General features: G+C 49.1%; 3 protein-coding genes and 1 pseudogene across 8 annotated transcripts; 2 read left to right on the top strand and 2 right to left on the bottom strand.

Annotated features, from left to right (window-relative positions):
* Positions 1-1153: 1153 nt before the first annotated feature.
* Positions 1154-5398, bottom strand: EGR4 (early growth response 4). Its single transcript, XM_090034483.1, has 4 exons — positions 5339-5398; positions 3339-3847; positions 2746-2957; positions 1154-2586 (listed from the first exon to the last, which is right to left on the bottom strand). Exons 1-4 carry the CDS (start codon positions 5396-5398, stop codon positions 1292-1294), a joined length of 2076 nt encoding a protein of 691 aa, XP_089890609.1. The 3' UTR covers positions 1154-1291.
* A 57927-nt stretch (positions 5399-63325) lies between these two features.
* ALMS1 (ALMS1 centrosome and basal body associated protein) lies at positions 63326-188142 on the top strand. 4 transcript variants are annotated; one of them, XM_090035115.1, is made up of 19 exons: positions 63326-63407; positions 84651-84785; positions 98588-98780; positions 116452-116572; positions 118293-120573; positions 126788-126947; positions 127588-128862; positions 132147-132277; positions 141886-143659; positions 144895-145029; positions 150539-150706; positions 155815-156788; positions 163639-163753; positions 165191-165439; positions 167062-167309; positions 169245-169428; positions 169690-169753; positions 174970-175069; positions 187238-188142. In XM_090035115.1, the coding sequence occupies exons 1-19, from the start codon at positions 63375-63377 to the stop codon at positions 187280-187282; spliced, it is 8385 nt and encodes a 2794-aa protein (XP_089891241.1). In that variant the 5' UTR covers positions 63326-63374; the 3' UTR covers positions 187283-188142. The 4 variants fall into 4 exon arrangements, with proteins under 4 accessions (XP_089891241.1, XP_089891239.1, XP_089891238.1 ...); XM_090035113.1 differs by having other exon boundaries at positions 155815-157004; positions 167065-167309; XM_090035112.1 differs by having other exon boundaries at positions 155815-157004.
* A 9002-nt stretch (positions 188143-197144) lies between these two features.
* On the top strand, positions 197145-251162 carry ADAM33 (ADAM metallopeptidase domain 33). Of its 3 annotated transcripts, none has more exons than XM_090035111.1 (24): positions 197145-197260; positions 200145-200227; positions 208436-208512; positions 216661-216739; positions 218722-218798; positions 221004-221190; positions 224400-224465; positions 226381-226452; positions 226899-227065; positions 227181-227265; positions 227510-227652; positions 232461-232638; positions 235568-235657; positions 236495-236690; positions 238422-238530; positions 239709-239913; positions 242203-242280; positions 244013-244121; positions 244536-244683; positions 246452-246542; positions 248577-248822; positions 248971-249128; positions 249328-249345; positions 250082-251162. In XM_090035111.1, the coding sequence occupies exons 1-24, from the start codon at positions 197191-197193 to the stop codon at positions 250131-250133; spliced, it is 2784 nt and encodes a 927-aa protein (XP_089891237.1). In that variant the 5' UTR covers positions 197145-197190; the 3' UTR covers positions 250134-251162. The 3 variants fall into 3 exon arrangements, with proteins under 3 accessions (XP_089891237.1, XP_089891236.1, XP_089891234.1); XM_090035110.1 differs by having other exon boundaries at positions 197170-197296; positions 216664-216739; XM_090035108.1 differs by having other exon boundaries at positions 197170-197296.
* Positions 202185-202395, bottom strand: LOC149869843 (U2 spliceosomal RNA; annotated as a pseudogene).
* Positions 251163-285280: the final 34118 nt, after the last annotated feature.

Genomic DNA, 285280 nt, shown 5'->3' with positions numbered 1-285280 from the left:
TTTGCTCGTGCAACACTGCGAGCAACGGCCGAGCAATCCTTACGTGCCCGTGCTTTGCGCTGTCTGACCAGGGTCGCAGCCTCCACGTCCCGGACCCCCCGTCACGCGATTCAAGCGGGACCACCGTCGACCTCCTTGAAAACCAGCCAGCTGAGCTAGCGGTCAGGCCTTCGCTTCTGAGCCAGCATGAATGGTGGCAGGACAACGAGTCAGTCCCCGCCCCCCCCGGCCCTGCCACTGATGGGGGTGTGACCTTTGTCAAGTCCCTTAACCTCTCAGGGGGGCAAATTCTGATAGACTTGCGCCAAGCCCTTTGCATTCGAGTCGGGCAGCTCCACCCGCGAGGCTTAAGGTGATCAGAATCTGTCCCTCTGTGAGTCAGCAACCTTCCCCGCAGAATATTTAGCCCCGGCTGTGAAGGCGTGTGGGAGCCGGCGTTCACAAGTGCTATATCAATCTTACGGGCACTGCTCCATTATAATGGGCTCTGAAGGGGAGGGGGGAGAGAAAGAAACCACAGCAGAGATTTCTAGAATAGAACAAACCTTTAATTGGAAAAATAAACCCACTTTGAAAGATTCCTCAGAGATTCTGGGTTTTTCCCCTTTTCTTTTTTTTGTTTTTTGGTTTTTACAAAGAGAAAAATAATAGTAACCGTACAGTCGCCCCTCCCCAAGATCCAGGGCTGTGCAAAGCCTCTGCCAGCTCACAACGGCGGTTGCCTTCAATTATTAACATGTCAGCTCATCGTGCTGAGCCCAGCCATTTTGCTTGCAAAATAGTCCCCGGCTCTGCTTCCCAGGGCAGCTCCGGGACGAGCCCCGAGAGACAGCGTCTTAAGACGGAGCTGCTTGGAAGTCCTCTTTAAAGTGCCCGGCGAAGGGAACAGGCTCCGGCCGATGGCAGAAATGCAGCCGGAGCCCCCCAGGAAGGGTTGATAGAGCGGGTGGGATCCTGTATGTACAGCGCTCTGCGCCCGCCACCCGTCCGGCCCCTCCGCGCCCTGTTCCTCTCCCCTTGGCTTCCTCCTTCCCCGGTGAGACCTCGGCCTCCTGCGTCAGTGCGGCAGGGAGTGCCCACGTGGGAGCAAATCAACCCCACGCCAGCACGTGCGTTTATGTACAGCCTCTTGCTCTCCTCGGCAGCACCGCGGACCAGGCAGGCCGCCCTAGCCGCCGCGCATCTTCCACTGCCGCAGGGGTGGGCCCTGCGGCCCGAGGGCTTCCTCCGGGCGCCAAAGGGGGCTCGCGCCCAGAAAAATAAAGTGTCAGCTGGTGTAGGGCGCCGGGCTTCAGAGGGCCCCAAACGAGAGGCCCACGGAGTAGAAGCCCAAGCCCTTGAGTTTCTCCTCGGTCCGGGCCTTCTGCTTCAGGTGGACCTTGCTGTGCCTCTTCTTCTCGTCGCTGCGGGCGAAGCGGCGGCCGCAGACGTCGCAGGAGAACGGCTTCTCGCCCGTGTGCGTGCGGATGTGGGTGGTGAGGTGGTCGCTGCGGCTGAAGTTCCTCAGGCAGATGCGGCACTGGAAGGGCTTGTGGCCCGTGTGGATGCGGAGGTGCCGGTTGAGCTCGTCGGAGCGGGCGAAGCTGCGCACGCAGTTCTCCACCGGGCAGGCGAAGGCCTTCTCGTGGGGCTTGGGGCAGAAGCACTTGGAAGAGCATTTGCTCCGTCGCGGCTTCCTCTTCGGCTCCGGCGGCAGGGCGGCGAGCAGCGCGGCCACCGACGGGGCGGGCGCGTGGGGCAGGAAGTCCGCGGGGGCGCCGGCCGGGGAGGCGTGGAGCAGCTCGCCGGGGTTCATCAGCCCGGGGATGACCTCTGCCTGCGCCAAGGAGGACTCGAACTCCTGCAGCAGCTGGGGAGCGAAGCCGTGCAGCTTCGCGTCGCCGAAGTCCAGGGGCATCTGCCCCGCGGCGCCGAGCGGCGGGAAGCCCGGCTCGCACCCGAACCCCAGGCTGGCGCCGTAGGGCTCTTCCGACAGGCTGCTGAGCTCGGACTGGCAGCTCGCCGCCAGCGCGTCCTCGATCTTGGACCCCAGCGGGTGGAACAGGGCCTGGCCGCCGTCGCCAGGGTGGAAGGCCTCCGAGGGCTGGTACGCGGCGGGCAGGTAGGCCTGGTGTTGCGCCATGGGCTCCCACTGCGAGCACGCCTTGAACTTGTCCAGAGGAGGGGAGCCGGGGGGCATCTTGATGTCCGGCTTGTTCTCCATGAGTTTGGCCTCGAAGAGGCACTGGGAGGAGCCGCCCGCGCTGGGGGGCCTGTGCAGCGGGTGGGCCGGCTCGAAGGCGGCGTAGCCCTGCTCCGCGAAGGGCGCCTGCACCGAGACGCCGGGCTCGGGCTGGCACCCGCCGTAGAGGTCCAGCTGGTCGGGGCCGGCGTAGGGCGAGTCCAGGGCTCTCGGGGGGCCTTCGGCGAAGGGCGAGAGGCCCAGGATGCCCGACATCAGGTTGAAGAGGGACTCCTGGTCGTGCGGGTGCTCGGGCACCGTCTTGATGAAGAAGCTGCCGGTGTAGCTGAGCGCCGGGGAGGGCTGGCCGGCCAGGCGCAGGTAGTCGGCCGCCTCGCCGCCGGGCGCGGGCGCCGGGAAGTCACCTGCGGAGCGGGGCACAGGGGGGAAAGGCGGTCGGCCCCATCCCGCCGCCAGCGCGGCGCCCGCGCCCACCCCCGCGCCGGGGGAGGCGCGCCGGGGCCGGGGCCGCGGGCCGGGCCCGGGGGAGGCGCAGCCCGCCGCGGGGGGCCGGGCTCCGTTACCTGGCAGGTAGCCGGCCGCCGGGCCGGGCGCCGCGGGCTTGGCGAGGAGCGGGTCGCGGCAGGAGAGATCCATGAGGCTCACCATGTCCCGGGCCGGGCCGGGCGCGGACAGCGGCGGCGGCGGCGGCGGCGAAGGCAGCCCCTGCTCCGCGCCGCCGCTTTTATAGCCGCCGCCGCCGCGCGGCTCTTCCGCCCGCCGCGCCGCTCCATTTCTGGAGTCCCCGAGGGGGCGGGCGCTGACGTAAATGCCCAAACATGGACTCAGGATGTGGGGCGGGGAGCCCCAATAAGGAAATCTCTGCTTGTGACGCGCCCGCCCCGCCCCGCGTCCGCCCCGGCCCGGGCCCGGCCGCCGGGGGGTAGGTAGGGGCGGCGGGGGTAGGTAGGTAGGTGTCCTCGCCGCCCGTCCGCAGCCCCGCGGGCCGTGTCCGGGGGGGGCCGGGTTGGACGTGCCCTCCGGAGGTGCCAGCCCGCTTCTCGCGGCTCTGTGCACGCGCGTGTGACTGCAGGGGGTCTGTGCGCGCGCGCACGCACACGCACACGGGCCGGGGGTGGGGGGGCTTCAAATGCCGGCGCTGGAGCCCCTCTCGCACCCCGGCCCGCCCGGGCCAGCCAGGGCTCGCCCTCGCGGGGTTTCTCCCGGGGGCGTGGGCTGACCCCCGCGGGCCGAGCCCTCCCCTGGCCCTGGGCATCCCCCGCCGGCTCCGGGGAGGAGCATCTCAACACGGCCCGCGCCCGGTCGGGCTGCCCCGGGGCGAGAAGGGGCGGCTCTGGCTTCACCCGCCTCCTCAAAGCAAGCCCCGAGCCCGGGAGAAACGGGGACCCGCTTCCCAGCTGCGGCCAGCCCCCGCGGGTCTGCGGGATCCTGCCCGCCTGGCCGGTGGGGCTGGCCGTGCCCCCGCTCGGGCTGGGGGAAGAGGGGCTGGGAGAAGACGCGGGCCAGAGGAGATGTCGGGGGGCACTGCCAGTCCAGCCCCTGCGCGAGGCAGGGGCAGCCCTGTCCAAGCCATCCTGTGTAATCCGTCAGCCCTGGCACCACGCAGCCGGCCCAGGGAAAGCCGGCGTCCTGCTTCTGTGGCTTGCCCGAGAGATCCCACGCCGCCTGCTAGAGAGGGAGGCAACCTCCCCCCGCTCCCAGCCTCCCTACCGGTCTGACCATGGGGTAAACTTGGACCCCAAATACGGCATCAGTGACCCTGAGTGGAGGGGCAAGACCCTCTAGACAGGAGTCTCTGGCTTTGGTCCCAACAGGAGCGGTCAGAGCCGCCAGCCCTGGCAGCAGCCAGCACCCAACGCTTCGGGGAGAGGCTTGCAAACACCCTGACGCGTGCAGCAGGAAGTGGGGGCAGGGGGGCAACCATCAAAGCCCCTAGGAATAGCCATAGAAGAGCACGGGCTCAGCCATGCCTAGATCATCCCCCAAGCCCTTCTTGAGCAGCCCTTGACAACTACCACGGATGGAGATTGCACTCCTGTTGATGCAGCCGGCTGCTGGCACCAAGAGCACACATTTGGCTCCTGTTCAGCTCGTGGATGTCACCTGGGTCCTTCTCTGCAGCCCGGCCAGCCCGCACCTGTGCGTGCAATTATTTCATCCTAAGTACAGGCCTTTGCACTTGTTGGATCTCACCTGATCGGAGAGGGTGGATCGTTTTCCCAGTCTCTCCAGGGCACTCTGGATCCTCTTCCCTCCAGAGTGTCCGCATCTCCACCCAACTCGATGGCATGCACCTATCTGCTAAGTGTGCCAGCTGGCTAGATATTTTGTCACTCACCGATGAGAGCTTATATTTGCCATCATGATGGCATGCACCTATCTGCTAAGTGTGCCAGCTGGCTAGATATTTTGTCACTCACCTATGAGAGCTTATATTTCATAGTTTCATAGTAACTAGGGTCAGGAGGGACCCGAACAGATCATTTGCAGCAAGATGGAGCGTGACAAAGTCATGGGAGGGGGCATGTAACAGGGTCGGGGTGATCCTGGAGATGAGTTTTACGTGGTGTCCCCAAGAGGGGGGCTGGAAGGAAGGGGATCACCCTGAGCGGCTGCTAGTGCATGAGGGAGGTGTCTGTGGCAGGGAGCTCTTGGACCGCGCTCCTTCTCCAGCTCAGAGAAATGGGTCTCAGGGTGAGAGCCAGCCCCAAGGAGAGAGGCAGTGTTGCTTGTCGTTGCTTGGGATCCTTGCTGGAGCCTGATGCCTTTTCGAGGACACGGCTGTAGAGAACTGGGTGCCCTGTGTGTGCAGGTAGGGGTGGGGAGCAGGTTCATCCCCCTACCCCTGCAAAAGCAGCATTGCTTAGAAGACTTGTGGCATGAGATTGCAGTTAGCGCACTGATCCTTGGCTTCAGGGCCGGTCACCTGCTGGGACAGGAGGACGTATTTCCCCTCCTGATGTGTGACTTCACTCCTGCATCTTTATTTTTGGCGCTCCACTGAAGCAGCAGAAGCTAGTCCCTGCTTGAGATGGGAGATAGGGGATTTTGTCCCCAGGACTGGGGCCGAGTTCCCCGTAAGTCAGACCAAGTGGGAGCAGCGGAGTTTTTCATCCCCTTCTGCAGCGCGGGGCATGCTCTGCTTGCCAGGCTCACCTGGGCATGCCGATCCAGGGGGATAAACTTGATGACCCAGGTGGGCTCTTCCCATCCCATGCTTCACTACAGAGGAAGCAGAATTTATGGGGCTGTGCCAGGAGCAGGAAGCGCGAGCCCTGACACCCGAGCCCTTAATTCACTCTGGGTTGGAGCTGGGAGGGGTGATGCCAGAGCTGGGCTGGGGTGTTGGACTGCAAACTTTCACCCTGCAGATCCCAGCTCCTCAGCGTAGGGTGGGAAGGGGCATTTTGCCCCAGGGGCTGTGGGCCTTGGACCCCCTTGAACTGATTTTAAAACCTCTGGTGGATTTTGAACAAGATCAGATCTTAACATGACACAGGGAGCACAAAAGATGCACCTAGATCTTGCTTAGTAGCCTTCTTCAGTCAGTCTCAGCATGCTGATGCTGGGCGGGGAGGACTATCATCATTCCCGTTTTCATAGTTGCATAATTGTTGGCGGCTGGAAGCGACCTGACACATCCTCGGGTCCACTCGGGCAGGAAAGACCGCTGGGATCAGATGACCCCAGCAAGATGGGCAGCAAGACGCTTTTTGATTTTACAGGTGGAGAAACTGAGGCACGGAGAGCTGAAGGGCCTCGACCGCGTCGAGGCAAAGCCAGTGGCCGGGTGGGTTTTCTGAGCGGCGAAATCCAGACGTGTGCGCGAGTCTGCAGCCCTTGCTGCGAGGAGCGTGTCTGCGGGTTCACGCACGGTGCCGGGCCCGCCGTGTCTCCGTGCTCTCAGCGGGGGGAAGCTACCGCAAGGTGAACGGGAGGTAAGGCAGCATCTCGGGGACTATTCTTGGCTCTCCCAGTGACTCACCGCGTTACCTCGGGCAAGTCGCTTCCGACCGTGTCTGACGCGGCCTCCCCACATCGCAGGTCGGCTGCTGATCAGCACGGTTGTAAAATGCACCGAGATGGCTGGCGAAGAGGCCCGAGAAGGTTGCGAAGGGACAGCGAGTGCCAGCGGTGGGTCGACTGCCGACCAGGCCCTGCTCCGCACCCCCTCTCCAGAGGGCACCGGGCAGGCCCGGCCCCCTCCGGCCACTTCTGTTTGGTGACCCTCAGACCTGAGGTCACCATTCGGGCTCTTCAGTCCTCCCTGCTGGGTTCATGGCTAGGTTTGGCCATTCGTATCACCCGCTCTCTCTCCCAAACTGCGGCTTTGTGCTGCACCGTGCTGTTATGCAGCTGCTCCATCGCACCCTGGAGGTGATGAGTTAAGTGATTTGCTGCATCATTCTGCTGGGATCCTTCAGGCCAGAGAGACGCTGTGCAGTCTCCATCCTTGGAGGTGTTTAAGCCCCGGGTAGACAAAGCCTTGGCTGGGATGATGTGGTTGGGGCTGGTCCTGCTTGGAGCAGGGGGCTGGACTAGATGCGACCTCCTGAGCTCCCTTCCCACCCTCATTTTCTAGGATGCAATGACAGAAGGTGCAGACACCCCTGTTTCCAGCCTGCACGGCCCTGCTTGTGTCCATTGCTTTATTAATTTTATGCCTTTAACAGAGTCAATAGCTCAAGGACTGAATGAGCAAAACACCCAGTGCAGGGTGTTTCTATCTGCTTTAGTTGAGGACTCCTGACCCCTTCCCGTCTCCACCGGCTTGGCAAGGATGAATTCAATGATCTGTGCTCCCAGCAGAGCATGAAATCTGTCACAGGTGGACCAGGGATCTGTTCTGCTCCCACAAAGGCTAGAAACAATGCGGATGAGGTCATTAGAGGGAAATGTGGACATGAAGTTTCCTATTGATCACAGCCAGGCTCCGGTGTGGCTTGGTGGCACGATGCCTGGGTTCCCAGCATGGTGGCTTGGCTCACTGAAGCCTGGGATATCCTTGCACTAGCAGAAAAGGAGGAAAGCCACACTTGGGCACGGATTCTGCCCCACCTCCCCTCTCCAACCCTGGGGAAATTGCTGAGCCAGAGATTTTGCCCATGGGTGTGTGCGCTCAAAGCTGCAGGCTTCTTTAGTAAATCCAGAGGGCATACAGCTTGAAAAGAGATGACTCTTTGGACAAAGAATAGACATATGTTTAAAAGGATGCTGCTTGCCCCCTTTCAAGACCCCTAAATCACAGACAGCCTGAAAAACCTTCTGTACAGCTCCATGCACTTGCTAATGCATCCATCACTGCTGTATCCAGGCCCCGGTGCCCTCTCAAGAGGTCCCAGAGTCCACACTGAGTGTGCAGAGCCAGCTAGGAGTCACACTACAGGTCTGCCCCACGCACATGCGTTTGACCTCTCCCGGGACTACGGTGCACAGAAACCAGAGGGATTTTCCATCCGCTTCTGCTCTCTCCCTGGTGCAGCCGGACAGGCAGCGCGGGCTGAGCAAGTGGGGCTCTGGGTCTGGTTGGTGTCCAGAGCAGCTGAGTCAGTGGTGGGGAGGCGGATATCGGCTTCGTGTTTAAGTCTGGTCGTGGGATACAGAGGTGCTGTGAGTCAAGGAGGTGTTTGCCTGCAGGAGAGGTTCAGGATCGGGACCTGCGGTGGCTGCGATCCCCACCCGGTAGCAGTGCCCAGAGCCGGCACTCCAGCCACCTGCTTTCTGGAATCAGCTTGCAAAAACCACCCTGCCTCCTGCCAGGGTAAGTCATGCCGGAGAATGCGCTCACCCGTCTGGCTCGTTCCTGGCTACCGCAGACCTGCCCAGCTGTTCAGCCGGCAGCGCCAGCAACCCGCCAGGGTGGCCGCGGAGGGCAGCCGCTTGGAGACGGGGATTTTTACATAAGAACAGCAGAGCTGCCGTGTACCGGGTCAGACCACAGGTCCATCTCGCCCCTCTCCTGTGTCACACGGGGCAGAGGGTAGATGCTGAAAGGGAGAGTGACCTGGGTCTGAGCAAGACTTTTCCCTGTTCCTCTCTCACTTGCAGCCTCCAGCATTTAAGGTCCAGGAAATTCTGATGCAGAAGCTGCGCCCCTCACTCCCTGCTCTGTAGCGGCTGATGCCCCTTTCCTCCAAGCACATGTCCAAGTCCTTTTTGAATCTGGCTAAGCTGTCAGCTTCCACCACATCTGGTGCCACATCTGGCAGCAACTTGATTTCCACATTGTGGGGAAAAAAGAACTTCTTTTTGTTAGTTTTAAACAGACTACCTACTAATTTCATGTTGTGACCCCTGGTTCTTGTATTGTGAGAGACCGTAAATAGTAAATCCCTGTTGACTTTCTCTTCACCATTTAGCATTTTGTAAACCCTTATCACGTACCCCCTCAAGTGACTCTTTTCTAAACTGAAATAATAGGCCTAACCTCTTTAGTCTTTCCTCATATGGAAGACACTCCATACTATTGATCATCCTTGCTGCCCTTCTCTGTACCTTCTCTACTTCTCCTATATCCTTTCTGAGGTGTGGGGACTGGGCACATTATTCAAGGTGTGGACGCACAATGAATTTATAAAGGGGCTTAACTGCAGACAGGGCGAATGCTGGGTACCAGTGATCAGCAGCCACATGGATGGGACCAAGGGGGTTGCTCATTTCTTTGGTGTGTAAGATTTTTGGCAATGGCTTGAGGGAGAATCAGCTGAGGTGTATCTATCTATCTGTCTGTCTGTCTATCTATCTATCTATCTGCACCTTATCTCTCTCTCTAGCTGTCTGTCTCTGCAAGCTCCATCGCCGGGGTACTCAAGCATCCCCCCCCCCACACACACACTCATACACTGAGGATCACGAGACTCCAAAGACCTGGCCTGACTTCTTGTCTCTGCCGCTGACTCCCTGTGTGGCCTTGGGCAAATCACTTAGGGCCAGATCCCTCTTGTAGGTGCCTCTGCATAGGTCTGGTCATAGGTAGAGCTTGGGGGTCTTGCCCCAGGAGGTGACCCACATGGACAGGGTCCCTATGGTGGTCCCCTTGGTGGGGCTAGGTGCCTCTGCACAGTGATCCAGCACATGCAGGGGCTGAGCAGGGAGGTGTTTAGAGTGAACCAGATGGGCCTGGGCTCCTGTTCCTCCATGGTGCTTGGCTGAGCTGACCCCCGAGCTGCAGGAAGAGGCTCTACCTTCATGAGCCCATGAGCAGGCAGCAGTGGGGCAGAGGCCATCGTGCTGTGGTCCCAGCCCCTCATTGCTCCACGCTCAACCCTGCTTCAGGTTCTTGGCTCTCCAGCCCTGACGCAGCATCTCAGCCCTGGACCCTGGTCTCACCTCCCAGGTGACCTACCATGACCACCCATGCCCTGGTCCCTGACAATGCAACAGGCTGGGAAACTCCTTTTGGAGAAGCCAGACCCCTGGGCAAAGCCTCAGGAGATAGGAGGAGAGAGCCTGATGCTGCAGCCTAGTGGTTAGACACTTAGCTGGGAGGGAGCAGTCTCAGAGCTCAGGCTTACCTTGCATTTTACCCCCAGTTCTGGGGGTAGGGACCAAAACCAAGGGCTCCCCAATCCCAAACAGTGCCCTCAGCTGCAGAGTCAGGGTCCCTTGTCTTTCTCTCCTTCTGGCCCTATACATCTTGCTTTCTATGTTCCCCCCTGGCTCTTTTTCAGTGGCAGGATGAGGTTGCCTCTACCCCAACTGTGCTGAGGGGGTCACAGTCGAAGTGGGGGATCTGGGTTTGAACCCCCTCTGGCTGAGGAAGTACCCAAGGCCTCTCACCTTCCTAGGCAGGTGCTCTAAAGACCTGGCTACCATTCAAAAGGCAGCCTCCCCTTTCCATTGCACCCGGGGTCTGAGATGATGGAGAGCCGGGAAGGAAGCCCCCACTACCCCCAGCCAAGGGAGAGCAGGGTTTTACTCAGAACAAAAGAGCTGTAGGATGAAACCTTGGCTCCTTCCCAGCTCACACAGTAAATCTGTGGCAGATCCTTGCTCTCCTGGCTCCCTCCTTTAATCACAGCACTGGCCCGGTTCTCATTGCCATGCAGATTCAGATATCCCCTAGCATAAGAGCTGAAAAAAAAAAAAAGCATAGGGCATGCATCTGTCAAGTGCAGCAGGCTTCAAAACGACCTTGAAGGGCACCTGTTTCCAGTCGGGGACCTGATCCTTCATTCACAGCCAAGTGGCTGCACGGTCCCCACCTCATTTGTACTAGAGGAAGGGAAATAATGAGCTCCTGTAAAACCTCCAGAGGGAAAGACAGAGATCAAGTGCCTTGTGACTCACTTGGTAACAGTCAGCATTGGATCTGAAACGCAACGTGGCAACTGGCTTTGTGGTACAGGGACTCCAGCAGGAGGCTTGGCTGGGCTAAGAGCTGGCAGGCTGCATGAGAAGCAGCCTGCAGATGTGCCAAGGGGGCAACTAGGAGCCACATGCCCTAAAGGGGCTGGGCTAGCAGGATAAAAGCCCCGGGCTGGAGCTGAGCAGGTAGTCTAGCCCTGACAGCCGTGGAGGGAAGAGCTCCTGAGCAGCAGGGCTACAGCAAGGATCCTGACTGATGCTGAGCTGGGGGTAAGCAAGACCGGTGGTTTAGGGTAGGGGTGGTGGAGGGGAGGTCTTAACTGGCTTGGTAGTAGGGCCAGTGCCTATGGGATAGGGACCAGGGCCACCGCTGGGGTCAGGGACCTGGAGCCCAAGAGGGGTGAGGCAGAACAGGGCCAGGGAGCCTGTAGCCCAGGAGGTTTCAGCTGGCCTAGGAGTAGGGCCAGGGAACAGGGAGAAGGTCAAAGGCTGAGGAGGGTCATGGCTGGAGACCGACAGGGGCAGGGACACACAGCCCAGAGGAGGATGGAGACTGGGCCAGGTGGCCCAGTGCCTCTGAGAGGTGGAAACAAGCTCAGGGCTTCAGCTGGGAGTAGCCAAGATGGACAAAGTGCTTGGGCAGGGGTGGAAGGAGGCCAAAGCTTCAGCCCAGGAGGGGCAGAGGATGCAGGCCTAGGATAGGAAGTCAGGTAACATCTGTGAGACTTGGGTGTGGCTAAAAGGGGCAAGGAGGAGGCCACATAACTAACTCTTAAGGTGATGAGCAGGGACACCTGTACTCATGAGCATGAGATCTGGCTTGGGGAGCCCCGGGGGCAGCCTCCCTCTTCAAAAAGTTTCATTACAGCAAGGCACAGCAGATGAGTTGAAGGGGAGATGGCCCCAAGGAAAGCAGAGGTGACAAGGGCTAAGGGGGCTCCAGGGGCTTTGTGAGCACCTCTGGGGAGGACCCTGTTACAGGGATGCAACGTGTGGGTGCTAGAGTCTGGGTATAATGATTATCCCAGACAGGTTAGGGTGCTTGGAGGCATTGGTGGAAAACTTCCACTGTGCACCACAAACAGCTGTGGCGGTGTGGCACCTCACCTCATGTGGACCATACACACGTCCTCAGGAAAACAGGCCTGCCCTTCCTGAGCTGGGCTGTGCATTTGCTAACTCTGGAGTACTTGGGCATGGATCTGTGCGATACTCACCTCTTAAAGAGCCTTTCTCACCTGTGGAGCCCAAGGTACAGCACAAAGGCGAGCAAAATCATTATCCCCACTATGCAGCTGGGAGCAGCGAAGGGAAATGACTATGGGCACACAGAAGAGCAGCAGCAGAGAAGGGACTTGAATGCCGTTCTGCAGGCTTCCAGGATCATGCCTTTCTAGGCTGATTTGCTGAGATACCCAGGAAGCACTTTCTTCCACGTTCATCTTAACAACCAACTATGGAGAAATAATGTCCATGGGCAGAAAGGGTCCAACGCTTCCCCACTTGGGGAATCACTGCTGGGCTGGGACATGAGTGTCACTGACCCAAGGCGCAGGCAATGAAATGGAAGAGGCAAGAAGAACATTCCCAAGAGCTGGTGCTGCTGCAGAGAACAGCTGATGCTCCAGATGTTACCGAGGACGCATCTCATCCAGAACCTGCTCTGCTTCAATGGCTGGAAACGGGGGCAAAAGGACACCCCCATGCCCTCCAACAGTTTGCAGGGGTCTGCAGAGATTAGTGGTTGCCATGAGCTGGGAGCAGAAGCAATGACTATTGCAAGTGGCTGGGTTGGCCAGGCCCCAGTCCGGCCAGTTCAGCTTCGTCCCTAGTTTGCCGCATGCAGTGCTAATTGAGCTTAAAGAAACAACACAGTGAGTGTAACAAAAGAGACATTAATCATTGTCAGCTGGCTGATTAGACTGGCTGGGAGAGGGGAAGTGCACAGAGTGTTATACATCCAAAATGTCATGGAGCAGCCACATGTATTATATTATACCTGCATTATACATAGAATAACTATAGAAACCAAGCAGATTATAGCGAGCACGTGTGGTAACTGGTGGTTGGTTCTCTCAAGGCAAGCAAGCCCTATTTCATTACTTTGGTATCTCTACCAATTTCTTGTCACCTCATTGTGACCTTCCTGTCTTCCTGGAAGAGGAGTCACTTGACTTGATCCATAAGGGCCTTAAGCCTCTTTGCCTGATGTATTTATGGCAGCCTAACTGGGTCTGGTTACCTTCCAAGAAGGCAGAGGGAAGCGGGGAATCTGGCTAGAAGCTGAGACCTCTTTAAACTATGGAGAAGAGGGCCAAGGGGGAAGGAAGCCCTGCTTCAAGCTGAGGTCTTATAAGGGCAAAGGTCTGCTGAAGCCCTAGCAAGACAGGGTTAGGGGCAATAAAGGGTCTGTCCAGTTCCTGGTGTGCTCCATCCTTCAGAAACCACATAGGAAAGGGGTGGTCCTGAGGGTAAACTGATACCAGGCACGCCAGGTCAAAACTTGTCCAATTCATGTAATTCATCAACAGCTGCATTGCTGGCTCTTGTGGGGGCCTGAAACTAGAAGTGACCCTTGCGCTGCACAAGAATTGGGCATTTTACAATGATAAGTTTTACCTTACAAAAGTGAGGACATAACTTCCTGGATCTTGTTCACAGCTTAATCCTCTGGGTTCACAATTCAGCCAGACTGCTCTCACCTCGACTATATTATATGACTCCAGGTCTTTAGATTAAATTACACCCTTGCATTTCACAAAAAATACAGTTTATACCTCTGAGTGTGGCTGTTGTTTAAATCAATTCAATTCATTCCCACCAGGCAAAGGAGAAATGTCAATGGTTAGGGCAAAATTTGCAAAGACAGGAAGGGCCCCAGACTAGAAAGAACAATAATGGCAGAGGCTGCAAGATCCAGGGCAGACAGCACAGCATGGTAGCAACACTACTGCTCCTTTTCTCTAAAGGGCTACCTACGTTCCCTGCTGGTCTCCAGTACTGAGTTATGACCATCAGGCTTGGTCACCATGAGAAAGCTATTGACCCTTCACTATGTATCTCCTTCTCAGCCTAGGCAACCACTCCCCTCCTGAAACTTGTGTCATTTGGAAATCAGTTCTGGGAGGAAGAGCAGCTGGCTTAAGCCAAGCCCAAGCAAGACCAAAGTGATGCTGGCTAGGAATGGGACAACTTGAAGAATCCTTGTTCTTCAAGTTCTCTGTTGCCTGTTCTCGGAGGTAACAGATGACAGAACAAGGAGCAATGGTCTCAAGTTGCAGCAAGGAGGTTTAGATTGGATATTGATGGCTAGAAAATGGTATTTAGAGGTTTGCCTTTGGGAATTGGCTTATAGGTAAAGTAGATATGCATTAGAATAATGGTCCAGGGCAACAGCAAGGGTTAATTGATTTCTAAAAGCCTGCTTCTGACAGTTTCCTCAAGGCTCGCTGTGTCTGAAAACAGCAGACACACAGGCTGGGAAATTAAAGACATGTACCACGCTGTTCCATAACATGGGATAAGGTGGCTCCAGCTCACAGTGCCTAAGTGCAGAGCCTTTGATTCCTGGTTTTATGGAACAGACCACATTAGGAGAAAGACTGGGAAAGCCCAAATTAGGATGTGTGCATGTGATAGGTTTGCAAAACAAAGGAATATGCTAACTGTATAGAATGTGGACAGTATGATGACCACAGAGAGACCAATCAGCGATGGCCAGAGATGAAGAGTCATCAGAGGGGAAAAGAGTACAAAAGATGGAGCAACAAAGGGTCCCTGAGAGGGGAACCTGAGGCCACCGTGGACAGAGGGCATACCACCAGCCTGTCTCACCCACCCCACTGTGGAGGGAAGGAGGGGCCCTTGGCCTCCAACCTCCAGGCTGCTGACATCTGACATACAAGAGAAAATCTCAGAGTGAAGCTTGTGTACTGGCCAGATGTACCTTGACTCTGACAGCTCTAGGACTGGTAGATCTAGAATTGTTTGTATTATTCATATCTGCTATCACTGTGTAGCAATAAAATTTGCCTATTAATGAATGAGGAAGTTGTGGTCCATGTGAGGGTTTTGGGTCTGCCTGGAACCAGGCATCTGGGTCATAAATCCAGTGCAGCAGATGTTAGGAAAAACTTTCTCACTAGGAGGATGGTGAAGCACTAGGTAACCCATTCCAGAGAGGTGGTGGAGTCTCCACCCTTCAAGATTTTTAAGGCCTGGCTTGCCAAAGTCTTGGCTGGGATGATGTAGTTGGGACTGGTGCTGCTTTGAGCAGGAGTTGGACCAGATGTGACCTCCTGAGGTCCCTCCCAACCCTCATGTTCTATGACGCTATAAATTTCTCTTATCTCCACCTTCTATTGATGGGTCACAAGCCCACTGACAGAACAAAGCCCGGGGTCCTAAGATTAGATGACCAAGGAGATTCACTTTCCAAATATGCCTTCTTTCTCCTGGAGCTTGCAAAGGAATGTTGCTCATTTGGTACGATGGTTGGGCCATAGTGGTCCATGAATTCCTCTCCCAAAGGCTGGGATTCCTCTCTATGGATTGCCACCATGCCAGGGTAGAGTGGCTTGCATGTACCAATGACACTAAGAGCAACACTGTTGGGAGTTTTGTACTCCTGGAAGAGTCGCACATGGTGGTAAGGTCAAAGGTGAGGTATCAGATAGATAGAGAGCAGTCCAACATGACATAAAGAGCTCAATGTTGAAGCAGGCAGATATGGAAGGTATACTTATCAATGGCTGCAAAAGTGGATAAAGCCTGCAGTGGAAGAATAACCGCAGTCATCTTAGATCTCCTTGCCACTGGACACAGATTTCTTCTCTGCCAAGATCCATATGGTTGCCTGTGCAGTGGCATCCTAGCATAAAATACGCCACATGCAGGCTTCTTCCACTGGTGGCTGGGTTCCCATCCTTCACTGAACCTGAAGCTGAATCCAGTGATGATGTACAGGGTCCAGCTGGTACAGATGCAGCTGCCTCTCTTGTCTGTGGCTCACACCCCTGTGAGCACATCAGCTACGTGCTCAGGTCGTTTCACCAGCTACCAGACAGGTCCCCATGCCAGCTGCAAGCTTAGGTCCTGACTGCCAGTGCAACATCCAAGACACCTTTTGCTCCTAAGCTTCCCCCCCTCCTTGCAATGGTTCGGGGAACCTATGTCTAACCAATGAATTCTGGTTGACATTTCACCCCAGCTGACTTCCTGCCCTTTGGGCGGGGGGCTGGACTTGATGATCTCCCGAGGTCCCTTCCAGCCCTGATGTCTATGAAATCATTAGGCAACTGTTACTGTGAAAACTGCTGTATCATGAGTGTCTCTGTGTGAATTTGTATTCATCTTCACTGACATGGCTTCTCATGGGCGGGGAAGGGGTGGGAGCACTGGAAAACAGGGCAAAAAAGTCAAGCTGTCAGGAGGGAGATCCATAAACAGAAGCCTGGGACAAGACCTAGGAAGTCTTGGGCAGGAGGGAAGGGGTGGACGGGTTTTGTAGCAGAAGGGTCCTGCTTTGTTATGAGACTAGTGAAGATCAGAAAAGGCAAGCAGAGCTGGACAGTTTCAGTGGTTTGAAGCAAGCGATGAGCTTCCCAGGAAGATCCTGGACCATCCCAGAGGGTTCAATGCCAACCTAAGGAGTGCAGAAAAAGCTGCAGCATAGAAGGGCATGTAGGGATTATCCATCTTCAGTAGCTCTGTGCATTTCTCAGGCTGGTTAAGTTAGGAGCAAAGGTGTTCTTCAACCTCCTACAACACTGCCCCATGATTGCTCCATGAATTTTACTCCATAGTTGGATTGGTCTGGGGGAGGTTGCCTTTCTCTGTAGCAGGGGATGTGGCACCCTACCCCAGATCTCTTGAGGGTATATTAACAACATGTCATACAAGCAGGATGTTAGCTGCTGTGGTTCCCCTGCTTTACCTGTGGCAGGGTCAGTCAGCGTTGAATGTACTCTTAAACAGAGTTTCGATTATGGATTACACAGGATGGTTTGCATAGGGCTGATCCTGCCTCAGGCAGGGGGTTGGACTAGACCTCTGGAGGTCCCTTCCAGCCCCACATCTCTGTTTCTATCACTCTGTAATGTGGGGTATATGCTTCCCCAAGAAGCTGAACTGTGATCCAAATGGCCACGGGGCTGGAGTGCCGGGAGGTGTGCCGAAACTCTGAGGGCATCAAGGAGCTTGTGGGGGCCAGTGTCTTGGACTGCGAATCCCAGCTCTCTGGCCTGGGTGCTGGAAAGAGGCTCTGCACTTGAGTCTTGAGTGTGCCTAGAGACCCTGAGCTCAAAGCTTAAGTGGCTTGAGGTTTGGGACCACCGTAACATCTAGTGAATGGCCAACCTGGGGTGAAGCTGGACCAGGTACGTGCCCTCCTTTTTCCCCTGCCTGTCTCGTCCCATCCCCAGCCAGAATGGAGTCAGGAGGGGCAGACCTGAGGATCTTGTGAGATCCCTTCCAGCCCTAAGGTCTACGATGCTCCAGGACGTCCATGAGGGACTCTGCTAATGGCTTCACATGGAAGGGGCTGGGATGCAAGGGCAGCGGGTGGCCGCATGGTAGTCCTAGGCAGAGTGCTAGCTAATGAGTCCACCTCCGGTAAAGCCTTCGGAGCTGACATGCAGCCCCATGGGTCACTCGCCAGGCGAGCCTGGCTTCATCTACACACCAATTAACCTCCCTGACTCCACAACCGACTTCTCTCTTTCCCTTCAGGAAGACTCCTTGAATGTACATCCTATGAGTTTCCATGGCAACTGGCATGTGACCAGCCCAGCATTTGCTGGCATGTACCTATTGTCAGCATCACAAAAGCGAATTCTGCTTCCAGGGAACAGCAACACAGGAGAACGGGAAAAACAGATGCCACCCTTCCACCCCATGCCTCTCCAGCTCCCATTGAAGTGCAAGGCTACAGCTCGAAACCTGGTCCCAGAATAGCCCATGAGATGTCAGCAGATTTAAGCATCAGAGGTGACTACATGAAAGGTCTGCTCTCATTCAGCTCCGTGGCGTGGTGCATCCGTCACCGGGGGGGAATTCCCCCCTTCCCGTTTTGCACAATGTCACTTGACACTGCTCTGTATTGGGGTGGGATACACCTGCCCATTGCCCTTCCACGGATCAGACCAGTCCCTTCAGACCTTGCAATCAGTGTATTTTGTTGGTGGGGTTAGTGCAATGCTATTCAGAAGAGCGTGGTGGAAAGCACTAGCCCTCAAACCCTGGTACTTTGACTACGAGATGGAGCCTGCCCAGTGGAAACCCCAGTCTGGGAGCTCCTGGAAGTCCAGCTTGCCAAGCCCAGTGTGCCACTTTGGCTTATGTGACCCTACCAGCTACTCAAAACAAGTCTCGTCATTAATCTGTATCTGTTCCATCCCTTCCCCCCAGATAAGGAACTCAATATCAGTAATAAAGGCAAAGCACTAAACTAGTAAGTGCTTAAGGAAGCCGGCTGGGGACAGAAATGGCATTTCTATTCTCTCCTTAATAACCACTTCTATTCTCAATATTTTTAGTATGCACTTTTTGCATCTAATGGGCAGAGGCAGAAAAAAAATTAGCAGGCCCACTATCAGCAGAGACTTCAGCACACAATTGCCAGCCACTAAAGCAATTCTTGTGGGCAGCATGGGGGCATATTTTTGTTAATGAGTAGGGAGGAGAAGCTAGTCTCCGGGGAGTGGGTTGAAAGGTTTATCTTTTCTTTTCTTTTTTTTTTTTGAAGAAATCATATTTTCTTTTAAAGACTGTGTTTGTAAGAGTCTATTCTACTTCCAGGGCTGGAGAGGATTGTGCCCTGTGGTAACGGGAGCTATGTGAATAACTGATTTGGGGGGTGGGGAGAGTTGTTGGCTGACATGCAAAATTTTTAAAAGGAAAAATGTCACATGGAAACAGTCATTTTTATTTTCAGTTTTAACCTTTGTTGTTTTGTTTTTTAAATAATAATAATAATAATAATAATTGGTGCAAAGTTCCAAGCAAAGCACAATTTCCAACCAAACATTCAGAACATTTTATTTGGGTAGTGTTGAAAGAGAGCCTTTTGGACACAGTCGGCTTTTTTTCCCTTCTTGGGTGAGCCAATTCGATGCATTCTGTACAAATCTACATGCTGTTTGTGCCAATCTGGATATGGATTTTTTCAGTGGGGGGGAAAAAAAGTTCCACCTTAAAAATGTTGCCCAAGTTTTTTAGAAGGACCCAGGAGCCATAAACTCACCTCACCCAACCTGTGAGCACTGCGTGATGAGAGGGGTGGCACAAAGCAGCCTGAGAGGGTTGCTGAGCATGGCCCCAAAAGTCTAGAGCCAACATCACCATCCACGATGAAGGAGGATCTTTCAAGTGGCTTTGGGTAAATCTTTAGTCTGGCTTCATTGTCTTTAAAAGATTTATCCTTCTAATCCCCTGGGAGGGAGCGGGAATGCTGTTATCCCCATTTCACAGATGGAAAACTAAGGCACAGAGAGACTAAGGTCCAGATCCAAATTCATCACCTGAATAGAACTTCGGTGGCATTAAGATGCTTAGAGCACGACAAATGATCCAGATCAAACCTGCTCCTGCAAAACCCTTCATTTAGCACCTCTGTTTTGGCCCACCAAGATCCCCTAGGCATTGATGTGTATGTTTCTGAGCATGCTCAGAAGCGATCGGGTCTGGGCAGCTGAGTGCCTGACCCTCCCCAAGCTGTGCTGTGATCCAGCTTGGAGCTGGGAGGAACCCGACGTCTGCCTGCATCCTCAATCCATGCAGCCCTGCTTGGCTAGCCCTGTCAGCATCTTGGTTAGTATAGCGTGAGGCCTCCACAGCCACTTTCATCCAGGAAGGTGACAGCGGTACAGCTCCTCTGTGGCATAATAGCTTAGTGGTTACAGCACATGGCCAAGAAGTGGGAAATCTGGTTTTAAGATCTTTCCAGCCTAAGGATTCACCCCCACATGTCCCATTTCTCAAGGGAGCGCCCTCACCATTGGGGTCTGAGCTCATGGTTAATGGAAATGCCTACTGTGTGCTCAAGGAGTGACGGGAGTCTGGATAGAGCCTGGCGCATAGTATTTCTTGGTGAGTTTTAGGCAGCTCCTTGCTTAGCCCTCAGGCTGGATTGCTTTTGGTGGCAACTAACTCTCCTCTCACTCTATTGGCCCCGCTAAAAATAAAACACATCTAATGGAGGTGGTCTAATTTACCACGATAAATCAAAATCTACCATGATAAAAAGACATCAAGGTGTATTTTTACAGGTGACTAATCTAGCGAAACGGCGATTTTTGGAGACATTTAGTGATGTGCATCTAAGCAACGCATAACGCGTACAAGCGCCCTGTGAGATCCTAGGTGCCTAGCTGTGTCGATTTGGATCATATCAACAGAGGCGCCTTACAAGGCAGATCTGGATCCAGTGCATGACAGGGCTGGAAAAAAACAGGTTAATACCCTTCCTCTCCATGCCCAAGCGCTTGTACTTGCTGCGGGGGTCTCAGGAAGGCTGACACCTGATGCCAGACTAATCTACTCAACAGACTTCCAGGCCTAAGCATCAGGTGCTTCCCTGACCAGCTCCCAGTTCCTTTTCAGGACTGTTTCCAAGGTTCTGGAGAGAAGCTTTCAGAGCCATTAATCAGAAGAGCATAAACATTTATTAACTCTCCTCTCAGAGAAATACAAGCACCAGCCTCCACCGTCAGCTTTCGGCACTATCAATTCTATCTCCCAAGGAAATTTAAAGGCTGTCATTGTTAGCTGCTGCAGAAAGCAAATGCATCTATCACCTTCTGATTGTTATCTTGTAGTTGGGATCAGCTGGATTCAGATGTGAACCCATAACAAAGTAAATGTTAGTTGTAATCAGTGACAGCAATTCATATTATGTTTATATTAATAAAAGTTAAGTATAGTTGTACTTCTGCTTTTTCCTCAAATGTCTAAAATGCATGGGATTTCGTACATCGTTTCTGGATAACCTGTCCAGCTCCTTGACATCCAGGGGGAAAAAAGATGTTTAAATATGTTAGTTTAATTAAATTAAGGTAGGGATGACTCTGCCCCAGGCAGGGGTTAGACTAGATGACCTTTGGAGGTTCCTTCCAGCCCTACTTCTCTATGATTTGATGATTCTATGCTATCAACTATATCTTGATAATATTTAATTACAAACCTTCATAATAACATGATATTTGAATTTAATAAAATGTGCCCCTGCTTTTCCCGTGACAGGTGAGGCTGCTGTTAGTGTTCGGGGTCATTGTGCCTTGTAGTTGTGTGAGAGGGTTGTCTATATAGTTTTCAGAATGAGCGAAACAAGATGGTTTGAATGGAAATGGTCCTGCCTTGAGTGGGAGGTTGGACTAGATCAGGGGTTGGCAAGATCCAGCCTGTGGGCCAGATCCAGCCTGCTAAGAGGTCCAACTAAATAAAATATCAGGCCAATTAAATAAAATAAAATTTAATTAGGCCAATTAAATAAAATATCAGGCAAATTAAGGCAAATTATTTATTATCGGGAAAATTAAAATAAAATATTCTGCTTTGGGTCAGTTTGACCTGAATCAAACCGGATCATGTGTTGACCTGGACTTGCTCAGTTTTAAGTCAGTTTGACTTAATGCTGTGTTTGCCTACAATGTGCAGTGCATGTTGGGAGCTATGGTACATGTACCCCATACATCTGTTGTCCCCTGAGGGCCAGGTTTCATGGCTGGACTCCATCTCCCCTGATGTTTCCAGTGGGCATGTCTACATGTGCATTAATGCGCGGTGGTTACTGCACATTAAATTTAGGTCCTGTAATAACAGGTACTAACTAAATGTGCAGTAACCAGTGCTACTGTGCAGTAGTGCTGGCGCACGCCTTTTAAGTAGCACCAACATGCAGGAGACTAATTCTACTGTGTGTTAGCGCAGTAGCGCAGCTTTCGTGCCATTAGTCTACTGAGCACTGAGTCTTGTATAAATGTGCCCAGTGTTTTGTTTTGACAACTCTGAATCAGATTTTTGAGATGTTTTGTTTTGTGAAAATCTTTTTCTATTTTTCATCCCAAATCCAGATGAAACACTGAGATTTCCCACAGGGCAGAAAAGCCAGTTTTCATTTGGCTGTCTCAAATAGCTATGGAAAATAGATAATCTCTACGAGGAAAAAAATCATATTTTCCTGTGGAAAATCTTAAATGTTTTGTAGAAATATCAATTTCCAACAGAATGGTTTCTTTTTTTTTTCTGTGGAAAAATTCCTGACTGGCTCCAGAGTGTTTCTGTCACTTAAAATTTGCATAGTAGAAGTTTAACTCAAATCAAAATAGTCCATTTTAGGAACTGACCTGAAATCTTTCATTTGAGTAAGTACAAGAAAACATTACATGCCATCTGTCTAGTCTAGCATATAAATGCCTGCTTTTTTTTTCCTGTGGGCCAGGATCACATACAGGAGGACCACATCTTGTTTAACATCTTCATTAATGATGTGGACATTGGAGTCAGAAGCGGACTGGCTGGGTTTGCCGATAACACCAAACTCTGGGGCAAAGCATCCAGGCCAGAAGACAGGCGGGTGATCCAGGCTGACCTGGACAAGCTCAGCAAATGGGCGGATGAGAACCTGATGGTGTTTAACACCGAAAAATGCAAGGTTCTCCACCTTGGGAGGAAAAACCTGCAGCATCCTTCTAGGCTTGGCAGTGCTACGCTAGCTAGCACTATGGAAGAAAGAGACTTGGGGTCATCATTGACCACAAGATGAACATGAGCCTGCAATGCGATGCTGCGGCTAGTAAAGCGACCAAAACGCTGGCGTGCATCCATAGATGCTTCTCGAGCAAATCCCAGGATGTCATTCTCCCCTTGTACTTGGCCTTGGTGGGGCCGCATCTGGAGTACTGCGTCCAGTTTTGGGCTCCACAATCCAAAAAGGATGTGGAGAAGCTTGAGAGAGTCCAGAGGAGAGCCACGTGCATGATCAGAGGTCAGGAAAACAGACCTTATGACGACAGGCTGAGAGCCATGGGGCTCTTCAGCCTGGAAAAGCGTAGGCTCAGGGGTGATCTGATGGCCACCTATAAGTTTATCAGTGGTGGTCACCAGGATCTGGGGGAACGTCTGTTCACCAGAGCACCCCAAGGGATGACGAGGTCGAACAGTCATAAACTCCTGCGAGACCGTTTCAGGCTGGACATAAGGAAGAATTTCTTTACTGTCCGAGCCCCCAGGGTCTGGTACAGTCTGCCAGCGGAGGTGGTTCAAGCACCTGCATCGAACACCTTCAAGAGTAAATTGGATGCTTATCTTGCTAGCATCCTATGACCCCAGCTGACTTCCTCCCTTGGGGCGGGGGGCTGGACTCGATGATCCTCCGAGGTCCCTTCCAGCCCCAACGTCTTTGAAATCTATGAAATCTTCTGGTAATGCAATGCAGAGCTCCCTTTGGCCAAATTATTTGTTGCATCATGGGAATCAGACTAGGTGCATAATGGGTAATGTAGTCCAAGCACACCACCTGACCCATAGGGGAGAATGGGAACCTGGGTGGGGCTCCTGAACGACAATCCTTATAAAACAATATGACCTCATTGAAAAATGCAGTCAATATTTAACTGACTTGAAACAAAGCGTTTGGGTTCAGCTCAGCTTAGCAAACAGGGCCCTGTGATTTGAGGGAAATTGAAATATGTTGTGTCGATCTAAAGTATAGCCACACTTATATATTCCTGAATTGCTTTTAGGAGGAGGGGGTGGATTTTTGTTCTGTGAAAAATATATGAATGTCACCTTTTTGGTCCAATCTGAAGTTCTGGAATTTCCCAGGGATGCAAATCCTAATTTTTACTCCACTCTACAGTATTCTTGCTTCAGGAAATATTCCTAGTGCTGGACACACAAATAATTTTCTTTTAGGAAGTGAATTGTCCACTGCAGTAATCTTTGCAACTTTCATCTAAGGCATCTGCTACTGGATTCCAGATAGGTGATTCTGGAGTACATGAAGGCCAGGTCAGATTAAATATAGCAATTCTGGATTCTTAAACCTTCTTGTTATGTTTTGGAATCACACTCAGTGAGGTTTGGACGGGAGCTCAGGAGGTCACATCTACTCCAAACCCCTGCACAAAGCAGGACTAACCCCAACTACATCATCCCAGCCAAGGCTCGTCTAGCTGGGTCTTGAAGACTCCACAGCTCCTCTGGGTAACTTGTTCCAGTGTTTCACCACCCTCCTAGTGAGCAGGTTTTCTCCTAGTTCTGTCCATGCACAAAAAGTAACTATAGTCTTCCAGTCCGATTGACCTTTGGTTTGCATGCAAACAGAAACAAGAGAGATCTAGTCACATCAAGATGGGATTCAGTGAGCATCTCCTCTCTAAGAGGTTGTCTCAGAGATGCTGTTTCCATGAAGAGTGAAGCCCTAGAGATCTCAGGGTGGAGGACACCATAAAGAAAATCAAATTGGTTATGCATGCACAGCCGGATTTGAGAGCTTGTTCGATCCAACCTGTATGGGATGAACTCGAGAGGTGAACAACAGGATGGAAGCTATTAGATGAGGCTGAGTTGCCAGGTTGGGGGGTCAGCTTTCCAGAATGAAAGATCCTTGTCTTTAGTTCTGGCTTCTGCCTAATATTAAGATGATCCAGTGGTGTTTGCTATGTCAGGTGTCCTGTGCTAGCAATAGAGAGCTGTCTCGTATCCCTTGGGGTTTCACAGTCAACTTCTAAATTCACTTGAATCATCAACTCCAGGTATTCCTTGCTAAGTGGCCAATTTCCTCTTTTACATTGATTTTTTGTATTCCTCTGACTTCTCCTTTTGCTTCCTTCCTCTGATTGTGTCGCTGGCCTGGTGGATCTTTTTCAAGGGTTAGCAATGAGAGAGAAAGGGCAAGATGAAGGCAGCTGTCAACCTTATGCACTTATAGATTCATAGATTCATAGATTCATAGATGCTAGGGTCGGAAGGGATCTCAATGGATCATCGAGTCCGACCCCCTGCATAAGCAGGAAAGAGTGCTGGGCCTACATTACCCCAGCTAGATACACATCCAACCTTCTCTTGAATACCCCCAGGGTAGGGGAGAGCACCACCTCCCTTGGGAGCCTGTTCCAGACCTTGGCCACTCGAACTGTGAAGAAGTTCCTCCTAATATCCAATCTAAATCTGCTCTCTTCTAGCTTGTGGCCATTATTTCTTGTAACCCCCGGGGGTGCCTTGGTGAATAAATACTCACCAATTCCCTTCTGTGCCCCGCTGACGAACTTATAGGCAGCCACCAGGTCGCCTCTCAACCTTCTCTTGCGGAGGCTGAAAAGGTCCAGTTTCTCTAGTCTCTCCTCGTAGGGCTTGGCCTGCAGGCCCTTACCCATACGAGTGGCCCTTCTCTGGACCCTCTCCAGGTTATCCGCATCCTTCGTGAAGTGCAGCGCCCAGAATTGCACGCAGTACTCCAGCTGCGGTCTGACCAGCGCCCAATAGAGGGGAAGTATCACCTCCTTGGACCTATTTGTCATGCACCTGCTGATGCACGATAAAGTGCCATTGGCTTTTCTGATGGTTTCGTCACACTGCCGACTCATGTTCATCTTGGAGTCCACTAGGACTCCAAGATCCCTTTCCACTTCCGTGCCACCCAGCAGGTCATTTCCTAGGCTGTAGGTGTGCTGGACATTTTTCCTCCCTAGATGCAGCACTTTGCATTTCTCCTTGGTGAACTGCATTCTGTTGTTTTCTGCCCACTTGTCTAACCTGTCCAGGTCTGCTTGCAGCTGCTCCCTGCCCTCCGGCGTGTCCACTTCGCCCCATAGCTTAGTGTCATCTGCAAACTTGGACAGAGTACATTTCACCCCCTCGTCCAAGTCGCTGATGAAGACATTAAAGAGTATCGGTCCAAGGACCGAGCCCTGCGGGACCCCACTGCCCACACCCCTCCAGGTCGAAACCGACCCATCCACCACGACTCTCTGGGTGCGACCCTCCAGCCAATTCTCCACCCACCGGACTGTGCAGTCATCCAAGTCACAGCCCCTTAACTTGTTCACCAGTATGGGGTGGGATACCGTGTCAAAGGCCTTCCTGAAGTCCAAGTATACGACATCCACCCCTCCTCCTGCGTCGAGGCGTTTTGTAACCTGGTCATAAAAAGAGACTAGATTGGTCAGGCACGATCTACCTGCCACGAACCCGTGCTGGTTTCCCCTCAGCATAATTTGTCCTGCCAGGCTCTCACAAATGTGAGCCTTGATGATTTTCTCAAAGATTTTGCCAAGGATGGAGGTGAGACTGACTGGCCTATAGTTACCCGGGTCCTCCTTCCTCCCCTTCTTGAAAATGGGAACCACATTGGCCCTTTTCCAGTCCTCCGGGACTTGACCCGTGCGCCACGAGCGTTCAAATATTCCCGCCAGTGGCTCTGCAATGATGTCGGCCAGTGCCTTCAGTACCCTCGGATGCAGCTCATCCGGGCCTGCCGACTTAAAGGCATCCAGTTCCTCCAAGTGACCCTGCCCCACCTCAGGGTCCACGCATGGCAGTCTGGTGCCTTGCTGCTGCCTCCCTACACTCCCAGGGAGAGACTTGTCGTGCCTCTCGCTTAGGAGCACTGAGGCGAAGAACTCGTTGAGGAGTTCAGCCTTGTCCCCTCTGTCCGTCACCAATTGTTTCTGCCCATTTAGCAGGGGTCCTATTCCTCCCTGGGCCTTCCTTTTACTCCCTATATATCTAAAAAACAATTTCTTATTGTCTTTTACTTGGGTTGCCATCCTCAGCTCCATGGTAGCTTTGGCCTGTCTAACTGCCTCCCTACAAGCACGAGCAGAAGAGGTATATTCCTCCTTGGTGATCTCTCCCTGTTTCCACTTTTTATGTGCTCCCCTTTTGGCCCTTAGTCTGCCCTGGATTTCTCTGGTCAGCCAGGGAAGCCTCCTGGCCCCTTTCCCTCTTTTACCTCGCACGGGGATCGTCTCGCTTTGTGCTCGAAGGATAGCTTCCTTAAGGCACAGCCACCCTTCTTGGGCTCCCATCGTTTCAAAACTACTACTCTGCAGTGCATCCTTCACTAATCGCCTGAGTTTGCTGAAATCAGCTTTCCTAAAGTCCAGCACGTTCACCCTACTGGTTACCTTACCCACTCGACGCCTTATGTTGAATTGTACTTTTAGGTGATCACTGTCCCCCAGATGGCTACCGATCTGTAGGTCCCCTACTATGTCATCCCCCGTTGCCAATACCAGATCCAGGAAGGCATTCCCCCTAGTGGGACCATGTACCTCCTGCGTCAGGTGGAGGTCCTGTACACAGGTTAGAAACCTGCGTGAGCGGTGGGACTTTGCTGTCTGTGTCTCCCAGCAGATGTCCGGGTAGTTTAGGTCCCCCATGACCACCGCCTCTTTAGCTTTTATGGTCTCCGAGAGTTGCCTCAGGAGCCCCAAATCGATTTCTTCCCCTTGATGTGGGGGTCTGTAGCAGACCCCTACCACCAAATCCTTTTCTCCTTGCCCCCCATGTAGCCTAACCCACAGTCCTTCTACTTCCTCATCCTTTGATTCTGTCTTGATGAGGGTTGATGTATATTGCTCCTTAACATAGAGCGCAACCCCTCCCCCCCTTTTCCCCACTCTGTCCTTTCTGTACAATCTATAGCCCTCGATATGTACCGCCCAGTCGTGGGATGAATCCCACCAGGTTTCCGTCAGCCCCACTAAGTCGTAGTCGTTTAGTGCAACCAGGAGCGCTAGTTCATCCCGCTTGTTCCCCATGCTCCTAGCATTAGTATATAGGCACTTGAGCCCTGTGACTGGTGCTTTTGCTACCCCCTCGCTCCAAGTCCTAAAGGGCTTTTTGTCTCTAACCTTCCCGTTCCTTACCTGTGCCGTATTGCTGTCCACCCCCTGTCTTTCACATTCCCAAAGCTCTCTTTCTTCAGGCTGGGCTGTCCTTGTGGGTGCCACCTGGTTTGGTGGTCCACAGCCTCCCCCACCCTCATCTTCCCCTCCCCCTGACGAGCCTAGTTTAAAGCCCGCCGGAGGATTTTAAAGCCCGCCGGCTTTCCTCTGGTACATCTCCATGTGGCTCCTACCAGGAGACTGGAGCAAGCCGTGCTGTATTTATATTCCCTCCTGTCGCACACAGTCCCAGTGCTACACCTGCACTGCAGCCCTCCGTGGAGAATGATCCCCTGCAGGGTCTTCATGGTGCTCGATCTCTGGCCTAGCCTCTGGCTATGCTGACGGTGCACAATGTCAACTTTCTGAACGCACTGGCTTTGCTCCCCATCCTCCTAGAACTGTTCTCTTTCTTGTCTGGGACTTGGCTAATACATTTAAGCCTCTGTGTTTGCTTTCTCTGCTTTTCTATCTCCCCGTGATTTGTTTCTGCTGTAACTGGGTGGTTGTTTTTCTGTATAGAAGCCAGTGATGAGTTTGGCGTATACTCATACCTACATACACACACACAAATATGTATGGTAGGTTTAAAATATAACCTTGGACATACAGGTGTACCATATTTTCTGGAATGCCCCTCCCCCCCAAAATAGGACACGCACCTTGTTTTTGCAAAGGCAGAATGAAGGGGAAAAAAGATTTTTTTCCTAAGTTATGGCCACATAGATTAAGATGCAACTGATTCTTCTGCTCATTCATCCTCTCTTTCTAGTGCAGGCAACAGCTACAGTTTTAACCCTTTCACAGATGAACTGTCAGCAGCCCCTGGCTGCTCAGTCAAAAAGCTGAACTGTAGCTGCTGCTGAAGGCTGGGCTCCACAGACCTATTTAGGGTTTTGTTTGACAGGCAAGGGTTTTTTGTGCTATCCTTTTTTGGACCAGCTGTACAGTTGGGAGAGCTGTTGGACAAGCTTTTGGGCATCAAGCACCTTTCCTCAGGCCTGAAGGAGAAGCAGACAGAAGCTGAGCTATATATCAGAGAAAAGACTGCATGCAAATGCAAACGGACTGGAAGGATAAAAGAGGGCTGTGAGCTAGGAGTGAAGACATGGGAACGGGAGCCATGATGAGACAAGATTAGCAGTGACACAGGCATTCTAGTCAAAGGCCATTCAAGAAGGGGACAGTTTTGACCTATGAAGTGCAATGAGATTATTGGTAATATTATTACACTGGTACAAGCTGGAGGCTGACTGGCTAGGCAGCAGCTCTGCAGAAAAGGACCTGGGGGTTACAGTGGGCAATAAGCTGAACAGGAGGCAGAAGTGTGCCCTTGTTGCCAGGAAGGCTACCGGCATCTTGGGCTGCATTGGTGGGAGCGTTGCCAGCAGACGGAGGGCAGTGATTCTTCCCCTCTATTCAGCACTGGGGAGGCCACATCTGGAGTCCTGTGTCCAGCTGTGGGCCCACTACTACAGAAAGGATCCGCATTGGAGATTGTCCAGCAGAGGGCAATGAAAACGGTTGCAGGGCTGGGGGACATGATTGGTGAGGAGAGGCTCAGGGAACTGGGCTTATTGAGTCTGGAGAAGAGAAGACCGAGGGGGATTGGATAGCAGCCTTCACCTCCCTGCAGGGGGCTGCAAAGAGGATGGAGCTGGGCTGGTCTCAGTGGGGGCAGATGACAGGACAAGGAACAATGGGCTCAAGTTGCAGCTAGGGAAGTTGAGGTTGGATATTAGGAAAAACTCTCTCCTGAGGAGGGTAGTAAAGCACTGGAACAGGCTACCTGGAGAGGTGGTGGAGTCTTTATCCTTGGAGGTGTTTAAGACCCAGCTAGACAAAGCCTTGGCTGGGATGATGTAGTTGGGGCTGGTCCTGCTTTGAGCAGGGGGGTGGACTAGATGTGACCTCCTGAGGTCCCTTCCAACCCTCATGTTCAATGGATTCTATGATTTGTTAGCTGTAATGATCCATAAAGCTACAAACAGTCTGCAAAGCTGTGAAATAGGAAAAAAAGGAGGCCAAGAGTAGCTAAAAAGACAACAACATTGCTGAAGAAAGGAGAGCTCGGTAAGTGGGACATTCAAAGGACAGCAGGTTGTCAATGGCTGTGGACTGAAGAGCAATTAGCAATAATTAGATATGAGCCATGAAGTCAATTGACTCCCTCAGCACAGCCTGAATAGAAATGCCACTGCTGCTGCTGGGCAGAAAAGTTAGCTTCCCCCTTGAGAAACCTCCCCCCCCATTTTGGACCACTGACTTTTGGGGAAAAGGCATGTGGTGTGTGTGTATGTGTGTAAATAGGGTAGTTTGCAAACACCTACAAGCAAATGCCTACCATTTATTAAGCACTTTGTATCAGTCCATCTCAAATCTCATCACTCAGGGGATTGCAGATCATGCCCCCCCCTGCGAAGATGGGGAAACTGAGGCCCGGGCATGTACTCAAACTCTCGAGTGAGGGGCAGAGTCAAAGCCAGATACCATGTCTCTCAATCCCCAAGGCTGTGCTCTGCGTCCCAGGCCACACTTTTTGTACCCCAGCACATTTTGGCCTTGTGCATCTTGCTCTTAACGGACAAAGTCCTAACACAGGTGAAAAGAAGAACTGAGCTGCAGCGCGTTAAACAAAGCCCGGGTGATAACTGATATAGCACTAATAGGACACAGAACAGCACCTCTCCCTCTGCGCAACGGGGTTTGAGGAAGAAGCAGCCGGTCACGTTCTGCTGCAGGGAGCCAGGGATTTCAGGTTTGCACCCAAGTGGCAGAGCAAATTTGCCCCCCCTTTTCTCTCCATGCAAAATTAAAGTAAATATTACTGGCATGAAGTATAAACTGCCTTCCAGGACAGTGCGCCGTTCCCATAGAAACACCCAACAATAGAATCTGACGCTCATTTAACAATTGCAAGAATAACACTGTAGGCTCCCTGCGTTGTAAACTTGCTCCAGCCCTGGGGGGGTTTTAATAGTAAAATGTAATAGTTGGAGACAATACAGGATAAAAAGGAAGGGATGGACATCTTGTCTCTGGCTGTGTGACAGTCAGTGATGACAGATGCAGGCTCAGCTTCTTTATTGTTTCTGTTCAGGACTAAAAATAAGTGGAAGAGGGGGTTTAATCGTTTTCAAGGCCTCAGGGGATATAAGGATTTCACTCGGAATAGACTTGAATTTGGGGGTTTCTAAAGTTGGTGGAACTGTTTCTGCTGTGGCCCTTTAAAAGTCTTCATGTTCTGTATGAGACTTTCTCCTACCTGAGATAAAACTGCTGCTAAAAAGAGGAATTTAGGAGGAATTTAGGGCAGGGGCCAGGGGCAGGGGCCAGGAAACCAACAGTACCCCAACTGCAAGTCTTTAAAAATCATAAATGACGTCCGAAAGATTGTAAAATTAACTTAAAAATCACTCTTTTTTTTCCTATAAATAAGAAATTTTTTTAAAGCTGCCTCTTTTTTTTTTTTGGAACCAATAGGCTATGAATAGACATTGCATTTGTCCCCAGAGAAACTATTTTATCTTGGGATAATATACAATCGTTGAGGTGTCCATGTCTATTGCCCTGGAACAAACCCTAAAAAAAGTTCATAGGATAAACAGTGATAACACTTTGTCTCAGTACATTGTAAAGAGTGTCTTAACAGTTGTTCTGGGATTGCATTCTTGAATCAATGGCATGAAAGCAGAAGTCCAATCACTAAACCCTGAATGGAAGGGTGATGTGTGCACACACCAATCCCGGGACTTTTCTGTTCTAGGACAAATACAAGCAGAACTTGCTCCAGGACAAAGACAATGTCTGTTTCTAGCCGTTATGTTTCAAGCTTTTCTCCCACATATGTGCAGCCTGGCCACTTAAATGAAAAATGATCCCAGGGCGCCAGGAGCAGAAGCCTGAGAGCTGTGCAATGGACTTTGAGGCTTTCACGCATGGCTGCTTCAAGCTGTCTGCTCTGCCTAATGCTGAGGACTGGATGTGCCAGAGCAGGACAGAGCGGATGCAGCTTATTTCCTTGTCTGGGCATCTTGGGCTCAGCAGGAGGGTCATAGAGTCGAGCCTGTAGATACGCTGTACCCCTTGGCAGAAGGATGGATCCATACTGGCAGTAAGTAGTCTTTGCACAGGTGTGGGCACAGATCTGGAGTTGTAAGACATCCTCCTCTCTCTTTCTCTGTCCCTGGGCCTGAGACCTCCCATTCCTCCCCTCCCCACCTTGTGGTGCAGAGACCCTTCGTCTCATGTTCCCATCCAGGTACCTGTCAGGCCTGGTTGGTGACGTCTTTTAAAAGGGTTAGTCTGCCTCAACTAATGCCTATTGCTAGTTGGGACTTAGTATTGAGGTCATAAAGGTTATAAAAGGAGCACTCCATCTTGGAGGAGGAAAGACATTTTTGGGATGCTGAAACAAGCACAAGGCCTCCAAAGCTCCATCAGTCTCTGGATGAACATGTGAGTAACTTACTTGAAATTTAGCCAGTAATTTAGGATTAAGTGAACTAGATGCATATCCAAAGGGCCAACAAGCCCATTTTGTTTTACTCAAGGCATTGTTTTTCCAATACTCTTCTATCTTGTACTCCTTCCCCATTTTCCCTCTCTTGGATTAATAAAAGCTATCTGTTGCAGCACACCTAGCTATGAATGCTTGAGAGGAGGGACAGGCCTTTACACTTCTAATAGAGCTCAGTAGATTATTACCTGAAAACCTCCTGGATGGCTCCAGGCTATGAAAAGCACCCACAAATGCTACCAGTGGGCAAAGCACCTCCAAGGTTAGCAGGGTCTGTGTACCCTGGCAGCACAGAGCCCTAAGAGAGACCAAGGCCCGGGTGGTGGCAATGAGTACTCCAAGCTTGCGGGTGCGCTCCAGGAACAGACATGGGTGCCCCAGAGGAGATACCCACAACAGGGTTTTTATCGGGCACAATGATGTGGGTGGCTCAGCATAGTAGTGGCCTGCCACAAGGTGCACAGCCACTGCTTCCAACTAGGATCCTGTCTAGGGAGTCCCATTCCTCCCAAGTAGGCAGTGGGGAGGCGGAGCTTGGTGGCTGCAAGAGAAGGTGCTGCTTACGCCCTGGTGGGGCTGGCATAGCAGGTGTGTCTTCTCTGTGCACCAGCCACCTTTAAAAGACATTAACCATTAGCTTGTCTAGGGCTTTTCAGCTCAAGGTTTAGCAGCTCAAATGTTTAGTTCCAGAGGTCTTGGTTGAATCCCTTGTGCCATCCATATACATCTGAGGCAGGACATGTATGACTTGGGCGTTACAATTTCTATGTGACTTCCCTCTGTTGAATAGAAGTTCCCACCTGGCTTTATGGGGTCTCTTTAGTGACAGTTATTGGTCAGCACACTGATCTTATCCTTGTGACCTAATGGGTGTTACTATAATTTCTCATGGCAATCTTCAAAAAGCATCTTGACACCTCTCTTGTTGGGGTCAACTGATCCCAGCAGTCTTTCCTGCCCAAGTGCAGGAGGGCTGGACGTGATGATCTGTAAGGTCCCTTCCAGCCCCTAAAAACTATGAAACTATGTGTTCTTGTGCTATCTGACCTTTGGGAGGATGTCCTCAACTAGATGGGTGTGAGGAGCCCTTCATGGATTTATTCCTGGGCACAAGGATGTTTTTGGGGTTAAACTATTGGACTGGCAGGTTGGGAACTTCTCTCCATTCCTATGTTTGACTCCTGCTCTAAGGATTCCCTAGTTTCATAGTTTCTAGGGTCAGAAGGAACCTGAGCAGACATCTAGTCCGACCCCCTGCCATGGCAGGAAAAAATACTGGCGTCAAATGACCCCAGCAAAATGTTCATCTAACCTCCCCTTAAACACCCCCAGGGTAGAAGCCTGCACCACTTCTCTTGGAAGTTGGTTCCAGACCCTAGCCGCCCTGACCGTGAAGTCGCGCCTCCTGATATCCAGCTTAAACCTGCCCTCTGCCAGCTTGTGACCGTTATTCCTGGTCACTCCTGGCAGTGCTCGGGGGAACAGGGACTCCCCCAGTGCCTGCTGGTCCCCCCGACTAGTTTATAACAGGCCACAAGACCCCCCTCAGCCTTCTCTTGTGGAGGCTGAACAGGTTCAGGTCCCGTAGCCTCTCCTCATAAGGCCTGCCCTGCTGTCCCCTGATCATACGAGTGGCCTCCTCTGGACCCTCTCCATGCTGTCGACATCCCTCTTGAAGTGTGGCACCCAGAACTGGACGCAGTACTCCAACTGCGGCCTGACCCGTGCCGCACAGAGGGGGAGGATCACCTCCCTGGACCTGCTTGAGATGCATCTGTGGATGCATGACAACGTGCGGTTGGCCTTCCTGACCGCATCCCCACACTGCCGGCCCATGTTCATCCTGGAGTCAATAATGACCCCCAGATCCTTTTCCGCCTCCGTGCTGACAAGAGGGGAGTTCCCCAACCTGTAGGTATGGTGCCGGTTGTTCCTTCCGAGGTGCATCACCTTGCACTTGTCTGTGTTGAAACCCATCCTAGTCTCGTCTGCCCACCCTTGTAACCTGTCTAGGTCTGATTGTAGCCTGTTGCACCCTTCCAGTGTGCCCACGTCCCCCCACATCTTAGTGTCATCAGCAAATTTGAACAGGTGCTTTTTACCCCCTCATCCAAATCACTGATGAAGATGTTGAACAGTGCGGGCCCGAGGACCGAGCCCTGCGGGACCCCACTGCCCACGTCCTTCCAGGTTGAGAAGGACCCATCCACTACCACCCTCTGGGTGCGGCCCTCCAGCCAGTTGGCGACCCATCTGACTGTGTGGGTGTCGACACCACAGCCCCCAGTTTCTTAATGAGAACGGGGTGAGAGACAGTGTCAAAGGCCTTCCGGACGTCCAGGAAGACGATGTCCACTGCTACCCCTGCCTCTAACGATCTGGTGATCTGATCGTAAAAGGCCACCACGTTGGTCTGACAGGACCTGCCACTGATGAACCCATGTTGGTTGCCCCTAAGCATGCAGTCCCCTGCTGGCCCCTCCTGGATGTGTGCCAGCATAATTTTCTCAAACAGCTTGCCTAGGATCGAGGTAAGACTAACCGGCCTATAGTTTCCTGGGTCTTCCTTCCTACCTTTTTTGAAGATGGGGACCACGTTGGCCCTCTTCCAGTCCTCCGGTACCTCACCAGAGCACCACGAGTGCTCGTAAAGTTGTGCCAGGGGACTTGCAATGACCTCAGCCAGTTCCTTTACAACTCTAGGGTGGAGATCATCCGGACCGGCTGACTTGAATATGTCCAACCCCTCCAGAAGCTCCCTAACTAAATCCTCGCTAACCCGTGGCCCAGGTGTGCCTCCCCCGGGGCCCGAGGGGGGCCCAGCAGGGAAGTGGCTGTTCTGGTCCTACTTAGGAAGACGGAGGCAAAGAAATCGTTAATCAATTTATCCAGGGTGATAAACTCCTTCATTGCTCCTGGGTGCCTACCATCTACATCAATCCTGAAAACCTAATACAGCAAAGAACTATGGGCCAGATCCAGATTAGTCAGCTGGATGCCAACTGAAGTGGAATCCAGCTTGATTCCTTTCTAACAGCAACCCCACACACCCCACCCCATATAACCCCCTAAATTCATTAGCTGCCTCATTTTCAGCCTGAAAAGATGAGTGGGTGCCTGGAGGCGCTGTGTGGGGAGTCCATGCTGTTAGCAGATGTGGACAGTCCTGCTGGTGGATGCTAAATGAGCATCTCTGTGTTGTTGATGGGGCTGGTTATGCTTCTTTTTGGATGCAGTGGAAATGAGCAATGCCTGAGCAGTGGGAATCTTGGATCTGACGCACAGAAGACCTAAGGTCAGGCCTAAGCAGCCTCAAAGAGGAATCCCAGAGCAGCCAGAGGTACAGAGAAGACTTGCACTTTATCTTAATATACCTAGACTATCTTTTGCTAGAGAAACCTTATACGTGTACAGGTGCCCATTGGTAACTTCTTAATCCAGCCAAATCTAAGGAAAGGAGCGAGGCTTGGACTATGCAGCCTGTTTTAAATTGGGTTGGGAAAAGTAAGGGTTGCCTGATTACTGTAGCACCTTTAGTCAGGGATTGATTTGGTATTCCAGTAATAATGAACCACTTTTGAGGACTGTTGTGAGGCTTAATTCATTAATGTTCAAGAAGCACTGTGAAAGCAGAAAGAGGTGAAGTCATTTGGCCAAGGTCATGTGTATGATCAGGCTTCTGCAGAGCAGTGAATAGAAGCTTGAAGTGAAATCTTGGCTTCACTGAAGTCAATGGACATTTTGTCATTGATTTTCATGGAGCCAGAATCTCAACCCCCCCACCCCATTTCCTGCAATGCACCTTGTACCTTAACCACAAGATGACATTACCACTGTGTACACAAGTGTCAGTTTTTTGATGACAACTTGGTTGTAATCTTCGTGTATGCATGTTTATACTTATGGTGGTGGTAGAGTGATATGATGGCCAAGGAAAGCTGTGAGGTGCAAGGGTTTTTGTGGGAGATATCTTTTATTGGACCAGCTGTGTGCTTGGCATAGGTTCAGACAAACTTTCAGATGCAGTGACCTGAAGAAGAATGCACTGCATTTGAAAGCTTGTCTGAGTCTAAGCCATCCATGCAGTTGGTCTAATAAAAGATACCCCCACAAAAATCCTTGCCTCTTGCAGATTTATATTTCCTCATTTATATCCAGTGCATTTGAGTTGCTTTTGGGCCACTAATCTATATTAGTGGCCCAAAAGCAACTAATTTTTTGTTCCCAAGTTTGCCTTTTAAAGGTGTTAGGTGGATATATATTGATGCATATTTAGTATATATTGTATAAAATATTAATATATATGTTATATGTAAATATATTTATATAGATAATATTTTCTTTCTTTCTTTCTTTTTGTCAATATGTATTCACCAAACACCTTTGAAAGGCAAACTTGGAAACACAAATTCATAAGCTTTCTGGACACTAGGAACCAAGGACTTAACACTGATTACGGTCTTATGGTGCGTTATAACCTATGTGATTCCTAAATTCTTCCCACACATGAAAGGTGATAATGACACTCTACCCTTTTGATAGGCTTCGATCTGTCAGTATTGAGCTTCTTTTCTTTTGCTAATAGTTTATTTATCTGCCAACCCTGAGAATTTCTTCCCCTCCAACAAACTTCATAGTTCTATTAACTAGTTTTCTTACTATCTCTGTGCTTGCTTTTCTCCTCAGACCTGAAGAATGTCTTGCATTAAAATGTTGTCTAACTCTATCCCAACTATGCAGTTAATCCAATACAATATATCAGCCAAAAAATCTTTGCCTCTTGAATATTTTCACTGGTCTCTGGAGGCCTGAGGAAGGGTACTATGATAACCAAAAGCTTGCCAATGTCTAAACCCACGATACTGTTGTGTTGGCACAATAAAAGATATCACCCACAAGAATTCTTGGCTTCTGCATGTCTCCTAAACTGTCATGCCAACAACACCACCTCAACACAACCTTTACTCATCTCTAAAATGCAACCAGTGCTGGTGTGGAACCTGATCGATATTCTTCATTTTACTAACTTCACACCATGAATTTTGTTTTGAAGTTGGGTTCAGCTGGTGATAGCATAAAATCAAATAAGCACAAACTGCTGGATTTTCTCATATGCACCATGCCCTGGAATATATTACACACCTTGTTTTGAAAGGCAGAATGAAGAAAAAAAGATTTTCCAGAGTTATGGCTGCATAGAGCACGGGCAGACCCTAATCTTCACCCTCCCTTTCTTGCATAACTAAAGCTGAAACCCTAGCTGCTGCTGAAGACTGGTTTCCATTGATGGATCTGTGACTTTGAAAAGAGTTAAAGAGTTTCTGAGGCTGTGAAATAGGAGGAGACAGAGTAGGAGCAGCTAGCAAACAGACAAATTGCCCTATGAAAGGTTAGCTTGATTAGTGGAACAACAAGACTCTTAAAAAAGAAAAAAGGATCGTTAGCATCTCTGGAGTGAAGACCAAAGAACCATTATGTCAACTGACTCTCTCCACTGTCTAAATAGTACCGGGCAGCAGGAACCAAAGCATGGCACTTCTATCCAAGGTATAAAATCAACTTCCTTGCTTAATACATCCACTCTCATTTTGAGGAACTGATTCTGGGGAAAACATGATGTGTTGTATGTGAGAAAATATGGGATTCTCTGAAAACATGAATCCATCTTTTTTAAAGAAGACATGAAAGGAGATTACGTGTTACTGGCGTTTATTGTGACTTTTCAGGGTGACAGTCAGGCAACGCCTATAACGTATATTGCATCAGCAAATGTGGTTTTCCACCTTCTTATTCTCCTCTGTGATGATAACCTTTCATTGCTACGACTCCGGCTTCCTCTGCAGTCACTGTACACAGTGATTAATATTATTTGATACTTCTTGGATGTGCGAAAAACAACCAGTTTTTGTAAATGCCAAACTCTCGTCTGAACTGAGCTGGGAATATTTTCTTCCGTTTGTCACATCTTACTTCCCCCTTGTCATGTTCTAGTTAATGAAAAATAAGCACTTCATTTAATTTTTTTTTAAATCATAGGGACAATGAAGTTAATGGAGCTACACCGAGATACACCAGCTGAATATCTGACTCATAATACCAGGTTGGTCTTGAATGAAACTTCTAAGAAAGTTGTAAAACTGAATCTCTTCCTGCTAGTGGTCATTAAAGATCCCACAGCACTTTTTGCAAGAGGATTTACTCCTATCTCTGAATTTTGTCCTTCAGGTCCCTTCCAGCAGTGCCATTTTGGGGTGAAATTAGAACAAGTGCATATTAAGTGGAATTTTTCACATGCCTCTGACATTTCTCACCATTAGATATGCTATATATCACAGAATCATAGAAAACGAGGGTGTGAAGGGACCTCAGGAGGTCATATTTAGTCCAACCCACTGCTCAGAGACTCCACCACCTTTCTGGAGATCATGTTCCAGTCCTTCACCACCCTCCTAGTGAGACAGTATTTCCTAATATCCAACCTAAACTTCCCTTGCTGCAACTTGAGCCCATTGCTCCTTTTCCTGTCATCTGCTGCCACTGAGAACAGTCCAGCTCCATCCTCTTTGGAAACACCCTTCAGGGAGTTGAAGGCTACTTTTAAATCTTGCCTCAGTCTTCTTTTCTCCAGACTAAAAAAGCCCAGTTCCCTCAGCCTCTCCTCACCAGTCCTGTCCCCCAGCCCCACAACCATTTTCATCAACTTCCACCGGACTCTCTCCAACTTGTCCACATACTTTTTGTAGTGGGGGGCCCAAAACTGGACACAGGACTCCAGATGTGCCCTCTTCAGTGCAGAATGGAGTGGATGTATTGCAATGTACTGATATTGCATGTATAAAGTGATGTTCCAAATTGAACAGAAGACAGAAATGCCAAAATGGAGATTGTATGTGCCTCCTAGTCACTTTCCTAGTCAGTTCCTTTTGGTTCCAGCCGTTCTGCTTGTTCTCAGTTTCATTTTCCTTCCAATCTCTATCCAAATCTATTCCCTCAGCTGCCTCCTTTCCTCTGTATTCAAGACATGCACTGCCTCCTCTATGCTGGCCAAATCCAGTGAGACCTAAGGAGAGATTTTCCATTCCACGACTGGCCTGCAACAGCTGGGGAAGTTCTTGTGAACTTTGCTATCCCTTGCCTGGTGCACGCTTAAAAGCTCTGTGGATGTCACATGATGGTTGGAAGGTGATGATTGGAAAAATCATGGAATCCATTTCTAAGCACTTGGAGGAGAAGAAGGTGATTAGGAACAGCCAGCATGGATTCACCAGGGGCAAGACATGCCTGACCAACCGATTGCCTTCTACGATGAGATGACTGGCTCTGTGGATGTAGGGACACCAGTGGATGTGATATAACTTGATTTTAGCAAAGGTTTTGATAAGGTCTCCCAAAACATTCTTGCAGGCACCCTCAGCAAGCCTGCAGGTGACACCAAGCTAGGGAGAATAGGAGATATGGTTGAGGGACTGGGGCACATGACTTATGAGGAAAGACTGAGGGAACTCGGCTTATTTAGTCTAGAGAAGAGAAGACTGAGGGAGGACTGAATAGCAGCTTTCAACTCCCTGAAGGAACATTTGAAAGGGGATGGAGTCGGCTGTTCTCAGTGGGGGCAGATGACAGGACAAAGAACAATGGGCTCAAGTTGCAGCAAGGGAAGTTGAGGTTAGATATTAGGAAGAATTTTCTCACTAGGAGGGCAGTAAAACACTGGAACAGGCTACCCAGAGAGGTGGTGCAATCTCCATCCTTGTGTGTTTTCAAAACCGGTCTAGAGAAAGCCTTGGGTGGAACGATCTATTTGGGGCTGGTCCTGCTTTGAGCAGTGGATTGGACTAGATGTGACCTTGTAGCTTTTTATGATTCTATGATTGAGCCAGGGCAGCACAGTCCCTGCTGGCAAGGGGCCTGGAGAGTCAGCTTGCAAGCCCAGAGCTGCTTCCCCACAGCTCAACATGCTGTGGAGAGGCTGGTTGGGGCATGAAGGTGCTACAGTGCAGAGCTAGCCATCAGGTAGCCCCTGCACTGTAGCACCCTTGTGTCCCAGTGAAACCAGGTCACTGTCTGCATGTGCACTGCAGTGGGGTAAATAACTCCATCATAGGATACTACTTGTGTTAGGCAGTACTGTCCTAACAGAAGAGTTAATTAGTTTACTCTGGCCTAATAACACCGCATGTGTAGATGGTGATGCTTTACTATTCGGCTCTGCAGTAAAGCGTCTTATGTAGATTCATCTGTTGAGGGCAGAATGTGCAGATAATTTGGCCGTGAAGCTTCATTAAGTCTCTGTTGAGCATAAGTAAAATGTGATTTATTTTTAAAAAATTGTAACATGGCTAAATTTGGGTAGATTTGCATGCGAAGAGCAAAAGGCAAACCTGTGTCCCAAAAGCCACCTGTCAGCTAAATTGCGTGTCCCCGTTTCAAAGCATGGGGGTACTTTGCATCAAAGTGCCACAAGAATTGTTTTTACATGGCAGACCATCCTGTTTTCCCCTAGCTTTGATTCTGAATACTGCTCACTTGTTTAGATGAAAACCTTCCAATACAGGTCAGCCTGAAACAGAGATTTGGCATATATGATTTGCATCCAAATGCTTAAAGTTTGGTGAAGTTATAAGTAACCAAAAATCAGTCAGTTGGTCCCAAGGTTGCTGCGACCATTTGGGAACCTTAGATGCTGTAACAACTGTAGGTGAGTTGCTTTTCATTATTGGAGTTTCTTTGGGCAGAGTGACCTGGGGGTGCCCATCTTCTCTTCAGGTATGGATGGCTGTTGGTTTGCAGGGAGCTCATCTGCTCTTTGACAGGCCCCATTTTTAATCCTGCTGGGTGCCCACACATCCTTCTCACCCAGGCAAGCCCATGTGGAGGCACCACTTTAGTTGCCAACAACCCAACCATGGAACAGGCTGTACTGGTTACATGGTACCAGGTAGTGGACCAAGAGTGGCCTGGTCTGACAGGAGACCAAAAATAGGGCAGTGAAATTGGAATTGTTGGTTAATCCTTGTTTCAACCCTGAACTTTCAAACAGAAACCAGAGTCAGTAGCTCACAAAGTAGATACTCTGGTTGTGAAACTACCTGGGGTATGTTCTGCTTTGCAAAATCAAGTCTTAGTGTCTGGATGCTTTGAATGACAGAAGGCTGTTTCATGTCATCTCAGGGTTTTCTTTAAATATTAGTTTCATGTTGAAGCCACTGGGCAACACATGATGGAACCAAGGAAAATCTGCTTCACAGATGGATGGATCCAAAAATGGTTTCAATAAATTTATTTTAAACTCAAAGGATCCAACCCAATTCTCATTCAAGTCAAGAAAAAGGCTCCCAGTGACATCAGTGGAAGTTTAATTAGGCTTTGAACCATAGAACATGTGGTCTACCATTTTTGCATGCAAATTCATGGTAATCCTGTAGCCAAAAAAGGCAACAGAAGAAAGCAGGCTCTTGCTAGCAAATGGAAAAGATGTAATCCCTTTAGAAATTTTGCATCCAAGAATAATGGTGTGTGTCAGCACTGTAGATATATGCTGAACCAGCCAAAATGATTCAGAATGGCTGGCAAAAGGGAAGTGTTAGTCACTAAAACATCAAGAAGTTAATGTTGGCATGTTATAAGTACATCAAGGAGGAATGGAAACCATCTAGAGAAGAGGATGATGCAGCTGAGACACAGCAGAGGAGGGGATGGAAGGAAATGAAGTTAATCAGATAATGAAGAAGAGCAGTCTGAACCCTACAGAACTGCAAGCAACATGAAGAAACCACTGGTTGTGTGACAAGGACAATCTTTCAAACAAGGATGCATATTATTTCATGTAACAATGCCCCTTGATAAGTGTGATTCTCAACTGGGGTGTTGTAGCACTCTAGGGTGCCTTGAGATCCATTCAAGGGCACCGTAAGGTGTTACACAATGTTAGCTCTGTGTGCAAACACGATTCATATGATAAACTCAGAGATTTCAGACAGGAATCTGTGTTAAAACACTCTGCCCTGTTGTGCTATGTCTGAGTTCCTTGAAACAGAAGAATATTTTTCTATTATTTTTCTGTAGTAAAAAAACAGTGAAAACAAAGAGCTGACATTTTCCAAGGGGGCCCTCACACCTAAAAAGGTTAAGAACAACAGCCCTAGATGGATTATTATCTGTGGAAATTGAATCTGGGATTTCTGGATCTAAAAGCATGAGCTTCTACAGCTTGACCTAAAAGAACAGACCTGGTAGCTTTATGCCTTAATTCTGTATATCTTAGTAGCAAATAACATGTGGTGATATTTGCACACAACATTGGTTTATTTTCCGCCTTCCAGGGTGAGCTCAGCAGGAGGCCAGTGCACCACTTAGGTCCCATTCAGCTTGGTTTTGATGTATGCGCTGCCCACATTATCCCACCCCCTGGTACACGGGTAAATTTTCAGCAACTAGGCACCTCTACTGTATAAAGAAAACACACTCTGGATGCTGACGTCTGTTCTTTCTATGTTGCTGATGCATATTATCCAGTCCCTACTGGGAGTGACCTAAAGTAACCTATAGGCCTGGATTTTCTTGGACTGTTCCAGATTTTGGAGGCCCCAGGACTTGCTGAAATGGACCTTTTAACCAAAATTCGAAGAATTCATCCTGGACTGAAGCCAGGTAGGAATTTTCTGGGCCTGATGAGAGGATGCAGTATGTTATTGCCTTCTGCTGCTGGATGACAGCTCTACAACTTAGGCTACAAGCTGACCTTGACAGGTTGCAACGGTGGGCGGATGAGAATAGGATGGGGTTTAACACTGATAAGTGCAAGGTGTTGCACATGGGGAGGAAGAACCGGCACCACACTTACAGGTTGGGGAACTCCCCTCTTGCCAGCACGGAGACGGAAAAGGATCTTGGAGTCGTCATTGACTCCACGATGAACTGGGTTGGGAGGCAGCCATATTCCTAAATGCTGTGCCCAGGCCATTGCGTCCAGGAATGGATAGAGGGCTCTTTAATTTGGGATGTTCTCACTTAAAGATCAAATTGGGGGAGTACTCAAAACAACCATCCTTGATCTTCAGTACGATGACGACTGTGCCATCCTTGTGCACGTTAAAGAAAACCTCCAGACCATGCTGGAACTCAAAATCTGCAGAAATGTACTGGACTTTGGGCCTCTCTCTCAACATTGAGAAGACTAAATTGTTCTCTATCAGCCTGCCCTGGGCCATGAATGTGACCCCCCTTCCCAAATTACCATTGACAGAAAGACCCTGGAGGTAATTGAGCATTTCCCTTATCTCTGTAGCCAGCTTTCGCAGAGTGAACATGGATGAGTAGATCCAGCACAGGATCCAGTGCACAAGTGCTGCCTTTGGGAATTACTTTGGCATGTCTTTATTGATTGCAGTCCCTGGAAAGACACCAAGATCTAGGCCCACAATGCAGTCATACTTTCCTTTCTGAATGGGAAAGGTGGCTGACCTACGATTGTCATCTCAAGAGCCTGGAGAGGTATCACCAATGATGCCTCCAGAAAATCCTCCACATGAAATGGGAATATCACCCACAAATGCCAGCCTCCTTGATGAAGTAAAATGTTACCAGCATTGAGCTGGTGATCCTCAAGAACCAGCTTTGCTGGACCAGACATTGTGTGCAGATGCCCGATTTTCAACTCCCAAAACAAGAACTGTATTCCCAGCTTAGTTTTATAATGGCCTGAGTAAATTTTAGCAATGATCTGAGATCTAATGGTGGCCAAAGAAACACTACACGGACACAATGGAAGCATACCTCAAGAAAATGGATGCTGAAATCAAGAGCTGGGAGAAGCTGGCATCTAACTGAATCCAATGATGCAGCAATCTCAACCAAGCGGCAGCCCATTTTGAGGTAAGGCATCTTGCCCTCGAAGCAGAGAAGAGAGCAGAGGAAGGAAAAAGAAAGGAATCCCAGCCTACAGCCTACTCTCCCCTGCAGAAAGACCTGCAACCACCCCTGCAGGTGGATCAGTAACTCAAGGATCGGACCCTTAAGTCATCTCCATGAGCTGTGGTAGAGATCATCCTCTAATAAAGGGATCACTGCTGACGATGACATGCCCAGGCCAAGGACACTGCTGTATGAATTTGGGTGTAGTGCTGCATGAATATGGCTCTGCTGCTTCCCAGGGCATGTCATATACCCCTCAAGATAAACTACTTCTGTTTCTGGAGGTCTATAAAGCAAATCCATCCCAGGAAATGTTCAAGAGTAGTTTGGACAGGCACTTGGGATGTTTTAGTCATGGATGATCCTGCCTTGAGCAGGAGGCTGGACTAGGGGACCTTGCGAGGGTGTTGGGCTGTGCTCTGAAGGTTGATCACTTTTGACTAACCTGTAGAACAGACATATACTGTCATGACTGGGACTTCATAAGATTTCTCTTTAATAGTCTAGGTCTGGGAATATGTAAAAAGGAAACAGGCCAGGCAACAACACAATAGTAATGAATGGAAATAAAATCCCCTTTAGTTACTCATCTTCTTATATATTTTTTTCTATAATGGAAGGGCTGGGGGAGGAAGAGGTGCAGCTAGAGGAGGGGACCACCCCCACAGCCTCAATAAAATAATTTATCCAAGGAATAAATTTATGGATTTTCTAAGCACTTGGAGGAGAAGAAGGTGATTAGGAACAGTTAGCATGGATTCATAGTTTCATAGTTTCTAGGGTCAGAAGGGCCCTGAGCAGATCATCGAGTCCGACCCCCTGCCATGGCAGGAAAGAGCACTGGGGTCAAACGACCCCAGCAAGGTGTTCATCCAGCTTCCTCTTAAAGACCCCCAGGGCAGGAGCCAGCACCACTTCTCTTGGAAGTTGGTTCCAGATCCTAGCCGCCCTGACCGTGAAGTCGCGCTTCCTGATATCTAGCCTAAATCTCCCCTCTGCCAGCTCGTGACCGTTATTCCTGGTCACTCCTGGCAGTGCTCGGGGGAACAGGGACTTCACCAGTGCCTGCTGGTCCCCTCTGACCAGTCTGTAAACAGCCACTAGATCCCCCCTCAGCCTTCTCTTGTGGAGGCTGAACAGGTTCAGGTCCCGTCGCCTCTCCTAGGGCCAGTGGCCTCCTCCGGACCCTCTCCATGTTGTCCACATCCCTCCTGAAGTGCAGCGCCCAGAACTGGATGCAGTACTCCAGTTGCGGCCTGACCAGTGCCGCATAGAAGGGCGGGATCACCTCCCTGAACCTGCTCGAGATGCATCTGTGGATGCACGACAAGGTGCGGTTGGCCTTCCTGACCGCGTCCCCACACTGCCGGCCCATGTTCATCTTGGCATCAATGATGACTCCAAGATCCTTTTCTGCCTCTGCCCTGATGAGAAGGGAGTTCCCCAGCCTGTAGGTATGGTGCTGGTTCTTCCTCCCCAGGTGCAGCACCTTGCACTTGTTGGTGTTGAATCCCATCCTGTTCTCGTCTGTCCACCCCTGTAACCTGTCTAGGTCCGGTTGCAGCCTATTCCTCCCTTCTAGTGTGCCCTCATCCCCCCACATCTTAGTGTCATCAGCAAATTTGAACAGGTGCTTTTTACCCCCTTGTCCAAGTCACTGATGAAGATGTTGAACAGTGTGGGCCTGAGGACCAAGCCCTGTGGGACCCCACTGCCCACATCCCTCCAGGTCGAAAATGACCCGTCCGCCACCACTCTCTGGGTGCGGCCCTCCGGCCAGTTGGCGACACATCTGGCTGTGTGGGTGTCAACACCACAGTCCCCCAGTTTCTTAATGAGAACGGGGTGAGAGACAGTGTCGAAGGCCTTCTGAAAGTGCAGGAAGACGATGTCCACTGCTACCCCTGCATCTAAGGATGTGGTGACCTGGTCGTAGAAGGCCACCAGGTTGGTCTGACAGGACCTGCTGCTAATGAACCTGTGTTGACTGCCCTAAGCATAATCTCCCCTGCTGGCCCCTTGTGGACATGCGCCAGAATAATTTTTTCTAAAAGTTTGCCCAGGATTGAGGTAAGACTAACTGGCCTATAATTTCCCAGGTCCTCCTTCCTCCCCTTTTTGAAGATGGCCCTCTTCAAGTCCTCTGGACCCACACCGGAGCACCACGAGTGCTCGTACGGCCGTACCAAGGGTCCCGCAATGACCTCAGCCAATTCCCTCAGCACTTGGGGGTGGAGATCATCCAGACCAGTTGATTTGAATACATCCAGTCCCTCCAGAAGTTCCCTTACTAGTTCCTCACTAACCGTTGGCCTAAGTGCACCTCCCCTGGGGCCTGAGGGAGGTGGGGTGGCTGTTCTGGTCTGTGCTCGGGAAAACAGAGGCAAAGAATTCGTTAAATATGTTAGCTTTCTCGTCTGGTGTGATGACCAGATTTCCTAGCGTGTCTTGCAGGGGCCCCACATTACCCGGAACCTTCTTTTTGCCCCCTATGTATTTAAAAAAGGACTTCTGGTTGTCCTTGATCTGGGAAGCTAGTCCCAGTCCCATCTCCTCCTTGGCCTCCCTGGCTACCTCCTGCATCCCCGAGCAACCGCAGTGTAGTCCTCCCTGGTCATGGCCCCTCCCTGCCATTGGCTGTGTGCCTCCCTTTTAGCTAGGAGACACTCCCGAATGCTTTTGGTGAGCCATGGGGGCTTTTGCGCCCTCCTGCCCCCTTTGATTTGTGTTGGGATTACCTCCCTTTGGGCTTGGAGTATCATCTCCTTAAGGAGCGACCACTCTTCTTGGACACCTGGCTTCCCTCCCCTCCAGGACCTCAGCGCTTCCCTGACTATTCTCCTTACCTCATTGAAGTCAACCCTCCTGAAATATAGCGCTGCTGCCTTGCTGCAGGCCTTTGCCACCTTGCGCTGGATGGTGAATCCCAGCAGGCGATGATCGCTGTCACCCATGTGGTCGAGCACCCGCAGCCCCCTCACCAGTTCGTCGCCCGTGGCCAGCACCAGGTCCAACAAGGCGTCTCCCCCGGTGGGGCTGGGCACTTCCTGGGTTAGAGATGGAGGTCCTGCATTCTGGCTAGGAACCTACGTGAGCGGTCAGACCTGGCTGACTGCTCTTCCCAGCAGATGTCTGGAAAGTTCATGATGAACACGTCCTTTGACTTAACTACCTCCGTGAGCTGACTTAAGAATTCCTGGTCTAGCTCTTCCCCATGGTTGGGTGGTCTGTAGTAGACCCCCACTGTTAAGTCTCTTTTCCCTCAATTGCCTTGTATTCTAACCCAGAGCACCAGGGGCAAGTCATACCTGACCAACCTGATTGCTTAATATGATGAGATGACTGGCTCTGTGGATGCAGGAAGAGCAGTGGATGTGGTGTACCTTGACTTTGGCAAGGTTTTTGACACCATCTCCTACAGCATTCTCACAAGGACGCTAAGGTAGATGAATGGACTGGAAGGTGAATAGAAAACTGGGTGGATCATCAGGCTCAGAGGGCAGTAATCAATGGCTCAATGTCTAGCTGGCAGCTGGTATCAAATGAAGTGCCCCGGGGTCAGTTCTGGGGTCACATTTGTTCAGTATCTTCATCAGTGACCTGGAAGATGGGATGAACTGCACCCTCAGCACTGAAGGGGGATTGAATAGCAGCCTTCAACTCCCTGCAGGGTGGTTTCAAAGAGGATGGAGCTGGACTGTTCTCAGTGGTGGCAGATGACAGGACAAGGAGCAATGCGCTCAAGTTGCAGCAAGGGAAGTTGAGGTTAGATATTTAGGAAGGACTTCCTCGTGAGGAGGGTAGTAAAACACTGGAACAAGCTCCCCAGAGAGGTTGTGCAGTCTCCATCCTTGGAGGTGTTTTAAAATCTGGCTAGATCAAGCCTTGGCTGGGATGATGTAGTTGGGGATGGTCCTGGTTTGAGCAGGGGGTTGGACTAGATGTGACCTCCTGAGGTCCCTTCCAGCCCACATGATTGCAAAATGTGTGACATTAACTGTGGGGTGGGCTCCATTTTCACTCCTGAAATTCTCCTGACATTTTACCTACCACCTGGCTGGGCTTTTGGGGTTGGTAGCGTGAAGTAGCTGACCACCTTCTAGAGCTGTAGCAGATGTCTTGACTGCAAAGGCTACATTGTGGGGTTCTGCGGTGACCTAGCAACTAAAATCTCTGTAATGAGTCAGCTTCAAAAAAAAGAAAATAACATTAGAGAACAAATGACATTAGAACACAAACAGATTTTATATATATATTTTTGGCTCAGGAAATGGAAGAGGCAGAAGGCCTTTAAAAAATAGACTAAGTTCTCTGTGAGTGTAGGTTGTGAGAGGTCCATTCAACTCAATGGAGTTTCACAAGTCAATACTGACAGAGAAACAGCCAAAGCCAGGACTGCCGTAGTGACTGCAATGGAATATATTGCAATTAAAGACTTTTTTTTCTGCAAAAATCTAGTTGGTGTAATAAAAGATATCACCCCTACCATGAGTTGTGATTCTTTTTGCCTTTAGACCAATACAGAAACAACCTGGATACCTGATGCATGGAATATATTGGGATCCAACAAGGATGATGACTTCTTGCTCTGAACTGTAAACGGGAGACCCCCTCCCATGTTGGGAAAACAGATTGAGCTGGTGTTTCTCTTGCCCTCTCTGCCATCATCCTTGAAGGGAAAACTGTAGAGATGAGGCAGCTAAAGACAGGCCAGACCCAGTATATCTATTAAAAAGCATAATTTCCTTCTACCTGTCTTCTTTAGTCTGCAATCCTGTTAAGGCAGAGAATGGCTCTTTTCTGTGTCTGCACAGTACCTAGTACATTGGGTTCGTGCACTTGATTGAGGTCTCTGGGTGCCATAAAGCATATATATATGTCTTCTTCCCCATGTGAATAAGCTGGATAAAGCATTTTTTCTATGCTTGAGCATAAATTGCTATGTAGCATTACTGTGCATTGCTAAAATGTTGTTACATTTTCATTTCAAATACTGCTGCATTTCTGTAGTGGGGTGGGTAGAGCGATTACTGGATCTAAAATCTGCAGAGTACTTTCAGATATATACAAGAGGAGAATGAAGGGATCTAGGCAGAAAGCCCCCATTAATAATATCATAAAATAATCATAACTTCTCTTCAAGAAGCCCCATTTTTCTGTTTAATAATGTTAGAACTTATGAACTGGGAGAAGTGGGACTTAAAAAGATAATGACTGTTTTTGGTTTTCATCTGCTGCTTTTACATTATCTTGAAAATCATCTTGAAACTCCTCACATATCTGTTATGTGTTCCACGTTCCCATTTAATTGCTCTATTTAATGTATGATGCTATTGCATTCCAAAATAGGTAACCTGCTTGACAGAGTATATTTCTAAAATAATCAAGTTTGTTAATGTGATTAAGAGCAAAGTCATGTAATGTCTCTGCTACTAGATATTTAATTGAAGAGCACGCATTTAAACAGAGAGCTTCTCATGTGCCTCTTATTTTGGCAAAGTATGAAAAGAGAGATCATTTTAAATCCATCCAAAAATAGGAATGTTTATGGGAAAAGATCAGCTGCTATAAAATAAGAAAGAAACAGAACATGCAAAAAGTAAAAAAAAAAAAAAAAGAAGTCAATTCCAAGACATTCATTGCATGACTAATACAGTAAGGATCAATTTAGAATAGTCTAAAACTCAACCACAAGGATCCTATGTAATATCAGACTGTGAGGTTTAAATGATCATGCAATGACATGAGGGATAGCTTAAGATTAGTAGGATTTTAATTACATTGCTAAGTTTAGACATTTTAATGTGCTTAAAATAGTAGACTTGCTCCGTTCGATAACTGCATTATTTAGCCAGCTTTGAAAATGGGCTGTTTTTCTGTGTTGTTTATCTTCTAAGTTTTTTGCTTGTATGTATAAATCATGTAAGAGTGTTCCAGCCCAGGGCTGTCCAAGTACCCAGCTGCCACTGCCTCTTGCTTTGGGCTTCCCCTCTCCTGGCTTCCACTGCCCGATGCATCCCCAGAGTGCAGATCCAGCCCACAGTTTTAGTGGGGTGGAAGAGCTCCTAACCCCGTTCATTGCATGATATGCAGCCTGTAGCCCCCACAACATGCAGCCCCTGCTGGAACGGCCTGTGGGGCATGTGGTCCCTAACCCCTTAGAAGCTGGACAGCCCTGTTCCAGCCAATTCAAGGTGAGATTATTTTGCATGGATGTTAAACTTCCTGCCATGCCCTGAGAAGGGCTGTGCTCACGATCCACATTAAGTAGCCAACAACAATGACAGCATGCCTTTGGACAGAAGTAGTCTGCTCCTGGGTAGGAAGAGTGCACAAAGTGAAGGGTGCAGCAGCAGACCAGCTTACAGGTTGAGCTGTGCTGCAGATTTTAAGACAAAAGGTGCTTCTCACACCTAGGCCTGTATATCACAGGTGGGTCCAGGATTGAAGCAAGGGGAGTGCAGCTATACCCCCTGCAGCTGTGTGGCCCTCTTTGCCCAGCTGCTGAATTCAGTGGGGGCGGGGAGCGGAAAGGAGGGCAAATAGTTGAGGTGCTCACCCTATGGACTTCAAAGCTGTATGAAAGCAGGGGTTGCAGTCAGAGCCTGTGCTGAACAGGTGGTGAGCTCAGGGACCTCATGGCACACCTGGAGGCAGGAGCTGCACTGACATGCTGGTGAACTCAAAGAGCTTCCTGTGCAAGCACTGCACAACTGAAGGGGTGTGTGGGTGCACCACTGCACCCCTCCAGCTACTTCCCTGCTGTCTAGTCATCTGCTCCTCCAGCCATCCTCACTGTGGCACCAGCACCCTTGACTATCTGACAGTGATGAAACATTTGTAGGCCCCTTTCCCCTCTCGTGGGTGGCGATGACCAGTCTCCCAGTGGCTTTTAGTGTTATCTATTAATTTGCATTGTGCTAGCACCTAGTAGCACCTCTTATGGGGATCCTGTTGTACTAGGCACTGCATAATCACAGAACAAAAGGACAATCCTTGGCCCTAAGAGTTTACAATCGGAGCATAAGACAAGCAGCAACAGATGGATAGAGACGTATGGGGGAGTACAAGGAAACAGTGCGACAGTGTTAATCAGCATGACAGGCAGCAGGCTCAGCACACCAGCAGCCAAGCCATTGTCAAATGTTTTGTTGGCATCACAGCAGAGGAGGGTTTCCAGGGGAGATTTAAAGTAGGATCATGACGTGTTTTTGTGCTCGCTTATGGGGACTCCTATCTAGTGTGAGGGGTGGCTGGAGTCATTGATGATGATCGATGAAGGCTGACATCAGGGGTCAATCAGGGGAGGGAGATGACCTCTCAATAGTGAAGGAGAAATGCCAGATACAATAGAGATCGGTTCTAAAGGGCTCTGGGCACGCAGACAAGTAGTTGATGTTTGATGTGATAGGGAACAGAGTGCTAGCGGATAGATACAAAGAGAACTGCAGTGTGGTCAGAGCAATGGGCTAAGAAAACAATGCTTGCAGTGGTGTTCAAATGAATATAGCATGACAAGACTGCACTGTGGGCCAGAAGAATGGGACTGAGATGTGAGAGGGAGCTTAGAGATGTGATGCAGAAAGATGTACACAGGGCCTAGTTGTGGGGAGCCAAAATGAAACCCAAATTGGAAGTGGCACTGAGATTATACGCTTGAGTGACAGAGAGGATCATTCCTACCATAAATGTAAACAGTGCATTCAATAAACTGGGAGATCAAAGGGAGGCGGGATGGAAGAAGGAGAGGCAACTGGGACTAAAAGTGAGCTTATGTAAGATGGAAAAGACTGAAACGTCTATTTTAAGGGGGAAGAGTCAGAAGAGAGGTATAGATTACAGAAAGAGTAAAGAAAAGCGTAAGAGGAGATGGGTAGTGGTCACCAGGGCAAGTGGAACATCTGAGATGGGAAACATCTTTGCAAGAGGAGGTAGAAGAAGGCTGTAAGGATGAGATGAGGGAAGGCAAACTTGTAGAGGTAGTCACGAAATACTTCATTAATTTTCTCTTGGAAGAACTGGGCAGGTTCCTGTATGGAGCGAGGACTAGAACTAGAAGGAGAGAAGTTTGAAGGGGTGAATGCAGGAGTAGAGCTGTTTAACTAAGAAGATAGCAGAACTCAAGGAGGAGAGAATGCATTTGCAATATAGGACGTCAGCCTGATCACAGGATCTCCACCAGAGATACTCTTCAGTAGGAGAGCAAGAGTGAGGAAAATGGATTTTGGGTCTGAACCAAGGCTGGGATTTGGCAGGACAGACTTTGGGAAGAGAGGTGAAGCAATCGAAGGTGGAGGAAACCGAAGAATGGAGAGAAATCAACAATCACATCTGTGGAAGAAAGGAAATCGAGAATGGGCAGCAAAGGAAAATTCATTAGTGCTGATGGGCTGAAGATATCGGAAAGGCTGAGAGACACAGTGTAAAGGTTGAGTTGACAGGCAGTGCTGAAAGAGACAGCAGAAAGGAGAAACAGAAACAAGCAGATCAGAAAGCAAGTAATGCTTGATGGAGTTCAAGTTGAGTGTTTCTTTTGGTGAGTAAAAGACCTGAACTGGGCTGCAGGATGCAGGATTAAACCTTAAGTGGTTGGAATAGGAGAATAGGACAGCCGGTCTTTACTTTTGACAGCTTAGATGCCAATGCATGATGTTGCTTCTGGTAGCTAATGCTGGAGTATGCCACTGAAGAGGACAGATCAAAAGGTAAGTATTGTGCTAGAACTGGCACTCAACTGCCATGACCTAGAGTCCATCTCTCTGCCAAAGGGTTAGCAGGAAGATTTGCTCAAAGAGGTAAATAATCCTGGCATGATCAGGCCTGAAGTATCCAAAAAGCACCAACACAATTGGCACAAATTAGGATCTTTGTTGGCAGTCATGTTCAACACAGAAACCAAAGATGTTATGAAGACCAACCCAACCTCTTAAAGTCAAAGCTGCACCACAAGGACAGGAAAAGCTTGTGAGACTCTTGCTACCATTATTCAGTAAGTAAATAATGGACTTCAGTCTCTGCAACTGTCAGTCTGACACCTTTCCTTCTCCTTAAGTTCACTGATATATATATATATATATACACATATATATATATGTATAAAACTTTATTTAAACTTAGCAAATAACCAAATGAATGCTATTATTGTAGCTTGACAAGAGGTTTATTCAGGTAGCTGATTTACCAATTCAGAAGCTATTCCCTAGAGAGCCTTCCCAGAAATGTTAGCATTCAATTGCAAACTTCTGATTTAATTAAAGAAGAACTTAGACCTTCAAACATTATCTCAGCAGGAAAATCCATAATTAGTTTCACAATTTTTCTCAAGGAACTTTCCCGTGATTTTTCTGAAACTGGGAGAAGGGCTCCATAAATCTATCATAATTTCCTAGCATTTCCAGCTCAAGCATTAGAGATGTTGTGTGGGCAGATTTAATAGGTTCTTTCTCGCTTCCTGCTGAGGATAAGGATTGCATAACGTGTGAGTCAAGATACAGGGCTGGAATCTGTCACTGAAACGCTTGTTGGAGTAACATTATGAGATGTCAGTTGGAATGTCAATAAATAGCAAGGCTTTGTAGGCATGGTATCAGCATGTATCCTTGGTTCACTGGGAAAATACCTAAAGGATGCTCTTCTGCATATGATCAAGGGTCAGTTTTTCTCACCCCTACGGTGTGAGACATGAGGCCTCACCTGATCATGTGATTTTAGTTAAATCCAATAATATTTTGGCCTTGTATAACTCCTTCTGTCCAACAAAGCCAAAGTTTTAAAAACAGCATTCATGTTAGGAAGGTATTTGTCTTCCCAATGTTAGTAAGGGAAACTGAGGCAGGGATTAATGAAGTGTCCTGCTTACATCTATATACTGACTTCTTAATAAAACTGAGAGTAAAACCTAGGGGTTTTAGCACCACTCCTATGTTGCGATCACTAGCCTACACCACTGCAAGTGTACAGCAGACACTCTTTAAATTTGTAGTGGACATTTTTTTTCATGTATAGCCTACAATGCTTTTTTCCCCTACACGTTTGAGTTTTAAAGGAATAATGAGGGTAGACTTTCTTTTTTCCCCCTATGTGTTATAAAGGAAAATTGAAGGTAGACTTTCTTTTTCCCCCTACATGTTTGAGTTATATAGGAAAATTGAGTGTAGACTTTCTTTAGAGCAACCTTTCTGTCATGTTTTGTAATATGGACTAGTTCTCTTCCAATACAACCTATAGTACAATACAATACAATACACTACAACCTACAATACAATCTCTTTGTCCAGCTCCTTTCTAACCTAGCAGTTTCTGTACTAATGCTTGTCTTCTCCAGGTCAGCTAATGTTTTCTCAAATCAGTTTTTTTACTGAAGTCCAGCTAGATTACTGCATTTATTACAAGAAAAGCAGTCAAAGAAAGGTATCAGTTTCGTCTGGCATGATCTTGTGTAAACCCATGTTGTGTTTTATCCAATTTCCATTGCTTTCATTCAAAAAATGTTTACACTGTTGGGGTCACACCTCTGTCCTTACTCAGGCAATTTTTTTACTTCTTTTTAAATATAGGTAGCATATTTGCTACTCTCCAGTGCTATGGTACCAGGCAGGAGTTGATTGACTTGAGTGCATTAAGCACTTATCTGGTAATTTCCAATTCCATACCTCATTCTCATTAGCTATTCTGCCTTTGCCCCCATATTTTACTTCTCTTTCCTGAACTGTACAGACACATCATTACCTGTGCTCATCATGGTTGTTATTTCACTGGGTTTCTCTTATCCCTATAATATCTGGTTTCATGTCCTACACCAGGATTTCAAATGCCTCCATTTTATTTCCCAGGGTAATGATAAGTCTTTCAGTTACTTCTGATTGACAATATTCAGTTCTCTACTTGAATTAAATACAGTTCTTCAATACCTATTGCCCACCTGTCTATCTTCTTCTTTTATATGGCATCAGATATCAGCTTCCAAACTGATGAGCCACTGTCTGGTATTATCACTACTGTGCCAATTCCATCTACCTTGTCTGGGCATTTGTAAAGACCGCAGCTTTTGATTAAATGCTGTGCTGTTTCTTGGGCACCACATACATATAAGGGGCTGTCCAAGATGTTCATCTTGCAAAGTGTTGTTTTGAAGATCCGTATCCAGATCTCAGTCTGTTCAGCTTGATCCCCACTTTTTTGTCCAGGTCATGCCCAGTGTGGGACTCATTTGGTGTTGGTATAAAACATGGTAGGAATAGGTTTGACCTTTTCTGGTGGTTGGCCCACTCCACTGCTGCTCATACGTTTGTTTCTGCATCCTGTAGGGGAAACTGGATCAGCTAGTGCGTAGCACCCATACACCGAAGGGTGTGCTCATACGCTGAAGAGCACTGATCTCGTCCCTTTTGTTGGGCTTGTTCCTAGCCGCAATCGATTAGGCAGAGAACGAGGGAGTGTCGGCAAGATGATTTATTTCTCTGCAGAGGGGTTGCTCAGTGCCCAGAAGACAAAGAGCTCCCCCAAACTGAGTTCGGTAGCACCTTTTATACCAACAGGTCATACATATGCAAATATAGGCATACATAGGCATATATGCACATGTATCTTTGGGAAATTTCCACTCGCCTTGGGTTTTTCCACTTGAGGTCACAAGGTCACTACAAAACAAGCTCTAACTGGTTCAAACTGGTGGTGACCAGCTTTGTGAATCTGCTAGCTGGCCATTTTGCAGACATGTTCTCATGCACGTGGCTCCTCCACAAAACCCTCATAACAAGGAGTTGGTTGGTTTTGTGTACAAACAGTTTATTCCTTTTAAGCCTCTTCAGCTTCCATCTGTTCAGGTATTCAGTTACCAGTTGATGGAGCAGGTGATTTTCATCATCTCTTGTCCCTATTGCCAGTAATGATGTTAGGGTCTGTCTTCTTATATCTCTTAGTCTAATGCACGAGAGTACAGGAGTGCCTCTGTCAGGAGTCTCAGTACACTGTTAAGTACAATGTTAAGCTTTTTAGCATGACAATTTTTGGACAGCCATACAGGGGCACAGTATTCTGCTGGGGCATATACCATTACAAGTGCCGTAGTTCTGAGCACTTTGAAGTTGGCAATCCATGTTGTGCTGGTTAAACATCTTAAGGCATCTACCTGTGCAGAGACTTTACTGCTGACCTTTTGGATGTAATATTTATAGGTGAGGGAATGGTCTAATGTGATGCCTAGGTAGGTTGAGGTATGCTTATGAGGAAGGATGAGGTTGCCTACTCTGATATTCAGGGAGCTCTTGGCTCAAGGATTGTCCAGGTGGAAGAGTGACGATACTGATTTACTGATGCTCAACTTTGATTGCCACTTGTGGGGATAGTCAGCGACAAGTTCCATGTCAGGACTCAGTGTCTTTTCCAGTTCTGCATGTCTATTCCTTGGGCTACTGTGATGACATTATCAGCCTACAGGTGTTGCTTAGGTGTTGTATGCAGGAAGTCTGAGACATACACAGTGAAGAATATTGGTGCTAGCAAAGGCTAACTAACAAGAGAGCAGACCAATCAGAGGAACCTTCAGAAACCAAACGTCGATCAAGGCTACAATACACTTGCCTAACTGAAATAGCTAAACTCTATGTACCTAGAAGCTATAGAAGCTATTATATGCCATGCTGGGATGAACAATGCGAACAGTTCCTTAGCATCATGAATCAATGCAATGACCCTGCATCTGTGAAAAAGAACTAAGGAACAGTTGGCAACCACACTAAACAATATCAAAAAGGAGAGATGGCTTACTACCATAGAAGGATTGGATACAACCCACTTGAACAAACAAGCATGGAGCACCATTAACTCCCGTACAGGCAAAGACACCAAAAAATGACATTACTCTGTGTCACCAAACTCCATTGTGAAAATACTATGCAACAACAGCAAGTATAGTAACTCCAACAAGCAACACACAGAAGTGATTAGACATCTGACTTGTGAACAACTTAAAACACCCAATGCCAGCCTTCATTTAACCACCTCCATCCTTGATAATGAGTTTGATGTAGCCATTAAAGAGATCAAGACAGGCAAGGCTGCTGTACCAGATAAAATATTCCCAGAATTTGTTACCAAGCTTGGAACCACAATGAAAAGATAGCTTCAGAAATTCATGTATAAATGTCTAGAAAGTAACAAACTTCCAAAAATCAGAAAAGCAGATGTCACTGATATCTTGAAACTCCAAAAAGCACCAAAGTGTTACCTCATGGAGCGCATAATCTTGAATAGAATAGAGAACATCATTGACCCCCAGCTCCCAAAAGAACAATCTGGCTTTTGGAAAAAGCATTGTACCATTGACCAAGTTACATTACTTACATCTGACACAGAAAATGAATTTGAAATGAGGCAGAAAACAGGTGCGGTCTTTATTGACCTTACATCTGCCTATGACACTGTATGGCACCAAGGCCTCAAATACATAATGTGCTCTATGATACTTGACAGCAAGCTATGCACATTCACCATGAACATAATTTCTAACAGATTATTCAAACTGACTACCAGCCAAGGAGAAAAAAAACAGTACGAACCCTGAAGAACGGACTCCACAGTGGTCAGTGCTAGTACCCATTATTCTCATCGACAGTATGACTATTTTACTCCTTACTGTCTATTTTTTTATTCTCTGATATTCCTCTATCAATTTCCATATTCACATTTTCTTCCTTTGTGCTAAACTAGGCATAGAGCTTGCACAAGTATCTCCTAACCTTTCCTTATTGCCTGAGTGAAATCATTAGCGCAAATTAGCAAGTTCCCATTGTAAATTAAAATAAATGCATGATTTAAAATTCCAAATGCTATCACCAAGCTATCACTTTCAGGTGGCAGAATCATTATGAAAGAAGTCAGACATATAGTAAAAGCCTGTATGCAAAGATTAAAGAATTAAAAATAGACTTTCAAAGCCAGATAAGATATTTGGATGTCTAATTCCCATTACTTTTAATGAGAATTATGCATTTGAATTCCCTAGTGCATCTGACTTCCTTAGCTTAAAAACTCAAATATTTTAGGTAAAAGTATAAATGAAAGTCAATTTCTTATTTTATTTACAAATCAACATCTGGGTTTAAATGCATTGTGTCTCGTGCAACAGCTCAGGACATCACAGCCCTGACAGGCAAAACTTTACTCTCCACAGTATTTTAGCAGGAATCTAATATCATCAGCAATTATAATAAAATATGGCTGTTATTACACATTCATACTGCAGTAACATCTAGAGTCCTGGCTTGGCTGAGGCTCTAATGTGCTAGGCGCTGATATCAAGTGCCAGCCCTAGCCCCAAAGAGCTTACAGTTTATTTTTCAATTAAAGCAATCAGGAAATGATCTTCAAATACTTTCTCTTAAAAGGTGCTGGTAATTTCAGAGACTGCATGTACACTCTGTGCCACTATCGATCTGACGCATTCATCAGTGCTTTTAATGCTTTGCACTAGTCTACCTATAAAGCTCCAGGAATATACTGGCGTTTTAGCAAAGCCAAGGAGGCAGGCCTATTTAAGTCTGGTTTTCTCTGATACACTCCTAATCAGAGTGCCACTTCTAAGCCTTTTACACTCTCCATTTCAAACACCTTTCCTGTTGCAAAGTTCTTTAGAATATTACACCTAAGTCTACATAAACGTTAGAGAATGAATAAAGGACTTAAGCCGCTTCCTGGATGACGTGTAAGTGATAAACATTCAGACAACCTTCTCCCTTCCCTTCTTTCCTTATGAATTGCTCTTCTAAAAATAAAGGCTATGACAGTATTTCTGTATTATATGACAAGAGAATGATTTCAGTCAATCACAGCACAGAAAAGAAAGTGGCACCCTTCTTACACATGACATTTGAAACTTTTATTAGTACTTCAGCAGCTGGGATAGATTCTGCTTGTAATGCACCAGCATAAAGCTGGAGTAACTCCACTGAAATCAAGTGAGGCATTCCATATATGGAAAGCTTTAGTTAGCCCATAAGGTACAACTCTACACTGCCTATTCTTTATATGGGCCAGTATAATTAATAGCAAAATATATTAGTAAATCCCCTGGGGGCATTTACTTTTTGAACCCACTCTGAAACAGTTATTCACTTAAGCCTCAGCCCCAATTTGTGTGACGGTTTATATGCATAAATGAGGATTTTTTTTTTAGCTACTTTTCTAGCTAGGTAAAGACCAACAAATTTATATGTACTTGCTAGAAAGGTTCAAATATTAATTTAAGATATGAAATGACTCGTCAGTATTGTATAGCTGTATACTTCTTCTAAGGCATGTTGTCCTTTATATAACTTCATGTTTTTGATTTACCTTGTGTTTAATAATAATTGCTTGCACTTGACGCTAGGACCTCCACAAAAAACGAATGCATGTGGCAATGGCAGGCAACTTTGACTAAGAGCAGATTAATTAAGTGAAATAAGTTGGAGTGTCTGAGTTGGTTTTCTAGTTGACAGCTGTATACATGTCTTATACCAAAACCCACAACTGACTATGTGGTGGAAAAAAAGGCAAGAATTCAATTAACATGGCATGATAATGAAAGGTCTAATCCAAATCCCATTGAAATCAATGGAAAGTTTCCCATAGTCTTGGATTGCCCCCAAAACAATATTTCCACACCTGAAGGGGGTTCCTCTGGGTCAGGTTTGAAGGATGTTGGCAGAGGAGAATGGGTTGTAAACGTTTTGCGGATAACAAGATGACTTCATTCTCTAAAGCTGTCAAGCTTTCATTGCTGATGTTATTTTTGGGGTTTTTGTTTAAATAATATGGTGTCAAGCTGCGTACAAGGCACTCAATACCCACTTCATCACAAATAAGATTTAAAAGTAGTTTAATAGCATTTAAGGTTAGCAGAGACTTCCTACACGGTTACTGCATTTCACCCAGATATTCCTATATTGAACCCAATAATTTGAGTTAGTTCAAAGCATTTCAGTCTTCAGAAGTCTAAACTACTAAGTATGTAGGAGAGATGAGATGTCAACCAGGCTCAGTGCAAATTGTTTAGATGCGTTATAGGTGGAGACAATCCTAGCAGGAAGTCCATGTTCCTTCTGCAGTGGAAAACCAAAAAGGAAAAAAACACCAAGGTCTCCACCAGTCTGATGTGAGGGGAAATTATTGCTCAGACTCAGATGATGTGATGACCATTAGCAAGTCAGAACACACCAGCTAAAAGCATTCTCCACCCTCCTTTAGAGCACCGCTCCGTCCTGTCTCCAGCAGAGGCCGATTCTTGATGCTTCAGGGAAAGAGAAAAAAAGAAAAGCCAGAATACATCTGGCCAATTGTGCTTCAGGGGCTGAAGTCCTTCCTGACCCCTGCAGGTAACCAGCTGAAGCATGAGATTTGATTATAGTTGACATAAAACACTGCAAGTGTTATGATGACATTGGGGGCAAGGCAGCTTTATGCTCGTTCCATGGCTCACGAAGGAAGAGAATTAACAGGACATCTCAGATGCACGGGCTAAAAAGGACCCTCACAGCTGTTACAGCCAGACTCACTGCTCACGCTGATTGTAGAGTTTTTGCTTAAATTAGAGAATTTCCCTTTAGTAAGGCATTTAATCTAATTGTGAAGTGTTCACCACCTCCCCCAGGAAGCTGTTCCAGTGTTTAATGGCCCTCAAAGCACGTGTGTACATAACACGGGATAGGTAGAAATTTGTGGCTGGTTCCATGGGTGAGTTTGTCTAACCTCAGCTTCCAGCTCTTGGACCTTGTTGTGCTTCTGTTTGCAAGGCTAAAGACCTGCCCAGCACAAGACACCTTTTCCCTCTGGCTGTGATGGTATTGTGTGATGGCCTCACTTTAACAGTGCTGTCACCAGAGCTTGCTAGTTAAAAAGTGGAGTTTTTCTACGAAAACAGTTATGAGATTGTTTGGGGTACGGGTGGTTGAAACCCTGCCTGAATTCTGATCCATTCTAGTCGGTGCATTGCATCAGGTTATTGAATACTTCAGGGGCAGATCCAGGGGGAGGTGTACCAATGCAGCTGCATTCTCCTTTGATTTCTGCTTCATCCAAAGTTTGAAACCAAGTGCCCAGCAGAGGCAGTGGCATTTCTATTCGGGCACCAGTAAGGGAAGTCTATTGACTTCATGGCTCATTAAAATATACCTGTTTCCTTCTAAACGCTTCTTGGCCTCTTGTGGGTTAAGATCAAGTGTCGCTGCTGCACTGGTCTGGTACCGGAACCGAAATGGGTTTAAATGGCAGTGTGTAGGGGAAGGTGCACCCCTGTCCAATGCCCTGCAGACAGGATGCCCTACCAGTCTTGGGCTCCACAATTCAAAAAGGATGTGGAGAAGCTTGAGAGAGTCCAGAGGAGAGCCACGTGCATGATCAGAGGTCAGGAAAACAGACCTTACGATGACAGGCTGAGAACCATGGGACTCTTTAGCCTGGAAAAGCGTAGGCTCAGGGGTGATCTGATGGCCACCTATAAGTTTATCGGGGGTGACCACCAGGATCTGGGGGAACATTTGTTCACCAGAGCGCCCCAAGGGATGACGAGGTCGAACGGTCACAAACTCCTGCAAGACCGTTTCAGGCTGGACATAAGGAAGAATTTCTTTACTGTCCGAGCCCCCAGGGTCTGGAACAGTCTGCCAGCGGAGGTGGTTCAAGCACCTACATTGAACACCTTCAGGAGCAAATTGGATGCTTATCTTGCTGGGATCCTGTGACCCCAGCTGACTTCCTGCCCTTTGGGCAGGGGGCTGGACTCGATGATCTCCCGAGGTCCCTTCCAGCCCGGATGTCTATGAATTCTATGAAAGTCTTGTAATTAGCTTCCCACTGGCCAGTTTTCAGTGGGAGGATCTCCGCTACACACTGACTTTATGGAAACGGGGGACTCCTCCCTAACTTGCTCCTTTGGTCTTTGGTTAAGAGCAAGTGAGACGTGGGGGCATCCAAACCCCAAGCCTCCGGGGCTTTGGGGTACACGTAGGATGCCCGCTGACAGATATGGGAGTATGTGAAATCCCATGCTGAAAAGTTGGGGGTGGAGGATACTTGCTGGTTTTAGCGCCACATACGGTGTTTGAACGATTGAGTGTTGCTCAACTGACAGGATTCAGAATTGATTTGGCTCATTTGACTTGGAATACGAAAAATTTTCCTGAACTCCCCCTCCCCAAACCTCAGTTCCTTCTAAACTCTTCATTGCACAGGCATTTCATGACCCTCACCCCTTTTAAAGGGCCATTATGTTCCACTGTTCAAACTCACCTTTCTTCTTCAATTCTGCTGACCGTTCTCTGCACCCAGCGACGCAGCTCCGATTTCACCGTCCCACAGAACAACCGTAAGTAGCTCCAAGACTCAGTATTTGTTTCTGCCTCAATCTTAAAATGAAGAATACAGGCAGTCCTCGACTGACAACATTTCATGCTTACAACGTCTATAAATTGACACCGTTTCAACTTTCTGATGTCAGTTTCGACTTGACGCCACTCGCCTCCCTGGAGAACATCTGTCCAAATTTCCTTGGACATTTTCTTTTAAGAAAGCAGACGAGACGCCAGAAAAACCTGCAGCCAGGACTCCTGAGAAGTCTCCAGCTAGGAACCTTGCAGAAAATCCAGCCAAGTCACCTCAAAGAAGTCCTTCCAAATCAATATGATTGCTATTTACAATATAAATACATCCATGTAGCTATATCACTCATCTATAGTTGGTTGAGTACAAAATTCTGAGGTATTTTTGGTGAAAATTGAGTATCGGGGCTTGGCTCAGAAACCAACCCCTCATTTATAACATTGTTTCTCATGAGAAAATTGGTTCTGAGTTATGACATTTCGACTTCAGACACCGTTTTTGGGAACCGATTGTGTCATAAGTCTGAGGACTGCCTGTATAGCCCTAGGCCCCTCTGGTATGAATTGAGCTTCCAGGTTTTTGGGTTGTTCTTATAAAAATATGTTATATGGGATGATGCACCTCACCGCTGGCAACCCTTCCCCCCTTTTCAAAATCCATGGAAACGTTTTAAAATGCAGTTTGAAGGGGGGAATTGCAGGCTGAGAAACCATCGGCCAGCTGAGCGGTGTGAGGTATAGTTTAGACGGGGATTTTTTTATCTCGGGTTAGTGCACATGGACGGGGCGTCACTGCAGCTCCCTGCAGGCAGGGGTCTGAGGGATGCCCCTGGCGCTGTCTCCAGTGGCTGCGAGCTCCGTGTAGCTCAGGGGACTGACACCATACCCTGGCTGCGAGGCGCCATCTTCGGCCAGGCTCTGACGCAACCTGCCTGAGGCAGCTGGCCCCGCCCCTTCCGCCACATCCGGGCCCGCTGCACGCGAAGAGCCCCCTCCCACTGCGCATGCGCTCCTCCTCCTCTTCCCCGCGTTGCTGACACCACCCACGTCTGCCCCTCGCGCCGCCTGTGGCGCGCCGAGAGAGGCCCCGCCCCCCGCGCGCAGCGAGTCCCTAGCAACGAGCCGCAGGGCGGCGGCTGCGCATGCGCACGGGGGCTCGCCCGCCAGCCCGCCGCGTTCGTCCGCCGCTGCCCGGGGAGCGGAGCGGCATGGAGCACGGCCCCGGCCCCGGCCCCGGCCCCGTGAGTACGGCGGGGGGACGCTCTCCCACCCCTACCCTGGCCACCGGCCGCTCCGCTTCCCGTCCCGCCCCTCTGCTTCCCCACCCGGCCTGCCGCTCCGCTTTCTGCTCCCGGCCCGTGTTCCCTCTTGGATCTGCTGCTCTGCTTTCTACTCCCGGCCCTGCGCTCCTAACCTGATCTGCTGCTCTGCTTCTAACCTGATCTGCTGCTCTGCTTTCTACTCCCGGCCCTGTGCTCCTTAACCTGATCTACTGCTCTGCTCTCTGCCCCTAACCTGCTCTGCTGCTCTGCTTTCTGCTCCCGGCCCTGTGCTCCTAACCTGATCCACTGCTCTGCTCCCTGCTCCCGGCCCTGTCCTCCCCACCTGATCGCCTGTGCTTCCTACCCAGTGCTCCCTGCCTGCTCTACTGTTCTGCTTTCTGCTCTATGTGCTACGGGCTGCTGTCTTGCTTGCCCCCTCCCTGATCTATCCCGTGCCACACACGCAGGTTGCCTGTACATCTCAGCCCCAGGGGCCCGGGCGCACAGATGTGCCCAGCCACACGCACCTGGGGACCATTTGAGGCACCGCGCTCGAGGCTGCCCTTGCCACGGTGCTGGACGGAGGTCTGCGGGGGGACTGAGAAGCACCTGACAATTTGGGGGGGCCTGGTATGGGATGCGAGTAGCCCTGTCCCATGCATGACACCCCACAAAGCTCCTAGGTCCTTTGCAACATCAATGAATTGGGTGAGGCTTTCCAGCTTGGGCACCCACAGCAGGTGCCAGGGGAAACTGGGGTTTGCTGGGAGAATAAGGGCGTACTTGCTTGGGACTCTTATAGCAGGCCCATCCAAAAGAAATCTGCTTCCATGTTAAAAAAAAAAAAATAAATAGCATCTAACACTGTTTTAGTCAAAAGGACTTTTCAAATCTGTTTTTATTGTTTGTTTACTTTTTTTTTTTTGCATTATTTTTAGGTTGCAAATTGCAAAGTTGCAAATAACTGTCCTAACTGCCAGGTGATTCTCCAGCCCAGCTGACTCGGGTCCTGATTTTTGCAGTCTTTAAGCATGTATTTATCTATAATTACACAAGTAAATGCAGGATCAGGACCTTAGTGCTTGGCTTGTAGAGACTTCCAGAGGCAGTTGAATTGCAAGCTACTAATGTTAGTTTGTGTAACTTTTGAACCTCACCTTGGTGATGGGTGTGCCTTTCCCGTCAGTCCCGATGGAAAGGTGAAGGGGAGGCAGGAATGAGCATTTGCTCAAATGAAGAGGAAGATTGAGTAGGAAGAAACTGTTTTTCTTTGAGTGCAAATGGTATAAAAAGGTAAAGACATTAAAGACCGTGGAAAACTTTTGTCTCTTTAATACGAGGCTGAGGCCAGCAACCTAAGACATTATAGGCTTACTTTGTTGTATAAAAGGCTGGTGAACTTAAGTGGGTCAGTATTTGTTCATGGTTGGGTAAGGATTTGAAAGAAGCCTTTGGAGGTTTTTGAGCAGGTATTGGGATAGGCAGCTCTGGTTACCTGCTTGAAACTGGTAGCATTAAAGTCCCGGGCAATTGTGCGCATTACATTTGCCTGTTTCTGAAACAACTAGTAGGGGAAGAAGTAGGTTCCTGTTGCCTGGAGGCAAATGCATGGTTCTAGCATCCTGTAGCTTTGTTGCAGGAATTAAGGTAGCAGTTACGTCAGAGATCAGCAGTAGGGTTTCATGAAAACCATGATATATTTTATAATTGGGTATCAGAATAGGTGGACTTAAATTAATAACAGAAGCAACTTCCAAGAGAAGTGGTGCTGGCTCCTACCCTGGGGGTGTTTAAGAGGAGGCAAATGAACACCTTGCTGGGCTCATTTGACCCTAGTACTCTTTCCAGCCATGGCAGGGGTTTGGACTTGATGATCTGCTCAGGTCCCTTCTGACCCTACTAACTATGAAACTAAGAAGCAATCCATTCTCTAGACCAGCGGTTCTGCACCTTTTTCAGTCGACATACCCCTTGGTCTCAGAGTGAGACTTCACATACCTCCTTTCAATTGTCAAGACTCTTTTTTAGGCCCTTCGACCTGTGTTAGACAATGTATGAAATATATCTCGCGTACCCCCTGGGGGTATGTGTACCCCCACTTCAGAACCACTGCTGTAGACTGGCAGCTCAGAGCTGAAGACCTGTGACAAATTCCTGGCTCTATTCCTGTTTGGGGTTTTTATTTCAGAAGTTGTTTTATTTCAATCTTGTTTGAGGTTGCTGAATACTTGAGAGTACCGAATAAACCTTTTGGCCATGAAAGCATATTAGAGCAATCATCTTACAGGTGACTACAGAGCCATATAGACAAAATAATTCATATTAGAATGAAAATTGATGTATAACTCTGACTATGGAAGCTACTTTTTGATTCTTTATTGTTTTAAGGTAGGAAGTGTTGTGTTTTCAGTGTTTTGAGTGTCCGTGGGTGGCATGTAACTATACAGGTTTTCCTTCTGAGACCATATAAATGTTTGATCGATGTATTAAGGAGTTGGGGCCCTAATCAGCATGTGCACAATACGTCCTTTAGTATTTCACTTCACATGGGAGGGCCGTGTTAGCCTGAGATGTTTAGCATGTATTAATTGTGCTTAAGAGTTGAGTGTCCAGGTGTTCAAGCAGGGTTTGCATAGTATTGTACTGTAGGAAAATTTTTTTTTTTCAGCCAGGAGTATCTCCAGATGGGATTAAGTAACACGTTTTGAGTGAAAGTTGGACGGCTCCATAGAGATCAGTTGCAGTTCTGGGACTGGGACCTACAATTGCTTGATTGTTGGTCCAAATCCCAGGGACGTGCAGGAGTCTCAAATTGCCTCTGGTGCAGTGCTGGGGGGCTGACATGGAAAAAAACCTGATTGTTGGTCCCAGCCCTGGGACCACATCGGAGTCGCTGCCTGGCTCCAGTGCAATCAGCTGACAGTCAGTCCCAGTCCAGCAGCACCGGAGAGTTGATTCGAGACTCCGGTGTGGTGTGGAGCCAAGATAGACAAGCATCTGATTGTTGATCTCAACCATGGGACCACAGTGGAGTCTCCAGCCAGCTCAGATCCTGGGGCACTGATGGGATCCAGCAGCAGGGGCAGCATCTTCTCCAAGGGCTTTGCCTCCCTCCTCCTGCTGCTAGTGGCAGAGACCCAGCTTGGGAGATGGTGCTGCCCCTGCTGCTGGATCCCGTCAGTGTGTCAGGATCACAGCTGGCCGGAGACTCCAGAGTGCACTCATAGTTGAGGCTGAAAATGTGTGTGTGATTGCTAAGAGCAGGTTGTAACTCTTGGTAACATTTGCTGTGCTGTAAATATGTAAAAAGACCCTCATTGCAGATGCTCTGATTTGTCCTGATCATGAAAGATCCCACCGTATTTTTACAGGAGTAATGATGATATCTTTGCACATACATAGTACTTGCCTCACTTGGCTGTATCCATCATGCCAGAATCAAAAATGAAGAGAAAATGCTAGTACCCATGAGGTAAACATTTCATTTTAAAAAATAAATCAAACTCTGTCACTTGTGTGACAAGCAATAGCAGTTATTCCGTATTTTTTTTTTTGGATGGTGCATCGTATCTTTAACCCTGGACCTGAACAAACAGTGGGAGTTTTGCTATTGATTTTGATAAGAACAGAACCTAATTACTTAATGTTTTTCAATTCACTTCATACATAGGCTTAATGCTGGGCTTCTACATAGGCAAAAGTCAAGTCATATTAAAAAGTATCCTGCAGTTTCCGTTGGATGGGGTATCCTTTATTTTCTCCTTTAGATTTTGTACAAATAGCAATTTTTGTCGTATGTATGGGCAAATCGTCACACGTACAAGTGCCCGTAATGTCAATATAGACCAGGGGTGGATAATTCTGTCCTGCGATGGACTGCATTTCTTGGCAGCCTGCAAGTCCGGCCTACCTGGATCTGCCTTTTTGCCCACCCCTGCTGTAGATGGATTCTGATTATGTGCAAAGTTTAAATTGCTGTGTTGCAGTGAAATGCAGCTACACTGATATGGAGCTGAAATGATTTATTTCTACGTATGTGCAATCTTTGCAATAATTTTGGCTGAAGGTTGCTCTGCTATCATTGTTCTGCCTTTCCGAAGCAGACCTCTCAATCTGTGAGCACTCTGTCATCTACCTTTGCAGTTTGTGGAAGAGGAGGGATACACTCTCAGATGTTTCGTACAACCTGGAGAAATCTCTCCCTTTTTAGTCTTATGGGGTGGCCCATGTTTTGGACAGCTTAATTGCTAGTCCTTTTCCATGTGCTTTCAGTGAAGGGGGGCTGTTGTCTTCTCCCCCCTTCATCTGTGAAGAATTTTGTCGTGAGGGTTGCTGACTCCAAGTGGTATGAGATCTGCACTGCACTACCTATATAATCAAAATGTGTCCGGAAACCCCAGGCTTTGGCTTTTCTCTACTCAGTAGGTTTCCTGTATCCCAGAGGAAGCTCTACAGTAATTTAGAAAGTATGAGCAAATCTTGTTTATAACAAATTTTGATTTATTAAATCATTAAATGAAGTTATCACTAGGGGAATGCTCAGTTTCTTTATGCTCAGCTCTGACTTGCTTCAGGCAACTATCAGGTTTAGTCCTCAAGGACAACTGCCTTTGATCATACTACAAATCATATTAACAGAAGTGATTCATATGAGCTTATTCAGTGATCTCCCAGCTTGGCATACATGCATAAGTGTCTAATACAGTGTGAAAAGATGTGTGCGCACAGAGGGCTTGCAAAATTGCTCCTTCCCTTTTAATGTGTTCAAATCTCACAGTGCTAAAACAACTGCTTGAAACTTGCATTTAACTAAATGTGCAGATGTGCGTGCTTTGAATAATCTGAATAAGGTTGCCATCAATCAATTCTTGTGTTGAATTCATTACTCCATAACGTAAGTAAAGCAACGGGAATGATGTTAATACAATAACAACAAAAGATTTAGAGTTTATAAGCACTTGGAGAATAAGATAAAAAAAGTTGATACAGATTTGTTAAGAACAAATTGTGTCAAAATAACTAATTTCCATATGTAACTGGCGTTGAGGGTGAGAAGAGTGTTTCGGATACTGTTGGACTCTGTCGTGTGACCTTCATATGGAGATGAGGGAAATATAGTCAGCTTGTTTATCTGCTCTTTGGTATTCAAGTAGTTAAACGGGGGGGGTGGGAGGGCTGCTCAGGGGTGTCTCCTGGGCCTCATTCTGTTCAACAGCGTCATTGTTCACTTGGAGGATGATACAGAAAAGGCACTTATTATATGTATGGGTGGCACCAAGTTGCACAAGTTGCTAGCGCGTCAGAGGATGGGATCAGAATTCAAACTGATCTTGACAAACTGGAAAGAGAGTCTGAAACCAGCAAGGCAAAGTTCAGGAAAGACGGGGGCAAAATCCTAGAGAAGCAGCGAAGGCATGGGCGCAGCTCCTCTCTGGCTGGAAGCTCCTTTCGTCTCCCAGCCAGGGAGCAGGGGGATTGGGAGAAGGGGTAGTGGCGTAGGCACAGGTCCCAACATGGACACGGGCAACTTGCCCCTGCTACTGGTGCACCGCCAAAGACTTACCCGTCTTTTGCCAGACTGGAGCTGGGTTGCTCCTGCCCTCGGCTTATAAGGGTTGCTGGCTCCTGGGTTAGATGACACTAGAGAAGAAGAGAATTTCGGGGTTATACTGCATCAAAAGCTAATCACGAGTCAACAATTTGATGCAGAAAAAGCATCCTGATGAAGGGTGATTGTCCCCGAAAACTTGCAAAGAAGAATTTTTCCAACTCTTTGAGTTGGTCTAATAAAAGATACTGGATATAACCAAAGAACTGTGTCTGCCTATGTCCTTAGACCAGGGGTGGGCAAAATGCAGCCTGTGGGCTGGATGTGGCCCACCAGGTCATTCCATCTGGCCTGCGGGACCCCTAAAAAATTTAGAAAATTAATATTTATCTGCCCCTGGCTGCCTGTCATGCGGCCCTCCATGGCTTGCCAAAACTCAGTAAGTGGCCCTCCACCCAAAATAATTGCGTCCCCCTGTCTTAGACCAACGTGGCTACAACTTACACCCGATCTCAACAGGAGACTTTTACAGAAGACACATAATGTAATTATTTCATTTTACTTGATTCTAGTGAAGTTTTGAGCTGGAATAGTGTACTGGGCTTTAGGCACCACACTTTAAAGGAAAAAATGTAGATAAACTGGAATAAGCCTGTGGGAGAGCAACTGAAATGACTGGAAGTTTAGGAAAGCCTGATATGCAAGGAAAGGCTGAAAGAGTTGGGTTATTTTAGTTCAGAAAACAGAAGACTAAATTGGTGGGGAAGGGATGTAACGATAATCTTATATAATACCGTTGTAAAGAGGATGGTGGTTGCTCTCCGTGGTCCTTGTAAATGGAGCAAAAATCAATTGTCTCAGTTTGCAGGAAAGACTATTTAGGCTGGATATCAGGACAAGCTCCCTAACTGTACCACCAGCGAGGCACTGCAATAATCTCCCGGTGATCTATGGCAGCTTCTTCGCTGGAGGATGGTACGAATGGCTAATCCAGGCATCTGGCAGGTTTGGCCAAGGTTGGTGGTACTCAGTCTTCCTTGATTTGAGGCACCCCTCAGAAAATGTCAGCTCTTTGCTTCCACTTGTTTTTTGGACTTCAGAAAAAATAACAGCTATTCTTCTCTTGCAGAGAATTCAGGCTGTTTTAGACACTGAATTCCTATTTGAAATCTCTGAGCATATCTTGTGCATCCCATGTAGATGTTTGAACATCTACCAATGCTAATATAATGTGTCAGACAAGGGTCTTTGTGTAGATGTGATCTCTTTTATTACACCAACTAAATAGTTGGAAAAATTGGTCTTTGCAAGCTTTGGGGCACAAACACTCTTCCTCAGGCATAAACCCTAATATTAAATGCCCCCTTTTATTCCCTTAAAAGGACTTCAGAGCATCTCAAGGTACTTTGGTTAAGAGTCATTAGTATAGGTAAACTTATCCAGCCTCAGTAGAGGGAGATGTACAAGAACTAGATGATTTCCTAAGGTGCAGTTCAGCCCTGCATGTCTGAGAGTCCACCATCATCTTAATTTGGTTTTAAACCATACAAGTCAATACCTTATTCAGTAATGCATTATTTTACTGAAATCAGAATGATTTTCAAACTGAAAATGGACAGGTACCGTTTGTTTTTTAACTTCCCAGACTTTTGTGTGTTCTTGAAATTATAGCCGCAGTACTCTGCTTTTATTGTATGAGTAGTTATGTTTAAATCTTGTTCCTACATGATGATTTTGATGGTGTGGGAGAGCCACTTGTTTACTGTTTTCACTCTTCACCTAGGGAGTTCATTTGGCCTGGATCCCTCTAGTTCTCCGTCAGTAAATGATAGATGTTTGCGTCTCTATACACACAGCAACATCCAGTGAGAACTAACTTCCTGCACTGCTGGATGTCAAGGCAAAAAAAATTGTTAGACTTCCTTCACTTGAGCTTAATTACACACAAACCATCAAAAATAATTATTCCAATTTAGCAAATGTGAATTTATTTTCTCCTTGTGACTGTTTTGCATGCTGCAGTGAAGCTGAATCCTAGCCTAGTACACATGGTGCTAATATCAAATGGCAAAACTGCTCGATCATTTATATTCCTGCAGCATTGCTCTCTAATAGCTGCATTTAAAAAAACAACAACACAAGAATGTGCTGTTGCCTGTTTCTCTTGCTTTCTCCAGCTGCTAGCCCAGGAGGTTCTAGTTAATTAGCATTCTTTAAAAGAGGCGTTATTTTTTTGTTTGGCATTTATTAACACTATCAGTTTCCTTAAAAAGGAGAAAAAGAAGCTCGCCTCCAGCATTGTTAATACTTCATAGAGATGCCAGTATGAAGAACTATACCTAATAATAAATGTGTGGCCTCTGCCACCTTGAGCTAAGATGTTTATGAGCGGAAAGTGTGGAATTAAGTTCGGTTGGCTCTTGAATGGGAGACTTGCCAGGAAAAGCCTAACATTGTAGGAAGAAATATTGGTTCAGAAGTTAACGGTGTTCCCTCTGAGCCAATATTGATTCAGAGTCTCAATGAGGATGATTTTTTTTTTTTTGTGTTCTAAAGTATTACATTTCAGTTTATGCCGAGCCATTTGATGCTCCGAATTTCTGGTTCTCAGGGATTTATGAGCTATTTGAAACTTCTGAACAGTGTTTGTTTTTTTTGAAACACCAACTGTTTCTGGATAGAAATGCAGTTCTTGAGACCCTTGGCAGCTTTGCTTGCCCGTTACTCTCTGGCTACGAGGAATAGCAGTAGTGATACTGAACAAAATAATGGCATAGAATCATAGAAATGAAGGGCTGGAAGGGACCTCGGAAGATCATCGAGCCCACCTCCCCCCAGTCTGGGCAGCAATACTGCTGAGATCAAATGATCCCAGCAAGGTGTCTGTCCAGTCTCCTCTCGAGGACTTCTAAGGTTGGGGACTGCATCGCCTCCTTGGGAAGTCTCGTCCAGATTCTGGTCCCCCTTACTGTAAAGAAGTTGTTCCTTTCATCCAACCTAAAACCATCCTCTGTTGCCCCAGCCCTGGGACCTGGGGACTTCTACGCCTTGTCTATAAACAGCAGCCGTGAGTGTCCCGGGAGATTAGAGCTGAACACACCCTGCACATCCAAGTCCACTGATATGCTTCAGACCCGGAAGTTAGCCAGCGTGGCTACTCTGCTTTGCCTCGAGTGCCTAGCCTGAAATCTTTGATCCCTGGTGGGCCTTGTTTTTGGCATGAGCCTGGATCTGTGTCATGGGTGAACTACTGCATCTGGGGCATGTCAGTCCACTTGTATGGGTGGGACATACTCAGCCCCTTCTTCCCCATGACCTTTTGCTGCAACAGTAGAGACAAGCTCTGAGGCTGTAGGAAAGGTGGACTGTCCAGCTCTTGGGGCTTTCGGGTCCTCAAACTGCACGAGCTGGAGGGCTAAATGGTCCAATAATCGGGAAGCTCTGGTGTCTCTGTTTCAGGGCAGTCCATATGGTGGTATGGGCTTCAACTTCCTGCAGGGGGGTTGCATAGAGGATGCAGCTGGACTGTCCTCAGTGGTGGCAGATGACAGGACAAGGAGCAGTGGGCTTAAGTTGCAGCAAGGGAAGTTGAGGTTGGATATTAGGAGGAATTTTCTCACTAGGAGGGCAGTAAAGCACTGGAACAGGTTACTCAGGGAGGTGGTAGAAGCTCCTTCCTTGAAGGAGAGACCCAGCTAGACAAAGCCTTGGCTGGGATGATGTTGTTGTGGCTGGTCCTGCTTGAAGCAGGGGGTTGGACTAGATGTGACCTCCTGGGGTCACTTCCAGCCCTCCTTGTCTGTGATTCTGTGACTATTACAGACATGAAAGTCACTGGATCTGGGGGCTTTCAGACTCCTAAGTCTGTGTCAGGAAGCTTGGAGAACCCCATTTGTAAGGCTGTTCAGGTCTGAGGTTCTGGGATCCCTGACTCTGTGGCAGCCCACAAATTGGGGCAGCCCCAGAGCCTTGAACCCTGGAAACTGAGTGAGGTACCCAGTTAAACTGGAAGGAAGTAGGCAAGCATCATGAAAATCGGCCTTTAGTTCACCTAATGCTTCTAGGAGCATTGGAGTTGACCTGGAAATCCTGTTCCCTGCATCCAAAGAGTCTTAAGGACACTCACTTCAGCCCTTCCCTGATACCACAGCTGCAAAGTATTTGGTGAAAACAGAGCATAAAATGCCTTACAGTGTGCCATTGGTAAAAAAGCAGAGGAGAGCCGCGGTGGGCCCACAGCCCCTGGCCACTTAAAGTTGGGCAGCCCTGGCTTAGATGATCCTAGGAAGAAGACCATGTTCCCATGCCCCTGTGCTACAGAAGAAGGCAAAAAAGAAAAAAAAAAACCCTCCCGTGATCCTTGGCAGGCTGATCTAAGGGACGTATTGCTTCCTGATTGCCGGTCTGGTGGGCAGTTTGGCCCTGTGTGGAAAAGCAAGACTTCCAGCCAGGCACAGGAAAGGGTTTTAAGTAACAGTGGGAGCCCCAGTGCACCTCCAGCATCTGTGACTAGTGTCCAGTGCTTCAGAAAAGGGGACCACAGCCTCCTCCAGGATCCCATAACACATTATGAACAGGGGAAGATGTCTGTCCTGGTTTGTACCAGGTACCTCCGGCATGGCAAACCTTCTATCAACAATAACGGGGACCGAGTATATTTAAATGCGCAGTATTACTAATAGTGCTCATTACTGATCCAAAAACAACCCTGTCCTCATATGATAATACGAGCCTTCCCATCAACTCGTCAAGCTCTGTTTTGAAACAATTCAGGTTTTTTGTCGCCATGACTTAGATCAGAAAACCATTCTGATGTTTCATGGTACTGAAAATCTTCTATTTTCCAATCTAAATTTGTTCACGATCTGTTCATGGCTGTTTGATCTTGAGCCAGTATGGTTCTCTAATTTAAATAGCTCTTCATCTCTGCTATTAACTCTGCAGATTTGTTTACAGAAAGTAATTGCATCCTCTCAACCTTTGCTTTGTTAAGCCAAACAAGAGAATCTCATACCCCTCCTAAGAATTGCATTCTTTCGGCCATCCTTGTTTTCCAAGGAGCATGGTGCATTAGGTGCACTGACACCTTTGTAAGGGAGGGGGAAAAATCTTTGAAAAGTTCGCAGCGAGCTACAGACGTGGCTCTATCTCAGTGTGGTCTTGATTTCTTTCCTCCTTGTTCAACTGCTTTCTTCAAGTGAATGCTTTGCAAAAAAGGGCAGTGGTTTGGCCCCAAGAAGTGTCGTCAGAGGGATAACTGGAGATTTTAAACAATGAAATCTAAGCGGAGAAAAGCGGGAGAAGGAAATAAGACAAAGTGGGGACTAACAAGAGAGAACAGTGACCTCCAGCAGCTATCACGTGTGTTACTGATGTTCTCCCTTCCCCTCCTTTTCTCTATCTTTCCTATTTAGATTGGAGTGTTTCAGATTGTTTCATGATACAAGTCTTGATTTGTAAATATCTATTCTCCAGCTCACCACTGTGCAGACACCTTCTCTAATTTGTGATTTCATGATGTCCTAGCGGCCTGTACAGCAATTGCTTACATGGAAAGTCATAATTAAGCAGTTATTTTTTTTCATATTTGAGTAGCTTAATGTAACACAGTATGTACTTTAGGTGAGAATGTGTTTAGGTGCTGACATGGGACTTAGGCATCTAGGATGCATCTACGTGTTCATCAACGCACTTTAGGTACTGCGCGTTAAATCTAGTTCCTCTATTGTGAGGTCCTAGAAAAAAGATGAATTAACTTACTTTAATGTGCATTCACTAAAGAACGTGCATGGTTTTTTTGCAATGCTTTAATGCACATTAAAGTGCACATGTAGACACTTCCCTAAATTCTGCCCGAGTTCCAGAATAATTCTGTTTGGTGGCTGTGCAACTTCCTGGACACTTAAAATCATAGAAAATTTGGGTTGGAAGGGACCTCAGGAGGTCACATGTAGTCCACCCCCCCGCTCCAAGCAGGACCAGCCCCAACTACATCATCCCAACCAAGGCTTTGTCTGCCTGGGTCTTAAAAACCTCCAAGGATGGAGACTCCACCACCTCTCCAGGTAACCTGTTCCAGTGCTTCACCACCCTCTGAGTGAGATGATTCTTCATAATATCTAACCTAAACATTCCTTGCTGCAACTTGAGTTCCTCTTTTTGGCCTGTGAAGGTGTGTAGGATCCAACCATAAGGCTTCTTTTTCTGAGCATAAATTGGAAGTGATCTAGTTTGAGCACCTACGGTTGAGTTCCTGGATGGGCTTGATCTCCGGTTTCCTAGGAGAGTGCTGATCTAACAACGACAGCCTCGATTCAGTACAGTATTGCATGCAGTGCACACTTGTGGTGGGTGAGAAGCACTTTTGTGTGACATAATGGTTGTCTAGAAAGTGCAAGGCTTGGTTCTAGGCCTTCTTCAGTCCAAGCGGAGTTAAACCCACCTTTTCCACATCTTAAGTGTCCTAACCATTGTACTAGATAGCCTTGGGTGGGTGGATATGCCTTCCACCTCTAGTGTTGTAGCTGGCCTACTCCTTTGTCAGGGAAGTAAGTCCTGGGACCAGAGAACAGAACGAGCAAGAGCAGGCCTATCTCTAGTGCAGTGATGAAGGCAGGGGTAGGCAACTGTGAATCCTCTGGATCCTGGTGTCCACGGAGGAGGTCTAGTCCGATGCCTGCTGAATCCGCTTATGGCTGACTAGCCCAATTCAAAAGCGACACAGCTTGTTACCAGTTTGACAGATCCATGTGTTGTTGGAGTTGGAGTCCAAGTTTAAAGCACGCTGCTTGCTTTTTTCTCGCTTTGCTTCCATCCTCTGGACCAAAACCACTTCTTGTTGAGCTGCCTCCAATGCCAGGTGTTTCCTCTATATCAGATGGGGTTCTGCATCCTCTTCCCAGCATGGATGTTGAATGACTTGATATCTTCTTCTGCATTGATGTTGAATGACTTGAGATCATTTTTGCATGCATCCTGGTGCCAGCGTAGAGGGTGACCCTACTTTCTAGAGTCATCTCGAATCTCCCGGGTACAAAATACTCTGGGGGGGATATGGTCTTCTCCCATTCTCCTGACTTGACCGGTCTGTTGCAACCTCTTCTTCTTGATAGTGGTCTCAGTCCTGCGTGCTCTAGGACTTCTGTGTTTGGTATTCTGTTTTCCCAGTTTATTTTCAGGATCTTCCACAGACAAGGAAGCTTTTCAGTCTCTCGATGAGCCTAGCGTCTGTCGTCCGTGTTTCTGAACCATAAAGCAGCGTCAATAGCGCACAAGTCTCGAAGATTTGCATCTTCACCTTAGCTGATGGCTATTATTCCATGCATGTTTCTGTAATGATGAATGCTCTACCCTGGGAAAGGGGAGGTCTCTTTTGTAGTTCCCTTTCCCAAGATGGTTTATGCATTTCAGTTTAAAGAGTCATTAGATAAAATCCACAAATGAATCTTGTAGGCTTTAGGTGAGTGGCTTGGATCTGTCCCTTTGTTCTCTCTGAAAAGTTGAGCGTACTTTTGTTTTTTGCTGCTTTCCTCTCCCTTTGCTGACTGCCCTTTATTTATATGCTCCACTGCTGTATCTCCGAGGCAGAAGAATAGGTCCTTAAACTTTCAAATATGGGATGCCGCGCAGTAGATTGGGGACTAGGAGTTAGGAGAACTGGTTTCTAACCCTGGCTCTTATTCACACGGTATGATGTTGGGCATGTCATTTATCTTCTTTGAACCTAAGGTTTCTTGCTGCTAAAAAGAACATCTCTATCTCTCAGGGGGTGCTGTGAAGCAGTGTAAAATGCTGGGAGCCTTGGATAGGAGGCCCAGTGAGTATTCATTATTGCTGTTGTCTTGATTCCCTCACCCATCAAGGTGCCTTATTTAGTTAGACTCTTAGATTATCCTCATCACCAGTACTGGGCATAATGACATGGTGAGTAGGCTGCTCATAAGAAAAAAAAAGAAATGTAATTCACTGAGGTTTCACCACCATTTTCACGTCAATGAGGAAATGACATGAGCATGTTCTAGGTTTCGGTGCAAATGATACTGTATCTGGTATTGGCGGATAGTGGTACAGGTTTCCATAGTGCATCCATGCCTGATTCAGCCTTCCTCTGTTTTTTTTTTTGTGGTTTTTTTCCTCTCTGGATTAGGCCATCAGTGCTCAACCTTTTGACCCCCTGGATCTAGCCGCACGCTGCCCACATCCTGCTGTGTGCAGGACCTGATCTGGGCAGCACGGCCTCTGCTCCATGTACCTGATCTAGCACGTGGGGCCATGTGTCCACCCATGAGGCTCTGTGTGGGTCCAGAAACTTTCCAGCTGAAACGGCAGTTAACGCTGCCCCCACTCCCCCAGTCCCAAATTTTCAGACCCCTGAGGAGCCCCGTGGCTTGATGACATGGCTCCACAGGCCAGGGGCTGAGCACCCCTGGATTAGGCTGTTCAGCTGTCAAAGCTCTTCACTGGGGAGTGAATACAACCCGTTCTGCTAGAGTCGAGTGTCTAGGGGAGAATTTATTTTGTAGTGTTTTCAATTTTTGCTCCAAAAGGGGAGCTCAGCTGCGGTTCACTTTTCCATCTTTATTCTTTTTGTACTATTCTGTAGTCATTTTTCCCCAAAAGATTTTTCCAACTTCGATGCTTTCTCCAAATGTAACTTATGTCAGCGAGAGTCTTTTCAAGGTCAGGACCAACATGCTTATCGGTTTGCTTCTTGTAGTAAATGATTCCAGTAAAAATGAAGATATGGGAGACTTAAGTGTCTCATCTATGTTAACATTGCTCTCTTTGAGAGCGGTTAACGTGGTGATTATATGGCAAGTCTCTGTGATGGTTTATGTGCGTGTTTTCTTGCTGTGTTTCTCAATCTGAAAATGATGTATCCCATTTATAGGTAGATAATGTAGGTAAGTCTTCAATGCCCTTTCTTGCTTTATCGAAAAAGGGTTCCCATCTCTAAGACAGGCAGGCTGGCAGGTTTCTAAATAATAAATTCACTTGGAAAATAATTCACTAGAGGTTTAGGAGAGTAAATTTAAAGGGGGAGTCATGAGCACCATTTTGTTGTTCAGTCATCTTTCTGCTCATTATATGCATATTTAACACATGCCCTCATTACTGATCCATGTTAATATCATCTAGGACACCGACCTAATTAGCCACACTTAATGTATCAATATCTTTCACATTTAATCCTTCATTAATAGTCTTTACTAGATTGTTTGTGCCTCTTCATACTTTCCAGATTAGCCTCCTCAGGGCAGTGTGTGTCCTCTACTCAACCCTATTAATTTCCAGAGGGATTAATAAACCTGTCCAGGACTGAAGACATATATTACGAAACCAAACTGTAACCTTTTAAAAAATATATACATTTTAAATAAAAGGCCCTTATTTAATTATGAACCAGCCACTGGAATATGTTTTCATTCAAAGCTACTGTCAAGTAGCCTACAGAGTTTTTGCTTCTAAGGACTGATTGGCATGAAAACTGGGAAGGGAATTTGGGAGGACAGTGCAACACACACACACGGCCCCTGTGCAAAGCTCGAGCAAACTGATGTGATATAGGGAGAAGGCAATACATTGGGGAATAGGGAACGAGCACTACCTTCGACCCAACGGTGCCCATTTGCTACTTTGAGCATCTCAGCCGGAAGCAGGAGATGTTACTATTGCAGACGCTGCTGTTCAGAGATTTATAGCCAGCGGGTCCATCTAATGGCAGATTAAATGGGCCTCGTCCGGGTCTCCCCCCCGACCCAAATATTGTGCGTGTGTGTGTGTGTGTTATAACAAATGATCATGCAGCTTGGCAGGAACCGTCCTGTTCACGTGCTTTGCAGCTACTTTTCTCCTGTGTACTAGACCACCCCCTGCCTACTTCCCTCCTGGCCTGTCCCCCCCCCCCACTTGCTAAGAGTGTCCCTTGTTGCAGGATGGCGAAATAATGCTTTAGAGCAGCAGTTGCCAACCTTTTCAGCCCCTGGGCCGGTGACCCAGCTTGAGACAGAGGCACGCGCCTGGCTGCCGCCGCCTTGCTTCTCCGCCCTGCAGCATGGGGGAAGCCCCTGCCGCTGAGTGCCAGTAATGCCCCACGTTCACAGGTTGGATCCACCCCGTGGGCTGTGGGTTGTTGGCCCCTGCTTTAGAGTGATTTTTATGGCTTGGGTTGCATCCTGTCAACCGAGCATGTTAAAGTGGGTTTTTAAAAATAATAAGCATGTCTGAGTGCTTCAACACAGACACTGTCATGGACCCAGAGGAACAGACTTCCACCTTCAGCTTCCTCTGTGCAAACGTTATTTTCTACCTATGGGGACTTCTTGCTATCTTTACTTTTCCCTGAGGAAGGGCGTGTGTGCCCAAAAGCTTGCAGAAAAAGTTTTTTGGGGTTTTTTTTTGTGACTTCTTAGTTGGTCTAATCAAAGGTATCATCTCTAAACCAAGAGTTCGAGAGTTTTGCATTTCAGTTTTAATTAGGCAGATGAGGTTTTTTGGGTTGATGCGATATCTTTTATTAGACCAACTAAATCGTTGGAAAAATTTTTCTTTGCAAGCTTTGGGCACAAACACCCTTCTCTGGGCATAGGGAGGGTTCTGAAAGCTTGCAAAGAACAGTTTTTCCAACGATTTAGTTGGTCTAATAAAAGATATTGCATCTACCTAAAGAACCTTGTCTGCCTAGACCAGGGGTGAGCAAAATGGTCCTGCCAGGTCATTCTAGCTGGCCCATGGGGCCCCTAAAAATGTTAGAAAATTAATATTTATCTACCCCAGCTGTGTGTCAAGTGACCCTCGATGGCTTGCCAAAACTCACTAAGTGGCCCTCTGCCTGAAATAATTGCCTGCCCCTTTCTTAGACCAACATGAAATTTAACGCATGAAGTGTTTGTGCCTGTGTATGCGTGTATATGTGATATGGGCTTTCTTTTTTCCCTTTTTAAACTGCTACTAAAGAAATGTAGGTGTGTTGTGCTGGTAGCACTTCCCTCAGCTAGTCCAACCGCCTGCTGCCAGCAGGACCAACCATGCCAGTTAAGTTGCATGGGCCACTAACCAGCCTTTGGATGGTAACTGTCCGCGGGATATTTGGGGGCTGGAGCCAATGATCTTGTGAGGTCCCTTCCAGTCCTATTGTCTGTGAGAATTTATAAAATAATTTAATTAACATTTGAAAAATGTTCTTTAAAACATTGAACAGACTCTTTATTGCATCACTTATCATTGAAGCATCAGATGTAAAGAATTTGGCAAACAAATTGAAAAAAAAACTTGTGTGTGAAGTCAAAAGCAATTCCTGAATCAGCCACATAAGCAGGAAAAAAATCAGTTCTGTGTTAAAATGTTTCTGTTCCAGCAAGTATATGGCGTTATTACCTTGCGTAGGCAAGGAAATGTTCGTTTCATTTAAATACAAGAAACCTTTAAAGCTGTTTTTTGTTTTACTGCTGCTTATATTAATTTCCATTCGTTCATTTAAGCATCAGTTAAGCTAATATGAAGATGCAAATTCATCTGAATTCTTAGTGATAAAATCGCAAATACCTGCTTAATTTCATGCATTTATCTTTGACACCAAAATATTCCGGAGCTGGGTCTGTCACAGCTGTGTGTGACTTCCTATATTGGATACGGTAACCCTTTCCCTGGAATTTTTGCAGCTTTCTTTGAAAGAAGCAATATTTATGTGGCGAGATATTATCTTTTTATTGAATCGGCTAGTATAGGTGAGAGCCATCAGCGATAAGCCTTCTTTCCTCTCATTGGAATACTGCATACCATTGTAATTACCCATATTTCAGGGGAAAATTAATTCAAACAGAAACAGGTGGAGAAAAAGCTTCAGGGTGGTTAAGGGTGGGGGAAGAGTCCTTTTTGTATGAGGAGACCAAAAGATCTTGGCATGTTTAACCTAGGAAAAGGATACCTGATTGCTCTGTAAATATAGCATGGGACAAATACCTGGGAGGGGAAAGAATTGTTTTAAGATGAAGGCCAGTGTTGCTGTAAGGACAAATGGATATGCATTAGCCATGAGTTTAAGTTGGAAATTAAAAAAAACAAAACCAACAACTTTCTATTAGAAGTGTGAAGTTCTGGACCAGTTTGAATTGGGGTAATGGGGCCAGACAACCTCATCAGTTGTAAAATGGAGCTTGATAAATTTGTGGATGGGATTGTGATGTAGTTGCCTGAGAAAACAGGAGACTGGATTTTTGAGTCCTCGTGTCCCTAAAAGTGCTGAAGTTTCTGGTTTTCCTCTAGGGCTGTGTGCAGTTGCTCATGCAGACAGAGGAATTAGGGAGAAGATGAGAACAGCTTCAAGATACAGCTTTACAGCTGGGGCAGGAACTCCACTTCAGCATTAGTTAGAAACTTTCTCCTTTGATACTGTTGACTAAGGCACCTTGATGACGGGTGTTCATTCCTTTGGCTCATCCTCCATCCCATCCATTTAACATAAATATTACTGATGAATCACAGACGAGGAGGGCGGGAAGGGACTTCAGGAAGTCGCATCTAGTCCAACTCCCTGCTCCAAGCAGGACCAGCCCCGACCACATCATCCCAGCCCAGGCTTTGTGTCGCCAGACCTTAAAAACCTCCAAGGAGGTAGACTCCACTACTTCTCCAAGTAACTTGTTCCAGTGTTTTCCTACCCTTCTGGTGAGACGGTTTTTCCTAATATCCAACCTCAACTTCCCTTGCTGCAACTTGCGCCCACTGCTCCTTGTTCTGTCATCTGCCACCCAGGTGTTTCCTCTAATCACAGGCGTGCTCGTGTTGTGCTGAGAGGTGCACCTGCATGCCCATGCACACCGCACAGCTTAGAGGAAATGCTGCTGCCCCCACGGAGACCAGCCCAGCTTCATCCTCTTTGGACCCCCCTGCAGGGAGGTGGCGGCTGCTATTCAATCCCCCTCAATCTTCTCTTCTGCAGACTAAATAAGCCCAGTTCCCTCGGCCTCTCCTCACCAGTCGTGTTCCCCAGCCCTCAAACTATTTCATTACCCTCTGCTGGACTCTCTCCGATGTGTTTACATCCTTTCTGCAGTGGGGGCCCACAGCTGGACACAGGACTCCAGATGTGGCCTCCCTAGTGCTGAATAGAGGGGAAGAATCACTGCCCTCGATCTGCTGGCAGCGCTCCTACCCATGCAGCCCAGGATGCCGTTGGCCTTCTTGGCAACAAGAGCCAGGCCAGTTTTAGCCTTCTATTCACTTACTTTTTCAAACCCAGGGAGTTACACCTAGGTGAATTTGGTCTTGTATATTTGCATAAAACATTGAAGAAGTTGCAATTTGTCGCATGTTATTAGCACTTCAAGACTCTGTGGTCATTGAGAGCTTGCGATTTACTTTTTTATTTTAAATTCTTTTCTAGTCTACAGCATGTGCTCTTTTGTGCTACGATATCGTCTGATATTTATTTTCTTCCTTCTCTTGGCTGCAGTGAAAAGTCAAACCCCTGGCAAGCCTGAATAATAGGGGCAAATGCCACAACAGAGCCTCATTGTTCTTCCCTACCATTTAGGTGCAGTAGCAAGTGGTACGTTTACTTCTCTCTTCAAAAGCAAGGAAAACATGCTTGAAAGATGGCATGTTAAACTGAAGAAAGAGGAGATGAACTGTCCCTGTCCCTATTGCCACTAGTGCTAAACCCATGTAGTCGTGAGAGCTGTTTCATCGATGTTTGTTAACAATAGACTGCTCTGAAAATCAGCGTCATATGTATGCAATCCCTTTTTTCAGCTGCACCCCTTGTTTTGAGATCGTCCTCTGCCTTGTTGCCTCCAATTCACAATCGTCCCTTTTCGCTGTGGGAATGTAAATCTCCCTGGTGTTTTACTGTGTCAGGAATATTCATGGTACATATCTGGGGGCGGGGGGAGCTTGGTCCCATGACTTGTTGCTTGTACTCAGACAGCTAGTGCAAGGGTTGGGTATGTCTGCTTTGCTCTTAGGTTCTTGCCATTAATAAAGTGGGGTTGTTGGTTGTTGCTGTGTTGGTCTAAGGATACAGGTGGACAAGGTTCTTTGGGTAGATGTGATATCTTTTATTAGACCAAAACCTGGATATTGGTAAAAGCCAAAGCTCACTCCACCAACTCTTTTACAACTCTTGAGTGTAAGTTATCTGTGGTCTGATTGCTTAAAAAAGCTTTCAACCTGGCTCCCACTTTCAGATAACTGCATTCCAGCTTTCCCCGCTGTTCAGCGCAGCGTCTTTGTGGCTAGTTTGACATTTTATGACATAATAAATTGGTTGAATGTCTGGCATGTTACTGTTAATTTTATGATAAGTGTAACATCTGGTGGGGGGGAGCTGTACTTTAGTTTGTCTAATAAAAGCTGTACTAAAGTTGGTCTAATAAAATATATCATGTCTATCCAGCGATTGCCTACCGTTGATAAAGTGGGGCAGGGAAGCATCTGCACTGAAAGGAACTGGTGATCACAGCTGGTAGGTCTGAAAGGTTTCTCTATTAGCTTCAAGCTCTCCTAACACTTTAGCTGCTTTCCATAGAGACCCTCGCTAGATCCTGGGTCTCCTGAAATATGTCCTCCTTCAAATCTGCACCCACTCAAAGAGCTTGCAACTGGATCCCAAGCTGCTGCCCCCACCCCCACCCCCACCCATACTAGCACATACTAGTGGTTTGGGTGCCAAGATGCCCCCTATACTAGCACATGCTGGCATCTTGGTACCCAAACCACTTGGTACCTAGACCATCCTGGCCAGCAGGCACATAGCTCATCCACTTGATACTCCCCAGGACCCTGTATGCCATATATCTGGGCACCACGTATACCCTGGGTTTCATACTTCTCTTCTGGACTAGTGCTTTTTTTTTAATCTTGGGAAGGAATTTTGTTTCAACCAAATCCTGACAGGTCTAATTTTACACTCGCGTGCTTGTGCGATTGGGACTGGCTGCCTCACCTGTCTGAGGCAGGCTGCAGCCTTCCCTGAGAGCACAGCAAAATGCACAGATTCCTCCTTTCTGCTTGGGGTACTGGAGGAAAGAAGGGTCACTCCAAACACAGAATAGCTGTTTCTGGTGCCGCATGGCAGAAGCGTTTGACAGCTGTTCTTGCAGGCACCCGTCCAATTCCTTTTCAAGTAACACTATAAATATTTGTCAGACGGTCCTGAAATGATATATTTAAATTTATCTGTAATCACTTTATGGTGTTTACATAGATCCTCCTTACATTTTTTAATTTGACTTTACGGTGTTGGTATCAATCCAGAGAACAGCCATTAACATTCACTCAACGTTTGCTAGGCCTGACCAGGCAGCTGATTGCGGGAATCTGTTCGGTCTCTGGCAGAGGCCATTGCTTCATGCTGCTAAGAAAGGTGATTCCACGTCACCCCTTGTGATTTGCCTTAGGAGAGTATATAGGGGGCGAGGGGGAAATAATTGCCATTAGATGATCAGTTAATGCACCAAACATGACATTTCCTTTCGTGTTCCTATGTAAAACCACAAGTGAATTCCCCCCCTCCTTGGTGCCTCCAGTTACAGAATTTGACTCTTGTGTCCTTAGTTTGGGTCTGTGACTGATGACTTTTGCTGGTATTTCACAGTCCATTACAACTTAAGCTGGTCTGCGCAGTCATATATCCTGAAAAGCAATTTTTACTTCCCTCTTTAACACAATTTTAGTCTATTGCTACAACACCACCACACTCGAATTGGAAGGAAGAACTGTTAAGTCAGAGCAGCAGCGGGACTCAGATTTCAACTGCCAGTGGGATCTCCTTGGGAGAAGCGATCCGACAGCGATCTGCCATTAATCAGGTATTTCTACTACATTTTCAGTAGGTTTTTGTTTCTTCAGGTAGTCTGAGAGAGTGTTTCCTTGTCTGAAATGCTGTTCATTTAAGCTGAAATATGTAGTGTAACAGATATGTGTTGGGGGGCCCAACCCAAAGCCCTAAAGTTCAGTCTACAAGAACTTGGGCATCTGCTTATTTTTGCACACTGAGACTGGCCCTATTGTAGCTGATCTTGTTGTATAAAATTATGTACTGTATGGTTTGCAGAGTAGAGACCCAAAATTGGCTTTGGAGTTTCAGAAGTCAGGTGATTACTACTGAGCACTGCAACTGAGAGATTGGAGGCTATTTTTTTTAATGGCACAGGGTGTTTATAGTTTCATAGTTTCTAGGGACGAAAGGGACGTGAGCAGATCATCTAGTCCGACCCCCTGCCATGGCAGGAAAGAGTACTGGGGTCAAACGACCCCGGCAAGGTGTTCGTCTAGCCTCCTCTTAAACACCCCCGGGGTAGGAGCCTGCACCACTTCTCTTGGAAGTTGGTTCCAGATCCTAGCCACCCTGACCGTGAAGTTGCGCCTCCTGATGTCTAGGCTAAATCTCCCCTCCGCCAGCTTGTGACCATTATTCCTGGTCACTCCTGGCAGTGCTCAGGGGAACAGGGACTTCCCCAGTGCCTGCTGGTCCCCTCTGACCAGTCTGTAAACAGCCACTAGATCCCCCTCAGCCTTCTTGTGTGGAGGCTGAACAGGTTCAGGTCCTGTCGCCTTTCCTCATAGAGCCTGCCCTGCTGCCCCCTGATCATATGAGTGGCCTCCTCTGGACCCTCTCCATGTTGTCCACATCCCTCCTGAAGTGCGGCGCCCAGACCTGGACGCAGTCCTCCAGCTGTGGCCTGACCCGTGCCGCATAGAGGGGGAGAATCGCCTCCCTGGCCCTGCTCGAGATGCATCTGTGGATGCACGACAAGGTGCGGTCGGCCTTCCTGACCGCGTCCCCACACTGCCGGCCCATGTTTACGTTGGCATCAGTGATGACTCCAAGATCCTTTTCTGCCTCTGCCCTGACAAGAGGGGAGTTCCCCAGCCTGTAGGTATGGTGCCGGTTGTTCCTCCCCAGGTGCAGCACCTTGCACTTGTTGGTGTTGAATCCCATCCTGTTCTCATCTGCCCACCCCTGTAATCTGTCTAGGTCTGATTGCAGCCTATTCCTCCCTTCTAGTGTGCCCACATCCCCCCACATCTTAGTGTCATCAGCAAATGTGAACAGGGTGCTTTTTACCCCCTTGTCCAAATCTCTGATGAAGATGTTGAACAGCGCGGGCCCGAGGACCGAGCCCTGGGGGACCCCACTGCCCACGGCCTTCCAGGTTGAGAAGGACCCATCCACTACCACCCTCTGGGTGCGGCCCTCCGGCCAGTTGGCGACGCATCTGACTGTGTGGGTGTCGACACCACAGCCCCCCAGTTTCTTAATGAGAATGGGGTGAGAGACAGTGTCAAAGGCCTTCCGGAAGTCCAGGAAGATGATGGGTGACCAGGAATTCTTAGGTCAGCTCACAGAGGCAGTGAGGGCTAAGGATGTGGTCATCATGGGGGACCTGAACTTCCCCGACATCTGCTGGGAGGAGCAGTCAGCCAAGTCTGATCGCTCACGTCGGTTCTTAGCCAGAGTGCAGGACCTCCATCTAACCCAGGAGGTGCACAGTCCCACCAGGGGAGACGCCTTGTTGGACCTGGTGCTGGCCACGGGTGATGACCTGGTGAGGGGGCTGCGGGTGATGGGCCACCTGGGAGACAGTGATCATCGCTTGCTGGAATTCACCATCCAGCGTAAGGTGGCAAAGGGCTGCAGCAAGGCAACAGCCCTAGACTTTAGGAGGGCTGACTTCAACAAGCTAAGGAGGATCGTTGGGGAAGCGCTGAGGACCCAGAGGGGGAGGGAATCAGATGTCGAAGGTGAGTGGTTGCTCCTTAAGGAGACGATCCTCCATGCCCAAAGGGAGGTAATCCCAACAAGGGTCAAAGGGAGCAGGAGGGCACATAAACCCCCATGGCTCACTAGGAGCATCCGGGAATGTCTCCTTGCTAAAAGGGAGGCATACACCCAATGGAGAGATGGGGTCATCACCAAGAAGGACTATGTTACAGTCGCCCGAGGATGTAGGGGGGCAGTCAGGAGGGCCAAGGCAGAGATGGAGATAGGACTAGCTTCCCGGATTAAGGACAATAAGAAGTCCTTCTTCAAATACATAGGGGGTAAAAAGAGGGTCCCGGGTAATGTGGGGCCCCTGCAGGACACGATGGGCAACTTAGTCATCACGCCAGATGATAAAGCTAACATATTTAACGATTTCTTTGCCTCTGTCTTCCTAAGTAGGGACCAGTTCAGCCACCTCCCTGCTGGGCCCCCCTCGGGCCCCGGGAGAGACACGCCTGGGCCAGGGGTTAGCGAGGAGTTAGGGTACTTCTGGAGAGGCTGGACGTGTTCAAGTCCGCTGGTCCGGACGATCTTCACCCTAGGGTTCTACAGGAACTGGCCGAGGTCATTGCGGGACCCCTGGCGCGGCTCTATGAGCACTCGTGGTGCTCTGGCGAGGTGCCGGAGGACTGGAAGAGGGCCAATGTGGTCCCTATCTTCAAAAAGGGAAAAAAAGAGGACCCGGGAAATTACAGGCCAGTTAGTCTTACCTCAATCCCGGGTAAGCTCTTTGAAAAAATTCTCCTGGCACACATCCAGGAGGGCCTTGCGGGGGAATGCATGCTCAGGGGCAACCAACATGGGTTCATCAGTGGCAGGTCTTGCCAGACCAACCTGGTGGCCTTTTACGATCAGGTCACCAAATCATTAGACGCAGGGGTTGCTGTGGATGTAGTCTTTCTGGACTTCCGGAAGGCTTTCGACACTGTCTCTCACCCTGTCCTCATCAAAAAGCTGGGAGACTGTGGTGTCGATGCCCACACGGTCAAATGGGTCGCCAACTGGCTGGAGGGCCGCACCCAGAGGGTGGTAGTGGATGGGTTCTTCTTGACCTGGAAGGACGTGGGCAGTGGGGTCCCCCAGGGCTCGGTCCTCGGGCCCGCACTGTTCAACATCTTCATCAGTGACTTGGATGAGGGGGTAGAAAGCACCCTGTTCAAGTTTGCTGATGACACTAAGATGTGGGGGGATGTGGGTGCACTAGAAGGGTGCAATAGGCTACAAGCTGACCTTGACAGGTTGCAACGGTGGGCGGATGAGAATAGGATGGGGTTTAACACTGATAAGTGCAAGGTGTTGCACATGGGGAGGAAGAACCGGCACCACACTTACAGGTTGGGGAACTCCCCTCTTGCCAGCACGGAGACGGAAAAGGATCTTGGAGTCGTCATTGACTCCACGATGAACATGGGCCGGCAGTGTGGGGAGGCAGTCAAGAAGGCCAACCGTACCCTGTCATGCATCCACAGATGCATCTCGAGCAGGTCCAGGGAGGTGATCCTCCCCCTCTATGCGGCACTGGTCAGGCCGCAGCTGGAGTACTGCGTCCAGTTCTGGGCGCCGCACTTCAAGAGGGACGTGGACGATATGGAAAGAGTTCAGAGGAGGCCACTCGTATGATCAGGGGTCAGCAGGGCAGGCCTTATGAGGAGAGGCTACGGGACCTGAACCTGTTTAGGCTCCACAAGAGAAGGTTAAGGGGGGACCTTGTGGCCTGCTACAAACTGGTCAGGGGGGATCAGCAGGTATTGGGGGAGTCCCTGTTCCCCCGTGCGCTGCCAGGAGTGACCAGGAATAATGGTCACAAGCTGGCGGAGGGTAAGTTTAGATTAGATATTAGGAGGCGCTACTTCACAGTCAGGGTGGCTAGGGCCTGGAACCAGCTTCCAGGGGAAGTGGTGCAGGCTCCTAGCCTGGGGATTTTTAAAAGGAAGTTAGATGAGCACCTTGCCGGGGTCATCTGACCCCGGTGCTCTTTCCTGCCAAGGCAGGGGGTCGGACTAGATGATCTACCTAGGTCCCTTCCGACTCTAGCTACTATGAAACTATGAAACTATGTTCACTGCTACCCCTGCCTCTAATGATCTGGTGATCTGATCGTAAAAGGCCACCAGGTTGGTCTGACAGGACCTGCCACTGATGAACCCGTGCTGGTTGCCCCTAAGCATGATCTCCCCTGCTGGCCCCTCCTGGATGTGTGCCAGAATAATTTTCTCAAACAGCTTGCCTAGGATCGAGGTAACACTAACTGGCCTATAGTTTCCCAGGTCCTCCTTCTTACCCTTTTTGAAGATGGGAACCATGTTGGCCCTCTTCCAGTCCTCTGGCACCTCACCAGAGCCCCACGAGTGCTCGTACGGTCGTGCCAGGGGTCCCGCAATGTCCTCAGCCAGTTCCTGTAGTACTCTAGGGTGGAGATTGTCTGGACCGGCTGACTTGAATACGTCCAACCCCTCCAGAAGCTCCCTGACTAGGTCCTCACTAACCCTTGGCCTAGATGCGCCTCCCCTGGGACCTGAGGGGGGCCCAGAGGTGGGGTGACTGTTCTGGTCCCTCCTCAGGAAAATGGAGGCAAAGAAATCGTTTATTTCATGTAAAATATTAAGCAAAATCATAGCAGTATTCTGGGCTGGACTCTCCAATTCTCCTTACTTTGTTTCTGCTTCCTGGTACAAAGAGATGAAATACTTTTTCTATCAGTTCCTTTGAGTCTGGAATAACAACTCTTGAATCTTCCATGAGGATTTTAAAATGTACAACACTAACCTATCCAACTGTCTTTTAGCAAAGTGGGCTGAAAGTGGTACACTTCCTATTGATTATGCTTCTTAATGTAATATATGAATTACAGAAGCATTTGTATGCAGACCACTTGCATAATATTCAGAGTCTCCATTGACAAACTGGAATTGTTAAGTGACATAATTTGTAATACATACCACTGATCTGATCCTCACCCAGGGACATCTGCTTTGTCTTCTTCTGCCAATTCTGTGAAAAAGCTGGAGAGCTGGGTAGGATGGTGACATCACAGATCTCTAGGTGGCTAAGCAGCTCTAGCCCAGTATGTGTGCATCCTGGAAAGAAATGGCTTTTAAGGGGGAGGTATGGGCATATCAACTCTGAAGAATAGGCTTGTCTGCATGTGGGACATTACAGCATAGTAGCTAGGTTGTGAATTTACCACATAGTAACTACAACACACTGGGCACGTTTACACAAGATGCTAACTGTGCAGTAGCCTAGTAACACTGCGCAGTAGTGTGCCGGGCAGAACCCATGCTGTTAGGCTACTGCGCTGTAGTGTTAGGCTACTGCGCTGTAAGCTTCACTAAAAACCTGTGTGCTGGTACGACTGTGCAGTAGCGCGAGTTACTGGACATTGATTTACTACTTGGTTATCCAAAACTTAATGCGCAGTAGCTATGGTGCATTAATGTACATGTAGACGTGCCCGCTGACTCCCTGTCTGGTCACTCTGCATGTGCATTAAGGCTAGCAACAGACATCTTCAGTGAAGAGTGATCAGCTGTGCTGCGATGTACCATGGCACAGCTGATCGTGCTCCAGGGATGTTGGTAGATGTCTGCAGTTGGGGTGCATCTGCAAGCCAGGGAAAATCCACACTTGCAGAAGTGCTCCCCCATGTTGGGGAGCAGGTAAATCCCCTGTAGGAGATTTCCCTGTATGCATCTACATGTCTGGAGACAGGGTGTTGAACAGGGGTCCCTTTCTCCATGTTTGCCAGGATTCCTCTCAGTAAGGGACTGCTCCCCTTCATACTGGCAGACATGCAGGTGGAAATCCCACTGCGGGGTCTGATTGGGGGCTAGGCTCGGTGGGGGAGAGCAGGGTTTTCCTTGCCCCGGCAGACCTGCAGGTCTGGCTGAGCAGGGAAAACACCACATAAAGTAGCAGAGTCTAATACCACCTTTTGTTACACCAATGATTTTTCTTTCATGTGGTGCAACAAAGGGTAAGGACATCTATTTGCTCAGCATTTGTGCCACCATAAAAAATTTTATGGTGGCACAAATGAGGCATCAGGTGATGGCTTGTTTCCATTCTAAATGTGAGATAGCACACTTCATTTTCAAAGCAGTGTGAGCTACCTAGCACAAAGGTAAAGCCTCCCCCCCCGATGTTACATTTATTATATAATTAACAGTAACATGCCAATAGTCAAACAATTTATTATGGCATAAAATGGCAAACTAGCCACAAAGATGTCCCATAGGACAAAGGAGAGAGCTGGATTGCTGTTATCTGGAAATGGGAGCCAGGCTTAAAGCTTTTTTTAAGCAATCAGGTGAGGTAGCTTATGCTCAAGAGTTCTAAAAGAGTTGGCTGAGTGACCTTTGGGTTTCCTGATATCCAGGTTTTATAAATCCTTGGATTCTTGAGGGTTGTGTCACATTTAGTAAAAGCACCCACATGATGACTGGAATAATTTGTAGCCTGACACATACCCTGGGCAAAGTAGTGGCAAAGCTGAGATGGGATTCAGCTAATAGAAATGAAAGGCTAGGGATAAAATGAATGGCTGGAAATATAAGTAATGCCAGCCAACCTGGCATTATTGGTGAAATCATCAGGTTTAGTCAAGAAGACCTAATTCTTCATTGAGATGATAGATGTTCTTGATAAAGGTAAGTGCACAGATATGACTGATGCTTGTAAGGCACTGGCTTTGTTCTGCAAGGCATTCTGATCTCACAAGCTACGATATTGAGTTATCACCTGTTAAATGGATTAAGAGCCAACTGAGTGACAGCGATCAAAGAGGAGCTCTCAGTGGAGACTCACTGAATGATGTTGTGCCTTTTGTTCTCAGAGATGGGCTGTGATATGACCTGGCAGCACAAGGGGAACCCACAGTGGCGTGTCTTTATCTTTACACTTCTTTTTTGTTTTTGTGTTTTATTTTTCATCTGGAAGTGTCATCCAGCATCCTAATATCTTTCTCCCCTCTCCTCCCCTGGGGAATGTCACTCCCATGTGTAGTGGCACTTGGGAATAGTACAAAGTATTGGATCTTGTGGAAACTCAGGACCCTCCCTTTGAATTCTTTATGCATTGATATGATCTGCGGCAACAGACTTGTCAGACTAGCACCAATAATCAGATTTGCTTATGAACAGTTCATGTTCTAACCTAAGCTCTATTACGTTTATTGCTTTGTCCAGTAAAGTTTATTACATTGCAATTTTAAATAACTGCCTTCAGCTCGCTTGATGCTCATTATAGCCTTACTTGCAGGGTTCAGAGCCAAATATTTACTGCCATAAATATTACATCCTAAGCTTACAGTTCTTTGAAGAAATTGTTGAATCAGTTTAAAAAAACCCACTTCTTAATGCCTGGCAGAATTAGGGTTGGGGGCTGTACTTCTTGTAGGCAAATTCTAGCTCAAGAAAACAACAGCCTCTGGACACGTCATTTGCATCTCAAAAGGTAGAAATAACCCTGAGTCTGGAGGCTATTTTCTTTCTACTGACCGTGTGCAAGTTTTAGATTAAATGCAATAGAGCGAGGCATTATTTCTTCATTTATATTAATATTTCTGCAGTTATAAATTATACGAATTTGTGTTAATGGTAGTAGTGTTGCTTGGTACATCGTATATGGCTTTAATACTCTATATTCCTGCACTGAAAGCTGTTCTGTGCCCTTTCCATAATTAAAATACATCTGTGTAATTACTTCCTCAATAATCCCACTGGAAATTCTTTTAATAAGTTGCTAGAACGGTCACATACTTAAAATAGAAGGTGCTGTATTATGTTTAAAGGTGAAACAAAAGGATTTTAAAATTTCCCATAATTAACCAAAGGAATTCAGAGTGAGATGAATTTTGAAGGCGAGTTGAAAAACACTGTACCTGCCACATCCCCACGTATGAAGGGCTGTGTTCACTCGCCAGCTTGTTGGCACTGTACTAAACGGTGCAAGTTGGCCCATTTACCCAGTCATACTAGGGCTTTTGACATCATCAAAGTTCCTGTTGCTTGTGGCTGAGGGGTTCAGTTTGGTTTGTCTCGGAGGCAGGTCTTTTGCAATTGTAGGATCCCTGGGTAATTCCTCATTTAGGAAGTCCACTGGATTTCCTTTGTGGTGGTTTTTTATGCTTGGTATCATAGAAAATGAGGGTTGAAGGGACCTGCTCAAAGCAGGACCAGCCCCAACTACATCATCTCAGCTAAGGCTTTGTCTACCTGGGTCTTCCAAGGATGGAGAGAGAGTCCACCACCCCTCCGGGCAACCTGTTCCAGTGCTTCACCACCCTCCTAGTGAGAGAGTTTTTCATAATATCTAACAGAAACCTCCCTTGCTGCAATTTCAGGCCTTTGTTTAGGTTATTTAAATGGGATTCCTTAAATTAAGCTTAGATGCTTGATGGGAAGGGCCCAAGTTTGCTGCTTGGGATTTGCTGATTTGTAGCCCCTGCTCTCTCTCTCAAGTCAGGGCTGATTTGTGAGTCTGCTGTCCCCAGATGCCCTGTAGTGTCACGTAGTAAAGAAAGGACCAGACTGTTGTGTTCGTTGGAAGGCAGTTAAGTGACCAGTTAAGTTTGGAAGTGGGATAGCATGAGCCTGGGGTCAGCGACCAGAAGGTCTCTTTCACGCCTATGGTCCTATGAAAGTGTTTGTCATTGGAAACTAGTTAGTTGATGCTCAGAAAATATGGCAATTCCCATAGAATAGCTCTTTTCAATTTTCAGAGAAACTCGGGAAGTTTTTAAAGTCTGGAAATGAAGGTGAAGGTGTTCGGCCACTTCACTTGGACCATTTGCTCCTTCACTTGCTCTCCCCCCATCAAATTATGCTGCCCATCTCGGTGAGAAATGCAGGCAGTTTATCACCTTCCATAAAATGTTTTTATCTGTTCTGCTCCAGCTGATTTACACTGCAGTTACACGATGTCTTGTCGTAAAATATACAAAGCTATATGCAAGGCTCCGATAACAAATGATTAGATTATACTGGACACTGATCCCTGGGTAAAGACCTAAAAGTTTATATAATCTTGTAGAGGTTTGTTGTTTTGACCCTTGTGTTTCTTTTCAAACTTTTGTTTGAAGGCTGTGCCCAGCTTGGGTGAGTAAGGTGAGATTGGTGGACTGATAATAAACGATGAGGGATTACGTGGTGGTGGGAAAATGCTGGGATACTTTAGCTATTCATTTTGCAGTTTTTGTTCAACCTTTGATGTTTTTAAAATGGTAGAATTTTTGCCTAGGAAACGTTTTGCAGCATTAACTGGATTCCTTTGAAACCATGCTTTCAGTCCATTTATTTTGGGAAGAATGTGATGTATATAATATTCTGTGTGGTTAAACAAATTGCTGAATATTAGCTTGGCATGCTAGCTTTGCTAGGGCTAGACCCATTGTTCAGGCAGATCCCATGAGACCTTCCAGAGCAAGAGTACCAGACTCTTCTTGTCTGTAGGAGGTGTTTTGGTACCTCTCTGTCTGTAGGAGGTGCCTATCACTGAGATGCGGAGAGACAGGTGAGGCATAGAGCCTGAGGCTTTCACATCCACATGTGCGGGAATGGCTTCAGTTCCAGAAAGGTACAAAAGCCTGTGGGAGAACACTTGAACATCCCTGGACATTCATCACTGACCTTCAAGTGGCTGTTCTGGAGCAAAAAAACTTCTACAAACTAAGATGAACACAAAATTGTGGAACAAGAAATCATTCACAGACCGGACTGTGTTAAGTATAGATTCTTATCCCAGTACCAGGGCTAGCTTTTATAACCCCGATGTCCTTCAGTGGGTTAACTGCTGTTTCTCTCTTTTGATCTCTTCAACCCACTTTCTCCTCTCTCAGCTGTGCCTCCTTTCCTCCCATTTCCTATCCTTGGTATTTAAATTACTTGACTTCTTTCTTACCCCTGCGTTCTGCAAGTCCATTCATAGCATCTGAGAAATTAGGCTGTTGCCTATGAAATTCAATGTCTTCTAAATGAGTTAGTAGGGACCGTGGAGACTACCTTCTGCATATCCAGGTATAGAGTTTTAAGCTTATTCCTCTTCCTTGTCTCTCCAGATTTCCTTTACAGCCTTTTTTATATTTCCCCTCGGCTCTCTGCATTTACCTCTTATGCCAAGGGTAGGCAACCAGTCACGGGTGCTAGAATGTGGCACGAGAATGCATTTTGCTTGGTACGCGCACCTTGGGCTGGATGGCAGGGAAGGGGACAGGGCTGTACTGCCACAAGAAGGATTGGGCCTCTCGCAGCTCCCCTGTCATCCGCTCCTGGCACCCCAACATCTTACAAGCCGAGTTTGTGGGTTTTTTTGGCACTCTGTCCAAAAACGTTGCTGTCTGTGCATTCTTTTAAACAGTGGACTTGGCAGTAAGGTTTTGAAGGCTTTCTGCCCCTGCAGTTTATGGTACCTTCTGTTCTAGTATTGTGAATGAGATCTTTCATTAGGTTTATTATGTACTGTAGTGTTGTTGTTTTTTTTTTTTTTTAAATCGCATAATGTTTCTGACTTTTCATTAGACTTCTGATGCCACATTTTGCCCCACTTAAATGGTAAAATAACCCTTGGTTCTGGGGTTTGGAGGCCCTCCAAAGAATCTGATATCCCAAAAAGTCATTCTTTCTTTTAAACAGTCATCCCACAAGGGATTTGACCAATGATGAGTGGTAAAGGGGCATAGCCTTTTATAACGTTGTTGAGAGTACCAGAAAGTCTGTTTTGATGATTACTACTATATTTACCTCAAATACAAGATGAAGTCCCCTGCCCTCCCCTCCCCCAATCAGCATGGTGAAAAAGACCCTTGTCTAATACTTACAGACAAGGAAACCTCATTAAATACATTGTTTATCATTAAACTGCTGCCAAAAGCAGCATGCGAGCAGTAATGGAAACCAGTTATGAAGCTGATTAAATGCAGCCAACTCTAAGCATGATTATTAAACACATGGCCCATATTGGGTCCACTTTTTTCGTGTTTCATGTCAAATCAGCCATATCATTTCCAAATCATATTAATTGAGCAGAACTCAGTTGTTCAAAAAACCATATTGATTGAGCAGGCAGAACTTAATCATTCTAAACACCATATATGGCACTACAACTGGCGAGCATCCTCCATCCAGGCTGTCACCCTGGGACTTCATATACCCCCAGAACCACTGGCAGGCATCCTATGTGCAAGCCTAAGGCTGGAGGTTTTGGAATTCGGATACCCCCACACTTTAAAAAAAAAAAAAAAAAAAGAAAAAAAAAAGAAAAAAAAAAATACTATACTCATCATCTAGGAAGAACTTTTCTTCACACACCATAACCTACATTCAAAACCCCTGCACCTGTTACAGTAAGTGCACTTCTGCTCCTGCGCACCTGTCCACAGTCCTCTCCCTACCTCAATCGTGGTGTCTTTTAGTTCTAACCCCAATTTTGGGGTTTATACTCTGTTTATTCACTGTCATTGTCAGTGTTGCTTCTGCTGTCACTGCTTGCTGCTGTCATTGTTGCTGGCTCCAGGTCCGGTTGTCTCATCGCCCTCTTAGCTATCACTGTCCGCTCCCATACTAAGATAGGTTAGTGCAGCCAATCTGAAAAAGATATAGGCTAGTGCCCATTGTGTGCAGTCCTCCTCAACGCTGCCTCTTGTTGAGTCATGGTGAGCCACTACATTGAATACATTTTGATTTCCTCTTCACTTCCACAACTGAGCTGATCTTTTCTTTCCCAATCATTCCTATTTCTTCACCAGACAAAACTGTCTAGCAAACATTATCAAATGGGCCCCCAAACAGTTCACCCAGCATCCTTCTGTCACCTCTACTCTCAGCTTGGCGCACATGATTAGCTCCTTGAGGTGGAGACCGATCAGGTTGCCCTGCACTTCAACTGTGTTTACATTTTGGAGGATCCCAGGATTGATGACAAACACCTGGTTTCATTTGTGAGTGGTGGGGCTAATTGGCACATGGATCCTTTGTGGGGGGCGGGTAGGGGTATCTGGAGTACACACACATACTGAGCAGTGCGGAGTCCTAGAGAAGTAGGGCTCAAAGGGACCTCTAGAGGTCACTTCTAGTCCAACCCCTGCCTGAGGCAGGATCATCCCTATCCAAACCACCCCATACAAACCATAATCTAAATTCTACATAAAACTGTTTTCATCCCTGCCACAGGTAAAGCAGGGGAACCATGATCAGTGTTCTGCTTCTATAAAAGGTCATTATATGCTCAAGAGGTCCTGGGTAAAGGGCCATGCCCCTGCTACAGAGATTGGTATGGACTATGAGGGTTTTTGCCTATCTGATCATGGGGTAAAATTCCTTCTTGACCCCAAATTTGTCAATCAGTCTGACCCTGAGCAGAGGGGCAAAACCCTCTAGCCAGGAACCTCTGGCTTTGGTTCCAGCAGGAGCACTGGCACAGCCCAGCAGAGTCCCCAGTCTTGGTTGTAGACAGCACCCAGTGCCTCTGAGGAAGCCTTAAAAACATCCTGACACAACGGAAAAGTGGGTAGAAGGGGGACAGGGGAAACCAGCAAAGCCCAGAAGCATGGGAAATACCCATGAAAGAACATAGGCATAGTTACACCTAGATCATCCCTGACCACTGGCTGTCCAACCTCTTCCTGAACACCTCTAGTGATAGAGAGCCCACACCTTCCTTAGGTATCTATTTTACCATCTCTAACAGTGAAGACATTTTTCTGGAAATCCAATTTAAACCAACTTTGCTGCAACTTCAAGCCATTGGCCCGTGTCCTCCTTTCTGCAGCAAGAGAGAACAGGTGCTTTCCCTCTTTTTTATGGGAGCTCTTCAAGTATTTGAAGTCTTCTAACATGTCCCTTCTCAAGCACTTTTTCCATAACCTGAACATGCCTAGCTCCGTCAGCTCTGGAGCTCAACCGTGGCTTGAAATGCTGTTGACTGTTAGGGCCCAGCCTGATGAATTATGTGGAAGATCACAAGCCTTTTGTCTTTGGACTAATGTCATGCATCGTTTCTACTATATATAAGTAGATACAGAAGTCCTACTTAAATGTGTCTTTGTGGAGTACCCATGCTAAAACTTGTAGCTGTTTCAAAAGCAAAATTCATCAATTCTGGATGAAAGAAGTCAATGGATACCTGTAGTAATTTGCATATAGGCAAATTATGTACAGTTATATTTGTTTGAAGGTCATTGTTTCCAGATTTGCCCCTCACTTCTGTATGCTCAAGGAGGGCAGGGTCTGACAGTGAGGAGGGGAGAAGGGGCTACAGGGAGAAGTTGGGGGTGGGAGGCAGAGGGCTGCTTTATCCCCCAGATTTATTTTCCCTGCTGTAGCAGTGGCAGGGAGAAGAAATCAAGGCAAACCTCCAATAATTAGATTCTATACCTGGAAAATTATAATATATATACATTTTTTCACATATTGCATCTAATTATTGGGGAGTCCATTGGTGATGTGTAGGGGGTGCATGTGCACCCCCTGAGATCAGCTGTATACTCCCTGGAAGCACCAGCCACAAAACCCGGAAGCGCACTTCTGGTTTTGCCGCTGGCTCAGGGATCGGGTACTGGCTACGCCCCCCCCCCCCCCCACATTGGCAATCTGGTACCCCCCCAGACTTGGGAGGCACCCGTCGCCCATGGGGGAGTCATCTTATATTTGGTGGTGTTATATATTCAAGTAAATGCAGTTTTTTCCAGGGGGTGTTGTTTAGGGTTTTTGGAGGTTTATTTATTTAGTTTTATTTGCAATATATTGCATGAAACTGTTAAGTCATCTGACTTCTGCTTGTGAAAAATCAAGTAGACTAGTTAAAAAAAAAATGGAGATTATTTTCTTTTTGTTGTCTCCATTGTTTTAGGGAATGGAACCATGGTATCAGCTCCCAGCAGAAGCGGATGCCAGCCATCTCATGCCAGCATTGGGCACGAGAGTGGACTTGACCACAGGTGAAAACAACCTGACTGAGTTCCCTACCTTAGAGGAGGGTTCGTTGTCGCTGACAGAAGAGCCTGGGACACAGTATGAAGATGTGACGCACAACCCGCTGCCAGGTATATTGAGGAATCATAAAAAAAAAAAAATTAAATGGTTGCTGACCAGTCATGATACTTAACATGAAGTTGATTTATTACATCTAAGTTCAAAGTGTTTCAACATGGATCTTTGTTATCATCTTTGCAGTAATGTGCAAGATAGACAGATGGACCCTGACCATTTGTCCAATTCTCTTTTGAGCCATTACTAAAATTTCCCTCTCTGTAAGTAGTCAGACTTCTTCTAATCCTGTTAATGCGACTGCCTTGTTCTGTGGTTCTAGGACAAGTTACTAAATGGCTCTTCCTTACTGTCCTGACTTGTAAAGGCAGAGTAATGCTGACATGACTGGCTTGAAGGTTAAATATTAATTTTTAAAAACATAAAACATAATCTGATAGATGTATAGACTTGCCTGTTTAAAAAAGTGTTTCCTGAATTAGATAAAGTTGTCTTTTTCTCTGTAGTTGTGGAGGGTGGGAAAATATGTGTGGAGGGGACAAAATGATAACTTATGTACAATTGGTAACACGCTCTTAATCTTGGATGACAGGTGTTGTGTTAACATACAGGCCATTATTGCTCTTCAGCTGGGTCAGTGTCTTTTGATGTGCCTATTTTAAATTTTCAGGTATTTGAATAATGATTTCTGAATAATTGTATCCCTGGCTCTCCAGGGACCTAGCAGACCTCCTGAGGCTAAAAAGAAAGGCCTACAAAGGATGGAGGATGGGATTCACCTCCAAGGAGGATTATTCTGCAGGGAGCAAATGAGGAAAGCCAAGGCTGTGATTGAACTCCAACTAGCTTTGAGCATCAAGGACAATAAAAAGTCCCTTTTCAGATACTGGGGAGCCAGAGGAAAAGCAAGGGCAACATTGGACCCTGCTAAACCAGATGGGGCAACTGACAACTGACGCCCAGGAAAAAGCCAACCTATTAAATGGATACTTTGCATCGGTCTTTCATCAGTCCCATGGGACGCCCATGCCCGCCACGGGACAGGGAGGTCCGGGTGAAGGAGATCCCCTGCCCTCCATCAATGCTGCCCTCATGAAGGAACTTTCTTGAGAAGCTGGATACCTTCAAGTCAGCCGGCCCTGACAATCTGCACCCCAGGGTACTCAAGGAGCTGGCGAGCATCATAGCCCAGCCCCTGGCACGGGTCTTCGAGAGCTCCTGGCGCTCTGGTGCAGTGCCCGAAGACTGGAAGAAGGCCAATGTGGTGCCGATCTTCAAGAAAGCGAGGAGAGTGTATCCGGCAAACTATAGGCCCATCTGCCTGACTTCTATCCTGGGGAAGATCTTAGAAGAGTTTATTAAAGAGGCCATCCTTAATGGACTGGCCGACATCAACATCCTGAGGGACAGCCAGCACGGGTTTGTTGCGGGTAGGTCTTGCTTGACCAATCTCATTTCCCTCTATGACCAGGTGACCTATCACCTGGACAAGAGAGAAGGATTGATGTCATATAGCTTGACTTCAAAAAAGCCTTCGATCTGGTATCCCATGATCACCTCTTGGTGAAACTAGCCAATTGTGGCCTTGGGTCTACCACAGTCCGCTGGCTGGAAATTTGGCTCCGTGGTCGAACCTAGAGGGTAGTAACAGATGGAAGTTACTCATCATGGTACCCTGTGACCAGTGGGATCCCCCAAGGCTCTGTCCTTTATTGTTCAACATCTTCATTAATGATGTGGACATTGGAGTCAGAAGCGGACTGGTCAAGTTCGCTGATGACACCAAACTTTGGGGCAAAGCATCCATGCCAGAAGACAGGCGGGTGATCCAGCCTGACCTAGACAGGCTCAGCAAATGGGAGGACGAGAACCTGATGGTGTTTAACACCGAAAAATGCAAGGTTCTCCAGCTTGGGAGGAAAAACCTGTAGCACCCTTATAGGCTCGGCAGTGCTACTCTGGCTAGCACTACGGAAGAAAGAGACTTGGGGTCATCATTGACCACAAGATGAACATGAGCCTGCAATGCAATGCTGCAGCTACTAAAGCGACCAAAACGCTGGCTTGCATCCATAGATGCTTCTCGAGCAAATCCCAGGATGTCATTCTCCCCTTGTACTCGGCCTTGGTGGGGCCGCATCTGGAGTACTGCGTCCAGTTTTAGGCTCAACAATTCAAAAAGGATGTGGGGATGTTTGAGAGAGTCCAGAGAAGAGCCACGGGCATGATCAGAGGTCAGGAAAACAGACCTTATGCAGACAGGCTGAGAGCCACGGGGCTCTTTAGCTCGGAAAAGCGCAGGCTCAGGGGTGATCTGATGGCCACCTACAAGTTTCTCAGGGGTGACCACCAAGATCTGGGGGAACGTCTGTTCAGCAGAGCGCCCCAAGGGATGACGAGGTCGAGCGGTCACAAACTCCTGCAAGACCGTTTCAGGCTGGACATAAGGAAGAATTTCTTTCCTGTCCGAGCCCCCAAGGTCTGGAACAGTCTGCCAGCGGAGGTGGTTCAAGCGCCTACATTGAACACCTTCAAGAGCAAATTGGATGCTTATCTTGCTGGGATCCTATGACCCCAGCTGACTTCCTGCCCTTTGGGCAGGGGGCTGGACTCGATGATCTCCCGAGGTCCCTTCCAGCCCTGATGTCTATGAAATACCTTATTGCTGCAATTTTTGAACAAATCCTTTTGTCTGACTGTCTTTCAGTTTGTCAGATTACCCTTGAGGAATTGTTATTCGGTGTTTATGGATCCTGATACATGCCTGTGGCTCTAAAGGACTCTATAACTATTCTTCACTGCAGTCCTTTCATGTTTTCTAGATCGCATTTAGTTTTTTCACCCCTGCAGGCTTCAGAATTTAAGTTTTTGTTTGCCACATAGAAAAAAAGTGTTTGGGAACTTGATAAAACCATCACACAATTTAGTATAATCTCTGCTAAGGAGGGGTTCAGGATTGGGATATAGTCAGCAGGGGTGCCTCTTAGAGTTTAGATGAATTTAGATTTGTGTGGAAAAACGGCCCGTCTTAGGCTTTTTCTCAAGCCAACATTTTATTAGCCTCTTGCATCTCAAGCACTAAATCCGGTCATATTTCTTAAGAGAAAAGACCCTGAAAACAATGTACCACCCATGTTTTTGATCAGTTATTCTGAGTTCTCGTGGCAGTCTCTGATGACGGGCTAGCTTGCATTTAGTCATCAGTGGTCTTTCATGTACAATTGATGCTGCTGAGATGTTGAACAGATTCAATGAACATTGCTCGTGGAGTTCAAATTGATAATGGCCAGTTAGCAATTCAGGCAGTTTGAACTGAGTATGGAACATATTTTTCCTGCCATAATTGCAGAACTCGACAGCGTTTGATCCTCCTCTGTAGTAAGAATCAGCAGTCTTCCTTGCTTGCCTTGATAATCCAGGTGTATACCATTGCTAATAGCATCAGCAATGCAGGCTTGCCATCAGGAAGGCTGCTATGACAAAGGAGTGCATTCAGATCAATTACTTAAATGACGTGAAACTTTTCCCCTGAAGAGGTTTGTGACCAGAAGTCACTGATGGTTAAGAAGGATGTAAAGGAGCACATCAAATGGAAAAATTGATTGTGTGTGCATGCGTGCTGGTGGGTAGTGGGTGAACTTTCTGTAATTGGATGACCTTTTTATGCACAAATGCAATAAACCAAGCATCTGTAAAGTGCTTAATTAAAAAAAAAATCCTCTGTTAGTACAAACCCAGCTTCCTCTTGCCTACACGCAGGGCTGTTTACACCGAGGAATTACATAGAAGCTGCAAGGGGAGCGGCTGCCTTACAGTTAGTTCTGACTAACAGTGAGGAATTGATTTGAGACTCTAAGGTAGAGGGGAATTTGGGTGAAAAGTGATCATTAAATGATAGAGTTCGCTATTCGGGGGGGAAAAAGTGTGGGGGGGGCAGGAAAATAAGGATAATGAACTTCGGAAAAGCAGACTTCAGCAAACTGAAGGAACTGGTAGGTGGGGTCTCTTGGGAAGATGATCTCAAGGATAAAGAAATGCAGGCGACTTGGCTGTTATTAAAGGAGCCTGCACTTTAACTGTACAATGATAAACTATCTTGATGCACAGGAAGATAGGAAGCATATTAAGAGACTAAGATAGCTGCATCAGGAGCTCTTCAATGACCTGAAAATCAAAAGGGAATCCAGCAAAAAATAGAAACAAGGGCATACAACCTAGCAAGCTTGTAAATGAATAGCGCATGCATGTAGGGGTAAAATCAGAAAGGCTGATGGACCAAATGAGTTTCAATTAACAAGGGACATAAAAGGCAGCAAAAAACCCAATTGTATAAATATAGTGGAGGTAAGAAGAGGAAATTTGAAGAGGTTACTAATCAGGAAGGGAGAACAAAGAGCAGATGATGCTGAGAAGGCTGAAGTCTTTGGTACCTTCTGTGCGTCAGTCTTTTTAAGAAAAAATAATTATGACTAGATACTTGAATTTATCAGGAGAGCAGGCGGTATAAAGAAAAAACTATTTAGATGTGTCCAAATTGAGGGCTTATGGAACAAGCTGAAGTAATTTCTGAAGTAAAAGTGGTTGTCTTTTGAGAACTGAGAAGACAGGGGAGGTCCGAGATGCCTAGAGAAGGGCAAACCTCGTACTAATCTTCAAAGGAGTGGAAAAAAAAAAAGAGGACATGGGGATGTTTATGGACCAGCCAGCCTAACTCTGACGCCTGGAAAGATTCTGCAACACGTCGGTTCATAAGTACTTAGACCAGTGGTTTTCAGCCTTTTTTAGGCTCAAGGCAGCCCTTGGAAAATGACAGCTTCTAGTCTTGACTCATTTTTTGACTACACAAAAATAATAGAGCAACTCTTCTGTTGCAAAGAGCTTGGAAAGACCACAGTTGGGCAGAATGGTTTTTTAACACTTTGGCTTCCTAGTTGAAAACTGTGGGTTTATCTTGTGAATCATGTTGCACACCTAAAAGTGCTAACGTTGCCTGGCACCCTACAGGACCCCTGAGAGGATCTCAAGGTACCCCAGGGTGCCACAGGAATCTGGTTGAGCATCACTGACCGAGATGATAATTGGCTCTTAAAAACAGGCAGTGTGAGTTTATCAAGAGTATTAAGGTCAAACTAATATAATTTCCTTCTTTCGGAAGGTAATGAGCCCTGTGGATAAAGGGGTGGGGGGGTGGGAAGCAGTAGAGGGAGATTATCTTGATTTCTTTAAGACTTTTGACACTATCCCATATGATGTTCAGCTTTTGACACTATCCCATATGATGTTCTCATAAGAAAGGTAAGGAAAAATGCTTTAGATGTAATCACTAAACTGGATGTGCAACTCATTCAAAAATCACACTCAGAGCAGTCATCAAAGGTTCCCTTTCATGCTTGGAGGGCATCTCATGTGGGATCATGTGGGGATCTGTCAGTGGGGCAGATCTATTCAACATTGTCATTAACAGCTTGGATGATGGGAAGAGAGGATTCTTAAAATTTGCAGAGGACACCTGGCTGGGCAAGGAGGAGAGTTTGCAAGCACTTTGGATGTCGGGTTCAGGATTCAAAATGATAATGACAAATTGGAGACATGGTCTACAATCAGCATGATGAAGTTTAGTCAAGACTCACGCAAAATGCTGCACTTAGGAAGAGAAAATCAAATATATAGTTACAAACTGGGGAATTGCTTCTGGGTATTGTAGCTGATAACCAGGGATCATAGTCTTCCGCAGAAAGAAATCTCTATTTAAAAAACACAAAAATCTGCGACTTTCTGTGACCTACTGAATGCCGAATAGTTCCGGGCATTCTCAGTTTCTTCCAGAGAAGAGAAGGCTGAGCGTGAGGACACAAATCTTCCCATACACAAAAGGTTGTTTTAATAGGATCAGTCTCAATTATTCTGCGGAGCTATGGCAGGAAGCGGAAGAAGAAACTGGTTTGCGGGACATATGGCTCAGGTTGGATATTAGGAAAACCTTCCTAAATATTGTGGTGGTGACACCCACACCCTGGGGTTGTTGTGGAATCTGTTCTGAAAAACCTCCAAAGAAAGAGTATAAAAATCTGCCAAGTATGATGGAGGTATACTTATTCCTGTGTCAGAGGTGATGGTTTAATTTGATGATTTTTTGAGATCAGTTCTGCTCTTCCATTTGATCCTGTTGTATGTAGGCCAGGACCTTGATGAGCTAAGGTGGGATGTTAAACAGACTTTAGCCGTGGGCATCAGGGACTGCTTTCTTTAACATTGCATCAACTGGTTTCAGTTAACTTTAGAGTAATCAGTTTACCCAGGATTATATTACATGATTCAATATACCCACGAGTTCACGTAAAGCAATGAGCATCTACTCTTGGCAGACAAATAACACTTGAGACAATATTAGATTTTGAACGCTATTCCTGATAAAGCAAGTTTAAAACCATGATTACCTCTCTTCTGCATAGAAAGCAGGACCATTATTTTGATTAGCCTCTTTTACCTGAGTCATGAGAGCAGTCTTAACCTCTGTGAAATGTTATATCAAATATGTTACTAATGCACCTTGTAGTCCATTATGACTAACCAGCAGGATGTTAAAATGTCATTATCTTCATTGAGGATCAAACCCTGATTAACATCATGGCAGGTAGTATGACTCATTTAGAGTGTCTGTTGATGCAGTGCAGTTTTGTAGGCTAGGCAAAGTGTTACTGGTGCAGCTAAATTGCTTGTTGACCAGTGGTGATGGCCTTGAGGCTATTTCTCTGTGAAAGCAAGACAGGACATTCTTTACCCCAGTGTTCCCTTTTGTAAAATAAGGAGACATTTATCTACTTCCCAGAGTTGTGAGGCTTAATTAAATATTTACAAGCAGGTTTTACAGAAGCTGAGTGTGTTCAGTATTATTACTGGCTCACTACCACCAAAGTTACAACTCAATACATCAAGGAAATGTAACACTTTCGTTTCCTTTTGCAAGATGCGGGGTTTCACTGGAAAACCATAAACATTAGAGAAGAAAAGGATGCATTAGCTTTTATCACTCTATTTGTTATCTTTGCAATGTAGGGTTATTCTTTATTGGATGAAAAACTGGGAATTGTGCAGTTTAATATAAAATGCTCATGGCAATGTAGTTTCTTCCTTCTAAGAGGCCATGTCATCATCATCAAGAAAAACTTCCTTGGAGTCTCAGAAGAGCAGAGACTCCCTATACCTGATGAAGGGAGACGGCGCCCGAAAGCTTGCTAAGAACTGTTTTTCCAGCTACTCAGTTGGTTTAATAAAAAATATCACATCTACCCAAAGAACCTTGTCTGGTAATTACCAGAAACTTTAAATTCAATTCTGTTAACTTCAGTTATATAGTCTGTAAGAAAGATCAGAGCTTGATTATTTTTTTTAAATATGTGATACTTATCTCAAAGTACTTTTTAAAATCAGTGAATAAAACAGTGGGAGTATACAGAGTATGTAGGTGTGTATAGTATGCTTTAAGCAGTAGCTCATACACACTTAAGTTGCTGATGGGAGAAGGGGGCTGATAGCACTAGTATAGTGCATGGCTGTCTTTCTCTTTTCTAAAATCACATGCTTGTCATTAAAATTCCACTATGAAATCCTCATTGAAATGACTGGAGCTACATTATGGAGCAGAGTGACAAAGCCAAGATGGTTCTGTTTTGTTTTGCACTCCTTAATCTTCCATGAACAGCAATTTGCTGTTGGCATTCAGGTTTGTTGGCAGGCTGTAAGATGAAGTAGCATGCCCAGGTTTGCTTGTTCAGTAAATTCAACTGTGAGAAGGTTTTTGACCTTCAGAGTGACAGCAGGAAGAATTATTGTTTTGACACAAGATGTTCAAAGAGTGCAGTACTGACGTCACTTGCTGCTTTGAGTACCATGCACCTGCTTTTCTGCCCACAAAACCTAGGTTACATCTCAGTGTAATGAGCCCCTATGTCATTGTAAGCATCAAGAACATGATAGTGATGATTTTTTGGCTTCCCACGGAAAATAAGTAACTAAAAATGTTTTATTTCAGATGGCATAAAATTAGAAAACATAAAAATGTTGAAGGGAGGATGGAGCCTTTTTGGAACTGTCGGGTTGTATTTGTGCAAGGATTTTGTTCTACAGACTTAGAACGGCAGTTAAGGACAATGCATGAACCTCCTTGTACCAGTTTCAATGGCTGGTTTTACTGGTTTCCAGGTAGCTATGGAGGATGTTGAAATGAGAAAGGGGTGGGGGGGAGTTTTCTGGCTGTTGGGATGTGGGGCTAAGCTAAAACTAGAGTGAATCTTGACCGGCGTTGTTCTTTGGTGATAGGTTTCTTTTCTTCTGCTCCCTTCCCTAGTTTTCCTCCCTGTCTTATTCATAGAATCATAGAAATCATGACCTCATAGAAAATGAGGGTTGGAAGAGACCTTAGGAGGTCACCTAGTCAAACTCTCTGTTCAAAACAGGATCACTCCCAAATATATCATCCCAGGCAAGGATTTGTGTAGCAGAGTCTTAAAAATCTCTAAAGGTGGAGATTCCACCGCCTCTCTGGGGAGCCTGTTCCAGTGCTTCACTGCCCTCCCAGTGAGAGAGTTTTTTCTAATATCTAGACCTCAACTTTCCTTGCTGCAACTTGACCCATTGCTCCTTGTTTTGCCATCTGCCCCCACTGAGAACAGTCCAGCTCTGTCCTCTTTGCAGCCCCCTGGCAGGGAGGTGAAAGCTGCTATTCAATCCCCCTCGGTCTTCTCTTCTGCAGACTCAGTCAGCCCAAGTCCCTCACCCTCTCCTCGCAAGTCCTGTCCCCCAGCCCACAACCATTTTCATTCCCCTCCACTGGACTCTCTCCAATGTGTCCACATCCTTTCTGTAGTGGGTGGCCCAAAACTGGACACAGGACTCCAGATGTGGTCTCTCCAGTGCAGAGTAGAGGGGAAAAATCACTTCCCTTGACCTACTGGCAGTGCTCCTACCAATGCAGCCCAGGATGCCATTCGCCTTCTTGGCAGCAAGGGCACACTGCTGGCTCATATCCAGCTTATTGTCCACTGTCAGCCCCAGTCAGCCTGCACTGGTGCACGAGGTTGGGCTGGTTATGGGTTGAATAGATCCCAACCCATCCTAAACCATGCCACAGTACAAAACAAAGACTCATTTCTTCTCACTGGCTTAAAATAACCTGCTCAGCCTTCACAAGAGAAGGCTGAGAAGGGACCTGGTGATGGTCTATAAACTTACTAGGGGGGACCAGCGGGGAATGGGAGAGAACTTGTTCCCCCGAGCGCTTCCCAGAGTAACAAGGAATAACGGCTACAAGTTGTTGGAGAGGAGGTTTAGATTAAACATCCGTAAGAACTACTTCACTGTCAGGGTGGCTAGGATCTGGAACCAACTCCCAAGGGAAGTGGTGCTGGCTCCTACACTGGGGGTCTTGAAGAGGAGGCTGGATGATTCCCTAGCTGGGGTCATTTGAGCCCAGTTTTCTCTCCTGCCCTGGGCAGGGGCTGAGACTAGAAGATCTGCAAGGTCCCTTCCGACCCTATATGTATGAATCTATGACTTGTTCTGTCCTAAGTACAGGACTTTGTGCTTCCCTTTATTGAACCTCATGAGATTTCTTTTTCAGTTACTTGCCAGTACCATTGTTCTCATCAGACTGGAAAGCAGCAGTGAAATGGGAAGTACAGGTTAGTCAACTCATAGCTTCAAGACCTCCATGTATAGAGTTGGGCAGTAGTTCGGAAGGGACACACTGTGCTGTTGTGGGGTGGGGTGGGGTGGGGTGGACTGGCAGGGACAGGTTGAGAGAGCCTGTGTAGAACCTCTATGTGGGATGTAAAGGAAGGGAAGAGGGAAATTGACTTCAGTTGTGCATTTGAAACAATTATTTGGATTAGTTGTGTACCAATGTACCAGAAGCCTGGGTTCCCTTGGGAAATGGTGGGTCTCCCCTTGCAGGTGGGCAGCATTCTAGCTTACAAGGAGTCCTGCTTGGGGCTGCCGGAAGCGAGATGCAGGGAGTGCCATATGCATGTGCATGACCACATGCATGCACGTAGCCAGGAATACAGCCAGGCAGCATGGAGAGCAGCTCCCTGTAGGTAAGTTTATGGAGGGGAAGGGACATGGGGGAAGGCAGATCAAGGCCCCCATGGCGAGGGAGGAAGAGGGGCTGGAGATGGGAGCAGTTCAGTATGCCATTCTCTGTACCATCACGTGGAAAACTCGTGGAGCCTGCAGAATTTATAACCAGTCAATCTTTTTAAAGCCAGTGAGAACAGATGAGTCTTTGTTTTGTACTGTGGCATGGTTTAGGATGGCTTGGGATCTATCCAGCCCATACCTTTGCGCCCATTTCAAGTTTCTGTCTTTTCCATTCCCATCTGTTCCACAACATCTCTTCCTGTCTCTTCTCATATACACTTGTCTTTCTACCTTTTTGCAAGCAGGCATTTTGTTCTGTCACAGAATACCAATCATTTGCTCATTCTACTCTTCACACTTCTTCACTCTTGGCAGTTAGCACCAAAAGAATTGGTGTTGCCCACTGTCGTATTGGATGGCAAGCTGGGCAGCAACAACCATGAGATGATTGACTTCAGGATCCTGAGGAAAGGAAAAAAGGAGAGAAGCAGAGTATGGGCCCTGCACTTCAGAAAAGCAGACTTTGACTCATTCAGGGAACTGATGGGCAGGATCCCCTGGGAAGCCAGTGTGGGAGAGCTGGTTGCATTTTTAAGACACCTTACTGAGGTGCAAGAACAACCATCCTGATGTGCAGAAAGAATAGCAAATGTGGCACGCGACCTGCTTGGCATAGCAGAGGACTCTTTGGTGAGATTAAACACAAAAAGGAATCTTGTAAGAAGTGGATGCTTGGACAGGCAACTTGGGAGGAGTATAAGATTATTGCTTCAGCATGCAGCGATGAAGTCTTGAAGGCCAAAGCAAAATTGTAGTTGCAGCTAGCAAGGGTGACAAGAAGGGTTTTTACAAGTAGGTCAGCTACAAGAGGAGGATCAGGGTAAGTGTGGGTCCCTTATTGAATGGGGGAGGCAGCCTTGTGACAGGGTGAGAAAGACCGAAGGACTCAATGCCTCTTTTACCTTGGTCTTCACAGGCAAGGTCAGCTCCCAGACTACTGCACTGAGCAGCAGAGTTTCGGGAGGAGGTGACCAGTCCTCAGTGGTGAAAGAACAGGTTAGGGACTGTTTAGAAAAGCTGGATGTGTACAAGTCCATGGGGCTGGATGCATCCAGCGGTGCTGGGGAGTTGTCTGATGTGATTGCAGAGCTGCTGGCCATTATCTTTGAAAACTTATGGCAACTGGGGGTGGGGGTGCAGGACAATTAGAAAAGGACAAATATAGTGTCCATCTTTAAGAAAGGGAAGAAGGAGGATCTGGGAAACTACAGACCAGTCAGTCTCACCTTATCCCTGGGACAAATCATGGGGCAGATCCTCCAGGAATCCATTTCTAAGCACTTGGAGGAGAAGAAGATGATCAGGAACAGTCAGCATGGATTCACCAGGGGCAAGTCATGCCTGACCAACCTGATTGCCTTCTGTGATGAGGTGACTGGCTCTGTGGATGTGGGGAAAGCAGTGGACATAACAGACCTTGACTTCAGTAAGGATTTTGATACCACAGCATTCTTGCAAGCAAGCTGAGGAAGTATAGGCTATATAAATGGACTGTAAGGTGGATAGAAAACTGGCTGAATTGTTTGGCTCAACAGGTAGTAATCCGATAGTAGACGTTTGGCTCAACGTCTAGTTTCAGTAGGTAGCAAGTGAGGTGCCACAGGGGTCGGTCCTGGGGCCAGTTTTATTCAATATCTTCATTAGCTAACTGGAAGACAGCATAGAGCCCACCCTCAGGAAGTTTGCAGATGACACCAGGCTGGGGGGAGTAGTAGATACGCTGGAGGGTAGCGCTAGGATTCAGAGAGACCTTGACAAGTTGGAGAATTGGACCAAAGGAAATCTCATGAGGTTCAACAAGGACAAGTGCAAAGTCCTGCACTTAGGACAGAAGAATCCCCTGCAGGCTGCGGGCTGACTGGCTGGGCAGCAGCTCTGCAGAAAAGGACCTGGGGTGACAGGGGACAATAAGCTGGATATGAGCCAGCAGTGTGCCCGTGTTGCCAAGAAGGCGAACGGCATCCTGGGCTGCATGGGGAGGAGTGTTGTCAGCAGACGGAGGGCAGTGATTCTTCCCCTCTATTCAGCACTGGGGAGGCCACATCTGGAGTCCTGTGTCCAGCTGTGGGCCCCCCACTACAGACAGGATGTGGACACATTGGAAAGAATCCAGTGGAGGGGAACGAAAATGGCTGGGGGCTGGGGGACATGACTGGTGAGGAGAGGCTGAGGGAAATGGGCTGATTTTAATCTGCAGAAGAGAAGATGGAGGGGGGGAGTTGAATAGCAGCCTTCACCTCCCTGCAGGGGGGCTGCAAAGAGGATGGAGCTGGGCTGTTCTCAATGGGGGGCAGATGACAGAAGGAGCAATGGGCTCAAGCTGCAGCAAGGGAAGTTGAGGTTGGATATGGGGAAAAACTCTCTCACTGGGAGGGTGGTGAAGCACTGGGACAGGCTCCCCAGAGAAGTGGTAGAGTCCATCCTTGGTGGTTTTTAAGGCTTGGCTTGAAAAAGCCCTGGTTGGAGTGATGTTGTTGGGGCTGGTCCTGCTTGGAGCCGGGGTTGGACTACATGTGACCTCCTGAGGTCTCTTCCAGCCCTCCTTGTCTGTGATTCTATATTGAAAGCGAGTAAAGACGGAGAGAATGGAAGAAAGTACAACCTGTCCCTGGTTCTCATGGTCTGATCTGTGCTGTCTCTCTGCATAGCCTATAAGCTTTGTAAAGCTTAGCCCTTGTCATTTTTTGGCTTGAATAGCATGCGCAGTGCTTCAGACACATGACAGATAATGCACTAGATACGAGTTCCACAATACAGGTGCATGATAGTTAAAGAACGAACCCTGGAAAGTGGCAGTAAAGTTGCTGCAAAACTTTCTTAAGCTGTGTAGTCCTATGCAGTGAAGATGGAATAGGTCATCTTTTTCATACGTAACCTATAGTATGTGTTCTTCTTTGCGTAGCTTGTTTCATAGTTAAATTTATAATGACAATATGCTCACTGATGTGCAGGCATGGTGGGGGGCAGGCTGCAGATTCCCCCTCTTCCCAGTGTCTCTTCCCTTTCCCCTGGCTGCAAGTTTCCTTCACCATCAACCAAACCATTGCAGCCTGGGGCAGATGGCAGCTCGGCTCCAGTTCAGCCAGAGCTGAGCTGCTGCCTGACCTGCCCGGTCCTCGGCTCTGCGGTGAGGCTTCCCCTTCCCTCCCCTGCACGGACTGCCTCGTCTGGTATTTAAGTAAATACAGTCATCAGATTAACTATTTAGTTGAACCTTCTTTCTCATTTAAATTTGCCAGCATCAGCTTCCAGGCATTGGATTTTGTTACATCAAAGAGTTTTCTCTTATCACTTTTGGGTGCGTGTGTAGATACTTGTGTGCTGTGATCAAGTCACCCCTTCTCTCTCCCATAAACACAACAGATCGAGCTTGTGGATTTTTTTTCTGTGTAAGGCACGGTGAGAATTTTAATCCTTTGATCATTCTTGTGACTTTTATATGAATGATCTCTGATTTATCAGTAGCCTAGAATTAGGAACAGCAGAGCTGCGACACCCCCCCCCCCCCCCACAAATATTTTAACAGTGGCCACAACAGTGCATAAGAACAGATGGTTATAGTACCTCTGTTTATCCAGGCCTCCCCTGCCTTTAGGTTTGGTAGTGTCACATGCTGCATTTATGCAACTTCTGGTCTATGTTGGAGCAAATTCCAACATAAAGTTTTTGCATATTTGCGCATTTCCAAATTGACTGAACTTTTAGTTTCTGTTGTGCAGAAAAGCTTTTCCTTTACTCTTTGCCTTGGTTTAGCTAGCAGGTGCAGAGAGAATCTTTCCTTTATTTGGACTAGTCTATTCAAGGTTCAGGAACCAAATGCGACATTAAAAAGCAGGAAAATGTTGTTTTTCTCTTCCTCTTCTGCCGTAGTAAAAAATATATCGAGAAAGAATGAAATATTCTGGCTCTAAAGTCTTGAAGAATGTGATGACCAGAAACAGTTAGTTGAATTTTTCTGACTATAGCTTTCTTTTGTTTTAATATGTAAAACTTGTTTGGAAACCCTTTCTCTCTTGCTTCTTAAGCGTGCTTAAAGTAGGATTAGTTAATTAACCTTTACAGTTATTTACCAGTTGTGCTTTTTAGTTGGATTCCCTTTTCTATCCAAGTACAGGTTGAAGCAGCACATATTAAATTAAACAACTTCTCAAACTTCATAAAGCATATTAAACAATTTTACAGCTTAAAGAAATGTGTATAAGCAAAGTATGCTTTCCTGGTTGGCAAAAGGAAATATCAAATTTAATGTATAGGTATAACAAACCCTCCCTTAGAAATATGATCCTTGGTTTGCATCCATTTCTTTCATTATAATGTTTGATTAAATTGAGGTCTCCCATGTACAGCTTTAATATGATTTTAAACATCTGATATTTTTCATAATGGAGATTTAAGGCATATTGGTATCAGTTGGCATACTTTCTTAGTACAGTGGTGCGTCTTGTCATGGTTTGAGCTTCATAATACAAAAAAATATAAACTTCATCGCACAAAAACATGCCAACTTCACAATACAAAAAAAGCAACTTTGCTCTTTTTTTCTTACTTTGTTGGCTCCTGTTATCTGTGCTCTGCCAATGATGTCAGCCTCAGTGCTTAGTTGTTTTTCCTGTCCTATCTCTTTTTTTCCCCAAGCTTCTCCATATGTTATAAATGTTCTTTTCATCCTGATTTGCAAAGCCACTAATATACCCACAGTGAAGCCCTTCCAGGATATCTACAAGTTAGCAATTCATACCAAAGTAAAAAAAACAAAAAACCCCACAACCCCAAATCACTCCTTCATTTATATCCTTGTGAATGCTGAACATGATTAGAGCCAAAGGGAAATGCGGTTGGTACTGTTCCCTTGTGAGCTAGTGTGTTTTGTTTTTTTTCAAGTAATTGTAGTAATATGCAAAATTTTTTATTTAAACTATTGTTGTGAGTGCTAAGAAGTGTAGCCTCAAGCATGAGTATGAAGCATGGTGAGAAAAACAAAGAATCCCCGCTCTAGGTTGTTGTAGCATGATTACTGTCTGTCGTACAGATGCAAAAGTGTAAATTTGGCTTCCTTACAAGAGACATTAGGGTTGCCATGTGGTGGAGACAGCTGCTGACATGAAATGAATTCTTTGAAATTGTCTTGCAATCAAATTGTTATTTTAGCTGTTGATGGGGGGGAGAAGGACCTGTTCTGGTCCATCTTTGCTTTTTTGTGATTCTGAGTGCAAAATTACCTGTGTCCGTATAATCATCTCTTCGCTGCACAATGAAGTAATAAAGTGACTATAAAGCCCATATCAAATCTAAGGTTTTATTGATACATATTTAATTAAAACCTTAGTTATATAGCCAGTAATTTAAAATGTTGCTTTTGCTTGACAGGATTCATTGCATGATAAAATGTATGTGATCTGAAATGCTTAGCATATACCTGCCATAAAATAATGTTCTTGTTTTCCATGGTAGCTTCTCCTGATATGATTAGGAATGGCCCCTGCAGGTTTTCAGATGATGCACACCTACAGCTTCCCTTGAAGCCTGCAAAATTTTAGATGCTCAAGAGCTATGAAAATCAAGCTGTGCAGGAGTATTTAATTATTTTGCAGTGCCAACAGTCTGCTCAGCTATTATTGCATAAGAAAGGAGATATCACCTATATCAAAAAAGGTCTGTTTCAGTAAATGGCTCTTCTTAAATGCAGTAAAGATCAAGTGAATTTTGTAATATTCACATTTTTATTTTTGTAATACAGAACATCAACGTTTTTGTTTATGGGATGATAATTAAGGAAAAATTATTTAGAAGTACATTTTTTTTTAAGCCAGGCAAACTGACCATTAGAATATCCCATAAAACATATCTGCAAATCAAATCTTACTCTTATGGAGCAGAGCCGTGTTTGCCACAGAAATAGATGTTGATGCTTGCATGTTCTTGACGCTCTGTTGTGGTGAAGACCCTTTTTTCCCCCCATGCAATTGGTTCAGGATGCAAAGGACTTCTAAAACTCAGCATCCTCAAAGATGGATATCAAGACCTAATATAAGTCATCAAGCCATTCTGCTTTAAATATGAGTGGGTAGACAGTGAATTGATTAACACTGCTTGATTAGATTGGGGGTTTCCACGTAGTAACATTATGATTTGGTACTACTCTTTGGAAAGTCAGCGTGGCGGTGTTGCCCAAGGAGTTCACCATGAGTCAATGAGCTCTTCCCACCCACTGAATATGTCATCCCCATTACCTAGTTTGGCACGAGCGCTCTTCATGCTCCAGGTGCTTTCGAAATGTCTGAGGTTGCTCCCAGCGCCAAGGAGCTCACAGTTTAAGGAGAGACAGAAGGAAAACCACAGGGTGTTTATATGGAAATCTCCTCCATTCCCTCATCAGTTTGGCACCTGTGGCTTTCAGGAGGACTGAAATGTGGATTGAGCAGAGGAGCTCTACCGCACGTCGTCATCATGGAAATAATTTTAGTGCGAAGCTGTAAGATGGTCCAGATCAAGAAGGGCTGAAATGTAGGTGATAGGCACGCTGAAGCTGGACAGTGAAGAATAAGTAGCAGAGGTCTGAGCACTTTGAGGTTGGTGCCAAGCTTTGAATGGGATGTCAAAATGAATGAGCCTCTATAGAGGACGTCGGTGATGGAAACAACCCGATCACATTAACCGGCCGTTAGCATGACTTTTCAGGTGAGGTGGTCATTCATGATCATTGTGAATCCTGTGGCACTTTGACAACAGTCTTGGCCAAACTCTGCATTGTGTAATTATATACTAACCTCCTAAATGCCTCTTGTATTTATACACTTTATTATACAGATTCCCTCCCAGAAACTTGCCATTTGAAGTTGCTCCAGAAGAGTATGTGTGTGGGTGTGGGTGTGTCCTTTAAAGGTGATCCCTTTGCAATTGGTGCAACATTTGAATTTTTTCAGGGTGAAGACTTTGAATCAACCAGTATTTACACTTTATACTATCCAACTTCTTATTTTTCCTATAATTTAGATCTTAAAGCAGAAAAATAGAAAACAATATTGTGAAGTTAATGGGATCTTTATTGCCACTGGTGATCTGTAAATCAAAGCAATAGCCTTCCTTGGGGCTAATTTTTAAGGGGCTGAGCTCCTTCAGTGGGAGCTGAGTTAACTCGTTTGTCTCCTTGACCAGAACATTTAGCTGCAGGGTGACATGCTGGGTGAGCAGATAGACTGATTTATCATGTGTCTTTGTACCTTGTTTTTTTTAAAGATTTCAAACCTCTGATTTTCTGAAATGCCATCATCTACCTGACAGGATGTCTTTTTAAGGAATCATAACATTGTCTTAAATAATACTGATTTTTGTCTTGTATGTGTTTCACTTTGATTCATTTATTTCAGGCACTTGTCACTGTTGGATTATACAACTTCTTACCATAATTGGCATTTTTGAGGCTTAAAAGCTATGCCAGTTGGCAGGGCAGTTGGATTAGTAAGGGGTTGCTTAGCAAGCCTTGACTACTTCATGATTATCACACAACCATGATATTTTTTATCTTAACAGAAATTCAGGACAGTCGCTTCTCTCCTCACTTCCCACTGTTGATGACCTATGCTACACCGGGTGAAAGGTTTTTGGCTGAAACCCTGTTTGAGCAAACTGATCTGCAATTTGCTCCGCTAAGGTGGGATAAAGTTGTTTGACCTCTGATAATTGTTTTTTCTTTGCTCCTGTCATTTTGCAAGCGATAATTTGTATTAATGATGTAACTGGGGAAAATGATCACATTGGCGTGTAGCTAGAAATAGGGTAAAGACGCAGGTAGGATGTGCACATGTGTCTGATGCGGGGAAGATCCTGCCACAGTTCTGCTGCTCGCTTCCCTCCTTTCCCCCATTCTTCTTGATGATAAATAGCCACAGCCCTTTCGGAGTCTCTGAATGTCCTTAATGAGATCAGAGATCAGAATTGAATGGTCTCGTCCAGGGCTTTTCAAATATATGCATTCCCTGGGATACTACAGCTGGATTGATCTTTTTGATATGTGCAGGGACCAATGTAAGGTCTCAGTTCTCACTTACCCTCTTTTGTCCTGTCCTAACCAGCACCATACCTATACTCATGGTGGCTCTAGGCAAACTTTTAGTATTGGGCCCACCCTCACCAGGGATAATGATGATAATAATCGGGCAGTGCAAAACAATTACCATTTCAGGCCCACTTTCTCTCTGGGTCCTAGGTGGCTGCCCTGTGTGCCCATGCCTGTGTCCAGCCCTGATCCTAACAGTACAAAGGCACTGTCAGAAGTTTCAGATATGGTGTTTAATGTTACTTTTCACTTAAATTCCTCCTAAGAGGTCTTTGAGAGGGGGTGAAACGTGGCAGAGAGAGCCATCTGTTTTTAAGAAAATCTGTGCGTTTTGAGATGTACCTGAACACTGCCAATGGTGCAAGTTGCATGAGACAAGATCAGGAATAAGTGTTATTATGACTCAGCCTGTTGCTTACCTGGTAGTTTGAGCCATAATTGCTCTTCCATTACACTTCTGCCTAATCCTCATGGGCTGTAGTGGTGCTTTAGAAAAACAATTGTGAAAAAGTGCCTAAGGTAGCTAGGTATCCTGGTTGTAGTCGTATTGGTCTAGAGGCAAAAGGAATCCAAAGTTGTGGAAAAGGTGATTTCTTTTATTAGACCAATTAGATATTTTGTAAATATCTAGTTTGCAAATATCTAGGTGGTGAGATAAAAGATATCACCTCTTCCACAAGCTTTGAATTCCTAAGGTAGCTAAAAATTCACAGTGCTGAACAAAAATGTGAGAAATTTTACAGAATTTTTTTGTTATTGCAATCCTTGGTGTTTATCTCTGGCCTGAATATTATAATATTTTTAAGGCACATCCTAAAACCTGAAGCCTCAACTGGAGGATGATTTAAAAAAAAAATCCCTAAGATGTTAATTTAATGTTATGTTTATGGGTGTTCAGGGTTTGGACTGGATGACTTCCTGAGGTCCTTTCCAACCCTAACTTTTCTGTGATTTTATATAAAATATAAATAAATAAAATAGCATATCTGGTCACATTTATTTAACTGAATGTAAAGGTTTTGATTCTAAATTGGTGGAAAATGTTGACATACCAGCATTTTCTACCAGTAGCATTTAATAGTTTGGAAAGAAGAGTATTATTATATAAAGATAAAGCATTTCTTTGATGTAAATTGGCTTCTGTCTATGGATTTTTAATCCATCAAGCAAACTATTGAGGTAGATAATTTTACTGTTGAATCCTGATTGTTGCTCTGGTGGAGAGGTCCTACTTCTAGCTTGTTTCAATGTGGACAGAAAATATGAATGGAAGTAAAATGTTATCAGGACCACTTATTTTCCTTTTATCTTTCAGAGGAACCCCTGATGTTTCTGATGCTTCTGAGCAGCATTTAAGATCTTTGCAGATCAGTGAAGCTGTGCAGCTCGCAGCTGCCGAAGTATCCTCACATTCAGACAGCGGCACGCTGTCCCAACATCCACTTGCAATCAGTGCAGTTGAACCTTACATTGTCACCTGTAGCAGCTACATATCTCAGCCCCGACTTTCCTCGTCTGGACAGATAACTGTGCAGAGGAAGCAGGCGACTGAAGGTCAAGATTGTGAATCTGACTTGGGTGTCACGGATTTGCTCCCTAAAGAAGGTGGCGAAGATTTAACAACCCCAGCTTCAAAAACATTGCAAAATGATTCAGCTAAACCACAGCAGTCAGAAGCTTCTTTTGCAAAGGAAGCCAAAAGTGCTTTTGTAAATGATGATCCCTTCTTTCTGGACAGCAGAGTTCCAGCTCCTGCTCTCCTCGAATTGCTGGAGAAAGAAGTAGGTGTAACCAGCCATGGTGGCTTCTCATCTTCTTCAGAGAACTCCTCATGCAGGAGTGTTTTGACTAAAGACCCAGAGAAAGATAAAACAAGGCAGCAAGTGGAAAACACAGATCTGGCTGAGAGCGAGTCAAAAGCATTAGAAAAATATCAAGAGTCACAGCAGCAGCTGGAAGAAGGAAAGAGCACTTCTGAGCTGGGTTCTTCTGAGATGTCTGAACCCCTTCAAAACCCTAATGCCAAAGATGCATCTTCTACAAAGTCTGCCGAAATGTTCATGTTGCGGCACAGCGCAAGTTTGAGCGACTCTGCAAGGCTGAAATTCTCCGGTGTTACTAGAGAGCCTCGAGGAGCTCTTCTGGAAGAGCAGCCAAAGCAGCTGTGTCCTACAGTGATGTCTGAGCAACGCAAAGAGGAACCTGCCGCTGATGTGATAACAACGAATCTCAGTGGCAATCAGCCTCACCAGACAGTCATGACTAATGCAAAACCTCCTTTGCTCTCCAGTGAAAAGGAGACGTCTGTTGTGGAAATCCGGGCTGGAGTTAGTGGACGCGAATCAACTCTTTCAGACGTTATCATAGAGAGAGGACACAAAGACGCAGGCATTTCACCTTCATTTAATCTTCCGCTAGGTGATGGCTCCTTCTGTGGATATCTGGCCTGTCCAATCTATCAGTCCACCCCAGGGTTGTTTTTAGGCAGACATATGAAGGAGGAAGTACCTGGCAAGGTTATCCCACTCAAATCAAGCCTTCAGGCCTCTCTTACAGGCTTAAATGAAGAAACTTCTGTGAAGTCTTCTGCCAGCACACTTACACCTTCTGTCGAGAAGTGTCATGCGCCCGCAAATGGGCGGGAAGAAAACAGAGAGTCATTAGGAACAGCCTATCCGTATACGGGGAGAATTCAGTCTCTGCCTTCACTTAATTTTATGGAGAAAGTCGGGGCTTGGAACGTGAGCCAGTCGGCGGAGAAGATGTCTGATGCTTTGGCTTTACACAGCCTGGGTGGAGTTTCTCCCAGGAGGCAAGCATACAGCGCAACTGCAGATTCCTTAAACCGTATTTTATCAAAGCAGAACAACATCAGTAACCTCAAGAGTGGTTTAGCTGCATCCTTTGGAGGAGAAGCAGGTTCAATGGCAAGTTTGCATGTCTGTGACACACAATCAACACACGTTGCACCTCTTGCTCGGTCGCAGTCTGACAATTCAGTCAATATAATTAGCAGGGAAGCTTCACAGATTGAAGCTGTTCAGGTAACAAATCCAGAGGAGGTGGTTCAGCCTGCAGCAGGCAAGAACAGTGATTTTGCTTTGCCTGCACTTAAAAAAAGAGAAGAAAGCTTAGTAGACTACACAAGCCAAAAATTTAAAGCTGTCCTTGTCAGTGCTGGATCCAGTGATGACGAACATGATGATGAAGAAAATAGCATGGGGCAAAGTTCAGACCAAAATGTCTTAATTTCCAGTGAAAGGGTTGCCCAGCTTCTGAGACAGGAAGGATGCGATCCAAATGATAAGGAGAAGAAATACAGTATTCTAGAAGATGAGCCTAGACATTTGCATGGCCCGGAGCACTCTGCAGGCCATGTCAGCATGGACAATTTCAGTGATATTTCTCCAGATAGTTTGAACCTCCTGGTGAGTTCTCAGGCCAGTAGCCAGGTTGACCTGACTTCGGTAAGCCCCTCTTCAGTAGTTTCCAAGCACTTCCTCAGCAATTCAGAAGAGGAGAACTTCACCCCTTCTTGGGCTCCTACTTGGAAAAGTCCAGATGAAAAAGAACTAAATATTGAAGAAAGGATACCAGTAAGTGTATTTTTATAATATTTTGGTCATGGTAAGGCCATCTTTAAACTCCTGTTAATATTAATGGGAGATGAAGACACACCTGTTGCAGGAACTGGCATGGAGGGACTGATGTTGTTAGAGATTTTTTGTTGTCCTGAGTGTATTAAGACCATATAGTGCGATACACATGTTACATCATTTACAATGTTGGGAATAGTAAGTAACTTAAACCTAATAATTCTTAAAGGACCCTCTAACAGAGTATAACTGACAGCTAAAAGTCCCTCCTTCCTTCCTTCCTGTCCCAAATTTGATAATAAATGGCTGTAGCAGTATTAAAATGGAGTTCTTTCTGTTGATGTTGGTACCGAATTTGGCCCATCAAATTGAATTATCTTAATTGCTCTTCCTGGGGTGGAAGTCATACAGCTTTAAGGCATATTTAACCCGGGCAAAGGAGCAAATTGGTTGAGCAGAGATTTTCATTGTGTATACAGTACCATGGAGGTATGATTGAAGAAGGATGTAAAGGGACACAAAGACTGGCGCTATTGGTTGAATATGGTGAGCAAAGGGGAAAGGAAAAGAAAAAGGTGAGTAATTTATAGGATAGGGTCTAGGTGATGCAAGGTGCTTGAACTTCTGATAGCAGCGTGCAGAAGAGTCATAAATGACTTTTTAGTCTCTTTCATGTAAACAGGCTGATGTCCCAAAAATGAGGTTTGTGTTGTACCGCTGACTAAGGAAAAGCTAAGATGCAAGTTAGAGAGCTCTTCTTCGCACACCCACATGTCTTCAGTAATAGCAAGGCGACACAGGCAATTTCTGGCAAAGAGCATTTTCTTCTATAAATATGCTTTCCTTTTGTGTTTCTCCCAGCATGTAAATCATAAATTGCTGATGCTTAATAAATACACACCAAAAATGTTTACCAGTTTGCCTACCTTTTTATATAAAACTAACGGAACTTTATTTTGCTAATCGCATTCTCCTTTCTATTTCAGGCTAGATACAGGATGGCTGCCAGATTGGGTGGGAGCCTGGTTAGCATTTGCCTTTGCTAATAGCCATGTGCTCCTGAACATTTTAAATGCAGACTTATCTTAATGACATAACTTGTGATTATATTCTGAATAAGTGATTGTTCCTTTTGCAGATTAATTTCTAAATTAACAATTTGGTCTTTGGAATCGGGCATTGACTCTTATTTTCCTTAAACCTTGCAAACTAGTCTTAGAAGAATTTTGGTTTGTGAGGCTGTTCATGGTTTCCTCCATATTTATATACTAAAGCAAAGATGAATGTTTAAAATGGAAGGTCATTAGAGGTAAAAATCTAAGACTACAGACAATCTCTGTTAAAAATAGAATTAGCAGTCTCCCCTCCAATACTGGTTTTGAGGAATTGTCATAAATCATTGACAAGACTGGAGAGGATGGGCCATACATTTGGCTATTTATATGTGTATGTATTAGGGGTGCACTGCTAAAGATTGTTTTGGCTTATACTGATGGCCGATTATTAACAAGTCATATTGGCCAATACTTATCCAATAACCAATATGCAGCCCAGCAACTTAGAGAATAGTGTCTGACGAGTAAGTCAGTGTGGGGACGAGGTGCAGGGAGGCATACTGAAGCCCCCGTGATAAGGGAGAGAATGGGGCTGGGGCGGAGGTAGGTGCCAGAAGTGCCAACGGCTAAACCGAAAGTGCTGTGCAGGGTGCGGCAGACCCTTGAACAGACAGTGGCACCGGGCCCGTTTGGAGCCGCAGAGCATGCTCCTGCCTATGTGCCAGTGGGCCCTGCGCACCTCAGCTTCCAATGCTGCTGGGGAGAAGCTACTTTTTAAAAGGTGCTTGGTGCCTAGCAGAGCGAAATGCCCCTCGCATGATGCCTTACCCTGCCCGTGCACAGCCCAGTGTCTCCGCGGCAGCCCCAGCATTCAGACCCTGTCTGCGCACATGGCATTGCTATTGCAGTGCCCCCTCCCCCTCCTCCCCACTGTTTGCTGGTGGATGTAGGCTGCCACAGGCTCTGGCCAGCAGCGGGCACAAGGACTGGACTATGCTTGCCAGGCTGCTCCAGGCACATGGCCATAATTATCACCTACAATGACCAAAAAAAGCCAATAGGTAGGTGGGGTGGGAGGTTATTGGCTGTCTCACACCTCTCGTCTCCCATGGCCTCTGATCCTCACTGCCAAACATTTGCATTTTCACAAACTACATTTTTGTAGGCTAAATAGTCTGTCTGCAGTGCCATGTGGATGCAAATATGCTGCTTCTGGTTTGAGAGGTAATATATGCAGACAGAGTAGCATGGTGTGTGTGAGGGAGCTGCTGTTTGGCATGGTGAGTTTGCCTTCAGGGTAGATATATGCCCATGGGCAGATCTGTAATTTTGTAAAGGAGCAGTGTAGATGGTGATGTGCATCATCACATATAAAACAACACGTATTTTTCTCCAGTTAAAAATAAACTACAGGCTTTACTAATAAAGCTAGGGCCCCAGGGCTATATTATTCAGTTTAAGACAGAAGCAAAGTCCAATACAACGTCATTGGAACGAGTAAAAACAATCTGTAAGTTATGGAAAAGGACCTTCATGACCAGGAACAGCTTACAGCAGAGTTGCAGAATAAAGGGTAGGTTGATTGGTGGATCATCAAAACCATTAAAAAAGAGAGAGGGTCGTTAACACCTGTGGAATGAAGAATTTGGAAGGGATTGGGTAGACTGTAATGAGCCTGTCGTCGTAAGGTCTGTTTTCCTGACCTCTGATCATGTGTGTGGCTCTTCTCTGAACTCTCTTAAGCTTCTCCATGTCCTTTTTGAATTGTGGAGCCCAAAACTGGATGCAGTGCTCTACTTAAACACCATCAGGTTCTTGTCCGCCCATTTGCTGAGTCTGTCCAGGTCTGCCTGGATCACCCGCCTGTTCTCAGGTGTGGATGCTTTACCTCAGATTTTGGTGTCATCGGCGAACTTGGCCAGTCTGCTTCTGACTCCAATGTCCACATCATTAATGAAGATGTTGAACAATATGGGTCCAAGGACAGAGCCTTGGGGGATCCCACTGGTTACAGGGCACCATGACGATTGATTTCCATCTATTACTACCCTCTGGTCTGACCACGGAGCCAGTTCCCCAGCCAGGGGATCGTGGTGGACCCCAGGCCACAATTGGCCAGTTTCACCCAGAGGTGATCATGGAATACCAGATCGAAGGCTTTTTTTAAGTCAAGATACATGACATCAATCTCTACTCCCTCGTCCAGGTGATAGGTCACCTGGTCGTAGAAGGAAATGAGATTGGTCAAGCAAGACCTACCCGCAACAAACCTGTGCTGGCTGTGCCTTAGGATGTTGACGTCGGCCAGTCCATTAAGGATGGCCTCTTTAATAAACTTTTCTAAGGTCTTCCCCAGGATAGAAGTCAGGCAGATGGGCCTATAGTTTGCCGGATACACTTTCCTCCCTTTCTTGAAGATCGGCACCACATTGGCCTTCTTCCAGTCTTTGGGCACTTCACAGGAGCATCAGGAGCTGTCGAAGACCCGTGCCAGGGGCTGGGCTATGACGCTCGCCAGCTTCTTGAGTGCCCTGGGGTGCAGACTGTCAGGGCCGGCTGACTTGAAGGTATCCAGCTTCTCAAGGTGTTCCTTCACGAGGTCAGCATTGATGGGGGGGCAGGGGATTTCCCTCACTCGGACCTCCACATCCCATGGTGGGCATGGGTGTCCCATGGGACTGATGAAAGACCAACACAAAGTATCCATTTAATTGGTTGGCTTTTTCCTGGGTGTCAGTTGTCAGCTGTCCCATCTGGTTCAGCAGGGGTCCAACATTGCCCTTGCTTTTCCTCCAGCTCCCCACGTATCTGAAAAAGGACTTTTTATTGTCCTTGGTGCTTGAAGCTATTTGGAGTTCAGTTGCAGCCTTGGCTTTCCTGGTTTGCTCCCTGCAGGACCGGACCAGTGCAGAATAATCCTCCTTGGAGGTGAATCCTGTCCTCCATCCTTTGTAGGCTTTCCTTTTTGGCCTCAGGAGGTCCTGCTAGGTCCCTGGAGAGCCAGGGGGGCTGCTGTGCCTTCTTGCTGCCTTTCCTCCGTGTTGAAATAGACTTAGCTTGTGCATTGAGGATCACTCCCTTGAGCAACCACTCTTCTTGAACTTCCCTCTCCCTGGGGTTGTGGTCCCTTAGGGCCTTACTGACCAGCCTCCTGAGCTTGTCAGAGTTGGCTTTCCTGAAGTCAAGGACTTGTGTTGCTGACTAACTTACCAGCTTTACGGTGGATGGTGAAGGTGATCGGCTCGTGGTCGCTGTCACCTTAGCTGTGCCAGTTTCAGCAGGGTGCAAATACTGGGGAGAGTTGATCTTCCGAGCACCTTGGTGTCTCAAATCTTGTCCTGCCACTTGATCTTTAGTACCTTGCACAGGAAGCAGAGCTGGAAGTGGTTTAATTTCTTGACAAGATGCTGGTAAATGGTCCAGGTTTCTCAGGCATAAAGGAGGGTCGGAAGGATGATGGCTTTGTAAACCTTCAGTTTTGTTGAGGTTCGGATGGCTCTGCGGTCCCAGACTGACTTGCGGAGTCTGCCGAAGGCCACGCTAGCTTTCGCTAATCTCACATTGACTTCATCGTCGATGTGAACAGCACAGGAGAGCGTGCTGCCTAGATAGGCAGACTTGTCAACCATCGGCCTTTGACTGAGACGTGTGGTTCCTGGGGTGTTGTGCCAGGTGCCGGTTGAAACATCACTTCAGGCTTCTTTGAGTTAATAGCGAGTCCGAAATTGTCACAGGCTAATGAGAGTAGGTCCACGTGAGCCTGTGCACAACGCACAGTCATCAGTGAAGAGGAAGTCACGAAGCATGGCTGTTTGGACTTTGGAGCCCACTCAGAGCCTGCACAGGTTGAAGATGTCTCTGTCAAAACAGTACCTGATCCCCATACCATGGTCATCATCTTGGAAGGCGTCTGACGGCATAGCCGACAGTCCCATGCTGGAGAGGGTTGGTGCGAGCACACAGCCTTGCTTAATGCCATTTGTGGCCAGAAAGGGGTCAGAGCATTCGCCACTCGCAAAGACACGTGCTGTCATGCCACTGTGGAACTGTCAGACCATATTGATGAATTTTTTGGGACATCCATACTTTTTCATGATTTCCCAGAGGCCTTCATGGTTCACTGTGTCGAAGGCTTCGGTTAGATCAAGGAGTGTGAGGAGAAGGTCGATGTTCTGTTCCTGGCATTTTCTTGAAGCTGCTGGGCTGCAAACACCATGTCAGTGGTTCTGCGTTCTTTTCTGAAGCCGTTTAGGTCCTTTTCCATATAGGAGCAAGCAATATGGGCACATCCTGTTAGGGGTGGTACTGCTCTAATTTAAAAAAAATAATTACGTCTCATCTAACTGGAGGCCCTGCCAGGTGCTGTGTTCCATACACATTAAAGATTGTATCATGCTAAAAACCTAGGATTTATAGACTTAAATAATTTCTGGGTGCAATTAACAGTATTGATTTAGTAACCAAAGCTGTCTTTGAAAAAATCTGCTCTTGGCATGAAGTGCTAGTAAGGAAGCAAGCAGTCACATTTTGTACTAATTTAACATTTGTACAGTATTGATAGAAGGAGCGTTGGGTCAATTAGCCCCTTTCTTGGCCAGCAAAGGATTGTTTCCTTAGTGCCTTCAAAAACAATTTGTCCGATACACTCTTTAAATTGTTCAAACAGTAGGTTTTACACCTCTTCTGGAAGACTGCTCCATAATCTGACTGTTTTTTAAGGACATTCCCCCGATGTCCTGCCTGAGTTTCTAAGATACGAGAAGTATTTTGTTTCCCTATGCCATAGTGTCATTTTGGTGGAAGGTGCTATTAAACCAGTTTTGTTTTCTTTTCCGTTTTTAATTAAAGACTTTTGAAATTGATGCGAGCAAGGGGAGAGTTGTAAAATGAAATCCCGAAGAGTGGAGTGGAGTGGAAGGAAGATTCGATACACCGGGCAAACAAACATAGCGTTCTGGGTTGCCTGGCAGTGCATCCTCGGGCAACAAATTTAAATAAACGTTTTGGACCCAGGAAGAAGTTTAGATATTAAAAACTATGCATTTGCCATGCTGGTTGGGGAAAGTGGTCAATTCTGAGCTTGCTAAACATGTGTGCCTCACAACCATAGGAGACCCATTCACTGCTTTCCTTTTTTCTTTGTTCCTCCCTTTTGCCAGACCTATCTACGTAATCTTGGCATTGACCAATCACCTTCAAGTATACTGACTCCGTTTGCACCCAGAGGTCCAATCAGAGAGGTTGAATTTTCCCCGTCCGAGCTCAGAACATTGAAGGGGTCCACTGACACGTTAACAAAGCACGCCCAGCTCTCTGAAGGTATGGGGGATGAGAGGATTTTGGTGCATGAACCCTTCGGGCACTTGGTTACCTCTCACTTAAGGCTGGTTGCATGCCATATATCAACTTTCTTCCTCTAGACCTTTTTTTTTGTTGTTTTTTTGAAGCTAGAGCTGCTCCCAACAAGAGTTTCAAGAATATGTTGCCATTATGCAAACAATCTGTTCTCTGGAAAGGCTGCAAGAATACTAATATGCATAATAATTTAACAAACTAAAAAAAAAGTGGAAATGTATTCACAATACTGATTGTACGTATGATTAATACTGATTATGTATTTTATGAATAAGTTTCTATTGATCTTTAGTGTGTCAAATCTGAATGTTCACTGAGGTAGTCACTCTGCTGCTGCATACTCTGGATCACAGTATTCATTTTGGCACGTACAAATATATGCTTTGAACATCAGTGTCTAGTGGGCTGAAACCAAAGTGCCCTAATATTTCAAGGGATTTGTTGTGATAAGTGGTTTTAAGTGAAGCATCACAGGTTGAAAGTAGTTTCTTAAATGCATCTTGGAATAATCAGAGATGCTTCTTGCCAAGAGGTCGAGGTTGAACATTTCTCTTAACTTCAAAGCAGAACATCTGCCAAATTTAAATCTTTTGTTTCCTTGTAGGAGGTTCTCTGTCTGCTGTCGACATCACACAGACCAGCTTTAACTCGGGCAATTCGACTCTCAGCATGTCAGTAGCAATGTGCTCGGATGCTGGACCTGATACTCCAGCACCTACTGAACTCTCACCTCAGTATTCAAGATCTTCGAAAGACAAACCATTGAGTCAGTGCAGTACTGCCGCCTACCACCAACTAGAACTGCTTACTCGTCTTCCAGATGAAGGCAGCTTGGAGTCTTCAGTTGCCCCAAGATTAGCCGAGCCAAGGCAGCAATTACAAGCTGTTGCTGCCGATTTCCACTCGGATGAAGAAGGTCCTATGCTTGTTTCAAAGCACGTTCAAGATCTGATCGATAGATGCGACTCAAGGGATATTAGTAGCAGCCTAGAGAAGTTGTCTACCAGTTTGTTGCCTGAGGATATCGGTGAAATGGAAGTAAAAGGAGAACTACTTTCTTCAAATGCAGTTGCCTCTGAAAATGAGCTAAACAAGGACCAAGGAAACGATCCTTTCATTGAATCCAGCACGTTGAAAGAGATCCAGAAGCTTTTAGCACAGGCAGAGAAAATGACTCTGAGTCAGTTTGATCCTGTCCCTTCTCTTACCCCCTCCAGAGAAGTCACTGACTCTTCACTGGCATCAGTTAAAAAGAAGGATGGCATTGAAGATTCTCGATTAGTGAGAGATGACAGCCCAGCGCTTCAAAGGCTGTTGTCCCGGGATGAAACGTTGACCAGAAAGAGCATGCAAGAAGATAACATGCTAATAAAGACTCTCCATTCCTGCAAGGACAGTTTAAAATCGGAAAGAGCACTTGCTGGCAATTTACCTGTCAGTCAAGAAACTGCAGAACTGCAGAACAGACCAGCAGAGAAAATAGCTGGTGAAGATTTCAGGGTAGCAAAACCCATTGGAAGGTCTGAGCCAGAGGGCTGCAGTAGTGCAACCACAGATAAAAACCTGCTTGCTCCTGTGGCTGTTACAAAGAGCGCCACAAGTAGTGAATCGAGCATCAGAAGGGTTTTAGAACTGGAAGATCCTCCTACCACAGCACCGCTGGGGACCAGTGCCACTGTCCTCGGGGACTGTGAGCACGGCTCATCTAAAGCTAGTTTAGCTGGCAGCAAGGAGGGGGATGTCATTCAAGGGAGTGATGACAGTAGCAGCTTAGATTCGCTAGCTGCCCGTGTCAGAAACCTTCTGAAATACGAATCCCCTGAGATGCACGCAACACAAATCCTGAAGAGTGTAGAGGAAGAGGAGAAAAAAGCGCGAAGTAAGAAAGAAACCGTTTCAGATGAGATGAAATAGTGCAAGCTTGAGAACCTTGTATCTTTAAATTTTATAGAGGTGGCAAAGCTATCCGTCTTTATTGTCCAGTCCAGTCTTTTGCTTTTGCAGATGAATATGTCATAAAATTGTGGTGGTGAGATGCTCCAGCTTCAACTTAAAGGTGGTTAGGTAGTTTCCCTCACTATTTCTGTTGGAAGTCCCATGCTTATGATTAGGAATTTTTTTCATCTCCTGTCTAAACTTATCCGCAGCCAGTTTGTATCCGTGTTGTTCCTGTGCCAATATTGTCCTTTGCTTAAATAGCTCTTTTCCTTCTCTGATGTTTACTTGCCACCTCCAATATATTCATAAAGGCAGTCATATACCCTTTCAGACTTCATTTTGCTAGGTTAAATGAGCCAAGCTCCTTTAGTCTCTTTTCATAGGATAGGCTCTCCATTCCTCTGGTCACTGGTATGACCCTTCCCTGCACCTGTTCCAGTTTTTTAATTTATCTGGGTTTTTTTTTTGTGTTTTTTTTATTATTTTTTTTTTTAGAAATGGGTGATCAGAGTTGTACTTTGTCTGTTTCAGATGAGGTCTCACCAGTGTCTTGTGCAGTGCCATTAATATTTCTCTTTTTGTACTGGAAATATCTCTGATGCATCTTAGGATTGTATCTGATGCAGCTGTAAAAAAGATAGCTTGATGTTTTGGCAAGCAAGGTTATTTGGGTAAATGTGATATCTTTTATTAGACCAACTCAGTAGTTGGAAAAAATTGTTCTTTACAAGCTCTCAGGCACAGGTGCCCTTCCTCAGGCTTGTCTGAGGAATTATTCAGTTGGTCTAATAACAGATATCACATTTACCCAAATAACCTTGTCTGCCTATGTCCTGAGACCAGGACAGCTACAACCAACACCCCTGAAACCTTGATGTTTCACACTCATTCTGTGGTTGACTAATACATCTGGGTCTCGTCATTTTTTCCAGCTAACGAGCTGGCATGTTACAGCAGAAATTCTTGGTTTTAGTCCCCAAATACACTATCTTGCACTTTGTGCTGTTGAATTGCATCTCATTTCTATTACTCCAGTTGTCTCCATTGTCTAATTGGTTCAGTGTAAAACTTCTATTTTCCTCTGCATTGAAAATGCCTCTCAGCTTTGTAGTAGGCGCTGCAGTTGTGATGGTCCAGGAAACATGCGAGAAGCATGGGGTTTTTTGGTAATGTCTTTTATTGGACCAACTGTATAATTAGGATACATGTTTGACAAACGACAGTGACCTGAGGAAGGGCACCCTGTGCCTGAAACCTTGTCTAACATCTCTTCCAATTATACAGCTGGTCCAATAAAAGACATTACCAAAAAAAACCTCTTGCTTCCTGCATGTGCCCTGGACCATCACAACTACAGCCCCCCCAAAAATCATGCTTCTCCCAACTTAATGCCATCAGTAGATTTCATTAAAACACACCTGCATTTTTGTGCCAAACTTATTAATAAAATATTAATCAAGATTGAGCCTTGAAGATCTTGCCTAGTGATCACTCGTGGTTGATATTTTCCTCCTAGGTGCTTTTATATTTTACCAGTCTCCCAGTTTTCTTGTTTATCCTCCAGCTTTTCCATCTCAATGACTAATTTCATGTGTATCCCTGAATCAAAGTCTTGTTAGATTTGATTTGTTGCATTTCCTTTGTTTAAAAAAACCTCAGTCATCCGGTCAAAGAATATACCAAGGTAGTTTTTTGTTTGGAACAGAAGAGGTCAGGAAGAACTGAATGAGCTTGTGGATTGGAATAATAAAAATGGGGTGACATTTAACAGGAGAAAACTGTGTCATGCTCTGATGATCTGATACATTCTCAGATCATAATGTAAAATCTTCTTACCAGCTGGAAATGACAAATATGATTGTGTTGCTCTGTGTCCACTCCTGCTGGCAAGTGTCGTCTTTTGTAAGTGAGAACATCATTTCTGGAAATTTTGTTAGGATTTGTTTTCATGATAAATAATGGTAGGACCTGTTGAGGGACAAACTTAATAACCTCGAAAACGGGCATAAAAGCAAGAGGTTGAAAGCTGGTAGAACAAACTACCAGGTTTTGAACTTGGACTAATAATTTTCTTTTGTAAAGTGGCAGCTCATTGCTGGGAAATGGCAGAGGAGGAGAAAGATGTAAATACAAGGGTTAATCATGGGTAACGGAGCCACCCATCATTGTAAGATGTATCAAATGAGGTATTTCCAGTAAGGACAGGGAGGTGTTACGGTAATTATTACTGTCATACCATAGACAAAGTGATCCCATGGTCAAGTCTAGTAATCTATTTAAAAAAAGTTCAAATGAAGAGACGTGGAAGAGAGCTGAAAACAATAAGATTGCTAACCATTTAGAGCACTGAGGTCTGGAACAGCTTTCAGTAGGAGGTGTGGGGGCAAACGGTATAACTAGGTTTAAGATGAATTTGATTGGTTTATAAAGTATTGAGGTTAACCGTGTTAGTCTGAAGACAGACAGCAGGTTGGGCAGGGTGGCACGCTGCTGGTCCGGGGAGGCCAGCAGCCCATTTTATCCGGTGCTTGGATGGAGCAGGTTTGTGCCTCTCTGAATCAGTGTGTGAGGTTCTACCCTGGCCTGCCTCTTTATGAAATACTGCTTGCCAAGGGGTTTGCACGTGGTATGGGACTGGGCTTGACCCTGAAGGTCTCTTGAAGTCCTGTACTTCTATGAGCCCTATTTTCTCTTTGTACATGCATTTAAAGGTGTCCTTCAAGAGAGTGGTGGTGAAGTGGTATTTGATTCACTATTGACGAACTACAGAGATGATTATGAGATCAGAATTAGGTAACAGGTGCATCATTCAGGTAGACGATCACTTAACGCAGGGGCGGGCAAATATTTTGGGCAGAGGGCTTACTGAGTTTTGGCAAGCCATTGAGGGCCGCATGACAGGCAGCCCAGGACAGATAAATATTAATTTTCTAAATTTTTTAGGGGCCCCACGGGCTGGATAGAATGGCCTGGCGGGCTGCATCCAGCCCCTGGGCCGCATTTTGCCCACCCCTGACTTAATGGCATCCTGTTCTAAAAAATAAAAATAAAAATGAGCAGCCAGTTTAAATGGTGTCCTATTCCTGGCAGCTGTCATCTTGTATGTCTTGCACCTGAGTCTGTTCCTGTCCATCTCTGATGAACAGAAGTGTGAGACTCACCTCTGTGTGGAAACTAGACATAGGAGAATGGGGCTTTCTATTGTTTTATGTCCTTTATTCACAGCCTGGGTGAAGCTGAAACTGGCTAGCCACCCCCATGGCTCCTTGCCAGATCTGAATGAGGAGGACAGGAAGAGAATAGAAGAAATCAAGGCAGAACTGCTTTTGAGTGCCAGGAAATCTGCATTAGCCAAGGTAAGGAGGAGCTATAGGAACTGATTTAAGGGAAGTTGTGGAAGGGGGCAGATGGTGTTTTGTGTGTTTATAACCACTGATTTTTGTCATTTTAGTAAGTTGTATGGTGGTGTCTTGCTAGCAACGATGATTTACCACGGTGACATTTAATGAAAATTTCACCTCTCCATTTAGCCTGAAATTTACAGGAAATACTATGAGAAATTTGATCGCTTGCCATTTACTGAATTGTAACTGTTTGTTTAAGGGTGTTCTGATTCATATATTCCAATATATTGCATCCTGACTTGAATTTGTGAGTAAGCCAGACAGAGACTATATCGTCTCCAATCTGTCCTTGGATTTCTGTTTTCAGCATTTGTCTGAGCTAGTGTTAGCCATACTCTGTGGGATTTGGGCATCTACTCATAGGTCTGTGCATCTGAGACTGATAGAGATTTGGAAGCAAAAAGAGTGGAATGGAAGAAAATGTGGAGATTTTATTTTGAGAAATTAGTAATTGGTGGAAGAGGCAGGTAGCAGACTGAAGGAGCCTAGAGATGATACAGTAAGAGGCAAAAAAATGAGAAATCGGAAGGGGGAGAGCAGGGGGCAACCTTTGAGGTAATCACAATAAACTTGAATTTCAGCCTCCACTCATCATCTGTCCTTCAGTGGCTGTCATCACCAGGAATCTTGTGCCCTGTAACAACAACGTAGTTAAAACAACTTTATTTTCCTTTCTGTGTAGTATATCTGGCCCTGAGATCCTCAGGAGAGAAGATAGCAGTGAAAGAAAAAAAAAGACACTCCAGATTATATCAGTATAATTGATTGTGTCCTTTGCCACATAATATCTTAGAAAATATCACCTCTGTGTACGTACATTTTATGATTTAACTAGCTTACTATGATGACTGTGTAGAGGACTCTAACTTAGAAAGGCTTGTTTTTGCTTTGCAACTCTTTGAAGCTGTTCTGTGGCTGCAGAAATATTGTTTCTTCAGGTTTTCCAACCAATCTTCTAGATTCTGCTTGGAAAGAGAAATGCAAGTGCGCTTCCTATTTCGAACAAAAACAAAAGTGGCAGCAAATAGATGGTAAATCCAAAGATTGGTTTATACTACTATACCTGATGTAAATGCAACATGAGAGACATGAGATGATACAGAGAAGGCTGAAGTATTTCATGCCTTTTTTTCCTTCAGTCTTCACAAACTGGGGCTAGCTGCCTCATAGTGAGCGGAGTTGGTAGCAAAGTTAGGGAAGGAGGCAAACAACCTCGAGTTAGGGTAGAACAGGTTCGGGTTCCCTTAGAGAAGCAGATGCTCTCAAGTCGGCAGGGTTGGATGGGATGTACTCTTGGGTACTGAAAGAATTGGCTCAGGTAATTTCAGAGCCAATCGCTGTCCACTGGGAACTCATGGAGGTTGGTTGAGTTCCCCGGTGATTGGAAAAGGAAAAATATAGTGTCCATCTCTGAAGAAACAGGATTTGGGGAACTACAGACCAGTCAGTCTGACTTTGATGCCTAGAAAAGTCATTGGGTATGTCTTCAGGGACTATTGAGAAGCACCTAGAGGATAACATGGTGGTTGGGAATAGCTAGCACAGATTCAGAGCAAGTCCTGCTGGCCAACCTGAACTCCTTCTGTCAGGTCTTGTGAATGGTGGGAAAGCAGTGGATGTGATTATACCTTGGCTTTGGTAAGGCTTTTGAGACTGTCTCCTACATCATCCTTGGCTGGGATGATGTAGTTGGGGCTGGTCCTGCTTGCAGCAGGGGGTTGGACTAGATGTGACCCCCTGAGGTCCCTTCCAGCCCTAACTTTCAATTATTTTATGTTCTCATGAACAAACTAAGGAAATGCAGACAAGATGAAAGTGCTGTGAAGTGGACACATAACTGGTTGGCACATTGTGTTCAACAAGTAGTCATCAATGGCTTAATAGCTAATTGGGGGGGAGGTATCAATGGGGGTTGTCCCAAGGTCTGTCCCCAGCCTGGTATCATTTAATACCTTCATTCATGTTTTAGATGGTGGGACTGAGTGCATGCTTAGCAAATCTGCAGATGCCCCCGAATTGGGTGGAGTTGCAGGCTGGGATCCAGAATGACCTGAATAGACTGGGAACATAGTTTGCAATCAGCCAGATGAGTAAGGTTGGGTTGGTAGCTAGTTAAATCATAAAATGCATGCACACAGAGGTTGGGTTGATTAAACAAGGATTGGGTCCTCCTTGCTGCCCCGGGAGTGCGCATAGCGGCGGGGAGCTGGCCCCACCCTCCCAAACCTGCAGCTGGCAGGCAGCAGTGGGGAAAGCCCGTAGCCCTGGCAGGTGGGGACCCCTTCTGTGTGTGTGTGTGTGTGTGTGTGTGTGTGTGTGGGGTGGGGGGGTGCAGAGGGCTGTGGCGGGGAGTGAGGGGCACCAGCAGGGCTGTTGCAGCTGTGGGTGGGGGAGTGAGGGGTGCATCAGCAGGGATGGAGAGGTTGTAGGGAGAGTGAATGGCATGAGCTGGACTGGGGGCTGTGCAGGGGGAGTGAGGTGCACGAGTAAGGCTGGGAGGGCTGTTGCGGGGTGGGGAGTGAGGGGTATGAGCAGGGCCAGGAGGCTGTGGAGGGGAGTGAGGGGCGTGAGCAGGGCCAGGGGGCTGTGGAGGGGAGGGGAGTGAAGGGCCTTTCTTTTAAATCATGGATTTTGGGTTTTTTTATCAGAGAATTTGTCACTTTTTTTATTGGGGAGAACCAGGATCCCTGGTTATAACAACAGGAATGTCACTTGCAAACCAAGGGAAGTGATTCTTCTGCTCTATTCAGCACTGGTGAGGTCTCACCTGGAGTCTTGTGTCCAGTTTTGGGTCCTGCACTTCAAGAAGGAGGTGGGCAGATTGCAGAGAGAGATCAGTAGAGTAACAAAAAAAAAAAAAGAGAGAAGCCTGCCATATGAGGAAAGGCAGCAAGAATGAGGGTTATTTAGTTTGAAGAAGAGAAGATTGAGAGGAGATTTGAGAACAGTCTTCAAATACCTGAAGGAGGATGGAGATGGGCTTTTTTCTGCGACTGCGGGGGTCAGAGCTAGGAGCAAGGGCCTCAGGCTGCAGCCGGGGAAACTTAGCTTGGAGGAACTTTCTGACTGAGGGTGGTCAAGCATTGGAACAAGCTGCCTAGACTAGGAAGGGCATCTCGATGCCTGGACGTTTTCAAGAGCAGATTAGACACGTGGCGGGGATGGTTTCGGCAGGGAGAATCCTACCTTGAGCAGGGGGCTGGACTAGATGACCACGTGAGACACCTTCCGGCCCTACTTTCCTATGACCCTGTGACTCTAAAGCTATTTTCCAGTACTCTTTAGATGCTATAATACAGCTTTCTCCTGGCTTTTCTTTTTTTTGATTGCACTGATTTTGAGTATTCTGGCTGGGGCAGGAAAGGACATGCTTTTTCTTTCTTGTGAGAATTGAACATTTTGTCCTGTTTTAACTCTGGACGAAAGGTCTATGTCAAATTGTTGCAAATTAGGAATAGAAAAATGTAGGCTCAAACCAATCGAGAGCTTTTCCCCCCATTTTGATCTTTTAAAAGGTTTGTTTATTAAACATTAGCTTAAATTTCAAAACAGAAAATGGTTTTGAAGTGAAACATCACGCTTCATTTTGCCGTTCTCAAAACCAACATGGGTAATTCATCAAAGCAGACCTTTTCTTGTAAGCGTTTGCGATTTTGAAATTTGTTTTTCATTGGAAAATTCTGATTTGTCATTGAACAGTTTCCAGCTAGCTCTACTACTGTCAGAGTTTCAGAATGAGATTGGAGATGCTCTGGCTTGAAGGAGACAGAGACAGGAAAAGCATAATATTTTTCTCTTTCTACGCTTGGAAGAACCAACTAAGACAAATTGCTCTTTCGAATTCATACGGTGAAGTCTTCCCCAGACCTTTCATTGTTGTCAGTGCTGTCTGCTGCAATTTTATGACTCTGCAGCTCTGTTTGAGCAATATGGGTTATGCCTCTTAGGTTTTTAGGAATGAAACTCATGAAACATTTAGCTTCTGAGATACTGCAGCCAGTCCAGTGGAAAATCTATGGGAGCTAGATGAAAAGAAAATGCAGAAGTGGAGGGGGGAGACTTATTGAGAGCCAGAGGGAGTCTAAGATCTTCCCTCCCCTGAGTTTTAAGGCTCCTAATCAGCAAAGCTATTACATTTCATCCTTGGGACATATTTAAGTGCTTTTCTGACCTGAGATTTAAAACACTAGAATAAAAAGACTACTGTCCATTTAAAAAACACCAACAAAAAACCCAACAACCACCCAACCCCAGTTTATGCTGAAGTTCATTGTTTTCCCAGTATGATTTACAATTACCATAACCAAAGAACGGAAAAATACATTTTTTTTCCCCAGCTTTTTCATTTTGTGCATTTGGCAGCTCAGTGTTTAGTCATTTCCACTGCATTCCTACATATTGAATAAGTTGATTTCAGAGCAGATCAGTTTGTGCCTTATCTCTTGTGAGTCGTTTCTCTGTTGCAGCTGAGGTCCGCATGCCCAAATAAACCCAGCGGCTGTCTCTTCTGTCATTACCTTATCACTGAATGCACCAGGGCATTTTTTTCCCCCCTGGGCAACGCTCAGGTTATAGGTCGGGTACATTAGGCAGCATATTGCACTCTCAGCAGCGTGCCTGTCTGGGCTGCAGAGCACCAGAGCAGGCGAGCCAAATGGACACTTTTCTTCTGATGAGCCGAAAAGGAAGGGTTCAGGCTCCCGGTGCTTATTGGCAGATTTGTCTTGTTCTCAAATGGGCCTGTTTTGTGAAATGCCACAAATGTCAGCTCTTCCTTATGCAGGATTCCTTTATCCTGCTTTATTACCTTTTTTACTTGAATCCAGGGTAAGATTCCCCTCCCCACCCTTCAATATGGGGGGCCACCCCCTCATCTTAGATTTAAGCACAAGGGAGGGGTGGGACCACTGGCTCCAAATCTCTGACCCTGAGCCTGGGGTCAGAGTCGGAGCTGCAGTTACTAGTCCCTGCTCCCCCGCTCCCCCAGCTCTTCTCTTCCTGCAGCTTCTGTTCTCTGCCACCACTCCCTCACCACCACCGCTGCTTGCTTTCCCATCGCACCCCAAAATTTGCCATAGCCCACCCAGCCCCCACTCCCAGCACCGCTGCCACCCATACCAAGCAGGGCGTGGACCCCAGCCCGCAGCTGCAGCCCGCCCTCCGCCACGCAGATCTGGGGGCACACGGAAATTATGAAGCTGTCAAGGTAGACCCTCTGGCCACTCTTAAAGCTCATTCCACCACAGCACTAATGCCTTCAGCCGTAGCAGTGGAAGATGTCCCTGGGGATCTAGCTACGTGCTTGTAATGCATTATCCTGTTGTTGAAGCCTTTGGGAAAGGTGCTGCATTTAGGAAGGCTGCATTCCCGTCCTTATCTTTCTGAAGGCCCTGAGGTCCCACGTGTATTGGTTCTAAGCAGCGATGTAGCAGAAACAATTAGTTAAATGTGCTTATGGGTGATCACTCAAAGCAGAAGGGGAAGTTGCCCACAGAGAAACAGGCCATTTTTGAGCTGTCATCCGTCTGCACAGTCCATGACCTGCTCCTTTTCCTTTGTGCCTCGCAGCTTGTTTTAGTAAGGATAATTGAGAAAGGGAAACATTAAACTGGTTTAACTGCACATATATTAGGGACTTGGAATAGTTAGACTGACTTTTAAATATCCTTTAGTTACACTGGTTTATGCTGCTAGCATGAGACTTTAAAGTAGGCATTATTAGACTATGAGGGTTTTCTTGCCTGAAGTGTTTTATTTCTGTTGACATTTTGGATGTGGGGGAAAATTGTGTTAATGTCTGCTTGAATTTACGGTTTAGATCAGACAATTTGTAATTCTCCTGACTGGCTTTATTTGTTCATTCCTTCATGTTGGCTGTTGGAAGAGCACTTATTCATACCTCCATATGGCCGTGTACTAATGAGATAGTGTTATGTTTTCCCAGTTGTCTCAGTCAAATGATAAAGTAATGAGTTGCATTGATTTTTTTTTTTAGGCTGAAACAGGTCATTTGAGCTTTGTCCAAGTCAATAGATTTGTTTTACGTTAGCTTTTACCAGCATCGTTTGAAAGGACACTAATTTTGAATGCCTTCAAATTAAGGGGATGCAGATGCAAGCGTTTTAAAGTGATATAGTTTTGTCTTTGCCAGTGAAATTCTGCTTCTAAAGAAATTAGAGAGGCCTAAGATTTTATGGAGCTAATATGAGCCCTAATGATTTTGCTATAAAACACTGCTGATCAAAATGACTTGTCTTATCTGTTTCTAGCATGTGATAACAGTGGTACTTCCTCTGACACTAATTTGTATCAAAAGATGATGGGATGCAGTGATGTAAGAAAGATCTGCTTTCTAGCATGCTGTGTGGAATGCGATTGGTGCTGTGATGGGATTAAACTCATGCTGTGTCTCTTAATCGGCAGACCCCATTGACTGAAGGAATGGTAGACTTCTAGTTGAGTTTTCTGCATGCATCTGGAAGTGTGGTGTTTACTGACTTTGCTTGCAATATAAGTTTTGCTCCCTACAGGTGTACTCTGTCTCTACTTTCTTTTAAGCATGCCATCTCTTGCATCTCTCAGGTAAGCTACGGTAGAGGTTTTGGCACTCCTTCCTTAATGAAGGCATTCTTGGGAAGCTAGGGTTTTTCTTTTCTATCAGCATCCCTGAAGGGGAAGAACCAGAAAAAAGGCCACTTTTTGGTCTGGTTGCTGTTCCTTGTAAACAGGCATACCTTTAAACCCTGTTCTGTAGTGGCTGTAGCATGTTTAAAATGTCCATTATTAATCCAGAGAGTTTTGAAGGAAAGCCTTTTCTATTCAGCCATTATCTGTGTATTTGCATATACGTTATTTAGTTCTACCATGCAGTAAACTAGAGTAACCAGAGCCAGCAAATGAACCCTTTAGATCTGTTCTATGCATTGCTTGTACTCTGCAACACTACGCAAAAGCTTTTGCAGAGAAACCAAGCTTCAGAAATTGGAGAGCAAAACATGGAGGAGATGCTTTCTCTACCCCTGAGGAATTTACATGTAGAGCAGGGGCGGGCATTTATTTTGGGCAGAGGGCCACTTACTGAGTTTCAGCAAACCATCGAGGGCAGATTAAAAAAATTAGAAAATTAATATTAGGGGCCCCACAGGCTGGATAGAATGGCCTGGCGTGGCCGCATCTGGCCCCCAGGCCGCATTTTGCCCACCCCGATGTAGAGGTCATACCCTTCTGCCACGCAAATTCGGAGGAATTGTGCCACTGACAGCAGTGCCAGCGTGTATCGTGCTCATAGACATTTGAAAGAGAGCACCGCGTCACCTGGAAGAGAAAGTAGGACAGCATCTTTTCTTGTTCCATTGATGAGCTATACCATGTTCATTTATAGTTTTATTCAGTTCCTAAGCAAATCTGTGTGGATGGATGGATGGACATGGCTAGATAGAAATAAATATAATGTTGGATATAACCTGTGTTTTAGTCACTAAATCAAGCCAGGAAAAAAGGAGATAAGTCTCAGTTAAAGAAAAGCCAGTTGGAAAGGACCACTGGGTCTTTACCTAACCCGTACGACTGTGCAATTTGCAGATTACACTGAGAGACCTCCGTTTTCAGTAGTGAATTAGGTGATCCATGCATAACTTTTTGATTAATTTTGAGTTTATTAAGTGCTTTGGAACTACAGAGGGTTTATAAATGCAGAATAAATATCGTGATGGTTGATACAGATCAATTCAATATCGGCTTTCATAGCGATGAACATATTGAATCGAATGAGTGCATTTTCTAGGCGCTTTTAAAAATCTTTTCTGGTAAGTAGCTAGTCAGGATCTGGAAATCTAAAAAATGTTTCCCTGGATTGCAAAGTCTAGCAGTCTTAACCGCTTTCTAAAACAAGAGGACGATCCAGTGGGAGACGTACATGTTTTAATTGGGAGGGGGAAAAAGGTGAGATCCATCTGGAGACTGAAAAGATATTGCAAACTAACAGTTGCTTTTTAAAAAATTCTTGATTTTTTTTTTTAATTTTTTTTTTTTTCCAATTGCATTTTAATTTTCTTGTCAGTGTGTCAGTGGCTTGCACTTGTGTATGTGTTGTTCTCTGTTGGAGAGACTTATTTCTTAGCATCGGGGAAGAGCTATTGAATGTGGGAAGTACAAAACTTCAAAGCTCTTTAATTAAAAATTTTACTCGTGTGTCAGTTTAAAGAATAGCTTTTTGCTCCGTTTTTGTCAATAATTGAGTTTTCCTGTGACTTGATTATGAAACGTGCTTGCACTTCAGAAAGTCTGCTGGAGTGGAATGACTTAATACATCAGGGAGAGTTTTATGTGCCCAGATCTTTCTTCTAGTGACAGCTATATCATGGCAGAAGATCTGACAGCAGCAGTGTTCTCATAACCTTAAAAATGTCCTTTCTGGTTTAAATGAAAAGTGTGTTTTGAAGGCCGAGACTGAGCTGTATGGCAAAATGGGCTTCTGTGAAACCAGCCAGTTGTTTTCACAGAACCTCAAAATTTAATTTAGTAGCACTCTCGAGGCATGAGTGCTTGAGGATGGGACAGTTTTGTTCACGTCGCGGCATGTGATGGGGAGCCCCTTGGTAGCTCGTGACCTAAAGAGCAGAAGGAGCTAGTCAAGTTTGACATGGCTAATGGCCAAACCTTATTATGAAACAGTGAATATTGATGTCTCCAGGCCCCATCTGGGATCCAAGTCCTACTGTATTAGGCTGTATGCAAACATTGGAGTATGAAGAAAAGGAGATTAAGAAGGAGCATGATGGCAGCTTCCCAATGTTTGAAAGGTTGCTGCAAAGATGACTTAAGAACCAGTGTGCTCCCTTGCTACAGAAGGCGGTGCACAGATGCGAACTGTGGAAAAACAGGGTTAGGGCAAATTTTCTAACTACGAGACCAGTAGAAGCGTGGGACAAGTTGCCCCAGGGAAGTTGTGGGTACTTTTGAATTGGAGGTTTTCAAGAGCAGGCTGGAAAGACATCTATTTAGGATGGTTTAGATATAGCGTAGCCCATGTTTGTACAGGGGCAGTTGGCTCAGTGGCCCAAATGATCCCTTCCACTCTGATCAGCCTATGAACAAAAAGTTAAAAAGACTGTCTTGAAGACTTTACCATCTAGGTTTATGCCAAGCTGCAAGTGAAACGAACCAGTGGAAGGGTGGGCATGTGGGAGACCAGATAATAGTGAATAAAGTGTGCAAGTTCCTGATTGTCAAGAAGCACTTACCACTTTCCCCTTGCCTGTCTAGGGAAAACCTAAATGTTGTAAAACCTGGAAAAATCTTTTTATGAACTTCACCACTGGGGTTTGGTATGTTGTGGGATTGAAAAGGCACTAGCTATGTACCTGGCACATGTGGAGGGAAGTCCCTGCTTGTAGTCCTATGGGCAGTTTTACTCCAAAGTGTGAGTTTTCCTCTATGACAGCAGAACTTGTTATTTCTCATGTTAGTATTTGTCTGAATTTTGAAACTCTGGTCCTTATTATAGATGCGTACACCTTTTTTTTTTTTCTTTCAAGAATCTGTGTTTTTTGCCTTTTCAGGATTCGTGGGGAAACAGCTCAGACATTATACCAAGTCACAGCCATAATCAGAAGTACTACCCTGAACATTTCCCCTCTCCACATAGCGAACAGAAGCAAACTGACAACCAGATGCAGGATTTCGAACTTGAGCCTTCAGAGTCGTATGGAAGATGGGTCATGCCAGTATATACAATTGACTCACCTGATTATTCTCTATCGAGTAATACACAGTTTAAAGCTTTGGATACCTTCCAAGCACAAATCCCAAACCAGCTTCACACCCTGGCAACTAATCCCTTTGATATCAGTATTGAGCTTACCCCCTCGTGTAAAGATGTGGATGCATGGTTGATGGGATTGGTGGATGCGTCTAATGCACAAACAGAAGAGGAAGTGCGTTTTCCAGCTCAGAAGAAGCTATCTGTAGAAAAACCATCTGCAGAAATTGCTAAACAGATTACCTCCATCACATTTGCATCCAGAAAACGTTCCTCATCTCCTGTCCTTGGTACTAGCCTTACTGAAGATGTTCTTCATGGTGTAATACCATTGCAAGTTGGATCTACTAGCATTGAAAAGCAGCAACTTGAAAAGCGACATCTAGAAACTTCTGAGTCATGTCCTTCAAGTCCAACAGCCACTTGCACTCTAGCTAGTGGTGTTAAGCCTACTGCAGACCAAGACAGTTTTCACCATGTAGTCACGGATGTTGCCAAACCTGGAGCTCATCTAGGGAAAGACCAAGCCCAAGAGTCTAAATCCATATATCCTGACCCATGTTTCAGCCTTGTGGGAACTAGTTTTGAAGCAGCTCAGACTTCTGCTCAAGATGCTGTTGGGCTGGGCAGGCTTAATGCCAGACTTCCTGTGGCTGATTGTGATAAGAAATTTAATCAAGAATCAAATACGTTGAATGAACCCGTTCCCATAAGTTTTTATCAGCAGGGAAAGACGAGTCCCTCCAGCCAAGCCCAGTTTACAGAAGATCCAGTTTATAGCCCACAAGCTCATTTGCTTAAAAGCCATAATAATTTGACAGAGAAGGAGGATAAGCTTCCATTTGATATATTCTCTCTCCATCAGGCAGATATGGAGACAGGACATGGTAATGGGATACACAGTCCCTCCCCAGATCAGCTTTTGGCCGCCATGCCGGTATCCCCTTCATCTCCAACAAAAAAGGCTTTGTCTTGTGTCCGTATAACTCTGTCCCCAAAATGTGCTACTTCAGAGCCATGTGGTAACCTCAGAGCTGAAGCAGAAACAAGGTTTAACGACAGAATTAAGAGTGATGTTCAGCCAACACTAGTAAGGTCTCCGAAAACTTCGTTAGAGCCTGTCTCAAAGTTACCAACCACTGAACTTGTTCCAATGGATCAAGGGTCTTCATACTTCCCAAGGCCAGGATCTTTACCACCTCCATCTCCTGTGCATCCCTTTGTTCCAGGCACACCAGGACTAGCACACGATATAAAGCGTGTGCCCCTGGAAAGCAGCCAGAGAGTCCCCTCCCTGAGGGAGGCACACACCAGAGGTGTGGATACAAGTGGACGTAATGTGCAGGATGGCTTCAGGACTCTGGTTTCTGCACAGACTGGAAAAACAACATCTGATGCCATTACTCAGATCACAACAGAAAGCCCTGAAAAGACAACGTTTTCAGCAGAGATTTATGTTAGTACAGAAGAGGAGGAAAACCCTGCCCTCGTATCCTCTCGCCAGAAGGCATGCAGAATCCCCAGCCTTGGCGTTTCATCTCAGAACCAGATTTTCTCATCCCACAGGCCAGCTGGTGAGAGATTCAGTGCATCTTCCGCAAATCTCTGGCCCCTTTTTCCCCCACCCAACTTTGCCAAGTCAGGAGTTTGGTTTCTTGTCTTTTTAGCATGAGAACAAAACCTTTTTTTTTTTTTTTTTTTTTAAAGAAGTGTGGAAATAGGACCACCGAGCGACTTTGGTATTTGATCCTGGAATTTAAAACAATGCCTGTCAAAGATCTTTGGGGCCAGGAAGGGAGTAACCTGGCTATTCACTAGGGTCTACACAACTTAAAACGCCCTAGTGCGATTCTGTTCCATAAAGAAAAGCCATGAATACATCTACTTTTTGTAATACATGGTCATCTTGCTTTTAAGATAGGATCTCAGGAGAGCAGTGTGGCGGAGGACCTACCACCTTTTACCTTAGCTGGTTTTCAGGGACTTGAGCAGGGTGGAAGAGAAGTGCACTTGGGTGCCTAAATGCTGGTGGGACGGGTTTTACGCAGCTGTTGAGAGCAAATGTGCTAGTACTGATACGTAATCAGCATAGACCTCCCCTGGTGCGTTACTCCCATCAATGCAGTCAGGTGCAAATTTACACCCCTCACACCAAAGAGGGCTGTTATACATTAGCAGTGTCTGCAGACATAACATCTATTGAATTTTCTTTGCCTAGGCTCTGGCTGTCTCTTGAGATGCGTGTAAAATAACCCCAAGAAGTCATACGGTGCTGAGGAAAGATTCTTTATGCGGACACCTTCAGCTCAATTGAAATGGGAGTCCTACATGAATTAATGGCTTGTTATCTGTATTGTTAGGAAGCAGTAAATCTTCCAGTACTTGTTAACTGCAGCAAGCCGAATCCTTCAGTAGCTTCAGCATAACAACACATTGTATTTATTGACCTAAATTGGGCAAGTGCCTATAATAGCATAGATATATGATTTCACTGTGAGCAATGTTGGCATGTTAGTAATGTGTTTTAGTTACGTAGTGGTGGTCTCAGTCACAAATTTTATTAGTCTTTAAGAGAAATTGTGGCTTATTAAGGCATCTTATCTAGCTATTAATCAGGTCAGCCCTCTAAACAGCAGGTAGGTGCTTATCTGCTGATTCTTTAATGAGCATATTCTTTAGGGAAATAGTCAACCTGCACACTGATCACAAGCTATGCAGCCCATTTTCTGGGATTTGTGTTGGCCTTTGTATTACAGAAGGTTGTATTACAGCATTGTATTTTGATTTCTGTTTCCTACGCTGCTTTCAGTACGTGCAGATCAGCCTTTACTGGTGCCGTACAAGCCTTCTGGTAGCAGAGAGATGTACTACGTTCCCCATCCAAAGGAAGCACCCAGAATATCTCCCGTCAGGTCAGAGACCACTATTGAGAGCTCTCACTCAGGTATTTGCATTTCTCTGAACTTTTACAAAGCCGAGCCAAAGTCTCTTCTGAGGTTCAAGCATAGAGCGGTTGTAGTCAGTTGGGCCAGATATGCGTAATATATTTGCAAAACATCTTCTTGTCTGTTAGATTCAGTTCTGTTTTAAACCATGTGCATTTAGAGTAACCGCATTGGTTTCAGTAGTTATTCTGCGCAGATCCATAGTGCGTGACTAAGAATAGAAAGTCGTGCTGTATATTTATGCTGCTTGTATTTTGGCTTTATAACACAACCATGGAAAAGCTTGGACTTGAAGAATATGACTTTGAATTCTTTAGTTAAAAAGAGATGTTATTACTTTGATCTATTCCTACTGCATTGCTCAAGAGTTTCACAATTGCTGGTAGATTTTTCTTTTAGTTCTTTTTTCTCTCAGGAATTGCATTTTGGATTATATCATTTTCCCCACCAGTTCTCTCTTCCCTTCTAATCCAGTTCCCCACTTCTATATTTCCTCTGGCACATTCCCTTTTGATGTATCTCGTTACTGATGCATTCTGAAGTGTTGTGTGATGCTAAGCATTAAAGAAAGTTACCAAATGCATGATCTAGAACAGGGCTGCTCCACCTCCAGCCCATGGCCAAATGCAGCCCACGGAGCTGTAACATCTGGCCCACAGGGCTCCCCGTGGGTAGGGGAATTTGGCCGCCCTCCCCTGCTGCCAAATTCCCAAACCCAAGCCTCCTTGCGTATCAGAGCTGGGCCACATTGACCCCTTCTCCCCCCCCCACACACATACACACACACTTTTTCTCCCCTACCCCACTGCTGGGGGGATTGAGAGCAGGTCTTGGCAGATGCAACTTTCTCATGACATCATGGCATCTCTATGCAACCAACCAGTGTGTTTGTCAGGAGAGGCAAACCATGGATCATCTTTGGAGATGCCCTGTAGCACCACAGTGCACCCCACAAGGTCTGGCAACACCAACACCAGAAGCAGCGGCCTGTGCAGAACATTGGGAGCAGACCATATAGGAAGGCTGGACTGGAGACATGATGAAGAAGATGACTGTGGGGCTGGGTTGAGCCTCCTCGTGTCCCTGCCCCGACTCCCGTGACTGGGTAGGGGTTGGGTCCAGCTTCCTTTCCTACTCACGGGGCCAGGTTGGGGCTGGGTTTATCCGGGTCTGCCCCTCCACCTCTCTCCGCATGGCTGGATGGATCACTGCCATACCTGTGCCATGTGTTGGATCAGCACCACCAGCCAGATCCAGCCTGTGGGTGGACTGCCCACCGCCTATGCAGCCCGCTGGCCAAAAAGGTTGAGCGCACTAAGTGAGTTCATTTTAGGCTTAAATATAAAACGTTTGATTTCTGCTTTGAAATTTTTCAAACTACTATTTTTGAGGTTAAAGAGGCAAATAACTCATGATTTATCAACAATGTGGCCTGTTTCTCTTGAAATATTGTCAGTAGCAACACGTGCAGCATCTTAGACATGATGGACCTAATTTTTAGGTTGGCGTCAAGCTGGGCTTCCCTTTGACATACAGGCACTTGTGGACACAGTTACTGTCGCAAAAATGGTCCATCTCCCTGCTGTGTGGGCACAGTTGAGTAAATAAGGATGTTAGTCACATTAACTGTGCTGGGTACTACCGGTAGATTCAAAATTGCATCTGTGGTTATTTGTATCTATATAATTACTGGAGCAGGAGTGGAACTTGAGGTTTCAAATTTGTTGGTCTTTCCTGTTTCCAGTTCGGTTTGCTCTATGATGCTATAATGTCTCTGAAATATTATGGGGCAGAGAGAGGCAGATGCAATACAATGGTTTTGCAGAAACTATGCAGATGCCATGTTGACCTGACATACCTCAGGCTTTTAAAATAAACTGCACAGGAGTGGAGGAAACAGAATTAAATGACTGCTGAACGTAACCATGCAGAGCCGACAGAATATACACCAGTGAGTTGCCTTTTTAGGCTTTCCAATTGTTATGACACAGGAACGTGGCATTAAGGGAGTCCTGCTGTAAAAATGTATTGCTGTCTTGAACCTTTTGTCTGGAGCTTGCACAAAGGTAAACATTTTATATAGTTTCATAGTTTCATAGTTAGTAGGGTTGGAAGGGACCTGAGCAGAACATTGAGTCTGACCCTGTGCCATGGAAAAAATAAAACGGGGTGGGGGGGAAAAAATCCCTCTAGTTGCAGTTTTGTGTACTACCAATTTTCTCCATCACTTTGTATTCAGTGGAGAAAATTTCTGTGCCTATCAGTCAGCAAAAATATCTACAATTTAATATGGGCTCAGCAGGAGGGAATATGGACTTCTTGGGCCTGTTTTCAGGTCCCCAAATGGCTTGTCTGAATAACCTAACTGTGCCTCCTACCCTATCAGCAGAGTGGCTGTAATACTTGCATGCCTCAACATGAAATACCTTGTGATGCTGGGATCAAAGACCTAGTAGAAAAGGTGCATAGTAATAAGTGGCTAATTCAGTTTTCTTACGTACTGCTTTGTTAGGACAACTCTGATCATGGACGATCAGCTGGGTGCCCTGCTGATCATTCCTTATTCGATAGTAAATCAGCCTGGACGTAGTGGGGATTACAGAAACGTGGTGGGACGCAACGCATGATTGGGCGGTCAGTGTCAAGGGCTATAGGCTGTACAGGAGGGGCAGGATAGGAAAGAGAGGTGGGGGCGTGGGTGGGTCCTCTATATTAAGGAGGAATACACATCCTCGTCAATTAGCAAGGAGTCAGGGGAGGGGCACTCTGAAGTGCTTTGGGTTAGGGTACAAGGCAGTCGAGGGGAAAGAGACTTAACGGTGGGAGTCTACTACAGACCTCCCAACCAGGGAGAAGAGCTTGACCAGGAATCCTTGGGTCAGCTCACAGAGGTAGTGAAGGCTAAGGATGTGGTAGTCATGGGGGACCTGAACTTCCCGGACATCTGCTGGGAAGAGCAGTCAGCCAGGTCTGACCGCTCACGTCGGTTCTTGGCCAGAGTGCGGGACCTCCATCTAACCCAGGAGGTGCCCAGCCCCACCGGCGGAGACGCCTTGTTGGACCTAGTGCTGGCCACGGGTGATGACCTGGTGAGGGGGCTGCGAGTGCTCGACTCCCTGGGCGACAGCGATCATCGCCCGCTGGGATTCACCATCCAGCGCAAAGTGGCAAAGGCATGCAGTAAGGCAGCGGTCCTAGATTTTAGGAGGGCGGGCTTCAACGAGCGAAGGAGGATAGTCGGAGAAGCGCTGAGGTCCTGGAGGGGAGGGGAGCCGGGTGTCCAAGGAGAGCGGTCGCTCCTTGAGGAGACGATCCTCCAAGCCCAAAGGAAGGTAATCCCAACGAGGATCAAAGGGAGCAGGAGGGCACACAAGCCTCCGTGGCTCACCAAAAGCATCCGGGAATGTCTCCTTGCTAAGGAGGCTTACACCCAATGGAAAGAAGGGTCATCACCAGGGAGGACTATTCTGTAGTTGCTCTGGGATGTAGGGCGGGGGGGTCAGGAAGGCCAAGGCAGAGATGGGACTGGGACTACCTTCCCAGATTAAGGACAATAAGAAGTCCTTTTTTAAATACATAGGGGGTAAAAAGAAGGTCCCGGGTAATGTGGGGCCCTTGCAGGACGCGTTGGGAAACTTGGTGGCCACACCAGACGGCAAAGCTAACATGTTTAACGATTTCTTTGCCTCCATCTTCCTAAGTAGGGACCAGAACAGCCACCTCCCTGCTGGGCCCCCCTCGGGCCCCGGGGGAGGCACACCTGGGCCACGGGTTAGCGAGGATTTAGTTAGGGAGCTTCTGGAGGGGTTGGACGTATTCAGGTCAGCCGGCCCAGATGATCTCCACCCTAGAGTTGTAAAGGAACTGGCCGAGGTCATTGCAAGTCCCCTGGCACGACCGTACGAGCACTCGTGGTGCTCTGGTGAGGTACCGGAGGACTGGAAGAGGACCAACATGGTCCCCATCTTCAAAAAAGACAGGAAGGAGGACCCGGGAAACTATAGGCTGGTTAGTCTTACCTCGATCCTAGGCAAGCTGTTCAAGAAAATTATGCTGGCACACATCCATGAGGGGCCAGCGGGAGACTGCATGCTAGGGGCAACCAACATGGGTTCATCAGCGGCAGGTCCTGTCAGACCAACCTGGCGGCCTTTTACGATCAGATCACCAGATCATTAGACACAGGGGGAGCAGTGGACATCGTCTTCCTGGACGTCCGGAAGGCTTTTGACACTGTCTCTCACCCCGTTCTCATTAAGAAACTGGGGGCTGTGGTGTCGACACCCACACAGTCAGATGGGTCACCAACTGGTTGGAGGGCCGCACCCAGAGGGTGGTGGTGGATGGGTCCTTCTCAACCTGGAGGGACGTGGGCAGTGGGGTCCCCCAGGGCTCGGTCCTTGGGCCCGCACTGTTCAACATCATCAGCGATTTGGACGAGGGGGTAAAAAGCACCCTGTTCAAATTTGCTGATGACACTAAGATGTGGGGGGATATGGGCATACTGGAAGGATGCAACAGGCTACAATCTGACCTAGAGAGGTTACAAGGGTGGGCGGACAAGAATAGGATGGGTTTCAACACAGACAAGTGCAAGGTGCTGCACCTGGGGAGGAACAACCGGCACCATACCTACAGGCTGGGGAACTCCCCTCTTGTCAGCACGGAGGCGGAAAAGGATCTTGGAGTCATCATTGACTCCAGGATGAACATGGGCCGGCAGTGTGGGGATGCGGTCAGGAAGGCCACCCGCACCTTGTCCCGCATCCACAGATGCATCTCGAGCAGGGCCAGGGAGGTGATCCTCCCCCTCTATGCGGCACTGGTCAGGCCGCAGCTGGAGTACTGCGTCCAGGTCTGGGCGCCGCACTTCAGGAGGGATGTGGACAGCATGGAGAGGGTCCAGAGGAGGCCGCTTGTATGATCAGGGGGCAGCAGGGCAGGCCCTATGAGGAGAGGCGACGGGACCTGAACCTGTTCAGCCTCCAAAAGAGAAGGCCGAGGGGGATCTAGTGGCCTGTTATAAACTAGTCGGGGGGGATCAGCAGGCATTGGGGAAGTCCCTGTTCCCCTGAGCACCGCCAGGAGTGACCAGGAATAGCAGTCACAAGCTGGCAGAGGGCAGGTTTAGGTTAGTTATCAGGAGGCGTGACTTCACAGTCAGGGTGGCTAGGGTCTGGGACCGACTTCCAAGAGAAGTGGTGCAGGCTCCTACCCTGGGGGTGTTTAAGAGGAGGTTAGATGAACACCTCACCGGGGTCGTGTGACCCCAGTACTCTTTCCTGCCATGGCAGGGGGTCGGACTAGATGATCTGCTCAGGTCCCTTCCGACCCTGGAAACTATGAAATCAAACTCCTCTGTGTGCTTAGTTGCCTTTTGTTGATTTACTTCATGATTAAAGTTTGAATCTGGCCTGTTCTGGAAGGTGTAATGTCTTCCTGCTTCTTCTCTTAACCTCTTCCTCATTACCAGAGCTCCTATGATTGCATGGCTTGCTTTCTTTGTAGGATCGAATGATGCTGTCCCTCCAAAATTTCCAGTGAACGTACTGGGATCAAGGGAAGAGAGTCCTCCAGACGTAACTATTAAACACAAAGAGGGTATCTACAGTAAGAGGCCTGAGCCCAAGCTAGCCTGGGGAAAAGAAAAAATGGCACCACAAGAATCTGATACAGGTAATGAGATGGCATGCATTTCTTCTGTTCTCTATTTCTTGTGGGATATTGTGTGGTAGGAACACAGGACTAGGCATTGGGAGCTGTGGTTTCTAGTCTTAGTACTTGCTGATATTACAGGGTTGTACTCAAGTCTCTGAACCCGTCTGTGCCTTGCTTGGTAGATTAAGAATACTTGGTCATGTGCAGGGGCCTTCAAATTGAAGTATATATTTTGAGGTCATCCAATAAAAGGTACTAATTTGTGAGTGATCGCCCATTGTCACTAGTATAAAGTATGATTCTCCATCAAGCGTGGGAAAGGATCCTGAAACCACTGAAGCAGACAGCAATTTTGTGATGATGAGAACTTGACCGGATGCTCTGCAGACTTGATGGCCCTTTTGTTGATATCTAGGGAGACCCGATGTGGCACAGCCCGGCATCGGTTCATCTCTGTGGTGACATTTCACTCCAGTTGATAGCCATGTGTCAGGACTTCTCATCCCCCCTCCTTTCAGCCCATCTGCTTGCGTTTTGTAATTTCAGTTGGTTGGGTTGGAAGGGACCTGAGCAGATCATCAAGTCCAACCCCCTGCCACGGGCAGGAAAGGATGCCGGGATCAAACGACCCCAGCAAGGTGTCTGTCTAGCCTCCTTTTAAAGACCGGCAGGGTAGGAGCCAGCACCACCTCTCTTGGAAGCTGGTCCCAGATCCTAGCCGCCCTGACCGTGAAGTAGTGCCTCCTGATGTTTAGTCTGAATCTACTCTCCATCATCTTATGGCTATTATTCCTTGTTTCTCCCAGTTGTGCTTGGGGGAACAGGGACTCTCCCATTGCCTGCTGATCTCCCTTGGCCAGTTTATAGATGGCCACCAGATCCCCTCTCAGCCTTCTCTTGTGGGTTGGTTGATTTGAAAACAAAGGATTGATTCTTGGAGGCCAAAGGACAACTTTACCACTGCTGCATTTTTATTGTAAGTTCAAAATCACAGAGTGGCTACCATTCCTCTTGCATTTGGCTACTAATTCCACTAGAGAGAGATGTATTTCTCTGTGTGGCATTTTGAAAGACATATTGTCACAAACGAGGGAGGAGCTCATTGCAAAGAGGTAATGTAATTATAGTCAGTAATGAGGGGGGAGACCAGAAACACTTAAGTTGCAAAATAGGCCCTGAATTGCAAGTTCCCTGCTCTTTTTATAGGTAGAGGCACATGGACATCTCCTTTGGCGCCCATCTGCTCCTTTTAGCATGACATCAACTCATTAAATGAGGCTGTTTAATAGGATAGATGTTTATGGACTACTTCAGTGCAATTATGGTTGTCCTTTATGAGCAGACAGTGCAAGATGACGGGGGTGAATTAATTCCTCGAAGTACATACTGATTCAGCAGTGGGGATTCCTCTTAACGTTTTGCTTGTTCCTTGAAGCTTTTCTGCTCCTGGAGAGTAGAGCTGTGTTAAATGCTGTTTTAGCTTCTGATATTGGTGTGTGCAACACAGTTACAGATCCTGCCATGTTCATTTTGCTCACTTGTTAAGCACAGCTGGGACCTACGCCTGTATTTTCTACTGTATTCAGTGCATGTGGGGGTGTGTGTGCAACATTTACTGTTGGTTTACAACAGTGACTCTCAATCAGGGTGCTGCAGCATTGTGGGTTGTCTTGAGATCCTTTCAGGGGTGCCATGGAGTGTCGCACAATGTTAAATGTGCAAACATGATGCACAAGAGAAACCCAGAGATGTCAAATAGGAGTCCAGATCCCTTCTGCCCTGCTGTGGTCTTCCTGAGTTCTTTGCAACAGAAGAATTGCTCTATTTTTCTGTATTAAAAAATCAAGGGAAAAATTAGGGGCTGACGTTTTCCAGTGGGTGCCTTGAATCTATCAAGTGGTTGCCTTGAATGTAAAAAAGTTGAGAACCACTGGCTTACAACATAAAGCCATCCTTCTCATGAAGGGAATAGTAGCTGACCTCCTAGCCACTGTCTCTGTTAGGCTTCAGGGATAGGAATGATGAACTGAAGAAATGATTTCTTCTAACTTCTTGGAAAGAAAAAAATATTAGGTAACCTGCCCAATGGAAGAATAGTGCCAGATTAGAGCAGCACATTATGGGATTTTGGATCTGTTGTTGGCAGCTTCCTATGTAAGAATTTAGGATAAAGTATAATTGCTATGCAAAGTTATATGTAACAATGTACTTGCAAGAGGTGAGAGTGGATTTCCTTCTTCACTATATATAGATTGTATTTGGGAGTGCTATTTATGATTGTGCTGCCTCGCTTTGTATTAAAAACAGAAGGGGATGCAAAAAGTGACAAAGATAAGAGATTCTGAAAGTAAGATGTATGAGGAGGTGTTTAAGGAGTTATAATGCTTTGTGCAGCCCTAGCATCTTTATCTAGGGATCTCAGCACTTTACCCAAAAAAAACCCTAAGCTGTATAGCCTTTCTTGAGTTTGAAGTGTGCTATCGTTGCGAGGGGCTGGGTTGGCTAGGCCCCAGTTTTGCTGGGTGAGGCTTTGTTCCAAGTTTTCTGCACATAGTACTTACTAAACTTAAAGAAATTATATGAGTATAACTAGAGAGACTTTAATCAGTGTCAACCCTCTGACTCAACTGGCTGGCAGAGGGGAAGTGCACAGGGATTTATACATCCAAAGCATGAAGGTGGAACATTTACCTTTCTTATACCTTTGTTATGTCTTGAATAACTATAGAAACTAATCATAAACCAGTGACCACATAGACACCCATATAGGTGTATCCTATTTTGCTGTCTTGGTATGTGTGCCAGTTATTTCTTTATGGTTAAACCTCCCTGTCTTCCCGGAAGATTTCTCATTTGACTTATCTTCCAGGTCTGATGTGCAAGGGCCTTGAAACTCCCTGCTTATATTTTTGGCAGCCCATCTGGGCCTAGGTTACCTATCTGGAAGGAAGAGGGAAAGGGGGAACCTGGTTAGAAGCTAAGACCTTGTTCAACTAAGGAGATAAAGTGGAAAGGAGATCTGCTAGGCGCCGAGGTCTTGTTGAGCTAATGTTTTGCTGAAGCCTTAGCAAGATAGTGTCGGGTACATGGCCTCGAGTCTATCCAGCAGTTATCACCTGTTGTACAGGTGGGAGGAACTTAGAGATTGACTTGCCCCAAAACCCTTACGCTTGAGCCAGTGGCAGAGCCAGGACTTAAACATAGGAGACCTGGATCCCAGTGTTAAGCTCTAACTATGAGATTCCCTCCCTCTTTAAAGGAGTGAGGGGTATAGCTCCTTGAAAACGTTTGAGAAATGATAGGGAAGGGGAGTTTAATTAGAGTTAATTCCATTCCATTTGTGCAGCCTCTTTTACCTGTGTTGAAAACCTCACTGCCTACTGTTAGCTACTCGTCATATGCCTCCTTGTGAAAGTGCTCTTTTTATCTTGTGTTAACTTTCCCGTATTTAGTTTAAGGTTATGACTCCATGAAATGCATCTTTCATACACTTGCAGAAATCGAGTAGGGCGGGGGTGTCCAACTCACCTGGGGTCCCTGGCTGGATCCAGACCAGAGGGCTCCTTGTGGGCTGGATCCAGCTCAGGGTATGAAGGTTGTCACAGTGGCCACTGCAGTGGTGGCAGCGAGGGGTCCAGCAGCAGGAGTGAGCCCAGGGGCGACAGCAGCAGCGATCCAAACTTGCTGCCAATGGCCATGCCCAGCGGGGCCACAAGTCCATGCCCCCATGCTGCCCAACTTCTTGGGGCCCACTGGTAGCCCAGTGGGGCAGATACAGAGGCTCTGTGGGCTGGATCTGGCCTTCAAGCTGTGTTTGACCCCCCGACATAGGGAATAGACAGTTTGCAGTAAGTCCAAAGGCAGGAAATCCCTGCTTAGCTTGACCTTCTACAGAAATGTGCTTTTAGGTCCGACTCCTTGTCCTCTGCTTTTTCTGCTGGGTATAGCCAAAACATTACTGTGAAAGGTAAAGTGATTACGTCTTGACTATGCATTGCTTCACATTCATGAGGTTAAACCATTTTTGCCAGATGTACTGCAGTTGGGACATTAGTCAGGAATCTAACATAAAAGCTGTAGCACTTCCGTCCATGCGTCTGTCTGTCCATAATGCTCTGGGACAACTGTGCACGCGCGGCCTGGAGCCTTACTGGCAGACAGACAGGTGGAGGCAGAAGCGATCAGGGCCAGGCTGTGTTTCCCCTGCCTCCCCACCTGCCATTCATGACAGGCATTTTACTAGTGAGAACGTAAGAACTGGCTGCATCAGCCCCTAGGTCCATTTTGTCTAATATCTGATGTCACACGGTGGCGGAATATGTGTATTCGGAGAAAAAGTACAAATTAGATAACCTTGTAAAATGACTTTGCACTGCGTCCCACTAGACCATATTATGCATATATAAAATCTCTTCTTATTACAAGCAAGATTATAATTAATACTTTGTGCACCTATTTGAAACTCACTCTGCACGTATTTGTTTTGGCATAAATGCCCTGAAGCTACACTACTGTGAACTGAATAGTCTCGTTGAATCCTACATGCTAACTACAGTCGGACTTGGCTGCCCAGTATATGCAGTACCTCCAGGTCGTACACACTGTGATCCAGGAATTGGCACTGGTTCTCTGATAAACGGTATCCTTCTACATTAGTAGTGAAATGATGCCCCAGCCTGGCACTAAGGGGCATTGTACTGTTAGATATGGTAAGAAAGGTGTTTTAAAAAAAAAGGGGGGGGGGGGAGGTTCTGGCTATTTTTGCTGATTATCTCACAATTCTGTTTACAAGAATGAATATTAACCTCAGTGTCCTGCTCAAATTCCAGTTTGGATAATTAAGTACAGCCTATCTAAATTCCTTCTGCAATCTCTGTTGGGCATGGCGTTCTCCTTTACTAAATCATCCTCAGACCTTTGTGTACTATTGTTAATGTTGAAATGCTATCTAGACGTGGCTGCAATTTAGTAATGTGTGAGGTTACTCCTTTATGTAGCCTATTTGAGAGAGTGGTTTTAGGAGGTGCCTTAGGCCTGAAATTTCCCTATGTACCTGAAACTGTTTATGAGGAAGCAAGAAGCCACCATTGTGAAAAGAAATAAAGCACACTGTCCTTCTTTTCCAGAGTCTGCAAATCCTTTGAAAGCTGTAAGAACAACCCATTCCGTCTTCAAGTCAGCACAGTTCTACCTTCACCATCCAGTGCCTCTGCAGCATGAGGATTACTTCCTCTTAAACAGCGAGCCCTTGGAGGGGTACCCTGATACTGGACCCAGCGGACTTCCTTCCAGAGATTGCTTCCAGAGGATGAGAGCTGCAGAAAAGGACCAGTGCCCACCTCCTCTTTATCGTGAAGAGGACAAGGAAGATGAATTCGCACCACCAGCCGCAGTACTCGATTACAGCAAGATTGAGGACTCCAAATTCTGCGCACCTGCAGGCAATGAAGCTTTTCGGAAGGAGCTAATAATCCAAAATGACAAAAGGCAGGCAGGCCAGACGAAGGCCAGAGATTATCCACCACGAAGCAGCCAAATGATTGGCTTTCAAGTGAGGCAGAAGAAGGATCTTCCACTGAAACAGAGTACTGAATCCACTGGCAGCTTAGATGACCTCTGGGCCAAGTTTTTAGAGCGCCAAAAGAAGCACCCGCTCCCTAATGTTCGGAGCAATGAGCTGTCTTTAGTGGAACGCCTTGATCGACTAGCGAGAGTCCTCCAGAATCCCGTTCGGCATACCCTGATGCCTGCAAAGGAGGAGAGCAATTTTGGAGGAAGGACTAAGGGAAGGGAACAAAAGAAAATCAGACTCCAGGACAGGAACGAGTCTGATGCTCATAGGAATGCATTGCATGCTGAGGAAAGGCCACAGACCAGTTACGATAAAAAAAGGCTGACCGAATCTCGAAAATATAGGGCAGGAGAAAGAACCATCAGTCGCATCAAGCAAATCTTGGAACAGCAGCAGTACTCGGATACCTTGAGTGACACCTCTTCAGAGACCAAGCCTGCCAACGACCACAGCAGCGTGGCAATTACTACCACCTCTGAATCGGACGTGGTGTCCCAAACAGAGACAGAAATGGCTACCCAGACTGAGGTGAGCAGTTCCATTTCCACCATTGACACTGCCAGGCTGATAAGGGCTTTTGGGCACGAAAGAGTGCGCGTGTCACCAAGACTGTCCCACCTGTATTTCACCATCAGTCAGCAGAAAAGTCGCTCTGACATTTGGGGCCAGGGAAGCAGGACAGGAAAGGGCGTGGAGTATCTTAAAGCTACTTATGCTGAGCTGCATAGAAAAAGAGAGATCCAGGTACGTGATCGGCTCAAGAAAGGGGCATGCTAATGTTCTTTCCTAATGGGTTGATTGAAGCTGCATGATAAATGGAGTGGGTAACTTAGCGGGTGTTCTTTATTTGCAGCATGGTCACACACGTGTCTTAGAGGGGGTTGTTACAGGGCAGGCGTCTATCATCAGATAAATCTCCCTAAAACAAAATCAAGTTCTTTTCCCCTTCTCTCGGAAAAAACAAGGGCTGCAAACTCTCTTGCAACATTGTTTTCCCATCTTTTCCTACCTCCATTCACTTCCTCCTCCTCATTCTTTCTCTTTATGCTGTAGCAGAGGGGTTGGCAATCCCTAGCACATGTGCCAGAGCATGGCACATGAAGTGGTTTTGCTTGACATGCCACAGCCCCCTGGTTCTGCACAGGGCCCTACTGCCCACCGTAGAGCCTGGGCTGGTTGCCGCCTGTTGCGAGCAGCCTGGGCTCTGGGCAGGCTCTGTGGTGGGCAGCAGGATCCTGCCCAGAGCCTGCGGCAGGTGGCGAGCAGCCCCGGCTCTGTGGCAGGTACCCGCGAAGCCGTGAGCAGCTGCAATGCGGTCCAGAGCCCTGGCCTGGTTCTTTGCTGGCGGCAGCTCTGCACGTGCCTCGGGGAGCAAGGTGGCAAAGGGGCTGGAGCTGCTTTGCCACAACAAGCACTGGGCCCCTCGAGGCTCCTCGCCATCTGCCCCTGGCACGCCAACATCTTTCATGTTGAGGCTGTGGGTTTTTTGGCAATTAGCCCCAAAACACTGCCGACCCTTGCTGCAGCATCAGAAGGTCTGGCTTTTATCGATACGTTAATAATTTATTAGAGATTCCTTATCTATTACTGTAATCCTTCAAAGCAATCTGGGAAAGCAAGGCTGCAGCCTTCAGCTCTATCTGGTGACTTTGGCTGTGCTGCCTGAGCAGCTCCTAGGAGCCTTCAATCTTGTTTTGTATGATTTGGAATTTAGTAAGAATTATTGTGTTGATATGAAGGATTTATTTCATAGTTTCATAGTTAGTAGGGTCGGAAGGGACCTAAGCAGGTCATCAAGTCTGACGCCCTGCCATGGCAGGAAAGAGCACTGGGGTCAAATGAAATGGGAATGAAAGCTGCAATGGGATTTCAGAACTTTTTTTGCCAACATTTGGTAGCGGTAGTTAATGATGACACTTTAGATGGGTTAAAGGATAGACTTTTGCTTGGAGAATTTTTATTTGGAAGTCTAGTTCAAAGTTACTCAAAATGACTGAGCATCTTTTTACTGGCTTTAATTTTTTTTGACTTGTCCCCTGGGCACATCTACATGTGAAATTAATGTGACACAATAAACTCCAGCGGATACTGCACTGGAGTTTATTGCTCCTGGGCAGTGCATTTACATGTGCACCCAGGACTGCAGCATGTTGAACTGGGTTGGAGCAGCCCCGGCTGGCAGGGGGAGGGGCCCCCTGGGGTCAGCCTACAGCCCAGATCTGCTCTGACCCGGCTCAGCGTATCTGCACGTGCAGTGCTGCACTCTAAAGAACGCCACTGGCGGATAGTACTTAACTCTGCCATAGGCTAGTAGTTGTAGATATAAGTAGTCTACTGCGGCCTAATAGGGTTGCACGTGTAGACAGTGAGAGTACTACGGAGCTAATTAGGCTGCTCTGCAATAAACGCCTCATGGATGTGCCTTGGAAAGGAGGGGCTGTTAGCATGGGTTTCTTGGAGGTAGCGGGTAACATTGCAATCTAGTTGGTTTTGTTTAAAATTTGGTGGTTCCCGTATTTTTTCAACGTTACTGTATTTCATTCAATTTTTAAGGGAAGAAAATGATGGTGCCATCAATGCTAATCTGCATTCTCATTTTTAGACATAGAGTTGATTTTTTTTTTTTTTTTGAAGCTTTTAATAAATGTTGATGTGTCATGTAAGTTATTAAGTACATGGGAGAAAATGGAGCCTTTTCAAGGCTAATGCTTGGCAAGTGGAGGGGGGGCACATGATTTTATCCTTAAATGATCTAAAAATTGCAGTTTTAGACGGACGTGTTTCATTGGGTAAATTTGGTATTATTTAGTAGACCGACTCAAATAGTTGGAAAAAATCACTTTTCTGATGCTATATGACTACATATTTCCTGATGCTAGATCACTTTTTACATTAAGATTATTTGATCTATGGGCCCGGAACACATTTTTTTCCTCGTCAGCCCTACAAATGCCTCCTGTTCCTTCTTGGTTTATTAACATCACCAGTCAGATGAGCTAAAGTTGAGGGACAAGTACCTCTTGTTTTAATTTGAAGGGTGGTGCTAAACCTAGATGGCCTTGGGGGTGCCAGAAGGGAAGGAGAACATGCATCTACCTTAAACGTGGAGGGGAGCAAATTAATCTCTGCAGTACTTGCAGGTGAAAATCTATTTTATAATACTTGGCATTTATATAATAGAAGTGTGAGGCATATTATTTCTGATGCTTCGACTGAATAGAAATTCAGCTTGTCCTTCCGTAGTTATGTGGGAGTGATACAGGCAACAACAGCAGTGTCTTGTCTGTCGTAATAGAAGTAAGCAGGTAGATTCAGAGACAGAGCCTGCAATAATGATAATTTTATTTATAGAAACCCTTAATTCAAGATAAGGCATGGTACAAATTAGATTATTATAAACTACTCTCGGCATGAGACAGCACCACTTCTTACAGCCATCTTTTTTATAACCCTGGTTTTTCGGAATATATTATTATTTCTGCTTGCACAGAATGCCAGCAGTAAGTGATTGAAGCTTGGACCATCCTCAGAATTTATTATTGAACCCAATTTCTCAAGCCTCTCTTAAAGCAGTATCTGGTACCAACCATAAAACTAAAGTTTGCCCTGAGTTTAGTACAAATGAAAATAAGTAGATACAGATGGTCAGTGGTGAATAGTTGCATATACTTAACTTTTGCTCATGTGGAATGAAAATAGCTATTTGGAATGTGGAATAAAGAGTCTCTGCAGGACCTATATTTGGATTTAATCCTGTTCTCTGATAGGCAGGTGTGTGTCTGTCTTGTAAAACCAACTATTGCTCTAGGAGATCTTGCAGGATTTGAAATGACGCATGCCAATATGTCTCAAAATAAAGCTTTGAATGCGGAAAATGAGATTATGTGCTGCGTTGATGTGGTGACTGAAAGTACAGTAGTTTCAGGGCAACAAAAAAAATAGCTTCTGCTTATTCCTATGTTTAGTGTGATGAGTCATTCAAATAAGATACTAATTACAGTGATAGGAACAAAAAAAAATCAGATTCCTAATTAAAAACGAGACTCAAATTCTGTTGTAGCAACTGTTTGACACCTCTTTGAAATCGAGTTCCGGGGAAGCACTGTCAATAAATGTTCTGTTTCTCAAACACTATCATTGCTCTTTGTATAATCAAAATGCAGGGATTGTGAAATACGCTAATCATAGTCACAGAAAAAATACTGTACATTTAAATGACAAGAAGTTCATTGCATAAACTGACAAAGGCATGCCATTCAATACTGTGTCTGTGACTGGTTTAGTTTTGAGGAACAGAGGCATTGGTGCATGTGCAATTAAAATACGAGTAATTTGTCACTGGACTAATCATTATTACCTTTTTTGTCAGTGCGCTGAAGGCTTGGTGGGAGCCCTACTGATTTTATATAGAGAACACTTTTGGCCTCTAGAAACATACAGGTGTAGAGAAGAGGGGCTAGAAGGGACCGCTGGAGGTCGCATCTAGTCCAACCCCTGCCTGAGGCATGATCAGCCCCATCCAAACCATCCCGTGCAAATCCACCATCTAACCTCTTAGCAAAGCTGCACGGCCAACCCTGATGCAAAACGAGAGAGAACCCCCAAACCTGCCAGAAGTAAAAGACCCCAGCAGCCAATTCTAATTGTTCTGGACCTGGCCCGCTGGGCACGTCTACACATGAAATTAATGCGACGCAGTAAACTCCAGCACATATTGCACTGGAGTTTATTGCTTCTGGCCACTGCATTTTCACGTGTGCCTGGGATTGTGGCATGTTGAACCTGGTTGGAGCAACATCCTGCTGTGGCTGGCAATGTTATTAAAATAAGTTTGAGAGATCCCAGGAAGAGACCCACACCCCCCTACTACAGAGGAAGGCAAAACCCCAAAGTCCAATCTGACTGTGGGGTAAAATTCCTTCCTGACCCCAAATATGATCCGTCTGACCCTGAGTGCAGAGGCAAGACCATCTAGCCAGGGACCTCTGCTAGTTTAGAAGCTAAATCATCATTTCCAAAAACTGCGCACACAGGCAACTTCTGGAATTTGCTACTGGTAACTTATTGGTGATAAAGGTACAATAGGACCCAGTTGATTTTAACATCCAGGTAGCTCACAACCTGCATTAAAGATGATTCATCTGTTTGCTGTGGCTCTTATTTCAAAGGGCTAGGTGAGACTGCTGGGGACTTCACTGAGCAGAGACAGCTCCTTTTAAAACAAAAGCAACAGTGAACAGCCGCAGAAGTCCCACACAGCTGTTTATTGCAGCTCCATATATCCCAGTTAATTTGGAGATAGGTCATCATGAAATATCTGGGTCTGACTGTACTGACCTGTCAGGTACTGAGGTCTGCAGCATCTTGTAAATGTAAGGGAGGCTCTTGTGTGAGTGGTCACATGAAAGTGATGATGGCTGTCTCCTGAACAGTGGAGAAAATGGCTAATTATTGATAATGAGTCACTCATAGATAATTAGTCATCATTTTCAGTCCCCTTGCAGTGATGAATTTAACCCTATTTTATTGTATTAGCCATGTTCCTGCTACTGAGATCCCTCAGTCTTGTTTCTGCAGATTACCATTTGCTGGGTAGGTTTTGTCATAGTCAGGAACATTGATTGGTTTTTTTCTTTTTTTTTCTGCAGAATAGAAAGACTTATTAATGCCTTTCTTGAAAGGCTTCTGTTTTCTCTTGTTGACATTGCAGAACTAAACAGTGCTGCATTTCAGACATCCAGTACAGTCTGTTCCTCTGACGGTATTCAGATAATGTTTTAGAGGGTAGGAATGTGAGGCCCCCTCGTAGAGCAGTGGTTCCCAGAGTTTATGGACCAAGGGCCTTTGTACATGCCACATTGTTTGCCGTGACTGTTTGCACAAGCAGGTTTTCCGGATGCTTTAAAAGTCTTTCTGGTTCATTTAAGTAAAACTCCTGGGACATAATTGAGTTTGGCTAGCTACGAATTAAAGCATCGCGTCCATGGATTCGTTGTGTGCAAACACAAAGGCACTCAAAGATGTGTAATGAGCCTCTTTGTCCGCCAGATGGTGTTCTGACTTTGTTTGTAGTTCACCCCTTCCAATTGCTTCCACTTTTTTTTCCCTTGTACCGTTTGCCGGCTCTGTGCTCCCACAGCTGTATGGCAGGGCACGGGCTGGGGGGCCCCATGCTGGGGCGGGGAGCAGAGCTGGAACATCCTGCTCTTCTGCGATGCTGGCCAGGGGCTGGACTTAATTCATTTGAAAACCAAGTGCGTGCAAACGCTGATGTGATGCTCCAAAATAAACAAGTTTAAATTTTATAAACCTATTCAGTTTAATGAGGGTTAAACTCTGTGGTGTGTACAGGTACCCCTATAGACTACTCTCAACCCTCAATGCTTTTCTTATGGGTCATGATGCACCCTTATCTTCAAACTTTTAATCAAAAAGGCAGAAGCAAGTTCAATCTGTGGACCAGCTACAGACCAGTTACCTTAGATGGTTTCACAAACCACAGATGGAAACTCCTGCTGTAGAGGATTATGCTTTCATGAGGGACAGAGCATGTTTTTCCCTTGAAGTTGCACAGAACTTCTCTTTCAGGCCGTCCTGATTTTGTGATCAGCAAGCCCGGATGAACATTCATTCCCTGGTGAGATGCTTATCATGGCACTGCTGGAGTAGGCAAAGCAGGTTTCTGCCTTAAATACCATCACTGATGGGAGATAAATGCTTTATCAGCACCCATTAGGCTTCTGTCCCCAAAAGTGGAACAGACGAGTGTTTTTGCTACAAATGAAAACGTATATCATGGGATCTGCAGGAGAGCCTGCATAGACGAGCCATATTGTCCTGTGAACATAAATATTCAGTGCCACACCACTTTTGAGCAACCCAGTACCTTGCCCAGGATGGCATCCGTCTATAGAAACCATGGCCAAACACTGTTCCAGCTAACAAGGTGTTCACACAGCTCAGCTAGCACATGGGGTTTAAAAAAATCTGTGTTTCTAACCTGAATTTTATTGAATAAAGTAAAATATGTCATGTATGGGAGCGTTCCTGGAATGACCGGGGTAGTAAGGGGTGGCCAAGCTGTCAAGCACTGTCATTTTTTTACTGGAAGAATAAAGCTCCTAGCTAGTTGGGTTGGATGTCAGACATATACCTCTGTTCCTCTAAATGAGAGAAAGTCAAAGTTAGCTGACCGGTGTAGGATATCAAGCAAATATGCTGGTAGGCCTGTGCAGACTGGCTAATTGAATCATTTGACAGGTTTGTGGTGCGGCAGATAAAGCTGAAGCTGTCACTTGTGTTGTCTTGCAGCTTGACGCTCCGTCCGCCAACACCGAGTCGATTTAAAATGCAGCCTCTTGTGTTTTGTTTTCCCTAGGTAGCAGACTGCGTTTCAATAGACTCTGTTTCTACGGTCAGCAGTTCCTGGGGGCCAAGCTCTGCGCTCAGTACCAAGCGCCGCGCACGGATGTTGAACAAGGGCATCCAAGCAGGTGAATTACTCAAGTCCGCACTTTGCGTCTTCCGGCTTTTATTTCTTCAGAATCTTCATAGAGAATCGCTTCAGAGTCTGAGACATACCTTTTGCTGACATTAGGCGCTTGCCTCCCATGCTTTGTACTCCCTGGATCCTTTCACAATAAGGTATTGCTTGGAGATCAGATTTAGGCATTTTCCTTCTGTTGGCTGGCTCCCACTGCACCCTGTACTCAATTTATTAGCTCATCTGTGAGTTGTGAACCTAGACTTGAAATCCACGTTGCTACCAAAGAAGTGACTTCTCGGTCCTTCATATATTATTTTGCTCTTGTGAGAGTTGTATAAAATTCTAGCAGATATTTGGCTATATGCTAGTAGCAAAACACCTTTTGTGAGCATTTGGCATTTCAGCAGACTGGTCTGTGAGCTCCTCACATCGTCCCGGTAACATTGGACATCTCTTGTCCGTTGCTTAAGACATGATTTGACAGTTAACTGGTATAAATTTGGGTGTCCAGGCTTCTCTTTTTCTAGTGACAGTTTTCATTCCAATCGGTCTCTGAAATTGTCCCTGTCAGACTACTTATGGGTAAGTAGTTTTGATGGACAAACCAAATATTCATTTTTTATTATCCTGATTTTGGTGCAGGTGTGCAAGCTGGGAAATTTTTGTAACGTTCTTTCATGGGGGCCTTATCCCGAAACGCATTTAAATATATTTTTACTTCTCAGTTGCAAATGATCTATTAACAAATGTAGTACATGTGAAATTTAATGTTGGTAGAAAGCACGGAACTGAAGGCTTTTTTTTTTTAATACTATTGTCAGCGGCAGCACAGTATTCACTGATCTGGTGCTGTGTAGTGAATCGGATCCAGGGGTATTTCCAGCAGCTGTGGGAAGGGGAGTTCGTTCTACTGCCCCGTTCAGTCTTGACCTCTGCTGAGGCTGTCAGCAACTTGGTTCCAGTTGCATTCGTGTTTTTGGCTCCCAAGGTGAACAGACACTAGAAAATTAATGGCACTGACATTATCATGTCGTAACATCCCTCAATCACTATGAACTTGAGCTGAGGATTTGAAATGGTAATGTAAAGGGCTGAGTAAAGAGACAGCCTCAAGACTTAGCCTCTAGTCCGCTGCACTCAGTCGTTTTGTTTAAGATTAAAATTAAGTGGCAAAAAGCCAACAAAAACTGGTGGGTGTCGCACTGTGAATTGCTAACCTCACCTTTTACAGGATAAAGGTGTTCATTTGGAAGTCTTCCATCTTTCTTCTGGTCCGATTCAATCCTACTTAACCTCTGAGTTCTGACAAAGTTAAGAGCACAGCAATATACTTGCAAGCCATTTGCTTAGTTAGGCTTAAAGATGTGGGAAGGGTTTCTCTGCTCCATACACATCATCCTTGTACTCCAGGCTAATGTACCTTGTTCTCTGTTTTGAGTTACAGGAGACTTGGAGATTGTGAATAGTGCAACTAAGAAAAACACGCGAGATGTTGGTGTGACTTTCCCCACGCCGAGATCTGGCCAACCAAGGCCCTGGGAACCCTGCAGTAGCGCTGATGGTGTTTGTGGGGAGCCTGATGGACTGGTTTCAGATCTTCAGATGCCACTAGGCAAGGGTAGACAAAAGGGACACATGAGCAGCCTGCTCATGGACAAGAAGACCAAAAGGAACAGGCCACAGCTGCCACAAGGTCAGCCCCAAATATTGTAGGCTTGCTAGTAGGAAAGCCTGCATATCTCATGCCAGGCAGTTTTGTATCAGTAGTTCACAATGAGATCTCTAGATGGTTCTGTGACCACAGTTCCGACTTTTTCAGCAAGCATTTACTTTTGGTATGCCAATATGCTGGAGTCTGATTAGGGGCAAATAACTCTGGTCAGCACAGTCAAATGTCATCTTAATTAAAAACTTCTAAAGAGTATCTGCGAGTTGTATTTGAATTCCACAAGGCTGTAAAACAGGATGACCGAGCACTGATTTGCATATTACAGTTTTGAAAGATGCAAAACATTTGCCCCTCAGAAACCTCTGTACAGAGCCATGGGATCTGTTGGGCACAAAGGAGCTTTAGAAATGTGGAATGATTAGACTCCAAATGGACTAATAAAAGGATGAATGGAAGGGCCCCGGTTCCATATTGATATATTTCCATGAATGCTTCTGTGTTGATTGATGGTCATAATAACAGGACTGGAAGGGGCCTCTTGGGCCACTGAGTCCAGTCCCACATTTGTAGATAACTATCTAAAGAGCCCTAAAAACTACCTCCATCCCCTCACGCAGAGCACAGCCACAGAAAGGGAGGGAGGGCAGAAAGGGATCTTGGAGTCATTATTGACTCCAAGATGAACATTGGCCGACAATGCGAGGTCACAGTTGGCAGGGCTAACCGCACCTTGTCGTGCATCCACAGACGCATCTCGAGCAGGGCCAGGGAGGTGATCCTCCCCCTCTATGCAACGCTGGTCAGGCTACAGCTGGAGGACTGCGTCCAGTTCTGTGCGCCCCATTTCAGGAGGGATGTGGACAACATTGAAAGGGTCCAGAGGAGGGCTACATGCATGATCTAGGGACTACAGGGCAGACCCTACATTGAAAGACTGCGGGACCTAAACCTGTTCAGCCTTCACAAGAGAAGGCTGAGAGGGGACCTGGTGACCGTCTATAAACTCACTAGGGGGGACCAGAAGGGTTTAGGGGAGACACTGTTTCCCCGAGCGCCCCTTGGCATGACAAGGAACAATGGACACAAATTATTAGAGAGTAGATTTAGATTAGACATCTGCAAGAACTACTTCACAGTTAGGGTGGCTAGGAGTTGGAACCAACTTCCTAGGGAAGTGGTGTTGGCTCCTACCCTGGGGGTCTTTAAGAAGAGGCTTGATGACTACCTGGCTGGACTCATTTGAGTCCAGTGTTTTTCTCCCACCCAGGTGGGGGGTCGGGCTTGAAGATCTACAAGGTCCCTCCCGACCCGACTTCTATGATTCTATGAAAACACATGATGAAAATAAAATCAGGAACACTCTACTATGTATTTTACACCTGAAAAAAAAAATAGGTGAGACCAGAGTTATTAGGTTAATATAGGACTTTATGTTGCTTAGCAATGAAATCCATTTGAAACACCCTGAGTCCTTCACACAAATAGCCTCACCAAAGTCCATGAAAATACTGATATGAGTAATGGGGAGACGGGTAGGCCTCTGTTTTGTAGTGATATTGTTATACAGGGAACCCTAAAAGCAGGGGGAAAGTGGGAAGCTGTGCTTTTCTTTATATATTTTCTTTTGACATTTTTTCTTTCTTCAGTAGGAGTTTCCTGGTTTGTTCCTGCTGAAGATTTAAAATCTGACTCGAGGAAGGAGAACAGATCTGGTTCCTTCTCTGGTCCTGGACCATCCTGGTTTGAACCCCTGGCCAGCACAAAACCCTGGAGAGAGCCTCTCCGAGAGAAGAATTGGCAAGAGCAGCGAGGCAGCAGCCTAGTTCAACCAATAATCCCAGTCAGAGATGTTGAAAACAAGCCCCCAAGGCCACTTGTGAAAATGACACTGCAGGTAAGACTGCCTCCCCACTTCAGGGCTTCTTGCTTTTCCTGTACATTTTTGGGAAGAAGAGGAAATAATTTCTGTGATTGTCATCTTCTCTCGAAACTTTTGCTCCTGATTTTCATCATCATCCCTTTGCTGCTTTAGGCAGTCACCAAGTATAAAGCTTGCTGTGTCATAAAAGGATTGGGTTATTTTGAACTATTTATGTCACCTGTGGCTATGCATGCCAAGATCAGCTCTCATGTGTCAGGTTTTCAGTCTCATGCCTGCGGGGCTAGTAAAGTAGGTAGCTCCCACAGTTGTAACCTACACTTTTTAATTGCTCCCCTGCAGCATTTTCTTGGGTGCTGTGTAATAAAGATGAGAATTGCATGTGACACATTTTCAACTTGGAATACTTAACTGTGTCATGAAAAATGAAGGGATCTGGACACTCAAAAGCAAATCCTATGTGCATATTCAAGGCCAGGTGTGATCATACTGAACACCTGTAAAAACACACCCATGTAGCTCGGTTTTTGGTTGTAGCCACGTTGGTCTAAGGACACGGGCAGACAACGTTCTTTGGGTAGATGTGATATTTTTTATTAGACCACCTGAGTAGTTGGAAAAACATTCTTTGCAAGCTTTTGGGCACAATTGCCCTCTTCAGGCATAGGAAGTCTCTGATGTTCTAAGACTCCAAGTGATGAAAGAAGCTAAAAGTGTGACAGGATGTCAGTGAGAATGTAAATAGGTGGAAATTAGGAAAACAAAAGGTAGGAAGGGAAGGGAGGGGAAAAAATGAGGGGAGGGGAGCCAAAGATGAGAAAGGGAGACTCTACACTAGTAGATTTTCAACGTAGAAGAGATGCCATCTGTGAAAAAGTGAACTTACAAAACACCTTTTGTAGAAGAGCCTATGAACTTCACTTCATAAATTTACTGGATACAAAAAATCATGGACCCGTATAGCGGCACTTAAAAGTGGTGAGAGGTAGACAGACAATGACGCCAAAGGGTGGTGAGATTCATACTGAAAGGGTGTACCACAGCAAGAGCATAACTATCAGCTGTGACACTGAGTACTGGAAGAGCAGTTGGCTGGACACTAAGAACCAAGGACTGAACACTGAAATTTGATTTATGCTGTAATCTGTCCAATTCCTGAAAATCTACTTCGTGCTACAGGTGATAATGGCAGTCTCTTTTAAAAGGTCTTGATCTTCCACTAATCAAGCCAGCCTTTTTACTGTTAATTGTTTGTCTGCTGCCCCTGGGAATTTCTCTCTTCTCCAGTTTTACAGCCTCTCACCCTGTTTTTAATCATTGCTGTGCCTTTCTTCTTTTCTCAGACCTGATGAGGAAGGCTTTGTATTTGAAAGCTTGTCAGAGTCTCTCCCTACTACGCATTTGATCCAATAAAAAAAAATCACCCATAAAAATCTCTCTTTGATCTAGATAAGACTTAGTAGTCTGAGTGTAATTGGCCTGTTATTTGAAAGCTGCGTATTACCACTTACCTTTGGGGCTAACATGGGCATGAATATTATGAGACTCTATTTGAAACCTTTCCTTAAAAGCCAGTAAAATGTGTATATGAACCAAATATATATTTTTAAAAAATGGCTATAATAGAGCTTAATGAGAGCGAGATTATCAGTATCTTGTCCTGTGTGAGCAGCCTCCTGATCTTTACCCTACCCGTTTAAACTTACGCTTACCTTCCTTTAGTTGTTCTTTTCCCCAGTTGGTCAGCTTTCCTCTTGTTTAATATATCAAAGTATAGAGCCTCCAGAACTCTGCCCAGCATTATAGATGCAGATTTCTTTTGCATTGCAAGAGTATCTCTTCCTTGAAAGGAAAGTTTTCCCCACTTTATTAATAGGGATAGTTCCTCCCAGCCTTAGAAAGAGGTTCTGAAGCTACACGATGCTTTGGTTTTCTACCCTCCTGTCTTAGGAAGCTCTCGTGTTGCACCGCCCTGATTTCATCTCTCGCTCTGGCGAGCGTGTGAAGCGTCTGAAGCTCATCATGGAAGAAAGGAAGATCCAGAGCGTGTTGCAGAATGAGCGCGAGGAACTGTTTAATCCCCCTGAGAAAAGGAAGGGCTATAAGAATGCTAGTTGCCTGCTCTCCAACAGAGGTACCTCTGGCTTTTGCCTTTGCATGGTCTCTAGGAAGTGTAATGACTGTCATCCTTTTGTCTGTGGAACATTGTTGTAAATGTGCATTTTTTTCTGACAGAAATATTGAACGTCATTATTAATTTTATATGAAGCTATTCATTTTATACATGAATGAGGTTGTTACAGTTGGAAAGTTCTCTAAGAGAGGTACTCATTTGCTGTTTTTATGTAAGCTTTAGAGTTTTCTTTTTTGCTCAGACTTTCTCTTTTCCATTTAGATTTCCAAGTTAGACAGGAAAGGAGGACAATTCCAAAGGGTGAAATGGTCCAAAGATCCAAACGGTAAGTCTGAAAGAGACTTGTTTCAAACAGCACTGGTTTCCGTATCTGACAAAAGTTCCTGTATAGGCTTCAAAACAGCTGGAAGCATCCCTTGTGCCCAAGTCTTCATTTGCCAGAACAATATACCTATCCCCATTCACATCACCTATCTGATGTGGGGATAGGTATATTGTTCTGGCAAATGAAGACTTGGGCTTGAGGGATGTTTCTGGCTGTTTTGAAGCCTATATGGGAACTTTTGTCAGAGGGAGAAACTCTGAACATACCTGGCCATAGTTACATTTCCATGGTGTTTTTAATTGTCAAATATGAATGTGTCACTCATATATGTCTGCAGTCCAAACACTGCAGCCAAGTCCCCAAGCACTACCTCTGTAACTGTTCAGGAATTGACATTTTTGACAAGTGACTAGATTGGCTCCATTGTCTAAAACGAACAAAAGTAATAAAATAACCAAGCAGCATAAATAGCACAACATCAGTTAAAGATCTTACAACTGCGTTTTGAAATGATGGAGAAGAAAAAAAGTGAGAGTAGAAAGGGGTGATTTGGTGGGGCATTATTTATCTTTTTTCATAAAGAGGTTAAATTCCTGTGTTTGTCCCAAAAATATCTCAGGACTGGCATTTATACACATCACCCTTCTAATCAGGGTTGAGTGAACTGCTAGGTGCAGTGCCACTCCTCTGCCATTGGTTCAATGGTATAACTGTACAGATGTATATCATGATATCCCAGGATAACTTGTTACTACCTATTATCTGGGAAACTTTAGGATTTATCCCAGGACAACGGATGTGGACATCTGTACTTTTGTCCTGGGATAATCCTGAGAGAAATGCAATATCTGTTTGCCGTCTTCATCTCTAAAATGCCATTTTATCCTGCCGTCTGGTTGACTTCGGTCTAATGTGGCTAACTACCACTGTCTACATTACATTGAGGAAACCAGTCCCAGATCAGTATTGTTCCCTTGATCTGTGCATTTAGCTGATATATCTTCATAAACTTGAAGTTTGCAACATATAGGGCACATCTACACGAGATGCTATAGCGCAGTAGCAACAAGCTACTGTGCCATAGCTCATTGCTACAGCGCCGTAGCGTTGCTGGGCATGAACCATGATGGCAATGCTACGGTGCAGTAGTAATGAAGCTACTGCGCAGTAGCATCTAAAAATAAATGTGCGCCAACAGGACTGTGCACTAGCGCTGGTTACTGTGCAGTTATTTAGTGCATGGTTAAGCAAGCCCTAAATGACTGCACAGTCAGCCGCTCGGGTATATGCGGCTATGAAGTCCTACTTTGGTATGGGTTATTCACCCAGTCATTTTGTTTTTTTGTTCTTGCTGACATTTTTTAGCTCAGGCTGCATGCCTGCTTTCCATCTTTATTGAAGATGAATAGTAATTTACCACGAGCATCCTTTTTAAAATATGCCCACATAAATATGTACAAGAAATGGGGTGAGTTTATTTTGTGAATTGTTTTTGGAAGGACAATATTATTCTGTTTCTCCCTCTAACATGGTGAATTGAATTAAAATATAACTGTAGAAGAGTGTTTTGCTGCTGTGAATCATAGAAAATTAAGGCTGGAAGGGACCTCGGGAGGTCACGTTTAGTCCGACCCCCTGCTCAAAGCAGGACTAGTCCCAACCACGTAATCCCAGTCAAGGTTTTTAAGGCCTGCCTCAACAAAGCCTCCAACGATGGATTCTCCACAGCCTCTTGGGATAACCTGTTCCAGTACTTTACTATCCTCCTGGTGAGAGTTTTTCCTAATATCCAACCTCAACTTCCCTTGCTGCAACTTGAGCCCATTGCTCCTTGTCCTGTCATCTGCCCCCACTGAGACCAGCCCAGCTCCATCCTCTTTGCAGCCCCCTTGCAGGGAGCTGAAGGCTGCTATTCAATCCCCCTCAGTCTTCTCTTCTGCAGACTAAATCAGCCCATTTTCCTCAGCCTCTTCTCACCAGTCATGTCCCTCAGTCCCCAACCATTTGTATTGCCCTATGATGGACTCTTCCCAACGTGTCCACATCCTTTCTGCAGTGGAGGGTGGGGGGACACACACAACTGGACCCAGGACTCCAGATGTGGCCCCACCAGTGCTGAACAGAAGGGAAGAATCACTGCCCTCGATCTGCTGGCAATGCTTCTACCAATGCAGCCCGGGATGCCGTTAGCTTTCTTCATGACAAAGGCACACTGCTGGCTCATTTTCACCTTATGGGTCCTTGTCCCAACTTTCCTACTTTAAATGGCTCCCTTTAGGGGTGAGCTGGCGACCTAATAGTGAACAGTGTGTGACTTTTTTTTTTAAGTTAATAGGAGCCATTTCTCACCATCCTTAACTGGAAGAGCCCCACCACATAGCATGCGGGCTCTGAGTGGCAGCGGGGATAGTAAAATGAAAGACCCTCCAGCGGGGTTTTTTCCTACCATCCAATAGGTTGTTCCTAAGTCTGAAGCAAAGCTGATCGTAGTCTCAAAGGAGACTTTGCTTGAACTTCAGTAATAGGCTCCAATAAGAATATCATCATTGAAGCGTATTGAACTTGAGCACAATTTAGAGTGATATGCCATGCACTGTCTTGCACTGGAAAGCATCAGATAGTAACTTTTTTTTCCCCTATCAAATGTTAAATTTAGAAAATGTATCTTAAAAGGTCAATGCTCCTGTTTGTTCCAAAACTAGGCCAGGGCACTAGTGACTGGGTATACAGTCAGACATGGAAGACTTCAGCTATTGGAGAGCTAGCCCTTGTAAACGAGCAATGCTATATAAGCTCTGTATGCAGCTCTGCTATTGCCCGTCAGTTTTCACCTGCAGCGCCCATGTTCCTACAGTTCTGGATCTCTCCTCAGCAAACCCTGCTGATTGTGTTCTTACAGTCGCATTTTGTCATGATTTTGTATGATTTTACGTGGTTAGTGGGTGCAGCATTGGCTTAGCTCTTCTGCTGTTGAACTCCCCTAAGGCCCTTCCTTCAGTGAAAGTGAAGCAGGCCAGCACTTAAGGTTATTGAAAGTCCCACCCAAGATGATGTGGATCAAAGCACCCGGGGACTTCAGGGGTAAGACCCATTTGTTAACCCTTGCACCACCCGACAACTTCCCACTAGGCTTAACAGAAGTAAAATAAGTATCGAAATATTGTTGCTTTTGTCTTCCCTATAGAGGTAATGCGAATAATGACGTTTTTAGGAAAGGTGGGCTTCTAGGAGCAGCCACAGACAGAGTAGAAAAACAGGGACAGAAGAGAAGGTATGTCCATGAGAAGGTAATAAATAGCCAAGAGTTCTAGGTCCTATTTTAATTTGCACCTGCATCTGCCTATTCCTACCAGAACCGGTCTCTCAGCGTGTGTTTGCACTAGAATTTCCCTTGAATGAACTGATTGCTGATTCTGCTGCGTTCCTGATGCATTGGTATGAGGTTAATCTTGAATCTCTTAGGCTTGGGCCTAGAGTGTATCATAGGAATCAGCTCAGTGCTGATTACACTAGGAGTGGTGAAGATAACACAAGTGTGATTTAAAGCTGGAAGAGCCTGCTTTGAATTATGCCAGTCACCTCTACCACTTCTCAACCCAATAACGTGCCCCTTGTATCTTTGACATACCTCCTGAATATCAAATCAGTTCAAAACTTTGCCCATTCATCCATTCTCTCACTGTCTTATGGCACCTTTTTACGTTTCTGCTGGAATTAGCAGACTTCCACGGGAGATGCATCTGCTCAGGCCCAGCTCTGCAGCTCTGTACATGTTTTCTTTCCAAAACAATCCGTTGAAGCCCTTTCAAATGAACCAGATGAAGGGAAAATTTGCTTCCAGTTCCCCTGTGGCAGTACATGGCTGATGTGATTTAAATCTGTTGTACAAATGCATATGCTTTCTCGGTATAGCATTGAGCAGGAACTTGCTGCAAGCACAGTGTGTGTGTGTGTGTGTGTGTGTGTGTGTGTGAGAGAGAGAGGAAAGGAGTCTGTCTGGTGTTAAGTATCAGATTTCTGGTACTTGAGAATAAGGCTGATTGACAGTTCCCATAAAGCCTCTTATTACTGGAGCCAAGTAGCTCTTGGTGTCCACTGCCGTGAAGTCAGCAGAACCTTGTAGTCTTAAAGCAAGCACAAAGTCTTAAAGCAAGCACAAGAGCTGTATCTACTTGGGGACTACAAGGTGAACACAGCTGCTGTGCCTTTCAAAAAAGAGGATGCAGTGTTTCTTACCCTCTGCGGATGGCCAGTGTGTAGGATGGAGACCAGGATCTTGGCCCCTCTGAAGCAGGGGCAGCCTCACCAGGCCTGAAAAATCCTAATCCTCATGCTTCCTGAGTTCCAGGTTTCCCATTGTTCTAGTCCTGGTGTGGGGTGGTTAAATGTCAGGTGGTTAAAAAATGCTGGCCCTAGAGATCAGGGCTGTCAAGTGTATGGCCTGGAGACTAGATCCAGGCCATGGAGCTGGTGTGCTGGGCTACTGGCAGGCCATCAGCAGTTGCAGGGAAGGGTTTGGCTTCAGGTCCCAGTTGCCCTCCAGCTGCTTCATCCCTCACCAGTGCTGCGTCCCTGCTCCCCAGCTGCCACCCCCCGCCGTGTGCCCCATGCGGGAGCTGGCTCTGGCACAGGGTGGGCAGCAGAGGCAGAAGCTGCTGCCATGTGTCCCAGGTCAGAGCCAGAGCCACTGTTTCTTCATGCCCCAGCCTGGATCTGGTCCATGAGGAGCCCTGTGGTTCAGATTTTGCCTGGGGCACAAGGTGACTTTGACATGTCTGCCCTGGATCTTCAGTTATAAAAGACAGGTCTGCCAGATCGGGCACCATGTGTGCATCTCCCCACAGAAGTACGTGGTGTGTAGAGGTGACCCTGGTATTTGGCACCCAGTCTACCCTCAACACTGGTATTGTTTCCTGCTATGTTGCTGAAAGCTGCACTTCCAGCTGCAGCGCATGGGGCCAGGCAGCAACTTTGTTCCCTGAAATACAGTTGTTAGGGGAGATACTTTCATGTAGGATGTGGGAACTTTAGTATCACGGCTGTTGATGGTGCCATGCCTGACAGCAATATGTCCCTTTCTTATGATTGGCCAGAAACCTTTAAGAACAAAACAAAACATGAAGGCAAAGATCAGGGGATTGATTTTTTTTTTTTTTCTTTGAACAAGTTTTTTTCCCCTCCCAAGTCACTCTTTGGTCTTTTATATGTGCATGAAGAATCTACGAGCAGCTGCCAGAGGTGCGGAAGAGACGAGAGGAAGAGAAAAGAAAATCGGAATATAATTCGTACCGGCTGAAAGCACAGCTTTACAAAATGGTAGGTGTTTTGTCTTGAGAACCAGCCCCCCTCTGAACACCAAGTTAGCCTGGAATAGATAAGGTGTTCTTACTTGGTGTCAAATCCTGGCTTGAGGATATTTGCATATTTTCTACAAGGCGCATCTCTGCAAACGTGGATCGCTGTGCAGAAATGTGCACATGCACATGTGTGTATGAGTAGCACAGACACGCCACTTTAAGCCTTGATGGAGTGACTCGGACTAGCCATGCATGCAAAATATATATAACACCCCCTCCCCCCGGAACAACAGACTAACCTCAGTTCTTTGCTTCTTCTTCCCACCAAAACCGTTCCTTCACTTGAATGACAGGGCAAAATGGTCCCAAATAAGCAAACATGACTAGAAAGGCCTTGCCCAATGCCCTCAAAATGAAACAAAGAAAGAGGTGAGTGTATCAAAGAGGGTGATTCACAGAGGAACTTCTTGAATTCTGGTAGCTAGGGCCTGCCAGAGCTAAACACGAGCATTTGGTATTTGCCATTAAATGTGCTTTGCAAATTTAATAAGTCTGAAATCACGGTCCTCAGTACTTCTTTTGCTTTGGGCTTGGGAGGATTTGAAAAAAAAAAAAGCTGACTTATTAACTCCATAAAACTGAACTTTATATTCATTTACCTGGCAAGTTGGCCAGTGCTGGTATGCTCAAGATTAATACTCTTAAACCTCTTGAGTGGATTAATGGTGACCTATTGGCTGCTATAGAAAAGACACACAGTACAGGTTTCCCTAGAAGAATAATGATGTGGACGAGGTACCTTTTCCCTGCTGTATGCAGCTGTCTTACTATTCCATTGCTGGTAATATTTCTTCCAAACTGAGATTGCCCAGTGTATTAAGAATTGCACAGTGATTTGGGGGAGTAGACCAATATGTGTTCAGAGACTAGTGTTTGCTGGTGCTGGCATGTTAAATTGTGACTTCGTCAGATTAAGTGGAAAGAATTTTTTCCTTGTCATGAGATCCAGTGATATATAGCAAAGGGACTGCAATTTATATACAGGGTGGAGTGGCCTGATTTTAAAATATCTTTATACCATAGAATAGGTCTATTAATCCCCTTCATAAATGTATCTCCAGGACTGGCAGTGTATCATTTTTATGAGATCAGTATTATAGGCAGTCATATATTTAGAGCTTGCATTGTGACTTAATAAATATTAGAAATTGCTTTTGACCTTCTCAACTCGAAGTTCCAAGCTTTCTTTTTTTTTAAAATTGAAACTTGGCTTCCTACTTCCCTAGTTGATCTGCACCCAATTTAAAATACAGCATAAGGACCCACGGTGCAGCTGGCAGGTCCTTAGGATATAGACCATGTAGCCAAACTGAACTTGTTTCTGTACTTAAAAAAAGTCCCATGCTGCTTTTAGTGTCATGGGACATCCCAGCCAAGCAGTAACAGCAGGGTCTGTGTCTTCTGGGAACAACTGAAGTCAGTGTCTGAAAGGATGGATTTGTAAATCCTTGTAACCACCCTGAATCCCCTTTTAAACTGACTGCAGAGGCATATTGCTAAAATTACTGGTCTGGCCCAAGCAAGTGCAGTACGGAGAAACAGTCCAAGCAAATGGTTGCATTTTTTTTTTCTTTTTATAACTGTCCATGTGCACTATTAAATATAAACTACAGCTAGCTTGTAGACTGTTAAGGAATTCTTCCAGGCATTGAGGTTGAAGGAGCACAATCAGCTGGAGGCACAAGGAAGTGGTGGATGGCACCAAATACAAATTTTTAAATTTGTGAGCATCCTTGTTTTGAGAGGAGGGTGATTCACTTCAAGAAAGACAGTTCTCTTTTGTTTTTTGTCTCTGACGGAGTAGGAGAGATATAGACTGAATTGCTTAGCCGTCAATGTGAACAGGCTGTTGACGGCATCAGTTTATAATGAGCTCTAACTGCACATAACCCCCCAATTTAAGTCCTTGGAGTGGCTCTGAAATGGCACAGATAGCTGGGATAACAGAACTCAAGCAATTTTTTCATTTTACCAAGACCTGGAAGTTAAGCTAACAACTAGTATGTCTACATTAGTATATTATTATTAGTGAATTATTGAAAATAAGCTATGGCTCTAATTATATGCCCTTCAGTACTACAGTAAGGCTTAATAGGCCCAAATGAGATCAAAGTTGAATGATATGACAAACTAGTGAAATGGTCTCTGCCTCAAACGATTTACTGTTACCAGACGTAATATTAGACTTTAAGTAGCGGCATTGAATTCGTACGTGCTTGAACATGACTAGTCTGTTTTCTGAAGACAGCAATTTGCAATGTCAAGTAGAAGACAAAGAACAACAGAAAAGCTCTGCCTAAGCCAAGATGCAGGGACAGCACATGCAGCTTAGCCTAACTTCAAATGCAACATAAACTAAAACGACAATGGAAAGCCTCATATAGATTTCATAGATACCAGGGCTGGAAGGGACCTCGGGAGATCACCGAGTCCAGCCCCCCGCCTGAAGGGCAAGAAGTCAGCTGGGGTCACAGGATCCCAGCAAGATAAGCATCCAATTTGCTCTTGAAGGTGTTCAATGTAGGCGCTTGAACCACCTCCGCTGGCAGGCTGTTCCAGACCTTGGGGGCTCGGACAGTAAAGAAATTCTTCCTTATGTCCAGCCTGAAACGGTCTCGCAGGAGTTTGTGACCGTTCGACCTCGTCATCCCTTGGGGCGCTCTGGTGAACAGACGTTCCCCCAGATCCTGGTGGTCACCCCTGATAAACTTATAGGTGGCCATCAGATCACCCCTGAGCCTACGCTTTTCCAGGCTAAGGAGCCCCATGGCTCTTAGCCTGTCATCGTAAGATCTGTTTTCCTGACCTCTGATCATGTGCGTGGCTCTCCTCTGGACTCTCTCAAGCTTCTCCACATCCTTCTTGAATTGTGGAGCCCAAAACTGGACGCAGGACTCCAGCTGCGGCCTCCCCGAGGCCGAGTACAAGGGGAGAATGACATCCCGGGATTTGCTCGAGAAGCATCTATGGATGCACGCCAGCGTTTTGGTCGCTTTACTAGCTGCAGCATCGCATTGCAGGCTCTTGTTCATCTTGTGGTCAATGATGACCCCCAAGTCTCTTTCTTCTGTAGTGCTAGCCAGCGTAGCACTGCCGAGCCTATAAGGATGCTGCAGGTTTTTCCTCCTAGGGTGGAGAGCCTTGCATTTTTCGGTGTTAAACACCATCAGGTTCTCGTCTGCCCATTTGCTGAGCCTGTCCAGGTTAGCCTGGATCGCCCTCCTGTCTTCAGGTGTGGATGCTTTGCCCCGAAGTTTGGTGTTGTCAGTGAACTTGGCCAGTCTGCTTCTGACTTCAGTGTCCACACCATTAATGAAGATTTTGAACAATATGGGTCCAAGGACAGAGCCTTGGGGAACCCCACTGGTCACAGGACACCGTGATGAGTGACTGCCATCAATTACTACCCTCTGTGTCCGACCACGGAGCCAATTCCCCAGCCAGCGGATTGTGGTGAACCCAAGGCCACAATTGGCCAGTTTTGCCAAGAGGTGATCATGGGATACCAGATCAAAGGCTTTTTTGAAGTCAAGATATATGACATCGATCTCTTCCCCCTTGTCCAGGTGATAGGTCACCTGGTTGTAGAAGGAAATGAGATTGGTCAAGCAAGACCTCGCTGCAAGATCTTACGTAATTCAGAGGACAGAGCGTCTCCTTGCAGCCAGGTATACAGGCAGTCCTTCTGGGGGATCTGCAGGTCTTCCTAAGGTGGTGAGGATGGTCCCCCAGGCCTCATCTGTGCCTGGGTTTTTATGGGTGAATCTGCATCACCTCCTTCCCTTTGGGTGCATTGACAGTAGCTTGCTTTTCACACCCCTGACTTATTGCACACCTCTCAAGACTCTCATGTGTTCAGTGTCTCTGCATTTTCTGGGGTATTCCAGTCTCTGGTCCCTTACAGGTTTTCCTTTGAAATGTAAATGTGGCTCCTTGCTTTTTTATGCCACACAAGCCACTTGAAGCAGTCTTGCTATCTGAGGTCTGTTACTTAGCTCCAGTATCAGTGAAAAGGCCCACACTTATGATGGCTGTGCCAGGTCTTTGCCAATATTACAGTATAACTAGACAAAAAGTGAGAGAGAAATTGGGCGAAGGGACTTACCCTGGGTCACACAGCAGGTCATCAGCAGAGCCAGAAGCCCGGAGCGCAGGTCTCCTGACTCCCCGTCTGACACCCTGCCCTCTGGACCACGGGATCCAGACACCTCTTTGTCCATGTCCTCCTAGCTCACTTCGCTGTGCCTCTAGTGCCGTGCTTGTCACCCCCACCGAGAGGGGCCACAAATGCATTTTTATAATTGAAACTAAGGTTACGGCTCCATTACTGTTGTAATATTGTGGCTGGGGCCATGCCGATTGCTTGCTGCCGTTTTCTTCATGGCACAGAAGTGGAGCACCTGAGAAGGGTGCAGTTTTGCAGCAATGATTAAATGCTTTTGCGTTGCTTTTCCTTATGCCTTTTGGGGGACCCTCTCCAGAATTGCTCTTAATGTCCCTTTTTACAGCTCCGCCTTGAGATTGCTTTAGCTTCTGCTGAGGTAGGCCGGATACACCTAGATCTAAAAGAGTGGTGCTGATGGCATACCGTGACCTAGCAGTACGAGTCATTTGCTGCCTCTACAAGGCGTTGAGGAGCTACTGGCCAGCTCTGATAACTCCACCGCTTTCCTGTAGGATGTTTAATTGCTACCAAGTCTTTAAATGCATGCATGCTGTACGTGTGCAAGCATGAAGTGTCACTTAGAGGCTAAAGTGCCTCACCGATCTTGAAAGCATGTTAGACAGAATGACGCATTGCTCCAAGCACACCTCGCTGAAGTAATTCTAGAGAAAAAGACATACTAGTCTCTAAAAATACATTTCCAGCTTCGTGATTTTGGTGTGAGCCATGATGTTGAGCCTGTGACAGGCACGAAAGTATTTCACTCTGAGCGACCTTATATATTCCAGGCCCGAATGGTAAACTTGGAGCAATGCAGACTTGCAGTCCACAACCAAGCTGTAATTAATACTTGAGGGGTGTCATTACCCATCTGCCTACAAGAGAGAAATATCAGGGGTGCTAAACTTGGGCCTTTGTGATATGACCCCACTGTGCACAGATATGCAAGAAGACTATGCAAGAAGCTGACTGTGTTCTGCAAAGAGTGTATGTGAGAGCTTGTACACTGTATACATGGGCATTCACCGATTTAAAGTCCATAGATGATGTATTGTAGGCTGGGCAGGGAGCCCAGTCTATCACAGTTGTCTTATATTTCCTGTTTTAAGACCCTATTTTTAATTGCTTACAACTTTTTGAGACTTGAGCCACGTAGTCTGAAACTTTCCAAGTGGGGTTTCTGTCATTTTTGCCATTGGTTGCACACTGTTTTTGCAGAATTCAGCCAGAACAGTGAAATTACTTCCAAGAACAAGACTACAGAAAAATTAGCTGGCTTGCCCATGTTAGAGTGTACTCATCACTTGTTTGACCAGCTGTAGCACCCTTTGTTTTGGACAGGAACTTGATGTTTGACAAAGGATACCCATCGTGTAAGGCTGGGTACAAACGTTATGTTTGTACCGGTATAAGTGGTTGGAAACTGGTTTATACCTGTAACAGAACAGAAGTTTGGCACACAAAACTAATCTATACCCATAACAGACCAGAAGTTCAGCACACACAGACTGGTTTAAAAATGGCCCCAGTCTAAGATTTGCTCCCTGTGACAAAGAGCAAACGTGTGATCTGTTTGCTACCAATCTAAACTATGCCACGTACAGAAAACGACGTGACTTGGATCAGTTCTGCCTCAGGCTTTTTTAAAGTCTGTCCCTAGCCTAAGGGATCTGCCTTTGCTGTCCCCATGAACTGCCCTGATTTGGGTGAGGCATAAGCCCTTGAAAACTATGGATTGCACATGTGTAGTAGAGATTTAGATTTTTAGAAGCTAAATTTCCTGATTCTGCCCACACTGCATGCTGCTCCCCGGGGCTCAGCGGGAGTTTCCGTGCAGTTGCAGCAAGCTGTAGCAGAGCCAAGGGTGTGGATCCTCTCTTCTGTGCTCTTAATGATCTCCCTATTGGGTCCAGGTACGTGGAGGAGAAAGCTGCTTGATTTGAATGCAGAGGGGTCAAGAGCTGGACTGGTCGGGGAGTTCGGGAGGTGTAGATTAGGACAAGAAACCTTGGGAAAGAATTGGGGTCTGTGTGCAGAAGAAAACTGGGAGGATAGTTGAACGAGAGACTCCAGGTTGCCTGTGTGGTCATCGTTTGGTCTCCGTGGGCATGTGCATCATGACCGTGCACAGTTTTGTCCCCAGGATCGCTGGCCGCATTTTGGCGCATGAGGTAGACCTGCTCTGGGGATCGCACAAGTTTGCATAGAGCAGCAAACCTGTTACTGCCTCGGCTTTGCTTGCTCTGGGAGGTGGGTAGGTAATGAAGTGGGCTATCCCAGTAGAGAGGAGGAGGGACTTGCGGTTAAGCCAGTCGAACGCTGTCGCAGAGTTCCTGCGTGAAGCCGGACTTCAGTCGGACTCTTCGCCAGCGGTCACTAACTGTTCCTCATCTTCCAGGTGTGACCTGGGGGGTCTGCTGAAGTGCTGAGCGCTCGTAGCTTGAATTCAGTGGAACATACACTGTACATGCTCAGTGACAGGCCTGTCCAATTGGTGGCCCGTGGGTTGTGTGTCCAGCCCGTGAAGGCTTAACATGTTGGCCGGTCCATGCTCCGCGCGTTGCTCCTGCTGCCCCGGGGGCTGGGGTCTTCAGGGCAGGGCAGCACAGTGGGAAGGGGCCCATGCAGCAGGCTACCCCCAAGACGTGCAGCGCAGGGGCCGCGACTGGTTTGGCGCGTGGCCCCCGGCCGCTCAGAAGTTAGATCTGCTTTATAATGGGAAGTACCCAGACATATCGGTGTCTCCGAGTTAGTGCGTGTTTGACCTTGGTCCCCCTCTGCTTCAGCTCTTTGTCTGTAAAATGGGGGCAGTGCTTTCTCATCTCTTCAGGTAACTTAATGAATCTTCCCAGCACAATCATAGAAAAACTCATGTGGAAATTATTAAATTTGTCATCGGAGCAGGGTTTGAATGGGGTACAGCGAAGAAGAAACCAGACACGGTGATCGCTGAAGAGCACGTGCTGCTGCTTTAATTGGCTCTCTACCCTGAAGGCGGCAGAGAACTTGTATTTTTTTAGAAGAAGATTTGATTAAATGACTGAGAACCATATCATAATGCATTTTGCTGGAGGGGCAAAATCTGAATCCCGGCATTTCCTGATGTTGAAATCTTGACTTTGTAATCTTCATGTTGTTTTAATGTAAGCTTTGTGTGTGTGCACTGCATATAAAGCCTGCATTTTTATCCCAAATATTTGCTTTCTGCACTTCATTGAACTCAGTGGGGATTAAATCTACTTCACCTGGGTTTTGCTGAGCTCCTGACTTGGGTCTCTTGGCACTGATGATGTTGTCAATACAAACTGATCACAGGCAACTTGCAAATATTTATTCTGAGAAGCCTCCGCCCTTGTACAAATATATATATTTTTAATGCATGCTGCCTTGTAAAGCCCCTGGTGTCAGTGCATTCAATGGCAAGCAGAAATGGCAAGCCAGGTGCTGAGACTAGAGATCAGCTGGAGAGAGAGGAGATTTGTGAGCAAGGTGATGGCCACTAGATGTCCTTCTCCCAAATGGATTGGAGCGATACCGACTGTTTCAAGAGGCGTGCAATGGATTCGCAAAGCTACCGTCCTTACATAACTTGGCTGTTTTGGATAAACTTTCTCTTGCATCTCGTCTCTGCCATCAGCCGCTTTGCTATGGTCTTATTAAAATTAACAGCTGCAGAGAGTAACATTCTTACTTGTCATCTTTGGGAGAAGATGAGCTCTGTGCGGCGCAACTTTTGGAGACCTTAGGAAGTCTGAGAACCGCGAATGCGTAGATTATCCACCATCCATGTCACCACTGTTTTACAATTTATAAACCAGAAGTATAACACAGCAAATGGCTTGGTGCCAATGGTTATGCTGTTACATGTGGCAAATAGGTTTTCTTCCAGTCTGTTCCATTTCAGCACAGGTTCATATGCTGCGCTCATCTCTGTACTATCTCATTGACTCTCTCATTGACCAGAAATGCTGCTGCCACTGCCAGGCAGTTGGTCTTAAACTTTGGGTGGAGCAGGAATCAAAGGGGGTTTGATTTGCACCACCGCACCCCCCTGGATCTGCCCCTCGTTATAATATCGTTTGCTTTGACATTGAGGCTGGAGCTCACAGCCAGGGTATGTCTGGTTGTAAGACTGAACACCATTTCTTCAGCCTATCCAGGTCACTCCCGATCCTAGTGTGTGCAGCTATACCCAACTTGGTGTCATCCGCATGTTGGTCATCAACAAGGATGTGGAAAAACTTGAGTGAGTTGGACCAGAGATGACCTGTAAAAATCCAAGGGAAGCAAGTGAGAAGGTGGTTTGTTGGTGGATGAGCGCTGGAACTCCCCACGTCCTTCATTACCTGCAATATTTTATAACCAACACCAAGAAGATATCACTGAGCTCCTATAGAAATCCCCTAGTGTTGAACTGTAAATGAGCCTAGTGGGTTTTGGCTTGTTTTTTTATTACCAGATGAATATATGCGACTGAAACCCTTACCTGAAGCACCTATTTGGATGTTTGAGAAGGTGAATGCAGCGCCATCTGCTTTCCAGCCCTGTCTGGATTTGCAGTAAGCCAGAAATCCCAGGGTGACAAGATAGTTTAGCCCAGGGCTTGCGGTACGTGGCTGGATTATGTCTGTGAAGCAGATGAGGATAACGAGCCTCTATCACAACAGGGTCATGAATTATTTGGTGTGGGAGATGGGCCTTGTGTCAGGCAGCGTTGTCTTGACTCGGTGGTGTTTTGTGCTGTCTGCTTCCAGCTGCACTTAGGTAACGGTTGTGTGCAGTGTGTATGTGTTAGATGCCTGGCTTTCATCAGCACTGTCTCCTGACTTGCCCTCTTAACAGCCTGTAGTAGATTGTGCCTTAGATGGATGTAAGAGGAGGGATGGTAGCTTTCCAGGCATTGTAGAAAAGCAGGTTTGTTTAATTACCTTTTGGAAGTGCAGCATTGCTGTTTCCTGGGAACAGATGGAGCAGAAGTTGCGTGTTCCTGCAATTATGTTGGCTGTGCTAGAAGTGGTGGCATAATAGTAATAATACTCATAACTTTTATTTCAGGTAAAGAGAGAGCAATTGCATACTCAAGGCATGCCAGGTGCTCTTTTCTCCTCTCAGACCAGAGAAGAGGGAGGGAGCATTTACTATTTAGCCACATCTGACTTCGAGCTGTAAAGAGGCTTGAGAGCAGTTAGGCTTGTTCCTGGATAGTGGCATGGTATAAAGTAAGTGGAAATCACTGGGCAGTATAATACAGCATAGGTGCAGTATTTGGGGCAGGACTTTGCACTGAAGTAGGTGATGCTGTGGCTTGCAGTGTCTTTCTGTGGGTGTAGTATAACAATCTAGGTCACGTGCGGAAAAGAAGGGCTGGAAGGGACCTCGCGAGGTCATCTGGGCCCCTCCTGCCTTGGGCAGGATCATCCCTGACTAAATCATCCCAGCCAAGCGTCTGACTAACGTGCTCCTGATAGTTTCCAAGCACGGAGAGTCTGCAAGTCTGAGTAGCCCGATCCAGTGCTTACCGCCCTTGTGGTCAAAAAGTTCATCTTCTCCAAGCTGAAGTTCCTCTGCTGCAGTTTGAGACCATTGCTCCTTGCGTTGTCCTCGGTGGCCCAAGTGAATAGTTTATCGTCGTGCTCTTTATAATTGCTTCTGAGACATTTGAAGACTGTTCTCAAATCCCACCCCCATCTTCTCTTCTCCAGACTTAAACAGTCCCAGTTCTTTCAGCCTTTTCTCCTAAGTCACTTCCAGCCCTCTAGTCATTTTTGCTGCTGTCTGCGGCAGTCTTTCCAATCTGTCCGCATCCTTCTTGAAATCCCAAATTGGACACAGGGCTCCAGGTGAGGCCTTGCCAGTGCTGAATAAAGTGGAAGAGTCACTTCCTTTAATGTGCAAGTGACAGTCCTGTTAATCCACCCGGGAGCTGACTATGAATCTGCAGTGTGCTCTTTTGGCAAATAAAAAGATTTGGCTTTATTTGTCAAAAGAGCACGCTGCACATTTGTGGTCAGCTCATAGCCTGCTGTAACCCCCAGGTCTTTTTCTGCCAGGTCTTTTTCTGCCTTCTCTGCTGTCGCGCAGCCTAGCCAGTCATTTGTCAGTCTGTATTTGTGCATACGATTATTCCATCCCAAGTGTAGCGCTTGGCATTTGTCCTTGTTGAATTCCATCCTATTGATTTCAGACCATTTTGGGAATGGCCTGACCCTAGCCTTACCCTCCAGAGTGCCTGCATTTATACCCAACGTGGTGTCTTCATCTGCACGTTTGCTAAGTGTGCGCTCGGTTCCGTCCTCCAAAGTATTAATGAAGTTGTTAATACCGGACCCAGGACAACCCCACTTGATACCTCCTCCCAACTAGATGGCCATTGCTGAATATTTGTTGACTATGATGATCCAACTGCTTATGTCTCCACCTTGTAGTACTTTCATGTAAGCTGTTTATCTTTAGCTTATTAATGAGAAGTGGGAGACCGTCTTGGGCACATCTGCCTCCTCCAGGTGGTGATAGCTCAGATCTGCTAAAGGCCTTTTTCATGCCTCATTCTTAATAATAGGTCAGATAGACAATGCTGCCAGTTTACAATGCCCCGGAAGATGTGTTATGCTTTAAAGGTGCTGCAGCTTGCTGGCTCATTTAGCAGAGATGCACGCATGCCCTTTTCGTACCTAATTTTTTTGAATCAATGCGAAAAGTTGGAGGTAAGAGGCCACACCGTGTTGGAAGAGGAGACCCGTATGTGCAGTGGAGAGGGATGTGTCTGGTGGGGGAAGAGAGGAGGTGGGCAGGGTTAAGGTTTTCCTGCCCTGTCAGAAACTGTACAAGATTTTCTTTACTAAAATATGGGGTAGAAAAAAATATTTTAGAGAGAAAGGTAACAGTTGTCTGAACCAGCCTTGCAATATGGTACATACCCTGCCCAATAAGAAGAAAATAAAAAATACAGTGTGGATGTTATAGACAGCCCTGGTATCAATCGCAAATGTCCTTTTTTGCACACCATTGCTTGCTATATTGACTTCATAAAGACTCTGCTACCTCATTATGCCAATAAATGACAGGGCTTGTAAAACCTGAGCTGTGTTTGCAGTGTCGGGTAATACCGGCCCTCCTGGTGTCTGTATGTTCACAGCTCCTCGTTTCTATGCAGGAAAAGGAGGGAGATTTCCACCCTGTTCTGGGATCCGTATCTGAGGCTCATTCCTTTAGGAGGAAATGGATGATTGATTCATTGTGCTTTTATGGAAGTAAAACTGTGACTGATGGGGAGTGACCGTCATTTTAAAATAAGTTCCTGAAGTTGCACAGAACAGATTTTACGCACTCACTATTGAGATACCAACAGTTTCTCAGTTTAAAAAAAACTTACTACAGATTGATCCCTGTTTCATAGCAATAAATGCTTGATCTGCCTGGTTTGCTGTTTGTGCCATTTCACCTGGGGCAGACACAGTACCATATTTTCCCACATATAATATGTACCTCCCCCCCCGGGCAAAAAAGGCTGCTGCCAGGGGGAAGAGAAGGTCATGCTGCATCGCTGTAGGAGCTGCGTGCGCTCACTGTGTGCCCATGGCCACAATTACTGTCCCTTTCCCCCCAGCAGAGGCTTGGAAAACGCTACTAACTCTGCAGGAAAGGGTGGCTCTTGATGCTGCTGCCTGCAATCCCCTCTCCCCTCCTCTCCCTTCCCCACAGCAGCTGCTTGTATCTTCCCTGAGAAAAATACCATGCTGACTTTTATTTTCAAGGTCCATATTTTATTCAGGAATGCTACATGTAAGAAAATACAGCAAAATCACGTTACTTTCATACGAGCACAAAAATGCAGCACATCTCGGTTGTGTTAGCTAAATCCTGATGAACACAGTGGTTTGCACATTTTCCACGCAGTGTTGTAGTCTCTTATTTGATAGAGAAATATAGTAATCATTTGCCTTTTTCTCTTTCTCTCCACAGAAAATCACCAATCGTGTCTTGGGGAGAAAAGTGCCTTGGAACTGATCAGAATGACAAGCATAGGTTTTTAAAGAAGGCGTATTGCAGACGGTGAATTTTCAGCGCCTTGCATATGCAGCTCAGCTGGTGAAAATAGAGTACTCAGTAAATATTTCAGTATGCAGAGTGTAGGTTGCATTGGTTGTTGCGTCACAGTGTCTAACTAGGTTGGATTTATTTCTATTTTTTTAAAATCAGTGATTTTTGTGTGTGGATAGCTGTTTTTTTTTTTTTTTTTTTTTTTTTTAAAAAAGTCTTTTTATAAGCAATTGGTTTCAATAGTGTGCTCCCCTTTCCAGATCAACATAGTTTGGAGGTATTTATATATGTATTTAAGAACTGATAACCTGATGTGGATAGTCGTTTTTATATATTTATTTTTAATACTGTTTTTAAAAGATTTTTTTACTTGTCCTTTTACTTGTTTTTATTTTCCTAGCTCCACGTGGAAGAATTATTTGTTACATTTTTGTATTGCTGAAAAAATAAAAAAAATGACTTCGGATTGACTTTAGTAACCACGATTTTACAGTAGCCGTCTGTCTCCACTGTTGCTACTCGCACAGTGTTCCTGGAAAGCTGGCTTAATGGCTGCATAATCATGTTTTCTGTTGGGAATGGCAAGCTTTCAGAGTGAGCTAATGTCAGCTTTAAAAGTGGGAGGGACATCTTTAGTGTGCTGTTTTGTCGTAGCCATCATTAAAAGCCAGCGTGTAATGTCTTTTTCTGGGTTTCCCATTCCCAGAGCTGATCCAGAGAGAATAACAGTTCTCATTATTTTTTTTTCAGTGCTGAAGCTCAGTGGCCAAATGTAAGTGAAGCCTTACATCCAAATTACCTGGCACCAGCATGAAAAAGATCCTCCAGTCTCCGCCCCTTCACCAAAAATGAGTTCTCATAAATCATTAGAAATTAAGCCAAAAAAGCTTCTAAGCATTGCTCAGAAGTGTGCCAGCAATATAATCAGATGGCGGCTGCAAGATGTTTTGTTTTGCGCCTTTCTTCGTGACGGCCTCTCAGTTAAGATAAAAAGGCTGTGGTTTTTGCTGGAAGCTGATACTCAGAAGTAGCTTTCCATTGCTTGCTGCACCGATGACGTTCACTTACAAACAGGAAAGGGATCCACCTAAAGTAGGTACATGCCAGCCATGCTTTCCTACCAGCACCACCATCTTAAGCACTAAGCTAGAGCTAAGGTTGAAACACTGCTTCATTTTAAAGAAGGCTTTTGGGTGCAAATGGCTCACTGTGCATTTCCGTACCGCTCTTCGTCCAGAAGGTTCAGGCATAGCGGAGATCTTCGCTTAGGATCGTTAGGCATTTCCCATGCTTTTCATAATGGTCCGTAGTTTATGTTCTCCGCTGCCTTCCAGTTTTGGCTCTCACGGCCTGTTTCCTTCAATTCTCGCTGTAGTTTCCATTGTGCTATTATGGCCTAGATCGTCACCTGCAATAAATTGGTAGAACTCCAGTGAAGTTAATGAAGTTAACCATGACAGCAGATGAAGATTTGTTTCTGTAATTTTAACTTCCTTTTTCCATCCGAAAGAGTATTATGTGCTGTGAAACAGCTGTCGTGTTCTAGCCCAGAGCCAGAAAATGAGGAGAAGGGTGTGAAGACACATTTTTAAAGTGTTTTTATTATGCATATAGTATCATGCACAGTGTTGTCCACACTGAAGCGGCACAGGGGGAGGGGGCTGTGCCTTCCTCAAAAAGCTCGAAGTGCTGATTCTCAGTCGGGGTGATCAAAAGTGCTGTGGCGTGGTCAGGATTATTGCTGTTGGGTGTTCATGGTTGTTCTGAGTTTTCTGCAACGGCAGCATTACTCTAGTATTTTTCCATATTCAAGAAAGGAGTGAAAGCAAAGAGCTGGCATTTTCCAAGGGTATCTTGAATCTAGGGAGGGGGACTTTGTGTCTAATAAGGTTGAGGACCACTGCCTTAGAGGCTAAAAAGATATAAATAAATTTGGGAGAAAATAAAATAGCATGCAGGCACAGAGGATCACTTCCACCTTTAAAATCCCAGTCCGTTAATTGCATTCCCTAATTGCTCTTGTAACTAAACCATTCTTCCCTCAAATCCTTTGGGATGAAATTTTATGTTAATGGCTTTCCAATGGTTCATGAAAATCACCTCTAAATGCTGCAGAAGTGAAAGGGTCTGTCCGTACCTGGTAAAGATTTGTTGTCTTTTGTGTTGCGTCCATTCCTTATGGTATCCAAGTGGGCAAGATTGTTCGCTGTTCCAGGAATTTGGCTAAATGACATCTGCATGGGTTTGTGCTGCCTCACCAGAGATGCTGCTTTAAAAAAATGGGGTAGCTTCACCGTTGGGGTGTATTAAGTTTTCAGCTGATGCTAAGCACGTGTTCACAATAACAGGTTAATGGCCTTGCTGATGTCATCAAATAAGCTTTGAGAATCCCCCTACAGAAAAGAAGTAGACACTTTAGAGAGAGTCCAGTGAAGGGCAACGACAGTGGTTGGGGGCTGGGGGACATGACTGGTGAGGAGTGGCTGAGGGACCTGGGCTGATTGAGTCTGCAGAAGAGAAGACCGAGGGGGATTGAATAGCAGCCTTCACCTCCCTGCAGGGGGGCTGCAAAGAGGCTGGAGCTGGGCTGGTCTCAGTGGGGGCAGATGACAGGACAAGGAGCAATGGGCTCAAGCTGCAGCAAGGGAAGTTGAGGTTGCATATTAAAAAAGCTTTTTCACTAGATGGGTAGTAAAACACTGGAACAGACTTCCCATAGAGGTGGTGGACTCTCCATTCTTGGAGGTGTTTAAGACCTGGCTAGACAAAGCTTTGGCTGGGATGATGTAATTTGAGCTGGCCCTGCTAGCAGCAGGGGGTTGGAGTGTCTTGTGCTTCATACAGGACAGCTTTGTTGGGACAGAGCACACTGTGAATGCGCATGTCTACACATGCTAAAACACGTGCCTAAACTTAATGCGCATTAGCCTAATGTGCATTAAGGTGATTTAGGTGCATGTCTAGATGTGCATGTGCTAATGTGTGTTAACGTGAGTATGCAGACCAACTTGGGGCCAAAGTTAATTCTGAGTCAATAGAGACACACCATGTTAATGTGCATTAGTGTGTCTACATGTTCACTTACCCAGTTTAGCTTTTCGGGCATAAATTTGATACCTGCTTTTAGGATTGAATAGCTGTAAATCGCCATTTTTAAGGTGCATTAAGGGTGTGCACATGTAGACACGTGCCCTTAAAGTGCCTTAAATTAGGCTAGTGCACGTTAGATGTGCAGGTGTAGACACTCCCAATGATCAGTAAATAACACTGGGCCATCTCACCTTCAGTGTGGGGAAAAATAGACCAGGGAGGTGGGTATGGCCTAGCATACAGAGTTCACTTTGTATCATCTCTTTAGGAAAGTGTTGCATGTTCCCTGCTGATTCCATTGTGAGCTCCTATCTTTAACCTCTGCAATGCTGAGATATGAAGGGAAATCTCACTGGTCTCCAGACATGTATGGAGAAAAGATAAACTTTTTGTTGAGACCCACACATCACGCACGATTTCCGAGATCTCTTGGTTCATTCAACATGGGCTGAAGCTGGTAGCAGTGATAACCAGCATCTCCAGCATCCATAGAGGGGAGGTGTGCATGCATCCCACTGAGACAATATATACTGGTCCTATCTCCTCTAACAATATATACTGGTCCTATCTCCTCTGCAGTGTTGAGCACATGGATGCCTCGACCATCAGTGCCTCATGGTGACACGACTTGTATTCTGTGGGGGCCTCTATTGGAGCCTTATAATGTTGCTGGTGCTTGTGATGAGAGGGCAAACTGTCCATGTGAGGCATGGGGGGAATCTTGTTTTACTAATGCTTTGCTGAAACCAGTCTCAGAAAGAGCGGAGCTGTGCCTGAGAGAAGCTCTACATCAGTGGTCTCCAACCTCTTTATGGTGAAGATTAAGCCAGGGCTCGGCACCCCCAGCCTCAGATCTACTCTCTGAGTCTCCAGGATTGACCAGTTGATCGCGATCGACTGGTTGGTGACCACGGACAAACACCAACTCTTTATTCATGTAGCTACCTTATACAAGGCCCTGTGTTGTCTCTCAGCTCTACGAAGCCATAATTTTTAACATTAACTTTTTAACACGAAGGGTTAGGTTGAACCCATGACAGCACCCTAATTGTTCTGCTTTCCTAGAGAGTGGGACTCACCTTAACGAGTCCCTCCAGATCTCCTGTTGCATGCACGCTCTTTGGAAGAGAGCCAGCTGGGCACGGAGCACAAAATCGCAGGATTTACCTCTTGTCTCTGTTCAAGCCAGTAGTAGAAGTCCCGTTGACTTCAATGGCACCAGGATCTGACCCTGCATGGAACAACTGGCAGTTCTGATTGATAACCCAGTTAGACCTGTAGCAAATAACCATGTCTGCATGTGCCATGCTACAGCCGTAGCTTGCTAATATGCTTCTGGCCTGCGTGTGCAGCTGGAACATGGGGTTTGTAATGCTCGGTTGACCTGCAGCCACGGGCTCTGGTCCCAGCAGTGTTGATTTTGCCTATCTTCCAGCACAGATCATTTGAATTGTTGCCAGTTTGCAGCATGTGGCTCTTGCAGATGTGACCTGTCACTGGGTGTGCTGGCACTTCTAAAGAGGTTTGAGCGTAATCCCAGCAGTGGGTTCCTGAGTGATGGGGTTTAAGGCTAAGGGAACAGGTGACAGTCACTGGAAAGCTCAAACAGGAGGTCTAGTGTCAGAGAGACCCCAGAAAGCAGGTTCTTCACGCCAGCCACATAAACGAGCCCAAGTGAAGCCACCTGCATGTTGGGAAGTAAAGATGAGGATGGGAACAAGGGCAAGGGGTCAAGGGATGAGGACGGAAACGAGAAACTGCAAGAAGTGGAAGCTTTAGGAAATGCTTGGCATCAGCCCAAGGTTTGGGGGAAGACATATCTGGGCTTAGCAAGGGACCTGCATGATGTGTGGAGTTGGCTTAGGAAGAGATGTTCTGACTTGACACTGAACTGTCATTTTAAAAAGCCCGAGTCCCAAGAAGGCAATGTACTGGAGCGATGTGGGGCTGTGTGCTGTTAGCAGGGACCCTGACAAGGGGACACTGGAGCAGCAGGTGTGCTAAAAGCTAAACCAGGTAAGCTGATGCTTTTGCTTAGCTTGATGTATTTTACCTTTTGTTGCTGTTTTTTTTTCTTTTTTCAGTTGTGTCCTGAAAAGAGATTCCAGCCACGTGGCCTGGTAATTCCAAGCTCATTGAGCCATGGTCCAAAGCCAACACCCTCTTTGTATGAAAAACAAGAGGTTTTCTACCTGTCAGCCTGCTACACCGAACCTCAGGGTGTGTTGTCGTGGCAGGCAAGTGCCACAAAAGTATCTGTGGTGATGCATGAGTCTCTTGCTTGAAACACTACTTACCACTTCCATATCCTGTATCAGGTTATCTCTGCTCCTCTGCACAATGTGGGCCAACTGCTGAGGTACAGTACTGCCAGTGGTTTCCTAGCACAGCCCCACAGGGCTCTTGCTATCCCTTTGATGTCTCTGCTGTGCTCCTTCCTGCATCGGTTTACTTTCATGTTCTGCTGCAGCTTATAACGTTCGATGTGGAAGAGATTTCAGCATTGCAGGGTGCAGTGCAGAGATCTTAAAGCCTAAACAGGAGACTGCTTATATGCCCCATTATTACCATGTAGTGTTATGAGAGAGCAGGTATTTTATATCTTAAAAAATGTACTCTCTCTGTTGCACGCAACTGCCACGCTCTGGTTGTCGGTTTATAGTTCCTTAAATCCCGAACTGTAGGAAAGAGACTCTTAAAGTTGTAGGCAATGCTCAGCGATGCTGAATAGCTGCAGCTGAAGTGTGAATTGAAAAGGTGCTGTTCTTCAGCACAGGCTTGGGGGGGTGGGGGGCGGGTGGCATTTCCTTTCCCCTCATATATCACCTGTTAAACAAAATGCTTCTGGAGGCTAAATCAGACCCTCAGAAAACAAAGAACAAACTTCACGGGACAGCAGAAAGTCATGTTGATTAAGGCGTGTCTGGAAGGCACTCAAATACCATAGCGATGAGGGCAGTATAAGAACTTGAGACTAGTCCTCTTGTGCAATTCAATTGTATTCAGATGTGTTTAACAATGCTCCAGCAATCCTGTTGCCTTCCACGGATAGCGTGAGCTGTCTGCCCTTGTGGGACTCGATAGACGATTTTTTTTTTTAATTGATGTAAAAGAACAGAATTCAGGTCCCTCTCCCATGGGGGTGGTGGGCTCCTACCAGGCTATGAGGAGTGCAAAGCTGTGCAGTTTTATTGACACCACTAACAGCAGCCAATTTTGGCTCCGAACGTAGCCAGGGATCAGAACTACACCAAAAGTTCCATGTCGATATAGTCACTTTCCAGATGGTTTCTTGGGGCTGTGTGTGGAAGAGGGCATCGTGGTGTCCCTGGCCGGCATTGTCTCTCCCTCTCCCAGTTCTGCAACTGGCTGCTGGCTTCAGCTGTGGTTACATTTCCAAGGAGCCATGTGTAGGTTGTCTGAATGTCTTTGCGGAAGGAGGTTCTGATAAATCATGATACTGAAAGTTTATCGGGACTTTTTGTGGACAAACGCTAAATCCTCTGAGTTCGTTCGCTTTTCCCCACAAAGAGATTTCCCTTGTTTCTCCCTACAGAAACCTTGGCTTCTTTATAGTGTTCAGCTACAGAGAACCATTTATCTAGTGTAAATGGCAGATCTGGCCAGTGGCTGGACTCCATTTCCCAGCAGCCCCTGCTTGCGTTGCTGCAGATGGTTTCCATAGAGACCCCAGGAGTAGCAGTGCTGTGATAGTGCAAGGCCAGGGTTTCCATGGAGACTGGCCCCAGCAGCACTGGCAGGGTGTATGGCTGAGCAAGGAGTTGCTCCAGGGCTGGGGCTGGGATCTTGCAGTGGTGACAGCACGGTTTGGAGCCGAGGCAGAGCTGCAATCTTCCTGCCTGCCCTGGCTACCGGGGTCTCCGTGGAAACCAGCCACAGCAACACAGGCAAGGGCTGCTGAGAAATGGAGTCTGCTGTGGGTCCAATCCAGCCCACGGGCCAGACTTTGCCTGCTCCGACCTAGCGTCACATTGGAGTTTTCTCTATATGAGCCTCGTACAAACATTCAGTTTCTCCTGAGAGAGTTGCCGCTGTCTCTCCCAGGAGAAATCACAACTGTACAGATGTTCAGGCCTTTTCTCCCAGAGTAAAAATGGCCACTCCAGAAGAAAAATAACCCAGGAACAAGCAGGTTTAAGTTACTCCTGGGAGAGTTTCTCCTGGGAAAGTGAGTGTCTGTACATGCATTATGTCCTTGGCAGTGTAAGCTGGTAATAGGCCAAGCACCACTACTGATGTTCTGAGGAGCAGAGGATGTACCTCTAGCACCTAGCCCAGCACTTTTGTGATGACTTAGCACTTGCAATTCAGACTCAAGCCTGCAGCAGAGAGTGGGCGAATGAGTGACATGGGGGTGGGGGGGGTTACAGTGGGGACAATCCCTGCATCTGTTGTGGAGGCGTAGCGGTGCCAGGGGATTGCTTACCTCTTTCAGGGCAACAGTTGTGAGGAATCCCTCCTTCCGCTCCATGTGTGCTGCTGCTGGCTTATGTGGCTGGAGCTAATCCCAGCGGTGCCACAGCTGCCTGGCAGCAGAGTGCGCTTTGAGTTAGTAGCTTTCTGTTCGCATGGATGTCGGGAAGCAGTAGAAGACGTGACATTCATGGGATGCTGAGGAGGCCTTCATCAGCTGCCTTTGCAAGCTTCTCCGTCAGCCTACGATGGAGATGGAGCAGATGGAAACTGTCCTTGGAGAACACCCCAGTTTAGAAAGCCGCCCAGGAGGCCTATAGCAGCCCTGACCTCCAGACGTAGCCAACATGCACAGCAGCGTTGCAGCTGCTCTCAGGCTCCCCGGGTACAGGAAAGCAGAGCACAAGTCAGAGCCCTGCAGCTGGTTTCACTTGAACTGGGGCCCAGTTCACGAATCGGAGCCCGCTTGGGCCCTTGCCATCCACCCCAAGCATTGAAGTGGAGCATCAGAATTGGGCCTGTGAGGCTGCAGGGGTGGGATCGCTTGAGGAGGGCGTGGAAAGTCAGAGCGGAGTGTGTATTGCAGGGACTTGGTACAGGAGATGCCTGAATAGTTAACACTTGATAGACTGGCTGCTTCCCAAGCAGCTAACTTGTGGCAACTGGCCATGGCAGAGGCGCTGTGATGGTCAATTTGGAGACATCAGAGATGGGCACCTCTGCTATGTCACCCGCTCAGGCCTTTTGTCACCCTTTATCCAAGCCTCGCAACACTGACTGTCCGGCCGCCTGGCCCTGCCGGGATCTTGTACGGCGTCTCCAGACCACACACTCTGCCCTTTCTTGGAAATGCTAACCATCCTCCCCCGCTTTCGTAGAAGTCCTCCCTTCTCCGCCCCGTTGCACTGTGCTTCTCCAGGGGCCGAAACGAGAAACTTGCTTCTCGTCTGTTTGAATCTGTACAAGTTGCGTGACCTACTGCTGATTGGATACCGCTGGGTTATTGGATTTTCCAAGAAACTGCCTGGCCGTGAGAATAACTGACATGGGAAGCTATTTCCCTTGTTGTCCGTGGTTTGCTCTCGTTACACTGGTTTGCTGCTTTGATGCCAGTAAGCTGGTCTGTGTGTGCTGTGTATGCACGCGTGTGTGCACTTCTGTTTACCCCCTTGCTCCCCACTGGAAGGAACAAGAGCTAAATTGGTTTGTATTCTAATCCGTTCAGTGTTAGCTGCTCATGAAGGTTTCCCTTCAGCTGCTGCAAGCAGGGCCTGTATCCAGTGTGTCGTTTCTGTCCCTGCTGTGCCGTTTGTTGTGATAACTGTGTGTTGCTAAGTGACACTTAAAATGAGTGTCTCAGACCACTTTGCAGGCTGCTAATTAGGTCTCCCTTGCAGTGTTAGGGGAGCACTCTGTGCACTTTGCACTTGGGATGAGAAGCAAAGATATTCCTGGCCATTCTTCTTGCTGGACCAGCTGTGCCGTCGGGAGAGACGTTAGACGAGCCTTTGGGCACAAAGCTTTAATAATAACTAGAAGGAAATCCTGCAGGGGTAGATCCGGGTTGCATCGAGGCACTACAGTGTCCTCAGGCAGCAGGGCATTGTGGGGACCAAGAAGCCCTGCTCAGACCCCTGCTACATGTTACGGCCGTTATGCAATTACTTGGTTCATCGTGCAATATGGTTAGACTGGCTGTGTGTACAAAGTAACGGTCACGCAATGAACTGGTCAGTCACGCAAGAAATGATCACGTGATGACTTGGTCCATCACAGCATCACCAGCCATGTGGGCAAAGTAATTATCAAGTGACAAAAATGGCTATCCAGCTATAAAGTGAGTTCTTGAAAATGTGTAACAACTCTACAGCCGGGTAGGGCCCTGCTTGTCTTTGAATGTGTAGCAGGGCCCTCGGGCCTGCCTTTGCCTTAGTTTGCCTTCTTTCCATCACGTTTTACTCCTGGTTTTGGGCACGGTCCGGGGACTGGCTGTGCCGCCCTCTGCTATGGTCACTCCGTTCCCCATGACAAGCACTATTTTGACTTCCGACACGGCCGGTAAGGACCAGTCACCTTCAGGCTCTGGTTTTATACTCATCAGCGTGGCCGCACATCGCGTGGGTCTCTTCTCTACCCCGCCTTCTGCTCCGGAACTCGGCCCTGCCTGAAGCGTACGGGGGAAGCTGAAAGGAAGAGGGGGGAAAAGCCCCTTCAGCCTGCGTACGGTCAGGCACGAGCGGAGCCCCGGGGGGGCACGAAGCCGGGGGCGGGGCGGGGCGGGGCGGGGCGGGGGCGGTATAAAGCGGCGGCGGCGGCGGCGGGGGCGCGGGCAGAGCCGGGCCGGGCCGGGCATGGCGAGCGCGGCGCTGCTGGGGCTGCTGCTGGCGCTGCCGGGCCGGGCGGGAGCCGCCGAGCCGCCGGGTGAGCGTGTGCGCGGGAGTACGTGCGAGAGCGCGGGTGCGTGTGCGAGAGCGCGGGTGCGTGTGCGAGAGCGCGCGCGGGGGGGGGGGGGGTTCGAGCGTGTGCACGGACGTGCGCGCCAGAGAGTGTAACTGGGTGCAAGTGCATGTAAAAGGGTCCGTGTGGGTGGGTGGGCGCGCGTGCAAACGTGTCTGTGCGCGTGTTTGAGCCTCTGCGAGGGGATGCGTGCGTGTCTTTGTGTGCATGCACGCGTGCGGCGCTGTGTCTGTGCCCGCGCGCGTGCCCTGTCCACACGCGTCTCCGTGTCTGTCTGTGCCGGCGCACGCGTGTCTCTGCAGGCCTGTGTGTGCTCACCCATGCGTGCACACGCGTGCGTGCGTGCGGGGAGGGCCAGGCCCGGGATGGGGTCAGTCCGAGCCTGGCGGGCGGGAGTGGCACAGGCAAAGGCAGGAGACTGCTGGGCCAGGCGGAGGGGAGCCAAGTGTCTTCAGCTGTGGGCTGTGCCCTGCCAAGGGCACACGCGTGTGCACAGTGCCACAGGGCCCCCATGGTGCTTCGCCACCTCCTTCCTCGCAGGGGGGACGCCCGAGAGCCCCTGCCCGCCGCGGAGGGCTGCCCGTGGACCGCGCGCCTGCGATGGGATTTATTTAGCTTGGACTGGCCTTGCACTTGAGTGTGTTGGTGGCACCTCGGTGGCTCTTGTCAGAGGCCCACGCGTCCCTCGTCGCTGCCCTGGATGGGCTCGTCCCATCCCCTTCCCCACCCTGCCCAGGAGCACAGCTGGATGGGGGGTCAGGGGAGGGAAGCTTTCCCAGGCAGCTGAAGACCTTGAACTTGCCCGTTTTCCCAAAGCAGAAGTTCAGCCTTTTGGTAACTTCTGTGTCCATCCGAACCCAAAGCCCTCGGCGGCTCGGCCTGCCTCACCCCCCGGCCCCCAGCCACCGTTTCCCGGGTCCAGGCAGGAGGAAGAGAGAAGGGCTGGTTCTCCTTTCCGCTCCCGATCTGGGGATCCCCATTGCAGTAAAACCGGGAACTGCAACAGAGAACTGGTCCCCGGTGCTTGGCCCAGCTCAGGCACCAGCTCCCGGGTCCCCCCACATCCCCTTAGTGCCTCAGTTTCTTCTTCTTTGCTTCTGAAAAACGGCGCTAACTATTTACCGGCAAGTCATTGAGATCCTCCTATGGAAAATGAAAAAAATCCGCTTTCTAGGTAGCGCAAGGGCGAGGCTGTAGCCGCGATGGTGCAGAACGGATGCAAGGCTCTCTGAGGGTGCCGTCTTTTGTAGGACCGGCTGCGGGGTTGGGATCAAGTTGGGCTCGTTCGGTGGCACTCGGTTGCGAGGGGTTTTCAGTGCGAGCTGTGGAGGTGCTGAATTGCGGTGCTGTGCGGCTGGACTCTGGTATGGGGCCTGAAAGGCCGGAGCGGGGTGTTTTCGTGGAGTCCTTTGGACGTAACGCCTCGTCCAGCAACCCTCAACCGGGGTCCCGGGAGACCCTATTAAGGGGGTCACCCAAGATGAGCACTGTGAAGTGTGCAGACACGAGGCAAACTCATAGATTTCGACTAGCAATCCACCGTGTGAAACCAGCCTCCCCTGTTGCGGCCTCGAGTTTTTTTGCTACGGAAAAGCACATCTTCATATTTTTCTGTAGTAAAAAAGAGAAAAAAGCCGAGTTCCCAAGGGGTGGGGGCCCCAAAAGGCTGAGAAACAGCCGTCTCTTCCTCGACTGCTTGTGGCCAGAGGGACCCCCGGAAGAGTAGGCGGCCTGCAAGACCCCTCCCCGGGCCGCCGGGCTAAGAGCAGCGCATCAGGGACCCCGTGGGACATGAACGCGCCCGAGTTTTTTGGAGGGTCTGGTTATTTTAAATTCCTTCGTGCCTTTACCGGCCCCAGCCGTTGTTATCAGACGCTCAGTTTTTCACTTCTCCCCTCCGGCCCTGTTGAAGGGCTGCCCGGAGGAACCGAAACAAGCCTGGAAGCAAAGCGCCTGCGGTTCCTCTGTCTCCGTAACCCTGTCCGGGGGAACTGCAGCTGGGCCCAAACTTTCACTGAAGGAAAACAGGCGCTTCTTCTGCAGGAGCCCCTCGCTCCATGTTTTGCAAGAGCCCGTGAAGTTTTGGGCGTTTCACGTGTTTTCCTCCAGCAGCGGCTGATTCGTTATCTTTGACGCTGCGTTTGGCTTCGATCGGGTGGCTTCGATCCTTTGGTTTTTAAAGTAACGGAGGGCGTTTCACTTCCTCCTCGGTTATGAATGGGCAAGAATGCCTTTGTAACGGTCAGGCTGAATCTTTGGTTGTCCTCCTTGCGTCCGAATCGCGGGCCCCGGCCCCCTGGGCGCTCCGAAACCACTGAGCAGTCGGGGTCGTTGCGGAGCGAGTTTTGGGGGCGGCCGCCGCAGCAGCCCCTGGCGTCGCACGTGCCCCGCTCGGAGGGTTTGTGTGGGCGAGCGGGGCCGAGCTAGACGCGGCGGGCCCTGAGCCTAGGTTCGATACCAAAGCCGACCTAAGCCCGTGATGGCTTCAGGCGATGCCCCGAAGCCCCCGCAGCGCTGCGTGTTGCCTTCGTGGAGGCCCGCTCCTCTGCGGAGGGAGGACGGTTCAGCAGCCGGGGCAGCGTCTGAGGCCTGCGGGGCCGGGGTTCAAATCCTCGCTCCGTCGCAGGCGCCGAGCAGCGAAGCCAGCCCTGCAGCCTCTCTCATCTCGGCAGTTTGCAGGGAGAAGGAGCTCGACTATTTCTGGCCTCTGTCACCCTCTAGACAAGGCAGAGGTCTCCAAGGGGCTTCGCCCGCCCCACGCGCGTTTCCCGGCCCTCATCCCGGGGTTTGGTGTTTGTTGGAGGGTAGTCCCCACCGCCGCCCCTCTGATCTCTGCTCTCTTTCCTAGGGCTGTCGCCGCGCGGGGACGTGGTCACCCCTCACTGGGTCCTGGGAGGACGCCACCGGCGAGCGGTCAGCGTGGCGGAGAAGGTGCGTGCAGCGGGGCAGAGGACACGCGGGTGGGTTTCCCTTCCTCCCGCGCGCCGGCGGCCTGGCGGGGAAGCCTTGCGGGGATACTGTTGAGTGCCACCTTCATCCATCGCCTTGTCTCTGCGGCGATTTGCAAGCAGCAAATGCGATCGAGCCCGGAGGGCGTTTTCAAGGTGCAGGAGGACCTCAGACGCAGCATTGGGCACCGAGAGCGGCCTCGCATCTCCACCCCCTTGGCCCAGAAAGACGGGCTGCCCGGAGGCTGGGGAGTGACTGAAAGAGGATTTCTTTGTCTCTCCTGTTTCTGTTTCCCGGGGGGACACCCAGAAAGCAGCAGCTGCTGCCAGCAGGCCTGTCTCTTCCGCCTTGCTGGGACGGTTGAGGTTGCCCCAGCTCGGCCCCACCCGGGACAGGAGCAGGGGTGCGGGCGGATGCGGTGCCAGCTGCCTGCACGGCTTCCTCGGCCTGGCGCCCGTCATCTTAAGGGCTCCCGGGGCGGAGGCAGCGAAAAGCACGGGGCGTGGAGGCTGCTGTACAGTAAGCAGGTTGCACGGCGGGGACGTCCAAGGCAGAGGGGGTAGGTTTGCTGTTTGCCCAGCTCCCAGGGGCGATTCACGCAGCCCGGGCAAGCTGGAAGAGGTGCCAGGTGGCGTGGAAATCGCAGCCTCTGCCTTCTGGGGCTCGCAGCTTTCATCCCTCCGCCTCCCCCGGGATGGGATCCTTGCCCGCCCCTGCGGTGGGGTCAGCCAGCTCCCAGCTTGCCCGGCCATCCCGAGCCCCAGCCCTTTGGTGGATCGGGGTCTCCCACGGTCGGCCCGTCGCAAGGGTTTGCTCCATTCCTAGTGGATGACGGGCCCGGGGGAGAGCAGCCAGCGCTATATATAGTGGAGCCGGGGAATGTGGGACAGCGGGGAGGTTTGTTTGTACGGCTGCCTCTGTCCCTGCGCCTGGAGTCTCGTCGGGGGGAGGGGAGGCCCCCTGCAAGCCCCCCTCGCTGCCGGGGTAGTCGGGAGGGAGGGGAAAGCCCCCTCTGCTCATTTCCCGGCATCTGTTCTGCCTCGGCTGGCTCCAGACACTGCAAGACGAGGGGGTCTTGTTTGGGGGGGGGGTGCCAGCTGATCCCCGAGGCTTCCTCTGGCGGTCCCATCGAGCCCCCTCTCCCTCCGGCCAAGCGGCTTGCGTGGGGTGCTCTAAATGCGCTCGTCTTGGAGGCTGGCGCGACCCCGGCCTGGCACGGTTCGGAGCCAGCAGCCCCCTGGCCCGTAGCGACTGGGCTCGGGGAGATGCCTCGCGTGGGAGCGGCTGCCTCTCAGCAGGGGTGGGAAACTCCGGCTGAGACCACGCGCCGCGGGCGCCGGCTACCCCGGGGCCGGCGCTGCTCCCTCCCGCGCGCTCCGGCGCAGATCGAGAGCTTGGCCCTGCAGGGCGCGACCGAAGTCGGGGAGCAGACTCGCCCAGTGCTTGCTCCTTCCTGTGCCCTCTGCCTGAGAGCCGGGGGCCCACCCGGAAACAACCCCCCTTTGGCCGCGGTTGCAAGTGGACCCGCGCGACGCGGCCCCTTTCCCCCAGCCTTCAGCGGGACGCGGGGCCCGAGCGGGGAACCGGGGTCGTGCCCTGTCCGCGGCTGCAGGGCAGAGGTCGGGGGAGTCTCCTCCAGCCGTCGCCTGGTCTCCGGGTCCGGCGCAGCATGGCCGAGTCCTCGGGACTCGTGGCCGGGCCGGTGACCTTTCAGCTTTTCCCGGGATCCCGCGTTTCTCAGGGGCCGGTTCGTGCCTCCTTTTCCAGGAACGCTTCTGGCCGGCACCATCCCAGCCCGGCTGGGAGACCCAGTGCTCGGTGCAGCACGCGGTCCCGCTGTGCGTGGCCTGAGCTGAGCTGCGTTTCTCCCCGGGTGCCCCCAGCCTCTAATTGCAGCCTTTTTTTTTTTTTTGCACCAGTCCTGGAAGTTTTTTTTTTTTTTTTTTGCACCGGTCCTGGAAGCACTGCAATCCCAGGTCAATGCATGGAGTGGACGGAGCACGCTCCGGTTCCACCTACCAATACCAAAAAGAATCTGCTCAGTATAGACCTCCTATGGAGGACATATCAGCAGGCCAAAAGCCCCACATGAGCATGTCTCTGCCACAAGAAAAATTTGCTACAGCCAAACAGGAGGCGAGCAGAGGGGTCTGCCCCAGGGACCTTCCCAGCCAGCCGGAGCCCGTGCCCAGGGCACAGACCCGTCCTCCCCGCAGCGGGCGAGATGCCGGGGAAGGTGCGCGCTCTCCAGCACGGCAGGTCTTCAAGAAGAAGCGGGCCGGCCCCTGGTCCGGGATGATGGAGGTGTCTGGGTTGGACCGTGGGGACTTCCCAGGCTTCTGGGCTGTGCTCGGCCCACCTTCCTGCTCCACGTGCTAAACCTCCCTCGGAGGTATTGGGGCTGCGCCAAGGCTCCCGCTGGGACTTAAAGCGGGGGCTTCCTGGCTAGAGCATCCTGCCCCTCTGCTCGGGGTCAAACCGGCCACGTGCGGGGGTCAGGGAGGAGTTTTACCCCGTGGTCAGATGGGACGGAGTTGGGCGGGGGGCTTCCTCTGTAGCCGGGGCCTCTCGGGCGTGCGTGAACAGCCTGTTATAGCAGCAGGATGTCGGCCGCTGCGGTCTCGCTGGGGCAGGTGCGGGTGTGATGTGGCAGGGCTGAATGTGGTGTTTTGCTAAGGGTGGAGACGATGGGTTTTGTCTGGGCTGGTCTGGGCGGGGCCGATCCTGGCTTGGGGCCTCCGGAGGCCCCTTCCCGCCCCACTTCCAGACCCAAATGTGTTGCCCGCCACCCCGGAGAGGCGGGACAGAGAGATGCTACGTGCTGCTTCAGCGTCTGCAGGTGCAGCCCTGCGGGGAGCCACAGCCCCCGGACTCCCAGGTCGGTGCTGCTGGAGCTGGGCAGGAGCCTTCAGTATCCCCGGCCCCGGTCTCACCCTGCGGTGCGTGCACGTGGCTTTTGAGTCTTGCCCACGTCTCTCACCCCCCCCGTACGTGGCGCTTGGCGATGCCTGGGCTGGCGTGCGTCTCAACAGGGTGCTGCCCTGTGTGCTCCTGGGCCCGGGGCATCCCCGCAGACTGGGGTCCCGGGGATCCCTGCTGGCCCAGGGACCCCCCTCCAGCAAGGGCCCGTCGGCAGCGCGGCAGCCGGGCGTAAGGAGCAGCATCTGCTTCTCCTTACGGCACACGTGGAAGCGGTTTCCAGATGCTTGCCCCCCACCCTCCGCTCCTTGCATGGGCAGGGCCCCACAAGCCAGGAGGGGCTCGCGCGGCCCTGCCAGGAGCAGGTCAGGGGGCATGGGGACTCTCCTCCTCCTCCTCTCCAGCCGCTGGTGGGGGTCTCCCCTTTGCACCCTCTCTGCATCGGGCTCGGACGCTGGCGCAGACCCAGGCAAGGAGGGTTTTGCATCGGAGTCAGGGCCTGGGTGCCTTCAGCCCTGCCCCTCTCCCTGGGACAGGCTGGCAGAACGAGCCCGGGAGCCGCGGGCCGGCTGGGCAAGCTGCATGCGGTGCAATGCATTATAGCACGAGAGTCGTGTTCGGGCCCTGGCTGAGGATGGTGGGGCTGGGGGAGAGGCAGGTGAGTCAGGCCACAGCGGGGTGAGGGTGCGGGGACCGTAGCAGAGCTGGGCAGCCCGGGGTGCGCGTGCGAGGAGTGGGTGCTGGTCAGGAGAGTGGCGCTGTCTGTATCCTCCTCTTGTACCCCCGTGAGCGCAGCTCTCCAGGGTCCCTTAGGGCTGAGACCTCCAAGCAGACCCCCGATGTCTTCAGCCTCAGTCTCTGGAGGAACTGGACTGAGCGGAGAGTCCGGGTCCCAGGACTGGGGAGACCTTGGCCCTCGCCTGCCCGGATGCCAGGGGAGCTGTTGCTCGGATCCAGGGGGCCTCGATTCTCCTGCCTAACAGGGCCTGCGCCTGTTCATACCCCCCGGCTCCTTGGCTCAGAGCCTGCGTCCTTCCCAGGTGGGCTCTGCAAAGCCACGTGCCCAGCCCGGCAGCTGCATGGCTCCTGGCACCGCAACGCGAGCAGGGGGTCCCAGATGCCAGGCGAGGCCACGGGAGTCATCTAGCTTGAGCTGCAGCGCCGTGCAAACCCTCGGGCCTCCGTCTTTGTTGCTGTTGCAACATGTCTTTTAGGGCTGGTCCGTGCTTAAACAGATCTCCCTGTGTGGACGGGCTTGGTGCTTGTTTCCAAGGCTGGCTTCCCATCTACACACGTGGGTGCAGGTGCATGGGCTGCTTTGCTGGGCCCTGCTGGCTTCGTCCCAGCTGCCCCGGGGCGTGGGCTCCCTGCGGGCGGGCGGGCGGATGTCTCTTGCATCCTGTTTCCTGAGATGAAGTCCTCCCTTGCTCGGTGCATCACCCAGCCAGCTGTGCCGCCGGCTGCTCTTGCCGGCTGCCACCCCTCCGGCCTGGTGCGGGCCCTGGAGGGAGGTGTAGGGTCGCATCGCCTGCCTCCGAGGCCTCGTGACAGGAGCACGCGGTTCCCGGCCGAGCGAGCTGTGCGAACCGGTTCGTGCCACGACGGAGAGGGCCACGTGCGTAGGTGGGAGACCACTGGAGCAGCAGCCTTGGAAACGAGCACGTAGCCTGCCCACGCACAGAGAGCTGTTTAAGCACGGACCGGGGTCCCAAGCAAGGTGTTGTCTCCCCTCCAGCACAACGCTGCCCTTTGATGTGCCTCAGTTTCCCCTTTTGGACACAGAGGGGAGAGATGAGCCCTCCCGAGAAGCGCTGTGAGGATGAGGTAGTGCGTCTACGAGAAAACCGTACAAAAGTGCAAAAAATTTGCAGCTTGCCCAGCCCCTTGTGAACGCTGCAGGCTGAGTTTTGGTGGCGTCCCTCGTGCTGGACACGGATGCATTGCTCTGTGCCCTCGGCCTGGCGCCCGCGGCCCCTTCCAGCCCGGTGCCGGGCAGACCCGGGGTGCTCCTGGCCCCGAAAGTTATGAAGATGAGGCTGGGCACCGGTACGGTGAGAGCGAACTTGGGGGCAGCGCTCGGCCGGTTCCTGCCTCGTGGATCCCTCCCAGGCGGGCAGCACACAGCTCGTTCATGCAGCTTTCCAGCTAGGAAAGCCATCGTGGCCTCTGCTCTCTGCTGATACGGAGGCTCCTCGCCCGGGCCTCCGGGTTGCGTTGCGCACAGCTCCTCGGTGGGTGGCAGCAGGCTCGTTCCCGAGACGCAGCCGAGTCATCCCCGCAGCGCCGAGCGCCCCGCAGCAGCCCCATTTCACAGGAAGGCAAACTGAGGCAGGGACGGGGGGGGGGGGCTGCCGTCAAGTCCGGGCGGGGGGGTGCAAGAGGAGCGGCGTTGGTGCTTTAAGAGTGCAGTTTGCAAGGAGCCGGCTGCCAAGAAGGCGCTGATGTGAACGGGCGGTGTAATTGCTGGGGAATTTAAAGGAGCGAGACTTCGCCGTGCAGGGGATGGAGTCGGGGGGGGGGGCTGGGAAGAGAGATCCGGGACCGAAACGGGGTGTAGAAGGGAAGCTGACAGAAAAAAAAGCCCCACGCAGACCATGTTTGGCCAAGAGGCAATGTCTGTATAAGATCATGTTCTAAAAATACAACCCGTTCCCAAGGACGGGCCCCCGCCTCCGATTCCCTTGTCCGTATATCGTGCGCCCCCACCCCGCCGAGGACCCGGTCCCACCCCCCGGTGCTGGCAGCCACGCGGCCGCGCTTTGGGGATGACTAAAGGGCTTTCGGGGCAACTGTGGATTTTTTACTGTCGTGTCTCGTCTCCTTTTTTGGAGCTGGAAAGATCTCGCGCTGGGGGAGGCGGCGGGGAAGCTGCAGGAGCCTCCACCCGTGTGGCCTGGCCCCGAGGCCGCGGGGCCTGTCTGCGGTGGGGTCTCCGTCTGTGCTAGCCGGAGCTGTGAGCATGTCCAGATGTGGCTTGCAGAGAGACGGGGGGGGGGGGGGGCAGTCGGGCGCCCAAGTGGCTTAGGAGCCGCTGTCTCGTCATCCTACATCACTGGGCACGGAGCTTTTTCCAAGTCACAAGTGCCCAAACCTCCTCCTCCTCAGCCTTTCGTTGGAGTTAGGCCTTTACATGCCGTCAGAAACCCCCCCTTGGTGGCCGACGGGCTACCGAGGGCCCCTCTAGACGTCCGGGTCACGGCGCGGTAGGACGTGACGCCTGTCACGTGGCTGGCGGGAGGCGCAATGGTGGGATCCAGCATCTGACCCTCGCACGCCTTATTGCTGGGGGGAGCACGTGAGGAGCAAGCTCCTGCGGCTGCGATCCGGCCGTGGATGGGATTCCCAGCAGGGGCAGCACCTGGTGCACCCCCACGACTGGGAGGTTAGAAACCAGCTATAAAGTGTCCCAGCTCTAACTTTGTATCTGGTCGGACCTTTTTAAAGCGCGATAGTTAATTAGCCAGGTTGTAGCCACGTGCACTTAACTGGGCAGTTGCGTGATGCGTGTAACGTGGGTCATAGGGAGCAGGGGCTTTAGGACCCCCCTGGCAGCGAGGGTACACGGAGACCAAACCTCCGAGGTGGGACAAGTCTCGTGGTGTTCGCAGGAGGCACCTGGAAACTCTCCAGGCAGGGGCTGTTCCCAGGCTGGGGCTGGGCCGGAGGCAGGGGTCTCCTTCCCCCAAGGACCCCATCCTCCGTGGAGGAGGCAGGAGCCTGGGCAGTGGCGCACTGCTCCTTTTATGTGCTCCTCCGCTGGCAGAGTCCTCCCAGAGACGGGGGGAGGCGGTGTGTCCATGTGCGTGTGTGTGCGTACACATGTGCATTCGCACGGAAGTGTTGTGTATGTGTGCGCTCGGGGACGTGCTCACGTGGGTGCATGTTTGCGTGCATGCGTGTGTGCGCACACGGATGTGCGTGTGCAGGTATGGATGCATTCATAGGTTCATGTGTATGTGTGCACGTGTGTGCTCATACGTAGGTGTGCTTGTGGAAGTATGTGCGTACATGTGCCTCCATGTTTGTGTGCATGTGTATGTAAATGTCAGCATGCATGTAGGTGTGCCTGTGTCTATGGGTGTACACATGTTCGTGTGTGTGTGCACGCACACCCATGCACAGATGAAGCTCTGTCTCTGAGGCTGCGCCCCGGCTCCTCTTCGCTCAGCCGCGGCTGAGCTGGGCATCGTTGCGTTGCCCGGTCTCTCTGCTGACCGGGCCCCTGTGGGCAGCGCAGGGACTCCGGCCTTGCTCTGTGGTTCACCGTCCTAGCGGCTGGTCCGGTGGGGACCGGTCCCGCTTCAGGGGTGGCCTGGCAGAGCCCTGGCGGGAGCTTCGGCAGCCCTCATCTCGGAGGCACGGGGTGGTTTGGACAGCTGGGACTGGGTGCTGGGGGCGGATGTGGTGCCCTGGACTCGCAGCCCGGCCTCGGACAGAAACCTGGGGCCGCTGAGTCAGCGCGCGGTCGTCCGGCAGCTGTGCAGCATCCGGTGCCTGGAAGCCAGGCTATTTATTCCCCGGCCCTGGCATGACGAAGCGTGCCGTCACCCCGCTGCCGGGCACCAGGCCCGGCCCGAGGAAGCGGAGCAGGGAGGAAGCAAGGGCTGGATTCAGTCTTGCCCTGGGGTGCGGTGATGGAGCAGGGGGCAGGACTTGCTGACCGGGCCCCACATCCATTCTTGGCCGCTTACGTGCCACAGCCCTCCCTGGCTGACCCTGGGCCTGTCCCTTAGCCTCACCCCCGAGACGAGAGCACCCTCCTGCCTCCCCCGGGCCAGCCGGGCCCTGGGTCTGTTCCCATCACTGCAAAGCAGACAGTCCCCCCAGCAGCCGTCCCCCCTTCCCAGCTGCGAAGGGGGAGGGGAAGTTGCCAGGTCTGGGGAAGGGCTCTGGGTGGGTCGGGCTGAGCTGCGGGGCATTGCAGGGAGCTGAAGTGCTCCAAGTGCTGGGGCCTCTACCCCTTCCCAGGCGGGCTGCCGCGTCCTTCTGAGGCCCGGTGTGATGGTCCCTGCGTTAGAGCCACGCTGTCCCCCAGTGGCACCAACAGAGAGGGTAACAACCTACTGCTGCTGCCAATGCCCTGCCCAGGCTGACGGAGCCCTGGGTGCGGGGCGGATGACGTGGCCGCCGGCAGGGATGGCAAGGTGACCCCCCCGGGGTCCCCTGGGCACGGCACCCCCTTGTTCCCTCCCTGCCCGGGGACGGCTCAGGGCCAGGCCCTGTGGCGTTGCCTCCGGGGCTTCCTTGCTGACCCGCTCCTCTTCCCCACAGGTGCCGGCGCCCGCCCGAGGGGACGTGGCGGTGACGGCGGGGGGCCGGGAGCTCATCCTGGCACTGGAGAAGAATCAGTAAGTGTCTCCGTCGCCGCGCGAGGGGGGTCCTGGCTGTCTGGGCCCGAAGGGTCTGGGTGCACCGGGTGGAAACGGCTCCCCGAAGCTGGACGCCCGAACCTCCGAGACCGAGGGTCCCTGCCCCTCCCCTGCCTGGCATCTCCTCGCTCCGGGCACAGAGCCACCGCCGAAAGCCGATCTGCTTGGACTCTGGCGCTCGGCGGGGGAGAGTCTGCCAGACTGTTTAGGCTGCGGCTGCCTGCCCGGAGCCTGCCGGGAGTGCGGCTGGGGGGCTCGGAGCGGGCGTCTGTGCTGCCCGGTGCCACGGGTGGTTTTGCACGCGGGTCGCGCCCTGGCAGTTCGAACCCGCGAGGCTGGAGAGAGGATATTCAGCTTCCGGTCCGAGGGCAGCCAGCGAGACGCAGCGGGGAGGGCTGCCCTGGGCAGAGCGCACGTGAACGGGGGTCTGTGAGAAAGCGGGGGGCCCCCATCCCACCCTGCTGTGCGGAGCCCGGCTGGGCTGCGTTGCCCGTGTGGCTTTGCAGTGGTACGTGGAGCAGGTCACCGCGGCACGCTGCGGTGTAAAGCTCCAGTGGTGACTGTAGCCGGCGCAGCTAGAGGCTGGTTGCATTTCTCCCCCCGACCCCCCTACAAGATGGAGCAGAGGAAGGGGCTCATGCCTTCTGGGGAAGGCTGCTCTTGCTGTCCTGTCTCATGGGCTGCGATGCACGGGGGACCCAGCCAGCGATGCATCTGCACAGAGGACCTGGCTGCCCCCGGTTCCTGCACTGCAGGAGGTCACGTCTAGCCCAACCCTCTGCTCCAAGCAGGACCAGCCCCAACTATATCATCCCAGCCAAGGCTGTGTCTTAAAACCCTCTGAGGATGGAGAGTCCACCGCCTCTCTAGGTAGCCTGTTCCAGTGTTTTAGCAGCCTCCTAGTGAGAGTTTTTCCTAATGTCCAACCTCAACTTCCCTTGCTGCAGCTTGAGCCCATTGCTCCTTCTGTCATCTGCCCCCACTGAGACCAGCCCAGCTCCATCCTCTGTGCAGCCCCCCTGCAGGGAGGTGAAGGCTGCTATTCAATCCCCCTCGGTCTTCTCTTCTGCAGACTCAGCCCATTTCCCTCAGCCACTCCTCACCAGTCCTGTCTCCCAGCCCCCAACCATTTTCTATTGCCCTCCGCTGGACTCTCTCCAGCTTGTCCACATCCTTTCTGTAGTTGGGGGCCCACAGCTGGACACAGGACTCCAGATGTGGCCTCCCCCGCGCCGAATAGAGGGGAAGAATCGCTGCCCTCCGTCTGCGGGCAGCGCTTCTACCCATGCAGCCCTGGGTACCAGTAGCCTTGTTGGTATCTTCTGGCTCATCATCACCCAACGGAGCGATGCCCTGTGCCTCCCCTGGGCGCCTGGCTCTGATTCCCCTTCACAGGCCCTGGGCAGGGCAGCGGGATGATCACACTTTTCCCAGGAAAGGATCGTGCAGCGACCGGCCCTGCCCAGCTGTGTTGCCCTGCAGGGGAAGCGCCCGGCCCGTGAGCTTCCTGCCAGCCAGCGCCTAAGATAGGAGCTAATCACTCTTTCCGCGGCCCGCCCAGGCCTCCACCCCTGCTCCCACCCTCCATCCACCCTGCACTCAACAGCCAGTTTTGCATGCCCCTGGGGTCCTGAACTGTCGGCCCAGCCCGGTCCCCCCCCCCCCCCCCCCCCCCCCCCCCCCCGCTGTCCACAGCGGGGCTGGCTGGTCCTCCTTTACACAGCACCCTCCAAAGAGCCTGTGGGAGAAACACCCGGGACGTTGCACTAGTCGGAGGCTCTTGCTTCTCTCGGACGTCCCAGATGTTCAGAGCTCGATGCCTTCTCTGTGACTCTTTTTGGAAACCCTGCCGCGGGGGTCCGGTCTTTGCCAGACACGGGCCGTGTTAGACCCCTGCTCCTCACCTCCCCGGGTGAGCCTGGTCCCCGCAGCAGGTCCGTCCTGCTGGGATCCAGATGCTGGGCCGGCACCGGTGAGAGCCCCAAAGTTGTGCAGACTCGTTAGCCGTGGGCCGGGAGGGTGAGGGCAAGGTGCTAAGAGGCGTTAGCCTGTGCCCCTGCACCTTCCCGGCTGGGCTCTTTGCAGGGCCGGGGTGGGTTTGTTCATGTTGCTCAGCTCCTGGCTCCAAAGCGTCCTCAGACCGTGTGATTTCTCCACCCGCGTCCATGCAGACGAGCGGGGGGAAGCAAGGGAGAGGGAGGCTCCAGCTCTCCGACTCCTGCTGCCAGCGTGCCTGCTGCAGCCCTCATTTAGCTTGGAGCCCGGCCCGGGCAGGAAGCTCTGGGGAAGGTAGACTTGGTTTTGGAAACCAAAGCAAATGGGGAGATGCGGGCTCCAAAGTAACCAGGGCGAGGGAGGGAGGGAGGAGCGGTCAGGCATCTCCTCCAGCGCCGGGCCGGAGGCCCTTGGCACGGCTGCAGCCTCCTGGGTGGGCATTGTCCCTGGCTGAGTGACCCCAGTGAGCCGTGGCGGTCAGCATTTGTCCTGCTGCTGCCCATCGCCCTGGCGTCTGAGCTCTTTCCGTGGCAACGAGGTCCGCCGTGGGTCCACCTTTCCCGCTCGCCACTGATGACACCGGGCCCACACAAATTCGTCCCAGCTGCAGGTGGCTGGCGATGGGCTCCGAGGCCTTTCTTCCGGCTGGTTTCTGCTGATCCCAGGGGAGTTCTTCCTGATTTACACCACTCCTGGCGGTGGGGGGAGGCGGGTCCTCCACCTCTGGTGCGTCCTGGTTCTCTCTTCCCCACATCTGGCTGGAGCGGCTGCAGCTCCACATCTGGGAGCCTGAGCTGGCTCTGGGCTGGCACGGTCCTGGAGCCTGCCCCCGGGCCCTCTCCTGCTCCGTCCACCCCCCTTTTCTTGGCTGCTGGGGCTGGATTAGGGGGTATTCTTGGTGCCGATGGGGGTATGTGCATGGCCCGCTGCCAGCTTTGTGCAGCGAGGGTGAAGGAGGGAGCAAGGCCTGGGCTGGAGTTAGCAGAGGCACGGCTCCTCTCTCCAGCCCACTGCTTGCAGCTGGCTCTGCAGCATCCCTGGGGGGCCAGGTCGGGCACTGAAGGTCCTGGGTTGCAAGACGAGCTGGGCTGGAGCTTGGGGATGGGCTCGAGTCTGCACCCCCACAAACTCGGGCTTAACCTGGGACAGCAGCAGGCGGCTCAGTCCCCTCAAACAGCCGGTCTGCAAGTGCGCTGGTGGGTCTCATCCCAGATACGGTGCATGGCGTCTCTCCAGCCAGTCTCAGCTGGGAGCCCACAGCGGGTGCTGGTGCTGCTTGTTCCCCAGGGATTTATTGTTTCCCAAGCGCCAGGCTCACTCTTCACACGTTGCACTGGGCTGAGCGGTGTTTCCAACCAAGCAGCGCAGAAGCTGGCAGGGCCTTGGCTGAGCTGTGAGGTTTTGCACCTGTATGGAGGTGTTTCCTGGCTTCCTGGAAGCAGGTGCTGGAGGAGGGGGGTGTGCTGCATGTGCATCTGAGTGCCTGTGTAACTGCGTGGTATTTTTGTAGGCTTAAAACACAGAAACCACACCTAGAGCGGCCACGCTCCCTCTCGTTGTGGAGCAGGGGTGCATTCAGCTTCGGGGGGCACCAGAAACCAAGGGGCAGAGCCAGAGGGGCTCATCGTGTGGTGCAAATGGTTTGTCCAGAGACAGCGGTGCCTAGGGAAGACTTTGACTTTCATCCAGGCTTAATTTTATGGGCTGCGACCCCTGCTTGGGGTCTCTGCTTCCAGCTTTTATAGCTGTCCTGCTCCTCCTCCATCATGATCCGGCTGTCAGCGTTTGGAGCCAGGCTCGCTGGCGGCCAGCCGGCAGCTGTGGGAACGAAGTGCAGGCTGGAAGCGGGGGAGGCAGGGTGGGCTGCGCTGAAAAACGCTGAGCTGGGAAAAGAGCTCGGTGAGTCATGACTCCAGCTCGGAGCGGAAAGCAGAGGCCAGAGGCAGAGCATGGGCGTGCAAGGAGGCAGGCGTGCAAAGGCGTGCACCTATGTGCATGTGCACGTGCAAAAGGGGCAAGCATAGTCAGGAGCAGCAAAGGCCAAGCGTGAGGCTGTGCGTGTCTACATGCTTGAAGGCCAAAGTGTGCGTCTCCTCCCCTCTGATCGAGGTGGTAGCAGCTTGCCACTGCTGTCTGCTCCAGACCAGGCGCACCCCTTCTGTGTAACACATGCAGCAGGTTGGTCCCTCAGCGTGGGATGGAGAGCTGTGAGCCCAGGCAGGAGGGTTGTGCCATGGGATGGTGCATGCATAGCTGTTTGCTACACAGGTGTGCATACGTGGGGTCGCTGGTAGGTATGCCCATATGCACACGGGTACATGTACAGCTCTGGATGAAATGCTACCTGTGGGTAAGCTCTGGAGACCCCCATTGGCAGCTTTGGATTGGACCCTGTAAGAGGGGGGATGACCTGTATGGGGACTCCTGACCCCTTTAATGAGTCCTCCCCATGGCCTGAATGTCCTTGGGTAAGAGGAAAGGAGCATGTTTATAAGCAGCCAAAAAGTCCTTCCAACCTGCCCGTGTTGTTTACTCTTTCCCCACAATGCTGCTCATTGCAAAACCACGAGGAGAACTGCCACGAAACCTCTTTGTGGCTTGGGTGGAGATTTTCCGTTCTGGTTCAAAACACTGCTTTCTGCTGCCAGCAGTCGGCCGGAGGCGATGCAGGTAACCGTCCCGCCCCACGCCCTGCCGTGCCCACGCGCTGCTTGGCGGCGGTGTCGTTGCAGGCGGGAAAGGTTGTGGCTAAATGCAGCAGGGCGGTAGATGCTGGGGGAGGGTGTGAAATCTCATTTGTACCACGTCTGGCTCGGCCTCTGGCCCCGTGATGGGAGCCGCACTTCTCCGTCAGGAGTCCAGAGGTTGCATCTGCTGGGTTGCATCCAGAGGTTGGTCTGGAGTGATGCGAAATGAGCCAGCTTTTCTGTCCCCTTCAGGGCCAGGGGGTGGGATGGGGATGGACTGGACTGAGCTTTCAAAAGCAGCTTTGACATGAGATGTAAATGAAAGGAAGCGCGGCGCCACGTGGTACCTGGTGAGCTGGGGAAGAGCATTAGCAACCTCTGACAGCTCCCGGTTATTCCGCTGCTGTTTATCACCGCTGCCATCTCCCTCCCGTGTGGGATTAGCCAGGCTGGGTCTGTCACCGCCTTGGCGTAGGGCAGCGATTTAGACCTAGGAACCTGGTAAGGAAACTAAAAATTGGCATCGGTCCCAGGCCTTCGCCCCTGAGCCTCCTGCCAGCTCGTTCCCCGGCTCTCTCTGAGACTGGAGCAGCTGCCCCGAAGCCGGTGGAAAAGGCTTCGATTTTTGCATTGGCAAGAGCAGAGCTTGGTCTCTGCCCTCCAGGGCCAGGCACAAACGGTCGCGCCACCCAATTTAGTGCCGGGAGCTGCGGGTGGGCAGGGGCAGGGGCGGGGGATCCAGGAAGGCATCAAAGCATCCACGAGTACATGTTGCGTCTGGGCTGGTTGCTTGATGAGAAGCCAGGGGAGGGAGCGATCAGCTGCTTGTTTTTTTGTTGTTTTTGCGGTTGTTTTCCTCCCTGTGCTCCTTCCCCTTTTTATGTGCAGAATAAAACATCTGCGGCCAGGCCAAGGGCGAGGGCAGTCGTATTTCAGGGCCAGGTCTTCTGCTGGGATCCAATGGCTCCTGCTGCATCTCCCCAGCTGGAGCCTAGCTCTTGAGGTCAGATCTTCCTATAGGAACAGAGACCTGCCACTAAAGCAAGGTCGTGGCTGGCGAGGACCCTCCAGCCGGACCCCGCTCCTGGCTGTGGACGTCTGTTGGCATTTCCATCAACATCCTGGAGAGGAAAGGCTGGTGGGTCCTGCGCCTCCTCGCCCCTTCGAACCAGTGCGTGGATGTTCCCTCCTGGCAGGGCTCAGCTGGGGGCTGGCGTGTCCGTGGTCCCCGGGCCCCCAGGCGAGGAGCTGCGTGCGGGCGTCCCCTTGGGACGCTGGCCATCCTGCGGCATTTGCTCTGGGGTGGTGCAGCTCCGCTCTGGGGGCTCCCCAGGGTGGGATAACGTCATGTCTCTCCAAGCAAGGTGCCTGGCCGTGGCCCCGGGTGCTTCCCGACAGAGCCGGTTCTGTGGCCAGGCTCACGTGCTCTGCAGCAGCTGTGTTTGAGTGAAAATCAAGGCGTTGGTTCACGCGGGAGACACGCGATGCCGCTGTTGGTCTTAACCCCTCCTGCCCTGTCCTTTGCCTTCGCAGCGCTCTGCGGCGAAGACAGGCCAGGAGTCGTCAGGGGTTGGGTTGGCAGGTGAGGGGCGGCGAGGATGCTCTGGACAAAGCGGGCAATGGGCGATGGTCAGCAGTGCCACATGGTCACTCGTCCATCTAGCCCAGTATTTGGTCTCCGACAGTGGCAGAAGTGGATGCCATAGAAGGACAGCACTGAACCGGGCGTCTCTACACCGCTCCATCCCTATTTAATCCCCGCTCAGGCATCCATCATCATTGGTTTAAAGATGCCAGAGGAAACACCCCCAACCCATTGATAGATCTGCCACCCATGAATTTATCTGGTCCCTTGTCGGCTCTGGCAGTGCTCTCTGCCGGCACCGCCTCCTGTGGCAGTGAATCCCACAAGTTAACTACATGTTACTTAAAAAAAAAAGTCCTTTCTCTTGTTAATTTTAAACCGTTCGCCGCCTCGTTTCGGCAGGTACTCATTAAGTTCTGGTCTATTCTGGGACATGGGGAACAACCCCCTTGCCCTGACTTTATAAACCTTGGCAGCTGCATCTTTTCCAAGTGGAAGATCCTAGGCTTTTTAGTCGCTCCTCCTTCTGGTTGCCCTTCTGTGGACCTTTTCTAATCCTCTGACGTCCTTTTGAGAGAGATGGGGACCAGCGGTGAAGGGATAGCATGGATGGTGCTTGCAATGTCCCCCCAGCATGTTGTCACCACTTCGTTCCTGCCTCTCGGCTCGGTCATTTCAGGCTGTCTGCAAACTCAGGCAGGCCTTTTCAAGGCTTTTTTAAAAGCCAGGAAGGCAGCGATTGTTGATGAGAAGAGAGATGAGGCCCTGCCTTTCTCTGACAGCCCTGCTGGAGCCCCTCGTTGGCTGTCTCACCTCCTCCAGGGTCGTTTCAGTCGAGTCCCCTCCCCGAGACGCCCCCGCGCCAGGCCGCGAAAGCTGGCGGCCGCGGCTCTGGCTCTTCTGAATTCCTTGTCTCCGTTCCCGAGGCTGCTCTCTCTGCCGGCCAAACAGCAGGAAGCGATTTGTCAGCGAGCGGCCGAATGTGTGTCAGCTGTGGAGCCTCGTGGCGAGGCTGGCGGGAGAGCGTGCGCAGCTGCGGAGCCGTGCACTGGCTCACTGGGGCTCTGTCTCAGACCCCGCGGCTGCTTTCCTGGCCCCAGGACCCCGCTGCTGCTATCCTCGGCCCACCCTGCGAGGCAGAGACATGCCCTGTTTTCCAGGCACGGCTATGTGAGTGGACCAAGGTCCCCAGGAAGTCAGTGGCAGAGCCTCCCACATCTCCATCACCATGGCAGCTGCAGTCTCCAGGCACCCTGGACCCTGCTCCCTCCTCCAGCCAAGCCCTGGCCTTCCTCCCCCTGCACACCCCCCTCCCCACGCAGCCCAGGCTCCCTTGGGGTTCATGTCTATTTGTGGTGCAATAATGCGCAAGGGTATATTTGCATGCATGCATGCAAAGGGGAGCGGGCGTCTTGGGCTGGCGTGAGCAGTAGCACGGGTGTTCATGTGTGTGCATTCATGAATATGTTGGTGTGCAGTGCACAGCTTTGCGTGTGTGCATTGGTGTGCGCATGCACCCTCGATCAGGCAGCGCATGTTACGGCACATACTAGATCGATGTGAAAGGCGGGTGTTTGGATCCAAGAAGCGACATCCTCCCGGCCCCATTAAATCCCCTGCTCTGGATTTCACCCGAGTGTCAATAATTCCCAGCGCCTGTTTGGCCCGCGGCTCCCTGCATCTGCCCTTCGGGAGGAGCAGGGGCTGGAGGAGAGGTGGGGGGGTTTCCTCTGTGCTGCCGGGGGGGTGGAAAGGAGCCTTTCCTGGCACTGACCCCGCGACACTGCGCTGCCACCCCGCGCAGACGGGTGAGGACAAACTTCGGGCTCCTCATCAGGGTCTTGTGTGCTTCTCTCCCAGCAGGCTGCTGTCACCGGGCTACACCGAGACGCACTACACGGCGGACGGGCGGGCGGTGACCGTGTCTCCCAACCACACGGTGAGTGCAGTATTTGGGTGATACCCCTTCCTCTCTGCACCAGCACAGAGCCGGGACCTCGGCTATGAACAAGTAAGGGGTGGAGGGGAGGGCAAAGGGCCGGTAGTTCAGTGGTGAGGGCACCAGCTGGGAGATGTAGGAGGCTCTGCCACTGACTTCCTGGGGGACCTTGGGCCAGTCACATAGCCGTGCCCTTGCCGGAGCCAGCTCCCCTCTCCTGGTGCGGGAGGCCGCATCCTCCTGCACAGGGCAGGCGGTTTTCCAGTATTAACATTTTAACAAAATCGTACAATCTGAAGCCAAAAAGCAAGAGGAACGCCCCGGCTTTGGGGTGACTTCCCCGTTTTGGACCTATTCACAATGCCAATTGCTGGTTTTGGCCCTAGTCGGGGAAGAGGTGAGACGATGGTGGCAGGAAGACCGTTCCTTTAGCTAGACCTAGTTACCCGTTTGCTCCACGCTGCACGGACACGGGCGGACAGGTTGGAGAAACGCAGCAAGGAGGGAACCCAGGAGCCCTGCTCCCGCGGCAAGACGACGGTCAGGAGCGTGGTCGAGCTCAAGCCCCAGACGAGGGAGGCTGCTGCACCGTCTCTGTGGTTTCAGGGTGTTTGCAGGGCCGGGCACTCGCTATAAATACCTCGAGAGACAAACCAGAGCGGGGTGGTCAGCTTCTGTGCCGAGGCCAGCTGCGGGCTGGCTAAAAATACCATGCCTAAAGGCTGGGCTTGATGCTACAGAGCGCGGCTGAAATCAGGGCCCATCATAGCGGAGCCTGCTTTAAGCCAAATAATTGCCTAGCAGGGCTACGGAAGCAAAGGCGCGGCGGTTGCTCGAGGTCACCGATGCTTCGGTCCCCTCCAGCGGCCTCGCCAGACCCTGCCGGGGCAGCTCGTCCCCGCTCGGGACCCCATCGCCCTGCCTCCGGGCATGTGGGGCACGGCTGGATTGGGCTTTGAGGCCGTGGGCCCCCGTGCTCGGGCACTGCCCCCCGGCTGGGCCGCCGGAGCCCCCTCCCCGGTGCACGCTTGCACAGGGCGAGAAGGGGGCGACATTGTCCCCGCCGGCCGCTGACACGCGCGGCGTCAGGAATGCGAGCAGCACGCGGCGGCCTGTGTCTCTTGGACCGGAGACAGCACCTCCCGGTCGAGAGAAATAAACACACGGGCCAGAAAGCAGCAGCTTCTCCCCCGCCTGTGCGTGCAGCTCCAAGCCTCCTCCATCTGGCCGCCTCGCTCGGAGGCCTTCCTCCCCCGGCCTCCTCCCTGCTCCCCCTCCCAGATGTTCGTCTTCCTTTCACCGCGCGGAGGAGGCCCTCGGTGTCCCAGCCTGAACTCCTGGGAGCAGCTGGTGGTGAAAAAGCTTTCCAGAAAGCCCTTTGCAAAGCGGCATCGATCCAGATGCTTCCTCCTCCCCATGCCTCAGTTTACCTGTCTGGGGAATGGGGGTAAAAGCTGCCCTGTAAAGGGCTTCGAGAGCTGGCTGCAGAACAGCTGGGATCCTGGGCCGCCTTTTGCATCTGGCTCTGGCCTGTTCCAGGGAGGTATTTGTCTTGTAAGGGAGGGATGAGATCCTGCCCAAGCTGCCTGACCCGTAGCCTGGGGGAACAGCAGCCAGGCCCCTGGGACTCTGAGAGATTTGCTTTGCCTGGCCCCACGCACGGGGAGCGGGGTCACAGAGGACGGCGGCATAGCCTCCCATGCAGCCCTCGGTGTCACCCTGCAGTTTCCAGAGCAGCAGGATCAGGCCCTTCTAGCTTGTTGGCTGAACTCAGCACCGTGCCCTGCACGGGCTGCAGAAAGGACAAGTGAGGCCAGGTCCATTTCCAGCTCTTAGGCAGAGCCTTTTGCGGGGGAGTGTGGGGGGAACCATATAATGCATGCCCAGTACGGGCTGGTCTGATGCTGGGTGGGTGCAGGAAGGGACGGACCCGTCTGTTCTGCAGCCGGCGGCCGCCAACAGTTGTGTTGCCCTTTCCCCAGGATCACTGTTACTACCACGGCCACGTCCGAGGGTACAAGGGCTCCTGGGTTGTGATCAGCACCTGCTCGGGGATCAGGTAAGGAGGTAACGGAGGTGGGAGGGCCAGGCTCAGGCCATCGCGCTCAGCGGGACTTGCAACGGGACAACAGGAGAATTGCCGCGCGTGCTTTGCAGGCAGCGCCGCTGGTCCTCCAGTCAGTAGCTCCACAGCTCAGTCCCACCGCGGTTCAGGCCCTCTAGTCCTGCTAGATCAGGATTAATGCAGGACCCAGAAGATTAATGCAGGCCTTTTTTTTTTTTATTGCATCCCTTCCTTGGTCCTTTGCACTGGCACCCAGTGCCCTAGCGCAGTCAGAGCCGGAGAAGCACTTTCTAGCTAGGAGGGTGGTTCAGCACCAGACCAGGCTCACTAGAGAGGCTGCGGCATCTCCCTCGCTGCAAGGTTTGAAGAGCAGGATGGGCATGAGATGGTTCAGATAGAGCTGATTCTGCCTTGAGCAGGGTTGGGGCTAGAGGTGACGTCCCAAGAGATCTTTTCCGGTTCTGTATCGATGAAGGTTGCCGTCTGCATCCGTCAGGGTGGATGTAGGCGTCTGCTGCAGAGCTGGTGCTGCACAAAGGCAAACGTGCCAGGAATATGTCCTGAGAGCAAAACGGCCAGGAGAACAGCCCCTCAAATGCCCGTGAAGGCAGAGGCATCTAGGACTTTTGCATCTAGTCGCACTTCTGGGCTTTGGCCTGGCTTGTGTTCAAGCGAGGAGGCTGCCTGCTGAGCCGTAAAGTGGGGCTGGAAGGGAGCTCCAGCGGTCACATAGTCCAACCCCTGCCCACGGCAGGGTCAGCCCCGTCCGAATCATCCTATACCAACCCACAAGCTAAACTCTTTGTAAAACTATCATCCAAGACATAACACCTGAAGCTGCCATAGGGAAAGCAGGGGGACCACGGCAGCCAATGTCCCGCTTCTACAAAAGCTTAATGCACCCCAAAGAAATCCTGGAAAGAGGGCCGTGCCCCCCCACTACCGAGGAAGGCAACTCCCCCCATCCATACCAACCTGACCGTGGGGTAAAATTCCCTCCTGACCCTAAACCTGGCAATCGGTCCGACCCTGAGCAGAGGCGAGACCCTTTAGCCAGGCCTTTAAGTTTCAGCAGAAGCATTGGCCGCATCCCAGTCAAAACCCCCAGCCTGCAGCCAGCACCCAGTGCCTCTGAGGAAAACTTAAAAACACTTGGTAGACATGGTTTTTTGGGTAAATCCGATATCTTTTATTAGACCAACTCAAATAGTTGGAAAAATAAAAACACCTGGACACATCTGGCAGGAACGGGGGGAGCAGGCAACCAGCAAAGCCCAGAAGCCTGGGAGCTGAACTCCCCGCCGCAGAGCAGACATCGGTACGCCTAAATCATCCCTGCCGGGGTCGTCTGGCCCACCTCCAGTGACGGGGAGCGCACCCCTTCTCCTGGGCACCAGTCCCTCAGGCTGGACAGCGTGGTGGGGGCTCCTGGGGCTGCCACGGGAGGAGATGGCAGCAGAGGGACCCGCAGCTGTTTTCTGTTCCCCTTTGCCCCCAGCAGCCTCCCTGGGGCTGGAGGTTGGGCTCTGGGCAGGGGCAAAGCGTGTGCATTCGCTCCCTGGAAGACCCGGGAAGGGGGAATTGCAGCCCAGAAAGCCCCAGAGCACGACTGGGTGCAACAGTGTCACGATCGGACGCAAAAGTGTTGGATCCTTGGATTTTGGGGGCTGCTCATTCATTCCCCAGCCTGCCTGCATCTCTTCCATGTTCCCCTCCCTCCCTGAGACCTCCAGCCCTTCTCTCTTGTTTTCTGCCTTGGCCAAACATCCCCATCCTCCCTTTCACGCTCCCTTTGCGCCGTACCTGGATGGCCATAGCTAATGGGGCCAATCCAGCCAGCACGGGGCCACGTGCCTGGCTTTCCTGTGTTTTTCGTTGTAGCCGTGTTGGTCTAAGGACGTCGGCAGGCGAGATTTCCCATCTACCCAAAGAACCTCGCTGGCTTTACAGTGTCATTTGCAGTCCCGGGGATTACTCGGGGGTTTAGCATTAAGCCCGCGCTCCTGTGCTTCGCTGGGTTGGAGCCCAAGCCGGTATCCGCAGGCACTTCTCCGCCAAGGCCTCTGCTCGCGCTCAAAGCTGCCCGTGGCTCCTGCCACGCCAGCAGCGTGCGAGGCCTCGGCTCCCCGGGAAGCAGATGCAAAAGACAGACAAGCCCGCCCTCCCATCCATTCGGTTTTCTCTCCCTTTTGTCGCCAGCGGCCTCATCGTGCTGAGCAGCAATGACAGCTACTACTTGAAGCCCCTCGGCAGCCCGGACCCCGAGCACCATGTCCTGTACAGGGCAGAGCATTTGCCCATCGAGGGGGGGATCTGCGGGCACAGCGAGCACTTGGGAAGCAACATCGCCGACCTCATCGGGGTCGTCAAGCCGGCGCGACAGCGGGTAAGGCCAGGGTTTCCTCTCAAGGTGTCATGGGAGGTGTGTGGGGGTGTCACAGGCCAGCTGGGCACGGAGTACATCAATTTATTTAGTTGCAGACTGACTGAGCACTGCAACTTTATTAGCCGCTGGGCTATTTGGTCCGGGATCGAGGAGGTGATGTTGGGAAGGAAAGCAATGGCAAGTTTCACTTATAAAAAACAAAGAATAAATTTTACGTATAGCCACAAAAGATATCTCCCTGGGAAGCAGATGCAAAAGACAGGCAAGCCCACCCTCCCATCCATTCGGTCATATCAAGAGTATCAATATCAAGAGTAAATCGGATGCTTATCTTGCTGGGATCCTATGACCCCAGCTGACTTCCTGCCCTCTGGGCAGGGGGCTGGACTCGACGATCTCCCGAGGTCCCTTCCAGCCCTGATGTCTGTGACATCTATGAAATATAGTTTGCACATCTGACAGCTAGTAAAAAGGTTAAGCTAATAAGCAGACAATGTAAGAATACCAAATAAAATTGCCGGTGATGATGAAACAGACAAAGAAATTAACCAAGAGTTCCCACTCGGTTAGAAGATGCACGGCAAGTCGATTCAGCGAAGTGAGACGTCTCTGAGCTGGGCTGTCAGAGGGAAAGCCGGAGAGAAAGTCCCTCGGTCCGGATCTGGTCTTCATTCAGAGATCCGGAAAAATGGGACAGCAATGACCTTTTTGTTCCCTCCTTCCCTGAGGGTTACTTAACATGCGTGTTCTTTTATATCCTGTTTATGCTAATTTTTTAGTTACATCGCCGTCCATAGTGTTACTTTATAGCTGTTATCCTATAGGGTTAAAGAGTGTTAGAAATTATTATAATAAATCACTGTCCAAACTTGGTTTTACCCAATAAGCAAATCGCACCACATCACTTTGAGGTCTGAGATTAACATGTCCCCACTTAAGTCCACCTCACTATGGTAATTATAACTTGTGGTTACATTTGCTAGTTTGTTTTTTTTACTGACTCTAAGCAACGTTTCATAAATTAGCTATGTCTGCAGTTACAATTTTCAGTTCTGCTTTTTAAAGTTCCTGTTGTTTGAAGATTAGTTTAAAAAGCTGTATACAAAATTTCCTCCAGATAGACAAGAAACTGCTCCTATGGGTTACTTCAGATACCTTCAAAAAGCAGATTTCTCCTGTTAAAGTTGCCCGTTTAACCCTTCTGGTTCTGGCCATCACAGGGGGGCTCTGGGCACTTCCCCACCCGTCATCTGTCTTGGCTCATTGTCATTTACTTGATTCATTCTTCATGCCACAGGCGCTAACGACCCTCTTTCCTTTTCAGTGGGCTTTAATGGGTCCACTACTCCAGCTACCCTTACTTCTGCAGTGTGCCTAGTCCTGAAATGCTCCCATTTCACAGCAGTGCAGACTGTTTGTAACTCTAGCTCAAAACGTTAACTCAGGTGGAGAAATGTTAACTAAAGTGAACGTTAGCTCTGGTGTGGAAATTGCAAAAGCATTGGAGGCACCGTCCAGAAGCTCAGGAAGGCTTGATGTTGTTTCATGAATCTGAAAAGAGACAAACATTTAACTGTAGTGACTCCAGGACTGATGAAACATCATTGGGTTATTTTTGCCTAGTTTGCTGTGGTTTTATATATAATATATGAGATAGCAAATGAGTACACAGTCCACTAAAGGTTTTTGGGGTTTTTTTGCTTTGTCCCCTACTTATTAGTGAAGCTTCTAGTTTCTTTTTAACTGGAGTAAAATGAGTATTGTATTATATGTCATGATGCACCTTGCTGTCTGATATCTATATCTATATCTATCTATAGATATAGCTGTATATCTATAGATATAGATATATATAGATCTATAGATATATATAGAGATAGATATATATTTGGTTATCTATATAGATAGATATAGAGATAGATCTCTCTCTCTCTCAAATATATATGTGTGTGTGTGTGTGTGTGTGTATGATACACACACACACACATATATGATACACACACACACACACATATATGATACACACACACACACACATATATCTATATCTACATATATAATATATGTCATAGTGCATCCCACCCTTTTCAAAACTGTAGATCTGCCCATGGTCTTGCTATCAGTGGTTGCGAGCTAAGCAGGGTCCAGCCTGGGTTGGACCCACATGGGAGACCTCAGAGGAGAGCTCAGGGCCGCAGGAATTGGTGCTGTTCCCTCTGGTCCCTATGACTTAGTGTGATGTCCAAGGTTAGACTGGATTGCACGAGGCTTAAAACTGAACACTAGGTTGTTAAAAAGCCTATAGTGATTTTTTTTTTTGGAGCTTGGGCATTAACTGGGATATTCTGGCCCTGTTAAAACTGAAAAAAATTGCATTCCTTCCCCAATGTTTCCCTCCCCTCTTTTGTGCCTCACTTTCCCCACCCATAAATTTGTGTGTGTGCGTGTGTCCCTCTCGCTCCCCCACCATGGGCTGTGCTGCTGCACTGCACCATGCCAGAGGCACCCCCAGGACCTTGTGCTGCATCTTATTGCCCCACTCTGCCCCTTTGGGGCAGGGGCAAGAGGCGGGGAGCCCATAGACCTGGGCTGTTGCTGCAGCCAGAGCAGTAGAGGAAGTGGTGGCCAGGTGAAAGCCCAGGGGCTCAAATTAACCCCTTGTTGGCCAGGGGTTGATGTAAATTATACTGGATCCTGGAGGAGGCAGACGGGTGGTTACTCCAGAGTAGCGTTTGCAGGAGTGCTGTTACAGCACCATGCCACTGAGTGGCAGAGAAGCACATATTTGCATCGAGGCAACCTCTACTCCAGGATAAGATGTAGACATATGGCAGGCACCCTGGGTACTTTTCACCGGTAGAGTTGTATCCTGGTTTTCCTGGAGTATTCTGGACTGGATTCAAAGAAATTATACCAGTGTGCACTGTGTGTCCTGTGTTCAAGGTTTGTGCACCATGTAACCATCTACATTGAGTGTCTGCTTCTGGGTAGAAAGGCCGATTACGCTGCTGTAGGCGTGTTGTATGCCCAAGCCATCCTATAACAAGCCTAGACGTGCCATTACTCCCTGCACTTGCTATTGTGTCCTTGGAAAGGTCTGCACCACTTCTCAGCGCGTGTGATCTTGGAGGGCAGGATGCGGGCTGGACCCTGTCATGTACCTGCTGCCTCATCTATCCTTGCTGTGATACCTGCTCTTTGTGTTGCAGGTAAGGAGAGATGCCTGGAGGACCATGAAGTACATGGAGCTGTTCATCGTTGCTGATCACACTCTGGTGAGCACTGGGCTCTTGGCAAGGGGGCCCAGCTTGTCTTCCCATGCAGTGGCAAGTCATGGCATTGCATGCAGTGGCAAGGCAGTTGCCTTCCCATCGCATTCCCAGACCTGGGCCCCGGGAACAGAAGTGGATGGACAGGGAGCAAGTGCTCTTGGCAGCTGGAGACGCAGCGTGTACATGCCCCGGGCACAGAGATGAAACGCAGGGGATTAGAAGCAAGGGGTTTCTTGCATAACCGAGATCCATCTGCGACTATTGCAGGCAGCTGGTGGATCTTTTATAAAAGGCTGATGGCCCTTTAAATAAAATGCTCCTAGCTCCCAGTCCTGTGCTTGGGGCTGCTGGATGCTTGAGCTTTCCTTGTGCCCAGGTCTTGGCTCTGCCTGCAAACAGCCCCAGGGCTCGTGTTCCTCCTCAGCTCGGCTGGGGCATCCCAAAGGAAACCCCTTTATCTTTCACTCCTTCAGCCTTTTATTCCCTTTTGCTCAGACACTGAAACTGGGGTGGGCTACTTATCACTAGTGTTGCACTCGCACCTCCCCGGATGTGGGGCCTGGGGCGCAGACACCTGACACAGAGCCTGCTTAGGCTCTTTGAATCAAACGAAGAAGGACGGGGCAACATTTCTGCAGCTGCAAGACCCCAGAATAGCAAATTTGTGCAAGCTGTGGATTTCTGGCCACAGCTTTCCTGGTGCGGTCCCTTGAAGCGTGGCACAGCCAGAGCGAAGTCTTTCCTCCCGCGCACAGCTGAATGGGAAGTGAGACCCGGGCTGGATTCAGCCAAGAGGAAATTCCCTTGGCTTTTCTAATGGCCTGATGCACGAGGCAGGGAGGGCTCCTCGGTGTATGGCCTCACGGCCTTGGGGCCTGCAGCGTGTTAGGGCAGCCCCTTAGCAGGTCTTGGCCTTGCCAAGGATGGGACACGTGAGTCTCTAGAATGGGAGAGCTGCAACTGGTGCCCGGTCTGGCCCAGGGCTTCGAGCCTGGTCTGCAGAGAGTCGGCTTATAAGCTTCCTCCTCCTCCCCTGCCGCTGCCAAACCACAATGAAGAGCACACATCTGCGGTCTGCTCCTTCTGCTACTTTGTTCTCTAAGCCAGGGGTGGCTGGCCTACGACACGGGTGCCAAAAGTGGTACGGGCAGCTTGTGTGTGTGGCACGTGGCAGGTTGGAGAGGGGGCAGGGAGCAGATCAGACAGAGAGGACAAGACTGGGAGCAGAAAGCAGAGCGGGCGGGGAGCATGAGGCTGGGAGCACAAAGCAGAGCAGCACATCACACTGGGAGTATGGGGCTGGGAGCAGAAAGCAGAGGAGCAGATCAGACCCAAAGGACGAGGCTGGGAGCAGAAAGCCAAGCAGCAAATCGGGCAGGGAGCGCAGGGCTGGGAACAGAAAGCAGAGCAGCAGATTGTCCAGAGAGTACAGGGAAAGGGGGCAGAAAGCAGAGCAGCAGATTAGACGGAGAGCGTGGGGCAGAGAGCAGATCTGGCAGGGGAAGGGGATCAGAGTGGCACTTGGGGAGGGTGCGGGGCCAAACTGTGCCACGTCTGCCAAAAAGGTTGGCTCCCAACTGCTCTGTGTCATCTCTGCAGCGATCACGAGGATGCCAAAGGACCGGCAGCAGGAGAAGACGGGGGCCCAGGCCGCGGTGGGGACAGATAGGCCCCCTGGGATATTAAGATGAGGACCCTGCTGGGCAAATTTGGGGTTTGGGTGAAGCGCCAGTCATCCCCTTCCCTTGTAGCACTTCTCCTGGAGGGTCCCAGAGCGATTCTTGCCTTGCTTAGATGGGATGGTGGGCATCTGTTAGCAGTATTAGATGCGTCCTACATCCAGGAGGGCTTGTTTGGGGCCAGGCTGAAGTCCATCGTCCCATTTAGCCTGAATCGTCTTTCTTCCCTGTCTCTCCAGTTCCAGAAGCAGGATCGCAACTTGGGCCACACCAAGCAGCGGATCCTAGAGATCGCCAACTATGTGGACAAGGTAGCGGGCAGCCCTTGGAGCTGGTATTTACAGGGTAGATGCATCCCCGTGGCCTATCATAATATCAGAAAAACTTTGGCTATCAGATTTAAAGCTGGACATTGCTGGCTAGAGGGCACTGGGGTCCCCTTGCTTTTCCTGGGGCAGCTTTGGGTGTGATGACCCGCGCTACGTCGGGGTTGATGGTAGTTTTACGAGAAGTTTCGAGAACAGATTTGTTTAGGATGGTTTACGCGGGGCTGACCCTGCCTCTGGCAGGGGGTTGGACTAGATGACCTCTGAAAATCCCTTCCAGCCCCACTTCTTCATGATCCCTGGGTCACCCAGCAAAGCCAGGCTTTGGATGCCCGCTGGCTAAGTGATGACAGGAAGAATAGAGGCCGGGAGCGTGCGGGTGGAAGGTGACCCAGCCGCGATGCCCGGCTCAGCCCGCTCCTGCCGCTCAGTTTTACAGGTCCCTGAACATCAAAGTGGCTCTCATCGGCCTGGAGGTGTGGACGGAGCGGGACCAGTGCACGGTCACCAGCGATGCCAACACCACCCTCTGGTCCTTCCTGCAGTGGAAGAGGGCGCTGCGGGCCCGCAAGAAGCACGACAACGCCCAGCTGCTGACGTGAGTCTCTTCGGGTCCCTCTGCACAGCCCCGGGCTGAGCCCGACGGTGCGCCGGGGTTACGCTAACGCCCAGCTCCCCCCGTCATCCTTTTCGTTTCCGGTGCGTCTGGACAGCGGCAAGACGTTTCAAGGGACGACTATCGGCATGGCCCCGCTGGAGGGGATGTGCAGCGCGGACAACTCGGGAGGCGTCAGCGTGGTATGGAGAGGGGGGTCCTACTCCTCACCCCTTCTCTGGGGCACCCCTGAAGCCACCCCCGGCTTGCCCACCCCGTCACCGAGGGTCCCCCCGCTCCTGAGCCTCTTGTCCGTGATATCCAGGGTGGGAGCGCTGCAAAGCTCTTTGCTCTTCCCCTCTGATCTAAGGATTTGGGGTTGTTCGCTACCCAGCCAGACGCCGAGTTGACCCTCGTGCTGTCTCCGTTCCCTCCCACCTCTGCCAGGACCACTCGGAGCTGCCCATCGGAGCCGCCGCCACCATGGCTCACGAAATCGGGCACAACTTTGGCATGAGCCACGACAGTGAGGGATGCTGCGTGGAGGCCACCCCCGATAAGGGGGGCTGCGTCATGGCGGCTGCGACCGGGTAAGAGAGGGTGCAGCGGGGCAGGAGGGTGGGCAGGGAGATCTGGCACCCCCAGGTTTCAGGGGTGCTGCTGCTAAAATGGCCCTGGGGAGCGAGACAAGCTGTGCTATAGGGGCTGGTGGGAGGTTTGCCCCTATCCTGCTCAGGGACCCTACTTTGTGTGCGTCAGCTGCCCTCTCCCCTTAAGGACTAAAGGATAATCCTTGACTAGAGGATAGTTGTGGGGGGTATTTCACAGGAGCTTTGCCATGACTGAGACCTGGGTTTGCGTGGGGAAGGGGCACTTTCCCCTAATACCGGTTTCAGGACATACACAGCTACGCCATCAAGGCAGTGAGCAAATGGAAACGGCCGGTCTGTGCCCTCCTCCAGTGAAAGCAGAGTCAAACTGGTTTTAAGTGGGACTTGCAGAGAACTGAGGCACTCGCAGACATCGCGATTGCCCTGGGAGAAAGCCTTTGTCTCAGGATCGTAGGCGGATGCATCTGCTGTCCTGCTCCAAGTCGCTGCATAAAATGTACTGGGGTTTTTTCCAGCACAGCCTGCTGCACGTCTGTGCGGTTATTGTGGTTCGCCCCAGCCAGGCCGGGTGCTTTCGGTGCCCTCCTCCTAGCGGAGACGCCGCCGTGCAGCTCGGCAGGGCGACGTGTGTAAGGGCCGTGTCGCACGTTACACTTAGTGCGTGTTACATGTCGATTGTTAGAAATGCAAAACTCTAAAACTTTTGGTTCAACTCTCCTTACAAAATGAAGTTTATGTTTCTACATATGGGGACGTGTGCCATCTTTAATTTTCCCTAAGCCTGATGAAGGGCGCATGAGCCCGAAAGCTTGCAAAGAATGATCCCTTTTTTTTGCAATTTCATAGCTGGTCTAATAAAAGGTATCATCCCTGAACCAACAGGTTTAGAGGCTGGCATTTCTTTTGTCTCGGACAAACACAGCTACCAGATACACCCCTGAAATGTGGAGATTGTAATGAGCATGAATATGACTCGGAAAGTTTTCTGTGATCTAAATATAGACGGTGGTACCACACCAGTCTCAAACCGGCTCCAGTGTGATCCGAGGGTGGAGGCTGGAAAACAGCAGATTTTTAGCCTCAGCCCTGGGATCTGTTGAAGCTGGTTCGAGGCTCCGGTGTGACTCCCATGCCATGCTGGCATCGCTCTCAGCCTGCTTATGCACCGGTGCCTTGAAATGGCCAGGCTGCAGTGCAGTGGGCGGTGGCGACAGCCTGATGCATGTCAGGCTCCCCGTCCTCCCCACTGCACCGGAGCCTCCTAATCGCATTACCTTCCCCGAGCAGCTGGATGTTAGCTCAATATGCATTAGGTCATGCAAGCTAGAGATATTCCTTCCTGGAAAATGCCTAACGTTATTACGCCACAGTGGCACTGAGCACGGACGTGCTTTATTGCTTGAGGAACTCCTGCCCAAACCGCCTGTCCTGCCCTATAGTGGTGGCTCTGGGGTGCTAAGTGATTACAGCTAATCACCGACACAGTCCTGGGGCCAGATCCCCACTGAGCAGGCTGCCAGCAGGAGGGAGTGTAAATACTCCTGCTGCCTTAGTGGTCCCTACAGCATCTGGGTCCTTCCTGGAGAGCGCAGCCAGCTGCTGAGCACAGCTGCGTGGAGCATCGGGGGGCAGAGGCGGCTGCTGCATGCTACCAAGGCATCCGCCAGCCGAGCCAGGCACATGCATACTGATGGAGAGAGGTGCCTGGGTCTCTAGCTTCGGGAAGTTTGCTTCCAGGAACACGGAAAGCAAGGCCAGGGGATGTAAGTCTTTGGTAGCTCCCTGTTGACAGCAGCGAGGCAAAGCGGGGAGGCACAGCCTGTCCTGCGTGGTGCAGTCCCCCCCTTGTCTGTGCAGATATTTTAAAGCAAATTGCTGCTTGCTTTGCTCCTCATGCCATTATGTGCATAACAGAGCCCTTAAATTAAGGAAATATAGGCACGCAAGGTACAGGGCTGGAGGCCTCCAAACAGTAGCCGAGCGGCTAGGAGAGAGCAAGGGAGGCAGAGACATTTGGCGGAAGTGGGGCGGGATGAAAGGCGTGCGGTTCCCAGCCTGCAACTCGAGCAGGCGAGCTCTGGGAGCGGGGCTAATGGATGCCATCTGCTAGAGCCGTCACCGGCTTGTGTTTCTCTCCAGGAACGGCGGTTCGTTCCTGCCGTTACAAGCCTTGCAGCTTGTAAAGCCGCTCGAGGTGCAGACAGGGACGTGTCTCCGTAGGCCGGAGGGCTCCCTAGCTGCACCACAGTTGCAGTGTCTTGAGATCGGCGGGTAAAACAGGCGCGTGCACTGCGAAGACAGAAGCGGTGAAGTGATGCAGGATCTTTCCCTACGTGAATCTGATGCTTCGAGGTGTTGAAATTTATTCTTTCTTTTTTTTTTTAACCGGGAATCCCAGTTTGCAGGTCAGGAGCCCGGCCCCAAACAGCGGATCTGAGAGAAACCAGTAGAAACTGCGAATCTCTTCATTTGTACTCCCTAGCTGAGTTGGGTTGACCATTAAACTCAGCTTAGTTTCGCTGCTTAGTTCTAAGAAACCAGCAAATACGATTGTTCCTGAATTCCTGCTGCTGCAGGGTGCTAGCATGGGCTAATTTTTTTTTTGGAAGACACCTAAAAACCAAAGATGGGCAGGTCCTGAGATCATTTGAAATGCCGTACTGCTTTGGCTGCCCCACTGACTAAACTTGGTTGTTTGTTCACATTTATCAGTCAAGGCAGATCGGAAAAGTTTCTGTCTACCCTTGTCATTGCCTGGCAAATTGGGTTTTCAGTGAAAGGGAAGTGTTTGCACGCAGGCGATCTTTCCCATGTGGTTTTTTTCCTCCTCTCCTTCGTGAAAAAGCTGAAGGCTCCAAACCGCATGGTTTCCCCTTGGATGCGTTGCTGCGATGGATGGCAGGACCATAGTTTGGTCATCTCATGGTCGTTCTCCTCTGGTAGGGTCACAGCATCCGACAAAGTAGGCTGTTCCCTAGGGAAGGTCGCATCCCTCTGAGCCAGTTAGTCTGGAAGGTGCCCTGATTTCTGTGGCTCTTGGTAGGTTTCCTAGCCAGACGACATGGCCCAGAATGGACCGCAGCCAGGGACTCCTGCAGTGCCTTGACCCCTCTGCAGGAGGGGTATCATAGCTCAGTGATGCTCAACCAGGGTGTTACGAGGTTACAGGCTGGGGACCGACTGGCTGGGCAACGTCTCTGCACAAAAGGACCTGGCGGTGACGGGACAATAAGCTGAATAGGAACCAGCAGTGTGTCCTTTGTGACCCGAGCTCCCTCCCAGCCCTCATAGTCTATGATGTCTTTCTAAGGGTGCTGTGCAATATCGGCACTGTTAATATTCGCCCTGCAAACACCTACACACGCTTCACAAGATAAACGCAGAGATTTCCAGCAGGAATCCGATTCTGCCCCGCGGTGGGCTCGCAACACAAGAAACGCTCTAGTATTTGCCCGTTGTCAAAAAAACAAATGAAAGCAAAGAGCTGGCATATTCAGCCTTAGGTCTGGTGAAGTTGAGAACCACTGCCGTAGCAAATCATGGGAGATTTAATTTGACCAAGGAGACAGGCTTGGGGTTTTTCAGTCAAAATGTTCACTTTCAGTTTTTCGGTGGAAAATTTGAAATTTTCCCCAGTGCAAAAAAAAATAAAAAACAACAGCAACAAGTTTTGATCTTCTGTTGTTTGCACACTTAGAGGTGTGTTGGGGCAGATCAGTGTGTTTGAGGATGTATTAAACCATTAATCCCCCATAACTGACACATCCCTTCCCCTTTCCTGTGACTAAAGAGATGTCTCTGAAATAGAAAAACAAATAGTTATTTCTGGGCTGTGACCCAAAGTGAGAAGTTTTTATCCCACAGATGACTTGCGAGGAAGTGACAATAGGTGCTCAGCCTATAGCTTGCAGCCTGCTTCCTCTGCTGCTATAATTTTAGAGAGAGATAACACCCCTCCCCCATGCTGTTGCAAAGCCGAGGAAGGTGAGTTCTTGCTACTTTTACAGCAGCATGTGCAGATGTCATATATTTCTGTGTCTTCTCTTCAGGATATACCATGAAACCTACCCCGTGCCCTGTCTGTTCAGAGTATATCATTGCTTGGCTTTTTGTTTTATTTCACTGGGCAAATCAGGATTCCTCCATGTTGCTTTTAATTTTTTTCAGGGTGGGGAAAAAAGGAGCTGTATTGTTAACTGCAGTATTTAAATCGCCCCAAAGAGACATTTTCCTGCGCCAGTTAGTAAGAGCATTCATCCTCAGTGATCATCATGGATGGGGATGTTGCAGGCTATATTTTCCTGTATACAACATCCAGTTATCAAACTCCAGCTGGTTTTGCTCTATCAAGCCCTGGAATTACAATTTTTTTTCCTAATGGAAAATAGAGCTTTCTTTCCCCTCCAGTATTTGCCAAATTTGTAGCTTCGTTTGGGCATGGATTTGAACAGCTCCAGGGCTGTTGGTTTTGGTACCGACTGATTTGTATTCCTGAGCCTGCCCTGCTAGGGGACTGTTGCCTTGAAGGATGAGATGCAGCTGGGTTTTCTATTCTTGAGGGGTTTTTTGCTTCATTAGTGGTTGATTGTGGGCACGGGGCCTGCCTCGTATCAGCGGTGCATAGGTGTACGCACAGTAGCGTGCTTGCGTAGGTGTATGCACAGTAGTGTGCTTGCAAGATCCTGTGCTAATTACCAGCCGTTCCTGCTCTTGTAGCTTGTCCTGTCCCATGTGAACTGGTTGCTCCTATTTCAACGCCTCCCCACCTCTCCCTTTCTCCCCCACAGCCACCCTTTCCCCCGCGTCTTCAGCTCCTGCAGCAAGAGGCAGCTGGACAGTTACTTCCTGAAGGGCGGCGGGATGTGCCTCTTCAACATGCCCGACACCAAGGACCTGGTGGTGGGCAAGAAGTGTGGGAACGGCTTCCTGGAGGATGGGGAGGAGTGCGATTGTGGGGAGCTGGAGGTAGGTCCCCTGGCCCTGCAAGGAGACCTGGGCTCCGTCACCGTGCCCAAGGAGGCGCTGGGATTATCTGCTGCAGCAATGGGGGTTTTGCAGGTCATTGCAATGGGGTTTTTTGGGCAGGCCTGTTTGGGATAAAACCACTGTACAGGACATATCAAGATAATCTTTCTCGGTTTCTTAAACTTGCATGCTTGCTCGGGATCCAGCTCCACATTTTCTTCTGCTTCTTCATTTTTTTCCACGTCTTCCTGCCCGGGGGTGGCTTCGTTTGTTCTTTTACTGCTTTCTTCTGCAAAAGTTGATGCCTTATCATCACTGCTACTGAACTCTTGGAAGTTGGTGGGACCGTTCATTTCTCCCTGAAGCTCAGGATCGTCTTGCTCGCACTTGGTTTCAAGCCGCCCTTCGTGGAGCAGTTTGCAATGACATGGGGTGGACTTTATCCCATGCAATGACAACTTTTCTCACAGCATCAAGAAGGTCCCGGTTGTGCAAATCTGTTGCAAAACCTCCTGCAGGAGATATGTGCCAGTTGTATACCATCTTAACATGGTGCATTATTCCCTGATCAGGGAGCTACATGTAGCTCGTGGTGCTTGCTGGGAGAAGGAATACACGCACATGCTTTGGGCCTAATCCTTCCCAATTGAGGGCTCAATTATCAATTAGCAGAAGCACGTTTCAATTTTAGCATGCCATTCTCTGTTGAAATTGGAACAGCCACTCTTGAAACAACTTAATTATCATCCATGCATTTGTGTTGGCTGTGCACAAGCACAGCAAGTGTTTCACGCCTTTGATATACCGGGGGGGGGTTTCAACTTCCCCACCACTAGTAGCTGTAGTTTCCTACTGCCATCTGCACTGCAGCTGACTAGCAAGGTGAGCCTTTATTTGCTCTTCTTTCCACCACGACACGTTTCTCCTTTACGTGCCAGTGTCCACTCAGGCTGCAGGTTCGAAGAAAACGTCCCGCCTCCTCCTCATTGAACAAAAACTTCAGCGTGTGTTTGTCCAGAATTGGCTTCACACCTTGATGCTAATTTTCTGCAACCACGACATTGATGGAATAGGCTTCACCCCGTACAAAAAGCTAAACGATGCTGTGATGATGTTGGAGTCCCTGGAGCCAAGCATTAAAACACCGAAACTCAATTTCTAGCTTCATCACAATTTAATCTGCTTCTTCTTTAAGTAGTGGCACAGATATTGGAATATTATCCACCCTCACGTCACAAAGCCACTTAAAGCATTTTTTTTTCTAAATCCAAATGCTTTGCACCTCGGATTCTTTTCTTCATCCCGGGTTTGTGTCCTTCCCCATTGCCATCTTCTCTATCAAATCCTGATTCTTCAAATAGGTTGAAAGTATAGAAGGACAAATGCCATATAGAGATTTCCATTTGGGATTTTGCTTTCTTATCTACTTGGTATGGCACTTTGAACTTCTGTGAAATTGTTAACTCATTCTTCTTCCTCTTTGTTGCCTTGATGTTCACCAGCACTGGCCTCGCACACGGCTGGAATTATTGCTGGAACGCAGTGGGGACTGTTGCTGAGCACAGCTTACAAAGCCATGTGCTACAAAAGTTCCCTGTCTCTGCAGACTAATCATAGAGTCATAGAAAGAAGGACCGGAAGAGACCTGTAAGACCATCAAGTCTGGTCTCCTGCCATGGGCAGGAGGTAGTTGGGCTCAAACGAGGTATTTGTCCAGCCTCCTCTTAAAGACCGGCAGAGATGGCGACTGCACACCTCTGCTGGGAGTGTGTTTCAGATCCTAGCTACCCATACGGAAAAGAAGTTTTTCCCTATGTCTAGCCGAAACTTTTCCTTAACTAGCTTGTGTCTGTTGGCCCACGTCTAATTTTGCAGTGTTATCTACGCAGTGGGTGCGTCTACATGAGACGCTTACTGCGCATTAGCCTAATAACACTGTGCAGTAGCGTGTCACAGCACAAACCATGCTAATAGCCAACTGCGCAGTGTTACTAGGCTAATGCACAGTAAGTGTCACGTAATAACCATGCGCTGGTGCTACTGCACAGTCATTTTAGGTACTGCGCATTCACTTATGACTTTTTTAAGCAAGTACTAAACTAAACGCACAGTATCTAAGGCGCATTCATGACCGTGTAGATGCACCCAGTATTACTGTACTTTGAAGCAGACAAACAAGTTTTCATGGGTTTATGGTGCAAAGGACCAAAAAATGGCTCTGAATTTCAGAGTAGCCATATTTTGACTTCTCTAGCTCATAATGCAAACAAAAACGTATCCTTTTGTCTGTGGAGTGACAATAACTTTGAGGTATCCAGCACTGTGAAGGCTCTGATGTCGAACTAATGAGATTTTATTATGCAAGGAAAGATCTTTTTTTCCTCATTCTGCCTTTCACAAACAAGGTGTGTATTATAGTCCAAGGCTTGTCGTATGCGAGACAATACAGTACGCTCACCTTTTTTTGATATAGCACTTCAACAGCAAAGCTGGGGAGTGGTCTGGGAGTGCAAAGGGGCAGGTGCTATTCTGACTGGTGGGCTCTTGGTGGGATCCTATGCCACCCTGCCCAAGTCCCAGCAAAACAGTTACCACAGGGTGGAACAGACTCACAATCGGGTGCCTAAATGCACTTAAGTGACTAATAGGTGCAGCAGGACCTAGCCCTGCTTGGTGTCCTGTTGGAGGGGAGGGTCTGTAGAAGCCAGCCCCAGAGAGATGAGCTAGGGTAGTCAGAAGAAGCAGCAGCCCCCAGCTGATCCCGGAGCAGGAAGGTGGGCAGCCTGCTAGCCTGGAGCCAGGCAGAAGGCAGGGCAGGGTGGCACCTCCAAGACGAACGCAAGCCCCTGCCCCTCCGCACCTGTTAGCCTCGAAGGTGCTGCCGTGCCCTGCCATCCAGCTCACCCCCGCATCTGTTCTCTCCATGCAGGAGTGCACCAACCCCTGCTGCAATGCGCACAACTGCACGCTCAAAGCCGGAGCCCAATGTGCCCACGGCGACTGCTGTCAATATTGCAAGGTACCTTCAACCTGGCCTGGCGTGGGGCGGGGAGGGACTCGGCTGGGACAGGAGCCGACCCAGCAAACTCCTTCTCAGCCTGTGGTCCGGCTCAAAGGCAGGTGTGTGTAATCGGAGCCGGGGGAACATAGCATACCCAGTACTTTGACGGCTGAGTTTGTCCCGAAGTGGAGTAAAACCAACTTCTTATGGGCGTTTCCTGTGATGCTAACAAAAAAAACTAAACCCAGCCCAGCCTGGTCATTGTAGTTGCTACTGGCCTGGCCGTGCTACCCTACCTCTGCCATCGCTGCTGCCACCGCTGATGTGAATGTCCAGGTCCTGTCTTGCCAAGGGATGGTAGAACAAGCCCAAATACACTCTTGCTTTATTTCCTAGTAACATTTGTGTTTAAAAAATCATTAGAGGCACCTGCTGCTTGCCCAGTTTCTCTATCAAAGCATCTCCTGTTTGCATTATAAATGCTCAAAATAGCTTCTTGGTAACTGGCTGCTCGGTTTTGGCACTGGATCATCCTCACAGTGGTGGGATCCAGTTCCCAGCTCTGGCACTGAGGCCTCTGCTCTACCTTCCTGTCTGCTGGCTCCCAAGATAGCGGCTGTTGAGCAAAAGGACCAGCCACAATCCTGTGAGATTCCCACCAGGCACTTCTGGCTGCTTTTGTCACTGGGTCCCCACCTTAGGAGTCTGGAGCCCTGGGCTTTTTGTCCTGGCCATCCGTGGGCCCCAGGGATGGGGAGATCTGAGGGCTGCCTTGTCCCCTGCAAACGGTCTTGTGCTGCTGATGAGCCTGAGGTGCAAATGACTCTGTTTCTCCCCCCACCTCTGTTCTGGCAGCTGAAGATGGCCGGGACCATGTGCAGGGAGCAAGCCGGATCCTGTGACCTCCCTGAATACTGCACCGGGGCCTCACCCTACTGCCCAGCCAATGTATACCTGCTAGACGGCTCCAGCTGTGCTCGTGGAGAGGCGTACTGCAGTAACGGCATGTGCCTGACACACCAGCAGCAGTGCGTCCAGCTCTGGGGACCAGGTGCGCCCTCCTTCCCTCCGTAGCTGCATGGTGGGGGGCACTGACAGCTCGGGGCTTTTGGAGGCTTTGGCCGCTCAGCTGCCAACCGGGTTGCAGTTTGGTGTTGCTTGCCTGGGTACCCAGCACCTCTGGCCATTCCCCCGTGCAGTCAGGGGAATATGAGGCTGGAAATGGCCTTTGTGCCACCATCGACTCCAGTCCCCTTGCAGCCGCTACAGGAAACATTGCCTGAAACGCCAGCAGTGCCCTAGTATTTGCTACAGGCAAAAGCAGGGGGGATGATGCCCTGCTGTTGCAGGGGTGAGAAACGAGTTGGTCCGTTTAGGTAGAAGATCCTAGGAAAAGGTCCCTGCCCCACACTACAGAGGAAAGCCAAACCCCCACGCAGTCTGTGCCAACCTAACCCCACATTTGCTGGTGGGGCTGACCCTGAGTGGAAGAGCAAGCCCCTCCAGTCGGGACCCTCGGGGTTTGCTAAGTACGAGGAGGAGCCTCAGTGCACCCTGCCAGAAACCCCTGGCCTGAACTATGTCCAGCATCCCAGCGCCTCAGAGGAAGGGGAAAAACCCTCCAAGAAACCAGCAGTGCTAAAGCAGGGGGCTGGCAGACACCCCCACCACAAGAGGTTCAGTGAATGGTAGCACTGTGGTTCCCGGCAGGGCTATTCTGGCTGTGTGAGGACACCGAAGTATCTTCCTCCTTCTGCCTGTGTGACCAGGCCCCGGGGGCTTGTCTACACCGAGGCAATGGGAAACCACTCCACCCATCGCTGCCCTGGGCTTTCCCAAAAGGAGCTGAGTTAGTGACATCCTGGTGCTTCCAGATGTGCTCCAGTGTGTGCTCCTGTCACTGTGGGCACCCAGATACATGTACTTACACACGGATGTGACTTTACTCCACCCCCTCACACACACTTAACACAGCACCTCTCTGCGAGCCCCGGTGTACACAACACATGCAAATGATGCGACACAGGGGGACGAATACCAAATTTTCCTGCATACAACACGCACCTCCCCTACCCCCCCACCAAAAAAACCCAAACAAACCCCAACTGCTGCCAATTTTAGTGTGCATTATATGCGAGGAATATGGTAAGAGCCGTTTCTGCTGCTTATGAGCAAAACCAAAAGTCATATCTGCCAGTGGTTCGTGGAGCAGCTCAGCTCCCTCGCTGCTATTACTCAGTTACTTATGATAGGAAAGATTTTTTTTTTCCTTTTCATTCTGCCTTTCAAAAACTAGGCGTGTATCTTGTTGCGTCAGAAAATATGGTATGCTGGATCCCTGCCTTGCGCTGCTGCACCTTCGTGCACAGCCAGTGAGCAGGAGGACTGTGCATGGGCTTAGGGGAGCCTGTCCTGCCGGCTGTGGGTTAGCAAGCAGGAGGGTTGGTTTGGGATGATGGAGAGTCTTCCCACTAGTGTGTTGCTAGGGCTACCTGCTGGGCAGGGCCGTGTCCTGCCTCGGGGTACGTGCCTGAGAGCTGGTGAAAGGTGCTGGGATTGGGCCCCCGGAGACTGAATTCCCCTGCAGAGCCGCAGAGCAAAAGCCGCTGCTCGGTCTCCATCTCCGTCTCCTCTTCGCATCATCGCTCTGTGCCTGCGCCACGGGCTGCTCTCCCGGACCCTGCTCCTGGCTGTAGCAGCCGCCTGCCTCTCCCCTCCTTATCCGCGCTTCTCGGGACATCGGCCCAGATCTCATCGGGGTACTTATTCCTTTGCCCCGTAGGTGCTTGGCCGGCTCCCGACGCCTGCTTCCAAGACGTCAACATGGCCGGCAACACGTACGGGAACTGCGGGAAGGACAGCCAGGGGCAGTACATGAAGTGTGACAGGAGGTAGGTGCCGTGGGTTTGCACCCACGCGTGCGACACGCCGGCTTGGTGAGCGTGATGGTGTTGTGTGTGTGTGTGTGTCCCAGCAGCTGGCTCTGGTGATGATGCCGGCCTGCAGGCCCCTCCTTAATTACTCCAGGCCAGTCTTCCCACTTGGGTGGTGGGGCCGTGTGCTGAAGGGCCTGGGCTCAGTCCTCCGGTCCAGGGGGGCTTCTGCCAGTCCCTCGGTCAAGCTGGAAGCCAGGCTGGGCCTCTCCTTCTAGCATTGCATATGGGCGCTGGCTGTGTCTGCGTGATGTCCCAGGCTTTCCACTGTGGCTAGTCTGTGTCTGGGAGCCAAGTGGTAATGGCCCAGTAATAATCTGGGATCCTGTTTTTTTGGGGGATAAAAAATAATCCCCAATTTTCAGATTAAAAAAGTAACCCCAAATCCACATTTTTCCATGATTAAAATGAAACACCAGTATATCTATCTATCTATCTATCTATCTATCTATCTATCATATTACTTTGGCCTATCACATTATTTCTAGGTATGCATGTATGAATATATCTATCTATCTATCATATTACTTTGGCCTATCACATTATTTCTATCTATCTATCTATCTATATTAGTGGCATTTCATTTTAATCATGGACCACTATATCCGTATCTATGTATTTAGTGGCGTTTCATTTTAATCATGGAAAAATGTGGATGTTGGGTTACATTTTTAAATCTGAAAATTGGGGATTTTTTTTTATCAGAAAAAAACAGGATCCCTGATAATAACACACTGGCATCATGGGATCGGTCCATGCTGAGACACTCAACTGCATACGCTCTCTTTATGAAGCCATTTGTGGGTCATCTTGGTCCTGTTCCCTGTAGAGACCAGAGCTGTTTGCATGGGGTCAGAGTGTCCCCCTCTCCCAGCATCGTGGCAGGGCTGGGATCATCATGCCAGGCAGACGGATGCTGATCTTGGTGCTCAAGGGAGTGTCACGGTGTTGGGGTGAGGGGTGAGGACAGATGATAGCACCCTGGGCTGGGGTATTGGGCGTCAATGGGTCAAGATGGTACGTGGCACATACAAAAGGTCCAGCAGGAAGGAGGTAGCAGACTCCGCCTGCACGACCTTGCACCTGAGCCCCCCTCTTGGCTGCCTTCCTCCTGGTCTTTGCACCTTTCTCTCTAGAGACGCCAAGTGCGGCAAGATCCAGTGCCAGAGCTCTGCCAAGAAGCCCCAAGGCACCAACACGGTCTCCATAGACACCACCATCCGGTTTAATGGGCGGGAGGTGAAATGCAGAGGCACGTTTGTCTACACCACAAAGGACGACGAGGGCGACCTGTCCGACCCGGGGCTGGTGATGACCGGCACCAAGTGCGGGGATGGCATGGTAAGCCAGCCAGGAGAGACGGAGCACAAGGGGTGTTGCCAAGCCGAGCACGGGACAAGGTAACACCAGGGGTTGAGAGGAGACGGCCTCTGAAGCCCTTAACCTCTGCAGACGGACGGGACTGAGCCAGGCCAGGGGTCCAGAGCCAACAGGGCATGCTTGACCCCATCTCCATCTTATTTAGTCTCCCTGGTGACAGTCAGGAGGGACCCGGGCTCCTTTCACATCCATAGAGACGGTCGCTTCAGGTCAGGGCTGTGGTCTGGAGGTGCCAGGTCTCCGCGCCGTTCTCCAGGGTCACCGATAGAGCCGTGCGGTTGCTTGACTTATTTCTGTTTGGCAAATGACCCCATGAGCACTCGGGAATATTTAGCTTTGTGGCAACAACCAACTTCATTTCTTTGTTTTTATTTTATCTTCTTGCTGCTGTAGAAAAAAACCAAAAAAACCCTCACTGGTCAGTTTGCGATCAACCCTGCACATTTCACGTTCCAGCATGTGTAAGAGGAAGAAAGGGAGGTGGTTAGATCAGTCGAGGTTGGGGGGGACCCCAGTTCAAATCCCACTTTCACTGCAGAGGGATGTGAAACTGCCTTTCCGGAGCAAGCTGACATCATCCTGCTGTTGGGTATTGAAGCACGGGAGCACTTATCTTCTCTGATACTTGTAGTATAATTAAACTTTTGCTGTAGGAGGGGCTGGATCCCAGGTGCCCTGTCTCATCAGTGCATGGTCTAACCTCAAGGGTAGAGGTAGAATCACAGACAAGGAGGGTGTGAAAGGAGCTCAGGGGGTCACATCTAGTCCAACCCCCTGCTCAAAGCAGGACCGGCCCCAGCTACATCATCCCAGACCTCCAGGGTATTGCAATCATTGCATCATAGAAAATGAGGGTTGAAGGGACCTCAGGAGGTCACGCGGAGACCTGCCGCCTCCAGATTGCAGCCCTGACCTGAAGTGACCGTCTCTACCGATGTGAAAGGAGCCCGGGTCCAACCCCCTGCTCCAAGCAGGACCAGCCCCAACTACATCATCCCAGGCAAGGCTTTGTCAAGCCGGGTCTTAAACACCTCCAAGGATGCAGACTGCACCGCCTCTCTGGGGAGCCTGGTCTAGTGCTTCTGGCTTTCTTCTGCCCAAACTGAGCTGGCTTCAGCCATCACCTTCATGCAAATTTCCACAATCGAGCTAAGAAAGCTATTCTTTCTTTCTTGCTCTTTATCTTGGGGACTGAGTATTTCGCACAGTGTAGCAGATCTTCCCAGTGATTTCAAGCATGTCATACCCGAGAAAACCTCCCAGCCTGACAGACCGGGCAGCCTGAGGTGAAGCGAGACACAGACAGAGGAGAGAATTGCATGGATCGTACATCCTGAGCATGTGTTTTAACCCTGGGAGACTGGGTCACCCCTGCCATTGGCCTTTCTTTTGGGGATCTCGCCCCCAGAAATACCACCCCCCCCTCTGAGACTAGTTGGAAATCTGGTGCATTTTCTGATGAATTTGCTGTTTGTCAGTGGGAAACCTGATCATCATTGCCATTGCCTAGCTCTTGCACAGGCACTTTTCACCCAAAGTGCTTGCTGAAGGAGGCCAGTTAGGCTAGGAAGGCTCTTCCCTGGGAGAGTTATGAGTGGTGGGAAATATGGGCCAGGTAGGATTGACTCCGGGGCCCAGCTGCGAGGAGGGTGGGCTGGATATCTCATAGGGCTTCAGCACTTGTGGTGACACGGGAGCAAAGCCAGGATGTGTCTGGAGCCAGTGGCCCCAGTCTTTTTGTCACTGCTAGGCCTTGCTCTGGCTGGCTTGGGATGGAGCTGCTGGGAAACGGCCTCTCCCTGGTGTGAAGAACTGTGGACTTTTGATAAAACCTTCACCCCAGATTGGGAAGAAAGATCCCGATCGTGGCAATTCTCACAGGGGCGATGGCTGGAACCGGTTCAGTTTGGGGAAAAGCAAGCCAGAAGTTTTCTGCTTGCTCACCCGGGAAGGGGCTGCAGAGCCCTTGCTCCATCACTGACTCTCAAGACTGTCGAGCAGTAAGCAGAGGAGCATGGGAAAGTGGGCAAGCTGCTGGCAAGGCCAGGAGATTTCCATGGGAATGCTGTCTGGGGAGGGTTGAACGTTGCTTGGACAGGGACACATTCGTGCCAAACGTGCCTGTTTCCACAAATCGGCACCTTGTGACAGATAAATGTCCTGCTGGACCGTTTCAGTCCAGCTCTAGCGTGAGGTCTCGCCTTCCTGTCTCGCCTTTCTCCCCTAACTCTCGCTTACCCTTGCACTCAGGTCTGCAAGGATCGCCGGTGCCAGAACGCTTCCTTCTTTGACCTGGAGAAATGTGTTTCCCGTTGCAATGGCCATGGGGTAAGTCACTGCCCGAGAGCTGCGGGGGGGGGTCCTGAGATGGGCTTGCATCCTGCAGGAAAACCAGCCGTCCTCGGACACAAGCCTCGTGAAGCAGCATCCGCTTGACGTGTTAGCAGCCCGTTCTGGGTCCGATAGGCCCGAGTGAGGAGGTTTGCATCTTGGACTGGTGTGGAGGATGCAGCCTGGGTGATTATGGACACGACAAGGATCGGCTGCAAGATCTGGATCTGACCTTTTCCCGGGTTTGGAAGTGTTCAGAGCGTCGATCCCATGGCTCTTACAGCTGAGAGCCCATCAGTGACCAGAAACGCAGCAGGGATCACAGAGGAAGCTGGTTCACGGGTTTCATCGCTTTCATGGGGTAGAAGGGATCAAGCTGACAAGCAGCAAAGTTTTGCTCTCTCTGCTCATGGTATATCTGACCCCAGTGTGTATGGCAACATCTTACCAGTCTGCCAACAAGAGCTCGCCCATGAGTTAGGACCTGGGGTTGGGGGCGGCGTTGTGCACGCCCGGGTCCGTCCACCCTGTTCTCAAAATCCTTGAACCACAGGGGCGAAGAGCTTTCCAGAGGTCGCATCTAGTCCACCCTCTGCCTGGAGCAGCATCGGCCCTATCCAAACCATCCCCTACAAACCGGTTTTCTAACCTCCTAGCAAACCTGCACCCTGGCACAACATAAGGCAGAACAGAAGACCTGCGGCCGACGAAGCAGCAGCCAGCATCCTTCTGCTGTAAAGGCTGTTAATATACGCTGAAGAGATCCTTACACTCACGACAGAGGAAGCAAAAGCCCCCACAGTCCTCACCAGTCGACCCTGGGGTAAAGCTCCTGCCCCCAAATCCGGCGATCGGTCTGACCCTGAGCAGCAGGACCCTCTAGCCAGGAACCTCTGTGTTTAAATCCCAGCAGGAGCATTGGCTCAGTCCCAGCCTTGTCTGCAGCCAGCACCCTGAGATGAGAGGTTTAAAAACACCCAGACACACGTAGCAGAAAGGGGCATGGGACAACCAGCAAAGCCCATAACTCGGGGAAATACCTATCATAAAGCCCAGGCATTGCTGTACCTAGATCATCCCCTGTTTGTCCATCCTCTTCTTGAACGTGTCCAGCGATGGAGAGTTCGCACCTTCCCCGGGTATCGATTCCACCGCCTCCCTGCTCGAATGATGAAGACGGTTTTCCAGATGTCCAACCTCAGGTTGCTTTGCTACAATTTCAAGCCACTGGTCTGCATCCTGCTCTCTGCAGCAAGAAAGAAAGGTGTTTTCCTCCTTCTTTATGGCAGCCCTTCAGGTATTGGAAGGCTGCTGTCATGGGGCGTGGGCTCGGCGCTGTTGCGTCCTTGCACAGCATCCATCTCTGCCTCTGTGTGACGCAGGAGACCGGGCACGACGGAGATAGGGTCACTTCTATTGGAGTGAGCTGGCCGGTGTTGGAGCTGCAATAGCGGCCCGAGCTGGTCATCCGGCCGGGAGGAGGAGAGTGACCTAGCGTGGGAGTGGGTTTCTGGGCGCGGTTGCAGCAGGCCTGACCAGCACGCAGGAATGGGCGGCTTTGAGCTCTTCCAGCGCCGAAGCAGCAGTGCAGGGGGCGGATGCAAAAGGGCTGAGCCGAACCCTGGCAATGCCCGTGTTCCCCGCGAGGACCCCCCGGTGCGTCGCCGGCGGGCTCTGCCTCCCCTCGCCTGCGCGGCGCCTGACGCTCCTCCTCTCCCTTCCTCCCCAGGTCTGCAACAGCAACAAGAACTGCCATTGCAATGCGGGCTGGGCTCCCCCGTTCTGCGAGAAGCCAGGCTTGGGGGGCAGCGTGGACAGCGGCCCAGTGCAGTATGACAGTGAGTCCAGGCTGGTGGGTCAGGGGTGGGACAGAGTCCCCTCCTTGGTACGGGGATGGGGACATAAGAGTGGCGAAGTTGGGAGAAAGTAGTGATGGGCAGTCTGCAAACAGACTGTCTCCACCTCGATCTCCCTCTGAACCCCCGAGGTGGATGGGGAGCTTTTGCCAGCTCTTAGCACCTCCGGGGTACCCAAAGGCCTGGCCGATGCCAGGGAGACCTGCGTGTGGCTGGGACTTGCCCTCGTATCGGCTGTCTGAGCCCGCAGGGTGAGCAGTGAAAGGGAAGCCATCTCTGCTGGTTTGTGGGAGAGCGTGGATGCAGCTCCCATGTTCCCGCAGACGCTGCCTGGAAGACGGGAGCCGAGGGAGAGGGCGGTGCAGCCCTTTGACCTTTCTTCTGCCTCTCCCGCAGACCACGAGACCATCATAATTGTCCTGCTGGTCTTCCTGCTGTTCCCCCTCATCTTTGCTCTGGTACTCGGACTTGAATTTTACTACCGCCGGGAGCACTCGCTCCTCAGCAAGTGGTGGAAGGAGATGAAGTGCCTGGAGACCTGCAGGTGAGTGCCGCCGGCGCTGGGCACCCAGCGTGACGAGTTGGGGTCGGTTCACTGGAGGAGGCAGGCGTGGCAAGACGCATGGGCCCAAACCCCACACCACCTCCCCAGGGGCAAGCAGCACCCGTGCAGCTAACTTCACTAAGGGTGCCCTAAGTCAGGCCCCTTCAATATGGGTTTTAGATCCTGCTGCTCTTGGGAAGACTCATAATGCTGTGAAAGCAGGAGAGAGCAGTGGTAGCATCCCCACGATGTCCCACCAACCTAATGGCTTGGAGGACGGCGATTGCTCCAGGAAGCGGGAGACCCGGGGTTGAGGCCCCCCGCGGCCGCACGGGGGTCCGAACCTATTTCTTAGCAAAGTGCCCTAACCAGCAGGGAGCACTGCCCAAATCCCACTCCTTCACCTGCTCCTAGGAGACGGGCAAGATGGGACCAGATGTGAGCTCAGAGGGCAAGACGGGCACTGCCCTGCGAGGAGGGGGGACCCTTGGGTCTGAGTCCTGCCCCCAGCACCCCACTGCTCCCTGTTCGGTGTATCCAGTGACTGTTAATGCCAGAGGCTGGGTGACCCTTGGGGTCATGGGCTCAGCCGCCATCTCCGTGACCTGGCATCCCCCATGCCCTGGATGGGGCTGCTGGGCAGCTGTCCTCCTCTCACAGCAGCTGATAGCCAGGGTTCGTCTGTGGTTGACTTTGCTGGGACATGCACGGTTCACTTCTAGGGTCCCAGCAGAGTGGGAAGGTCCCCGCTAATCCCAGGTGCAGCAGGGCAGGGTGCGGGGGGATGTTCCTTAAGGGGGGCATAGGATGTAAAATCGACAGGTTACGTGGGCCACGGGGAGCAGGGCTTGGTGGGAGCCCCATCCGGACTCCCTCCTCTCTGCTTCACGCCATTGTGACTGTAGCAGCATTGTGCAGCGGACACGAGATTTGCCAGGTACCGGCTCAGACCCTAGCTCCCGGCTCAGACCCTAGCTCCACCGTGCCCAGTCTCCTGCGTCACACAGAGGCAGAGATGGATGCTGAAAGGAAGAGCAAACAGGATCTAGCTTCTGGCATGCAGGGTTTAGGAAGTTTTAACTCGGAGGCCGTGCCCCTCGCCCCCGTGCTCGATAGCTACCGATGCCCCTTTCATCCAAGAATGTGTCCGATCCCTTTTTGAATCTGGCTAAACGCTCATCTTCCTCCACATATGGTGGCAATGAGTCCCGCACTAATTGCACGCTGTGTGAAAAAGTCGCACCATATACAGCCCTGTAGGTACACAGGAAGCCAGATGAAGACTGCCTGGCACCGAGTGATGGCCCGAGGCAGGGGTGGGAAGGGAGCTTCCTGCAGCTGTCTTGGAGTTAGCATTTTCCTGAGCCGGCAAGGCCTGTTCATCTCGGGTCTGTGCTACAGGACTGCTGCCTTGCCCTGCTCCTCCACAGCCCTGAAACCACTTTTCATGCCTAAGCATCCGTGAAAGCCTTTCCTGTATTTTATTGTGCCTGAAGGCCCTCCAGCTGCCCCCCATTTACATCCCTGAGGCCCTCCCAATGCAGCCTTGGCAAGGGTAGCTGGAAGCCAGCTCCAGCAGCTGGTCAATAGGTGCATCAGCAAAAGTGCTGCCTTTCGTGACTTCAATGCGAGACACCACTGGGCTCTCTGTGCTGCCTGCACCGTCCGGGGGGGTGATGCCTCCACCTGCTAGCGGTTGTGAAGGCAGTTCTTGCAAAGTATGTGGCCATCTTTCCAGGCCATGTCTCCTGCTTATGTTTCCTGCCAGGAACAAAACCACGAGTCAGAAGACAAGCAGGGGCCACTCCAACTCAGCCTTCACCTTGCACAATATCTACTCCTCGAGCAGCTCTAACAAGGTAAGCAGAGGCGAAAACACCTTCTGAGGTCTGCGTTGCTCCCGTTAGTCTGCTGAGGGTGATACTGGCTTATCGAGCTGTGGCCGAAAGACTGGTGCCTACCGTTCGTTACCCAGCCCTCAATCCAGAGTCACTCCGTGCAAGCCGGGAGGCTTGTCTACGTGGGGAGGAACTGCAGCGAGCTGGCGTGTGAACAGACAGTGCCTGAGTTACCCTGCACTGGCCCTGCGTGTAGACACACTTGGGTGTGCTCAGCGCTCCTTTGTGGAGAGCGCTCGCTCCCTTTTGAACCGAATGTGCGTTCATTTGCACTGGATGTGCACTAGAAGCGTCCTCGGGAGGGATAGCTGTCGCTTTGGGAAGTCACACCCATAGTTATGATGCGCTAGCTTCCTTGTGTAGACAAATGCAAAGTGACTCCAGATTTAGGCTCTAGTAAGGGAGCTGTGTCACACTAATGGCCAGTCCAGGGAGCAAGCACAAGGGGGATATGTCTATACCAAGGATGTCAAACTCAACGCATGCCCACTGCTAGCCATGCCTGGCGGGCTCGATGGAGCATGTCTGCAAGCTGGATCCAGCCTGTGGGCTGTATGTTTGACACGCCTGTGGCACACGGCAAGAGCAGGGAGCTATTCCAGCCATGACCAGAGGTCTAACCTGAAGGCAAATGCGACGTGATGTTGGGGAAGCTTATCTGAGTTTTGAGTGATGCTCTGTTAATGGCTCATCCCCAGGGGTTTTCACTGCTGTCTCCATGAAAGCAGACGTCTTGGCTGCTTATTGTTCCTGTCTAGCCGTTGGGACTCTGGAGTCATTACACTAAGTCCCAGTATTGATGGAAAGAATTAAGGGCTTTACTGAGCATGGCCTGGATGGCATGGAGGAGAGAGCTCTCCTGTCCCACCCCTGAATCCATGGGGTCTGGTGGAAAAGCTGGGGTGGCTTCTTCAGAGGTGGTCGCTGCTCCAGATCAGCAGAATTCTTGGCTGGTCACCCCCAGATGCAGTCTCCCAGATGCAGTCATACCCCTGTGTTACCCCAGATGCAATCTCCCACAGATGCAATCTCCCAGATGCAGTCATAGTCCTACGTTACCCCAGTTGCAATCTCTCAGATGCAATCATACCCCTATGTTACCCCAGATGCAGTCTCTGAGATGCAGTCATACTCCTACGTTACCCCAGATGCAATCTTCTAGATACAATCATACCCCTATGTTACCCCAGATGCAATCTTCCAGATGCAATCATAGATTAAATCTGGGGTAATGTAGTTTACCCCAAATGCAATCTCCCAGATGCAGTCATACTCCTACGTTACCCCAGATGCAATCTCCCAGATGCAGTCATAGATTAAATCTGGGGTAACGTAGATTACCCCAGATGCAATCTCCCAGATGCAGTCATACCCCTGTGTTACCCCAGATGCAATCTCCCAGATGCAGTCATACCCCTGTGTTACCCCAGATGCAATCTCCCACAGATGCAGTCTCCCAGATGCAGTCATAGTCCTACATTACCCCAGATGCAATCTCCCAGATGCAGTCATACTCCTACGTTACCCCAGATGCAATCTTCCAGATGCAGTCATACTCCTACGTTACCCCAGATGCAATCATAGATTAAATCTGGGGTAATGTAGATTACCCCAGATGCAATCTCCCAGATGCAGTCATACTCCTACGTTACCCCAGATGCAATCTCCCAGATGCAGTCATACTCCTACGTTACCCCAGATGCAATATCTCAAATGCAGTCATAGTCCTACGTTAACCCAGATGCTGTATCTCAGATGCAATCACAGTCCTACGTTACCCCATTTGCAATATCTCCTGGGCCTTATGTTCTGTGATGTTTGCTCACAAAATCATATTCAGCCTTAGTTTAGGGGATGTAGGAGGATTATGGCACTCCATTTCCGGGGACTTAGACTGGTATGCAGGGGCTGCGGTGCTGTTCCTATATTACTACCACAGGCCTTAGAGCCGTGCCTGGTATTTTACTGCCTGTGCTTGTTCTGCCTTCCTTGCAGACATCCCGAGTCGCCTTCCCCCAGAAAACCAGTGCTCTGCAGAATGGCTCCCAGCCTGTCAACGTCGTCCGCCCCCTTCGCCCGGCTCCCAGCCCGCTCACGCAGCCCCGCAAAGACCTCAAGCCTTCCCGGCCACCGCTACCCGTCAACAAATCCCCCCTCGTTCCTGCCAAAGCTGCCAGCACCCAGCCCAAGCTGCTGCCTCCAAAGAAGCCTCTTCCCAGCAGCCCCGTGAAGACCCCCGTGGTGAGTCCTCCTGGCTCTCTGGGTCTGGGCTCCATCCTTTTGATCCGCTGAGCTCGAAGAGCACAGGCACTGCCTAGATTTATACCCTCAGGCATGTACCCAAGACCCAGCCACAATTGACACCTCCTTGTACTGTGTCCTCATCTAGGTCGTCCCAAAGAACCAGCCCCCACGCCGACCCCTGCCCGGGAGCCCACTTCAGGCCAAAGAGCCTCCCTCCTCACAGACCTTGCTGGTCATGGTCCCTCCAACCAACTTCAAGGCGACAGGCACCAGTGGCACGAGCCGCGTCATGAAACCACTCAGGTAAGTCATGAGAGACACCGATTGCATGGCCAGCTCCCACCCAGGATGCTGGGGGCACTAAAGCTTGGACCAGAGGTCCCCAGCTTCATCTAGTGGCAGAGGGCAACATGTCTTGGGCTGGCAAACTCTCACCGTTTTATTCTGGGGGGAGTCTGGGCTGCCGCAGGCGACTGATCTGTCTTGTCTTTTCCTCCTACAGGTCGGTGCCTCCTCAAAGGTAAGTCCAGGCTTTTGTCCACCTCTCAGAAGGAAACCCCCCCTCCTGTCCCACACCAGCCTGTTGATGTTTCATCCCAGTAGGGAAGTGCATGCTTCTAGGAACGATGGTCGTAAACACTGGGACGGGACAGGGTTGCAGGGTGAGGGTGGAGCTGGGCCCTTCTCAGTGGGGGCAGATGGCAGGACAAGGAGCAATGGGCTCACGTTGCAGCAAGGGAAGTTGAGGTTGGATATTAGGAAAAACTCTCATATGGAGGGTAGTAAAGCACCTAGAGAGGTGGTGGACTCTCCATCCTCGGAGGTGTTGAAGACCCAGCTAGACCAAGCCTTGGCTGGGGTGATGGAGGTGTGGCTGGTCCTGCTTGGAGCAGGGGTTGGACTAGATGTGACCTCCTGAGCTCCCTTCCAGCCCTGATTTTCTATGAGTCCGTAACTCTGGAAAACATCTCTTTTTTTGTTTGTTTTATCGTTCTGCCTTCCACAGAACAAAGTGTGTGTCTTATTTGGGGGTGCGTGGCATGCAAGAAGATATGACGCATAGTAATCCTAGTCCTACATTACCCCAGACGGAAAAGCCTAGCCATCAGGTTTTAGGAAGAGCTTAATAGCTTCAGGCCAGACTATTTCAATGGGGAACTTGAGCAGCATGTTTGCAAAACACCTTAACACACAGAGACCTAGAGCGGCTGGTGGGTTTCTGCTCTCTCTAATCCCGTGTTTTCCTCCTCCCTTAGACCAGTCCTGGGGTGCAGAGTCCGAACCACTGCTTTCCCCTTTAAGAAATGATGCAGATGTGCGGGGGAAGAAAGAAATCCCAGTGCACTCACCCTCGGACTGGTTCTCCTGATTTGCACTACTGCCGGCAGCCTGCGTCCTTGGGATGCTAGAGGACTATTTTTATAATACAGGAAGGGCTTTCTGCACAACGGGGAGGGGGATTTTTGGTACTGGGTTTCATAAGGGTGGTGGGGTGGGAAGCTGGTGGGTTGCCTCCCTCTTCTGGAATCGGCTCCCTGCCGGTGAGATCGTCTAGACTCGGCGTCTTTCCGTCTCAGCACCCAAGCTGGGATGGGGCAGCGTTTGGGTCTCGCAAGCCTCCAGCACCAAGAGGCGGCGTCAGTGCTGGCTGCAGCGGTAGCTACCTCCTCCTCCACGACCCCATCCAGGTGTGCCTCCAGTGCCAGGAGAGCTCGATGCTGGGTGTTGCAATCGGTGCTAGCGCGTCGTGCGGACAGAGCGATTTCCAGGCCAAGCTGTGCCATCTAGCAGCAGGATATCCCCGGAAAATCCCTGATCGCACGCCCCCCGCTTGGGCAGCTCAGATCCTCCTGGGCACGGGTCCTGGCAGAATAATTGGCACCAGATTGGCATTTCATTCGTGTGGTGCTGGCGGCGACGGGGCATTTGGGGCAATTCCACGTTCTGGCTCACGCCTGTCACGTGATGTGAGCCATGGGGGTGTCTGTCTGCTGCTAATCCTGTTATTGTACCGGGGCAGAAGCCCAGTGGTAAGAGCAGAGAGGAGACCATTTTCTGGCTCTGCCACTGGCTTGTTGCATGGCCTTGGCCAAGTTACTGTACCCCTCTCCGTGCCTCAGTTTCCTCATCTGTAAAATGGGGGTAATAATACCTACCTCACAGGGGTGTTGTGAGGTTCGACAACCTGGCGTCTCTAAAGGGCTTGTGAGATCTCCAGATGGAAGGTGCTGCTGACCTGTGACGTGCCGGAGCATCTGTAACGTTCGAGTCACTTTGCTACAACACGACACGCGACACGGTCAGTGTCTCAAATGAAAACAAAGGCTTTTTACTGTCTGCTGGTTGCTGTGGCTTCAATGGGGGGGTCGCAAGGAGCAGGTGTCACGGCTCTTGGCTTTCAGACTACTTATACAGATTGAGCTTCTCTTGTCTGACCTCCCAGCTCATCCTGAGCCTGGAGGCTGCCCTGGTGGGAAGTCCTGCTTGCAGTAGTGCAGGCCCTCTACAAAGATGTCCGGTTTGGCTTCAAACGTAGGGCACGATAGAGAACCTGCTCCAGACCTCGGTCGGTTGTTTCAGTGGTTAATGCCGCTAGCTGCTAAAACAACCCCTGCTTGGTATTGGTAAGGCTGAATTTGTTTCGCTTCATCTTCCAACCTGTGGACCTCGCTGTAGGTGTGCCTGCCTAATTCAGGAGCCCTCCACTGTGAGATTTCTGTCCCTCACATAAAAGGATGGTGCCTTAGGGACGACCTAGGCACATCTACATGAGACACTAACTGTGCAGTAGCCTAATAACGCAGTGTTATTATTAGCACCCCCTAAAACACTCAAAAAGCCTCTTCCTCAGCTGATGGGTGGCATGCCTGGGTGAGCTCTGCTTTTCTTGCTGATGCTGGACCTCTCTTTTCCATCGTGTGGGTGTAACTCAATGGGGAAGCCACTTTATGCCATAGAGATGGGGCAGAGGAACTTCAGATGCGTCTGCAGTGGAGCATCTCGGGGATAGAAGTGCCCTAAAACCAGTGTGCAGGCCAGTACTTACACGTGTGCTGGACACTACTTACACACATGTTTACAATCCCAGTCACTGAAATGCTTTATTTAATGCAAGCCACGAGGTGGCAGCAGGTGACTGTGAAAGCCCATGCGTGGGTTGCAGCAGGTTTCCCGAATTTGTTCAGAGACCACGGGCCTGCGTGCAGCTTCCCTTGCTCTCATCTCTAATGCCACCATACGTGTTAGCTGGGCATGAAGCCCTCAGATCATCTGTGACGAGGTTGCGAGGCTGAAGGAGCTATGGGCTGGAGGGAAGGTCCCATGCTGACATGCAAGGTGTAGTCACTGAGCATCCACAGACTTGCCCTGGACTGTGCAACGCGATCGGTTCTGCACCGCCAGCCTTTCTGAATTACCCAAAGGACTCAAGGTTTGACCTCTGGATAGAGGTCAACATCAATTCTCACCATCTGAACCCGCTCCAGTTTCCCAGGGGTGTTGGGGTCTCTTCCAGCTCTGCTCCTAACTCACTGATGCAACCCCGAGCCACCCACATAACCTGTCTCCCTTCCCCAGTGAGCCAGCAGTGCTCCAAAGGGTCATTTGGTTCCCCACCCCATCACTTAGTTTTGATGCTGATGATGGAAACAAGATACAGGGCTGGGTGGACCACTGGTCCAACCTAGTCTGGTACTACGTGTGCTCTGAAGATGGCCAGGCTCTGGATTCGTGCCATGTCCTTGTGATGCTGCTCCAGAGCTGTCTCCCCTTAACCAAGGATTTTTTATCTCCAGCTTGCATCTGCTTTGTCTTGCTGTGTTGTGTTGCCTGTTGACGGATAGGACATGCAAATAAAGTAGCCACTGAGGCATTGGAGCCAATTGGGAATATAGGAGGATGGCTAGGGACCCTGGGCAAAAGATGCAAGAGGCCTAGGAGGACTGAGGTGGTGAAGATAACAGATGCCAAGAACTGGCTGGTTCGGAGATAGCCACGTAGCGCTGAGCAGATTTAGAGCATGGAGCCAGCCACAAATCTGCAGTGGGGCTGTAACATTACAATTTTCATGGGAAAAGGTCAGTTTGGGCTGGAATTGTCAGTTTGGGGTTTAACAAAAAAACAAACATATTTGAGGTCCCCTGACCCTTTGCTGGCTTGGCTTTCCTGTTCCTAGACCAGCGATTCTCAGCCTTGGGATTGCAACCCCAAGTGACCATTATACATCCGGAAGGCTGTTTGCACCCAGCACACAGCAGGAGTGGCCGGTGTCCTTGTTTTCTTTTGGAAAACATGATTAAAAAATGGGGTCACGAAGACAGTGTCGACCAATTATGATGAAAATCAGGAAAAAAACAGGAAATGGCGGGTTCCCCTTGCAGACTGGCAGAGCTCCAGCCTGCGAGGGGCTGCTTGGGGCTGGGGGGAGTGCGATCAAGCAGACAGCTGTGTGTGCACACATGCATGTGACAGCCAGGTAGCGTGGAGAGCAGCTCTCGCAGATCCCTCCAGGTAAGTCTATGGGGGGAGAGCAAATTGAGGCCCCCATGGTGAGGGAGGGAGTGGGGCAGGGCTGGGATGCTGCCCAGCTGGGCCAGTGCATGGGGTCCGGGGCTGGGGTGGGAATATGGGGCCTGGGTGGGGAAGCAGGATGGAGCCATGGGTGGCTCACCTGGGGGCAGTGAAGGGAACAACCCCCTGGCCCTGTGCGCACTCCTGGAGAGGGAGGTATGGGGGGGCATGTGCCCCCCATATTTGTGCATAGGGTGGGGGCAGGTGCGGGCTGCCCACCGCAGGCTCAGGGTTTCCTGCCCTGCTGCCCTCCTGCTTGCTGGGCTGTGGAGCCCTGAGCCCACATCCTCCCCACCATGGGCTCCACTCCAGCTGTGTCACCCGTTGGGTGGGGGGAAAGAGAGTTGGTCTTGTATGCTTCATTTTGGGGTTGCAAAATTTTTTCCAATTTTTAAATGGGGTTATGCTGAGGAAAAGGAGCTGGAAATTATGCTTGCAGAAAGATAAAATAAAAATAGGACAATAAAAGCTTTTTTTTTAACGGTTGGAGATGTTAGGAAACAAAAGGCCACAATATGAGTGAAATGGGGAAAAATGACTTTTTTTTCCTTTTTTTTTTTTTTTTGCAATGCTGTGTTCAAATTCAGCAAGGGGTACGGGCATCTATTGGCTTGGCTTTTGTGCCTCCTTAAGCATTTTTATGGTGGCAAAAAGGATGTCCATCTCCACCCGTAGGGAAAGGGATCTGCTTTCCATGCTTTCTTCCTATCTCCTTTCCTCCTTGCAGAGACCTGCCTTGGTTTGGGATGCGTGTAAAAAGGGTGCTTTTTTAAAAAAGGGCAGGTTTAGCCGAGCTGCCTTGGTATTACCATTAAGAGCCAATTCATTACATTGCTGGGGATGTGAATTTGGAGTGGAAATTGGTGCTGATATAATTAGCATGTGCTGTGATCCAAACTTCCCGAGAGCGGCGATGGAGATGTTTGCCTCCTTGCAAAAGCAAACCAGGACACTGGTCACTACTGCCGCGTGCGGGGTGCAAGCAGCCTTCCAAATGTATAATGGCCTGTACTGGAGACTCGTAGAGTTACAGAAGAGATGTTCCCTTGCACCAAAGCAGGACAAAGTCTCCAAGTCCTTCCCGCCAGGCATTTCTCTAACCTGGTCTCCAAACCCTCCGACGACGGAGAAGTCAGAGTCCCCGTATGGAGTCTGTCCCAGCAACTAAAACATTTCCTGGATTTCCAACCTGAATCATCTTAGCTACAAATTAAGCTGCTCTCTTGCCCTGTGCCGTGAAGCTCGAGCTGGGGTCAAGGTTGTAGGCTGACCACGCAGGAAGAGGAGGTGTGATACGCAGCAGTGGTTGTGCCCGGCGATGTACTTCTGCTCCTTCCTCCAGTCTGTCTCTTGTGTCTCATCTTCCTGATGATCTTTTCCTGGGACTTTGCGCAGGTCCCATTGCATCGTGTACTTTACAAACAACACGACAGATTGGGAGCTCTCCGGAGCGCGTGCTGTCCGGCCTACCATGTCATCAGCTCAGGTCCTGCTGGGTTTCTGGGCTGTGTCACTCAGAATAATCTCAGCTCTTGCAGGGACTGGAGCGTGTGGATGTGCATGTTTCCAACACACACGGTGCATCTTAAAGCCTGTGGGCTCCACTGAATCTCTAGGTGAGAGCCCACGAACCTCCCTGGGCCAAACCCAGATAAACGATGCAACACACAGGCCTTGACTACACCAATGCCCTGATCCCGGCAGACATTCAGACCTGTCCACCATCAAAAGCATGCCTGGTGCCCCAGGGAATGAAGGCAATCAGGACTCGTAGTAGAGGTGATATCTTTCATTAGACCAAGATTTTTGCAAAAAAAAAAAAAATCTTTTAATTGCCAGCTTTCGGGCACAAACACCCTTCATCAGGCATTGGAGAAAGGATTTTAGAAGTTCTCCTGGATAGAAATGAAAGGTCATATTTCATAAGGTTTCACAGAGGAGTCAATAGATGGAAAACTCCTCTGGGCAGGCAGTTTATGAAGCCTCTCACCTTCAGTGAGGATCTGTGATGCCGCTAATTACCTTGAAACAAAGGCAGGGGCAGGATCTCAGGTTTCGGGTGGTGACAGTTGCTTTCTGCTGGGGAAAATATGAAGATTTCATTTTTTTAAAAAATGCCTAAAATTCGATATCTTCCATGTGTCAGGTATCCAGGTTGTAGCTGTATTGGTTTAGGGGAAAAGGCAATCAGGACTCGTAGTAGAGATGATAGCTTTTATTAGACCGCCAAGATTTCTGGAAAAAAAATCTGTAATTGCAAGCTTTCCACTCCAGGAAATGAAGTCCAACTGGACCTCAGCAGCCAGGGAAGCTGTAGGGCTGTGTACACACATCAGCTCCTACCTAATAGTAGATGCTTGACCACGCAGAAGAGGTGTGCAAGGAGGGCTTTGTTACTTCAGAGGGCCTTTGTGTGTGCACGTGGGTGTGAACTATAGACAAGGCCATGCTATGTGCTTCCCAGGGCATCTCAGCCTTCCTCCGGACATCCTGGACCTGCAGGAGTTTGAATCGTCTACGTGCCTCAGTTGATGTGATGGCAGCTATCTTAGCCATCAGCTGAGGGAGCCCCCAAGCCAGAAACAAGATTCCCTTCACTCTCAGCTGAACAGCAGGGCCCAGTGTGAAGGCTGCGGTACGCCGACCAGCGGAGTGCCCTAGCACTGACATACGGAAACCAGGGTGTGAGGACTGAGGCCCTTCTGGGCTGAGAGCGATATTGGTTGTGCTCAGCAGGACGGCTCAGGAGGTGTGTGTGCAGTCAGACAGGGAGGAGGGGGGAGGTAGAAGGAGCTGGTTGCATTTTGGGGAGGAATCATAGCAAATGAGGGTTGGCAGGGACCTCAGGAGGTCACATCTAGTCCACCCCCCTGTTCCGAGCAGGACCAGCCCCAACTACATCATCCCAGCCAAGGCTTTGTCTACCCGGGTCTTCAAAACCTCCAAGTTTGGAGACTGCACAACCACCCTGGGTAACCTGTTCCAGTGTTTTACTGTTCTCCTCTTGAGAAACATTTTCCTCGTATCTAACCTACACGTCCCTTGCCGCAACATGAGACCATTGCTCCTTGCACTAGCCTGAGACTCCGGAGATCTGGATTCGACCACCGGCTCCCCACGGGACCTGGGAGAAGTCCCTTCAACTCCCCGTGACTCCGTCCCCTGCCAGTGATGGCGAGGGGTTGGTGCCTCCACGCTTGGCCCGTCTTGTCTATTGAGAGTGTGAGGGATGTGAGCTCCTAGCCCTCTCAGAAACAGTGGCACAAGCTACTTTCTAGATCTGGGCCACTCACTGGGTGCATCTACATGTGCATGAACGTGCTGTAGTTGATGCGCATTAAAGCTAGTACCTCAGTTGTGAGGTACTGAGAAAATGCACACCAGCTTGACTGAATGGGCTTTAACCAAACAGTACTTTTTTTTAGTGATGCTTTAATGCACATTAAAGTAGGCTAATGCGCATTAAAGTGCATGTGTAGATGTGCCCACCCTGAGTCTGTATAATACCAAGCCCTGGAAATGGAAGGGGAGGTGGAAAAAATGGCACCCAAATGTCCAGCAGTCCTGGACAAACCTTGCATGGTGTATGGGGAGCAACCATAGGCAGATCTCTTAAAATCACGTACCGTTCCCCTTCGTACCCTCCATGCACATACCCACCCGGTGCTCCAGGCCTGGAAGGAAACCAGAGCCGGTGCACCACGCCGAGCCAAGCTGCAGTGAAGTAGTTAACAGCCAGGACTCTGCCTCCAGGCCCATCGGCACATGCATCCCCTCTTTGCTTCTTTTCTTCCCTTTTGTCTTTGTCTTCCGCCTATTCTCAAACGTTGCAGGTCTTGATTGCTCCCAGCGATGTGCCAACGGTGGTCCCAGCATAAATGAAAGTCTAGAGCACAGCTTGATTTTAATTCACTCCATAGGCGTTTTGACACCTCTCTCCATTTATAATGCGCTATGCAGGGCGCCGGCCCTTCACGAATGCAGCGTGGGGAACCCTGACGAGTGCTGTTGCTGGCGTGTCGCCTCGAGCTCGACTCTTTATCTTGCTAATTTCCAAAATCTTTCAGCGGCAAGAAGTGTCTTTCAAGTCCCGGTGCTAGGAAATACAAAGCGAGCCCGGGAGTGGAGAGCGTGGTGCTATTGGTGTCGAAGGCAGAGGCAGGGGAGCACCTTAAATGTATCACAGGCAATATGTTGAAGGGCCCCCAATACTTGGCATTGATGCCCTTGGCTACCTGATGCAATATGGCAGGCTCATGTTTCAGGCTATCTCACCCAACTGAGCAATGCGGAGTCAGGTCCATAGGCGGAGAGGAGGCGCTGAGGGTGGCATTGGTCCCCTTTGCATCTGATCTGATTGCTCCCCAGGGTGACACAGATGAAGAGTGGACAGGGTGGGCAGCTTGGTCTCACGTGCTGTCAGTGCTGATTTCAGTAACCAGTCCAAGGTCGTAGCAGTGAATAGGGCAGGGCAGGTGAGACGGTAGACGCTTCTCTCTCTTCTGGGTTAATACCGTGTATTAAAGGGCTGGCTAATGGGTGCTATTACTGCAGGGCAACGTGTGGGTGAGTCTCACTCTCCCCTCTTTCCATAGCAATAATGCCCATAGGCTTGGCCCCAATATCATGACTGCACGAGAATGAGATGCAACGAGCCCCCGCCGCCAGCATATGGCTGTATGGGAATGGGTGGGTCAATGCTTCCTAAAGACAACCTTGACTTCACAAGGAGCACGGAGTTCATGGGGATCCTCCAACGTGACAGTGGTGTGTCAATGACAGCTGCATTGCCGCGGCCACAACTCAATTACGGGACGGGCCTACATCTGGGCGAAGGTGGGAACAGTCGCGTCGAACTGGCTGAAGGTAAATGGTGAAGTATTAGTGACCTTGAGAAGCAGCAAAATCAAAGTGCCGCAAAGGTGGTGATGATTTTTGCTGCTTCAGTTGTAAAAGCCACAGATGAGATGTTCCATTTTGGCTCCTTATAGATCCCGGGCACATTTTGCAAACGGTAAATGTGGTAGTTAACAGGTCCCTCGGCATCCGAGCCATCATATTCTTCCCTCCTAAATTCCCACTCGTGATTTCTTGCAGGTGGGCGCTCATTTCCTATCTATAATATTGTACGATATTGCAATATGCTTCTTAAGTGGCAGCTATGTCCTGCAGCCGAGGCGCCTGGATTTCATCAGTGGGTGTTGGTACGTGCACATGAAGGAGTGTGTGTGTGTGTGTGTGTGTGTGTGTGTGTGTGTGTGTGTGTGTGTGTGTGTGTGTGTGTGTGTGTGTGTGTGTGTGTGTGTGTGTGTGTGTGTGGAGCTACGCAAGAGGCAAGGATGTCCTTGGGCGATCTCTCTTATGGAGACAACTACATCATCGGGACAGTTCAGACAGGCTTTTGAATGCAAGGGCTTCTTCCTCAAGCCACCCCAGCGATAGTTTAAAACCAGTTGGAGGTGAAGGGAAAGCAGTTCCCAAGGGTAGCAGACAAGCAATTAGCAGAAGAAAAGAAGCGGCTTGCTGGGAGATTGAAAGAGAGATGCATATTTCTGATCCTGTGAAGTCAACGGACAAAACACAAGGAGCAAAAAAGAAAGAGGGACCAGAAGAACCAGGTCGCTGGAGAAGACCCATTCAACAGGAGAAGGGTCAGAAAGGGTGAAAGTCCCTGCACTGACAGCCATGATCCAGTTAGGGAGGTAAGTCCACGGACACGATCCTGTCTCCAGCCCGCCGTCCGACTAGATGCACGATGTCTGTGAGACCCTCTGAACAGCGGCCTTGGAAAGGAAGGCAAGTCACATCAGCAAAAGGAAAAAGAAAGGTCTGCTGCCACTAAATTGCATTTATTTTTGCAGTCCTTGAGAGCCCCTGGGTCCAGTTCCAAGGGGACCTCGCTGTCCAGGAAGCTGCTGGTTTGACGGGGAAGGCGGCTGCTCGCAGGGTGGGCTGCGTGTGAGGTCTGCGCCCCGCATCCGGGAGTCGCAGGAGGGGCAGGGCAGGCCCAGGATTGTCCCCCGTGAGACAGACCCAGGGGAGATGGTGCAGAGCAGCACGTGGTTCCAGTAAGAGCTTTGCAGCTCTTCTGGGGCTAGTCTGTTCGTTTATTTGCTAGCTGGAAATGTGCTCAGCAGTGGGCAGGACAAAGCAGAAGGCAAAGTCCTCAAAGCTCGCACTACGGTGTCAACTCCTAGTGTGTAGGAATTGGGTGGTATGCTTTTAAACAGTTTGGGAACCCGCTCCTGGTGCTCGCTGCCTTGCATGCTTCAATAGCCACCAAAGCCGCAGCGGGTGTGGGTAGCCAGGCCTTGTGCCCAGCGCGAGGTCCAAGTAGGCAAGCAAGGCTGGCAGGGCCCCACCGTGACCCCGTGGTTCCTTCGTTCTCTTGCATGTTGCATAAAAAGCAAAAACGCATCATTGTCTTGCGGTCCCTCATGGCCCAAGCACCATTAAAGGTCCCTCTCCATCCTCCCAAATGAAGAGCTGGGTCTCCTTGCTACTCTGTATATTCAGTGAACATTGCTGGTACAAGGAGCTGGGTTAGTGAAGAGTATAGGGCTCAGTTATTCTTTGACCAGGTAGAGAAAAGACAACATCTCGCTGCTGGTCCCTTGAGTCTCAGTCCTGGCTCCGTCCCAGGCCAGCTCTCTATTCAGGGAGCTCCTTTGCTCTCACGCTTTCTCTGTTTGAAGATGCAAGCTTTCTGGACGCTCCCCCCTCCAAACTCTGGCTGTGAGGCTGCGCAGGATTATCCATCCTCGGGGTCTCAGCATGTCCCTGGGAGGTCTATTTGGAGTGAAATAGTACTTGGAAAGTGGGAATTGAACAAACGTGGCCAATGGTGTTGCAATAAGTTCACGGTATATGCAACTCTCTTGCCTCTTGCTCTCCAGGGGTGTGCTGCAGGTTGGCTCCGAGTGCACTGCCTTGGCTTCGTCGAGCTGAGCCGTGCCATCCTGGCCTTCTTGTCTACAGCCGTGCCTGGTCACTTGTGTGGCTTGGCCTGTCCATGGCAGCTGTCAAATCCTGATATGCTTTGGCTTCACCAGCAGCATTATCCCTTCAACACCCGTAGGCTCTGGAAAGACACAAGCCAATAACCAAAGTCCTGAAAAGGCTTTGCATGGCGATGGGGGGAGAAGTCTCTCCCAGTGCCACCTGTCTCGATAGCTCCGGCAAGCCAAGGTCTGCAGGGCGAGGGCGGTTTTGGAGAAGAGGAGATGCAAAGCTATTTCAGACCTCGATCCCGGGTGGGGACTGCCGCGCTGCCAGCCCCCTCCTCTGTTTCTAGAAATCGAGCAGGACCCAGCTTGAACACCTCTGCGGATCACCGCTGCAGCGCCTTATGAGCAGAGAGCCAGGTTCCTGAGCCACAAGATCCCAAGTCATCTAGATCAGCGGTGCTCAGCCTTTTGGCCCTGCAGGCCAGACGAGTGGTGCAGGGCCAGTCTGCAGGCTGGATTGGGCCTGGTACCACCCTCTCCCACCCTTCATTTACTGGGATCGGGCGCTGAGGTCCACAACATCGCCCCTGCCTGCCTCCCATGCACTGGGATTGGGTTTCTGGGGCCCAGCACCGCCCCTCCAGCCTGGATCGGGGCTTGGGGAGCCTTCCCTCCACCCCATCCTTGTAGGTCCTGTGCACCTAGCATCACCTCTGCCCAGCCTTGTGTGCTGGGATCAGGTGCTGGATCCAGCGTGCAGGGTCTGGAGTTCCCTATGAGTCTGGAGATCTGGCAGTCGACGAGTGGTGGCACTGCTCTTGCACCACCAAAATTTCTGGACCTGTGGGGAGCCCTGCAGGCCAGGTGGCATGGTGCCATGGCCTGGTGGTTGAGCACCCGTGATCTAGTTCATAGCCTACCACCCCAATACGGGTGCTCCACAGGCCTGGTGGCCCTGCGACGCATTCAAATGAAAGCTGGAGAGAAACCAACTCTAGACTTGTTACACATTTTCAAGCACTAACTGGATAGCTAGCGGGCTCCATTTTAGAGCTGAAGAGTCATTTTTATCAATCTATAATTTTTATCACTTTACAATTACTTTGTGTGGCTCACCAGTTAATTTTGTGATAATTACCTGGTCTAAACATATTGCACGATAAACCAGTTAATTGCATGACGTCTGTAATGTGTAGCAGGGGCCTCGGTGTCTATGTGGGGGAGCCGGTTGCACTCCTGGGGTCCGTATCTGGGCAGTGTATGAAGCCAGAGGGGAGGCAAGGGTCCGAGCAATCTGACCATCTGATGGCTCGGCCTGTCCGTGCCTCGCTGTCAGCAGCTGGGTGGTAGCAGAGGAGCAGGATGGAGCCCCAAGCCAGAGACTAAGGCATTGAAAGCCCTGTTTCCACGAGGAGCGGAAGAAGTTGGCGGTAAAGAAGGACCAAGCAACGAGCTTGCACCACGCTAAGCCCTAGCAGCTCTGCAGCCCACGCAGCGAACGTGCACCTCGCCCGCCTTTGCAATAAGCAGCCGCTGCTTAAAGCCGACAAAGTCTTGCTAATCTCCAAGGCACAGGCATCTCTCCAGGATAAGAACCCAACCCGCGGTGCCATTCTGCTCCTGGCTTTGCTTAATGGATACAAAATGAGCTATAATTTGGGCAAATGAACTTTCTGCTGGCTGCAAGTGTTGCACAAACAGCTTGCTTTTTTTTTTTTTTTTCTTCTCCCCGGCCTCACCCCAGAAACAAGCCGGCATTGCAAGATGAAAGCCCAGCCGCTAGGCGAGCTTCATGCATCCTGGCTCTTATGTTCCCTGAGCTGAGGTGCACAAGAGCTTGCATGCATTTGGCCTTTCTATCTCCACCATCCTTGGCATGAACTACTGTCATCCTACAGGTACGCTTGTCTACCTCTCTCTGTGGTGGTGCAGAGCTGGACATGTAGACTCATAGAAAACAAGGGTGGAAGGGCCCTCAGGAGGTCACATCTAGTCCAACCCCCTGCTCACAGCAGGACCAGCCTCAACTACATCATCCCAGCCAAGGCTTGGTCTTAAGCAGCTCCAAGGAGGGAGAGTCCACAACTGCTCTAAGTAATGTGTCCCAGTGCTTCACCACCCTCCTAGTGGAAATGTTTTCCCTAATATCCAACCTCAGCTTCCCTTGCTGCAGCTTGAGCCCATTGCTCCTTGTCCTGCCACCTGCCCCCACTGAGACCAGTCCAGCCCCATCCTCTTTGCAGCCCCCCGGCAGGGAGGTGAAGGCTGCTATTCAATCCCCCTCGGTCTTCTCTTCTTCAGACTCAATCAGTCCACTTCCCCCAGCCTCTCCTCACCAGTCAAGTCCCCCAGCTCCTGAAACATTGATTAGAGCTGGCCTTCTCATTTGGTTTGCACCTAGTTTTTCAGCATGGAGCACGATTCCCTGTGTTGTTCACTTGTAGGGATCTTTGGGAAGGGGGGTCCTCATCTTTTAGAGCAAAGCAGAAGAAAATCGAGTGAAACAAGACGCAGAAAGGTTTCAAACCAACATCTTAATCAATGGAGGTTTGCCAGGGTGCTTCATTTGATGCCGATCTGGACAATAATGACAGAGAATGAGCAAAGCTGCTCAGTCAGGTCCTGGCATGGAGCAGCTAGCATGGTCACTTAAAAAAAAGCCCCACCAAACAATCAGGCAGGGAAGTTTGTCTCCAGGTGTGGTGTTCTCCGCAGCTGGAAATGGCTGCTCTGTCCCTTGCTAAGAACCACAGAGCAGTCCGGCTGGAGGGGACTTCCAGAGGTCGCATCGAGTCCAAACCCCTCTTAAAGCAGGACCAGCCCCATCCAAACCATCCTCTACAAAGCCATTGCCTAACCTCTCAGCAAAACTGCGCCGTCGACTCTGACACAACACAAGACAACACACAACTCTGCCACAGGTAAAGCAGGGAGTCCACAGCAGCCAACATCCCGCTGCTGCAAAGTTTGTTAATATGCACTGAAGAAATCCTAGGGAGAGGCCCACCGTAGAGGAACAAGCCACCGTGATCCCAGCCTGACCATCTGACCTTTACTTTCCCAAATAGTCTTTATCAGGTGTCTGGTCGCAGATTAATTTGGGGGGGAAGACTGAGGCAAAGCAGCTGTTTAGTAGCTCCTCTTTCTTTGTATCTTCTGCTAAGAGTTTGCCCTGAATCTACAGCTTCCTTGGTCTTTCTTTTCTAGCCGACATCCTTCTACAACCTCTTCTTGCTTGCTTGTCTGTTCTTTGTTGGAGAAGTGTCCCTGGAGTGCCACCAACAACGGAGTCACGGTCTTTTCTGGAGTTGGCTTCTGATTTGAGGGCCAGCAGGGGTGGATCGGGGTCCCTGAACCACTCCAGGGCCTGAAGTGCAAATCTGTGCCTAGCACCCGACGGGTCTGCAAGCACGCAAACAGGGGCGGAGAGTCAGTGGAGTGAGGGGTTTGAGATGCTGGTGGGTGCTCACGAAGAAGCTCAAAGCAGGTGACAGTCTTGTGGTCAGAGACCGCTCAGGCTCAGGGTGTGTGGGTCTGAGTGACCAAGTCTCCGCGGCATCGCAGCTGGTTGGACTCTGCAGAGGGCAGGGCTCCTTGTGGTCCAGCTGGCTAGAGCCTACAGGTCCATCTGACCCACCCTGAGCTCCATCCCTAGCTACCCAATGGGAACATCTACACGGGACGCGTTAATGTGCATTACCCTAATTTAATGCACATTATGGGCACGCATCTACATGTGCACGCCCTTGATGCACATTAAAACTGCGAAATTTAGTTAATTGTGCCTAAATTTGAAACCTGCAAATGCAGGTTTCAAATTTAGGTGCAATTAATTAAATTATATTAATGCTCGTGTAAACATGACCCAGCACTAACTTTAGTGCCAGGTCTGCCCGCCCACTAGGGGCACATGGCAGGACTGCAGGGACTGGGCACTAACTTTAGTGCACTAGCCAAGTGCACTAACCAAATGCCAAGTTCACTAACTTTAGTGCCAAGTCTCTGCACCTGTAGACACTGCCAAAAATAGCTTAATGCGCATTAGCTTACTGCACATCAAATTTAATTGTGCTTAAATGCATGTGTAGATGCACCCAGTGGGTCACTCAGGTTGCTGGGGATGGAGGAAAAGGAAAGTGCTACTTCCCAAAGTGGATTCCCCAAGATGTCAGCACCTCAGTTTGCAAAGCTGTAGCATGCAGCTGAGTAAAGCTTCTCTTTGTTCCACTTGATGGTGAATGGATCTAATGCCCGGATGACTGAGATACCAATGGGTGTTTGGCTGGGCTGGTCCTATCCATGCACAGTCAAGACTGGGGCATTGGTTTAACACTTACTCAGAGGGCAGAGCCTAAGTGCTACTCCCGAGGTAGTATGCTACCAGGATGTGAGTGGTCAGACCCAATGGGAAGAGCCAAGGTGTGGAGCTAGGCACATAGTCACAGGAGAAGCTGGGAGCCAGGAAGTCTACTGAACAGGCTACCCACCATTGTCCCAAGGAGGTTTTGGGAGGGGCCTGGCTGCCCCTTCCAGCCAAACAGGAAGGACACGGGCATGTGAGCACTGGGTAGTGGCCAATCAACCTTGATGGGCTCCTGTGACGGGTCCTGACATCAGGAGATCTTTCACAATCCCTTTCTAAGCATTACATCTCCTAACATCTACCGGTTCCACATCCCACTGATCTTGTGGCTGGTGCTTTTAGACTCACAGACCCCAGGCATCAGCTTCGCAGCCAACACACCTGGGGCCATCATCAAGCAAGCACTCACCTGCTCTGATGCCACTTAGCTTCAAGATCTGTCACCGTCCCAGCACAAGATCATCTTCTCCCTGCAAGGCTCCAAAAGCCCGATGGACTTGACGTCTAGCTCCAACTCATTCCAGTCCTGACCATCTTCCTGGGGTGACCATTACCTGCCTGGTGCTAGCCAGGAGGAATTATTTCCTAGCAACAGTAGAGCGCGTTTGCTTGTTCTTCCTCTGGACATCCCCTCCCAGAGGCCAGGTCTCCCATGCACAAGCTCCTAAGCCAATGCCTGGCTGATTCCACCCTCTCTCCTTGACGTCCAGCAAAACGCCGTCAGGAGCAAAAACAAGAGAGCCGCGATTTTCAGCAGAATACCAGTTTCGATGATTATACGCTGTGCCGACATGACATCAGAATAATGGGGGGCAGCTGATGGGTTTGGTATCACTTGGCACTTAACATGCTGTCTTATTTCTCTCCTGTCATTCCCTGGTGTTAATGGCTTCTTCGCGATTGGCTAGATTGCATGACCTCAAGGACACCACGCTTCACATTTTTTTGCCTTTAATGGAAGGCTTTGTTTTAATAGAATCGAAATGACACCTCTCTGGTTCGGCCAGAGTTCAGAAAAGCAGATATGAGGGGAGAGAAGTTGTGTATGCCTGAGAAATATTTTCATCACTCCCTAGATAGGAGGGTGCCCTGTTCCCGGGTGGAGTGGTGCTGCCTTGGCGCCTGAGCTGCTATTAGAGCGATGCCTCCAGAAATGAAGCCGGGACTTTGGGGGTTATTGATTCGGAGGCAGCCAGACAGTGGAGATTGCTGCACGTTAGCTGAAATGGTTCTGTGCATCGGCCAGAAATTATAGGTATTTTCATGACAAGAATGGATGGGTCCCGGGTTGCTGAGCGGTGCGGTGTTACTGCATCGGGTCCCCATTTGTGAGACCGACCTTCTCAGATCAGGGAGAAGAAAGAGCCTCAAGTCTTCTGAACTTCTTCATGCCTACTCTTTCAGGCTCGTATCCCTATCGAGTTTCATTCTTTTTTATCCATGTAAAGACCATGGAATTGAGGTTCTTCATCGTATAAGTTGCCCTCAACTATGCCCAGCCATGTGAGCCATCTTTGCTCACCTACTTGCTGGGGTAGCAAGTGTGAAGCCCAGAAGGAAAAAGAAGTGGGTGGACCAATTCCTAAAAGAACAGGACACATACACACGCACACAACCCTTCTGGGCATCGCGCCCACCACTTGCTTCTCCTTTTGTGCTTCAGTCTAAGGACAGGTGATAGAGATGGGAGGTGGTGTGGCAGAAAGCCACCTTGGTTTCGCCCCAAAATCTCTGCCCTGTGACACTGTGACTAAAATCTCTGAGCTGCAACCATTTGATTAGGGGGGGCCCTGCACATAGGGGACCGCACCCTCGGCCTGTCTATTTAGGTAACTTGAGCTGGCTGCAGTCCTGAGGGAGGGGGGAGACCTGCTCCCTCTGCCTAGGTGACTTGCATCAATTACCTGGGTGGGGGGTTTCTACCTGGGGAGCTGGAATCTGCCTGGCAACTGGTGATGTATTTCAAATTGGTTGGCAGAGAGCCAACTGGAGCTGGCCTCCACTGGACCAGGTGAATGAGGTCACGGGGGCTATATAAGTTAGGATGGGCTAGGAGGCTCTCTCTTCGGCCATGAGGTGAAGCAGCAGCCATGCGGGGGACACAGAGGAGCACGACCATCTGAAATTGGCTCTCTCCCCCAAACTCACGAGCTAGAAACCGCCTGCTTTCCGAGGGGAATTGCACCAGCCTTTGGAAGATGCTTGTGAGTAAGCTACTCAATCGGATTAGATATCTAGCTGGCAGTAACACAGATGTGTGATCAAAAGGCTACCTCAGCCACTCCGTTTGCTCTTTAGGATTTCTAAGATATTGCTCAGCCCTGTACCCCAGTTTACCCTACCCCTTGTAATCAATAAAGTTCTCCTTTTTTGACTGGTGTGGAAGACTTATTGAGGGGTGGGTCTAAATTATGCCTAAGAGACCCCTTAGGTCTGCGGACTAAGGGAGACTTTACTTTTTGCCCCCGACTTGGGGAAGTGCCCCAAGTGCCTGTACTGGGTCAAGTACCCGTAGGACTCTTAGGCCTGTGTTTCCCCTGAGGACACAGGGCTGAGACAGTCCCGTCTCAGGGTGGTGGCAGCACATTACCTCCAGACTAGCGAGTGTGCTCTGGGAGAGGGGTCGGCCGAGCATAAGGCGCCCCTAGGGAGGCATTCGGAGCTTGGAAGGTGGTCGGGCGCAGGGAGGTGGGCGGCTCAATGCAGGAGCGCCCCCTACTGGCCCGCCTTACATGGTGGAAACAGCGGTGGGATACGAATACCTGGCTGTTTTACTGAGGTGGAATCTCTGCACCCGCCACAGTGGCGTGCAAAGGGTAAGCAATAGCCCTTCCATGCTGCGCCATGCAGGGTTTCGGTGCCTACTAAACACATTGGAGGAGCAAGACTGGGAGAAGCCCGGGATTTTGCCTGTGATGATCTCAAACAACTAACAATCACAACAGGTGGAGATCGCTGAGCTGCAGGGTATGAATTAATTGGCTGACCACTGCCTGGAAACAGTAGCATTGAGGCCTAGGTGTAGACACCGGCAAGGACAGGAGGGATCACAGGACACCCGTGAGGAATATATTTGCAAGTCAGGTTAAATAATAGATTGGCCCTACATATTTAAAATTCAATACTACATTAACACAGCTGTCTCCTCAATAACATTGCTCCTCTTAATTTCTGCTGCGCAAATGCTGCAGTTAACTTACTCCATGATAATCCTGCACTGCCCGCTCATTGGGACGTATTCCACCCACCAAGACATCCAACATGGTCCACCCTTTCAAAACCCTTTGCCTTTTCCTTACTTCCTCAATGGCACACAGCACCAGTCAATCTCCACATCATCTCTGACCCTGCCATCAACCAGGGTTTAACTGGCCATACCATTACTGGGCACTTCTCAACTGCTTTCAAACTGGACAGGGTCACTGTGCCTCAAATCTATACCAATGGGGTCTTTGCAATGACAACAAATGCCTTTGTGGACAAGTTCAAACCAAGTCTCACGTTGTTGACTTGTGTCCATTTACTATGCTACCTGGTGGCCTTGCATAGTTCTTGGGCTTCTTATAGACCTTCTGATGGCAGGTCTGCTGCTTACAGATTTGGCATTTTTGTTCTATGGATTTTGGAGGGTGAAGCCCTCAGCATGGACAGCATGCTACCCTAATTTTCATGTGGGTGGAGAGGATGCTGGCAATGATGGTGAGGTCCTTGTCTTGTGCAGCCAAATGATGCCATCAGAAGACATGATGTGGCAGGAAATTGTGTATGGAAAGCCATCATGGTGTCTCTCAAATACCTGAAGGGTGCTTATTGAGAAGATGGTGATGGCCTTTTTTCCATGACCATAGGGGATAGGCCTCCAGCTGCAGCATAGGACATTTAGGTTGGATATTAGGGGGACCTTTCTGACTATCAGGGCGGTCAAGCATTGGAGCAGGCCATCTAGAGAAGTTGTGGAGCCTCCATCCTTGGAAATTTTCAAGAGCCGGTTGGCCAAACAGTTGGTTGGGATGGTTTTAGTCAAGGACGATCCTGACTGGGCAGGAGTCTGGACTAGATGACCTCAGGAGGTCCCTTCCTGCCCAACTTTCCTATGATCCTGTGAATGTAGATGTTGAATAGTGAAGGAGCTGATAAGGATCTCAGTTTAACCACTTCAAAACTTTGCACGGCAATACGTTTCCACAACTTTTCAGCAAGGATATTGGCTTCTTCTGTCCCTATCTTCTACTTTTCAAATAGCCCAGAGAAGCAGTTTCTATCTATCCCCGGTCTGAGGTGTTATATCTGTTAAAGACTTATTGAGATGCTGTGGTGATGGAGGACAGAGAATAAAAGTTTCTTGAAGCAAATCCCACGCTTGCTGGATTCCCTAGTGCATGGACTGCTTTTTGCCTGGAGATGGATATAACACTGGCCCGTCCAAGCCACTGTCACGTAAAAGTGGCCCTGAGGACCACGCTTGTGTTGAACTCCATGGTACCTTTGCCTGTTGGATTAAGCTCCCGAGGGGACTTGAATGCCACCTCGCTTTGCTTTTGAATCACAACAGAGCCGAGGCAGGCACTGGGCCGGGGTGACCGAATTGGGCAGGAAGCAGCCTAAGTTTAGGCCTTTAGGAAACTTTCAGGAACAAAACGTAGCTTATAAGTTTTGCAGCTTGGTTGCTTATTTGACCTTCAGCACCTAAGGTCCACCCAAGTCCAAGACTAAAGCATCTCTCTGGATCTTGTCCTAAGTGCTTCGCTAAATTGAGGGCTGGTGACATTTGCATTTATCGATGACCCGATGAGCAGTAAGGCAAGATAACATTTCCTGCCCTGCTTGCTGCCCTCAGTCCTCTGCCCAGACCTGAAGAAACCCTCTAGATGTGAGACAGGGCTTGGGTCATTGCCTGTGGCCTATTCAAAGCCTTGGTCACTCAGCTGAGCTGAGCTCTGATGCACCCTTTGGCTGGTAACTGGGAGGGTGGTTCTCCAAAGCGGCTGTTGAGGGTCACATCCCCAGCCGGTGCAAATCACTGCAGCTGCATGAAGTCTTAAGAGGTAAGATTTTTGTTTTTTTATCCCAGGGTCTCCAGCTCCGGTTTAGCAGGGAAACAATATACATATAATTTTCCGCTGTGAAAAACGTCAACAAAAATGTCACATTTTTTACAAGTTTTACAATGAATATTTCTCATCTCTGTTACAACGCGGTACCTATTTTCACTATTGGCAGGGAAAGGGTGGGTGTTGCAAAGAGAGAGACCAGTTGGGCAGCATTTAGAGAACTATGGAGGTGGAAGCTAGAAATATTAATAGATGTATTAATACGGAAGGGGATGAAGATGTAGCCAAGGAGCAACGTGATGAGATGGACTGATGAGGAAGATGAGGTTAGCAGCTCTGTCCTGGGTGGCCTGAAGGTGGCGTTGAATGTGTTTTGGAGGAGGATTTGCAGCAGTTTAGTGTTGCTGCTTTGTTTGCTAACATATCTTATGCACTCATAGGAAAGCAAAGTGCCTGATAACCATGGTAAGAAAAATCCCAGTTTGTTGGCAATGCCATGTTGTTATTTTATATGGCAGTGATGGGCACACTGTCTCTGTGTCAGCTTCCTTTCTGCTCCCCACCCCCTAGCAAATATGTGTACTGGGCTTTTTGAAGCAGGTCAGAGAGAAACTCCAGGCTGTAGCATCACCGACAATAAAGTTTTCCTCTAGGATGTTACTATCTGAGCCTCATCTAGATGTGACTAGGGTGAAAATCCTCATTTCACCCAAATCTCTCATCTTGGACTATATTGCCTTGAAAGCAATAACTGAGAGTCATCGGAGCAGCGATTCTCAACCGGGGGGATGCAGCACCCTGGGGTGCCATTAGATCTGTTTTAGAGTGCCATGTAATATTAGGACTGTTAGGTGTATTTAGGACTGTTAGGTGTGCAAACATGATGATTCACAGGCTAAACCCAGGTATTTCAAATAGGAAGCCATAGTGTTAAAAATGTCCTCCACTCTTGTAATGTTTCCAAGCTCTTTGCAACAGAAAAATTGCTGTATTATTTTTTTTGTAGCGACCGAATGAGTGAAAGCAAAGAGCTGGCATTTTCTAGGAGGCACCTTGAACCTACCAAGGCAGGTCTCGAGTTTGCAAGAATCTGGATGGAGCTTAAAGAGAGCAGTGGGATCTTCCTGAAATTTCGGCACTGCCGTATTGAACTCTGCTCATTTGTTTTGACAAGCACAGGTTAGTTGTGATAATGGGTAGCAGTGTTTCAGACTGCGCCGGTCCATGCCTTGTAGATCACTTTTCAGCTACAAAAAAGAAAGATTAGGAAGTCTATGTAGAGAGATGGATTTGACCAGGATCCCTTACTATGATTCTCACATCCTGGTTGTACACTGGTTATACACAAGCCACCTTGTAGTGGAAACCTAATGATTTTATAGCTGGTTTTCTCCAGTGAATGGCTGGAGTGTCCCCTCATTGCTTCATCTCCTGAAAGATGCTCTTCTGTCCTAGTGTAGCAGGCTGCTGGAGCCAGAGGCTCACTCCCACTCCCACTCCCTTTCTGTTTACTCGTCTTCCCAACCCTGGGAGCCTTTTAACTTCCTGTGACTGTTAATTATCTCTCTCAGCTGGCCCAGTCCTCCTGAGCAGCCTGCACTTGGCATTGCCACTCACAGCTGGGGAGTGGGAGTGGGAGTGGGAGTAGCCATGGCCACAGCCACAGCCATAGCCATAGCCATAGCCAGACTGGAGGCTGCAATACCAGACCAGAGACTCTGCATCTGGAAAGAAACCCAAGTTTCGCAGAAGTTTACAGATTCACAGAAGTTTAGGGCTGGAAGGGACCTTGTGAGATCTTCGGGTCCAGCCCCTGCACTCTGGGCAGGAAAGACTGCGGGGGGTCAAATAACCCCAGGTGCTGTGAAACTGGAAAAAGCAGCAGCATGGCAGGGAGCTGAGCTGAAAGCACCTTCCCAGGGGCTGAAGAGGACTCAGACCTGTAAGTTAACCTTTTAGGGACTGTTGTTATGTTGGTGTTGGAGGATTGACCGATGTGGGAGGACACCTGTCCGACAGGTGTGCTGCGAGAGCAAAAGACGATATCGTATTTAGAGACTGTGAGCTGCAATAACCCCAAACCTGCTACACCTGGATATCATTTGTAATTCTGCAGAATGCTTCCCAGACTCCTGCAATTCAAACAATAGCAGCAGCTTTACTGTTAAACCGTCTGTGGGCGCAACAGGTGAGCCGGGCTTTGCTTTTTCTCCCCCCGCTTCTTTTGTCTTCAACTTGCAGATTCCACTTAAGCTTTCAAGCCGAAAGATCCCGTTTCTGTGTCCTTATCTACAAGGTGGAAGGAGAGAGAAATTCTTTTCTGTCTTTCAGAAGATAAGTCACGCTGGGTTCTTCCTCTTTAGAAAGCTCTCTAATGCCATTTATCAATTAATTACTGGATTGCGTCTCTGCTTATTAATTCCCACTGCTGCCTTTTCTTTTGTAAAGGTCTGTGTTGCTTAGTATCTAATGGGCCCGCTCTTGTGTTTCTTTCTTCTTACATTTTTAAGTGAGGAGCATAGTCTTCTACAGCTGCATTTGTCTTTTGCTGCAGATTTCTTTGAATGAAGGATCCTACGTAGTCTTGCCCAGGATGATTTTCCTTGGCCTGGGGATGGATGACTCTCCACTCCTGATCCTGGTGAGAGCTGGCTGAGCTTTTACAGTTCAAATGTTTCTCCCTGAAAAATGCAGCTTTGCACAAAAACAGTGGGGGGCCAGTCTTTTTGGCAAGCGTGCCACAAATTAGCCTCACACCCTCCCCGAGTGCCACCCATTTTCTTGCCCGATTTGCTGCTCCGCTTTTGTGCCCTGTGCTGCTGCCCTGATCCACTGCATACCCACACACACAGGTTGCCACTTGTGATTGGCGACCCTGAGATGAACAACTTGGGAATTAATAGGCAGATTATTTTGGTTGGGGGGGGGGGGGGGAGTTTCTGAAATGGTTTATTTTAACCGTTTCCAAACACAAACATTTTGATTTTTTTTAAAAAAAAATTCAAAACCAGTTCCTTCCATTCTGAATTTTAATGAACTTTTATTCAAAGCATTTCTTTTTAAAGTCAGAAAAGCTCAGAAATGCAACAAAAAGGGACCGTTTTATTTCACTGGATGATTCACTGGGGGAAAAAAATGTTAATTTGGGGCCAATGCAAAAGAAATGATGATTTTTGCAATGGGTTGAGCCAACAAATGGAGAAACTTCTGAAGGTGAGGAGTAGCAGTCCTGCATTTTTGCAGAGGCTTGGTCCAGATGATTCTTGAGGATCCCTTTCAGTCCTATGAATCTACAGTTCTGCGAGTTGGTTATTCACCCAGCTCTACCCAGCACTAGCTGCTCCGTGTGACAGGAAGCTGCTATTATTTACCATCTCTATTGGGGTAGTTTCCAGAGAGAATAAGGTCAGACCTTCCTGCGGTCTCATGCTACATATGCATGCAATCAGTGACAGTCCCCACCTAAGAGCAATTAGAGGAAGGGTGTGCAAAGTGTGCAAATTCACAGTTTGTGGATTTTGGAGAACAAAACCTCTGTGGATCTCATTTCTTAGCAGCTTTGGAAGAAGCCTCCATCATAAAGGAAATAAAAAGGGGAAATTTTTTTTTTAACCACCCGTAGCCCCTTTTCAGCATTGGGTTTTAGTTCAGACTAGCAGCTAAACTCATGCTGTCACATGTCTCTGGGAGCTGGAGCTTTAAGGAAAGCCTTCAGACATTGCAAGCGTTGGCAGCACTGTGCTCTGCCTTCAGGCAGACTTGTATGGCTGCAATGAGATATCTACTCAGGGGAGTGCAAAGGTCTGGTGGCCTTTCACGCGGACCAGCGAATGCACTGGGGACCAACCTTTCAGCTAGGTGTGCCACAAGGGGAGGCCCGCACCCTTCCCGAGTGTCACTGTCCTCTGCCCAATCGGTTGCTCTGCTTTCTGCTCCAGGCCCTGTTCTCCCTGCCTGATCTATTGCTCTGCTTTCTACAACCCTGACTTATCTGCTGTCCTCTCTGTCCCGATCAGCCAGATGACTCGCACAGGGGCTTCCCATGCATCTTTTGCATGCATGCTGTCGGTCAGCCACCCGTGGACTGGGTTTTTATGATGCAGTGTGGGTCAATACCTGTGCACTGTAATGCTCCATGGTGGTTTCAGCTGTGGTTGAACGGAAGCTGTTTGCTCTGTATAAATGATGAACACTCAATGTGCAGTCTCTCCGGAAGACTTTTCTTTCTGCATCGGTTTCCCTTCCCCAACGAGGGACCATGCTGCTGCCTTTCAAAAAAATTGCTTTGATTTACTGATAGTTTGTTAGGTTCCACGGAGGCCGCTAGGCCCACGGCACCCCATACATAATGACCTATTATTATTATTTATTAGTTGGAGGCAGGTACAGGAAGAGGAACGAGCTGATGCGGAAGCTGCTTCAAGCCGCCGCGCCTTACTGCTGAGTGATGGACTGCCTTTCGGGTTTGCTTTGACAATCTTTTTATTGAGTCCCTAGCAAATCAGATAGCGCGTAACTTGGTGGAGCGCTGCAGACGGCTGCAATTCAGAGGGTTTCTGAGAGAAAGAAAAGCGGCGCAAGGGGCGTATGAGCCGGAAGGCATCTGCTCCTGCCGTACAGATATGATCTCGCTCATGGAGACGCAGCTCTACCCACAGCCTGAGCCCACAACCTCCATCCCTGCAGAAAGAAAGGTTTCTGTGCCTTGAAAGGGTTGGTTGGAAATGGGTCCAGGGTCGTCAGGGTAGAGTTGCACCTTTTTATAGACATAAATTTTCACCTAAAGCAGCTCGGGAGACTCAAGGGATGGGAGGAGGGTGGCAAACAGATTGGCAGCAGATCTTCTTGAATTAGCCGAGTTCTCCAAACCTCCCTCCAGCCTATACCCTATATTTACAGACAGCCGGTGCTAATATCCTAATGAATGACCTCTGATTGGTTTTATTTACCTGTCTTTGTTTCACTGGAACTGAACTGAACCGGGTCTCTTGTGGACTTGGCAGGCGTCAACCGGATGGATACCCTGAAGACAGTAAAATGGAAGGTTTCTTATCTCTTTTCCTTTCTCATTGTGGGATGCTGTTCAACGCCAGCCTGTTTCTTTTTTTATGTTTCGGTGTATGGTCTTCTCTGATGAGGCTGTTTTGTTTTTACAACTTATTTAAGCATCTTAAGAATATAGCTAGGGTGCATCTACACGTGATGCTACATTGCCGTAGCAACGCACTGTGGTGATGTCGTGTCCATGGGTGTCCATATGTGACCAACAGCTGCTTCACCGTAGCAGCACGCTCCCCTGTTATAGCGCACCGCTAAGGCAAAGTAGCTGCTAAAAATAACTGTGTGCCGCAAGTTCAGTGCAGTATGGGAGTTAATGCACCAAGCTTTAGTACTTTTGGAAATACTAAAGCATGGTGCAGGAACAAGGTTGCCATAGGGCAACGTGTAGACGTGCCCCTATTATAGCAAAATAACATGCAGTGCATTTGGTTACATCAGTACTTTAAGGTTAAGCTGTGATATAGTCTATTTGGATTGTGTAGTGTATGGTCTTCCCTTATAATGTCTCCTTTCAAGCCTTGTGCTTTGTTTAATTGTATCTTGTATCTCATTACTAGTTTAGTTAAGCGTGTTGATGACTCCTTTTACTTTGCTGACCAAGCTAGTTGTCACTTCTGCAAAGGTTCATGCTACGGTCACTCAGAAACAGCCTTTGGGGACTTCTGCTTAGCCACATTTCCGCAGCTTAGTCTAGACCCCTTGAAAATGGCCAATACTAATTAATAGCAAAACTAATTAAATCAGAGATGCATAAGCTTTCATAAATCATAGAAAATGAGTGTTGGGAGGGACCTCAGGAGGTCACATCTAGTCCATCCCCTGCTCCAAGCAGGACCAGCCCCAACTCCATCATCCCAGCCACGGCTTTGTCTTGAACACCTCCAAGGATGGAGATGCCACCACCTCTCTGGGGAGCCTGGTCCAGTGTTTTACTACCTTCCCAGCGAGACTTTTTCCTAACCTCAACTTCCCTTGCTGCAGCTTGAGCCCATTGCTCCTTCTGTCATCTGCCCCCCATTGAGAACAGCCCAGCTCCATCCTCTTTGCAGCCCCCCTGCAGGGGGGTGAAGGCTGCTATTCAATCCCCCTCGGTTTTCTCTTCTGCAGACTCAATCAGCCCATTTCCCTCAGCCTCTCCTCACCAGTCCTGTCCCCCAGCCCCCAACCATTTTCAGTGCCCTCCGCTGGACTCTCTCCAATGTGTCCACATCCTTTCTGTAGCGGGGGGCCCACAACTGGACACGGGGCTCCAGATGTGGCCTCACCTGTGCCGAACAGAGGGGATGACTCACTGCCTTCGATCTGCTCCTAGCAATGCAGCCCAGGATGTGATTAATCTTTCTGGCATCAAGGGCCCACTGCTGGCTCATATCCAGCTTATTGCCCACTCTCACCCCCAGGCCCTTCCCTGGAGCACTGCTGCCCAGCCAGTCGACAGCTTGCTTATGAAAGTGTATGCGTCTCTGATTTAGTTGGTCTCTAAAGTGCAACGCAACCCTGTCCTTCTGCCTGACTTCAGACTAATACGGTTAAGCAGCTTTCTCTGCCATCAGCCAAGCTAAGGGCTAAGATTTGCTGAAGGACAAGTATGTAGCTCTTGCTTAAAGGGACTGCAGGAGGAGAGGTGCTATTGCCTATGTATGCTCAAAGGGTGTGCATGCCAAGGAGAGGAACTGATTAGTTGGGTCAACGGGGAGAATAGGATGAAAAGAAGCAGCTGGTTTGGACTGAAGAGTCAGTTGTTAGTTGTCAGAAAGGGATATGATCATCGGGAGTCTGCAGGCAAGGAAGGCTCTCGTATGTCCCCTTCCAGTCCTTGTATCTGTAGGAAGCTACAGGTCCATGACAAGCGGGGAAAAGGAGCAGGCTGAAGAATAATCATCCCGGCAGGCAGGGCCAGATGCCCTCTTGTTTGCAGCGTATGATGGTAATGGGCAAAACCCCGGAGAAGGTGTCGCAGGGGATGGTCTTGCTTTGGCTGGAAGGACGGTCTGTCTCTGAAGTGCTGGAGTATGGTAGAGAGAAGAGCCTGCAGGTACTGAGAGATTAAATGAGATGGATAGCGGGTTGTATGATCTCCCAGGAGAGTCCAGGCCTTTTTAAGGGCTGGGAACGAGCTCGGGTAGAAAAAGACGACCGAGGAGCGTGCCGGGAGAGTTTAGAGAGAGCAGTAAAGTATTGACCTTCCAAAAATTCACGTCTTACAAGCAGGGAGAGCTTTTTCTGAGCTGGACCCCGGGGGCAGGGGAAGATGAGGCCAAGCACGCAGCCCCCTTCCCTAGCAGAGGGAGGAGAGCTCACGTAAGCCTGTCGGCCGGCAGGAAACAGGTGGGAAAGAGCCTCGCCTTCCCCCAAGAGATTCATGACCTGCGAAGTGCACCCGGCTGGCGGGCGAGCGCTGTTTGCGCGGTCGGCTCAAGTGGCTCTCGAGCCAAACGGGGCCGAGAGCTGCTACCTGCCAGCTGGCCAGGAGTGCTGGAGACGTCCCTTTTGGAGGCATCGATCTCCCCGCGGGCAGGCCGGGGCCTCTGTGCAAACGAGCAGAGTGGCACCGGGCTATTTGTCTCTTCCTCTGCTGCCTCGAGATGGCAGGCTGCTTTCCCGGCCCTGCAGCTGCCCATTCGTGGCTCTGTTATCACCCCCGGGCCGGGCCGTGCATCGGGTCCAGACTCCTGCTCGGCCTGGTGTTCGCACGGGGCCGGCTGCGGGCATGGCACTGAGACCCGTCCCGAGCGAGTGGGTCCCCGCTGTGCAAAGGGGCCCGGGGGTGGCAAAAGGATGCAAGGGGAGGAATCTCTCACCCACTCCCTTTGCCTTGGGGACGGTGGCTACCGGTAGCTCCAAGCGCCTGCTGGACCCCCGCTCCCGGGGGCGACACTCAGCCCCACTCCTGTTTCCCGGCTGCAGGTGGGGAGGGCCGAGAGCCCCATCCATCTTCCTCCCTGGCTCCCTGCAGAAACCTCCGCTTGCTTTCCAGGGCCCTCTCCCTGCTCCTCGGCTGTTCCTGAGCCAGAAGCACTTGCCTCGAGTGCGGGTGTACTAACGCCCTGTCCAGGGGCAGCCGGGATGTGCCCACCTCGGTATCCCTCCCTGGGTTTGGGGACCCCTTTGGTTTGGGCTCAGGCCTGTCTACCGAAACCACCTCTGTGCTGGGCAGCGTGCAACATGCGCTCAGGACGGCTCTCAGGATCCAGCATCTGCGGCGTGGGGAGCTGTTGGGTGGTTTTGTTGCTGTTGGCTTTCTTGGCCGTTCCTAGTGCTGAAGTGTGAAGAACTGCAGCATTAAATAAGTTGCAGCCAGGAAATTTGAACAATTTTGTTTTAAAAAAAACAACCGCAGGCTTATTTCGCTGGCAAAAATATAGCTCGGTTTATTGTCTACAAGCCCAGCCCTAACACGTCTTGGCCTAACCAGAAGCGAAGGCAGGTGTACCTGCAAGCAAGTAGTCAGCACAACCCCAGCCCATGACAAAGTTTTGTGGCTGTTTAAGTGGTCTTGTATACAAAAAGCAAAACCAGCGATGTTCTGTGTGTTAGCTGTATCTGAAATATTTTAAACCGTTCTGTACCAGGGGCTTGTTTTATATTTTAACCCGGGCGTTTCCATTTCAGCCTTATTTTTTTGGTACTGAAACTTGAATTGCCTTCTCCCCCTCCTGCCTTCTGGTGAAAATGCACTTTGGGGCCTCGTGCCAAGCAAAAAGTTTATGCACTAGTTAGGCTTGCTGCTTAAGCCTGCTTTGGCCAATGCTGCGTGGGTGGGACTGCTCCTCTTGAGAAACGGGACTGGTTTGGTGCTGGACACGGCCCCAGCAGCTCCCCGCTCGCCTGCTGCCCCAAGCGGCTCGGAGGTGGCTCTACTTGCGCCAGTCCCCAAGACAGCAGCTGGGGACCTGCATGGCCTCGCAGCCCTCGGCCAGTCGTTAGCAATGGGGTCTTGAGCAGCGCAAGCCGGGCCGTGCTGAGCAGGCGCAGATTGGGATGTGGCACGTTCCCTGTCCAGAAGAAATCATCATCATCCAGGTCGACTCCCAGCTTTTTCCTCCCTCTCCGCAAGTGAATGATATTCATTTGCATTTAATATCGGTCTTCAGTCCCTGATGGGGCGGCTCCCTCGTTTCTACATTCCTGCATAAATGGGGGGGAAGCGTTGGACGTGTAATTGGACGTAATCTCTCCCACCCCCGTCCTCAAGGAAACAACACGCCGTGTCTCTCCCTCTGTTTAGGCTGAACACAGCATCATCATTGCTCTACTGCTCAGGAACAATAAAGATGCAAATAATGTCGATGTTGCACTGGCTTCGCAAGGCCGGTTACCGGGGAGAATATTATTGCGTGTTGATTGCTTCGCACGGAGTCTGCTATCGGCAGCCGTCCGCGGCTCTGCTTCTCGGAGGGGCTGGGCGAAACTGGATCGAAAATCGTAGCTGTCGTCCCTGCCTCTTGCCTTCCTGCTCCAGATTCCTTATTATCCGCCACTGCTGGGCTGGTTTTGCTAAGGGTGCCTCGAAGTATCCTTGTAATCCGGCTTTGGCGCGCCACTGGCTGGCTGGGCGACCATGGGCAAATCACTTCCCCTCCCTGTGCCTCAGTTTCCCCATCCCTGAAAAGAAGATGCTGATGCCAACCTGCCTGTGACTTTTGTCCCCGGGAACCATGTTCTCACTTTTGCTTCTGACCCTCCCAGACCATTTCTGAGCCCTGTCCCTCTGCTCCTCACCCGGGTCTGATCTGCGGCTCCTGCCCCTGCCCCAACTCATGGTTTCCTTCTGTCTTCTTGACTTTCTGGCTTGCTCCTCACCACATCTTCAACATCGGCACTCAGGCTAGGACCCAGCCCTGCCTCCAGGCTCTCGATGCCGGTGCTGGATCCTGGACCTACACACTAGGCATCACTACCCACATCCCCAACAAGGACAAGCGCAAAGTCCTGCACTAAGGGCAGGCACAGAGAGAGGGAAGGTCAGACCCTCGCCCCAAATAAAAGGACTTAGCTTCCAGTAGTGGGACATGGTGCCTGAATCCTAAATTGCAGTTGTGAACTTCTCTGGCCAGGGGCTGCTTCACTCTGGAGGCATTTCGACTCCATGGGCATGATGGTTTTTCAGCTTGAAGTCACCTGAATGGCTAAAGATGGCAGGGCGGAGCAGTTTAGCATCTGAGTCCAAGGAGAAGCCAGATACCAGGTCTTTGGTGCTCTCCCTGCAGAAGGGCTCGGTCTGGTGCGTGGGTTTCAGACCAGGCTCCACACCACGCAGGGGGGGATAGCCACCCCCTCTGTCCGGACCAGGATCACAGAAACACAGACAACGAGGGCTGGAAGAGACCTCAGTAGGTCACATCTAGTCCAACCCCCTGCTCCAAGCAGGACCAGCCCCGACTCCATCATCCCAGCCAAGGCTTTGTCTACCCGGGTCTTCAACACCTCCGAGGACGGAGACTGCACCCTCAATGGGGAGCCTGGTCCAGCGCTTCGCCGCCGGGGCTGACGGGCTGGGCAGCAGCTGTGCAGAAAAGGACCCGGGGGTGACAGCAGACAATAAGATGAAGATGAGCCACCAGTGTGCTGCCGGCATCCTGGGCTGCATGGGTAGGAGCGCTGCCAGCAGGTCGAGGGCAGTGACTCTTCCCCTCTGTTCACCACCGGGGAGGCCACATCTGGAGTCCTGTGTCCAGCTGTGGGCCCCCACTGCAGAAAGGATGTGGACACATTGGAGAGAGTGCTGTGGAGGGGAATGAAAATGGCTGTGGGGCTGGGGGACAGGCCTGGTGAGGAGAGGCTGAGGGAGCTGGGGTGATTGAGTCTGCAGAAGAGAAGACCGAGGGGGACTGAACAGCAGCCGTCACCTCCCTGCTGGGGGGCTGCAAAGAGGATGGAGCTGGGCTGGTCTCAGCGGGGGCAGGTGACAGGACAAGGAGCAATGGGCTCAGGCTGCAGCAAGGAAAGTTGAGGTTTGATATTAGGGAAAACATTCTCCTGAGGAGGGCGGTGAAGCACTGGCGCAGGAGAAAAACTGGGCTCAGATGACTCCAGCCAGGTAGGCATCCAGCCTCCTCTTAAAGCCCCCCAGGGTAGGAGCCAGCACCACTTCCTTTGGAAGTTGGTTCCAGCTCCTAGCCGCCCTGACCGTGAAGTCATTCTTGCGGGTGTCTAATGTAAACCTCCTCTCCAACAACCTGTGGCCGTTATTCCTTGTTATGTGTGTGTGTGTGTGTGGGGGGGGGAGCTAGGGGAAACCAGGTCCCCCCCAAACCCTTCTGGTCCCCCCTAGTGAATTTATAGACAGTCACCAGGTCCCCCCTCAGCCTTCGCTTGTGAAGGCTGAACAGGTTCAGGTCCCGTCGCCTCTCCTCGTAGGGCCTGCCCTGCTGCCCCCTGACCATACCAGTGGCCTCCTCTGGACCCTCTCCATGCTGTCCCCATCCCTCCTGAAGTGCAGCACCCGGACCTGGACGCAGTCCTCCAGCTGCGGCCTGACCAGTGCCGCACAGAGGGGGAGGATCACCTCCTTGGACCTGCTCGAGATGCATCTGTGGATGCAGGACAAGGTGCGGTTGGCCTTCCTGACCGCGTCCCCACACTGCCGGCCCATGTTCATCCTGGAGTCAATAATGACCCCACGATCCCTTTCTGCCTCTGTGTTCTCAAGAAGGGAGTTTCCCATCTTATAAGTGTGCTGCTGGTTACTACTGCCCACGTGCAGCACCCTGCACTTGTCAGTATTGAAGTGCATCCTGTTTTTGCTAGCCCACCCCTGTAACCTATCCAAGTCTTGCTGCAGTCTTTCCCCCCCTACTAGCGTGCTCACCTCACCCCAAATTTTGGTATCATCAGTGAATTTAAACAGGGTGCTTTTCACCCCGTCGTCCAAATCGCTGATGAAGAAACTGAACAGTGCAGGCCCCAAGGACTGAGCCCTGGGGGACTCTGCTGCCCACTTCCCCCCAGGATGAATATGACCTGTCCACCACCACCCTCTGAGTGCGACCCTTCAGCCAATCTGCAATCCATCTGACTGTGCAGGCATCAGTGCCACAGTCGCCTAGTTTTTTAATGAGGATGGGGTGGGAGACGGGGTCAAAGGCCTTGCTGAAGTCTAGAAAGACTACGTCCATGGTGACACCTGCATCCAAGGCTTTTGTGACCTGATCATAAAAGGCAATCAGGTTGGTCTGACATGACCTGCCCCTAATGAAACCGTGCTGGTTGCCCTTGAGCATCATCTCTGAGGCCGGCTCATCACAGATGTGCTCCTTGATGATCTTCTCAAAGAGTTTCCCCAGGATTGAGGTAAGACTGATGGGCCTATAGTTGCCCGAATCCTCCCTCCTCCCTTTTTTAAAGATGGGGACCACATTGGCTACCTTCCAGTCATCCGGCACCTGACCCGAGCACCACGAGTGCTCATAAAGCCGTGCCAAGGGCCCTGCAATAACCCCAGCTAGCTCCCTCAACACCCTGGGGTGGAGAGTATGTGGACCTGCTGATCTGAGCACGTCCAGCCCCTCCAGAAGCTCTCTGACCCGGTCCTCCCCAACCTGAGGTCTGGAGGCGTTCCCCTCGAGTCCATCTTGCGTCATGGTGGGGAAATTTTGGATTTTTTTTGTTAATCAGGGAAAACCAGGATCCCTGGTGATCAGCTGGGGTAAAGCTGCATGGAGCTAGCAGATCCACACCTGCCTTACATTCAGGACAGGTACCCAAAGTAGATGAGCTCCTTTAGGGCACCGAGACCTGAAACAACTGCAGCCTTCACCCAAACCCGGGGAGACCCCAGCCTGGAGGACTTGGCCTTGCTGCAGGAGGTGGGAGGGTTTCTGTGTGATCTGATCAGCCCCTGGCGGGGCAGGGGTCCGGAGAAGTGGTGGGTCCATGTGTGGGTCAGGGGAAGTTCCCTAGAAACAGGAGGAGGAGACAGCTCAGGACATGGCAAACCTGAGAAGGATTGGGAGTGCTTTTGGAGCCGAGCGCTGGCTGAAAGAGGCTTGAAATCAGAAGCAAAGGCACTTGCCTTGTTGCACGATTGCTGCTTAAACCCCGTGCCCTTCGTACGAATGTGGCATTGGCCCCCGGATCAAGGTCTGCTCCTGGTGGAACGAGCTTGCCGGTCCTGATTCAGGTCGATCAGGGAAAATGTGTCCTGCTGCTCCGAGGGCGTTTGGCAGCTGTACCGCGCTCGTGCCAGGACGGGCCCTGTCAAGCTCTCTGCTCCACAATGAATTGGCTACCAGTTGCTTACAGACATGCACCATTCATCATAGGCAATGCTGAAGGGCGCATCATACGTCTTTAATTACAGCGGATGGGAGGCAGCAATGGAGATTTTTATCTAACAAGAAGTCGGAGCCCAGGGATGAAATATTAGGAGGAGACGTGCATGGTATGCCTGTGAGTGAGAGTCTGGGAAAGGCAGAAGGAGGTAAAGGATCATAAGACCGGCGTGGAAATAGGTATACTGTGCTGAAGGAGTTACAAGGATTTCTAGAATCATAGACAAGTAAAGCCCTAATATGTGACGAATAACCCAGACCCTTGCTCCCCATTTGCATTTATGCAAATCAAGCTATCTTTGTTACCTCCCTGTGGATCCTTTTTAGCCTGTGAATGTGTTGTGGGGAAGATCTAATGGGTAGCCAGAGGGAGAGGCCAGGAGGGGCCTCTGCTTTCTCTGAGGGAGCGTGCCCAGTGCCCGGCAGCTGAGAAGCAGAACACAGGACTGGAAAGGACCTTCTGGGCCGTCCAGCCCGGCGTCCCGCTCGTTCAGCAGTTGCATCCCGTCATGGCGCATGGAAACTGGCTGCGGTGTCCCGGGGGCTGGGCAGCAATGGGGAAATCAGCCCAGCAGGCTGAACACTAGATCCCCCCTTGCACGCTGTGCAGCTGGGGGCTGGTTTCATAGTTTCGTAGTTATGGTGAGGCTGCTTATCCTCTGGTGGGCGGTGGACAGTCGCTTCTTCAACACTTTTTGGCAGAGGATCTCCCAAGTGCTGTACAAACCTTACTGCGCCCTGAGGGGGTAGGTGCTCTGACCCCCCATCAACGTTTACGATGAAGCGACGGAGTTTGGGAAGTGAACCCAGGTGTCCCGATCTCTAGTCCGCCAACCCAGCTATTCCCTACGTAACTCTTCCCTAGATGAAAAGTACTATATGAATCTCCCTTAATGCCATACAAAGAAAGCCTCCTTCTCCCTGCTTTACAGATGGGCAGGCGGAGGAGCTCAAAATCCTACAGGAGACTAATGGAGAAGACTGTATAGAGCCTAAGTCTCCTGAATATTAACCCAGGGCTTTAACAGCAGCATACCCATAAAACTAGGGTCTGGAGTACCCTGTATGGTTTCCCTGAAATAGTTAAGGGGACTATGAGCCAATGTAGTGAAGCCAACATAGCGGGGGAAGACGGCACCCTCCTGCCAGCGGCGTATCGCCATCTCTCCACTCAAGGGCTCCCACTGACCCAGCCATGCCACCGTTATGGCCACGGCTCTTTTCTGTACCCAGGCCCGAAGCCACTGACCTTCCTGTTGCGCTGCTCTTTTCAGACCAGTCTGGGTGTGTTCACATGCCAACTCCATGGAAGAGTCCCTGATAAAGAGTTAATAAATAATTGATAGAGGTTTTAATTCACAATTAATCAATTGCTGTAGAGCCTAGGGGGACTGAACCGTCTAACTGACTACGATCCTATCGGTGGAAATGCCCATCGCTAACCACAAGGCATTATTGTAGTATCAGCGATGGGTGTATGACAGCTGTTGACCATTTATTAGCCCTTTATTATCTAACCATTGACCCTCGCTACCCTGTGCCTGCTCCATTCACCGAGGGGTTAAGCTTCCCATTCAGCATCCCGGGCACGATCCTGTTACCTGCGGCTTTCACTCGGTCCTCTCTAATGGAAGCCATTAGGACCCTCACAGCGCTCGCAAGCTGTAATGGACCGCGGCAATATAAGCGGTCCGTTTCCCTGGGTAAATGTTTAGCATTCCCCATCTGCTCCTTTAAAATAATGTAATTTAGCTTAATTTTTTGTGTCAAGGACTGTTAAGGCGCTGGGTGAAGGGAATTATATTCTGTCACGCTGGTGTCAGCCTCATCGCGGCGTTAATAAATCGATGACAGCCCAGCGCAAGGCAATAAATGAGTTCCTCCTGCCTTTGCCCACCTCGGCTCACCCTCCTGGCTGGACTCCTGTTCCCCTGCCGTCCTGGAGGAAACGCTTGGTGACAGTCCTGGCAGGGAACGGAAATGCTTTGTGACTCAGAATCGGCTGCTGCCTGGGCAGGAACCACAGGGCAGCGACAGCGGGCCCCGCTCGAAACGGCGTCTTGGGAACCGAGCTGAGTGGCTGGGGCAGGTTGGATAGGTTGTTTTTTAATGCTTTCATGGAGGAAAAGGTTGGAGGGGATTTTGGATGCGATGCTGAGGAAGGGAAGGAGAAGGAAGAGCGGCTGAATGC

This window comes from Crocodylus siamensis, chromosome 2 (genome assembly GCF_052110815.1).
Source record: "Crocodylus siamensis isolate JL-2025a chromosome 2, ASM5211081v1, whole genome shotgun sequence".
Classification (NCBI taxonomy): Eukaryota; Metazoa; Chordata; order Crocodylia; family Crocodylidae; genus Crocodylus; species Crocodylus siamensis.
Note: the sequence above shows the minus strand (reverse complement) of the source record. Positions and strands in the feature narration are given on the sequence as shown.

What these genes read in the sequence shown, in the direction of transcription:
- EGR4 (XM_090034483.1), bottom strand. Translation starts at nt 5,398, where the DNA reads ATGGGATGGGAAGAGCCCACCTGGGTCATCAAGTTTATCCCCCTGGAT. An exon ending in CCCTGGATCGGCATGCCCAG is followed by an intron (nt 3,848 to 5,338) that starts GTGAGCCTGGCA and finishes CCTCTCTAGCAG; the next exon opens with GCGGCGTGGGATCTCTCGGG. An exon ending in GCTGGCCCGGGCGGGCCGGG is followed by an intron (nt 2,958 to 3,338) that starts GTGCGAGAGGGG and finishes CGGGGACTCCAG; the next exon opens with AAATGGAGCGGCGCGGCGGG.
- ADAM33 (XM_090035108.1), top strand. Translation starts at nt 197,191, where the DNA reads ATGGCGAGCGCGGCGCTGCTGGGGCTGCTGCTGGCGCTGCCGGGCCGG. An exon ending in CGGTCAGCGTGGCGGAGAAG is followed by an intron (nt 200,228 to 208,435) that starts GTGCGTGCAGCG and finishes TCTTCCCCACAG; the next exon opens with GTGCCGGCGCCCGCCCGAGG. An exon ending in CCGTGTCTCCCAACCACACG is followed by an intron (nt 216,740 to 218,721) that starts GTGAGTGCAGTA and finishes CCCTTTCCCCAG; the next exon opens with GATCACTGTTACTACCACGG.
- ALMS1 (XM_090035112.1), top strand. Translation starts at nt 63,375, where the DNA reads ATGGAGCACGGCCCCGGCCCCGGCCCCGGCCCC. An exon ending in CCGGCCCCGGCCCCGGCCCC is followed by an intron (nt 63,408 to 84,650) that starts GTGAGTACGGCG and finishes ACACAATTTTAG; the next exon opens with TCTATTGCTACAACACCACC. An exon ending in ACCACAAGAATCTGATACAG is followed by an intron (nt 150,707 to 155,814) that starts GTAATGAGATGG and finishes CTTCTTTTCCAG; the next exon opens with AGTCTGCAAATCCTTTGAAA.